At 38.3% G+C, this 269,760-nt stretch overlaps 2 protein-coding genes, 2 long non-coding RNA genes and 1 pseudogene across 6 annotated transcripts; 3 read left to right on the top strand and 2 right to left on the bottom strand.

The window, feature by feature from the left end:
• Window positions 1–41,125: 41,125 nt before the first annotated feature.
• On the bottom strand, window positions 41,126–46,724 carry KLLN (killin, p53 regulated DNA replication inhibitor). Its single transcript, XM_010589329.3, is given in 6 exon segments — window positions 41,126–46,092; window positions 46,094–46,216; window positions 46,218–46,348; window positions 46,351–46,420; window positions 46,422–46,454; window positions 46,629–46,724. Coding segments are annotated over 6 exon segments (666 nt in total). The 3' UTR covers window positions 41,126–45,879.
• A 1,096-nt stretch (window positions 46,725–47,820) lies between these two features.
• On the top strand, window positions 47,821–153,245 carry PTEN (phosphatase and tensin homolog). Of its 3 annotated transcripts, XM_064269603.1 has the most exons (8): window positions 73,563–73,665; window positions 102,334–102,378; window positions 108,608–108,651; window positions 110,652–110,890; window positions 137,915–138,056; window positions 142,575–142,741; window positions 145,089–145,313; window positions 152,723–153,245. In XM_064269603.1, the coding sequence occupies exons 1-8, from the start codon at window positions 73,604–73,606 to the stop codon at window positions 152,906–152,908; spliced, it is 1,110 nt and encodes a 369-aa protein (XP_064125673.1). In that variant the 5' UTR covers window positions 73,563–73,603; the 3' UTR covers window positions 152,909–153,245. The 3 variants fall into 3 exon arrangements, with proteins under 3 accessions (XP_064125674.1, XP_064125675.1, XP_064125673.1); XM_064269604.1 differs by lacking the exons at window positions 142,575–142,741; window positions 145,089–145,313; window positions 152,723–153,245 and adding exons at window positions 47,821–48,536; window positions 111,594–111,738 and having other exon boundaries at window positions 73,581–73,665; window positions 137,915–138,027; XM_064269605.1 differs by lacking the exons at window positions 137,915–138,056; window positions 142,575–142,741; window positions 145,089–145,313; window positions 152,723–153,245 and adding exons at window positions 47,821–48,536; window positions 111,594–111,738; window positions 124,397–129,699 and having other exon boundaries at window positions 73,581–73,665.
• Window positions 48,543–73,547, top strand: LOC111750312 (uncharacterized). The gene is made up of 3 exons (XR_002785473.2): window positions 48,543–53,752; window positions 58,379–60,973; window positions 61,036–73,547. It is a non-coding gene; the product is annotated as an uncharacterized LOC111750312 (long non-coding RNA).
• On the top strand, window positions 102,385–108,599 carry LOC135227922 (uncharacterized). Its single transcript, XR_010318100.1, has 3 exons — window positions 102,385–103,253; window positions 104,946–105,006; window positions 105,780–108,599. It is a non-coding gene; the product is annotated as an uncharacterized LOC135227922 (long non-coding RNA).
• Window positions 153,246–223,342: 70,097 nt separating the features above from the next.
• On the bottom strand, window positions 223,343–243,255 carry LOC111750365 (mediator of RNA polymerase II transcription subunit 6-like; annotated as a pseudogene).
• Between the last annotated feature and the right edge of the window lie 26,505 nt (window positions 243,256–269,760).

The raw sequence follows: 269,760 nt of genomic DNA, 5'->3' as shown, positions 1-269,760 counted from the left end.
TGATGAATAATCATTGGGATTTCCAGCACGTGAACTCACGCTCATAGGCCAAAAACAGAAAAAAAAAGACAACAAAAAATCTCTGCAGGAGGATGCCATTTCCTCCTCATTCCCTAGGAAGGTGGGGTCCATAACACTATTTTAATGATCATCCCCCAATACTGTTTCTGTATTCACATAAGGAAGTGTTGCTAAGTGCAGAGTGTCAGGTAGGTGAAGCACAAATATAATAGTTTGAAACACACGGATGCAGATTATTTGCAGTAATCAATAAATTCACAATTATGATAGTGCTAAATGAGAGGGATCAGTTCTATGACTTGTAGTCTTTCTGGATTTCCTCCTCTGGATTTGAGGGGATTCTACACTGACTTTGTAATGCCATGATTGTATGATTCTCTCCAACCTGAGAGTGAGATAACTTTTGTTTGATTGTTTTCCCTTTCGAAGCCCAACAAGCAAATGATAAATTTAAACTCTAGGTTTTGAAATATTCTTTAAAATATTAAGTTGTGAAGATTTCCAGGAAGATTTGTGTGGTGATCCTTTGACAACTATCCTTTTGCCAGTCATGGTTCTGTAACAATGTAGTTTCACACCTGTATACCTAAATTTTAAAATCTGTGATCTCTTTCATACGTATAGTTGAGTTTTGTTGTTGTTGTTGTGTTAATTTCAATTCATAGCGACCTTAGAGGACAGAGTAGAATGCCCCATAGGGTTTCTAAGGCTGTAAATCTTTACAGAAGCAGATCGCCACATCTTTCTCCTGCGGAGCAGCTGGTGGATTCAACCTGCTGACCTTTTGGTTAGCAGTTGAGCACTTAACCACTGTGCCACCAGGGCTCCTTATGGTTGCTTTTAGTTCCTTTAAATCAAAGAACATGACTACAGTTATCTCTGCCCTCATAGTCACCCATGCCCCAACCTTCTGGTCAGAGCTATGGGTGGTACAGACAGAGAAGGTTTGTTACTTACCATCCTCTCTATATATGATGAGTGGAGAATAGCAGCAGTAGGAGACAGGGCCTAGAAAAATTGTGCCCTTCATTTGTGGAAGGGCAAGCTGGTTACTAAGAATGTTGCCAAGGCTTGCAAAAATGTTTTCAGCAAGAAAGCAAATACAAGAAGCATTAAATATCAATACAACTAGGGCTGAATCAATATTTTTTTTATATTGATATGTTTAATGTAAAATAAACCCATCTCCCTCAGCAGAATATGGCTTTCACAATATGAGCTCCTGAACAACTGAGAGAGGTTCTTTTCTGCTTTGTTACTAATTTCATGGCTTTATTCTCATGCAAATTTCCTTTTTTGTGTGTGTGTGTGAAACTTTGAATTTGCCAATGAAGATTTTGATTTACACAGCACTTTTCTGGAATATAACTATCCCTATTCCTAGTGGCCAATACTAGTTCATTTCAGCTCACTAATGCCTAGGACATGGATGTTGATGTGTTCGATTTCATTTTTGGCAATTTCCAATTTTCCTAGATTCATACACCGTACATTCCAGGTTCCGATTATTAATGGATGTTTGCAGCTGTTTCTTCTCATTCCAAGTCATGCCACATCAGCAAATGAAAGTCCCCAAAACGTTACTCCATCCATGTCATTAGGTTGACTCTACTTTGAGGAGGTAGCTCTTACCCAGTTGTCTTTTGAGTGCCTTCCAACCTGGGAGGCTCATCTTACAGCACTTATCAGACAATGTTCTGCTATTATTCATAAGGTTTTTACTGGCTAATTATTTTCAGAAGTAGCATCCTGGGTCCTTCTCCCTCGTCTGTCTTAGTCTGGAAGGTCAGCTGAAACCTGTCCTCCATGGGTGACCCTGCTGAATACCTGTGGCATAGCTTCCAGCATCACAGCAACACGCAAGCCCCCACAATACAACAAACTGACAGACACATGGGGGCTTGACAGCTTGAAGAGGAATGGTATTGTGTTCATCCTCAAAAAGAACATTTCAAGATCTATCCTGAAATACAATCCTGTCAGTAATAGGATAATGTCCATATACCTACAAGGAAGACCAGTCAAATTTACACACCAACCATTAAGGCCAAAGATGAAGAAATTAAAGATTTTTATCAGCTTCTGCAGTCTGAAGTTGATTGAACATGCAATCAGGATGCATTGATAACACTGGTGATTGGAATGCAAAAGTTGGAAACAAAGAAGGATCAGTAGTTGGAAAATATGTCCTTGGTGATAGAAACAATACCGGAGATTGAATGATAGAATTTTGCAAGACCAACGACTTCTTCATTGTGAATACCTTTTTCACCAGCATAAACAGCGACTATACACATGGACTTAGCCAGGTAGAATACAAAGGAATCAAATCAACTACATCTGTGGAAAGAGACAATGGAAAAGCTCAATATCATCAGTCGGAACAAGGTCAGGGGCCGACTGTGGAACAGACCACCAATTGCTCATATGCAAGTTCAAGCTGAAACTGAAGAAAATCAGAGCAAGTCCATGATAGCCAAAATACGACCTTGAGCATATACCACCTGAATTTAGTGACCATCTCAAGAATAGACTTGACAAGTTGAACACTAATGACTAAAGACCGGACAAGTTGTGGAATGACATCAAGGATATCATATGTAAAGAAAGCAAGAGGTCATTGAAAAGACAGGAGAGGAAGAAAAGACCACAATTGATGTCAGAGGAGACTCTGAAACTTGCTCTCGAATGTCGAGCGGCTAAAGCAAAAGGAAGAATTGGTGAAGTAAAAGAAATGAACAGATGATTTCAAAGGGCAGCTCGAGAAGACAAAGTAAAGTATTATAACGACATGTGCAAAGAGCTGGAGATACAAAACCAAAAGGGAAGAAAACGCTTGGAGTTTCTCAAGCTGAAGGAACTAAAGAAAAAACTCAAGCCTTCAGTTGCAATACTGAAGGATTCAATGGGGAAAATAATAAATGATACAGGAAGCATCAAAAGAAGGTGGAAGGAATACACAGAGTCGTTATACCAAAAAGAATTAATGAATGTTCAACCATTTCAAGAGGTAACATATGATCAGCAACCGATGGTGCTGAAGAAGTCCAAACTGCATTGGCGAAAAACAAGGCTCCAGGACCTGACAGACTATCGACTGAGATGTTTCAACATACAGATGCAGCACTGGAAGTGCTCAATCATCTATGCCAAGAAATTTGGAAGACAGCTACCTGGCCAACTGACTGGAAGAGACCCATATTTATGCCTATTCCCAAGAAAGGTGATCCAAGCGAATGCAGAAATTATCAAACAATATCGTTATCACATGAAAGCAAAATTTTCCTGAAGATAATTCAAAAGTGGATGCAGCAGTACATCAACAGGGGACTGCCAGAAATTCAGGTGGGATTCAGTAGAGGATGAGGAACCAGGGATATCATTGCTGATGTCAGATGGATCCTGGATGAAAGTGGAGAATACCAGAAGGATGTTTACCTGTGTTTTCTTGACTATGTGAACGCATTCGACTGCGTGGATTATAACAAATTATGGATAACATTGCAAAGAATGGGAATTCCATAACACTTAATTGTGCTCATGAGGAACCTGTACACAGATCAAGAGGTAGTTGTTCAGACAGAACAAGGGGATACTGATTGGTTTAAAGTCAGGAAAGGTGTACGTCAGGGTTGTATCCTTTCACCATACCTATTCAATCTGTTTGCTGAACAAATAATCTGAGAAGCTGGGCTATATGAAGAAGAACAGGTCATCAGGATTGGAGGAAGACTCATTAACAACCTGAGCTATGCAGATGACACAACCTTCCTTGCTGAGAGTGAAGAGGACTTGAAACACTGTTGAAGCTCAAAGACCACACCCTTCACTTTGGATTACACCTCAACATAAAGAAAACAAAAATCCTCACAACTGGACCAATAAGCCACATCATGATAAATGGAGAAAATTTGAAGTTGTCAAGGATTTCATTTTACTTGGATCCACAATCAACACCCATGGAAGCAGCAGTCAAGAAATCAAAAGATGCATTGCATTGGGCAAATGTGCTGCAAAAGACCTCTTTAAAGTGTTGAAAAGCACACACGTCACCTTGAAGACTAAGGTGCACTTGACCCAAGCCATGGTATTTTCAATTGCATCACATGCATGTGAAAGGTGCACGATGAATAAGGAAGACCAAAAAAGAATTGACACCTTTCAATTGTGGTGTTTGCAAAGAATATTGAATATTCCATGAACTGCCAAAAGAATAAACAAATCTCTCTCAGAAGAAGTACAATCAGAATGCTCTTTAGAAGCAAGGATTGCGAGACTGTGTCTTACATACATTGGACATGTTGTCAGGAGGGATCAGTCCCTGGAGAAAGACATCATGTTTGGTAAAGTACAGGGTCAGCAGAAAAGAGGAAGATCCTCAATGAGATGGACGGACATGGTGGCTGCAACAATGAGCTGAAGCATAACAATGATTGTAAGGATAGCGCAGGACCAGGCAGTGTTTCGTTTTGTGGTACATAGGGTTGTTATGAGTCAGAACTGACTCGACAGCACCAAACAACAACAACAACATTCCTAGTGGGTGACAGTTCTGTAACAAATTCTTAAAACAGTCACATATAATCAAACTTGCCAAAACCAAAGATTTCGTTTATTGTGTTTTCGGTGAAAATTTATAAACCAAGTCTGTCTCTCATACATAAATTTATATATACCTTGCTATGTACTCCTCGTTGCTCTCCACCTAATGAGACAGCACACTCCTTCTTTCCACACTGTATTCCCCATGTCCGTTCAGCAGACTTCTGTCCCCCTCTGTCTTCTCATCTCCCCTTCAAACAGGAGCTCTCCACATAGTCTTATGTGTCTCCTCGAGCCAAGTAAAGAGAGAATTTTAAGAATGGCTAGGAATAAACGAAAAATCATCTACAAAGGAGAGTCAATAAGACTAAGCTCGGACTACTCAGCAGAAACCATGCAGGCAAGAAGGCAATGGGATTACACATACAAAACCTTGAAGGAAAAAAATTGCCAGCCAAGAATTACATACCCAGCAAATCTGTCTCTCAAATATTATGGTGAAATTAGGGCATTTCCAGATAAACAGAAGTTTAGGGAGTTTGCAAAAACCAAACCAAAATTATAAGAAATAATAAAGGGAGTCCTCCAATTGGAAAATAAATAGCATCAGATAACAACCCAAGAATAGAACACAGGACAGAGCAACCAGATATCAACGCTGACAGGGAAGTCACAAAAATAAATCAAAGCTACAACACTGAAAATAAGAAATAGAGACATCATTATGTAAAAGATGACAACATGAAAACAAAAAGAGGGACTAAAAAATGTACTTATAGATCTTTCATATGCAGAGGAAGTCAAGGTGATATAAAGAAATGAAAGATTAGTTTAAACTTAGAAAAATAGGGGTAAATATTAAGGTAATCACAAAGGAAACTAACAGTCCTACACATCAAAATAAAAAACAAGAAAAACATAAAGACTCAGCAAATACAAAATCAACAACAGCAAAAAAGATGAAAAGAAAATAAATAAAGAAAAAAGACTTAGCACAGAAAATTAAGTGGAACAAAGAAACTGTCAACAACACACAAAAGAATACATCACAATGACAGCACCAAACTCATACCTATCAATAAGTACGCTGAACGTAAATGGACTAAATCCACCAACAAAGAGACAGAGAGTGGCTGAAAGGATTAAAAAAAACACGATCCATCTATATGCTGCCTACAAGAGCCATACCTTAGACTTAAAGACACAAACAAACTAAAACTCAAAGGATGGAAAAATATATCAAGCAAACGACAATCAAAAAAGAGCAGGAGTGGCAAAATTAATTTCTGACAAAATAGACTTTAAAGTAAAATCCACCACAAAGGATAATGAAGGACACTATATAATGATAAAAGGGTCAATACACCAGGAGGACATAACCATAATAAATATTTACGCACCCTACGACAGGGTTCCAAAATACATAAAACAAACTTTAGCGGCAGTGAGAAGAGAGATAGACTGCTCCACAATAACAGTAGGAGACTTCAACACATCACTTTCAGTGAGGGACAGAACATCTAGAAAGAAGCTCAATAATGACATGGAAGATCTAAATCCCACAATCAACCAACTTGATCTCATAGACATATTCAGAACACCCCACCCAACAGCAGCCAAGTATACTTTCTTTTCAAACACACATGGAACATTCTCCAGAATAGATCACATATTAGACCATAAAGCCAGACTTAACAGAATCCAAAACACTGAAGTATTACAAAGCATCTTTTCTGACCACAAAGCCATAAAAGTAGAAATAAATAACAGAAAAAGCAAGGAAAAAAAAAAAAATCAAACCCCTGGAAATGGAATGAGACCTTGCTCAAAAACTACTGGGTTATAGAAGAATGAAGGATGAAATAAAGAAATTAACAGAACCAAGTGAGAATGAAAACACATCCTACCAGAATCTTTGGGTCACAGCAAAAGCAGTGCTCAGAGTTCAATTTATAGCAATAAAGGCACACATACAAAAAGAAGCAAAGGTCAAAATCAAAGCATTAACCCTATAACTTGAACAAATAGAGAGCAGCAAAAGAAGCCATTGGGCACCAGAAGAAAGCAAATAATAAAAATTAGAGCAGGATTAAATGAAATAGATGATAGAAAAACATTTGAAAGAGTTAACAAGACCAAAAGCTGGTTCTTTGAAAAGATCAACAAAATCGATAAACCATTTGCCAAACTGACAAAAGAAAAACAGGAGAGGAAGCAAATAACATGAATAAGAAATGAGATGGACCGTATCACAACAGACCCAACTGAAATTAATCAGAACAGAATACTCTGAAAAACTGTACTCTAACAAATACGAAAACCTAGAGGAAATGCACAAATTTCTAGAAACATACTACCTACCTAAACTAACAGAGGTAGAACGACTAAATAAACATAGAACAAAAGAAGAGATTGATAAAGTAATTAAAAAACTCCCAACAAATAAAGCCCTGGCCCTGATGACTTCACTGGAGAATTTTTAGAGAAGGGTTAATACCACTATCACTAAAGGTATTTCAGAGCATGAAAAAAGATGGAATACTCCCAAACTCATTCTATGAAGCTAGCATAACCGTAATACCAAAACCAGGTAAAGACACCACAAGAAAAGAAAATTGCAGAACATTATCCCTCACAAACATAGATGCGAAAATTCGCAACAAAATTCTAGACAACAGAATTCAACAATATATCAAAAAAATAATTCACCGTGACCCAGTGGGATTCATACCAGGTATGCAGGAATGGTTTAACATTAGAAAAATATTCAGTGTAATCCATCACATAAATAAAACAAAAGACAAGAATCACATGATTTTATCAATTGATGCAGAAAAGGCATTTGACAAAGTCCAACACCCATTCATGGTAAAAACTCTCAGCAAAATAGGAATAGAAGGAAAATTCCTCAGCATAATAAAGAGCATTTATACAAAGCCAAAAGCCAACATCATCCTAAATGGAGAGCCTGAAAGCATTCCCCATGAGAACAGGAACCAGATAAGAATGCCCTTTATCACCACTCTCATTCAACATTCTGCTAGAGGGTCTAGCCAGAGCAATTAGGTTAGAAAAAGAAATAAAAGACATCCAAATTGGTAAAGAAGAAGTCAAAGTATCTCTATTTGCAGAAGCTATGATCTTATATACAGAAAACCTCAAAGAATCTACAAGAAAACTACTGGAACTAGTAGAAGAGTTCAGCAGAGTATCAGGATACAAAATATACATACAAAATCAGTTGGATTCCTCTACACCAACGAAGAGAACGTTGAAGAGGAAATCACCAAATCAATACCATTTACGATAGCCCCCAATAAGATAAAATACTTAGGAATAAATCTAACCAGAGACATAACAGACTTACACAAAGAAAACTCCAAGACACTACTTCAAGAAACCAAAAGAGAGCTACATAAGTGGAAAAACATACCTTGCTCATGGATAGGAAGGCTCAAGACTGTGAAAATGTCTATTCCACCCAAAGTGATCTACAAATACACTGCGATCCCCATCCAAATTCCAACAGCATTTTTTAATGAGATGGAGAAACAAATCACTTCATATAGAAAGGGAAAAGGGTCCCAGATAAGTACAGCATTACTGAAGAAGAAGAACAAAGTGGGAGGCCTCATACTACCTGATTTTTGAACCTATTATACCACCACGGTAGTCAAAAGAGCCTGGTACTGGTACAAATTAAACAGAATTGAGAATCCAAATGTAAATTCATCCACCTATGAGCAGCTGATATGTGACAAAGGTTCAGAGTTCATTAATTGAGGAAAAGACAGTCTCTTTAACAACTGATGCTAGCATAACTGGATATCCATCTGCAAAAAAAAAAAGAAAGAAAAGAAACAAGATCCATACCTCACACCATGCATAAAAACTAACTCAAAATGGGTCAAAGACCTAAATATAAAATCTAAAATGATAAAGATCTTGGAAGAAAAATTAGGGACAATGCTAGGAGCCCTAATTCACAGCATAAACAGAATACAAAACAGTACTAACCATGCACAAACACCAGAAGAGAAACTAGATAACTGGGAGCTCCTAAAAATCAAACAGTTATGCTCATCCAAAGGCTTCACCAAAAGAGTAAAAAGACAGCCTACAGATTGGGAAAAGATTTTGGCTATGACAAATCAGATCAGCATCTCATCTCTAAAATCTACAAAATACTGCAAAACCTTAGAAACAAGAAGACAACCCAAATAAAAAATGGGCAAAGGATATGAACAGGCACTTCACGAAAAAAGACATTCAGGTGGCTAACAGATACATGAGGAAATGCTTACAATCATTAGCCATTAAAGAAATGCAAATCAAAACTACAATGAGATACCATCTCACCCCAATAAGGCTAGCATTAATCCACAAAACACGAAATAATAAATGTTGGAGAGGTTGTGGAGAGACTGTAACACTCATACACTTCTAGTGGAAATGTGAAATGGTACAATCACTTTGGAAATTGATTTGGCGCTTCCTTAAAAAGCTAGAAATAGAATACGATCCAGAAATCCCACTCCTTGGGATATATCCTAGAGCAATAGGAGCCCTCACATGAATAGATATATGCACATCCATGTTCATTGCAGCACTGTTCACAATAGCAAAAAGATGGAAACAACCTTGGTGCCCATCAACAGATGAATGGATAAACAAATTATGGTGCATTCACACAGCAGAATACTATGCAATGATAAACGACAATGATGAATCTGTGAAACATCTGATAACATGGATGAATCTGGAAGGCGTTATGCTGAGTGAAATTAGTTGCAAAAGGACAAATATTGTATGAGGCCACTATTTTAAGGACTCGGAAAGTTTTAAACACAGTAGAAAGCATTCTTTGATGGTTACATGGGTGGGGAAGGAGGGAGAGGGGTATTCACTAACTAGATAGTAGACGAGAGTTATCTTAGGTGAAGGGAGGGACAACACACAACAGGGGAAGTTAGCACTACTGGACTAAATTAAAAGTTAAGAAGTTTCCTGAACACAATCAACCGCTTTGAAGGGCAGAGTAGCAGGGGCAGAGGTCTAGGGGCTATGGTTTTAGGGGACATCTAGGTCAATTGGCATAACAAAATTTATTAAGAAAATGTTCTGCATCCCACTTTGGTGAGTGGTGTCTGGGGTCTTAAAAGCTGGCAAGCAGCAATCTAAGATGCATCAATTGGTTCCAACCCACCTGAAGCAAAGGAGAATGGAGAACACCAAATTACAGGGAAAGTATGAGCAGAAGAGACAGAAAGGGCCACAGAAACCAGAAACTGCCTCAGCCTGAGACCAGAAGAGCTAGATGGTGCCAGCTACCACCAATGACTGCCACGACAAGGAACACAACAGAGAGCTCCTGATGGAGCAGGAGAAAAGTGGAGTGCAGAACTCAGATTCTAATAGAAAGACCAGACTTAATGGTCTGACTGAGATAGGCAGGACCCCAGAGGATGTGGCCCCCAGACTCTCTGTTAGCCGAAAACTAAAACCATTCCTGAAGCCAACTCTTCAGACAAAAATTAGACTGGACTATAAGACATTAAATGATACTTGTGAAGAGTGTGTTTGTTAGCTCAAGTAGATACATGAGACTAAATGGGCAGTTCCTGTCCAGATGCGAGATGAGAAGGCAGAAAGGGACAGGAACTGGCTGAATGGACATGGGAAATACAGGGTAGAAAGGAGGAGTGTGCTGTCACATTACAGGGAGAGCAACTAGAGTTACATAACAATGTGTGTACAAGTTTTTGTATGAAAAACTAACTTGAACTGTAAACTTTCACTTAAAGCACAATTAAAAAAAAAAAAAAAACATAGATCCTCACAAATCATGTTTTAATTGAGAGTTAGCCAAAGAGGAAGAGAAGAGAGGTAAGAATGTAGATTTAACTCTACTTCTGTGCTCATTGGCTACTTTCATTAAGAGAAAAAACATTTTATTTCCTTTTTTTCCTCTCACTCTTAAGGAATTCAAGAGTAAGAAACTCCATGTTTGTTTACACAGTCCAATTTGTTGTTAATTACCTGTTGACATACTGAGCAATGGATATAATACGTTGACTTGGAACACATCTCTTTCACAGATGTAACAAATCAACATTAAAAAGGAAAAATCATTTTTTTCCCTTCATAAGGCATCTCATTCAATGTTATAGAAATAGAGAAGATCTAGATATATTCTAGGAAGATATAATTTCAAGGAATTACAGACTCTCGGGATTGAAACAAATTTTGAAGTTCATTGAGTCTCCAACCATAGATAGTGTGGAATCATGGAAAGAATGTGTAGTATGGAATTACATGGATCTGGATCAAATCACAGCTTTGCCACTTAATAGCTATGTACTTCGGGCAATTTATTTAACCTCTCTGAACCTCAGTTTTCTCATCTGTAAAATGAAGATATTGCCTACATTGTAGGGTTGGTGAAAAGATTAAAGATAAAGTATGTCAGGACCTGGGACGAACATAAGCATTCAGTAAATGACTGTGCTTGTTGCTTTCATTATTACTCTACTAAGTAGTCATCAAGCTTATTTTAACATTCCCAGTGATGTGGAACTCATTAGCTCGTTTCATATTTGGGAAACCCTTCAGTGTCAGCTCTTTTTACTGAGCCTAAATCTCTTTCCCTAAAACGTTTATCCACTGTTCTCATTCTCCCCAAAAAGGCTGCACAGATTAAGTCTGTGTAATTAGATTAAGCATGTTATCTAAAATGGAGCATCTGCTCCAAGAGTGATGTGACCAGTGTAGGTACTATAAATGTATCAACACAATTAGGATCAAATTAGCTTCCTTTTGCTGCCACCCAGTTTTTAATACCTGTTCAATCTTCTCTTAAAGACTGATTTGTTGGTTAGACCTATAGCCAAAGCTTGGGTCCTGCATGTTGTAATTATTAGTTTTTAAGGAAGAGACTCAAGTGAAGAACCCTAGAATTAAATCTTTATCATATTTTCTTAGGCTGGGTTCTCTAGAGAAGCAACACCAGTAAAGCATATAAATATATATAAGAGATTTATATCAAGAAAACCAATGGCTCACGGGCTTATAGAGGCTGGAATGTCCCAAGTCCATGGATCAGGACAGAAGCTTCTCTCTATTCACGTAGCCGCAGGGGCTGATGAACCCAAGATCAGTGGGCCGGTGAGCAGGGCTCTTGCTCACAGGCTGTGAAGATCTACTAATCCCAAAATCAGCAGATAAGCTAATAGCTTAAGTCCCAAGAACCAGAGGTCGGAAGAATAGAGGATGCAGCCCCAGGATCCAGAGCAAGCAAAAAACCAGAATGTCTGCTTATATTCGGGTGCAGGCCACACCCCCAAGGAAACTCCCCTTCAACTGACTGGCTACTTCACAGCAGAGTCCATCATGGGAGTGATCATGTAGAGACAGTGAGAATCATGGCCCAGCCAAGTTGACACAATCTTAACCGTCACGCACATTAAGAAATTGGTAAAACTCCACCTGTGTCATGCAAATATAATTGGTTATAATGTCACATGACATACCTCTAAGGTCATATGACTGACAAATGGGCAAGAACCTAGTACATTTTACTTCTTTTATTTAAATACTTATTTAAATGTGCCAGCCTCTGTTGTAAGTGCTTTACCTATATTAACTAATTTAATTCTCATAACAACCTATATAGTAGTAGCGCTATTATTATCCTCAGATAAAGAAACTGAGGCACAGAGAAATTATCTAATTTGTCCAAGATCAAATAGCTAGTAAGTGACAGAGCCAGAATTTGAATAAGGCTGTATACTTTCAGAGCCCGTGTTTATAGTATTATGCCTTTTTCTCAAATTTGTCAATTTTTCTTAAAAATTTGATTACATAGACTATTAAAAAAAAAAAAAAGGGCTCCTTAAAATCAAGAAAAGTGTGATGATTCAATGCTATTGGATCCACAACCTTTAAACTTTACAAAAGCACTGTTAGAGCATATCTTTTGAGTGCTGTGGATTTGATATATGAGAATACAAAATGTTGACTAGAAGCTATATCTAGCTTCAGTCTAAGCAAGACCAGACTTCTAATAATACCACAGTTTATATTTCAACTATACAATGAAGAAGGAATTAATAAACGTGTCTGAAGCTTGACTCTGATTATACTCATTCTGATGAAAATTAATGTTTTCAAATATTGGACCAATACATTAAGTTTTTATTTTATTTTTTAAATTAATATACAGTAGAATGGATGTTTTTATGTGTATATATGTGTACATTTCTACTAACTTTAACACAAGAATAGATTCATATAACTACCACCACAATTAGGATACAGAACCATTCTATTACCCCCCCTGCAAAAAAATTCTTTTGCCTTACACCTTTGTAATTACACCCTTTCCTATCCAAATCCCTGGCAACCACTTATTTGGTCTCTATCACTAAGGTTTTGTGTTTTTGAGAATGTCATATAAAGGAATCATACAGTATGCAACCTTTTGAGACTGGTTTCTCTTACTCAGCATAATGCCTTTGAGATTTATCCGAGAGACATATCTGTCAATAGTTAATTCCTTTTTATTGCTGAGTAGTAGCCTGTTGTATAGATGGACCACAGTTAGTTTATCCATTCACTTGTTGAAGAATATTTGGGTTGTTTTCAGTTTTTGGCAATTATGAAATGAGCTTCTGTAAACATTTGTGTACAGGTTTTGGGGTGAACATAAGTTTTTTTTTTTTTTTCTTCTAGGGTAAATACCCAGGAATGGAATTGCTAGGTCATATGAAAAGAGTATTTTTAAATTTATTATAAACTGCCAAACTGTTTTCCAGAGTGGCTGTACCATTTTGGATTTCTGCAAGAATGTATGAACGTTTCACTTGTTCTGCATCCTCAGCAGCACCTGGTATTACAAGAATTATTTTTTTTCAGGCATTATAATAGTTATCTGATCATGATTTTAATTTGCATTTCTCTAATGACTAATGACACTAACATCTTTGCATGAGCTTATATGCAATCCATTTATTCACTCTGGAGAAATGTCTTTTCAAATATTTTCTCCTTTTTCTTATTGGGTTATTTGTTTTCTTATTGTTGAGTTTTGAGAATTTGTTATATTTCTGGATACAAGTCCTTTGTCAAATATGCAATTTGCAAATATTCTCTTCTAGTCTGTAATGTGTCTTTTTATTCTCTTAACACTGTCTTTTGCAAAGCTTTAAGCCTTGATGAAGTCAATTGATAAAATAATTTATCAATTTTTTTCTTTTATGAATCATATTTTTGGTATCATGTTTAAGAATCCTTTGCCTTATCTCAGCCCATGCTCATTTTCTCTAAAGGTTTCTTCTAAAAGTTTTATATTTTACATTTAGATCTATGATACATTTTGAGTTAATCTTTGTATAAGATGTGAGCTTTAGGTTGAGAGTTGCTGTTTTGCATGTGAATGTCTAGTTGGTCCAGCATCGTTTCTTGAAAAGACTGTTCTTCGTACCTTTGTCAAAAAACAATTGGCCATATTTGTGTGAGTCAGTTTCTAGGCTATCTAAATTGTCTATCCCATCGGCAATACCACACGGTTTTGATTAATCTGGCTTTACAGTACAACTTTGAGTGAAGAAGACTTGAAACAGTTGCTGATGAAGGTCAAAGACTACAGCCTTCAGTATGTATCACACCCTGACATAAAGAAAACAAAAATCTTCACAACTGGACCAACAAGCGACGTCATGATAAACCAAGAAAATACTGAAGTTGTCAAGGATTTCATTTACCTTGGATCCAAAATCAACATCCAGGGAAGCGGCAGTCAAGAAATCAAAGAATGTATTGCATTGGGCAAATCTGCTGCAAAAGACCTCTTTAAAGTGTTAAAAAGCAAAGATGTCACCTTGAGGACTAAGGTGTACCTGACCCAAGCCATGGTATTTTCAATTCCCTCATATGCATGCAAAAGCTGGACAATGAATAAGGAAGACCAAAAATTGATGTCTTTGAATTTTGGTGTTGGCAAAGAATATTGTATACACCACGGACTACCAGAAGAAAGAACAAGTCTCTCTTGGAAGAAGTACAGCCACAAAGTTTCCTTATAAGGGGGAACGGAAAGACTTCATCTCAAGCACTTTGGACATGTTATCAGAAGGGACCAGTCCCCAGTGAAGGGCATCATGCTTAGTAAAGCAGAGGGTCAGTGGGAGAGAGGAAGACCCTAGACAAGATGGATTGACACACAGTAGCTTCAATAATGGGCTCAACATAGCAGCGATTGTGAGGGTGGCTCCGGACAGGGCAGTGTTTCATTCTGTTGAGTGTGGGGTCTCTAAGAGTTGGAATTGACTTCACAGCACCTAACAACAACAGCAACAAACACCATAACTTAGAATCAGGTACTGTGAGTCCTCCAACTTTTTTCTTCTTTTTCAAAATTATTTTGGCTTTTCAGTTTTCTTCAAATTTCTAAATAAATTTTAGACTCAGTTTGTCTGTATCTACAAAAAATTCTCCTGGAATACTTAATGGAATTAAGTTTATAGATCAGTTTGGTGAGAATTAACATCTTTACAGTATTGAATCTTCTAACCAATGAATGTGGTATATCTCTCCGTTTATTTATGTCTTCTTTGATTTCTTTCATTGGTGGCTTATAATTTTCAACATACAAATCCTATTCATGTTTTGTTAGATATATACCTAAATATTTCAATATTTTGGGGGCTATTACAAATGGAATTGTTTTTTAAGTATGTTTCCAGTTGTTCATTGCTGCTAAACAGACAGAAGATTTATTTTTGCGTGTTTATCTTATGTCCTGTTAACTTATCTCTCAGTTCTAGGAGGTTTTTTTGGTCACTTCCTTGGAATTTTTTTTTATTGTACTTTAGATGAAGTTACACAGAGTAAATTAATTTCTCATTAAACAATTAATACACATATTGCCTGTTTTGTGACATTGGTTGCCAACCCCATGACACTTCAACACTCCTCCCCTTCTTGACCTTGGGTTCCCTGTTACCAGCTTTCCTGTTCCCTCCCGCCCTCTCATCCCTGCCCCTGAGCTGGTGTGCCCATTTAGTCTCATCTTGTTTTATGGGCCTATCTGATCTTTGGCTGAAGGGTGAACCTCAAGAGTGACTTTAATACTGTGTTAAAAGGGTGTCCAGGAGCTATACTCTCGGGGTTTCTCCAGTCTCTGTCGGATCAGTAAGTCTGACCTTTTTTTGTGAGTTAGAATTTTGTACTACATTTTTCTCCACCTCTATTGTAATCCCTGTCAGAGCAGTCAGAAGTGGCAGCCGGGCACCATCTAGTTGTGCTGAGCTCAGTCTGGTGGAGCCTGTGGTAGTTGTGGTCCATTAGTCCTTTGGACTAATCTTTCCCTTGTGTCTTTGATTTTCTTCATTCTCCCTTGGTCCAGAAGGGGTACGACCAGTGTAGTATATCAGACAGCTGCTCACAAGCTTTTAAGACCCCAGACACTACTCACCGAATGAGGATGGAGAACACTTTCCTTATAAACTATGTTATGCCAATTAAGCTAGATGTCCTCTGAAACCATGGTCCCCAGTCCTATGACCACTAATTCGGTCCCTCAGGGCGTTTGGATATGTCTATGAAGCTTCCATGACCTTGCCTTTGTCAAATTGTGTTTCCTTCCTGTCAAAGAATGAATTATGTCTCCCCATAAATGTGTGTATTAACTTGGTTAGGTCATGATTCTCAGTTTTCTGTGGTTGTCCTCCATTTTGTGGTTGTAATTTTATGTTGAGAGGATTAGGGTGGGATTGTAACACTGCCCTTACTCAGGTCACCTCCCTGATCCAATGTACCACCTTTTGTCTCTCAAGATAAGAGGAAAAGGAAGCAAGCAGAGAGTTGGGGACTTTATACCACCAAGAAAACAGCACCAGGAGCAGAGTGTGTCCTTTGAACCAGGGTCCCTGTGCCTGAGAAGCTCTTTGACCAGGGAAAGATTGAGGACAAGGACCTTTCTCCAGAGCCCACAAAGAGAGAAAGACTTCCCCTGGAGCTGACACCCTGAATTTGGTCTTGTAACCTACTAGACGGTGAGAGAATAAATTTCTCTTTGTAAAAGCCATCCACTTGTGGTATTTCTATTATAGCAGTACTAGATAACTAAAACATTTCCTTAAAATTGTGTACTATCTTACCCTTCACCGAAGTTACCACTTATCTGTTGTCTAGTGTTTTTCCCTCCCCACCCCTTCCCTCTCTGGTAACTATCAAAGATTGTTTCTTTCTGTGTGTAAGCCTTTTCATGAATTTTTATAAGAGTGGTTTTTTTTCATACAGTATTTGTCCGTTTGTGATTGACTTATTAAAACCCATTGCCTTCGAGTCAATTCCGACTCATAGCGACCCTGCAGGACAGAGTAGAACTGCCCCGTAGAGTTTCCAAGGAGCGCATGGTGGACTCAAACTGCCGACCTTTTGGTTAGCAGCCGTAGCTCTTAACCACTATACCACCAGGGTTTCCGATTGACTTATTATACCCAGCATAATGCCCTCCAGATTCATCCGTGTTGTAAGATGTTTCACAGACTCATCATTGTTCTTTATCGTTGCATAGTAATCCATTGTGTGTATGTATCACAGTTGGTCCATTCATCTCTCGATGGACACTTAGATTGTTTCCATTTTTTTGCTATTGTGAATAACGCTGCAATGAACATTGATGTGCATATGTCTATTTGTGTGATGGCTCTTATTTCTGTAGGCTATATTCTTAGGAGTGGGATTGCTGGATCATATGGTATTTCTAGCTTTTTAAGGAAGCACCACATCATTTTCCAAAGTGTTTGTACCATTTTACATTCCCACTGGCCAGGTGTAAGAGCTCCAATCTCCCCACAGCCCCTCCAACATTTGTTTTTTTGTTTTTTTTTGATTCGTGGCAGTAACATCAGGTTGAGATGATATCTCATTGTAGTTTTGATCTGCATTTCTTTAATGACTAGTAATCTCGAAAATTTCCTCATGTGCCTGTTAGCTGCCTGAATGTCTTCTTTGGTGAAGTGTCTGTTCATATCTTTTGCCCATTTTTTAATTGGATTGATTTGTCTTTTTGTTGTAGAGGTGTTGGATTTTCCTATATATTTTAGAGATTAGACCTTCGTTGGATTTGTCATATCCCCAAATTTTTTCCCAGTCTGTAGGTTCTCTTTTTACTCTTTTGGTGAAGTCTTTTGCTGTTGTTGTTGTCAGGTGCCGTCAAGTTGGTTCCGACTCATAGGAACCCTATGCACAACAGGACGAAACACTGCTTGGTCCTGCGCCATCTTCATAATTGTTGCTATGCTTGAGCCCATTGTTACAGCCACTGTGGCAATCCATCTCATCGAGGGTCTTCTTCTTTTTCAATGACCCTCAACTTTACCAAGCTTGATGTCCTTCTCTAGGGACTGATTTCTCCTGACAACATGTCCAAAGTATGTAAGACATAGTCTCACCATCCTTGCTTCTAAGCAGCATTCTGGTTGTACTTCTTCTAAGACGGATTTGTTCATTCTTTTGGCAGTCCATGGTATATTCAATATTCTTCGCCAGCACCACAATTCAAAGGTGTCAGTTCTCCTTCGGTCTTCCTCATTCATTGTCCAGCTTTTGCATGCATATGAAGCGACTGAAACCATCATGGATTGGGTCAGGCACACCTTAGTCCGCACAGTGACATCTTTGCTTTTGAACAGTTTAAAGAGGTCTTTTGTAGCCGATTTGCCCAATGCAACGCACCTTTTGATTTCTTGACTGTTGCTTCCATGGGTGTTGATTGTGGATCCAAGTAAAATGAAATCTTTGACAACCTTGATCTTTTCTCCATTTATCATGATGTTGCTTATTGGTCCAGTTGTGAGGATTTTTGTTTTCTTTCCGTTGAGGTGTAATCCACACTGAAGGCTATGGCCCTTGATCTTCATCAGTAAGTACTTCAAGTCCTCTTCACTTTCAGCAAGCAAGGTTCTGTCATCTGCATAACGCAGGTTGTTAATGAGTCTTCCTCCAATCCCGAAGCCCCGTTCTTCCTCGTATAGTACAGCTAGTTGGATTATTTGCTCAGCATACTGATTGAATAGGTATGGTGATAGGATGCATTCCTGATGCACACCTTTCCTGACTTTAAACCATGCAATATCCCCCTGTTCTATTCTAATGACTGCCCCTTGATCCATGTACAGATTCCTCATGAGCACACTTAAGTGTTCTGGAATTCACATTCTCAGCAATGTTACCCATTAATTTGTTATAATCCACACAATCGAATGTCTTTGCACAGTCAATAAAACACAGGTAAACATCTTCTGGTATTCTCTGCTTTCAGCCAGGATCCGTCTGACATCAGCAATGATATCCCTGGTTCCACGTCCTCTTCTGAATCCAGCCTGAATTTCTGGCAGTTCCCTGTTGATATACTGCTGCAGCTGCTTTTGAATGATCTTCAGGAAAATTTTGCTTGCATGTGGTATTAATGATATTTTTCAACAATTTCCACAATTGGATCACCTTCCTTGGGAATAGGCATAAACATGGATCTCTTTCACTCTGTTGGCCAGGTATCTGTCTTCCAAATTTCTTGGCATAGATGACTAAGCACTTCCAGTGCTGCATCCGTTGGTTGAAACATCTCAATTGGTACTCTGTCAAGTCCTGGAGCCTTGTTTTTAACCAATGCCTTCAATGCCACTTGGACTTCTTCCTTCAGTACCATCAGTTCCTGATCATATGTTACCTCCTAAAATGGTTGGATGTCAACCAATTCTTTTTGGTATAGGACTCTGTGTATTCCTTCCATCTTCATGCTTCCTGCATCGTTTAATATTTTCTGCATAGAATCCTTCAATATTGAAGTTGTCAAGGATTTTATTTTACTGGGATCCACAGTCAACACCCATGGAAGCAGCAGTCAAGAAATCAAACAAAGCATTGCATTGGGTAAATCTGCGTAAAAGACCTCTTTAAAATGTTGAAAAGGCAAAGATTTGCCTGACTCAAACCATGATGTTTTTAATCACCTCATACACATGCAAAAGCTGGACAATGTATATGGAAGACCGAAGAACTGACATCTTTGAATTGTGGCGTTGGCGTAGAATATTGAACATACCATAGATTGCCAAAAGAACAAACAAATCTGCCTTGGAATAAGTACAGCCAGGTTGCTCCTTAGAAGCAAGGATGGTGAGACTGTCTCACATACTTTGGAGATGTTACCAGGAGAGATCAGTCCCTAGAGAAGGACATCATGCTAGGTAAAGTAGAGAGTCAGCAAGAAAGAGGAAGACCCTCAATAAGATGGATTGACACAGTGGCTGCAACAATGTGCTCATGCATAACAAAGATTGTGAGTGAGGATGGCACAGAGATGGGCAGTGTTTCATTCTGTTGTACTTAGGGTCACTGTGAGTTGAAACTGACTCAATGCATCTAACAACACCTATAACAACAATTGCTGTTTTTGTATGATTTCTAGTTGCTTATTTATTTTGACATTTTTTTCCTATATTATTTTCCTGAATTCTTCCATTGTTTCATCTGTCTTTTCCATGATTTTGTCTGTCTTTTCTATGGTTTTGTCAATTTTTTCCTTAATTTTGTCTACATTTTCCTTCATCTCTTGGAGAACCCTGAATATCTGAGTTTTGAATTCCCTATCAGATAGTTCCAGTACCTTTTCTTCTAGCAGAATGTCATGTGGTGTTTTATTTTTGTCACTTTCTGGAGCCATCCTGTCCTGTTTTTTTAATGTGTTTTGATATTGTCTGCTGTCTCTGGGACATTCGGGAATCCCTTTCTTCATTTATTGATGTAGATATGGTCATTTAGCTCAGCTTTTTTGTTTTATTGGTTATGTCTGTGCAGGTAGGCTGGGCATGTTTTGTTGCTTGCTTGCCTGTGGGCATGATACTTCTCACCACCTTGTCCAGGTGGACGGGACTTGTCTCTCAGCTATGGTGCAGCAGGTTGGGTCCAGCAGGAGTGGAAGGGCAGGAATGTATAGTTTTCAGCATGAACTGGGAGCAATGGGGCAGGGCTGGAGAGCAGTGCAGGGGGCTGCATTGGTACTTCTTGGTGGTGTTTCATGTGGCACATGGTTCAGATAGGTGGGAGAGAAAGGAGAGGATGTAATGTGCAGAGCTAAGTGGGTTGGTGAAAGAAGGTAAAGCAGACAGGGAAACAAAAGCAAAAAATGAAGTTAAAAAAATAGTAAATAAAATGACAGTGCAGTAGTATTCAGTGGGTTGGGGCAGGGCAGGCCCAGCAAGGCCATGTGCCGGTGGCTGCCTAGCCAAATAGTATGGCTTAGCCTGTTGAGAAGGGGCATGGGTGGCAGGTGGGGCTAGGTGGGTGGGAGAAAGGAAAGGAAAGGAGTGAAAGAGAGAAGAAACTAACAATCAAACAAATACGAAAATAAATAAAAACTATAACAACAAAAAAGAAATATGGTGGTGTGTGAGCCTACTCTTGGGGGCAAGAGGCATTGGGGTGGTGGTTAGCTGATGTCTCTCTCATCAGGTGGTGTGGCATGGCCCGTCAGGAACGGGTGGAGGCAGAATGGGGCCTAGGTGAGACGGGAAAGTAAAAAGAGGAGGTGAAAGATACAGAAAAAATAAACAATATGGTGCTGAGGAAGCTGGCCTGTAGGGGCACTGCAGACTCGGGGAATCCATATGGCAGAGGTTTTCAAGCCGACTCGTACAGCACAGCCCATAAAGAAGTTGGGAGTGTCACACAGGACTGGAATGGGAGGAAGGAAAGGAGACAGAGAAAGAAGAAAAATAATGAAATAAATAAATAAAATGGCACTGAGAGGGCCGTTCCCTGACAGCAGCACAGACCGGAGGAGGCTGCGCACAGTGACTCTCCAGGTGAACTGTGCAGCACGGCCCCTCCAGAAGGGTCAGGGGCAGTGCACAGGGCTGAGTGGGTGGGAAGAAGGAAAGAAGAGAAATAAGATAAAAAAAAAAGCAAACAATCCAAAAAACCATAGCCTGTCAAGAAGTGGAGGGGATGACACACGGAGCTAGCTGGGTGGAAGAAAGGAAAGGAAGGAAGGGATCGAGAGGGGGCGATGCAACAGCAACAAAAAAAAGCCTAAAAAATAACATCAAAAAACAAACCAAATACAAACTAAAAAACAAACAAGTGGCGCTCAAAGGGCTGGCTGGTGAGGGCAGACCAGACTCCAGCAGCAGTGAGCTGATATCTCTCTGGCCAAGCAACCGTGGCCTGTTGGAAGTAGAGGGAAGGAGGGTGGGGGATGAGAAATCGTGTATCCCTGGATGCCCTGTCTTCTGTTAGGAGCTCTGTGAAGTTGCCTTCCTGTGCTCCCTGTCTGTGTTCTTTCGTAGCTGTAGTGCAAGATGGCGAATCTGGCCATGTTAGCAGGTAGACGACCTCTACTTTGTAGCGCTCCTCGTTCTGTTAGTTTTTTATTCCATTCGGTGCTTCATTGAGTACTTCATTCCCTCATTTGGTGCTTAGGGTTCCAGGATTGACATTTATATCTGTTTTACGTAGTTTTTCGGGGCTTTATCATGTTGAAGAAGCTCCCTTCTATTCCTAGTTTGCTGAGAATTTTCTATCGTAAATGGATGTTGAATTTGGTCAAATTCTTTTTCTGTACCAAATGATCATGCAGTTTTTCTACTTTAGATTATTAATATGGTGGATTTAAACAAACAAACAAAGAAAAACCCGTTGCCATGCAGTCGATTCTAACTCATAGCAACCCTATAGGACAGAGTAGAACTGCCCCGTACAGTTTCCAAGGAGCACCCGGTGGATTCGAACTGCTGACCTTTCGGTCAGCAGCCATAGCTTTAACCACTATGCTACCAAGGTTACATTGATTGATTTTTGAATATTGAGCCAGCCTTGCATTTTGAGGATAAAATCCATTTGGTTGCAGCGTATAATTTTCTTAACTGCTGGGTTAAGTTTGCTAATATTTTATTGAGGATTTTTCTATCAGTTTTCATGAGGGATTCTGTACCGTCTCTGTCTGGCTTTGATATCCCAGTGATGCTGGTCTTATAAAAATGAGTTAGGAAACATTCCCTCTTCTTTTATTTTCTGAAAGAGTTTGTATAGAATTGGTGTCATTTCATATTTAAATGTTTGATATCATTTGGCCGTGAAACCATCTGAGCCTGAAACATTTTTTCAGAAGGTTTTTTAATTATAAATTCAACTTCTTTATAGTTACAAGACTCTAAGGGTTATCTATTTCCTGAGGTATGACAGTTACTTTTGCAGGAATTGGTCCATTTCATCTTGTTATATTCGTATACCTATGGAGTTGTTCATAGTATTCTTGTATTATCCTTTTAATGTCTACAGGTCCTTTATTGATTTCATTTCTGATACCGGTAACTTATGTCTTTTCTTTGTTAATCCTGCTAGAGGCTTATCAATTTTGTTGATCTTCTCAAAGACCTTTTTTTTGGTTTCATTGATTTTTCTCTATTGTTTTTGTTTTCAATTTCATTCATTTCTGTACTTAGCTTTTGCATTTCCTTCCTTCTGCTTGGTTTGGTTTTATTTTGCTCTTTTTTTTTTTTTTTTTTTTTAAAGATTAGTGATTTGAGATCTTTCTTCTTTTTTAATAACAGCATTTAATACTTTAAATGTCCCTCTAAGCACTGCTGTAGCTGATCGCACAAATTTTGATAGACTGTATTTTCGTTTTCATACAGGTTGAAATATTTCTACATTTCCCTTTTGACTTCCTCTGTAACCCATGGATCATTTAGAAGTGTGTTGTTTACCAATGTTTGGAGATTTTTCTTTTATTTTTAGTTTATTGGTTTCTAACTTAATTCCATTATGGTTTTTTATTATTATTATATTTTTTATTATTATTAACTTTTATTGAGTTTCAAGTGAACCTTTACAAATCAAGTCAGTCTGTCACATATAAGTTTACATACATCTTACTCCGTACTCCCACTTGCTCTCCCCCTAATGAGTCAGCCCTTCCAGTCTCTCCTTTTGTGACAATTTTGCCAGCTTCCCACTCTCTCTATCCTCCCATCCCCTCTCCGAACAGGAGATGCCAACACAATCTCAAGTGTCCACCTGATATAATTAGCTCACTCTTCATCAGCATCTCTCTCCCACCCACTGTCCAGTCCCTTTCATGTCTGATGAGTTGTCTTCAGGGATGGTTCCTGTCCTGTGCCAACAGAAGGTCTGGGGATCATGGCTGCCGGGATTCCTCTAGTCTCAGTCAGACCATTAAGTCTGGTCTTTTTATGAGAATTTGGGGTCTGCATCCCACTGATCTCCTGTTCCCTCAGGGGTTCTCTGTTGTGCTCCCTGTCAGGGCAGTCATCGGTTGTGGCTGGGCACCAACTAGTTCTTCTGGTCTCAGGATGATGTAGGTCTCTGGTTCATGTGGCCCTTTCTGTCTCTTGGCTCTTAGTTGTCGTGTGTCCTGGGTGTTCTTCATTCTCCTTTGCTCCAGGTGGGTTGAGACCAATTGATGCATCTTAGATGGCCGCTTGTTAGCATTTAAGACCCCAGACGCCACATTTCAAAGTGGGATGCAGAATGTTTTCATAATAGAATTATTTTGCCAATTGACTTAGAAGTCCCCTTAAACCATGGTCCCCAAACCCCCGCCCTTGCTCCGCTGACCTTTGAAGCATTCATTTTATCCCGGAAACTTCTTTGCCTTTGGTCCAGTCCAATTGAGCTGAGTCATTATGGTTTTTAAAGTTTCTTTTTTTTTTCCAGCACTGTGTATCTTTCTCTCTCCTTCTGGACTCCAATGACATGAATGTTAGATCTTTTAGCATTGTTCTATTAGTCCCTGAGGTGCTTTTTTCTCCCCTCAATATTTTTCTCTCTCTTTTTCAGATTGGATAATTTCTGTTGTTTTATCCTCAAGTTCACTGTCTCCTCTGTCATCTCCATTCTGCAATTGAGTTCATCCAAAGACTTCTTTATTTTGGTTATTGTAATTTTTGGTTCTGAAATTTCCACTTAGTTCTTCATTATATTCTACATTTCTTTATATTCCTTTTAAGAATATTTTCCTTTATTTCCTGGAGCACTCTTATAATAACTGCTTTAAAGTGTCAGATAATTCTAGCATCTGTATCATCTCCGCCTCTGTTGAATGTCTTTTCCCATATTAGTTGTGATTTTCCTGGTTCTTCATATACTGAATACTTTTGAATTGTATCCTAGACATTTTAAATATTAATTGACTCTGGATTTTCTTTAAATCCCATGGAGATGTTATTTTTGTTATAGCAGGGAATAGACCTGGTTGGGTTCAGGTCACAAGTTCTGGTCAGCTTTCTGTGGGCTGTGGTTTCAATGTCAATCCTGTTTTCAGAACTTTGGAAGTACTATTTGAAACTGTCCTGTATGTGTGCCACCACTCAGTGGTCAGTCTGGTAACAGTGTCATGGTCTATCCTTTAGCTCAATTCTCAAAGTCTTTGGTATGCTGTTTAGGATCAGATCCATCCCTGTGCAGCTTGAGGATAAGCCTAGTTTATAATAAACTTTATGGGTTGCTTTCCTGAGTTCCTCCCTCTCTGTGATTTCGGGTAGTTTCTAGTTCTCTGAACTCCCCCTTTGCTGTCCTGTTTCCAGAAAGCTGATGCTTTAGTTACCCTGCTCTGCTGTGCACTTTCTGGGGCTGTATACTTATTCAGGTCCAAAGAGTGGGAAGACGGGGAAAGAAAACAGAAACAGGCGTTTGGCCCACACTTCTGAGACCACAGCTTCTCCAGAGAGGAAAGTTCCCCTCCCTCAGAGATTTCAGTGCCTGTGGGCCCCTGCTGCTATTGCAGTTGTTGTCACTGCTGGGCTGGCAATATTTCCTGGGGCCTGGGGCACTAGATAATGGAAAAGAGAACAACAACAGAAAATAACCAGATAATTACTCCCACATTCTCTGGTCACTGGAAGTCCTTTTTCCTGTTCCTTGCCTCTGAACTAGTGGGCTTCTCTTGAAATTCTATCTGCTGCCAGTGCCCATTCTGAGTTTCATGGTGCCTTTTCAGTCTAGGCCAGGATATTCTCATGATGGGGGGAGGAATCAGAAAACTTTGAATTCTGGTCATCTTCCCCAGTCTGCCTGCTACTACATACCTTTCAAAGTCCTCAAATAGCTGCCCCATATCTTCTATCTAGATTTCATACTTAAATTCATTGAGAGAGACAAGGTGGGGTGTGTTTACTTCACCTTACCCAGACCTGGAATAGTACATCGTGTTTTACATTGCCAAAATATTCATGAAAATGTTCATGACACCACATACTGTGCCATTTTTCCCAATTCAGTCAACACTTTCCCCTTTCGTTCTACCTGAACATATTTTGCCCAAGATTTATTAACGAATTATACCTACCTGAATTTCTAGACAGAAAAATAACACTCCTCCAAAACATTAAAATAATTTTATATTGTTTAATTGTAATACATCAAATATATGTTTTGATATTTCCATGTTTTGAATTAATTTACTGCTTGATTGTTTGATCTTTGGCTCCCTTGACTAAATTTGCTGAATGTTTCACTATAACCTCAAGGCTATATGACCTAGACTGTTTCATCCAATTCTTTTTATGTTTCATGATGAGCTTGCTTCGAAAAGAACATATGGGTAGAAGCCTAAGGTCCTTTTCTTTCGTATAACCATCTGGTCAGATATAAGAAGTGATGGTAGTACTGAATAAATATAATTGAGTAAGAGGAAGATAAAGGAGTTTGCTTGTGTTCTGAAGAAGACAGTTTTAAATAAATTCATATTTGAAAATAAACGTAACACTAGCAATTCTTGACTATCATAAAAGGATAAGTCCTCAGAATTGGAGTGGAACTGGACTAGAACTAGCCTATTGTCTCAAGCAGAGTGCAGACTCTAGAATAGATCAGTGAACTTTGCTACCTAAAGGCAATTTCATGTTATGCTCTATTGCTCTCCACCAGATGGACCTCTTTCTTTAATTTCTTTTTTTTCCCAGTAATCATTTCCATCTCATCCAGTCTCTTTTCTTTTTCCCTTCTTCACAATTTTTTAAGTCTATGAAGTTGGATTAATCAGCAGAGTGGAATTTAAAGAGGTTGCTGATCCTTGAGAATAGTGCCTTTCTTTTATCCATCTGCATCTCCCACCTTTTCCTAATATGCTCCATTCCCATTCCTCTTCTTACTCTCCATCTTGTCCTTCTCCTCAGAACCCATGCCTTAGTTCTGGCAGTGTTTGTCAGAAAACATGGCTTAATTCTATACGGTTCACGCGAGGGGGTTGGGGGGAAAGGTATTACTGTCCTCAATTCTAGAATAAAAACACTGTAATTCTTCCCTTTCACATTAGGGTTTTACTAGAGCATTACATTGTTCCAGAATTGATCAAGATAATTTGTGAAATTAAACCTAGGTTGTGATTTGGCCATTTCTATTTTAGAGAAGATACCCCAAAACCAAACCCACTGCCGTTGAGTCAATTCCGACTCATAGCGACCCTATACAACAGAGTAGAACTGCCCCATAGAGTTTCCAAGGAGCTCCTGAAGGATTCGAACTGCCGACCTCTTGGTTAGCAGCCATAGTACTTAACCACTATGCCACCAGGGTTTACAGAGAAAATGTAAAAGAGAAATATTAGAAATCAATACTTTTTGTTTGGAAGAGAAAAGTTGGTGTCTTGAATAAAACTGGGAGTCTCATACTCTGGGAAATTTTGGTTATTTTGGTAATGTACCTGCAACGGAGGAAAAAGGTACATTACTATGTTTGGTTTGTAATTAATAAAGCCTCATCGGCCTTTTTTTTTTTTTTTTTTTAACCCCTTTGGGATATAGAATATTAACTAAAACTGACACATCCTATGTTGATGTTCTCTCAGGAAAAGAAAGATGGAAATAGTGATTAAGGTTTTTCCAGATAATTCCCCATATCAAAGTATAAAAATAAAAGGATTATATGACATGACATGATAACATATTATTATCTAAGGATTAGATTATAGCAGTTTATAAATTATATTCATTTGTTTATATATGCATTTGAAAATACAGTCTTTTAGTCATTGAATTCGTAAATACTTGACTGAGTATAAAAACTGAGGCATTGTCAACAGTACAAAGTTTTACCCAATAATGCTTTTTTTTAAACCTCCAAGAAACTTAGGTGGGAAGTGGGAGCAGCTTTACTACAAAGACTAAAGTGCGGCTAGGAGTTGTCAGAGCTTAAACTAGAAAGCCTAGATGAAGTTTTGATACTAAGTATTACTGTACCTTCTGACAGCTGTGAATAAGGCTGGTTCTTGGGGAGCCCACACTGGTTCATTCTTTGCACAGTTCAGCTGGGACCAGCATCCTTCTAGTTTGGAGGAGACAGTCTGCAGGAATCCAGCTAGTCCATTGAAGAAGTGACATCTCTTGAAGCTGGCCCCCACTGAGAACTTTGAATAGGTGGAGAAAGGAGGTTGTGTGCGACCTTGCTCATGTTACAATGTTGGACATGTCACTTAAGAGAAGCATGAGGCAGGTCAATGTGATTGGGCCATTTTATTATCAAGCATTGACTCTGGTGACTCAGGGGCAAATATAGTTTACTTAATCTCTTAACTGAAACATTGGTATGATGTCAGATTATACCAGTAAAGGACATAAAAATATTTTTCAAGTACTGTCTTTATTGGAACATCGTAAAGGTCTGGGGGAATCTTTATTTTCTTGTTATCTCCCATCTTACACTTGTTGATAGTTATTCATCATTCATTTAGCATTACTGAAACCTCACCATATGTGAAACAATATGCAAGGTGTCAGAGATGGCAACAAGGGGAGTATAAGTGAGTAAGACACAGTACCTATATTCAATAATAATAATACTATGTGCCAGGCTTGTTCTAAGTACTTTATACATGTATGACCTTACTTAATCTTCACAACAACACTATGAGTTAGATACTACCATTAGTCTCGCTTTATAGATGAGGACACTGGGGTACAGATAGGTTATATAACTTGCCAAAGATCTGACAACTGGTAAGTGGCACAGCAAAATTCAAAAGCAGACAATCTTGTTCCAGAAACTGTGTTCTTAACCTCCTGTTAAATTGCCTCCCAAGGAATTTAGGACCTGAGTACACATAATAACTACTTCTCCTATCAGAGTAAGGCAGTGGGAAATTGTGGATAGGGAAGCAAAAAGTCACTCTGGATAAGTGTTTCCTGTAAACCAATACCAAGAGTAGCTGACGCAAGAAATGCTTCAGTCTGTGCTTCAGAAAAAAGAATGAAGTAATGGGAAAGTATTTAATGCAGCAAGAAGTTGGAATATATTTGCCAACGGGTGGCAATTCAGTTTAAATTTATGTCTAGGGCTACAAATCTTATTCTACTGCATCCTCCTTTCATATGTATACTATGAGTGTTAGAGAATACAATCTGATAACATTTGTTTTCTCGTTTTGTACTCCGCAAGTACTTACCTGTGTGAAGGATTCACTCACTATTGAGGGTTGGGCCTGTTAGGGCATGTCTGGGGAACCGTTGGGATGGATCTGTTGGATTAGTGCTTGGAACCTTAGGGAGAAAACTCCTGAAGGTGGAAAATTACAGAAATTTTAATAAAACTTCAGCTGTTACAGAATTGGAATGATTCCAGTACTTTTAGTAGAGAGTAGTACAGGGTCAAGTTGTAAGAAACACATGAGAGTGTGCCTGTAGCTCATTTAGCATTAGTATGCAATCAATAAATATTTTTTATTATTTGAATCACAATGCTAACTGCAGGCTGTCCTTATAGAATTATGCTTACAGGGACCTGACAGAAAATGTAAGCAAAAGGGGCTTCATAAGACCTTACATTGGAGCCTTGGTGGCGCAGTGGTTAAGAGCTCAGCTGCTAACCAAAAGGTTGGCAGTTCAAATTCACTAGCCGTTCCTTGGAAACCCTATGGGGCAGTTCTATTCTGTCCTATAGTGTCTCTATAAGTTGGAATCAGCTCTATGGCCAATGGGTTTTAAGACCTTACATATCCCCTTTAATGACCCCACATATTTCTAAGTGTTATCAATAAATAAAATTAATAATCAATGTTGGCACTTGTTATCATTATTGCTCTTATTATTACTGCCTCATTTTTAATTGTCACTAATTCTATAATGGGGTCAGTGAGAAAATGGGATTTAATTTTTAAAATATACAAATGTTTAAGTAGTGTCATGAATTGAATTGTGTCCCCAAAAAATGTGTGTATCAATTTGGCTAGGCCATGATTCCCAGTATTGTGTGATTGTCCACCATTTTGTCATCTGATGTGATTTTCCTTCGTGTTGTAAATTCTATCACTGTGGATGGATTAGCAGCAGTTATGTTCATGAAATCTACAAGATCAGATTGTGTCTTAAAACAATCTTTTTTTGAGATATAAAAAAGAGAAGTGAGCAGAGAAACAGGGGGACCCATACCACCAAAAAAGCAGTGCCAGGAACAGAGCGCATCCTTTGGACCCAGGGTTCCTGCCCAGAGAAGCTCCTAGTCCAGGTGAAAATTGATAACAAGGACCTTCCTCCAAAGCCGACAGAGAAAGCCTTCCCCTGGAGCTGATGCCCCGAATTTGGACTTCTAGCTTACCAGACTGTGAGAGAATAAACTTCTGTTTGTTGAAGCCATCCACTTGTGGTATTTCTGTTACAGCAGCACTGGATGACAAAGACAAGTAGATTTTTCTAAGTATGAAGAGAGGAATGAAATTCATATGCACAGGCAGGGAATTTAATGGTCATTAACTGGGTATTATGGATTTTGCTCTCCTACAGAAATGAACTCCTGAACTATGATTTTATTATCATAGAATTAATTTCTTGCTAAGTGTCACTTTTTGCTTACCTCACCATTGGATGTTTTCCGGCTCACAAATATTTCTTCTATCCATTCTTCCTATGTAGGTAAATAATTTCCTTATTTTCTCTTTCCAGGCAAGTGAAGATTCTAAGAGAGGATGAGGAAATGCTTTTCCTTCTAATTGGTCCTTTTGCCCTTTTAATGCCCCCCTCCCCTTTGCTCCCAGCAGGGGTAGTCATTAAAATGCTTCAGGCGACTGTGGAGACTTCAAGATCATGACTGTGATATGATCACATTACACACCCACTCAAAGTTCTCTGCTTCAGGGCCAAGGTTTCAGTGATGTCACACAGTCTGAAGACTTCCTGCTTCCTGGACAAACTCACTGTAATTCTGAGGATCGGATTAAACTGTGTCTGGTAAATCTTGAGATATTTCCATGTCAATGAATTGATCTAATTTACATTATTCCTTTTAGCCTGCTGTATTATTACACTACCGTATGAAAAGATCACATTTTATTTATTCATATTGATGGACATTTAGATTCTTCCCAATTTTTTGCTGTTTCAAATAATGCTGCCATCAACATCCCTATATATGTTTGCTTGTGCACGTAAGTGAAAGTTTCTCCAGAGTTGTGGTCTTTAAACTTTTTTGTTAACTTACCCTACAGTTTGGAAAACCTTTTTCTCCCTACACATTTTAGAGTTGAAATTAACCTTTTTCTTCATAAGTTTAAGTAGTTGCAAGGAAAGTAATCTTGTAATGTTAACACTGGCATTTAGAAATAGAATTCTTAAATGTATCCAAGGGAATATAAATACCACAGTGATTTAATACTGTTCTCTTACAGTAGAAAATCTTACCTCAGTCCTTTTTCTCTTTGAAGTTGAATTTTCTTTCCACTTCTGCCACATATTTTTATTTGAATGTAATATACATTATGTGTGGATATATTTTATTGACCACTTTATTATATTTCTCTACAACAAATTACGCATATAAATTTCAATTAAATTATGTTAAATTCCTTTGACTACAATGCTGTTAAAATTCTTCTGAATTTATTATTAATTATTTTTAGTTCAAAACTGATTGATTAAATACTTTAAAATGTTGATAATTACTAGATAAAAGAGAAATCAATGGAACTCAAAAAATTGGTCATAGATCATAGATGAATTTTACTTATTTCTGGAAGGAAACAAGAGACTGCATCAATTTACCCCTGTTGCTCTTATATTTTAACCACTGAGTAATATTGTTCATGTAAATGAGTGAGATTGGGAGGAATTTTTTTAGTTCTGGTACTCATTTATATGGAAACTTTCCAAATTACATGCCATACATCACTTAGTGAGCTTTTTTTTTTTTTTTTTTTAGTTTTGGTGACATTATGTACAACCAAACACATATCCGTTCACAATTTCTACATGTACAGTCCAATGCCATTGGTTACATACTTCACACTGTCACCATTCTATCTTTACCTATATCATTTCATTACCATTAATTTAGACTCTCTGCCCCTTAAAGTTCTCATCTGCACTTTAGATTAACTATTGTCAATTTGAACTCATATAGTTAATTCCTTGTAAGAGCATAATGCTCAAGGCAACCATTCTTTATTAATTGAGCTAAACTGTAGTTTAATGATGGTTTCATGTGATAGTTTCAGTTCAAGGTTTAAAGATTATTTCCGGGCAATAGATTGAGGGGTTCTTTCAGTCTTAATGGATTCAGTAAGTCAGGTTTCTATATAAGTTTGAAGATTTGTTCCACGATTTTCCCCTTTTTGATCAAAAACTCAAAAAACCCATTGCCACTGAGTTGATTCAGACTCATAGCAACCCTATAGGACAGACAGGAACTGCCTCATAGGGTTTCCAAGGAGCAGATGGTGGATTCCAACTGCTGACCTTTTGGTTATCAGCCAAGCTCTTAACCACTGTGCCACCAGGGCTCCTCCTTTTTGTGATCATTTTGATCATGATCTATCTATTGGGTCGTTGAACAAAACATTCAGTAACGGTTCCTAGGCACCACCCATTTCTTCTGGTCTCATGGGAAAGGAGGTAGTGGTCCATTTTCTTCTCTGATTCCTGGATCTCCTTTTCCTCTGCTGCTCTAGGTGAATAGAGACCAACTGTTGTATCTTGGGTAGCCGCTGGCAAGTTTTAAGAACACAGGCTGTACTCACAGGACTAGGGTGTAGAACAGACACTCTAAAAACAACATTAGGCCAGTTGACTGGATAGACCCATGAAGCCATGACCCTAGTGATCTTATTTTTTAGGATTTATCAGTGGACAATTTGAATAGACCCTCCTTCAATATACTGGAGCCCTGGCGGCACAGTGATTAAGAGCTCGGCTGCTAACCAAAAGGTCGGCTGTTCAAATCCATCAGCCGCTCCTTGGAAACCCTATGGGACGGTTCTACTCTGTCCTGTAGGGTCACTATGAGTCGGAATTGACTCGACGGCAATGGGTTTTTTGGTTTTCGATTTACTAGAAGACAATTAACGTTAAATAATCTGACTTTCAAAAGGGTTTGTTACTCAGTAGAATCATCCAGTTTCACAGTACCGATCTCATATTTTAGGTAATCTCTTTAGCTTCTTGGAGGTTTTTCACTTTGGTGCAGTGCACAATTTTAGCATTCAGATAGAGACAGGTATGCCTTTCTGTTGTGAGGTAGTAGAAGAAAGGGCCACCGTGAAAGGGGAGCTGGGGATAGGAAACCACTGGGTAAGTTGACGGCCCTCATTCTCAGGGAGATGTGACTTAGGAAGGAGTATACATGGAAGACAAAGGTCTGGAACTGATTCCCTTAAAACTACCTGAGTGCCCCAGTTCCCCAGTTTGAAGCCCACAGCTCTGAGTGTGTACTCAGAAGTGGAACTACTGGTGTTCGGCATGCATAAGTGGTGTAACTGTTTCCTGAAGCCACACCATTGAGGATGCTGCCTTGCCTCTCAAGGACTCAGGAGCAGACTCTCTGGAACTCCATATATGGGAGTCACAGGAGTCTTCTAACTTTGGGAAAATCCCATGGTCATTTTATTTAAATAACTGGTGGCCAATCAGTAGTAACCCACCAGAGTTTACGAGATGCTTAATTTTTTTTCCTATAATTTGGCTGTAGTAACCTGTGAAACTATCTTTATTTATAACTTCTGCATTTCTTTCCTTAAAGCGTCCTTAGTCTACATCAATTAAGATGGTACAAAGACAGCACTGTGTTTAGTTTACATTCTGTGCCCTGAAGCAGAAAAGCCTTTAAGGCCCTCTACCCTCTGTTAATTGGAAAATAAACAGATGTCTAGTGGAGCAGGTTATTAGAAATATTTTGTGCAGTTTGTGAGAATTAGGGGTCAGGATTTCTTGACCTAGCTTCTGATAACAAACCCAAGCCAAATAAGCTACTGAGGTAGCTTATTCTTAAGGCAAAAATTTTCTGGTTTGTAAATTTCGGGATATAGTTGAAAAGGACAGTACGTTTTCAAAAATAGAGTAATAGCTATTTGCAGGACTGAGTTTAACTCCACTTTTTAATGACTAAGATAATTGAGTATTCCAAATCCAAATCGTGAGGAAAAGTTGACCAGTTAATATAACGAGTGCCTCAACATTGTAAAATAAATAAGATATGAAATGCAGGAAATCTTATTTTACAGTTAGCAAATCCATAACAACACATTAATAATAAGACCTATCTTAATTAAGACCTTCCTCTTACTGGCTTCAAGAGGTGATATTGGAAGAGGCTGGTCCCAGAACCTTAGCAGCCAATGGCCTGGAACTTCATTGTAGGATGCAGCCAAGACAAAGGCACCGTGTCCAGAAAAGAAACTAGATAAGTGTTCTGGCTCAGAGTTAGGTAAATGAGGTGGAGTTTTTTTGCTTTTGTGTTTTTTTCCAACAGCAGAAAATAGAAACTGTTTCTATCCACTAGTTTTCTACCAGTCCTCCAGCTTCATGAAATTTTTATTAAGGATTTGAGATATTCCCACCCGAATTTTTAAGTACCATGGCCTTTGCTTACAGACTTCCTTTTTGTCTGCGATTTCTGCAATGCAAAACCTGTACATCTTTTAAGAAATGCAACACATTTAAGTATAATCAAGTAGCCAAAATCCACAAAAGAAACCTGATCTTCTACGGTATTTGGAAAAGATAAAATTTCTCTTCTAAGCTAGATCTAACAACATTAGGGTTTTTTTGTTTGTTTTAGTAGTATTTTTTTGAAGTTCCTTCAAGACAGAAAAGCCTAAATTACAATGAGGTTTTCTTATGAACTTATTCTATTAATGGTAAGATACATGTTTTAATAAGAACAACAACAACAAAAAAAAAACCAGACTCATTGCCATTGAGTCGATTCTGACTCATAGCTATCCTCTAGGACAGGGTAGAACTGCCCCATAGGGCTTCCAAGGAACAGCTGGTGGATTGGAACTGCCGGCATTTTTGATCAGCAGCCGCGCTCTTAACCACTGTACCACCAGGGCTCCTGCCTTAATAAGGAACTTCTTTATTTCATCATTAAGCGTTATCACAGAATTAAGCAGTGGGCTATTATCGGATACCAAGGTCAGATTTCAAAAAATTTTAAATCTAATTTAAATATATTCATGTGGCCAAAAAAAAAAAAAAAAGGCACAAAGCAACAGCATTGTATATAATCTGAATTATACGGAATTCTGCAAATGTCACCTTCCCACCTGGGAATGTCTCCTAGCCATATCAGTTTTTTGTGTACTAATCAGGGAAGTCTTGAAACATAGAGGTGAGGAGGAGGAAAATGGGGATAGGAAGAAATGGCAGGAGAAAGAATGGAAGAGGGAAAAAAATGGAGGATTTATGTAAAGGATCAAAAACTTTATCCCAGCCTTCCCTTGCAAATTGTCCTTTATGTGTATCTATATAAGAATGAGAGAGGAAGAAATGGGAAGAGTAAAAGGAAAAAAAAGAATTGTGAATCACTGGGAATTTTTAGCCCTGTACATGTATTGTTTGAATAAAACACTTATGTCTATTGCCCTTTCTTCTCTTATATTATTTTTATCTAGCCCCAATCAAGTATATTTTGTTACTGTGATTTTATGTTATGGGAAAACAACTCAGAGCTAATAAAACCCGTGGCCTTCGAGTCGATTCTGACTCATAGCGACCCTATGCGACAGAGCAGAACTGCCTCACAGGGTTTCCAAGGAGTGCCTGGTGGATTAGAACTGCCGACCTTTTGGTTAGCATCCATAGCACTTAACCACTATGCCACCAGGGTTTCCAAAAACCCATTGCCATCGAGTCGATTCCGACTCATGGTGACCCTATAGGACAGAGTAGGACTGCCTCATAGGGCTTCAAGGAGCACCTGGCAAATACAACTGCCAACCTTTTGGTTAGCAGTCGTAGCACTTAACCATTAAGGCACCAGGGTTTCCTTACAGCTAATAGGCAGTATTGTTCTTGGAAGAAAGGGAGTCATGGATCTGGCCTCTGCCACCTTCCTACCAGAGACAAACCAAGCTCTTTCCAGCATAAATTGGCCTATTGAAATTCAGAATTAAACTTTCTCCCTGCACTAACCTGCTCCAGTCTGCAAATAAGTCTGCTAACTGATTTTGAGCCAGATGGAAGACACCATCATTTAACTATGCTGTTGTTGTCTGCTATACATGGTACCATTTTCCTTGTCTCCAATCCTTCAGCAGGTGGCAGCGTTCCCCTCTGTTCTCGGCTGGTTTTGACGTTTCCTTTCTTTAAAAAGAGCCTGCTAATTAAAAAAAAAAAAAAAAAAAAAGAGCCTGTTCCTCATGGTCCTTCCCCCCAATCCGCCCACCCCAGGCCACGTATAAAGGCTGCCTCCTTTTCATCCTTCATTGGAAGATATTCTTTCAGTCACCTTAGGAACTAAGGAGGAGAAGTATATTTGCATCATTTGGCAATTCGTGTTTGGTTTTTAAGGCCCTGATTCTTGTGGCTTAATTTCAGGACACTTTTTTTTTTTAAAGGGCAGGGAGTGTGCATCAGTATCCACTCCATTCACTTATTCCCATTTCTCTTGATTCCAAACACTTTTCATTGTTTCTGCTTGCAGTCTCCTTGTTCCCTTCATTCATTCCTGTCCAGGCTTAAAAATGCATTAAAAGTCATCTCTACCCAAATTTCTTTCTAATCAACTTTTTTAGGTTTCTAGAAAAGCTAGGTTTTCTTCCTATCTTTAGTCATTGACTGGGTAACAGGAAATTTCCCAGGCTTCCATCCAGAATCCCTCACTGAGTAGCTATGTAATGTGGGCATGTAAACCCTTTGGGCCTCGGTTTCTTCATTTGTAAAATGGGGGTGGTGAACTAGGTGATCTTTGAGGTTTCCTTTAGCTTTTACACTCTTGGATCATAAAGAAGGTTGCCACTGCCTTGAACGGAAGAAGGTGGTAGTACTGTGGTTCTATATGATGATTGTTTCTGGAGGAAATTTCTTTTGAGCAGCAAGAATCATTAAACAGTACAAAAAATGAACAGTAGATCTAGTTGATTTAGGAAGAGAGGGCACTCAGGATAAGACATGTAGTTGTTGCTGTTGTTGTATGTCTTTGAGTCAATTCCCACTTATAGCGATTCTACAGGACCAAGTAGAATTTGCCTTGTAGTGGTTCCAAGGTTGTAATCTTCATGGAAGCCAACTGCCACATCTTTCTCCTGTGGAGCGACTGGTGGGTTCGAACCACCAACCTTTTGGTTAGCAGTCAAGTGCTTAACCACTATGTCATCAGAGCTCCTTTTGTGACCCCCCCAAAAACCCACTGCTGTTGATTCTGACTCACAGCAACCCTATAGGACACAGTAGAACTGCCCCAGAGGTTTCCAAGGCTGTAAATCTTTACAGAAGCAGACCATCTTTCTCCGGTGGAGTGGCTGGTGGGTTCAGACTGCCAACCTTTTGGTCAGCTGAGTGCTTTAACCACTGTGTGACCAGGGCTCCTTCCTTTTATGACAAATATTCCCATATGTCTTCATGGGTGCAGCAGACACCAAACAGACCTTTAAGCTTAAGTGCTTAGCGTGCTCATTTCTTTAAAAATGAAATTAAAATTTAGCTTCTGGTTTATTTGACATTCTTTTGATAATGGGCATTTGCTTATTTTTAGCCTTAATTCTATTAGATGGAATCATGTTTTTACGTTATAAAAATAATAAATGATAATTATAAAGAAGCTTCAAACCATACAGAAAATATTGAAGCGAAAAGAAAACTTCCTCTCCCCCTGAAACCCACTCTCTCCATTTCGTTCTCAGAGATAACCAGCGTTATTTTGTTTTTTTATTTATTCTTCCAGATATTTCCCATGTGTTTATGCAAACACACGTGTGTATATAAGTATTATCACTTCTGTTTTGTTTCATTGAATTTGAATGAACACTTTTGTGACATATGTTAATCCTAAAATAGTTATGCATGTAAAATAGATGAGTGAGCGAATGAAGAAATGACACGATTCAGGAGGAAAATACAACACAAACTTAAAACATGCAACGGCTAATCAAATTACCAACTGGTAGTGAGGATTCTTTGTTAGTTTTTTATTGCGCATTAGGTGAAAGTATACAGAGCAAATTAGTTTCTCATTCGATAGTTTGTACATAAGGTGTTCCATGACATTAGGTGTATTCCCCACAATGTGTCAGCATTTTCTCCATTTCTGTCCTAGGTTCCCTGTTTCCTTTCGTCCAAATTTTACCTCTTCTTGCCTTCTCATCTTCGCTTGTAAGCAAATGTTGCCCTTTTGATCTTGTATAATTGATTGCTCTAGGGAGCACATTCCTCTTGGGTGTTATTATTTTATGGTCCTGTCTGGTTTGGCTGAAAGGTGGTATCTGGGAATGGTTTCAGTTCCAGATTAGAAGAGTGTCTTAGGGCCATAGTCTCAGAGGTTCCTCCAGTCTCTGTCAGACCAGTAAGTCTGGTCTTTTTTGTGAATCTGATTTTTTGTTCTATGGTTTTTCTCCCACTCTGTCCACAACCCTCTGTTGTAATCCCAGTCACAACTGTTGGTAGTGCTAGTTGGGCACCATCTAGCTCTTCTGGTCTTGAGGTTGTTTAGGCTGTGGTTCATGTGGTCCATTAGTCCTTTGGACTAATTGCTCCCTTGAGTCTTTGGTTTTCTTCACTCTCCTTCTGCTCCGGATGGTAAGAGACTAAGGATTCTTAAATGATAGATAGGCCTTTTAGGCAGAATTGATCGAAGAGAAGGACCATTGAAAATTGTCTGTTTTGGGAAGTCATTTTTAGAGGAGAGGACTAGGATCATTGTGATAGATGATCCTTCATCCCTGTACATGCATGCCACTCCTCCCATCAAGAGGTAGAGCCTATCTCTTCTTTGAATCCAGACTAACCCTGTTATTTACCTTGGCCAGTAGAATGATGGAAAAATGATGCTATGACAGTTTTGGATCTATACCCAGCAACTTTAGTTTTTGCTGTCTTGGAAGACATGCAAAGAAGTCTGACTATTCTGCTGAAGAGAGAGGTTCATCAAGAGAGTGTGCCTCTGGAGGGTAAGAGGCTATGGAAGGAAAGAGAGGTCTAGCCAGCCCCTAGTTGTGCCGGCCTCTCCAGCTGAGGCACTAGACGCCTGACTGAAGCCAGCTTGGATTCTCTAGCTAAAGTTAAGCCACTCCAGTCGACATCACATGAAGCGGAGACAAGTTTTTACCACTGAGTTCTGTCCATATTGCAGAATGGTGAGCAAACTAAGTGGTTGTTATTTGAAGTTACTACATTTTGGAGTAGTTTGTTATACAGAATAGATAACAGAAATTGGGGTCTGAAAGTTGGGTGGTAGCATAATACAAATATAAAACATGTGGCATTGGCTTTGGGACCAGGCAGTGGGAAGAAGTTAGAAAGGCAATGAGGGAAATTTTTTTTTTTTTTTTTTTTTTATCTTTAAAAAATTTATTTTGAAACAATTTTAGGCCTACAGAAAAGCTGCAAAAATGGTGCAGAGTTCACATGTACTTTTCATTCAGCTGCCCTTTTTTTTTAATGTTAATAACTTACACAGCCATGGAACAATGCACCAGAAACCAGTTGCCATCGAGCTGATTCCAGCTCCTGATGACCCATGTGTGTTAGGGTAGAAGTGCACTCCATAGTGTTTTCACCGACTGTGATCTTTTGGAACCGGATTGCCAGGCCTTTCTTCCAAGGCACCTCTGGGTGGATTTGAACAACCAACTTTTGATTAGAAGCCAAGTGCTTACTCACCCAGGGATTCCAATTAGAACAATTACCAACAAGGCAATTAGTATAAGATATAGACCTTATGTGAAATTCACCACTTTTTCTACTGATGCTCTTTTTCTGTTCTAGGATTCCATCTAGGATCCCACATTTGCATTTAGTTGATGTGTCTCCTTAGTGTGATGAGGAGGCTCTTAATGGAGTCAGTAAAAGCCATGAGAAAGCTGTAATTGAAAGCTAGAAAGATGGTGTTGTGTAGTGGCAAAATATTTGGCAACACTTGTTGGCGGTAAAACACGGGAGATAGAAAATGTATTTAATGAACTTGCAGATATGGCTAAGGATATTTTCAGGCAGAATGTTCAGAGTGTCAGTTAGCTTCATTTAGTGATGTGTGATGGTGGTAGCATAAGAGAAAGATAGGGTTAAAAAAGCAAATATTCCATTTTCAAGCAGAATTTAGAGGAGATGCAAAATGCGTACGCAATGTCTTTAAGGAGCCCTGGTGACACAAACCGTTAAGCACTTGACTGCTACCTGAAAGGCTGGTGGTTTGAACCCACCTGGGGCTCCAAGGGAGAAAGACGTGGCATCTGCTTCCACAAATGTTACAACCAACAAAACTCTATGGGGGCAGTTCTATGCTGTTATGTGCAGTGGCTATGAATAGAAAATGACTAGACGGCACCTGTGATAGTTAATGTTATATTTCAACTTGGCTAGGCTATGATTCTCAGTGTTTTGGCAGACACTATGTAATCACTTCCCATTTTGTGATTTGATGTGAGCAGCCAGTAAGTTGGAAGAGGTGTTTCCTTGGGGGTGTGGCCTGCATCCATGATATAAACAGATGCTCTAGCAAAGCTCTCTCATTCTCTTTCTGTCTTTTGATTCTCCATTTGTCTCATTGTCCTTGTTTGTTCTCCAGTTCTTGGGACGTGAGAAGTTACGAGAAGCCTTTAGCCTGCCTCCTGACCTGCAGGTTTTGGGTTTGTCAGCTCCTGCAACCATGTGAGTCAGGAGAAGCCTCCAGCTTACTGCCTGACTCACAGATTTGGAACTTGCCAGCCTCCGCAATTGCATGAGCCATTTCCTTGAAATAAATCTCTCTCTATATTTATATTGCGCTTCACTGGTTTTGCTCCTCCAGAGAACATGGCCTAAGACAGCACCTAACGACAACAACAGGACAGTCTTTTCAGGCAGCAAGAGAAAAGGGTTCTTAAGAATCTTAAGGGCCGTCCCATAGCAGCCACCTAACAGCCCAAAGTAGAGAAATGTCTGTTTTTCAGAGAATTACGGCTGTTGCTTTGTGGGCAAGGAGTGAACCCCAATAAGTCATAGAAAACTCACAAAAATGTTTATGAGAATTGTATTATAAAACATCACCAGCTTGAACTAAAGAGAGAGACAGTTAAAAATGAAAAAAAAAAAAAAAAAAAGCCTCTGGCCCCCAGCTTTCTATTGGCAGGAAGCAGGCCCAGAGAGCTATTCAACTGTAAATGACAGGCAATTTCTTATGGAAAAGAAAGATTGACTCAGAGGATATATCCAGGACCCCAGGGAGCCAGGAGCCATTGAGAACAATGGATTAGGAAACTACTCCCAGGAAGCCAAACCAGGCCGTAATTGAGAAATATACTCTTGAGTCAGGGTGACACTGCCTGGATGGATTTCTGAGCTTTTATGGACTGGTGAATCGCTATGTGCCTTCCACTTTCCCTCTTTTTTAACAGGAGTGTCTATTGCTGTTATCCTATCCCTACTTCAGGGTACATGATGAATACACGTAACTTGACTTTTTAGATCGCAGATCCCCAGATGAAGAGGAGCGACATCTGATATGCCTCATCCACATCTACAGCTTAGAGCCAGTGCCGAAGAGAATGATAATTTTGGGGAGGGTGAGTGTATTTTGCATGTGTTGGAGGAAGGAGTGTAATTTGTTGTGACCAGAAGTTGACTTAAAGTAAGGTGTTTCCAAACATGACATCCAACAAGTCTTCCCATCCCAGCACATGCATGTCACTCCTTCATCAAGAAGTACAGTCTCTTTCCCCTTCCTTTGAATCTGGGCTGCACTAGCAACTTGCTTTGACCAATCCAATGGAAGTGACATTCTGGAACTTCTAAATCCAGGCTGTAAGAGATCTTGCAGCTTCTGCTTTCACCCTCTTGGAACACAAATGCAATGTAAAAAAGCTTGGGCTGAACTACTGAATGATGACCAACTACAGGAAGACAGTGAGGCCCCCAGCCATTTCAGCTACTCCAGGCAAGGTGCCAGACATGTAGGTGAAGCCATCTTGGGCAGCCTCAGCCAAACTCTCAACTGAAAGCAATCACATATGTGACACCAGCTGACATCATGAGCCGCAGAAGAGCTACCCAGCTGTGCCTCCCCAAATTTCAGAACGTGAGCAAATAAATGGTTGTTGTTTTAAGCAGGAATGGATGGTTTGTAATGGATAATTGAAAGAATTATCAAATGTGGGAGTATTTTCTATTGTTTTCACTTTATCCCATAGGCTGTAAAGAGGTTGCAATAGTGTCACCCAGTGAAGTTTAAAAGGCAGACTAAATTCCATAAAGGCTGAACCCTATTTTCCAGTCATTGCTCTGTCCACAGACCTTAGCACAGTACTGGCACATAATACCCATGGCCGTCGAGTCGATTCCAACTCATAGTGACCCTAAAGAACAGAGAAGAACTCCCCCACAGGGTTTCCAGGGAGCGGCTGGTGGATTCAAACTGCCGACCTTTTGATAAGCAGCCGATCTCTTTAACTACTCTGCCACCTGGGCTCTGCATATAATAGACCCACAAATATCTGTTGATTGAATCATTCAATGAATGACTGGGGATAAGACCCTGTACGATCAAGGTAAAAAAGATACTTTAAATAGAGTATGCCCCATGCAGTTTTTTAAAAGGTGCTCTTTTTAAGTACGTCACTTAAAAAGTGATGCCTCAGAGTCCAGAAGGATGTTCTGATGGGAAAGATTCATAGGAGTGAAGCAGTGATCAACCTCAATTCCTTCTCAATGCCCCTTCTAAACCTGGACAAATATAGGCTGCTCCGTGAAGCACCTGTTAGATGACTCCAACATCTACTGGTATATCAGAATTATTTTCCAAACCTGTCTTGTTATGTCAGGTCTTTTGTATCATTCTCCAGTCTACTCCCTGGTCATAATTTCTCAATGCCACTTGGACACACTGAATGCCTGGTCTGCTCTGTAGTTTCCCCAGGAGCACCCAGCCCAACGCTTACTTATCTGAGAGTGATGATTTCACAGAGCACACCTCTTTGTTGAGACGTGAAAGGAGGCACAGTGCCATCTGAAATAGCTCCAGGAGAGATTTAGAACATGAAAAGCTTATAGACCGTGATGGAAAAATTTCTTTTAAAATACTGTTATGTGTATTATGCACAGCAGTACATTCTGGAGAAACATCTGGGGCAAACTATCTTTACTTGAAAGAACAACAGTATTGGTCATTAGGATAAATGAAATAAGGGAAAAGCCTTTGGATCCTTGGAAGAATGGGTTGTTTAAATCCAAACTTGTAATTATTACGTTTTTCTCTTCTGTATTGCTTAGAAAACAGTGGTTAAACAGATAAAAATAGAGCAGATTGCTTAAAAATTAAAGCTATTGATTTAGATTTCTATTTGAAAGGTCAGTGTGTGGGAGATGAGAAAGGCACTGCAGCGATCAGAGTGTTCACATAAAAACATTTTAGCAGCAGGACCTACAAAGAGCGCATCAACTATTTATATCATGCACACCAAGTTGCTGGTCATTTTCACTTACCAAAGAAAATAAGACAAGGATTTCTTTGGACGTTCTTTAGGGGTTCTAAGAATACAGTTTTGGAAATGGCTGTTAGAAACTATAATTAAACCTGATTTATCATGTTCACTAATTACTCTATCTAGTTAGCCTTCCTGAAGCTTTATATATTTCTCCTTTTGTTATAAGCTTCTGTTTCTTCCTTGGGCATTCTGAACCCAGACAGGTAAAGAACTGAAGTGGTTGGAAACCAGTGTATTGTTATATTTGTATACCCAAGGAGGTATTTGCAAGTGAACTGAAAAGATATTATTATTATTATTTATTTTTACTTTTTGTACTTTAGATAGGGACCAGCTCCACTTGGATACAAGAAAGAAGTGAAGAAAAACAAAAAAATGAAAAAGGATTCATCAGTTATTTCCTTCAGGATCGTACTTAATTAACACTGCAAAGGGGAGGTTTTTATCCAGCAACTCCTCCTAACCACCTGATGTAGCTGTCAGACTGGCCAAATATCTGCCAGCATTGGTGATCCTTTCATTCACCACTAGAGAGAAGTAGAGGGACCTGATGCACAGAGAAGCAGCAAAACCCAGTTTCCCGTTTTCTTCCTTCAGCAGGGTGGAAGTGCTTGCAGGCTGGTTTCATCTTCCAGCACTTCAGGGTTGGTGAAGCACCCTCTCTGCTCCAGAACAGCTTGGTGCCATGAGAGTTGAATGGAATCTTCTCTTTCCAGGTCTAACACCAACAGGGACAGGAATGAACCCCTTTTCTTCCAAAGGAGAGGATTTCTGAGCTTCTCAGATGCTGTGAGGCTAATCCTTACATAGGATAGGCTGCAGGGGAGTGGTGGAGCAGGGTAGTGCTAATAAGAGGGACTCGGGACAAGATCAGCAGCCTGAGAAACAAATGTGGGACTTCTCACCCTTCCCCATTCTACTTCCCTTCATTTAACTTCATTTTCAGTTTTCCTTTCCCCACCAAGCAGTAGGTAATACTCAATTGGGCACAGCTCAGGTTACTATACAATGTAGTGGAAAAAAAACATTGCTGTCAAGTCGATTCCAACTCATAGCGACCGTATGGGACAGGGTAGAACTGCCCCAGGGTTTCCAAGGAGTGCCTGGTGGATTTGAACTGCCTACCTTTTCGTTAGCAGCCATAGCTCTTAACCACTACACCAATATAGTGGAACAACTGGATATCAAGGACTACTTATTCTTGGTTATTGGCAAAATAGAGAAATCTTTAACTCACAAAGGAGCCCTGGTGTTGTAAACAGTTAATCACTCAGGCTGTTAACCAAACGGTTGACAGTGTGACAGTGTGAACCTATGCAGCTGCTTCTCGAGAGAAAGACCTGGCAATCTGCTTTCCTAAAGGTTACAGACAAGAAAACTCCATGGGGCAATTCTACTCTGTCACACAAGGTTGCTGTGTGCTGAAATTGACTCAAGGGCACCTAACGAACCGTGTGGACAGGGTTTTCATCTTTGAAAAGCAAATGTAGGCCTTTCTTCCTGCTCTTTCCTAGGTTGTTCTTTATGTCCTTTTGCACCTGGTTCCTTACCTCCTCCAAGGTGATCAGAACCAGGCACAAAATCAGCCTCTAGTATCAACATTCGAGCTCTAGCAGGTTGCTAACTCCCAGAGAGCTATTTTAAAAGATGATGTATGTAAATGCAAAATTTTACGGCGCCTCAGAGATCTCAAAGAACACTGTAAATATTCCTGGCTTAATTAGTAGTCCTGAAGTTAGGTAATGGCCTGTGATTTTTAAGCTAGGTCTCTTGGGTTTTCTAATCTTCAGGGGCTGCCTGCAACTGTGATGAGCACATACATAACCCTCTTTCTCACTGTATGAATCTTCTTTAGACCTTCCTAGGCATCTACTCACAATTCTTGCAACACACATGCAAACTGATTCCCATTCTCCCAAATTTTGAAAAACAACCAATGCCTCAGCCTGGTCCCACCACGTTTGGAATTCCCAAGTCAAATACTTCTGGACTCAAATAGTTGCCTTGAGTTCCACTTCTCAGGGAAGAGAATAAAAACGGAGAAATTCCCAAATTGGCGTTGATAGATGCCCATCCTCTCCGAGCAGAAGATGGACTACTGGCTTTGTAGCTGATCGGTGTTGCGGGGGAAAGGCGCTACAGTTCTCCGCATTTCTGAACTAACCCTCTCGCGGGGATAGGTCGACCAATCGGGACTGTAAGCAGACTTGACAGGTTTGTTCTGGGCTGGCGGCCATTGACTAGGTTTTCCGACCAGATAAGTCACTTGGCTGAGTCTACAGTAGGTGGGGCGCGCTAACCTGCTCGGGGGTAGTGACTGGAAGTTTCTTGCAACATCGGCGGACCAAGCAGCGTGCTAGCCCGCTGCAGGAGATACCTTTTACCCGGAGGGCAGACGGCGAGACGGGTTCTCACTACAGAGCAGGGGACCAGCGAAGGGGATGCGCCAGACCCCCCAAGGCCCAGCCCCTTCTCCCACGGTTGGGAACGCGCAGTGTTTGCGGGTCCAGAGCAAGAGGTCTCAAGTCTCGGCCCTTTAGCTTGCTCTGTGGGTAGCAGGCGAGGGGTGGGACCACCTCGGGAACTCTTGCTCTGTGGTTTGCAAGAATCAGCGGCGGCGTCCAGCAGTGCGTGGAGGCGGGGGCACGTGCTTGGACGTGGGTGCTTGTGTAACCAGCTCCCCAGGCGCCAGTCCCGACAGCGATCCGATAGCAGGCTCGATTGAGCCTATTCTCCCGCCGCCGGCCCGGAGAGTCTGGGGGTCCCGCTGCCAGCGCGGGGCGGGAACGCTCTGGGCGAAGGAAACCAAGCACTTGCTTCTGGAGCTATCATAAGGGAGTGGGAATTTGGAAAGTTCCCCAACTAGGAACACACGTGACCTCCCCGGAAAGTAGTTCCGACGGCGGCTCGTGTATCCTTCCACCGCCTTTTGAACCCTCCTAGGTCTCTTCGGCTCCGCCCACTCTCAGGGATGCAGCTTCCTACCGTCCTGTATCTCTCACCCGGGTCCTTAGCCTTCGTCTTGAGCGTGCACCGCCCGGCTCGGGGAGCATGGAACCAGGCCTCGGGGTAGTCTACCCAGCCGGGTTTTCCTAGCGGCCAAAAAGGGGCGGGGCGAGGTGGACTCAAAGGACTGAGCTTCGGTTCCTCGCGGTGAACCGACCTGGAGCCCCGAGAGGAGGGACGGCCGGCTCTCCCAAGGGGCAATAAAGGGGGCTGTTGGGTGCATTCCGTCCACAGAGGTCCTTTGTCGGTCCATCTAGACGCTGTTTTGCGGGACCTGGAAATTCAAGGGCGATGCGCCCGTACTCAGCGCACCCGGCTGAGAGCTTTCATTATTAGGGCAAATGAGCCGAGTTGCCAGGGAAGCTGGAGGTGGGGCGGGGAAAAAAGGAGCCTGTTGAGGAGATACACACTGGAGACACAATAGGGGGTTGTTCTTTGTGCTAAGACTGACACCTTGAGGACACCGGGGGCGGGGGCGTGAAGGAGTGGGCTCTCTCGGCAAAGGCTGCTGAAGTCCGTTCCTTGCGAATGATTGTGATCCGACAGCGGTGCCGGGGGAAGAAGGGGGCGGAGGCAGGGGGAGGGGTGTCCTCAACTGCAGGGACCGTCCCCGCGTTTCCCTATACACTGGCCAGCGCGGTCACCTGGTCCTCTCCACCTGTGCCCAGGTAACCTCAGACTTGAGTCGGTGACACTGCTCAGCGCAACCGCCTTAGCTTTCATCTTCAGTTCTCCTCCGCAGCGGCCTACCCTGCCTCCTGCTGGGTTTCTCGGCAAAGCCGGAGGATTTTTTCGTTTCCCCCGCCCCACGTTGCTGCTGAAGCAGCGGTGGCAAGTGCAGCTACAAGCGGGCGCCTCGGAACAAGCCTGAGCGAGCCACCGGCAATCACACTGGGCATGCTCAGTAGCGCCTGCAGGTTGGGGGTTCTGCGGTCGCACCGAGAGCCGCCGCTTCTACCCCCTCCCTACCGCCTCTGCCCTACCCTCCCCCGGCGTGATCTCGTCAGCCTCCCGCCTCCCCTCGGGCTCCCGAGGCGCCCGGGCTCCCCGCGAGGCGGCGGAGGGGGCGGGCAGGCCCGCGGTGATGTGGCGGAACTCTTTGTGCACTGCGGCAGGATACGCGTTTGGGCGCCGCGACACGGCTGCGCTTAGTTCTCTCCTCTCGGAAGCTGCAGCCATGATGGAAGTTTGAGAGTTGAGCCGCTGTAAGGCGAGGCCGGGCTCAGGCGAGGGAGATGAGAGACGGCGGCGGCCGCGGCCCAGAGCCCCTCTCAGCGCCTGTGAGCAGCCGCGGGGGCAGCGCCCTCGGGGAGCCGGCCGGCCGGCGGCGGCGGCAGCGGCGGCGTTTCTCGCCTCCTCTTCGTCGCCTTTTCTAACCGTGCAGCCTCTTCCTCGGCTTCTCCTGAAAGGGAAGGTGGAAGCCGTGGGCTCGGGAGGGAGCCGGCTGAGGCGCGGCGGCGGCACCTCCCGCTCCTGGAGCGGGGGGGAGAAGCGGCGGCAGCCGCGGCGGCTGCAGCTCCGGGGAGGGGGTCGGAGTCGCCTGTCACCATTTCCAGGGCTGGGAACGCCGGAGAGTTGGTCTCTCCCCTTCTACTGCCTCCAACACGGCGGCGGCGGCGGCGGCACATCCAGGGACCCGGGCCGGTTTTAAACCTCCCCTCCGCCGCCGCCGCACCCCCCCTGGCCCGGGCTCTGGAGGCCGCCGGGGGAGGCTGCCGTTCCGAGGATTATTCGTCTTCTCCCCATTCCGCTGCCGCCGCTGCCAGGTCTCTGGCTGCTGAGGAGAAGCAGGCCCAGTCGCTGCAACCATCCAGCAGCCGCCGCAGCAGCCATTACCCGGCTGCGGTCCAGAGCCAAGCGGCAGCAGAGCGAGGGGCATCAGCTACCGCCAAGTCCAGAGCCATTTCCATCCTGCAGAAGAAGCCCCGCCACCAGCAGCTTCTGCCATCTCTCTCCTCCTTTTTCTTCAGCCACAGGCTCCCAGACATGACAGCCATCATCAAAGAGATCGTTAGCAGAAACAAAAGGAGATATCAAGAGGATGGATTCGACTTAGACTTGACCTGTATCCATTTCTGCGGCTGCTCCTTCTCTGCCTTTCTGTCATTCTCTTAGAACGTGGGAGTAGACGGATGCGAATAATTTTCATAGATTGGGTGACTATAACGTTTAACCCTGGTCTCATTTCTAGATGAGGTCGTGTATTTTGTGTCTCTTTTGATTGTGTTCAGCCTCGGGTGTGTTTGGCTAGACGGAACTCCTGCCTGGTTGCAAGTGTCAAGACACCGATTGGTTTCTTAGTCTATCTCTGGTGCCTTCCTAGGGGCTATTGTCCCTTAATGCAGAATGCAGGGCACTGTTAGTCGATTAGAGAACTCAGGAATCCGGTCTACTAAGTGAACAAAAAAGTAGACGCTTTGAGGTTGAGCATATTTCGATTAAATCTCGGCCTAGGCCCTAGATCAAGGGTATAGATCAGATTAAAATGAAAATTAGGGTTGCACGTACGCATATTGCATCAGAATCTTGCAGTGATTGTTTTTAGCTTCCTGGGTTGCATTAATAGATGCGTTTAAAATATAAATTGTAGACTGATTTGCATAACTTTAAAAGCAGAATCATTTTCTGCTTGTATGGTGTGCGTTTGAGGGCAAAAGTAGGTTTGTATGTTTAAACTAAGTTAATTACAACTTTGAACTGCATTTAGAAGTTTGATAGTTTGAAATCAGTAGAGCCATGATAGACTTTGTGAGGCGCTCTTATTAAATCTTTGTTAAATTTGTCATCTTCTCTCTAGATGGGGCGATGACGATAGGGCATGAGATTCGCAGTTCAGTAGCATTTTATGTTCAGTGCTCTTGTCATATGTAATAGAGTGAAGATTGAGTAGTTTTTGATCCCACATGATAACGTCCTGTAGGTTCCAAGGGTATCGTGTGTAGCAAATGGTGATTGTAGAGATTAAACTTCAGTTCTCACTTGAAATTTAAGTATCATTGTGATGCCAAAATTACTACTTACCTTATTTAGGTTTCAGGTCATCTGACACCTATGGGTATCCGTTAATTTTACTGACTTGTGTAGAATGTCAAGTGTGATTTATCAGCTAATATCCAGAAATGCTGTTGAGAGGGCATTACTCCAACTTCAGATTGTAGGAAAAATGTTAACTTTTTTTCATACAGTGTACTAAATTTACTGAGTCAGCTTGTTGAATAAGATAGAAACCAAGAATTTTAACGTGAATAGTTTTGGTTGTCTAAAAGTTAGGCCTTTGTACTTCAAAAGATAGTGGTTATCAAAAGCCATTAATCTTTGCAGTTTCAGGTAAAAGAAACTAGTTTTGATTGAGGGTGGGGATAGAGTTCTTTTTTTTGCAGAATAGAAAGTATTAAATTTTCATCGAAGTTGAGAGTTAACAGTAGGCCTATGTATAAAGTGTGTGAAAACAGGATTAAGTTATTGGCCTGAAATGATTGAAGCATTTTAGTTCTGGCAAGGCCTTTATTTAGACCAAAAATTTGATGATGTAAATTGTAGCAGTAGGCAATAGTTAAAATTATGTAATTGTATAAACACTAATAAGATATTCTTAATAAAAATTATTTTTCATTAAATGTCAGTACGCATTTCGCTTCACAGTAGTGTTGACACTAAGGTGCTAAAAATTGTGGCAAATAATTTTTTTTTGAAGAATATGTTTTGTATTGAAGAGGCTTTATTCCTTATAATTAGGTGTGCATAAATGTGCACAGCTTTAGTTAGCTGTGCATAAATGTGCAATCTTATTGAAGAAGTAGCTTTACAACATACAAAACACTAGTATAATTTTCTGGTAAGTTAGAAGTAAGTTTTTAAAGGAATATTTGGAAATTTTGGAATCTACATTAATTGAAAAACTTTACCAAGGCTGAATTTGACTTGCTTGCCCAAAAAGTAGTTACTATGGAAAAGCTCTTTTGATTTATGACTTGTTTCAAAAGCAGTCTTCTATTGGTATGAATTAATGACAGTCATCTAGATATATAGAAACACATTTATTAAATGTCTATTTTACTTTTGTAAAAAAAAGGTCCCAGTTCAAAAAAGTAATTAAAATGTTGTCTGGTAGTAACTTAGATTTCCGTCAGCAGTCAAGGTTTGTTTATAATTATACTTTTTCCACTTGGTTTTAAATTGTTATCAGGGATGTAAGACTTTAAAATTACTCTACCAGGTTCTTACATGTGAGCAGTGAGGTGACTGGCAATTTCCCCTTTGATTTCAGAGTATGTGGGCCTCTGTGCATGAAACTTATGTCACTTAAAACTTTCTCTAACACTGTACCTAGTTATGGTATGCGTAGAAAGCAGTATCAAATATTGCATCGAATGACTAATTCTAGAGTTGTGGTTTTATTGAGCCAAATGTTGAGATGAAAAAAGGTCACTAAGGAAAAAGTCAATGATTGGCTTGCATTTTTGATGGTTGGACTCCCAATAATTTTGATATAACAAAGCACTTTGATTTACTTGGTTTCACTTTATTGTTTTCTGTTTATTGGTGGGGGGAGTGTTAAAATGGCCATTGAGGACTTTGGTAAATTACAGTATCAGTTTCTGCAGTCAGCCTGTTAAAAGTTAAATTCCTTTATGAAGCTAGTGATTGGAATATTTTTATCTAATAAAGAATGATTAATAATGAAGTGATTTCTCATAATCAGAGGAAAATGTTCAGTTTTAAAATATTTTTGCAAAATTGGATTCTAAAAATAATGTGTCGGTAGGGTTTTATTCTTAATGTCAGTCTGGAAAGCAGTGCTAAATATGAGATTGTAACATATTTAGTGTCTTTAGGTTACATGAAAACTTGAGGCTTCTGTTGATTGCTTGATAGGTTTTTGTCTTTTAAAATGTTAACCATCGTAGGGAATGTTTGTAACTTGTAGAGTATACTGATGATTGAAGTTAGCTGTTGCATGAGCTTTTTTCTTGTAAGATAAGTGGTTATTAAAATCGCCATATTGTGAAGTTTTTTTTTTTTTTGTAGCTTTGAATAGCTAGTATTTTATATTGTTTTGCATTTGTTGTATTTCTTTTGTGGACAACATGATTGGGCCACCTAATCGTTATTTGATAGTTTACAAACAATTTTCATAAAACTTACTCAAGAGTAAAGTACATCTGAAAGGAGTAATTTGTAGTTTATGTGACTCTTAATATAAGGAAAAGGAATTTTATTGCTGTCCTTTGTAAAAGTTTGCACAATACTGTCATCAGTGTAGATCTGAAGTGCTTATAAAATACTAAGTAAATGCTGAATGATTAAAGATCATAAAATATGGTAAGAAGTAACCATCTTAATTTTAAACTTAGTTTTAGAAAGACAACAGAGAAAGATGCGTTTATGTGTATTAGCTGTTAGATTTTATTTTTAACAACATGGGAAAGCTAGCTGGTTTTCAAATTTTTGTATGAAACAACACATTCACTTTCTCATAATAACTGTAAAACACACAAAACTTTTAGTGTTATGAAATTTTTTACTTTTTGGAAGTGGAGGGGTTTTCGGTTCTTATTTTCATATGATCTCATTTTGAAATTTGCCCCATTTGCTGTTTGCTCATTTGATGATTGTTTAATACTTTATTAATAATTTTTAAGCAGCTTAGGAAGTAATCACTTCAGTGACTTTTAATGGAGGAATATTCATTATGAGAAGATTAATTCACAAAGTTTCAACATTAATTCATTTTCAATAAACATAGTCTATATTTTTAATTTTATTTCAAAGTTTTTTTAGTAAGATAAAGGTGTAGGAAATCTTAATATTGATACTGTACGTAAAATCAGTTTGTACAGAGAAATCTAGAAGTGTACATGCTTATGATAGTTTTTCGCTTACTTGAAATGTTAGGCTTTTTTCATACTGTAAGGGTTTAGCTTCAAGAAGATACGTTATTAATGATAGTATAAGAAATTAATTTCATACTATATCTATATATATATTTTTTCCCATAGAGACCATTGGGTTAAAAAGCCATCCTGAAGTACTATTCCATAGAACCTATTACTCCTTGGTTTCTGTTTGCTTTTTCTTCTCACTCCCTTTTTTTTTTGGTTAGACAGACTTGATTTTCACTAAGGTCAGTCAGCATTGGAGAGTTCATTTTGTGGCCTGCATTCATTAAGAAAAGATGATAGGATTGGTTATAAGGATTGTGACTTTTGACATTTCTATCAATTTGTGAGATTGAGGTCAGTAATGATTTCAGTAAATAGTTCTGTTTTACAATTGCTTTCTGTTTAGTAGCTTTGAAATTAATGTAGTTGCTATCAGAGATATCGATAATGTTGAAGGTTAGATGAATAACGAATTGATAGGATTAGCTGACAAAACTGGTATTGTTAATTCTTTTATGTAGGCCGTATTACTGCTGAAGACTGTTTTGGTTTTGAATAATGGTTCTCTCTGTGTGTGTTGAATATATGCATTCACTAATGTAAAATATTTTCATTTGTTAGGAAGGGGTGAAATTAGTATATTGGATTTGACTATTCACCTTTCCCCTAATTTTTCAATTTTTTTTCCATTGGTTACAGAACAGGTATTAGCAATTCGACTCTTTTAAAATAATTTGCACTAGATTAAAAAAGGCTGTTGGCAAATATTAATGTAAGAGGAATAAATATAATTTAGGGGTAAATTCATTATGGATGGAAAGTTTTAATTTAGTTCAATATATTTAAGGTAAATTATCTTCGGTTACAACAGTTTGCATTGAGATAGGTGGTCATCTTCAGAGTATATGCTTTATTGGCAATGCTGAGAATATTGACAGATGGATACTGGTACCTGCACTTGCCAGCAAAAGACTATTCTTGACCTGCATGTAGTATGGAAAAGAAGGCTGTTTATATATTACATTTTAAATGATTACACACATAATTCTCATGAGTAGTCACCACTTCAAACATGGAGAGTGGTTTCAGATGTACAAGTGTTGGAGTCATCTGTGTGTGTATGTATGTAAATAAATACAAAGTTAGCAAACCCTCTGTCTTAATGTTTCTTAGAAATGAACTTTATTTAAAGAAGAGATTACCTTTGATGCTACTGTTTTATCATTTTCAAATATGGTTAAATCTATGTAAATTACTTTAAAATGTTGAATATTGGTTTTACTACATTTAAATGTATATGAAGTTTCATTTTAAATTTTAGGGAGACAGTGTGGCCTCTGAAACCAGACTGCCTGAATTGGAATCCTCACTCTGGCACTTAGTGGCTGGATGACTTTAAGTAGGTTATTTACCCTTTCTCAGCCTATTTTATCTGTAAAATGGGGATAATAATGGTACCTACCACATAAAGTTTATCTTGAAGAATAAATGAATAATATAAATAAAGCACTTAGCATAGTATCTGGTACATTGTAAATACTTAGTGGTAGCTGCTGCTTCTGTTGAAATTATAATTTCAGATTACTGATGTGCAAGGAATTATTTGTAATTTCATTTATGGAGGATATAGTGATTATAACTGAATTTCCTCAGTTTTAGACATGTTAGAATTTTAATTGGTTCAAGCTATGAGTGTTTTTTAAAATAGAGGTATTCTTTTGAGGACTTCAAAGTGTAACATGTCCGATTTTGCTGTTTCATCACAAATAGACTGTAAAGCTCTGCTCATTCATAGTGTTGGCCAAAGACAAGTTAGTCATGCTAATCACAAAGTATTTGCTTTAAAATAAGGTAAGATGAGAAGGTCCTATTATTAGGGCATGATAAAGTAGAATTTTTAAAATAAAAATCTGTTATAATGTAAAATTTTATTTAGTTCCCAAAGACAGGTTAGCTTAAATATCGTATATTTTTATTCACAAAGAATAATCTCAGCCTCAAATGAAATAAAACTTTTAATGTAGGATCTGGGGGCTATGTAAACTTTTTACCAATCCGAAGGTATATTTCTGAGGATTGAAAAATGCAGTTACCTTTAAGTTCTCCTTTTTAGAGGAGTCGTGCAGCTTTCAATGACAAATTACATTTATTAAATAAAATTTATACTTAATATACATTAATATACAGGAGTTTAAATTTATTGTTAAACATCTCTATTACAGGGTCCCATTTTCACATTTGATCAAGATTCTTCATGTAATTTTAGGCCCTAGAAATAAGAAGAGAGAGCTAGAGAATTTTTCCTTCATGTACTCTTATCAAGTATGGGGAAGGGTAGAATAACCTTTATGCCTGCCCAGTAAAAGCCATTAAGTGTGCATAGGGATCATTTTCCCCGCTTTAGCTGTACTGATTTCCGAGCCATTTCCCAATACCCTCAGTAATGAAGCACTTGATTTGCAGTGAGTTTTTTGGCTTGTTTATTTGTTTTGCATTGCAGAATGAATGTCACCCTGTCTAATTGTATATATTACTATCTGATTTTTATGTGTATCTTGTTAGGTGTTAAACTAGTTGTAATTTTCGTCCAGGTCTCAGTTGTGGAATTGAACTGTGCATTTTTACATCTTCTGGCAAAGTCGAGTCGTCTAAAGCTCTTTTTTTGTCTTTTTTAATGCTACATGCACTTTTTAACTTATTTTTGCTTCATATCACTACCCAAAGTTTATAGTTGATGGAGCATTATTAGAGGCCTTTTATTTCCTTTGATTTTTGTGGATTTTTAGGATAAAGCACGATAAAAGTCTGTCTCCTTCAGTAGTACCGTAATTGCAAGGATTGCATTCTGCTATTTTTGTGTGTTTAGTATTTTTGATCTTTTGAAGAGGATGTAGTTATTCAAATTATTATGAAATGCATTGTGATTTGAATCAGGTCAGATGTGTTCTCAAAGTGAGTTATAAATACAGTATAGCATACGTGTTCAAAGTTGCAAATGGCTTTTTGCTTCGAAATGTATTAAAAAAAATTTTTTTTTTCTATTTAAAATTCCCTTGTTCTCTTGAATTGCTGAGGCTCTTCTTTTTGAGTATTCAGCTACTCTGGACTGATTGGATATTAAGTTAGAATTGAAAACTTTTTTCTGTTTTTAAAATGAAGTCTGGGGGATATGATTAAGCCTGATTTTGGGTGTTCATTATTTGTAGTGTTTTTATGAATTATTCTGAGTCCGTTAGAGATAAAATAGAATTTTTTTTTCTCATAATGTGAAAATGGTGCTTTGCCAGGGTTAATTTGGCCATGTTATAAAACTTATATCAACATTTTGACTTAATCATTTTTAAAAGATATGAGGGGTTTGAGTCAAAAGATTTTTTCTTTTTAACTAATGTAATAAAATTGGCTAGTAGATAGTCTGACAGTGACTTGTATTTATTTAGTATTTTTTGATTAACAAAACCCTTTCTCATTTGATTTTGAGAAGATAAAAAGAGGCAACCTTATTTGGTAGACAGGGAAAGTGCTACTTTCCTTTTTTTTTTTTTAATCAGTTTAGCAATCATAGCTCTGATGGAATTGGTATCTTGTCAAAGACTAGTACAATATTAAGTCCAGAGTAGGATGCAGGTTTTTTGGTACCTGGTGCAGTATTTTTCTCATTATGTTACATCATTGATTCTCAAACTTTAGAGAACATCAGAATAACCTGGGGGTCTTGTTAAACCACAGATTAACTGACCCACCCCCAAAGTTTCCAATTCAGTTTAGGTCTAGGTTGAGGGCTGAGAATTTGTATTTTTAACAAGTTCTTGAGTGGTGCTGATGCAGCTGGTCTGAGGAGCACACTTTGAGGACCACTGTATTATCTCCCCTGTAAGCAAATTCTGAGTAGTATTCTCCTTTAGGTTAATAGGATTTATATATACATTATTCTATTTGATCCACAAACACAAAATAACTCAGAATGGCAAATATTATCCTAACTTTATAGATAACAGGCAGTGAGTTTAGAAAGGCAGCATGGTGGAACGGAAGGAGCATAGATTTGGGGGTAAGCTAGATCTAAAGCCTAGCTTGCCTCCTTGCACAGCCGCTTATCAACTGTGTAAAAAAAGGACACACTGTATCACCTTAGTGAATCTCAGTTTCCCATCTCTGACTTGGGGGTAAAAATCCTTAACTTGTAGGGTGGTTTTTTAGGTCTGTTACAGGTGATAGGTTTTTATTTTTAAAGAGTGTCAGTTAACAACTGGGGTGATTCTGCGGCACTCCCCCTACCCCTGGAACAATTTACAGTGTCTGGAGAGATTGTTTGTTTGTATTGGGGTAGTTGCTGTTGGCATCTAGCAGGTAGAGACCAGGAATGCTGCTAACCATCCTGCAGTGCGCAGGACAAGCTCCTTACTACAAAGAATTATTTGGCCCAAAATGCCAATACTGCCAAGGTTGAGAAACCCTGGCTTAGAGGTATATAGTGTATAGTACATAATAAGATAAGTATAGAATTCGATAAAAGTCAGTACCTTTGCCCTTAGGTTGTGGTATTTAAGAGGGTGAAATTGCTCTAAATGACAGGGCTAGGCCTAGGATTTTTTTTTTTTAGGCCTAGAATCTAGGTTTACTGATTGCTGCTGGGCCAGTATTTGTAATAAGAACTTTGTCCATAAAAGGTATCCCTAGTAGGAAAAAAGGTTTATTTGAAGAGGACTCATGTGTTATTTGGCTGATGGTGAAAGTGTTGCTTTGAACTTCTGTTAGAAAAGACTGAAGATGTTTTCAGTAAACATTTGTAAATGTAATGCACCGTATGTGGTATTCAGAAGGATGTTACATAGAACTGCTCTAACAGGATGGATACGGTTTGTTAAAAGAAAGCATCTTTTTTCATTTTTATATTGCCAGTAGCTTTTAAAGTAATCCTTAGCCATTTCCTTTAATTATGTAGTTGTTGAGCTTTTTTTTTTTTGAGCTATTGAGAGTTACTTTGGTCCCTTTTCTTGTTATTTAATGCATTCTTTATACTTTTTTATTCTAAATCTGCTTTTGCTATAGTCACATATGGTGAGGTTGAAAATGCTGACATAAAATGGCAAATTTCTGACAAGTTATAGAAACTTTTCAAATCTTCCAGATAAAGAAGGCTGGCTGTAAGAGTTCCCTGATGCATGTATTACATTCTTTTCTAGGCTCTAGATTTTCTGTCAGCCGTTTGAATTAAAGTATTTTATTTATCTAAACTACAATGTGAAGTTCTTAGGAAAAAATTGAGGTAAAAGTTTAGATTAGTCCAGGGATAGGAAGGTAGGTGCCAAGGGAGTAACTTTAGTGGATTCCGGATTTTTTTTTTTAGGGCAGACAAACATAATTACGAAAGTGTTCTAGGAATAGATTGTTTGCTATGATTTTTTTTCTATTTGCTTGATTTGACAGTTTACTTTGTCTTACTTCGCTAACACAGAGTAAAATGCCAAGGCCTTATTTTTTAAATTCTTATGAAATTTAAATTTTGACTGAGTTTTGTGATTCCTTTTGAAATTACAGGAGATATTCAGAGATACTGATAAATATTTTAAAATCAGGACTGCTGATCAGGTGATAACTTCAAATTTATATAAGAAAAACATTCATTGCCGTAATTTAATTGAATGAGGCTTACAGTGATAATTTCAGTATGTGAATAAAAAATTCCATTTGCTAAATACTTGAGGAAATTTCTTTAATAAAAAGATGACTCATTAAAGAGAGTTTTTGAAAAGATCACCCATTTTCCTACTTCTCTACACCTTTGTGTTTCCATAATACCTTCCAGTTTTTGTTCGTATGTATGTATTTTAAAGCCTAGCTGATTGTGGTGAATTTAAAGGTGTGTTATTTCTTTCTTAGCACATTGTCCATAGCATTTAATAGTTGCCTTAATTATTTTAAATGGTGAAGTCATCAGTAATATTTAATTATTTCTCTGTAGTTATACATTAAGCCTGTTTTTCAATTTCTGGCTAATTTTTCTGGTTTTTTTTTTTTTTAGTGGATTTAAGATGACCTAAATACTGGGAAAGATTTTCGTGATTTCGAGTCACAAAATCGTGATCTGAAATAGGTGAAATGTTGGAGTCTTGAAGCTTTTCCCCCCTAATTCACTTATAGGAAAGCTATTGCATATTTAGAAGTATAAGCATATTTTACTTATTTTAGTAAAGCAAAATAGTATTTATCTAAACACTTTTGATCAGTTTTTCTGTTGTAGGAATGTTTTAATTAAGTGCGTATAGAAGTAATTTGAATAAACTGTTGCATCATTTTTATAACAGAGCGGTTGTAACCTGTTGCTCTCCTTTCTTTAATCAGAAACGGTATTGCTTGTTACGATGTGACTGTTCCCTGGAGCATATTTTGGATGATATGGTTCATATTTGCATAATTGTCTAGGTAATTGATGATATTGATGGTTTGCTGTGCATTTGCTTTATAATCAATACTAGTTTCTGTTGGCAGAAAATTGCATTTGTTAGTTTCAGACTTTATTTTTAAATGTCAGATACTAAAAGAGGAAAATAACCTTATTTAGCTAAATGATAATTCATTATCAATGAAATGTATTCTTTTTTTTTCATTCTTATTGTTAGAACAAAAAATACTGAGATAGAAACAAACGCTTCCTTTTTTTTTTTTTAAACAAAATTACTTTTTAGAGTAACATTTTCCCAAATGAAATAAAATTGTTTCAACTCTTAAACTGAAGGAGCTGTTAATTTAGGTGTGGTATTATATATTTTCTTGGAAGCTGATGAGACAGTAGTGATGCAAAAATATTTTGCTTATGAGTGTCTGTATATGTTTTTTTGAAACCGAGTACACAATCTAGTATTTGACTAGTTTTCATGGACTAGTTTTAGGAAATCTATATAAGATAAATAACTTAGTGTTTGAAGGTATGAAGAGGTTTTGCATATTGGGCCGATGTTAAGATTATATGTAATACTTTAAAATATGCCAAGGTGCTGGTTATTAAGGTATTTGGATTCTTTTTAATACTGAAAAGGTCACACAGATTGTGATTATTGTGTAGTGTCCAAGAACAAAGGCCTGCCATCTGTTACTCAAATATAGGAAAAAGTTAAGATAATCTAGTGATACAAGTGGTTTTGACCCCTCTGTTCTTGGAATTATCTATAAAATATGTTTTTTTAAAGACTAAGATCAAATTCAAAGCTTTGCGAAAGTAACGCTTCTTAATAGTTATGCTGGAGTTTATATTTTTCTCTGCTAAAATACAAAAGTACTAGTTGAGAACTAAAGATTGTGTAATGAAACCCTGGCTTTTAGGCATTTCGCTTTTAGTAGATTGTTTGAATATTTCTGTTTTGAGTATTAATCTATATAAAAAACCAAACCCACTGCCCTCAAGTCGATTCCTACTCATGGCGACGCTACAGGACAGAGTAGAACTGCCCCATAGAGTTTCCAAGGATCGCCTGGCGGATTTGAGCTGCTGACCTCATGGTGAGCAGCTGTAGCACTTAATCACTACACCACCAGGGTTTCCTTAATCTATATAAGATAGTGATTTTTTGAACTCTAATTCCTAAAAAGTTGATAAAGGAATTCATTACTACAGAACTTAGGGAACTGTTTTAATATTAATTATGTTAAGATTTGCTTTTTCTCAGATTGTCAGCTTCTCCTATTGACTTGTATTTCTTGCCAGTATTCTAGTAAAAATTCTCCTGTGGCATTTTGAGCTACTACGCAAGTTGTTTCTATAACTTACTTTCTTTTCACCCCAAGTTGCACGTTTGGTTTTATCAGGTTAGACGTTATTGTTGTTAGGTGCCGTCTAGTCCATTTCCACTCGGTAGAAGTCCCTAAAAACTGCACATTGGGCCTAGTAGGATCTGGTTAATTCAGTCTAGTTTGTTTTGTTTATTATGTTGACATTGTTTTGTTTTTCTTGAGAACTTTGTTATGCCAAATGATATTTTACAATGTTAGGACAAGGCAATTATCAGTAATATGATTCTTATCAATATAGTAATGAATGCTAATATGTGTGCCTTGATACTTTAAAAGCCACATGTATTTCCAGTTCATGTTGTTTTTCTCTACTAAAATACTGAATTTAAGAAAAAACTATTTTTGCCAATGGGAAAAAAAGCAAGTCATTTTTCAAATGATTTTCTAGACTTAAAGTATGAAGTAAAGAGACTTATGTTATATTAAATCTAAATATAAAATGAAGTCATCTAGCATACTCTCATTTGGAGCTTTTCCCTTTTAAGATGGTTTCAAATTAACAGGGGCTTTGAAAGGTAAATTTTTATTGTTATCAGTAAATTTGAATGTTTTGTAGTTTTGATTTAATTGCTAGGAAAAAACCCCTACTTGTTAGAGACGTATTTGTATTAGAACTTTGGTTTCTTCACACATTTTTTTGTGGTAGCTTTTGAATATTGTTAAATTAGCTCGTGGTTGCATCTGGAAGATTTAGCATAGATGGAAACCTTGGAATCTACTATTTTTCCAGAATGCAGTTTGCTAATACTGGGTGAATTTTCACCAAATATTACTAGACCTTTATTCTCAAACTACTATGTCCCATGGCATCTCTGCACCTTACCTGTTTGTCTTTTTGCTGTAAACGTTAGAGACCTTAGGTCTTTTTGCTGTAAACGTTAGAGACCTTAGGTCTTTTTGCATAATTATAGAGTAGCGAAAATACCGTGTTTTAGGTAATCATTTCTGGTAAAATAAATGATAAAGGTATGGCTTTTATAGTGAAATGATATTTCATAAGTATCTTATAAATCTAACATTGAATACAAAGATTAAAACCTTAAAGGTACTCTTATGTACTTTATGGTAGTGCTGAATTCGCTTAAATATCAACATTAAAATTTTAACTTATATATTCTTTCATGTACTTCATTACAGTTTTGTTGTAGAACATTAATTATTAAGAGTTAGCATTTAGCTTAATTCAAGTATGTCTGATGCAGGTGGCTGCACTGCTAATCTTTTTGAAAGCTGTTATGTAGATCCGTATTTTGTTTGATCTGTGATCAATCCTAGATTTTCTTAAATGAGAGCAAAACCTTAGGGGTGTCTGTGTGAGTGTGTGTGCGTGTGTGTGTGTGTGAGTGAGAGTGAGTGTGTGTTTTAATAGCAGCAGAGCTCTGAAACAGGAAACCAGTCTTATCGTATTCATCCAGAGACCTAGGAAGAAGGTAATTGTTTGGTACACTCGTTAAAACCACTTAGTTGGGCAACTTAAATTTTTAAAAGTTCACAGATGTAGGTTTGAACAGTGGTAGATACACTATTTCATTAATAAACAACTATTTGAAAAAAAATACTTTGAAGAAAAGTTGATTAAATTAGTTCAGAGACTAATAATCCCCTCAGCTAATATACTAAGTAAATTATAGTTTGGGTTTTAGATTGTTGCTAGCATTATCAGTGACTTAAGATTTTTTCTGTGGTTTTAATTTGCTTAAATTTAAATAATAAAAATTTAGAATTGAAACATTTAAAATTAAAAATTAAATTTATTTTATCCAAGTGTAATGGTACTTTTTATCTTTAAGTTGCATTATTGGAAAAAAAATTCAAATGTTTGTCACGAGAAATTGTCTTCTTCTGTTTGTTAATGTACACATGTACATACGTGCATATTAATGTAATATGCACAGGTTAATGTGCATAGGCACATGTACACACAGGTTGATGTACATACGCACAGGTTAATGTACATATGCACATAGTTGTAATCAGTGTTTTCATACTGTGGTCTGGTTTTTCGCAATTTTTATGTTTCAGGTGGCACTTGTCCTTTTTAAAACCGTATAGGTAATATGCGGTCAGGCTGAATACCATGGTTTGCTTACTGCATTGTTATTAGGGCTTCTTTTTTTTTTTTTCTTTTAAATGGCATTATTATTACTATCTTTGTATAGTTTATTTTTTTATTGTTGATTTTCTTGGAGTATATTGCTCCAGTGGGGTTGCTGGATTGAAAGGTACATTTTCATAGATCCTTGTTCCAGATTTCTTGCCAAATGACTCATAGAATTGCTACTAAGAAGATGAATTGCTAACGGTTCTTCATGTTACCTTTGAAGAGTGTGATGTTTCAATTTAGAAAGTGAGAGCTATATTCCTATTTCAGATCAAAATTGTGTGTAGACGTTTTAGTCATGAAAAGTTCATATAACATGAAAAAGGCAAAAGAAAGACATGAAGTTAGAAATACTTGGAGAAGTAAAAAACTTCAGTAGTGTTCATAGATCACTTGGCAGTCAGTTTTCCTTTTGGATTTGGCACTGCTAGCAGATAACTAAGAAGTGTTAAAAGAAAGCTATAATTTATACTGAAGTGAATTTAAGTTAATTAATATACTAGAATTCCTTTTTTCATAATTAGCTTATAAAAACACCGTATTGAATTGCCTTGTAATGAGACATTTAAACTACATTTCTAACTTATACAACCTCTAAAATATGGTACCTTATTTACAGTTGTAGAGCCTTTTGCAGTTGTATAGATTAAAAGTTATTTTCAGATATCTTACTTGATTCTCCAAACAACCAATGAAAAAGTTACAGCAAGTGGTATTAGGATTGTTTTACAGAAAAACAAAACAAAAATATCTGAGACTCAGCGATCAGGTGACTAAACTGAAGTCATAGGCTTTATATTGCAAAACTGGGAGTAGAACCTTGGTTTCTGTATTAAATGACAATATTCATTAAGTGCTTACTGGACCTGACACCTTGTAAATATTTAAAATTTCCTTTTAATCCCTGTATCCTGTGTTCCTGGCTTTTCTTACTTCATTCTTACAACCCTCATTTTTTGGAGCACTCTTCTTCTTAACAGTTCTATAGTTCAAGCTTTCCTACCTATGCACCCTTTTTCCCTTTATACAGTAAGATTTGAGTCTGTGTAGGAATGATTATATGTTTTATATCTCAGGACAAATTGTTTCAGATAATGAAAATTAGCACTTTATCAGCTGGTAAATTGAAGGAACTCCTATTTCTGCTTTCATCCCAACCTAAATCTTCGGTTGAGAAACCAGAGCCCATCAATGTTCAACACACTTAATAGGGAAAAATAAAATCTAATAAGAAGTAGAAAATCTTTCATTAAATGAGAAAGCTGTAGAAGTCCATGAGAGTGTCTGGTACTTAAAGGACAATTTTATTAGAAAGGTTGATAATATGAATGTAACCGTGACATATTTGGAAAGTATTTCTTAAATGTAGACTTCTTAAAATCTGATGAAAGAAATGTAAACCTGATGTTTATGAATCAGTGGAAGAATTTACCTGTCTTCGAATGAGCCTTAACTTTCTGTTGGTTGCAATCACTGCCAGAAAGGGGGAAAAGCTCTGGAAATTCCTGGGAAATAAAATTAAATGAAGTCCTGGTATTTGCTAACTTGCTTTTAGATTGCTGTTGTCTTGTTAATCTGACCTTTTTCATTCCTTTGCCCCTGCTGAGGGATTAGTTTAGTGTTCCTCTTGTAAGCCAGGTAACTTCAGATTTGCCTTTTGATTGCTACCTCTCTAAATCTGTATATCACTTTTTTTTTGGGCAGTCATTTTTTACGTGTGTTATAGCTTCATATTGTTACCATATCTTTTAATTAACTAGAATTAAAAAAAAAAAGCTAATCTGTGAACTGTGGAAATAATTTTCCTTAAAATAATTATGACAGAAAAAATGTAGTTATTGGTTTGTATACTAGCACTATATTTTAGTTTATAATTAGTTTAGGGATAAGCATACCTGTATGTTATCTTGAGCACTACAAAAAAGCTTTTTACAACTGCTATACTTTTTCTGGAAACCCTGGTTGGTATAGTGGTTAAGAGCTACAGCTGCTAACCAAAAAGGTCAGCAGTTCAAATCCACCAGGTGCTCCTTGGAAACTCTATGGGGCAGTTCTGCTCTGTCCTATAGGGTTGCTATGGTTCAGAATCAACTCAATGGCAGTGGCTTTGGTTGTTTTTTTGTACTTTAGCCATCATACATAAAATAAGATTCAGTATACATGCCAGGAGCACATTATAAAGTTTGGGAAGCTCTTTTTGCTTATTTCACTCTATTTGAAAATTGTAGTCAAATTTATAGTATAAACCCCATTAATTTAGGGTCAAATAAAAATTTGAGGTAAGGCAGACATATTATTTAGATCTCAACTCAGAAGATGCTTTCTAAAAGGTGTTTTGTTAATTAGTTGAAACTTGGGACATATTTTTAGTGTTTTAGGTCATGATGGGATGCTTAGGCCAACCAATAAAAATTAATTTAGCTTATAGAGTAGCCACATTCTTCCATAATACATAGGTCAGCTATATTATGCATTAAATTGACTTCTATAGATAGACTTCAGAACTAAATTACCATTTCCTTTGGACAGTATATGTGAGAAAGGATTGTCGTAGCACCTGGTTCAAGATTGTCCATACACAATATATACAATTTTAAAACTCATCAGAGTAGTTAATATCTTTGTATTTTATTGTATGTAAGTTATACGTCAGTTAAGAAGAATGAAAATGTTTGCTCAAATGTGATTAGGAGAAAAGACTGTCAGTGTATCTCACTTCTTGTAGTTATGGTGCCATCCAGCCTGGGCAGGAGTGAAAGTACCATGTATGCATTTCTTCCATCTCTTTATTCATATACAGTAGTCTCTGATACTGTAAGGAAAGAAGGTTTTTTTGGGGGGGGAGGGGGATATTTTATGTATGTTCTCAAGTTAAAATAAATCCCTGTAAGTAAAATTAATAGAAAAGAATTAAGAGTTAAAGTTTCTGTTAGGCTTTGATGTTCTTTAGAAGGATTAGGTTATTCAACAAGTCAGCGTCATTGGGAAAAAATAGTTACGGTGGACTCTTATGGTATAGTGCTGTACCATTTGTTCAGTTGGTGACAAATAAATGTGTTCTAGGCATTGATCATATATTGTTTAATCTTCTAATAACGCCACATGTTAGGTATTTTTACTAGCCCCATTTACATAGGCGGAAACCGAGGCACAGATACAGTACGTAACATGTCCAAGGTTACAGAGTAAATGAAACTGGAGTTTAGGCCTAGGCAGCTTGGCTCTAGATATGTTCCTAACCATGAGGCCAGCAAGATCAGTACTGGTTGCTGTCGGGTCAATTTTTGATTCTTATAAGTCATTAAATGCGGTTTTATATTAAATGCTGTACTTACTCAGAATAATAATCAGTAAATACAAGTTCAGTTTTTTTGTGTGTTAGAAATCCTTAGTATTTTTCTTTTTTTAGTTCAGTTATATGCTTTAAATTGTCTAAAAAAGTATAAGAACTGTAATATATGGAGAAGCAAAAAAGTATATTAGAGAGATTTTATTGTTACGATTTTTTTTTTGAAGAGGGCCTGATCATTTGCCTGCTGACATCTCTGACTTCAAGAAGTATAACATTTTCACATTTATTGGTATGATTTTTGGCATAAGAAGTGTTTTCCTTAAAATTCAGCACTCAGGTAGTTGCTGACATCACTAGTTTAGGTTTTTGTGTTCTCTTTTTGAAGTTTTAACATTTGGTTTGTGAATCACTTTTACTTGAACCTGTTTCCTTTGAAAATTTTGTGTTTTTATTATTGATTTGGAAATGGAAGAAGTCTCAGTTTCCCCTTGTGAGACAGCACAGTACAAAAGCTTGGGCTTCGGTGTCGGATACTAGCGAGCTTGGATCATAGCTTACTGCTGATCGGCTTGGAGACTTTGGGCAGATTACTCTTTTTGACCCTTAGTTTCTTTATCTATAAAATGGTAATATTTACCTCTTGGATTGTTAGGATTAAATGTGAAAGTATTTGGCACATGATACTCAACAGATAGTAGTTTTCTATATCTTTCTAACTTATGGATGCCAAAGTGCTGGGTAAAATCTCAAGCTGTATGATTAGGGAAGGGAAGAATCTGAGGAACGTGAAACCTTACAATAACTGACTTCCTAGGCAGGAACAGGGCCATAGATTGTTGCTTTGCAAGGGGCTCCTATGTTGCCCCTAGCATTTGACTGTTAAGTTGAACTCTGTCATGGTACCCTTAGAAGTAGACCTAATCCTCTGTCAGTCCTGCCATGTCTGCATAGATTTGTGTGTGAGTCGCACTTGACTGCTTGTTTTTTTTTCTGAATAGTTCATGCATTTCCATTATCTCTGGTCTGTCCTCTGTTCAGAATGTTCTGACTGCTCTTGTTTCTTTCTCTGTTGATGTCTGACTTACCTCATAAGATGTAGCGTGCCACCTACTCTGTGAAGCTTTATCTGTGCCCACACAGAATTAGTCTGTCTCTCAATCTTATGTATAATAGAGCATTTGGGCACAGTTATAGGTCTGTGTATCTGTCTTCCCTCATAGAATAGGAACTCCTTGAGGGCAGTGATCTTTACTTACTTAGACTTATATCCTCAGTGTCCCTTTCACAGAATGACCATATGTTTGAATAAGTGAATGAAGGAGGGGGCCAACTGAGTTTATTGTGTGTGTATATGTATGTACAAAACAACCAGTTATATGGAGGCAATTCCAAGTCATGGTGACTCGTGTGTCAGAGTAGATCTGTGCTCCATAAAGTTTTCAGTGGCTAATTTTTTGGAAGTAGATGGCCAGGCCTGTCTTCCAAGGCACTTCTGGGTCGACTTGAACCTCTAACCTTTCGGTTAGCAGTGAGCATGTCAAATTGTTTGTACCATTCATCTGTGTACAGTTACTGACAATTTGTTTTGAGTAAGTTAACTAAGTCCTTTATAACCTTATTTACTTTATTAATTAGTACTCATAATACAAGAGTAAATTTGAATCTAGTCCTGGGTTAAAATGACCATATTTCAAGGGGCTTTATACTTATATTTCTATAAGGAGAAAAATCTTGCTAGCATTCTCACTGAAATTAATGGTTTAGGTTAGGTGAGTTTGTTAGTAGTAATAATTACAAGTACTTTCTTTGAATAAAATATAACTTTTTGTTGCACTGCTCGGAAAAACTTAAGTGATTTCATTTTATATTCTTGACTAAAATGTATTTTTAATTTTTTGGGTAAGAATTCCAGATTGGTGGTTGTTGCTATTTTGAGTTCTCTGCAGCTAACTTTTTTTAATCGTGCTTTAGGTGAAAGTTTACAAATCAAGTAAGTCTCTCACACAAAAAGCCATACACACCCCACTGTGCACTCCCAGCTGCTCTCCCCTTAATGGGACAGCACATTCCTCCTCTCCACCCTGTATTTCCCGTGTCCATTCCACCAGCTCCTGTACCCATCTTCCTTCTCATCTTGCCACCAAACAGGAATCGCCCGCATAGTCTCATGTGTCTGCTTGAGCCATGAAGTTCACTCCTCACCAGCATCATTGTCTATCTTATAGTCCAGGCCAATCCCTGTCTGTAGAATTGGTTTCAGGAATGGCTCCGATCTTGGGCTATCAAAGGGTCCAGGGACCATGACCGTCAGGGTCCCTCTAGTCTCAGTCAGACCATTAACCCTGGTCTTTTTATGAGAATTTAAGATCTGCATCCCACTGTTCTCCTCTGTCAGGGATTCTCTGTTGTGTTCCCTGTCGGGGCAGTGATCGGTAGTAGCCAGGCACCATCTAGTTTTTCAGGGCTCAGGCTGATGGAATCTCTGGTTTATGTGGCCGTTTCTGTCTCTTGCGCCCATATTTACCTTGTGTCTTTGGTGTTCTTCATTCTCCTTTGCTCCAGGTGGGTTGAGACCTATTTATTCTGGCTGCTACTTCTGGTGCTTCATTTTTTTCTGTTATTTCCCATTTTCTTCCATTTGTGCTTGAGGGTAGAGTTAAGAAATCAAAAATATTCCATTTCAGGAATCGCTTCTGCCTTAGGCTTGATTTTGAATCTCCAGTCTTCTGCTTTTTTTCTCTTGAATGTCTATAAAACCCCAAAACATTTTGATAATCGAACGAAAGCTACATTTTTATCTTTCTTTGGGAGCCCTTATAGTATAAGAACCCTTTGAGGTTGGGGATGAATTTATGTGTTCTTAAAGTGACAAAAGTTGTTCTGGGCCCGTAGTAATGCTGTTTAAGTCTTAGATGCTGTTATTCTTATAACTTTTTTTGTGTAGAAAATCAGCACTTTTTAAAAATGACTTACAGAGCTGATTCTAAGTCACATAGGACAAGATGGTATTTTGTTGTGACAGTTACTAAATAGACTTGGAAATAGTTATAAAACGAACAAGTTAAAAAATTGATTACAGAAACAGTGCCAGGTACGCTATAGCAAAAATAAAAAATACAAAACAGGCAAAAAATGTGAAAGAAAAAAAATACATTCCCACCATCTAGAGATTGCTTGTGTTAATGTCTTATTGTATATCCTTTTTATCTACATATATCTAGTTGGCTTAAAAATGTCCTTTTTGTCTGGTTTGTTGCAAAACAATATTCATACCAGTATCGTACCTTGTGCCACCTGGGTGCAGGGACCTTTAAGTCTTTTTAGACATTGGACTCTCCCAACCCATCTTTTGAAATACTGACTTATTGAAGAGACGGAGCCTTATCCTATAGACCATATGGTGCCTTTCGAATCTGCCCAGTTTACTTCTTAATAATATCATTTAGATTGTTCTTCCACATATATTTCCTGTAAGTTAGATTTCATATATAAAGGTTTGGTGGATCTAGGTTCAAGATACTTGGCTATCGTAGATGATGTGTCTTTTATTTTGGATCACATTGGAAGTTACATAATCTGTACTTGACTCACTTGGTGATGCTGAGATTGACTATTGAAATTGGGTGATGATAGTCTTTTCTGCCTACTGTTCAGTTGTGTTTGTCTCCTTATGTTCGAAAGTGTTTTGTGTGATGCTATTTGGCTTAATAAGAAAGGTCGGTTCCTCATCAACTACTCACCTACTGACTTAGTGTTATTTGTTAATCCTTGCCTACATCAGTAATTACATTAGTGATTGCAAAATGTGATTTTTCTAGTTCTGTCCTTCCTTTTACATTTATTAACTGGTGCTCTTCTGTATAGTAGAGCTTTACCTTATGAAGTAGAGCTGTTTGGTTACTCTGAAATACAGTTCCTCCATGAAAAGCAGGATAAATAATCTTCCCCTTGACCAGTTTTCAGAGTAAAGAGTTATTCCAGTAGCTGCTCAAAATGTAATAAATGAAAAGGGTTTCTTCTCGTTTTGATTTGTATTTTTAACTGTTTTGAGTATCATTATAGATTCTGGGATTTTCATTTTATTATGGGTTTTTAAATTTACTATAATTTCATCTTTTTCTTTGTTGCTTAAATTGTCGTAATTTTAGGCATTGGGAGCTCTTTCTAGCCTTGGTGACACAGTGGTTAAGTGCTTGGCTGCTAACCGAAAGGTTGGTGATTCAAACCCACTGGCCCCTCTGTAGGGGAAAGATGTGGCAGTCTGCTTCCGTAAAAATTAAAGCCTTGGAGACCGTATGTGACAGTTCTGTCCTACAGGGTCTCTGTAACTCAACAGCAAAGGGTTTGGTTTTTAATGGAAGCTCCTTCATGCCAGCTCCTGTGTCCTTTTGGCAAAGATCATTAATCTCTGTGAGCCTTCCTTGCTCTTTGGCACAGAAAGTTATCCCAGGCTCACTTTGTACCTTGCCTGAGTCAGACCTGGGATCAGCTATTTCTCCAAGCAGATGAAACTTTGAATTCTAGGAGTGCTTATTGCTGCTAGGCTGACCTTGCTTATAGGCCATTTCTCTGAAAAGACCTAGAACATATAGAATTTTACAAACATGAGTTCATATTGATATTTTTAATTCATGTTATCTATTTAACACTAAAAATCCTGAATCTTAAAATCATTCACCAGTTAAAAGAACCATTTGCCGTCAAGTCAATTCCAGCTCATGGTGACCCCATGTGGAACTGTGTTCCATAGGGTTTTGGTTCTTCCATTTTTTAAAAATTGTGGTGAAAATATACGTAACAATACATACACCAACTCAACAATTTCTACGTGTACAATTCAGTGACACTGATTACATTCTTCAAGTTGTGCAACCGTTCTCGCTATTCTTTTCCAAATCGTTCCGCCACTAGTAACATAAACTCAGTGTCCCCTAAGCAGAAACTCCCCCCTTCCCTTTCACTTCTGGTAACCACTAGTAAACGTTGGCTTCTATGTATATGCTTATTTCATGTAAGTGAGATGGCACAGTATTTGTCCTTTTGCGACTGATTTATTTCGTTGAGCATGTTTTTGAGGTTCAGCCATGTTTGATATGCATCAGGACTTTATTTCTCTTTACTCCTGAGCTGAGTAATACTCCTTTGTATATATGTACCACATTTTGTTTTCTGTTTGTCTGTTGATGGACAGTTTAGTTGTTTCCATCTTTTGGCTCCTGTGGAAAGTGCTGTAGTGAACATGGTATACAAGTTTCCATATTGTTTTCAGTGCTGATTTTTTTGGAAGTAGAGTGCTAGGCCTTTCTTCTGAGATAGCTCCGGGTGGACTTGAACCCCTAGCCTTTTGGTTAGCACCGATCTTGTTAACTGTTTGTACCACTTGGGGACTCCAGTAAGCACACAGTAATCTTACAGAGAGTTCCTGGGTGGTTCAAAAGGTGAACACGTTTGACTGCTAACAAAAAGATTGGAAGTGACTCATCTCAGAAGAAAGGCCTGGCAGTCTAAAAAAATCAGCTTTTGAAAACCCTATGGGGCATAGTTTTACTCTGACACACTGTGGGGTTGCCGTGAGTCAGAATTGACTCAACGGTAACTGGTTAATCTTACAAATAGAACTCATAAAGCACATACAGCCTTTTCTTAAATTGTAATATAAAAATCATTGTCATTTGGTAATTATTTTTTGGATTGAGATTAATGTCGAAATAAAGTCAATGTGAAGAAAGCGGCAAGTAAAAGAAAAAAGCTTAAGGAAGGCCACTAGATTAGGTGATTTTGAATTATATACAATGAATAGGTCCAGGAGTAGGGATGGTCTTTAAGGGAAGTTTTACGCAAATTAGGTTGAATGGAGTGAAAGGTCTGTGTTGGAAAATTGAGATTACAGAGGATTGATGGAGCTCAAGAAATAAAGTGGTGTGAAGGACAAAATGTGTAGAACTTGTTTTTTTTTTTTTTTACAGCTGGATATTTGAGTGTCTTTTTTTTTTAATTTTTATTGTGGTGAAATATGTATGCCAAAACATTTGCCATTTCAGTCATTTTTACATTTGCAATTCAGTGACATTAATTGCATTCACCATGTTGTAGAACAATCACCACTATCCATTTCCAATTTTTTAAAATCACCCTTGACAAAAATCTGTACCCCTTAAGCAATCCACCCCCAGCCCCCCAGCACCACCCCATTATTCCCTATTAGCTGTCTCTGGTAATCACGAATTAACTTTGTTCTCTGTGCATTTGCATCTTCTGGATATTTCATACAAGTGGGATCATACGATATTTGTCCTTTTATGTCTGACTTAGCATTATGTTTTCAAGGTCCATCTGTGTCATAGCATGTATCAGAACTTCATTTCTCTTTATGACTGAATAAGATTCTGTTGTATGTGTATACCACATGTATTGATGGACACTTGGGTTGTTGCCAGCTTTTGGCTACTGTGAATAATACTGCAATTAACATTGATGTATAAGTACTGTTTGCATTTTTGCTTTCAATTCTTTTGGGCATATACCTAAGAGTGGAATTGGTGGGTCATAAAGTAGTTCTGTGTGTAATTTATTGAGGTACTGCCAAACTGTTTTCCACAGTAGCTACACCATTTTACAACCCCGTTGGCAATGAATGAGGCTTCCAACTTCTCCACATCCTCACCAACACAGCATTTCACAACCCCATCGACAATGAATGAGGCTTCCAATTTCTGCACATCCTCACCAGCACTTGTTATTTTCTGTTTTTTGATAATAGTCATGCTAGCCATCCTAGTGGCAGTGAAGTGGTATCTCATTGTGGTTTTGATTTGTGTTTTCCTGATGACTAATGCGTTGAGCATTTATTCATGTGCTTACTGGCCATTTGTATATTTTCTTTGGTGATCTAAAGGTTTGTTTTATGTCATCTATAGTGTGTAAGCTATGAGTTGGAATCGACTCGACAGCACTGGGTGGGTATAGTGTGTAAAATAAGTGAATATAACGGGCATGCTAAGTGTTGATTAGGGAGCCCTTGTGGCGCAGTAGTTAAGAACTTGACTGCTAACCAAGCAGTTGGCAGTTTGAATCCACCAGTAGCTCCTTGGAAATCCTATGGTGCAGTTCTACTCTGTTCTATAGGGTTGCTATGATTCGAATTGACTCGACGGCAGTGATTTTGTTTTTAAAGTATTGGTTACATTGACTACCTCAGTTTAGTGTCATCAAGTCATAGACACTAAGGGCTTGAAGAGACTTTAGTGGATGTCTTTTTCAGTCTTCCCATTATGTGTTGTTAGATGCTCTTGAGTTGATTTTTGACTCATAGTGACTCTGTGTCACAGAGTAGAACTGCCTCATAGAGTTTTCTAGGCTGTAATTTTTATGGGATCGGATCACCAGGTCTTTCTCCTGCAGAGTTCCTGGGTGGGTTTGAATTGCCAACCTTCTGGTTAGCAACCATTGTGCCCCAGGGCTGCTTACATAGGTGAAGTTGAGTCCCAGAAAGGTTAAATGACTTGTCCAAATGACACAACTAGTTACAGACATAGTCAACTCTTATATCTCACCCCCTGACTCTCATTTTATCTACTTTTCTCTACATTGTGATGCCTTTTTTAACCATGAAAAATTAAAAAAAAGAAGTTGTAAAATTAAGTGTTTTTAGGCATATGCAGATTTTTTTTGTTTTTGACTCAATATATTAGTTCTGTGATTTACAAAGTCTAAGGTTTTTGGTTTTTTTTATACCTAGAATATGTATGCCTAAATACTGTAAATATGAAGTTACATTTTACCTTAGATGCACTTTTAATGTACTAAGTAGAGGACTTTGAAATTATTTTGCCAAGTAATTTATTTTCAACTTTTTTTTTTCATTTATGTATTTATCAATATTTCTTAATTACACATGCTGGTTTGTAAATAAATACATTTGATGACTTTATATTAATGTAGCTATGATATGGAAAGCTTGCTTTTTTATAACTACTGTTTTAAAATATGCATTTTGTTTGCGTTTGTGCATATTTCAGATATTTCCTTAACTCAGATACTCAGATATTTATCCAAACATTATCGCTATGGGGTTTCCTGCAGAAAGACTTGAAGGTGTATACAGGAACAACATTGATGATGTAGTAAGGTAAGAACTCTTGATTTTCTTTTTCAAATATTGATGTATTTATTACATTTATGTTGTATTTTCATTTAGAAAAGATTTCTAATGCACATAAGAAGATACGCTTTGTGGTGTGAACTTTATTGTGGTGCTGTGTAGCTCTTTTTTTTTTTTTTTTTTGCTTAATGTGTCAGTGGACCTCGATGGGATAACCATTTAATAAGAATTGACCTTACACCAATCAGGCATTATACACAACGTGGTATTTCATAGACTGTAAAATGCCTCTTCCCAGGTTAACTAATGCCTGGATTTCATTAAAATATGATTTTCGCCTTTCACATTTGGAGATTAGGCTTAAAATCTTTGCGTGGGTTTATGCATGTAAATTAAGGTGTAAATCATTGATAGCATGTGTTTTTAGGTGGAGCAGATTTTAAAGGGGTCTGAGTGCTCTAAGGAAACCCTGGTGGTGTGGTGGTTAAGAGCTGTGGCTGCTAACCAAAAGGTCAACAGTTTGAATTCCCCTGGCGCTCCTTGGAAACCCTATGGGGCCATTCTGCTATGTCCTATAGGGTTGCTGTGAGTTGGGATTCACTTGAGGGCAATATTTTTTTTTTTTTCCCCCAAAGTGCTCTAAAAGGAATTCTGGTGGCACAGTGGTTAAATGCTCGGCTACTAAATGAAAGGTTGGCCGTTGAAACCCATTAGCTGCTCTGTAGGAGGAAGATGTCCAGTGTACTTCCATAAAGATTTACAGCCTTGGAAACCCTATATGGGGCAATTCTACTCTGTCCTATTGGGTCGCTATGAGTCAGAATTCAACTTGAAGGCAGTGGATTTGGTTTTGTTTTTTTAAAGTGGTCCAAGCATCTGAAGAAGTATATGGTACAAGGGCTATAGAAAGGAATTGCTGGATGCACCAAAACCTAACTTCGCCAGTTTTATATAACTTTACATAATTTTTTAAGTAATTATCATTCAGTTCAGAACAATGTGTTTCACAAGGCCCATTTAAATACTTTCCTTAATACATTTGTGACCCAGGAATACATGTTGTCTTTTATGAGAGAAGGAATATATGTCTGCTTTGTAAAGTCTTAATTTTCTAATTTTAGAGAAAAGATTTTTGAATAAATTATCTGTAAATTGTGAGTGGAAACTTTGATGACTTGAAAAGTTAACATTTTGGATTATTTCCTTTATCCTTTTTCATAAGTATCTTTCCTGGAAACTTTGAATTTAAGTATTGTTCTGGTTATGAGAATTAAATGTTATGGGTGAGAATGCACTTTGTGATTTATAAAGCACTATGTGGATATAGGATCTTTTTATAATAGTTGTGTGAGTTTATGAGTCTACCTAGGCCCTTATCCAAGCCCCCATAAAGTTGTTTTTTCTAAGTGGTTAATTTTAAACAATAGTATGTTTATTACATTTTTGCCGTATTGGTATTGACTTGTGTTTAATTGGATTTTGTAGTTTTTATATTGTGTACAAAGATCTTATTTGTAATTTCTGTTAAAATTATAGGTGACACATAGGGGTGTCAGAGGTAGTACTCAAGATCTTGAAGATACAGAAATAAATCTGCCTTCTCATTAGGCAGGACCCAGTGGAAGAATGCTAAACATCCCAGCACATGGGAGCAGGAACTTGATACAATTTAGTCAGTGATAGTAACAACAGCTAAAGAAAATGTAACAAAACAAAAAAGAATCAGAGAGGTAAATGTTGAATGGAGAAAGATGGAGAATCTAGAAGAGGAGCAGTACAATCACCAGCCAAGTATCCTCTGCTGCAGGCGTGTTTATCAGGCCCAGATATGTCCTGGATAAAATATCTCACAAAATGAGCTACTTCAGATTACTCTGATTCTGTATGAAACCAGCTACTCATTCAGCCAACACAGGCTAGTACTCATACTGAAAAAGGGTGTGAGCGCTCTGAATAAAGGACAGGTGTTCTGATCACTGTAAAGATATATCCTTGTGGTAAATTAATTTGGTGTGCTAGTTTTTACATTAGCCTCTTTTGAATATGAATTAGTCTCTTCTGACTGTGAATTAGTCACTTAGGCTAATTGATCATCTTTTGGGTTACTGATAAAGTCCAGTTTCTGAGCCTGTACAAACTGGTTATCAGACCTTAGATTGTAATAACTTCACCAAGAAAATGCTATGCTGGGAATCATTTTGGTCTCAAATCTTCTCATTTTATAACCTGCCATATGCTTCTGAATTAAAAGATTGATACATTCAGTTTGTAATCAGTAACCAAGGATGAAATTTATCATAAGTAGTTTATTCTATCAAGCTGTATTACTTTTTCAAAACTGCTATTCCTAAAAAAATTATATGTGTCTGGACTGTTATTTAACTAATGGCTACTTTAGCCAACTGGTCTTCGCACCCTTTATGGTAAGGTTAATAGTGTATCAAAATGAAGAATTGTCAGCTGAATATAATGGCTATTGTCTGTCCTTGTTTTTTTCCCCCCATCCCGATTGAGAGGTAAGTGGCAAATAAGGCTTTGGGGGCTTTTATTGCCTTCTTCCCCCTGTTTTATGAGAGGGTGGATGAATATGACTGAAAAGGAAGATAAATTTTTTTCCTATAAACTAAAATGAAAATAAATAATTCCCAAGTAATTTGCGTGTTAGGATTAACCTCTCCAAGGGAGCTGCTGTCTCCAGAACCTTGATTTATTCACTTGATACTGGGCATAGTAGTAATATTCAGTAGTGACTCCGTTTTTGGTTCAAAGGGTAGTGTTACGTAACATCTCAATGAAAAAATGTTTCTTTTCTTACACCTTTTCTTTTCCGTTAACAAGGCTATTTTCTGTTGGATTTTATCTTACCCTCTCTACTGGCTTGTCCAAAGAATGTTAAAATTATTTTTACCTTTCTTCTCTAATTCCATATTTTTCCTGTGTTTTCCCTGAACGGGCAATACCATAGAGAGTTCAGATTTTGTTGTTGTACTATATCATTGATTTGAGTAGAATAAACTCAAATTGCAAATACCTTTATGATTAAATTGTCCAGGATTTTTTTTTAAATGTTTTTGGAATGTGGTTTGTTATGGCATTGTGAAATTTTATACTTGGGGTTCTTGAAGTACTTCTGTGACAGATATTTAATTTATTTTGACGTCATCTCCCGGTATCAGGAATTAATGTAAAAAATAAAAAGGAGAGGGGCAAAAGTAAACTAAACAATTTTTTTTAAATAGTGTCTGACTGTATTTTCCATGGATGTGTACATAGCAAAACAGGTTCCCATTCAATAATTTCTACACATACTGTTCAGTGACATTGGTTACATTCTTCACATTGTATCGATATTCTCATTTCCATTCTTGCTAATCTAGTCTCACATCCTTCTAACCTTCTCGTCTGTGCTTCACAGTATTTGTGGACCATTTGGTCTCTTAATGATGATTTTTTAAAAGAGCACAATATTCAAGGGTGATATTATTTTATGAACTAATGTGCTGTATAGCTAAAAGGTGACTTGACGGGATAGTTCAAGGCTTAAAGAATATCTCAGGGAAGTAGTCTTGGGAATTCTTCCTGTCCCAATGAATCCAGTAAGTCTGGGTTTTTTTTTTTTTTAAATATTTTATTGTGTTTTCAGTGAGAGTTTACGCAGCGGGTTCAAACCCAAACCTGTTGCTGGCAAGTCGATTCCAACTCGCAGCGATCCTGTAAGAACTGCCGCATAGAGTTTTCAAGGCTGTAATCTTTACGGAAGCACACTGCCACATCTTTTTCCCGCAGAACAGCTGGTGGGTTCCAACTTGAGGTAGCTGCAGAGAGCTTAACCACTGCGCCACCAGGCCTCCTGACCACAGCAGATGAGGTGCCCGTTTTAACAGTTTCTGTACAGCTTGTGCAGTGACATTGGTCACATTTTTCACGATGTGTCAAAATTTTCATTAATTTCGTTCTGGTTGTTCCATTTCCAGTGATCAGTCCTACCCCTTTACTATCTCATCTCTGCTTTAGGGTAATTGTTGACCATTTGTTCTTAGATACAAAAAAAAAAACCAAACCCAGTGCCGTTGAGTCGATTCCGACTCATAGTGACCCTATAGGACAGAGTAGAACTGCCCCATAGAATTTCCAAGGAGCGCCTGGTGGATTTGAACTGCCGACCCTTTGGTTAGCAGCCGTAGCACTTAGCCGCTACGCCACCAGGGTTTCCTTGGTCCTACATAGATGATTTTTTAAAGGAATGCAGTACTCATGGGTTACATTCTTTATGGGTTACAATATTTTACGAGTCACTCTGAGCCACTCTGTTACTTAGTTGAAAGGTAGCCTCAAGGGCTAGTTTCAGTTGCAGGTTTAAAAAGTGTCTCCGGGTTATAGTCTTAAGGAGCCTTCTAGTCTCAACTGGTCCAGTAAGTAAGAATTTGAGTTCTGTTCCACATTTTTTCTCTCGTTCTATCAGGATCCATATATTGTGGCCCTCCTCATAATGGTGGATAGTAATGACCTGGCACCATCTAGTTCTTCAGGTCTTAGGGTAGATGAGGTGGTAGTTAGCCCTGTAGACTAGTGTCTTCTCTAAATCTTCGGTTTCCGTCTTTCTCAGTTGCTCTCAACAAGTAGAGATAAATTGTTGTATCTTAGATGGCCATCTGCAAGCTTTTAAGACCTCTGACACTACTCACCAAACTAGGATGTAAAACATAAACTTTATGAACTATATTATACCAATTGGCTGAGTTGTCCCATGAGACTATGGTCCTAAGCTTTCGAACCCAGAAAACCAAACCTATGAGGTGTTCATCTGGTTATGTCTAAGAGGTATCTGTAACTGAGCCCCCTATGTGGCTTATTATGTATATAAGCATAGGCACATTCCTATATATACATAGTGTACATATGTGCACACACGTATACACATACACATATATGCGTACATATGTAACCACACACTTTTTTTGGTTGTTGTTGCAAAATTATGTATGTCTTATTCTTACCAAAAGTGTCCTTTTCTCTTGTACTCTTTTTAATGACCTCATTTACCTTGGCCAAGCTGTGAGCACTTCACCCGTATTCGATGCTACCTTTCCCATCACCAAAAATAACAAATGTCTACTGTTTGGAGAGTGATTCTCCCTCCCCTGTCATTCATCCCTGGTAACCACCAATGAATGTTAATCTCTGTATATATAGCTATTCTTGTCTTTTTATAAAAGTGTAATCATACAAATATTTGTACTTTTGTGTTTGACTTATTTCAGTCAACATGATGTCCTCCAGAGTCATCATGATTTTTTATGGCTGCATAGTATTCCATTGTATGTATGTACCACATTTTCTTTATCCATTCATCCATTGATGAGCATTTAGGTTGTTTCCATCTTTTTGCTATTGTGAATAGTGCTGCAGTGAACATACATGTACATGTGTCTGTTTATGTCTCTTTTGTTAGATCTCTAAGGTATATATACCTAGGAGTAGGATGGGCATAAGGTATTTCTATTTCTAGTTTTTTGAGGGTGCACCATATCATTTTCTACAGTGGTACCATTTTATAATCCCACCAGCAATGGATATGTGTTCCGATCCCCCCACATCTGCACCAGCATTTGTTGTTTTCTGGTTTTTTTTTTTTAATCAATGCCATTTTAGCAAGGGTGAAATGGTATCTCATTTTAGTTTTAATTTGCATCTCTCTAATGCCTAATGTCTGTTAGTTTGTTATACTGTGGGGGCTCGCATGTTGCTGTGATGCTGGAAGCTATGCCACTGGTATTCAGATACTAGTAGGGTCATCCATGGTGGATAGGTTTCAGTTGAGCTTCCAGCAAGACAGACTAGGAAGAAGGACCCAGCAGTCTGCTTCTGAAAAGAATTAGCCAGTGAAAACCATATGAATAGCAACAGAGCATTGTCTGATATAGTGCTGGAAGATGAGCCCCCCAGGTTGGAAGGCACTCAAAAGACGACTGGGAAAGAGCTGCTTCTTCAAAGTAGAGTCACCCTTAATGATGTGGATGGAGTCAAGCTTTCAGGACCTTCATTTGCTGATATGGCATGACTCGAAATGAGAAAAAACAGCTGCAAACATCCATTAGTAATTGGAACTTCGAATGTACTAAGTATGAATCTAGGAAAATCGGAAATCATCAAAAATGGAATGGAACACATAAACATTGATATCCTAGGCATTAGTCAGCTGAAATGAACTGGTATTGACCATTTTGAATTGAACAATCATATTGTCTACTATGCCAGGAATGACAACTTGATGAGGAACGGCACTGCATTGCTTGTCAAAAAGAACATTGCAAGATCTATCCTGAAGTACAGTGCTGTCAGCGATAGGATAATATCCATATACCTACAAGGAAGACCAGTTAGTATGACTGTTATTCAAATTCATGCACCAACCACTAAGGCCAAAGATGAAGAAATTGAATGTTTTTACCAGCTTCTGCAGTCTGAAATTGATCGAATATGCAATCAGAATGCATTGTTAATTACTGGTGATTGGAATGCCAAAGGTGGAAACAAAGAAGAAGAATTGGTAGTTAAAAAATATGGCCTTGGTATTATAAACAATGCTGGAGATTGCATGATTGAATTTTGCAAGACCAATGACTTCTTCATTGCAGATACCTTTTTTCACCAACATAAATGGCAACTGTACTCATAAACCTTGCCAGATGGAATACACAGGTATCAAATCGATTACATCTGTGGAAAGAGATGATGGAAATGCTCAATATCATCAGTCAGAACAAGGCCAGGGGCCAACTGTAGAACAGACCATCAATTGCTCATATGCAAATTCAAGTTGAAACTGAAGAAAATTAGCCAAAGTATGAGCTTGAGTATATCCCACCTGAATTTAGAGACCACCTCAAGAATAGATTTGACATGTTGAATACTATAATGACCAAAGACTGGATGAGTTGTAGAAGGATATCATACATGAAGAAAGGAAGAGTTCATTGAAAAGACAGGAAAGAAAGAAAAGACCAAAATGGATGTCAGAAGAGACTCTGAAACTTGCTTTTAAACATCGAGGAGCTAAAGCAAAAGAAAGAAATGATAAAGTAAAAGGACTGAACAGAAGATTTCAAAGGGTGGCTTGAGAAGACAAAGTAAGGTATTATAATGACGTGTGCAAAGAGCTGGAGATAGAAAACCAAAAAGGAAGAACATGCTTAGCATTTCTCAAGTTGAAAGAACTGAAGAAAAAAATTCAAGTCTCGAGTTGCAATAGTGAAAGATTCTATGGGGAAAATATTAAATGACACAGGAAGCCTGAAAAGAAGATGGAAGGAATACACAGAGTCATTATACCAAAAAGAATTGGTTGACGTTCAACCATTTCAAGAGGTAGCATCTGATCAGGAACCGATGGTACTGAGGGAAGAAGTCCAAGCTGCTCTAAAGGCATTGGCAAAAAACAAGGCTTTAGGAACTGACGGGATATCAGTTGAGATGTTTCAACAAAAGGATGCCGTGCTGGAAGTACTCACTCATCCACACCAAGAAATTTGGAAGACAGCTGCCTGGCCAACTGACTGGAAGAGATCCATATTTATGCCTGTTCCCAAGAAAGGTGATCCAACCAGATGAGGAAATTATAAAACAATATCCTTAGTATCACACGTAAGCAAAATTTTGATGAAGATCATTCGAAAGCGGCAGCAGTAGTATTATTGACAGGCAACTGCCAGAAATTGAGGCTTGATTCAGAAGAGGATGTGGAATCAGGGATATCATTGCTGATGTCAGATGGATCCTGGCTGAAAGCAGAGAATATCAGAAGGATGTTTACCTGTGTTTTATGGACTATGCAAAGGGATTTGACTGTGTGGATTATGACAAATTATGGATAACATTGCGAAGAATGGGAATTCCAGAACACTTAATCGTACTCATGAGGAACCTGTGCGTAGATCAAGAGGCAGTCATTCAGACAGAACAAGGGGATACTGACTGGTTTAAAGTCAGGAAAGATGTGCATCAGGGTTGTATCCTTTCACCATACCTATTCAATCTGTATGCTGAGCAAATAATTTGAGAAGCTGGATTATGTCAGGAAGAACGGGGCATCAGGATTGGACGAAGACTCGTTAACAACCTGTGTTATGTAGATTAGACAGCCTTGCTTGCTGAAAGTGCAGAGGACTTGAAGCACTTACTGATGAAGGTGAAAGACCACAGCCTTCAGTATGGATTACACCTCAACATAAAGAAAACCAAAACCTTCACACTGGACCAATAAGCAGCATCATGATAAACAGAGAAAAGATTGAAGTTGTCAAGAATTTCGTTTTACTTGGATCCACAATCAACACCCATGGAAGCAGCAATCAAGAAATCAAAAGACGCATTGCATTGGAGAGATCTGCTGCAAAGGACCTCTTTAAAGTGTTGAAAAGCAAAGGTTTCACCTTGAAGACTAAGGTGCACCTGACGGAAGCCATGGTACTTTCAATCACCTAATACGCATGCAAAAGCTGGACAATGAGTAAGGAAGACTGAAGAATTGACACCTTTGAATTGTGATGTTGGCGAAGAATATTGAATATATCATGGACTGCCAAAAGAAGTAACATGCTTTGGACATGTTGTCAGGAGGGATCAGTGCCTGGAGAAGAACATTATGCTTGGTAAAGTACAGGATCAGCGGAAAAGAGGAAGACCCTCAATGAGATGTATTGACACAGTGGCTGCAGCAGTGGGCTCAGTCATACCAATGAGTGTGAGTATGGTGCAGGACTCAGCAGTGTTTCGTTCTGTGGTATATAGGGTTGCTATGGGTCGGAACTGACTCGATGACACCTAACAAGAGCAACAACGATGGCTAATGATTACGAGCATTTTTCCATGTGTTTGCTGACCACTTGAATTTGCTCTTTGGTGAAGTGAATGTCCTTTGTCATTTAAGTCTGGATTTTTTTTAGAATCTGAGGTTCTCTTCCAAATTTTTCTTCATTTCTATGAGGATCCATTCATTTATTGTGGTCTTGATGAAAACAGGAAACCCTGGTGGGGTAGTGGTTAAGTGCTATGGCTGCTAACCAAAGGGTCGGCAGTTCGAATCCACCAGGAGCTCCTTGGAAACTCTATGGGACGGTTCTACTCTGTCCTACAGGATCGCTATGAGTCGGAATCAACTCAATGGCACTGGGTTTGGTTTGGTTTTTGATGAAAACTTATGGCACCATCTAATTCTTCTGGTTTCAAGGTGGAGGAGGGTGTAGTTCATATGGAGAGTCCTGTAGACTGGTTTCTTCTTTGAATCTTGAGTTTCCTTCTTTCTCTTTTGTTCCAGACGAGTAGGGACCAATAGTTGTATCTCAGATGGCCTTTTCCAGCTTTTAAGACCCCAGGTGCTACTCACCAAAGTGTAGAACTTAAATTTTATGAACTATGTTGTGCCAATTGACAGAGTGAATGAAGCAGATTTTTTTTTTTTTACAATCTTAACTGCAAATGATTTGCTTAATAAGCTATAAGAATCGGCAGGGAATGATAGGGACATCACATAGAAGGAAAGTTAAAGAGCGAACTCTTCCTGGGGATTTTTTTTTCCCCTCTTATTACCACTTTCTTGTATTAGATCTCTGGGGTATATACCTTCCTTTCTTCTTTCTCCCTTTTTTCTTTGCTCTGAGCTCTTACCCTGCCTGCCCTGTTGTTAATATGAAGCAATGTTTTATCAGGTAATTGATGATTTTTTGATATGTTCTTGTTCCTCAGACTAATATTAAAGTTACCTAATTTATGTATTATCCGGTATAAATATAAGCAGCCTTTACCAAAGTTGGTGCTTTACATAGCTTGAGAACTGTTCTATTCCTAATAAGTCAGGAAACTAGGTTTAATAGAGGTGAACAGGCATTCTTACTGCCAAAAAAAACCCCAAACCTGTTGCTGTTGAGTCAATCCTGACTCCTAGCGACCGTATAGGACACAATAGAACTGTCCCATAGGGTTTCCAAGGAAGCAGCTGGTAGATTCAAACTGCTAATCTTTGGGTTAGCAGCCAAACTGTTAACCACTACACCACCGTGCTACTGGGCATTGTAAATCTCCCAAGTGTGAGATTCTAGTATGCTTTCTTTCCTTTCTCTTCTTCCTTTCCTTGCTTACCTCACTTCCACTCTTCTTTCTTGCCTTCATAAGTCAAATACCACCTCTCTGGACAATGTTTCATGGACCAGAATTTAAGAAATATTGAGTAATTTTGAATATACACATACATATATACTGTAAATATTTTCCTCTAGTCTGATTTGTAGGAAATAATTCAATTCTTCTTTTATTGGAAATATTTTAGATGGGAACAGTCTCATATTATAAGGAACGCTTAGAGCTCAGTCTTCTGATAGTGATTTTTTCAAAAAAAGGCTTTTTCGCTGTCTTGTATACGATCAGCTTTTTTACTCATGTGTAAGGCAGCTGTGTTACAGATTCAAGAGCCCATCTCCTTTATGTGCTAACTATATGCATTTTCTTTCTGAAGAAAGTTTTCAAATATTTTCTCTTAATTATATGTTGATTTTTTTTTTTTTTTCAATTGACCTTAATTGTTCGTTCATTTTCAGTCAAGAAAGGAAGTGTTTGTCATTCCAACATTATCATTACTGGGTAGTTAGTCAAGAAGAGGAATTCAGAATAGATTATTTCAAGACAAGCTTAAAAATAATTTAGAGGAAAGAATATTAATTCAAATCTTCTCCCTTTCCAAGGACTTCTGACTTAACTCCCTCATATTGCCTGCCTGTTTCCTACTTTTTAAAAAATTCATGTGAAATTCACATAATATAAAATTAACTTTTTTAAAGTAGAAAACTTAGTGGCATTTAGTTTTGCACTACTGACACCTTTATAAGTTTCAAAACATTTTTATCACCCCGGAAGACAACCTTGTACCGGTTAAGCTGTTGCTCCCTTCCACTGTGTCTTTTTTTTAGCAAATAGGAGACTCTTGATGGATTAGACAATGTTTTGTTATCTGGACCAAATTATTAGTTTTTTTAACTTTAATAATGTTGTGTGCCATCGAGTTGACTCCGACTCATAGTGACCCTGTATAACAGAGTAGGTAGAACTGCTCATAGGGTTTCCTAGGCTGTAATTGTTATGGGAGCAGATCACCCCATCTTTTTTCCCAAGAAGCTGCTGGTGGGTTCTAATTGCTTACCTTTTGGTTAGCAGGCGGGTGCTTAACCATTACTCAATCAAGGCTCTTTTTAGTAACTACCCAAAACCAAACCCATTGCCATCGAGTCAATTCAGACTCATAGCGACCCTACAGGACAGAGTAGAACTGCCCCATAGGGTTTTCAAGGAGTGGCCGGTGTATTTGAACTGCCTATCTTTTTTTTGATTAGCAGCTAAGCTCTTATCATCCTATAAATCAGAGTGCAAAAACTAGAAACTCTTGGGTTAACCTAGACTGTTGAAGTCCTTTGTATGGCTTAATGCAGTGTTGGTCTTTAAACAGTGTTTAAAATTGGAATGTATGGCCTGTATTTAAAAATTAGCTACATATAAAAAGCCATCCTTATTTAGGCTGCTTTTAAGAAGTTGTGGCATCTGCCAGCACTAGACTCACGAATCTGTGTGACAACAATTAGCTGGAGTTATGCAATGCCTAACCTTTCTATATAATGTTTCCTGGGCTTTCTGACATTGAACAACAGAGTATTACTTGCCATTTCTCATCTTCTACTCTGACTACTTTACATAAATTACCTGACTGACCACTAAGCGTTTGAATTGGTACTTTTTGCTCTGTATCTCACAGTCAGTAGTGAAGTCTTATGTATGTAAGTTACTGCTTTTCTACCACGTGTACAGTTTGCCTTAGATACTCAGAGTATTGTAGAATGTTGTATGTGAATATATCATTTAAAATGTACTTTAGGGTGCAGCGCTGAAGTGCTTGTTGGTCTATGCCAAGAAATTTGGAAGACAGCCACCTGGTAAACTGACTTGAAAAGGTACATATTTATGCTTATTCCCAAGAAAGGTGATTCAGCCGAATGTGGAAGTAATTGAACAGTGTCATTAATATCCACACACAAGTAAAATTTTGCTGAAGATCATTCAAAAGCAACTGCAGCGGTACATGGACAGGGAATGGCCAGAAATTCAAGGCAGATTCAGAAGAGGATGTGGAACCAGGGATATTATTTCTGATGTCAGATGGACCCTGGCTGAAAGCAGAGAATACCAGAAGGATGTTTACCTGTGTTTTATGGACTATGCAAAGATTCTGTGGCTCATAACAAATTATGGATAATATTGTGAAGAATGGGAATTCCAGAACACTTAATTGTACTCATGAGGAACCTGCATGTAGATCAAGAGGCAGTCGCCCAAATGGAACATGGGAATATTGCATGGTTTAAAGTCAGGAAGGGTGTGTGTTGGGGTTGTATCCTTTCACCATACTAACTCAATCTGTATGCTGAGCGAATCTGAGAAGCTGGACTGTATGAAGAAACACACACCGTCAGGATTAGAAGAAGACTCATTAACAACCTGCGTTTTTCGGATGACACAACCTCGCTTGCTGAAAGTGAAGAGGACTTGAAGTGCTTACTGATGGAAGATCAAAGACCACAGCCTACAGTATGCATTACACTTCAACATAAAGAAAACAAAAATCCTCAAAACCGGACCAATAAGCAACATCATGATAAACGGAGAGAAGATTGAGATTGTCAAGGATTTCATTTTATTTGGATCCACAGTCAACACCCATGGAAGCAGCAGTCAAGAAATCAAAAGACACATTGCTTTGGACAAATCGGCTGCAAAAGACCTCTTTAAAGTATTGAAAAGCAAAGATGTCACCTTGAAGACTAAGGTGCACCTGAACCAAGCCATGGTATTTTCAATTGCATAATATGCATGTGAAAGCTGGACAGTGAGTAAGAAGACCGGAAAAGAATTAACATCTTTGAATTGTGGTGTTGGCGAAGAATATTGAATATACCATGGACTGCCAAAAGAAGGAACTATCCTTGGAAGAAGTACAACCAGCATGCTCCTTAGTAGCAAGGATGGCGAGACTGTGTCTTATGTACTTTGGACATGTTGTCAGGAGGGATCAGTCCCTGGAGAAGGATATCATGCTTGGTAAAGTAGAGGGTCAGCAGAAAAGAGGAAGACCCTCAATGAAATGTATTGACACAGTGGCTGCAACAATGGGCTCAGTCATAACAATGATTGTGAGCATGGTGCAGGATCTGGCAGTGTTTCATTCTGTGGTACATAGGGTCGCCTCGACGGCACCTAACAACAACATTCTAGTCTCTAGCCAGTAGGATCCATAAAGGGAAAACAAGGGAGAGTAAGTCATCAAGAAAACGATACCAGAAAATTTCTTTGCGATCTGAGTCTCCAGATCGAAAGGACCTGTATAATGCCAGGAAACCCTGGTGGCCTAATGGTTAAGAGCTACGGCTGCTAACCAAAAGGTTGGCAGTTCGAATCCGCCAGGTGCCCTGTCCGTTCCATTCTGTCGGTTAGGGTCACTATAAGTCGGAATTGACTCGATGGCAATGGGGTTGGTTTTTATTTTGGTTATAAAGGGCAAAGGGCAATGACATATAAAGACCCATGTAAGCACATTATAACATTTTCCTCAGAATATCAGATACAGAGAGAATATATCTCAAAAACTTTCATTTTCAAAAGATCGTTTATGAAAGATTAGGAATATGAATGGCATCTAACTTTTTAGTAGTAAGATTAAAGGTAGGAGATGATGTAACACCACCTGAAAAGTTCTACGTTCAACCTAAAATTTTGTATCCAGCAAATCATCAATCAAGTGTAAGGGTAGGAAAAAAATTTTTTTGAAGGAACACTCAAGGACTAAAAAAATGTATCCCCTGCAGCATTGCTTAGTAGAGTACTAGAAATGTGCCGGTGGAAAACCAAGAAAGAAAAGAAAAAGCCTTCAGTAAATAGAGGATCCAGCTCTGAAGCACCAAAGGAAAGTACTAGGATGAAAATTGTGCCACAGGGTAAAGACAAACCAGTTCTGCTCAGAGAAGGATTGAGGGCTTCAGGGGAAAATAAAAAAGAAAATGAACTGATAGATGGATATGGAAGTATTTTTGGAAAAAATACAGTAGATTTTTATAGAAGTAGCCAAATTAAAAGAATGAAGCAATTATTAATAATTTGTTGATTGGTTGAACCCAGATTACGCAGTAGTTAAGAGCTTGGCTGCTAACCAAAAGGTCTGCAGCTCCTTGGAGACCCGATGGGCAGTTCTCCTCTGTCTTTTAGGGTTGCTATGAGTCAGAATCAACTCAATGGCTATGGGTTTGGTTTTTATGTCGGGGGAGCCCTGGTGCTGCAGTGGTTAAAGTGCTTGACTGCTAACTGACAGGCTAGCAGTTCAAACCCACCAGTTGCTCCATTGGAGAAGGATGTGGCAGTCTGCTCTGTAAAGATTTACAGACTTGGAAGCCTTATGGGGCAGCTCTTCTTTGTCCTGTAGGGTGGCTGAGTCAGAATCGACTCAAGGGCAGTGAGTTTGGTTTTTTTGGGTTTATGTTAGGGGAATAAGAGAAGTGAAACATATGTCTGGGGGTAGTAGTAATTTTGTAAGCCTCACCTATCATGGCAGGAAATATGTAGGTAACTGATAAAGCTACCAGGAACAGTGTTAAGTATATTCCTTAGAAATAGTGTAAATACCAGGAAAAAGAATCAGAGTAATTAAGAGTGGTTGCCTCTGGGGAGAAGAAGGTATAAGGGTTTGAGGATGAATTGGGCCAGAGATGACTAATTTTTTATTATAAACTTTTTATATCATTTGAAATATATGTGTATATATTGTATATTATTTTGACAAAAACACTTTTAAAATGCACTATGGTTTTGTTTTTATGGTTGCTTATTTGGAACTATTTCATAGAAATTCCTTAAGAAAAGTATTTGTTAAATACAGATATAAATACAGTGTTTATGCTTAAATCTGTGAGTCTTTAATGAATTCAGATTTCTTTAAAAGGACATTATTTGAAGTAAGGTGTAGTTGTAGTAGAAGGATGTGTAGTTTAGATTGTCCCAGTTGGGGATATTACCTCTCTGGTTTTGTCTATCTAATTTTTTAGTCTCTACTTTCCAAGTATTTCTGTAGCAGGTTTTCCCATTTCCCCTTGTAAATGCTGTTCTCTTGCCTTTTTTCCTACCTCTCCATTGTATCAGACTTAAAAGGCAAGGAGCCAAGTGTGGGCATGAAATCTTTGGGAGGCTAGAGGAGGAAGTGGGAGGGGCAGCCATGGTGAATATTTCCTTAAGTAGTATTCACGTTCTTTGAGAGAATTTACCCCCCCCAACTTAAAAGAATACTGCAGTAGTTTAAATAGGTTGTTTATTGTACTAGCCTCACTGTTGCCCACAGTGCTATATAAGAAATGTAAAGTTCAAATATTAAAGAAAGCACAAAAAATGTCTGATTTCACAAACTCCCTCCCCAGAGAGGACTATAGGAAATTACTGTAAATGAAAGGAATAAAAATTTTTCAAAGGCTATAGAAATCAGGGTTCTTGGTTGTGACAATAACAACAAAAAGAACTCTAATGAATTTAGTCAGAAAGGAACTTACTGAAAAGTTACTAGGCTCGTAACCAGAGGACTAGGCTTGGAAGATGTGCAGGAGGTAAGGGAGGCAAGGCATGTCCAAGAAACTATAAGAGCAGTCTGCTTTGGACTTTGCTGCTTGGACACTTGCTGTCCCAGGCACTGCTGCTGGATCTCACCACTGTGCTCAGGAGCTTTCAGCTCCTCTGGCCATCTCTGTACTTAGCCCTTATCTCTCTAGCATTTAGCATCTGGAGAACCTGGACCTAGTTGGTCTCAGGCCTGCGTGAGTGATGAGACAAAGATGAAAAAAGGATTATCTGCATCTCACCTCTCAAAAGCCATCGCAAATTGGAAGATGACAAATAAACCTATTAAGTCAAGTCAGTGCTGACTTGTGGCCTCAGATGTTACAGGGTAGAACTTCTCTGTGGAGCTTACTTGGCTGTAATCTTTATGGAGGCAGGTCACCAGACCTGTCTTCTCCAGCACCGCTGCGTAGGATTGAACAACCAACCTTCAGGCTAATAGTTGAGTGCAAACCGTTTGTGCTACCTAGGAACTTTGAAGGTTGACAGATGTCCTTTACAAATTCATTCTATTGTGTAATCCCTCATCCTCAGGCCCTCTTTCCAAAGATGTCTGCAATAGAAAGTTTCATAATTTACAAAAAAAAATGCTTTTTGCTTATATGTACTGGAAAAAAAAGGGAACATACATGCTTTTCTGTACCTTGGTTTTTATCCTTTAATATGTCTTAGGGATCTTCCATATTGTCATATGGAGATATACCTGATTTTTGTATTGGCTGTCCTTTTCATTTTTATGATCGTATCGTAATAAGCAGTCCCCTGTTTTTTTTTATAAGGGGCATTTAGGTTGTGTCCAGTTTTTTTTTGGTATTGAAAACAGTGATCTAATTAATAAACATCTTCATACATGTAGAAAATGAAAACAAATCAAATCCGTTGCTGTCGAGTTGATTCCAACTCATAGGGACCCTATAGGACAGAGTAGAACTGCCCCATAGGGTTTCCAAGGACTGGCTGGTGGATTCAAACTGCTGACCTTTTGGTTAGCAGCCGAACTCTTAACCATTGTGCCACCAGGGCTCCTTATACACATATGTTGGTGTTCTGGCGTAGTGGTTAAGTGCTAAGGCTACTAACCAAAAGGCTGGCATTTCAAATCCACCTGCCGCTCCTTGGAAACCCTCTGGGGCAGTTCTTCTCTGTCCTGTAGGGTCGCTATGAGTCCAAATCAACTTGATGGAAACGGGTTTTGTTTTTGTTTTTTGATATTGCAAGTATATCCTAAAGGTAAATTCTTCACTCAGAGCACTAGAGATGCTGGTTCAAATGGTACATGGTTTATACTTTTACCCTCAAAAAAGGTACCATTTTATTTATATTCTCACCAGTGTATGTGAGAGTGATTTTTTTCCTCCCTCATAACCTTGGCAAATTGATTATCATCAAACTTCAACTTTTTGCAAAAAAAAAAAAAAAGTGGTATTATGTGATTTGATGGCATTTCTTTAATTTCATTAAGCAACTTTTTGATGTTGATTTGCCTTATGTATTTTTTCTGCGTGGTGTATGTGTACTGACCTTCTGCTTACTTTTAGGTTGTTTTTTCTTATAACGATTTTTATGAACTTGAAAAATAAGACAACTAATTAGACTCTTTATTCAGACAGTTTTTAAATATCTGCCTCTCTTGCTATTTGAGTTTTATTACTACTAAATTAAAATGAAGCTGTGTCAGAGGGAGTAAAGTACTTAGTGGGCTATCCTCTGTTCTGAATTATTGATTGCTCACTGTATATTTTACTAATATATATGATCACAGAATATCAAAGATTGTTCTGTTGATAAACAATTTGTTAAAAGGTATTCTTTTTAAGATAAATTAGCAAATAGAAAGTGCTGTTCATCCAGAGAGATGTCATGCACTCACTGCTCTTGACTTACTGGGTCAGATGGAACATTCTCTTGGACAGAGAAGATGGAAGTGAAAAGGAAATTAAAGGGGTTCCTGTGTTTTTTTTCCTCTTTGCCTCTAGCATGATACAGCTGCCTGACTTGTGGAATTCTGCTTATCTATTGGTCTTTCTGGTCTAAGTATTCCCCCTCTCCCAGTCTCCCCTCCTTTTTCTTCCTTTACCATTATTATGTTCCTTTATATTTGCTGCTCTTTTAGTCACCTGTAATTATTTCCCTCTTTTCTGACTGTTATATATGTATCTTTTAAGTCTGAATTATGTGGGTTAATTCTCTGCATCTGAGTTGGTTGGTCTTGTAAGATAAATTCTATTTTTCCTCCTTTGTGTTTTTTTAACTAGAATCATTTGTAATTTGTTTATATAGCATTTTAGCTTTTAAAAGCCTCTCTGTAGTCTTTCTTTTTAGATTTTGTGTTATGAATTCATAGCCTGTTATTTAAATGAAGCTTTTGAAATTCGTTTTACTGATCTTTATCATATCTAACTATGCCAGTATTTCCTTCCTTGTCTGACGTGAACTCTAAAATTATATGAGCACTTTCTCCCCGTTTCCTGGCATTTCTACTCAAATATGTTCCTCATTTTTTGGTTAGAAATATGTCCAGAGGTATAGATCCATACTTTATTTTATTAATCTACTAATAAAATTAATCAAGTATATCAGGAATTTTTAGAAAACTGCATGTAGTTGAAAATACATTTTTTGTAGCTATTTTGAGACTTGTAAAGTCCCCAAGTATTGCTGTATCTTTCCTCTGTTCCATTTCTATACTCTAGTTCAAGAATATTTATTTCTACTATCTGACTGGGAGGCATGCGTATTGTGTTCCAGTGAATTTTTCATAGAAACCTATCTTTTAGACTTGTGCTATCCAGTATGGTAGCCACTAGCTACATGTGCCTATTTGAATTTAAATTAGTACCATTAGATTTAAATGAATTTATTCTGTTGCACTGGCTACATTTCAAGTGCTCAGTAGCAGCACAGATACGTTTTTATCATTGTGGAAAGTTTTATTAGACAGTCAGTGCTTTTCTGCTGTTTGTTCAAAAAGTTATAATTCCTGAAGATGCTATAATCCTTTTATTACTATCTTGTGGTATTAATCAAAATAAATTTGAGATTTTTTTTGAGGGGGGGTTGTATTTTACAAATTGATACTCATAATCAGAGGCTATTCATATTTTTAAAATCAAGTTTATTGACGTATAATTTATACACAATAAAACATCCCATTTTAAGTGTATAGTTTGATGATTTTGACATATGTACACCCATATAAACAGTACCACAATCAAGGTTTAGACTGTTTCCATTACCGTAAAAAGTTTCCTCATGTCCTTTTGTAATTCATCCCCAACCCTGATCCCAGGCAATCTTTGATTTGCTTTCTATCATTGTAGATAAGTTTTGTCTGTACTAGAATTTAATGTATAAAATCATACAGTATGTACTCTTTTGCATCTGACTTCTTTCTCTTAGCGTAATATTTTTGAAATTCATCCCTATTGTTGCTTGTATCAGTAATTCAAATCCACCAGCCACTTCTTGGAAACCCTATGGGGCAGTTCTACTCTACTCTGTAGGGGTGCTATGAGTCGGAATTGACTGTATGGCAACGGATTTGGTTTTTTTTGTTGTTGTTGTTGGTTTTAGTATCCCATTGTGTGGATATGATAGTTTGTTTATCCATTCACCTGTTGATGGGTGTTTGGGTTGTTTTCAGTTTGGGACTATTATGCATAAAGCTGCTGTGGGCATTCATATATAAGACTTTTCTGGACATATATTTCTCTTGGTTAAATAGCTATGAGTAGAATTGCTGAGCTATGTAATGTAGATGAATAGTACAGAATAGAGTTTCCAAAAAAGATTTACATGTACTTTTTTTTTTTTTTTGGACAAATATGCCAAGGTAATTGACTAGAGACATGGTGGACCTTTTAACAAATGATAATGGAACAACTGGATGTCAGTATGGAAAGAAATGAACCTTGACCCATACCTCACACCACACACAAAAATTAACTTGAAATGGATTATGGGAAAATTAAATGTAAAATTATAAGACTTCTAGATAAAAACATAATCTTTGTGACCTTTTGGGATAGGCAAATATTTTTTAGGACATTAAAAAAATTATATGAGAAAAAACTGACAAAATTGGACTTAATCCACGTTAAAAGCTTCATCTTTTTGAAAGTCACCATTAAGAAAATGAATAGGCAACCACTGTTGGGGAGAAAATATTTTCAATACATTTATCTGACAAAGGACTTGATTCCACAATATATAAAAGTTCTTACAGCTCCATAATGAGAGACTAATCCAGTAAAGAAAAGGGCCCAAGATTAGCAGCAAAGAAGATATAAAAGTGATCATTTAACACATGAAAAGATGTTCAAAACCAGTCATAGGGAAATATAGATTAAAACATAGTGAGATGCTATTTTGTATCTCCTGGAATGGCTAAAACTTAAAGGACTGATAAAGGTTTGTAGGATGTGGATCAACTGAAACTCTTGTATGTTGGTGAGAGCACAAAATAGTATAACTTCCATGGAAAAATACTTGTCAGTTTCTTATTCATATTGTTTTTGATAAGTCTTCTGAAAATTTCAGAGAATTATATAAGTCACTTCTTCAGCTGTTTCTTTCTTTTCCCTCCAGTTTTATACCCCTTTAGAGAGAGAGTAAGTTTTCTTGAGTATTGTTGCTCACCATCTTTGAACAGGATTATTATATAAAGCTGTTATTTTTGCTTAAGTAGAAATAATGTAGGGAAAAGCAGTACTCTACAGGCAAAAGGTAAAAAAAATACGTTTTCAACGAGATATTTGCTTTCCTTGTATTCGATATATGACAACTTGAAGATGACTAGGAGATAACAGTCAAGCATTATAGTGCTTGCTGCTTGCCTGTGTTAATGGGATTAAGGTAGAAATGGTTTATATATTAAAAAAAAAAAAAAGAAAGAAAGACCCAATTCCTTGTATTAGTAGCAGCAGCAGGAGCATGTATAGCTATCATAGTGTTCTAAGAGGAAATGTTGAATTAACTTGACCACAGCAGGGAAGATAAATCTGGTTACCAAGCTGTGAATTAGTTACAGAAAATTGTTGCAAACAAGTAATTATTTTGCTTTTCTCAGATGTTGATTTTTGTTTTTCACCTATTTTAGGAATAGTAGGAGCTGTCCAATGTCCTTAGGTTGTTTTCTGAATGTGATACTAAAAAAGAGTTTGTCACTGGGTTTCTCTGAAGCTGCCAGGAGTATTCATTATAATTGTCAGTACTCAGAGTTTTGTTACCACTGTATCTACAACATTGCTTGTCACATACCAAAAACCAAACCCAGTGCCATCAAGTCAATTCCAACTCATAGCGACCCTATAGGACAGAGTAGAACTGCCCCATAGAGTTTCCAAGGAGCGCCTGGTGGATTCGAACTGCTGACCCTCTGGTTAGCAACCGTAGCACTTAACCACTACGCCACCAGGGTTTCCAGCTTGTCACATAAAAAAAAAAAACTTGCTTAATGAGTATTTGTTAAATGAATTTTATCAATTTCTCCAGGACTTAAAAATGCGATAACCCTGTAATAAACTTTAGAATCAGTGCATACTGGTGGCAAGCAGAGATATATCAGTTCACCTCAGAGAAACAGTGTGACTACCAAGCCTTACAGTAAGACTTGAATTTAATCTAGTGGAGTATTTAGTTTGTCTACATAAAGGCTTTCAGTGGAAAGGAGGGTTGGTTAGGTGTTGAAACATGGAAAAACATAGTCCAAGGGAAAAGAAGCCTTAGACAATGAACTTCAATTATTTTTGGCAAGAGCATTCCTCTTGTGGAGATGGAAATACCAGAATGTCTTAGTCAGTAGAAAAATTGCTTCATTTAATTAACTCCTCTTGTTTAAATTCATATTTATCCATCAGCATTGTGATTTCGCTTCTTAGAAGGTATGTATGTGGTGAGATAGTGAACTGGTGATGTAAATGTGAATATTTCAGTTTTTGTGATAGTTCAGTTTCTCAAATAATTTAATATATTGTCATGATGGTGGATTGTATTTATACATCAACTTGAATTTGTACCTGAGACATTTCACGACTCTGTGTGACAGCAAGATCAGGTCAGACCTGGAAAGGTAGAGAATCAAACCCTGGACCACCACAGTAACTTTACCAAAGTAATAATTAAATTTCTGAGGCCTTCAAGAGTTAGTATAAAGTTCATCTTGCAACCAACCTTCCTCCCTTTTGTTACCTCTCTTTTTCACCCTTCCACACCCCGCCCCCCACAAAAGCATCGCTTCAAGATAAGTGTACTTGTTTAGAGAGTGAGTTGGAATGAGTCCAGTAGATGGTTTTAGTGTATAGAGCAGCTAGATTGAATTTTGCTATTGTCGCTACTTCAGAGTTGAACATTGTATACCATGTTGATTTGCCTTTAGAGTGATTCTAACTTATATAGCTTTACATAAGCTTATATAACATATATAACTTTATTTCATCACAAAATATTAGGAAGAAGGCCTATTTTGAAGCTGTTTTATAGTCATTGACTTTCTTAATTGGAGTGTTTAGTCCATTTACGCTTAGTATAATAATATAGTTTTGTTTCAGTTTACCATCTTTCTATTGTGTTTAGTTGTCTACTCATTTGTTCTCATTCTTGTTCTCTATCTCTCTTTCTCCATCTGTCACTCATTCCTTTTTCCTGTTTTCATTGGGGTTAATTAGCTATTTTAAGTATTCTAATTCCTCTATTGGTTTTTAACTGTCTCTGTTTTATTTATTTTTAGAGTTTGCTCTGTGGATAACAAAAATGCATTCCTAGCTTATCATAGTCTTCATAGAGTTTTTTATCATGAGAGTTAAAATGTGAGAACTTTAAAACAGTAAAATTCCATTTCCCTTAATTTCTTTTGTGTGCTTTTTGTAATCTATTTTATATCTACGTATGTAATAAACCCCAGAATACAATATTATTTTTTTTTCCTTTAAGCAGTCAATTTTCTTTCCGAGAAGTGAAAACAAGAAAAAAAGATGTTTATCCCTGTATGCAACATTTTTGATGGTCTTCATTTCTTTCTGTAGATCCAGGGTTTTTCATTTCATATTAGCTCTCTTCGGCCTCAGGGCAAGTCTGCTGGTGACACATTCTCTCAGCTTTCGTTGATCCTTTTTGAAAGGTTTTTTTGTTGAAGATAGAATTTTAGGTTGACCCCCGCCCCAGTGCTTTAAAGTGTTATTCCGTTTAATCTGATGAGAAGGCAACCGTTTGTGATATTGGTGTTTTCCTATATACAATCTCTCTTTTTTTTTTCCTTTGACTGCCTTTTTTCCCCTTGGTTATGATATGCCTAGTGGGCTTTTTATGTTTATTTTGCTTGGTGTTCACTGAGCTTCTAGTAACTAAGTTGATATTTGACACCATATTTCGGAAATTTCGGCTGTGATTTCTTAAAAAGATGTTTTCTTTCCTGTCCTCTTTTGCCTTTCCTTCTGGAACTCCAGTACGTATATGATAAACTGCTTTGTACTGTTCCACTGGTCACTGAAGAGCTGTTCATTTTTTTCCAATTTTATTTCTTCTCTATTCTGCAGATTAAGTAACTTCTACTTGTCTGTTACCAAGTTCATAACGTTTATGTTCCAGTTACTGTTTCTGCCTAACAAAAAACAACCTTAAACATAAATATGGCATAGAACAGTCATTTCATTGTACTCATAGATTCAGTGGGTCAGGAATTTAGACAGGGCATAGGGGAGATGACTTGTTTCTGCTTCATGAACTGGGGCCTCAGCTGGGAAGACTTAGTGGCTAGGATAAGTTGACAGTTGGCGGCTGAATCATCTGAAGGTTTTTTTCACTCATATGTCTGGTAGATACTGGCATTCGTCAGGGACCAATAGCTATTGAGTTGAGCTGTTGGCTGGAGCCCCCTTTCCAAGAGGTCTCTCAACATAGGCTACTTTGGCTTCTTCAGAGCATGCATGGCAACTGGGTTTCAAAAGTGAGCATCCCAAGAGTTTGAGATGAAAGTACATGGCATTTTTATGATGTTGGCTTAGAAATCACAATATTGCTTCTGCTGTACTTCTTTGGTTGAGGCAGTCACAAAAATTGCCCAGGTTCAAAGTGGAAGGGCCATAGATTTCACATTTGGTGGGAGAAGTGTCAAAGTTATGTTGGAAGAAGAGCACATGGGATAGGAGATTCCGTACCCATTCCGTACCTGTTGCCGTCGAGTCGATTCTGACTCATGGTGGCGCTATAGGACAGAGTAGAACTGCCCCATAGAGTTTCCAAAGAGTGCCTGGTGGATTTGAACTGCCGACCTTTTGGTTAGCAGCTGTAGCACTTAACCACTACGCCACCAGGGTTTCCGTAGGAGATACAGCCATTTTTAAAAATATAATCTGCCACAGCTTTCTTCTGTAATCTCCAATCTGCTGTTAAGAGCTTCCAGTAGATTTTCCTTCAGATATCATTGTTTTGGCACCTAGAATTCCCATTTTTGATAGTTCCTATATTTTTGCTGAGATTCTCCATCATTTTAGTCATTATAATCCTTTTTACATCCTTGAGCATATTTATAATTCTGCTTTAAAGTCCTTTTCTGCTAATTTGTCTGAATTATTTTGTAGTCTGTTGACTGCTTTTTTTCCTTGGTTATAGGTCATGTTTTTCTGCTTTGCATTTTAGTGAGTTTAATTGTATGTTGACTGTTATGATTGATATGTTGTAAGGAGCCTGGGTTCTCTTTACGGATATTGAGTTTCATTTTGGCAGGCAGTTAAATTAATGATGGACCTTCTGGTCTTTCCAGGCCTGGTTTTCTTTGTTAAGGCAGGCTTATTTCAGTTTGTCTTTTATTCTAGGGCATGGTCCCTACTCTTAATGCCTGGCCTTTCTGGAGTCTCAGCTGAACGCCTGAGTTGCTCCATGAGGTCCCACTCCTGTGCCTGGGTCAGAACTCCAACTTCTCCCAGTACTGCCTGACCTCTGGTGTCATATCCATTATACTTTCAGATCCTGTGCAGTTCAGGCCTTGGGCAATGCTGTGAGGTGAATCCCCATGCAGACTTCTGAGGTCCGTCCTCCTTCCTTGCATCTCGCCCTTTCTGGTACTTTGCTCCACAAACCCCAGCTGCCTCAGCAGTCCAGAACATTAGTCTCTGCTTGTTTACCTCAGCAAAGTCCTTGCTCCACTTGAGTTCCTTCCATTTTCCTCTGCTTTGTCAGAAAAAAATCCTCTAGGCTGAGGGCAATCATGGAGATCGCTTCATGTTTCTCTTTTCTTAAAAATCATAAGCTTGTGCTGTCTTTTGTTTAGACCCTAAAAACAGTTGGCATGTTTTGCCTAGTTTCATAATTGTTTATAGCAAGAACGTAAGTCTATCATGCTCAAAAGTGGACTAATGCTCTCAGAAAATTAAGAGATTGCCCTTTATAATGAACACAAATGTAAAAAGGATTTTTGGAAAAAAGTTAAAGGTCTGTTCGAAACAGAACCTTAATCTAATTCCAACATTGCTATTATAATAATTTACAGTGTTCAAAATTTTACTTTTTATTGAATTTTATGAACAAATGCGTATTAGTTTTCTCTAGAAATGGCAGAACGGTACGTTTTATATTATTCTCCTCCCTCAGTAGTAGCAGGTATTGTTAATCAGTCATGATACTCTTTCCCTGGCTCCAACCTAGGTGTTACTTAAATAAACTTAGTATTGCCCCCCAGTAAGCCACTGCCAGTTTGACACCTATTTGGCATCCCTAGTTTGTTCTGTTTTACTGGTTCATTCAATATTATTTTGTGGGGCATTTAATTTTATGAAAGGTTACGCCAATAGATAATTTTCTTTCCTAGAACTGAAATGATTTTTTAAAAAATGCACTTAAGAAGCATGTTATAGGTAGTGAGATGAGGCTATTTAATAAGCCCTTAGTACTTCCTTACTGGAATGCACAAAAATAAGAGATTGGCAGTTGTGCCCATAATAAACAATACTTGAAATTTAAAAGAGAATAAAAAGCTGAGGCTTTGAACGTACACTTTAGAGACACCTAGCTGGTTGAAAGTTCAAGTCCACCCAGTGGTACCTTGGAAGAAAGGCCTAGTTATCTTCTTCCAAAAAATCATCCTTTGAAAACCCTACGGAGCATGATTCTACTCTGACACAATGGGGTCACCACGAATTGGAATCAGCTTGTTGGCAAGTGGTTGATTTTAGCTAATATTTTGCTTATGTTACTTTAACATAAGAAGTGTCTAGATGAAATTAAAGAATGGACTGTTTATGGCTGGATCCTCTTAGGAGGGATTTAAATAGATAACACATTACCAGCATTTACCTATCATTTCTCACTGAGGTCAGATTTGTGACTTTGTGATGTTGTTAGTTGCCATTGAATTCATCGGTTAAAACAAAGAATTATTTAAAAAACAAAAAAGTACACATACAGATATTAGAGTCAAATAGTTGCACAGAGTTTATTAACAACAACAAAAGAAGTAGTTATTTTCCTATGCCTCTTGGCAAAGGTTCTTAGTATTTTTTGTGCCATGTACTTTTTTGGCAGCCTGGTGAAGCTTATGAACACCTTTTTAGAGTTTTTAAATGCATAAAATAAAATTTATAAGATTATAAATACACCAATTAATTTAATATAAGAACAATTATGAAAACATCAAAACCCCAAATTTCTGATATATTATTAACATTAAACAACAAAATCTAGTGACAAGTCTATTGACTACCTTAATTTTTAAGTGTTGATGAGTGTAAACAGTATTCCAATATCTGCAACAACTATATTATTGTTAGCTGCTGTTGAGTCAACCCCTAACTTACAGTGACCCCATGTATAACAAGATTGGATTGTTGTGATCCCGGGGCTCTGGCTGGTTTTTGAAGGTAGATCACCAGTCCTTTCTTTCTAGTTTGTCTTAATCTGGAAGCTGTGTTGAAACCTGTTCAGCATCATAGCAACATGCGAGCCTCCACTGACAGGTGGTGGCAGTGTATGAGGTGCATTGGCTGGAATTGAACTCAGGTCTCTTGCATGGAAGGCAAGAATTCTACTACTGAACCACCACTACCCCAGGCAACAACTGTAATGTGACCTGAAAGTATGTAATTTGTATTAGTGACAGAAGTCACAGGTACTGCTTATATTACTATGTAACATAATTTTTCACATCCAAGTTTGTGTACTCCCTTGTTCTTTACCTGTTATCACACACTTATTTGCAGACTTCTTCCCCATCCTTCCTTTTCTTAGTAGTTACAATTTTGGTTGTTTCAGTATTGAGTGTTTATATGATTATGATTAGGTAAATGCCATTCACAGTTAAGTGATACACTGACTCTTTTTCCTGTATGTTTTGTTTTCCCTGAAATTAAAATTATCTTTTTTTTTTCCACTTGGTTAGTTTTCTGTGTTTTGCTGCTGTGTGTAAGGTTTTCGCTGGCTATTTTTTTTAGAAGTAGATTGCCAAGTCCTTCTTCCTAGTCTGTTTTAGTCTTGAAGCTCTGCTGAAACTTCTCCACCATGGGTGACCCTGCTGGTGTTTGAAATACAGGTGACATAGCTTCCAGCGTCACAACAACAGGCAAGCCACTGCAGTATGACAAACTGAGACTGGTGGCACAGGACTGGGCAGTGTTCCGTTTTGTTGCACATAGGGTCACTGTTAGTTGGAACTGACTTGACAGCACCTAACAACAGCAGCAACAGTTTTCTATATTCTTAAGACTTATTCATCCTCAAAATTCCCCATAGTTGTGTAAATCATATTTGAGCACACTAGGTTTTATGTCAATTTTATCTTCTGTAGGATCCTTCTGATCTGCCCTAATCTGGGTTAGTTGCTCCCTAGGCTTGATGTATGGCTATCGGTTTGAGATCCCCGTTCACCACCATCCTCGGAATTCTCTTTCTCTCTCTCTTGAGTTGGATTCTTCAGTTCCTAAAACCTGTCACCTTCTTCCATGGTTTTCTACCCTTATTATTGGTGGACCACATGTTATACTAGTTTCCTGAGAGAGAGTATATGGGAAGCAAATTTATTTGAAACTTTGCTTGTTTGACTGCCTTTATTATAGACTCACAAGTAATTTACAGTCTAGTTTGGTACGGAATTCTAGGGTGGGAATAGTTTTCCCTCAAAATCAGAGTGTTTTGCTCTATTGTTTTCTAGCTGCTAGTGATGCCAGTTAAAAGCCTAGAAAACCCTATGGAGCAGTTTCACTCTGTCACATGGGGTCACTGTGAGTTGAAATCACTGCCATGTGACATCTAACAACAACACAACATACTCATAGGGTGGAGGATTAAATATTATGTACTTAGAATCATGCCTGGCATGTAGTAAATAGTAAAGTGTTGTTGTGTAGTTTCTTAGCTAATTGTTTTGAAGGATAGATCTTTGATTTCACTTCTTTGTTATATTAGCTATATGACCTTGGGCAAGTCCCTTAATCTCTTTGTAACCCACTTTCTTTCATCTGTAAAATGTAAATAAGTTTTACCTCTCAGATGTTTGTGAAGGTCAAATGAGAATGTATATATGAAAATGCTTTGTAAGCTTTGTACATAGTTAATAGTTATTACTTGTATCTTTCAAATATCAAAGTTTTCAGTTTGAAAGAAAATGATGGCTGAATTTTCAGGGTGGGTTTTAAGAGCATGTGATCACACAAGACTGTTTCTGGTCAACACATATGAGCTAGGTGAACTTGAGCTAAATTCTAATGCTGCCTTTTGAAGACATTATTTCTGAATACTCAGTCTCATTATGTTAGGCTAAAGACAGAAGATTATGAAAATATTCATTCTATGAAAAGCTCTTTATTGCAGATTGTATAAGTTGTGTAATATAATTATTATTGAAGAATAATGTGATCATTAGTTTAAACCCATGGAGAATATTTATTTGGATTTATTTAAGTGATACCTGAGATTAGGAAAAAAAGAATCTGTCTTTTGTTTCTCTCAATAGTATTAATGTAAATTTCAAATGTTAGCTTATTTTTGTTAATGGTGGCTTTTTGTTTGTTTTGTTTTAAGGTTTTTGGATTCAAAGCATAAAAACCATTACAAGATATACAATCTGTAAGTATGTTTTTTATTTGTATGCTTGCAAATATCTTCTAAAATAGCTATTAAGTGAAAGTTATTTCCTTTTTAGAGTGAGGTAGATATAAAGATGCATTTTAATAGAATAAAACAATTAGTTCAAGAAGTTTGATTGAGAACGTTATTAGATAACTTAGAAAGCGTGGGGATGAAGTAAAACAATGTTGGCACAGATTCATGATACTTGATCTGCTTTAAATGACTTGGCATCTAGCCCATCATTGAGCCTATAACCATGTGGTAATTTGAAGTACAGTTCACAGTAGGACTTCTCTAAAGGCATTAAAAACATCTTCCATGGAGGTAGGCTGCAGAATGGATATAATTTTGTTTATTCTGTGTCTCTAGGTCGAATGATTGAGCTCTTAGAATATTCTCTAACTGTATATAACATAAGTTACCTAAAATTTTTGAATCTGGTGGTTTATCTGTGGCAGATTTGTAAGGATTGACCCCTTGATACAGCTAATTGATCTTCAACTTTTTTTTGACTTTGAAAGTAGAGAGGTGAAAGGAAAAAAAGAAAGAAAAATACTTTACCATTTTTTTCCCTTGAAGACTACTTTCCCTATGTCAAATATTGACCATTTTCTAACCTTTTTTTTTTTTTTTTTTTAAAAGAATGACACATATAATGTATTATTTTTCTACCTGGCCTTTGTTTTTCCATATGACATCTATAAATTATTCAATAGGAAATAAATTTTACTGTAGCTGTATATACTAATTCACTGCCGTAATATCTGAGAGTTCATTTATCCAATGTAAGAACAAGATTCTTTTTTGCCTTTAGTAGGCATTTAAATCTTCACAAAAAAGGATGAAAGATTCTGTGCCCTTGTTGGCTTATGGTATGTTGTTTTTTTATCTTTAATTTAGTGACCTTTCTGTTCTTGTAACAATTCGGAAGTACTGAAAGTGGAATAGATACTGATATTGTTACTCCTAGTGAGTTTTCAGGAGTCCTGGTGGAGCAATGGTTAAGCACTCAGCTGCTAACCAAAAGGTCTGTGGTTAGGACCCACAAGTCACTCCTCAGAAGAAAAGACCAGAGATCTGCTTCCATAAAGATTTCAGCCTAGGAAACTCTGTGGAGCAGTTCTGCTCTGTCCTGTAGGGTCGCTATGAGTCAGAACTGACTCAATGGCGCAGAACAAAAACAGTGAGTTTTCAGGAGTCCCTGGGTGGTGCAAATGGTTAAGTACTCGACTGCTAACCAAAAGACTGACAGATTGGTGGTTTGAACCCACCGAGAGGATCCTCAGAGAAAAGACCTAGTGATGTGCTTCTGAAAAGTCATAGCCTTGAAAACTCTGTGGAGTACAGTTCTGCTCTGCACACATGGGGTTGCTATGAGTCAGAACTGATATGACAGCAATGGGTTTTGGTTTTTTAGTGATTTTTCACCGATTTCCTGTAATTCACAAAGGAGCAAACGTCTGTTGACTGCTTATCACATGCTAGACATTATAAAGTGTGCTGGGGTACAGAGGTGACTTAAGACATAGTTGTTGACCTCCAGTAGCTTATAGTCTAATGAAAAGTAAACAAAGTGTTATAAAGAGATATAACCTTTGTATAGAAGAGAACGTTAGAAATAGCAGTTATACCCAAGGGAATAGAGAAGGCTTCATAAAGGAAAGAATATTTGACTGAGCCAAAAAGAGTTGTGGTTGACCAAAGATCTAGGATCAGGGGGAAATGGCATTTTAGGTGAGGGAATGGCATGTAAGAAGCTTGTCAGTTTAATAGTGTTTCGGATGTAGCAGGTAGTCCATTATGGTCAAATTGAAGGGTGTATGTGTGAGACGGTGGTGGTAATAGGAAACAAGATGAAAGAAAGGAAAAGGTGGTATAGAAACTTGAGGTTAGGTGGACCCCTCTTTACAAACGATCTGTGAATATAGAGGGGCTTTCGCTTTTCCTGATAAACCTGTCTTACAGTGAGCCTTGCTGCAGTTGTCTCAGTGTTTTTTGTGGAAGAAAGTATAAACCACAAAGCTTTGTACTTTTTGAACAAATAATTCAGAAGTAAAGTATAAAAAAAAAGGACAAGAACTGTCCAAAGCTGGAGACAATTTAAGGAGTCACTTTAGGTTTGGCATCTCAGGATTGGCAATTTAGAGAGTCTCAGAGGGAAAATAAAATGATACTAAACACAAGTTCAGCCTTTTTCAAAAAATTATTCAAGTTTAACATTGTATCTAAAGAAAGGGAAGGAAATTCTTTTCATCCCTGTATGCAGTGGTTTCTTCTAGAATTTAGGACTTAGGTTCAGACTGCCAGTATTGTAGATTACTTAGATTATGGTGTTGACTTCAGGTTGGCATTGCAGGCTAGCCTGGTAACTTAACTGTCCATTTTTGTATTTCCAAACATTGGACTCCCAAGTTAATGAATTATTTCCTTATTAGTTGAGAGTAGTTTTTAGTGCATGTATCATAATTTCCCTTCCCCTCTCCATTTAATGGAATCACAGACTTTCAGAACTAGAAAGAAAGTACCTGAAAGAGATCATTTAGTTCAACCTTCTCATTTTACAGATGGGGAATCTGAGGCCTAGAGAAGTTAAGTGAGTTGAACAAGGTCACACAGGTACTTAAGGTAGCAGACCATCCACTGTTTATTCCCTTCTGTTTTTTTGTTTTGTTTTTAACCTCTCAAATTTACTCACTTCAGAAGTTTTGAGAACTACCAAATTGTAGCATGTTTTGATTTCTGGTATTATTTTCCAATCTTCACCTTCTTTCTACCTTTGTTTATGTTTCTGACTCTGAGTAAACAAGTCTGGCAAGTAGCAGATATTTCTATTTTATTTCTTTTATTTTTAGGAGATTAATTCCATGTGATATGTATGTCTTGGCAAACACATAAATTGAAAGATCTTAAAATATTTTCACTAACTATACTTAATAGTGTATTAAAATTTTTATGACAGTTGTGATAAACAGGGATGAAGAGTTCTTAATGTGGAGCTTTTAATAATTAGCAATATCTGTTTATATCTCTAGTCATATTTTCTTCAGACATTCAAGAAGTTATTTTAAGAAAGAGCAAAATTAGCCTCATATCATAACCAAATTCAAGTATATTGAAACTTAATCAGTTTGTTTTATATGAGTGCCTGTATTTCATCTTTGTATGTTCCTCTGAGTAATATACACTCTGGAGAGGGTGGGAGAGAGGAGAAAGAGGGAATAGGGATAGAAGCATGTATATAGTTCTTGCCTATGAGGAACTTACATGTTCACTGGGTACTAATTTTTAAAATGTTTAATTGTATTTTATTATATATTTGATTTGACATATAGCTCTCCATCATTCTGTGGTAAACCTTTAGCTGTTATTAATTTTATGAATTAATTCTTTTTAATAAGATAGGGATTACTTCATGAAGAGCGAAAAGAAGAGACCTACCTGCCTAGTTGAGTCTTTGGCAAGTCTCCCTTCTCTGGAAGCTTTTTTCCAGTTAATCTTAGCCCTTTCTTCACTTCTGTCTACAGCTTCATAAAAACTATCTTTCAATGCCTCTTCATGTCCGTTGTCTCATATAAGCTGATTTGAGGTAATGATAAAAAGTAAAGATATCTTTTAAGTTGAGTTTAATTTATAATGAAATGGTTACATTTACCTAACACTTGTCTTAGTCAAATCTCATTTGCCAATTGTGTGTCTTCAATTTTGGTTTGTTGAGAGACTTGTCTTATCACTAACATACTCCAAAACATTTAAAAGAAACTTGTGTGTATGAGAGAGGGCAATTATCAGAGAAGGTTTTAATTAACAAGAAAATCTTTATCCTTCCTCTGTCAACCCCCTCCCTTGGGCACTTGCGGCACTACCATTCCCGGTATATACTCTTAAAGGTTCTCTATACTTTCCCATGGATGTCTTTATAAAAGTTTTCATTATCACTATTTGTTGGTTCTTTTATGCCAAATACTGGTCTTGTAAGAAGGCTGGCTTTGACTAAATTTTGCTATTGCATTTGTTTTTAAAACTATTAGTATTTTTTAATTATAAGTGGAAGTATAGAGCAGCAGTGGAAGAAATTTAACTTTGTAGTCAGAGATTCTGTGCTTGAGTCCTGACTCTGCCACTTAAAAATTGTTGTTTGGAGCAAGTTATTCGATGCCCTTCTAAACCTGAGCTTTCTCAACTATAAAATGAAGATGATATCAACTGTTATCATATGCCTGTGAGGATGAAACAAAACATGTAGGAACTCCTAGTAAAGTGTGTATATCTATTAGACACTTAGTACCTTATTATTTTCCATTTCCTTTCGTAGTCTTTCTTTTAATGGTAACATTTGAGAATTAGTTTATGAAGGAGCTTTTAAGGAGTACTTGTCAAACCAAACATTTTGACCTCTGAGAAAGCTTGGGAACTTTAGAGAACTGAAGCTCATGGAACTCAAAACATTTATTTTCTGTTATGGTAGCCCTATTCCTCCCTTATTCCTTGTTCCCTATCTTTATTTGATCCCTTATAAAATACTTTATTATGGATTCTTTGCTACTGGCCACGTCTCCTCCATGGTTTATACCAAAGAAATTATAAAATGTGACTATTTTCTTGGTCAGTTCTCTTCTTCCTACCTACCATGCTTTTTCTTATCAGTGAATATCACATATTTAGCAAGGATTCATAAATATGCATGTCATTGCCAAGTACATATTCTTTCTAGCAAAACCTGATAAACTAAAAAAGGAAAAGCTTCGTTTCAAGTGGTAATATGAAAGTTTATTTGAGGTCTGACTGGTTAGAGAGCAGTGGACTGCAACTTGTTTGTAATTAGTTCAACTTTCATGTGAATTTGATTTTGAAGCTTTTTAAAGTAGAGGAAATAGATAGGTGTTTCAGGATTTCTGCATTATAGTACAGGTCCATAATCTCTTATATGAAAAATCTTGGGGTCAGTTGTGTTTCAGCATTTGGAATATTTTAGTTTTTAGAAAAGTAGTATGGAAGCATATACCACGTATGACAACACCAGAAGGGGCTTTGGGACAGTTCCTAGAATGCAGTATGACTTTTCACCCTAGTGTATAGTGAGGACTGCATATAGTCTCATAAGCTGCTGCAATTGAGTTTGCTGTAATTTAAGGGAAAATTTTAGATGTTTGGAACTGTTTGGATTTTAGAATCGTGAATTAAGGGACTGTGTACCTGTATTTGGAGCCCTGGTGGTGTAGTGGTTAAGAGCTGTAGCTGCTAACCAAAAAAGTTGAAGGTTCGTATCCACCAGCTGCTCCTTGGAAACCCTATGGGGCAGTTCTACTCTGTCCTACAGGGTAGCTATGAGTCGGAATCTACTCAATGGCAACAGGTTTGTTTTTTTGGTACTTATATTTGTTTTAAAAAGCTAATTTTTTATTTTAAATGATTTTGTACAAATCTGGTTTGGTTTGTAGTTAGAGTGACCATGATACTGTTGAGCTTATGTTTGTAAACATGGCCTACTAATCATGAGTAGGCTAGTACATAATTGCATACCAACCACAGCTATTATTAGTGTCCTCTAGTAATGCTAAGTAAGCATTTTACTAGTTTTATATTGAGTTTACGTAGTACTCTTTCATTACCTTCAGAGTTTAATTAAAATTTATTCTCTGAGAGATTATTGTAAAAGATGACCTTTGGCTTAGCAAAAGGTTTAAAAGTCTGGTTTAAAGAAATTTAGTAAGCATTGTATTCTAGCGGATTAGCATTGTTCAGTTTCTTTCTTCCTTTTTCTTTTGCCTTTGCTCTTTTACTATTTCAACATATCTCTTTTTAAAAAATAGTTTGAGAACTGTGTATGCATGAATCCTGAGGTAAAGATATGACTGAAACTAGTCAGTTGTTCACGGTTGCTTGTGAAGTAAAAAATAAATTCCAGTAGCATGCAAAATTTTTATAAGTGAATTTTGATGGCATGGATGCAGACAAATTTGCAATGCTGTGTATTATTGGCCTCAAAGGTTTTGCAAGCAAGTATGTAAGTTGTAATTGGATACATGTAACCTTTTAAGCCTCATTTTCCTTAATTGTAAATGAGGATAATAACAGTACCTATTTCATAGGATTAAAAGAAATAATGAATGTAAAGCACTTAACACAATGCCTGACACATGGTAAAGATTCAGAAACTGCTACCATTAAAACTTTTTTTTCAAGTGGAAAAGCTAACTTTGTGTCAACGTTTAAACTTTTCTTGTAGATGTGCTGAAAGACATTATGACACCGCCAAATTTAACTGCAGAGGTAGGTATAAATGTATTATAGTATGTTGTATAACTTAAAACCAAAAGTCTAAATATTACTGCCATAGCAATAGTGAATAATCTAGATTATTAAGTAAGATAAATATTTATCTTAAGGATGGTCTTAAAAATTTGAGGGAAATAAATTTAATTTTAATATTATGTTTTAGAACAAGTATCCCATAACCCTATCAGTAATGTCGTGAAGACCAAAGTAAAGAATAGGCTAAGAATTAGGAGAAATTCCTAGGATAAGAATAAAATAAGGAAGGGGGGCATGCCTAGTGTTTGAGGCAGTTGGTGTAATACTAAGAGATTATATGGAGAAAGCAGGACTACTCAATTCTTCTCTATCAAAGAGAATAACCTAAAGGGTGGAAAAGAGTATAACAAATGTGGATAAGAGGAGCTTGAGAAACGAGAGTGGGGAGATGCTTTAAATGAGCTCATCTCCAGGTGCAGATAAATTATATCTCACAGCTCACAAAAATTTCATTTTATTTGTGGAGCCGTGTGAGCCATGAGACAACTGGAGAGTTAAGCTTGGCAGGTGGTGTCCTGATAGTCAAAGAGAGAGAGGAGGTGGACTTTATTAGCTACAAATTGATGTATCTGCCATTGATCCCTGTTGAAAATCTAGAATGGACTTTGAAACAGATGGTTTGAGAGTTTATAAGTACCCTGGTGGCATAGTGGTTAAGAGCTATGGCTACTAACCGAAAGGTCGGCAGTTCATATTCACCAGGCACTCCTTGGAAACCATATGGGGCAGTTCTGCTGTGTCCTGTAGGGTCGCTATGAGCCAGAATTGACTCGATGGTAACGGGTTTGGTTTTGTTTTTTTAATGACTGAGAGTCAGTATGGGTTCATAAGGATGTTTCTCCTTTTGGTGGATTTAGGTGACTGTTTACTAGGCAAAAATAGAGATTTATTTAGCTTTAAATGGGCATTTAACTGATTTTACTGGATGTTTTTGTGTGTCACTGGGGAGATAAAGATAGACTGATAGTACAGTCAGGCAGATGACTAAGTGAAAACTTCTCAGTGACTATAATGGTAGTAATTGTCTTCCAGAAGATCTCTCCTGTTATACCAAAGGACTTACTTAATTGTATCCTGTACCACATTATGAGTGACTTGGTTGAAGATAGAAGACATGCTTTTCACATATTTAGATGATGGTGAATAATTAGTGTTGAATATCAATCCAATTTTTAAAGCTCTTAATAGAATGGAACTGAGGTAGAGACCAGTAAGATGAAATTTAATGATATATTTAAAGTCCTATTTCTAGACAAAAATAAAACAGAACAACTCAACTCTGACGATAGGGGTCAAAGAAGTCTTGGGTTCTTAATAATTCATGTGAAAAGACCTGAAACTTCATTTGATAAACTTTAATACAATTGTATATTTTTGTAAGTAATTATTTTTCAGTTTCTTTTGAAAATTTCTTATAAATCATTGTATACAACACTAACATTTGTAAGGCCACCTTTAAATAATAGACCGAACATTTTTTATATGAAGTATAAAATGCAATCCTTTCCATTACTGATTCTGTTAATAATCCATTGTACCTTTGAGAATATGTTCTGTTACCAAGGTGATGCAATATTATTAGTGTCACTACTCCTTTTGTTAGAAAATGCATTGACAGCCCTTGACAAGAGGCCTATGTAACATTTCTTTTTGGGTTCAGCTCCACCTCTGAGATGTAACCTGTGCTACTTCAGCATAACACAGTTTCCTCTAGCATAATGTGGGGAAAATAATACTTGGTCTCCTTTTTTAATGGATGCATTTAAGAGTTAGTGAGAGACTATATTCAAAAACTAGCAAGTTATCAGGCAATAAATTTTTTTTTAAGGGAGTTTAGCTTATCTTTTATTTAAACACCTGTTTATAGTTTATGTGCAATGTTTCTGAAGCTAACCTACTTTTAATTAAAAATTCAGGAGAGATTTTTTTCTTATTCTGAGTTTATCTTTTTACCACAGTTGCACAGTATCCTTTTGAAGACCACAACCCACCACAACTAGAGCTTATCAAACCCTTTTGTGAAGATCTTGACCAATGGCTAAGTGAAGATGACAATCATGTTGCAGCAATTCACTGTAAAGCTGGAAAGGGACGAACTGGTGTAATGATTTGTGCATATTTGTTACATCGGGGCAAATTTTTAAAGGCACAAGAAGCCCTAGATTTTTATGGGGAAGTAAGGACCAGAGACAAAAAGGTAAGATATATTTGGTGTTTTTTTCTTTTCTCTGCATAGATCCTAGAATTTATTGGGCCAAAAAAAAGTTGGTAACCCTTATTTTTTTCTTAAAAGTTTTTAAATTAGTTACCGTCTCAACTTGTATATGTACACGACTGATTCATTCAATTTTCCTGTTAATTCTAGCATTTTCAGATCATGTTAGCATATCTTACCTATTAACTATATTGTGGATTTGGTCTCATAAATTCTTACAAAGCATTAAAAAAAGCCACACATTAATCAAAATAAGCTTGATATTTCTGAAGCTTGCTTGAAGATGCCTTTGGATAATAACTTTTGCCTAGTGTATGATATTTTATAATATGTAGAGATTACTCTATGAATATTCATATAGTTAAGATTAAAGGTTCAACTTCTTATTCAGAAAACTAAAGACTGTGTTGAAACTCAATGACTAATTTGTGTAGTACGTTTGAAAGCAAAAGACGAACTCTTGGGAGAACTTTTACAGTGTCTTTTTAAAAATTTTTTATTGTGTTTTTAAGTTTAAAAGTTTACAAATCAAGTCAGTCTCTCACACAAAAACTTACATACACCTTGCTACATACTCCCAATTGCTCTCCCCCTAATGAGGCAGCCTGCTCTCTCCCTCCACTCTCTCTTTTCGTGTCCATTTCACCAACTTCTAACCCCCTCTACCCTCTCATCTCCCTTTCAGGGAGGAGATGCCAACATAGTCTCAAGTATCCACCTGATCCAAGAAGCTCACTTCTCACCAGCATCCCTCTCCAACCCATCGTCCAGTCCAATCCATGTCTGAAGAGTTGGCTTCGGGAATGGTCCCTGTCCTGGGCCAGCAGAAGGTGTGGGGGCCATGACCACCAGGGTCCTTCTAGTCTCAGTCAGACCATTAAGTCTGGTCTTATGAGAATTTGGGGTCTGCATCCCACTGATCTCCTGCTCCCTCAGGGGTTCTCTATTGTGTTCCCTGTCAGGGCAGCCATCGGTCGTAGCAGGGCGCACCATCTAGTTCTTCTGGTCTCAGGATGATGTAGTTTCTGGTTCATGTGGCCCTTTCTGTCTTTTGGGCTCATAATCGCCTTGTGTCCTTGGTGTTCTTCATTCTCCTTTGATCCGGGCAGGTTGAGACCAATTGATGCATCTTAGATGGCTGCTTGCTAGCGTTTAAGACCCCAGACGCCTCTCTCCAAGGTGGGATGCCTAATGTTTTCTTAATAGATTTTATTATGTCAATTGACTCAGATGTCTCCCCTGAAACCATGGTCCTCAAACCCCTACCCCTGCTATGCTTGCCTTCCAAACATTCAGTTTGTTCTGGAAACTTCTTTGCTTTTGGTTTATTCCAGTTGTGCTGACCTCGCCTGTATTGTGTGTTGTCTTTCTCTGTCACCTAAAGTAGTTCTTATCTACTATCTAGTCAGTACCCCTCTCTCACCCTCCCACCCTCCCCCCTCTTGTAACCATCAAAAAATATTTTCTTCTCTGTTTAAACTGTTTCTTGAGTTCTTATAATAGTGATCTTATATGATATTTGTCCTTTTGCAACTGACTAATTTCACTCAGCGTAATGTCTTCCAGATTCCTCCAAGTTATGAAATGTTTCACACATTCATCACTGTTCTTTATCGATGCGTAGTATTCAGTTGTGTGAATATAGCATCATTTATTTATCCATTCATCTGTTGATGAGCACCTTGGTTGCTTCCGTCTATTTGCCATTGTAAACAGTGCTGCAGTGAACATGGGTGTGCATATTTCTGTTGGTGTAAAGGCTCTTATTTTTCTATGATATATTCCAAGGAGTGGGATTGCTAGATCACATGGTAGTTCTATTTCTAGCTTTTTAAGGAAGCCCCAAATCAATTTCCAGAGTGGTTGTACCATTTTACATTCCCACCAGCAGTGTATATGTGTTCCAATCTTACCACAGCCTCTCCAACATTTATTGTTTTGTGTTTTGGGATTAATGCCAGCCTTGTTGGAGTGAGTTGAAATCTCATTGTAGTTTTGATTTGCATTTCTCTAATAGCTAATGATCATGAGCATTTCCTCATGTATCTGTTAGCTACCTGAATGTCTTCTTTAGTGAAGTGTGTGTTCAAATCTTTTGCCCATTTTTTAATTGGGTTATTTGTCTTTTTGCAGTTGAGTTTTTGCAGTATCATGTAGATTTTAGAGATAAGGCTCTGATCGGAAATGTCATAGCTAAAAACTTTTTCCCAGTCTGTAGGTAATCTTTTTACTCTTTTGGTGAAGTCTTTGGATGAGCATAGGTGTTTGATTTTTTTTTTTTTTTAAATAATTTCTGTTGTACTTTAAGTGAAAGTTTATAAATCAAGTCAGTCTGTCACATATAAGCTTATATACACCTTACTCCATAGTCCCACTTACTCTCTCCCTAATGAGTCAGCCCGCTCCCTCCTTCTAGTCTCTCCCTTTGTGATGTTTTTGCCAGTTCCTAACCCTCTCTACCCTCCTATCTCCCCTCCAGACAGGAGATACCAACACAGTCTCAAGTGTCCACCTGATACAAGTAGCTCACTCTTCATCAGCATCTCTCTCCAACCCATTGTCCAGTCCCTTCCATGTCTGATGAGTTGTCTTCGGGAATGGTTCCTGTCCTGGGCCAACAGAAGGTTTGGGGACCATGACCACTGGGATTCTTCTAGTCTCAGTCAGACCATTAAGTCTGGTCTTTTTATGAGAATTTGGGGTCTGCGTCCCACTGTTCTCTTGCTCCTTCAGGGGTTCTCTGTTGTGCTCCCTGTCAGGGCAGTCATCGGTTGTGGCTGGGCACCATCTAGTTCTTCTGGTCTCAGGATGGTGTAAGTCTCTGGTTCTTGGGGCCCTTTCTGTCTCTTGGGCTCATAGTTATCGTGTAACCTTGGTGTTCTTCATTCTCCTTTGATCCAGGTGGGTTGAGACCAATTGATGCATCTTAGATGGCCGCTTGTTAGCATTTAAGACCTCAGACGCCACATTTCAAAGTGGTATGCAGAATGTTTTCATAATAGAATTATTTTGCCAATTGACTTAGTAGTCCCCTTAAGCCATAGTCCCCAAACCCCCGCTGTTGCTCCGCTGACCTTTGAAGCATTCAGTTTATCCAGGAAACTTCTTTGCTTTTGGTCCAGTCCAGCTGAGCTGACCTTCCGTGTATTGAGTATTATTCTTCCCTTCACCTAAAGTAGTTCTTATCTACTAACTAATCAGTAAAAGGTGTTTGATTTTTAAGAGCTCCTAGTTATCTAATTTTTCTTCTGCATTGTTAGTAATGTTTTATAAACTGTTTATGCCATGTATTAGGGCTCCTAATGTTGTCCGTATTTTTTCTTCCATGATCTTTATTGTTTTAGATTTTATATTTAGGTCTTTGATCCATTTTGAGTTAGTTTTTGTGCATGGAGTGAGGTATGGGCCTTGTTCCATTTTTTTGCAGATGGATATCCATTTATGCCGGCACCTTTTGGTAAAAAGACTGCCTTTTCCCCATTTAACTGTTTTGGGGCCTTTGTCAAATATCAGCTACTCATATGTGGGTGGATTTATGTGTGGATTCTCAATTCTGTTCCACTGGTCTATGTATCTGTTGTTGCACCAGTACCAGGCTGTTTTGACTATTGTGGGGGTATAATAGGTTCTAAAATCAGGTAGGGTAAGGCCTCCCACTTTGTTCTTTTTTAGTAATGCTTTACTTATCCGGGCCCTCTTTCCCTTCCATGTGAAGTTGGTGATTGTCCATCTTGTTAAAGAATGTCTTTGGAATTTGGATCGGAATTGCATTAAATGTATAGATCACTTTTGGTAGAATAGCCATTTTTATAATGTTAAGTCTTCCTGTCCATGAGCAAGGTATGTTTTTCCACTTATGTAGGTCTCTTGGTTTCTTGCAGAAGTATATGGTAGTTTTCTTTGTATAAGTCTTTTACATCTTTGGTAAGATTTATTCCTAAGTATTTTATCTTCTCAGCAGCTACTGTAAATGGTATTGATTTGGTGATTTCCTCTTCTATGTTCTTTTTGTTGGTATAGAGGAATCCAACTGATTTTTGTATGTTTATCTTGTATCCCGATACTCTGCTGAACTCTTCTGTTAGTTTCAGTAGTTTTCTTGAGGATTCCGTAGGGTTTTCTGTGAATAAGATCATGTCGTCTTTTACAGCGCTTTTTAAGGAATTTAGTTCATTGGATAGTACGTATGGCAAAACACGTTAACATTTAATGCAAAGAGATTTTTCACATTTCTCCATCTCCAAGTGGTACAAAACTGAAGCCACTCCAGATGGATGGAAAAACTAATTTAGAGAGCTCTAGGAAGGGAGACATCACAACTTTATGAGAATAATTTATTCTTGCTTTAATAATTACAATAATCAGGAAATTTCTCCTCTAGTTTAAACTAATTTCTCCAAATTCAACTTCAGAACAGAAATAGCGGTGATCGTATTCCTTATTTTGAGCTGTGTAGTTGCATTGACTCCTGGTTCATTTACTCCTTCCCCATCTTGTGTTTTCTAACTGTCTTATTTTTTGTGACTTTTTTGAATTATTTCTAAGGATGCTAATATGCTATTTGTTGATGATTCTTTACAAAATTGAGTGTTATATCTTAGTGCATAGTTTTTGTGAGTGTTGGAAAGTGTGAGATTACCTTACATTTCTCTATACAGTGTGCTGCACCCTTGAATGATAAAATACAATAGCAGAAGCAGCGGTAGAAGTTTAAAACTGGGTTGATGAGAAGCAGACATTTTCGTAGTGGAAAAGAAATCATATAATAATATACTTACATATGTATATAATGTTTAAAACAAAAATAGAAAAGTTATGTAATGTGGAGTCAGAATGCTAGGTTTAAGCTAGGGATTTATGTTGTGTACCTTTTAAAAATCTGACGAAAACCATAAAAGTTCTCCCACAAAAAATGTGCATGATACACATGAACATAAAATTTTGCTTATAGTTTTTAATTGCGCTGAAAATTAGTATTTTACTTAGGCTGTAAAAGCAAACGTACGTAAGAATTATGCTTCACTTTTTTTTTCCCCCTAAGCAACAATCAGTGGCTGCTGCTTAAAAAAGAATGACTGAATCTTAAGTGGGACAAATTAACCAAAATTCAGCCTGAATTCTGCTCAATAGTAAATTTTAGTGTAAAAAGGATTCTATTATTTAACTTTAAAAATAAGTGGAAACTATGTCATTGTCTTTGACTTGGCAGCTTTTATGTCTTCTTTGATATTCAATCAATTTCAACTTTGTTTTTGGTAAAAACAAGTGCAAAAAATGCTCTCTCGTGAAAGAGCAAATGGGGTCCATAGATTCTTTTTTAAAATACTTTGTTGAGTTTTTGATGAAAGTTTATACAGCAAGTTAGGTTCCCATTTGACAGTTTCCACATTGATTGTTCAGTGACATTAATTACATCAATTACAATGGGTCAACATTTTCTTTTTGTTCAGTTTGTTCCCTTTCCAGTTCTGTAGTTTCCCTGCCCCCTTTTCTTCTCATCTTTGCTTTTGAGTGATTGTTCTGTTGGTCTCATACTGATGGTTTTTAAGTAGGGTACCAATCTTACAGTTAATAGCCTTTATTTTGTGTGCCACTCTGCTGTTTTGCTAAAAGGTGATCTCAGGGGATAGGCTTGTTTTTCGATTTAAAGAGTATCTCAGGGCAATAGTGTCAGGGAATCCTCTGTTCTCTGCTGTTCCAGTTTGTTAGGCTTTTTTTTTGTTTGTTTGTTTATTTAATAAGTATTTGAGTTCTGGTCCATATTTTTCTCCCATTCTATCTGGGAACAGCTATTATGACCCCAAGCAGAATGGTCAGTGCTGGTAGCCAGGCACCATCTAGTTCTTCTGGATTCAGGATCGATGAGATTGTAGCTCATGTAGACTTGTTTCTTCTCTGAGCTTTTGGTTGACTTCTTACTGTTTTGCTCCTGGCAAGTAGAGACCCATAGTTGTGTCTTAGATGCCACCTGGAAACTTTTAAGACCCCAGATACTACTCATTTCATTAGAATGCAGATGATTTTTGTGAACTAGGTTTTGCCAGTTGACTGAGTTGTCCCATGAGAGTATGGTCCTAAGCCTTCAAACCCAGAAAACCAGTGTTGTAAGATGTTTTGTTGTGTCTAAGGAGCATCCGTATTTGTGTCTTCAATAAATATATGTGCCTGCACCCACATAATTGTATTTGCATGTACCTATAGATGTTTCAGTGCCCTGGTGGCACAGTTGGCAGTTCGAATCCACCAGCTGCTCCTTGGAAGCCCCGTGGGGCAGTTCCACTCCGTCCTGTAGGGTTGCTATGAGTCGGAATTGACTCGATGGCAATGGGTTTGGTTTTGTTTTTAAAATAGGTATTTCTGGAGCCCTGGTGGTACAGTGGTTAAGAGCTTAGCTGCTAACCAAGAGGTCAGCAGTTCGAATCCACCAGCTGCTCCTTGGAAACCTTATGGGCAGTACCACTCTGTCCTACAGGGTTGCTGTGCGTCGGAATCAACTCAGTGGTAATGTTTTTTTTTGAGATTTGCAGATATTTCTATCTGTTCTCACCTATGTACACACTTGTACCTATCGATATACCAGTTTGTCTGTACCCATTCATATATGCTCAAGCACTCATTTTTTACTTTGGTTGTGCTGTGCTCACTAAATCCACATTCAGTGCCACTTTTCCCATCGCCAAAAATAACTGGTTTCTGTGATATAAAGCGTACTTTGTCCATCCCTCTACTTCTTCCTGGTAACTGCTGATGACACAGGTCTATATTTATCTATTCTTGTCTTCTTGTAAAAAAGGGATCATACACTATTTGTCCTTATATGTTTGACTTATTTCACTTAGCATTGTGCCATCCAGGTCTCTCTCTATTAAATCCATAGATTCTTAAGACCCTTGAGACGAAATTTTATTACATCATTTTCTTTGCCTTCAAATTAATGAGATCATTTTTTGGCAAGATCTATATCATTAATTATAATGACATGTGCAAAGACCTAGAGTTAGGGAGAAAAAAGGAAAAGCTTGCTTGGCATTTCTCAAGCTGAAAGAACTAAAGAAAAAATTCAAGCCTCAGGTGGCAATACTGAAGGATTCTATGGGCAAAATACTGATTCTGTGGGCAAAAAATTGAATGACGCAGGAAGCATCTAAAGGAGATGGAAGGAGTACACAGAGTCACTGTACCAAAAAGAATCAATCAGTGTTCAGTCATTTCAGGAGGTAGTATATGATCAACAACCGATGGTACTGAAAGGAAGAAGTGCAACCTGCACTGAAGACATTGGCGAAAAACAAGGCTCCAGGAATTGACCAAATACCAATTGAGATATTTCAACAAACAGATGTGGTGCTGGAGGTGGTCATTCATCTATGCCAAGAAATTTGGAACACAGCTACCTGGCCAACTGACTGGAAGAGATCCATATTTAAGCCTGTTCCAAAGAAAGGTGATCCTCAGAATGTGGAAATTATCGAACAATATCGTTAATATCACACTTAAGTGAGATTTTGCTGAAGATCATTCAAAAGCGATTGCAACAGTACATTGACAGGGAACCAATAAGCAACATCATGATGAACGGAGAAAAGACTGAGGTTGCCAAAGATTTCATTTTACTTGGATCCATAATCAACACCCATGGAAGCAGCAGTCTCTAAGAAATCAAATGATGTATTGCATTTGGCAGATCTGCTGCAAAAGACCTCTAAAGTGCTAGAAAGCAAAGATGTCACTTTTAAGACTAAGGTGCACCTGATTCAAGCCATGGTATTTTCATCTGCTTCATATGCATGAGAAAGGTAGGCACTGAATAAGGAAGACTGGAGAAGAGTTGAGATCTTTGATTGTGGTGTCGATGAGGAATATTGAATATACCACGGACTGCCAAAAGAACGAACAGGTCTGTCTTGGAAGCGGTACAGCCAAATTGTTCCTTAGAAGCAAGGATAGCGAGACTTCATCTTACATATTTTGGTCGTGTTGTCAGGAGGGACCATTCCATGGAGAAGGACAACTTGCTTGGAAAAGGAGAGGGTAAGAGAAGAAAAGGAAAGACCCCCAACAAGATGGATTGACACAGGGGCTGCAGCAGTGGGCTCAAGCATAACAATGATCATGAGGATGGCGCAGAACGGGGTTTTGTTTCATTCTGTTGTACATAGGGTGGCTATGAGTCAAAACTCACTTGATGGGATCTAACAACAACAATGTATCATTAATGCTGTGTTAGAAAGGAAAGAATTATGAATCCACATTTTCGTTTAAAGGTTGAAGAGTTAAACTCTTTAAAAGAGTTTGTAGTTTATCCAATTAATGGTAATATCTGGCTGTGGAATTTGTCTTCTGAAAGCCAATGAACTTATGTGTAGCAATGAACTTCATATGTGCTCCCATTTCTTGACCAAACTTTTCGAGAAGGCCTTGATTGAAGTCTTGGCTGGCATGAATTTGACAGCTTTCACAAGAGTAGATTTTCATGACAAATTCTCTTACACAGGCTATGATTCAAGGCTTGGCACTCATGAAGCAGTAGAATACTTTCACAATAATAGATAAGATTTCTTTCAGAATTGATGGTAGCGTCTTACCACCCCAGTACATACTGATGAACAAAGCAGTGAGTCACAGTGCCATGTAGAGCTTCAGTCTTTATCAAAGCAGCAAAACCAGATGTGTTGCCAGGTGTTAAGGTGTTCCATCTGTCTATAGAGTACTGATATTTCTGCAAGAGGATTTTTTTTGGCAAGGGAACACCATTTTCAAAATGCTAATGGCCCCTGAAATTCCCCAAAAGGACTCCAAAGTAGGAATTATTCTTTGTGTCACCGTGCATGTAATTGATGAAAACAGTAGCTGGCTACACTGAGAAGTAGTAAGCTGAAGCAAAGTGTTCCTTTCAAGACATGGTTTTAAAAAAAATAGTCATTTTTGGGGGCGGGGGGGTGGTGAATGAATTATTTGATAGAGATACTGCAACATTCTTATTTTCCTGCGTCAAGCTACAAATCTGTTTGACCATATCTATGATACTTGCCTTCACCATATTCAACTATATGACTTTTTGTTTGCTTGTATTACAATAAAGAGCCTTATAGAGTGCTTTAAGAGATAGAACAAATAAAAATTTAACAGTTGAGCCTTTTTTTTTTAGGCTGCATTGTCACATGTGCTCCCCTCCCTTTTCCCTCTACCTTACACATGCACGTGCACACATATACACATGCATACATCTGGTGTAGGTGCTTTTTCAGAATAGTTGTCTGTGTGCTTCTGATGGTGGGAACTTATCACATAAGTACTTGGGAGACTATGTCCCATCCTGTTCAGGGATGAAAGTAAAATCCAAGGATGATAACCCTGTGTATAACAGAACAAAACACTGCCAAGTCCTGTACTTTCTTCACAGTCATTGCTATGTTTGAGCCCATTGTTGCAGCCACCGTGTCAGTCCATCTTGTTGAGGGTCTTCCTCTTTTTCGCTGACCCTCTGCTTTACCAAGCATGATGTCCTTTTCCAGGGACTGGTACCTCCTGATAACATGTCGTAAGTATGTAAAATGAAGTCTCGCCATCCTTGCTTCCAAGAATCATTCTGGCCGTACTTCTTCCAAGACAAATTTGTTCATTCTTCTGGCAGTCCGTGGTATACTCAGTATTCTTCCCCAACACTAACACAGATGAGTGGTAGTAAACCCAATGATACTTAAACCTTATTATACTTTATTTTCTGATTCCAGTTTAAGGTAGATCCAAGAGAAGCCTCCATAATCAAAAAGCGAGGACATAAATTAATATCCGTCAGTGGGAACATACTCTAATCATCACAATATATTACTGTTAATTGTATATTGATTTGCCTGTATATTACTGGTATAGTAGCATTATTTGTCACTGCACAGGTGTTTAAAGTATAATGATGTCTCAGTCATAAGAGGCTTGTTTTTAATTAAAACAGTTTTTAGGATAAAAAAACTATGAAATTAAAAAAAAAAAAATTGGGGTTCTGTATCTGTTAAGTTTATGTTCCATGCATTTCTCTCCCTGACCCTCTCCCTGGCTCATCCATTAATGGACCTCAGGTTCTAGCAAGCCTGATAGCTATAAAATACTTCAGTTTCTCTCTAGAAGTGAGGAGGGGATATGTGAATGGCAAACCCCTTGGGATGTTGTTGTGATATAGGGCTAGAGTGAAAAGATAGCGGGGGAAGTATTTATGGAAATAAAATACAAAGCCTATGCTGTCATGTGGTAGATTTTAATAGTACTTATTTCCTCAGCAGAACTGCTCTCGGTATAGCATATTCTCCATCTTTTGTATAGGTTGAGTCTCCCTCAAGTGAAAGATGATAGGCTAATAGTAAGCAGAAAATGGAGATCTGTATATACTGTTGGAGCCCTGGTGTGCAGTGGTTAAGAGCTTGGCTGCTATCCAAAAGATCAGCAGTTCAAATCCACCAGCCACTCCTTGGAAACCCTTTGGGGCAGTTCTACTCTTCTGTAGGGTCACTATGTATGGGTCAGAATCGACTCGACTGCATTGGGTTTGGTTTTTTTTTGATACATGCTGTTAAAGATTTACTCAGTAAAAATTTTATTTTCAGCTGTTACATGTATCAAGACTCCGAGTTAGGTGAGTAAGTTAGCCAAAGTCACTCACTTATTATCTTGCAGTCAGAATAAACTATTGAGATATGCTGTACGTAGCTCATGATTAATATATCTGAACCATGCTTTGGATGAATTATTCTCAGGGTCTGAAGGGCTATTCTAATGTGCGCCTACCTTTATCCTCATATTCACTTTAAAAGGCAGAAGAAATCTGTGAGCAGATGCTGTTGACTAAGCTGTGTGATTTTTTTTTATTTTGAAGGGGGGCCGATGAGACCTTTTATTTCGATTCTGGAACAGGCTCACTTCCTCTTGGAGGCCTAGGGGCATGGAGGAGGCCTTTGTTGCCTATCCCAAGGTTTGTGTCATATGGGCTCTTTATGTTGCAAGATACAGAAAGCCCAGCTTAAGCCGCCTTATATAATACCACCACTACGAATTGCCATCAAGTTGATTCCAACTCATGGCGACTCCATGTATGTCAGAGTAGAACTGTGCTCCAAAGGGTTTTCAGTGGCTGAGTTTTTGCCAGTAGATAGCCAGGCCTTTCTTCTGAGGTGCCTTTGGGTCAATTCGAACCTCCAGTCTTTTGGTTAGCAGTCAAACATGTTAGTTGTTTGTACCACCCAGGGACTCAGGCATGTATGATAACGAACTTTTAATTGGCTAAGTTCATCAAAAATGTCCAACAACAGACAAGGCTACAGGTGAGGCTTAGTCCTGGGGCTCAGTGACATTACAAGGATTTGATTTTTTCCATTTCTGTGTTTTGCCTTCTCTGATGATGGCTTCATCCTCAGGCTCTACCCTGTGGTCCTCCCACAGCCCCCAGCAGTTCTTCCACCCATGGTCACAAATAGCCACAGTGGTTCTGTACCTCACATCCACATATTAAAGGAAGCTTCTTTTTGCCAGACCAGACTAGTTGCCATTGAGTCAATTCTGAGTCATGGTAGCCCCGTGTGTCGGGGCTCTATGAGGTCACCATGAGTTAGAGTTGACTTGACAATTTTTTTTTTTAAGTATATAATTTTATTTTTTGGTTATTGAGAATATACACAACAGAACATACAGCAATTTAAGAATTCCTACACTTACAATTCAGTGACATTGATTACATTCTTCAAGTTTTGCAACCATTCTCACCCTTGTTTTCTGAATTGTACCTCCCCCATTGACATCAACTCACTGCGCCCTAAGCTTCCTATCTGATCTTTTGAGTTGCTGTTGTCAATTTGATCCCATATAGATGGTTCTTAAAAGAGCATAATGCTCAAGACAGACGTTCTTTACTAACTAATTAAGCTAAACTATTGTTTAGTTTAAAAGAAGACTTCAGGGGTATTTTCGGTGTAAGATTTAAGGTTTAAAGATTGTCTCAGGGCAATAGTTTGAAGGATTCATCCAGCCTCACTAGCTTTAGAAAGTCTGGATTCCATGAGAATTTGAAATTCTGTTCTGCACTTTCCCCATTTTGACCAGGGTTTTTCTATAGAACCTTCGATCAAACTATTCAGTAATGGTAAGATGGCAAATATTTTTGTTTTGTTTTTAATTTTTTTATTGTGCATTAGGTGAAATTAGAGCAAATTAGTTTCCCATTCAATAGTTTGTTCATGAAGTGTTCCATAACATAGGTTTCATTCCCCACAATATGTCAGCACTCTCCCCATTTCTGTCCTAGGTGCCCTGTTTGCTTTCGTCCTGATTTTCTACCTCTTCCTGCATTCTCATCTTTGCTTTTGGGCAAATGTTAACCTTTTGAACTTGTATAATTGATTGTTCTAAGGAGCATGCTTTTCTCAGGTGTTACTGTTTATTTTATGGGCCTGATTATGGTTTGGCTGAAAGGTGGTTTCTGGGAATGGCTTCAGTTCCAGTTCAGAAGGTATCTTAGGGCCATAGTCTCCAGGGTTCCACCATGCTCTGTCAAACCAGTAAGTCTTGTCTTTTTTGTGAACTTGAGTTTTCGTTCTACAGTTTTTCTTCTTCTCTGTCTGGGACCTTCTGTTGTGATCCAGTCAGAGCAGTTGGTAGTGGTAGCCGGGCACCATCTAGTTCTGGCCTCGGAGTCGTGTAGACTGTGGTTCATGTGTCCATTAGTCATCTGGACTAATTGCTCCTTTGAGCCTTTGGTATTCTTTACTCTCCTTTGCTCCATATGATAAGAGATCAATAGTTGTATCTTAGATGGCCTCTCACAAGCTTTTAAAACTCCAAATGCTAGTCACCAAAGTAGGCTGCAGAACTTTGTCTTTATGAACTGTGTTGTGTCAATTGACATAGATGTCCACGTGTCTGCGGTCCTTTGCCTTTGAGCCTAAGAGCTTTGTCCATGAGGTATGTTTTTATGTCTAAGACGTTGTCTGATTGTGGCCCTTGTGTGCTCTGTGTCTGTATCAATATATAAGCAGCACCTACAGTTATGTATGTAGAAATATCTACCACCAAACCTGTATCTGCAGGTGAGTGTGTTCCCTTACACTCTCCCACACCTCTTGGGATATCTGTCTACCTAAGTATCTGTTCATAAGCTAGTGTTCGTTAGTACTATTATTGCAGGATTGCCTGTGCTGTGGTAATTACCATTTTAGCCCTTTGTTCCCGAGTTCCTCTCAGTGTCCTACCATGTCTTGGCCATGTTTTCCTGACTTCCCCCATACTGTGTATTGCCTTTTTCTTCACCAATGTTAACACTTGGCTTCTATCCGCATGTTTACTTTAAAAGGCAAAGCAAATCTATGAGCAGATGCTGTTGACTAAGCTGTGCAGATTTTACTGGCGTTTCATTTTAGATTGAGACAGCATTAGAAAGCTAGATATAGTAGATAAAAGTCATAAGATCATGGACTTTCTTTTGCAGAAATGTTTCTTATTTTACAGGTGATAACACTGAGTCCCAGAAAAATGAAATACCTTCTTATCCAGCCAGTTAATGACAGCACTCAGAGTAAAATTTGAGTCCCCAGCACTTAAACTTCTTTGTATGTTTTGAAGTCCACAAAATTTGGAACGACAATAAAAATCGTGAGACTCTTCAGGATAATTAATATCTGAACAGGGTCTAACCCCCTGAAAATGTATGTATGCTGATGAAATTGGCCTGTTTGAACAAGGCCCCTCAGTTTCTATCCTTCTTACAGATGTTAGGGCATTTAATGACCCCTGACTTAAATACAATAATAACAGTTTGACACAGTTGGCCTTATAAATATAATGATGCAACCCAAACCAAACCCATTGCCATTGAGTTGATTCCGACTCATAGCGACCCTATAGGACAGAGTAGAACTGCCCCATAGAATTTCCAAGGAACGCCTGGTGGATTTGAACTGCTGACCTTGTGGTTAGCAGCCATAGCATTTAACTACTATGTCACCAGGGTTACCATTTTGCAGGCTCCCTTAAAATCTTTGAAAATTTAATTGTCTTAAAACTTTCAAAGGTATCACATGGTTAGAGTGCTAGCAAAATAATTATTTTTAATCACCAATGAATAGCTACTTTCATAATAAGAAAACTGAACATGGTAAAGCTTATGTTATATAGCTGTGGAATTCATCCTGAGAAGTAAGTGACTTATAATAAATATCATTGATTGTCTCGACACGTATGCTCATAAGTTTACCTTTTACTTGCCAATATTTCCTTTTACGTTGAACCTGTAGATTTTCATTTTTGTAATTGTGAGCCACTGTTAAAGGAAGTGGAGCCCTGGTAACGCAGTGGTTAAGAGCTTGGCCGGTAACTAAAATGTCGGTAGTTTGAATCCACCAGCTGCTCCTTGGAACCCCCGTGGGGCAGTTTTGCTCTGTCCTGTAGGGTTGCTATGAGTCAGAATTAACTCAACAGCAATGGGTTTGGTTTTTTTTTTTTTTTTTTTTGCAGGAAGTATATACATTTTATCCATTTTGCAGAGTTTGTATAGGATTAATTTTATTAGAATCATCTTTAACATTTTTTTGCTTGTATCCTTAGTCTTAATAATTATAGAGAAACATTAAGAAATTGAAGAAAATTGGCGATGTTTATGTAGAATCAGAATTATTTTCTTTTTTCCATCTTAAGAGAGCAGAAGTTACGTTGTGGTGAAGAATTTGTAGACTTTGCAGAGACTTTTCCTCAAAATAATATGGCACATCCTCAGTAGACTTGGTGCAAATTAGATGGCAGAGTGCTGGGTGCAAGCTGACCATGAAGTGTGCCGTTGTGTTAGTAGTGTCCAGATATTAGGTTTTGAATGTTGCAGAGGAATCAAAGTACAACTTATACCTCCTATAAGGAAAAATATTGTCTGAGAGTGAGATACTGCTTAAGGGATGGCATCTATCTTTTATTCAGTAATTTATAAGAAGGCAACTAAGCTACACTTCCCCAGGAGTCATTCGTTTGTATGTTTGATACTTTTACTTTATGAACATGTGGCAAATTATTCAAAAGCAAGCTGTCAATGGGGATTTTTTTCCAAGAAAGCATGCTCCAGGGTGATTCCAAGAGTTGGTTCCCGTGTCATTCTGTGCTTCATACTGTATCACAACTTAGGTTTCAGTATTATAATTGATTATTGACAACGTTTATTCTAAACTATGGAGAAAGAGTTAAAACATCCTCAGAATGCTGGTAAGTATGTATTTTGGAAAGGTTGCCAAAGTTTCTGAGTTTAGAGCACAAGCTTGTATTATTTGGCAGACTTAGCCCGCATCTCTGCTACTCTCTATTTCCTTTGCTCCTCTCCCTCTTCCATAGTGGTGGTGCAGTAAAGTAAGCACTGATATTTATTTTCTGTGATGAAACTTTCAGGAAAAAAATTACAATTGAGCAGCTTTCATTTTTCTGTTTCTTTGTTTTCAAATCATTTGTTAGATATAAATTTCTTATATATTATGAACTCTACAAGTGAGTTCATCTAGTGTATCTATTTAATGAAGATTTACATCTTCTAGAAATAATAATAAGCATTAACTTTATTCTCAGTGATCCCAAGAAAAGAGAATTTTCTAGTTTCTCTGAGGAATAAATTTTTTTGTCTAAGCTTATAACAAGGAGCGCCTGGTTAGCACAGGTGGTTAAGTGCTGGACTGTTAACCAGAAGGTTGGCAGTTCAAACTTACTCAAAGGCACCTCGAAAATAAGGCCTGCTGATCTGCTTCCAAAAGGCCGCAGCCTTGAAAACCCTGTGGAGCGGTTCTACCCTGCACACAGAGGGTCGCCATGAGTCAGAACTGACTCGATAGCAGCTAACAACAACAAGAAGCTTATAATTAGGATATTTCTTTCTAGTCTGTTTGCTAAATTTTCCCATGTAATGAAAATGTATTTTCTCTTCATTTAAAACAAAACAAGCCATAATTACTTTTTCAGTTTTTTTTTTTTTTTACCTCATTATATAATGTTCTTATTTTTCTGACACAATAGTCCTCCTAGGCTAAACTGCGTTGCTCTAATACATGATGTTTCAGCCTGTTATCCAATCTGTAGATGGCATAAGGTTATAAAATTTTTCTACCCTCAGGGTCCTTAGCAATTATTTAATTCAGGCCTGTCCTCACTTTAATAAATGATAAAACTGGATCAGAAAAGATCAACCTGCCCTAGGTCATTTAGTCTTTCTGTATAAGAACTCAAAATCATTTTTCCTAATCTCAAATTCAGTTTTCTTTCTTCTATCGTTTGTTCTCCTGTTCAAATCATTTTTCCTTATTGATTTAATCCCCAAAGTAGAAATAGGAAGTTAAAAAAAAAAAAAAGGCAGCTGCGTTATAATGGACTCTTTCAGTTTCAAGTCACAGAAACCTGATCTAAAATAGCTTAAGCAAAAGGGGACATTTATTGGCTTATATAACCCAAAAGCTCTGGCCTGGATCTAGATGCTCAACAGATGTCGGGAATCTCTCAGTTCTCCTTTCCTCTGCATATATTTTTTTTTAGGCAGACTCCCCGCAAGTAATGGCAAGATAACGGCTTTACTAGTGGCTTGAGGTTTATATTCTATCTACTTTAGCCGCTGCAATGGGAGGAGAGGTACTCTTTCAGCAAAAATCTCTAGGTTGGGATTTTCCTGGATTGGGTCATGTGCCCATTCCTGAACCAAACATTCTGGTCAGAGAGAGGAATGCTTTGATTACTCAGGCTTGCGTCATATATCTGAAGCTGACACATAGGGCGTGTTCCACCCAAACCACAGGGAGAATGATGGCTTACCAAAGATAAATCGAGGAGGAAGGATATTGGGCAGAGAGATAAATGTTAATTTACGCTCACATTTATTTTTAAGGATTCTGTGGATCATGCCCTGGTAATTTAATAGATTACTTATAATTGGTTTCATAGAGCTAAACCACTGTAATACTCTAAACTTTGGAAATTCTTCTGTAGATGGGCGAAATAAGAGCTAAAGAGGTTGTGACATCCTTCAAGTCATATAATATGCATGCTGTTAGTAAAACTCAAGACTCCTGAATGAAAGTTTTAGCATTGGAATCACATTTAGATTCAGATCCTGGTATTGAACAAGATAATTATGTGTGCTGGGACTGTTTTCTTACCCTTAAAATGGAGGTAATAATATTTCTCTTATAAAGTTGTAGTAGCATTATGTAAAACGCCTGGCATGGAGCAAAATACAGTAACCAGAAGAAAACAAACCTGTTGCCATGGAGTTGATTCCAACTCATAGCGACCCTATAGGACAGAGTAGAACTGCCCCATAGGGTTTCCAAGGAGTGCCTAGGGGACTTGAATTGCCGACCTTTTGGTTAGCAGCCTAGCTCTTAATCACTATGGCACCAGGGTTTCCTAATATATATAATAGCTGGTGTTACATGTTGTCATTTTAGTAATGGCTATTCCTAAGAGCCATATTTCTTCCTTTGTTGTGTTACTTTCTTGTAATAATGTTATTGTGGTCATTCTGAAGTGCAGATTTCCAAGCTTTAAGCATACAGTATTATGTTAAAATACCTAAATTATTTGAGTTTAGAACTGTCATTGAAAAGTTTTCTGAAATAGAAATTTATTTTTAACTGAAGAATCGCGATTGTGAATTCATCCCAGAGAAGATAATCTGAGAGTATTAATCCACAGAATATGAACAAAACACTACATATTTGTGATCATCTCAAAGTTTGAGATTATTTATTCTGTGGTATTCTGGTATGGTGTATTCTGGCAGTATTCTAGGCCTGAATGATATGTACCTAAACTTTAATGTCTCTTTTAAAAAAAAGATTGATCACATACAAGAGGTAAACATAAAACAATTGAGGTTAAAAAAAATAAATGGTTGATTAAAAGTTCATCAGGCAAATGTAAATTTCAAAAGGAGATGACAGGATATTAGTATCAGAGTAGCATTTAAGCCAAAAGCATAAGACTGTACCAAGAATGCATTTTATATTAACACAGTGTATGCTCCACAATGAAGATGTAGCAGTTATGAACTTGTACATGTTAATCATAACATCAAAATATTAAGCAAAATCTGGAGGATGTAAGGACAAAATCCATAGAAAAGCGGTGGTAGTAGGAATCTTTAATATACTTCATGTGTTGCCAGGTCAAGAGGGCACAAAATTAAAGAGACTATATAAATGATTTGAATAATGTGATAAAAATAGCCCATAAAATGTATTCCTTCTTTTTTTGTCACCCAGAAAAAGTTACCAAGATTAATAATTCATTAGACCACAAAGAAATTCCCACTTCCAAGTAGAAATGTATAAGCTACATTCCTTGATTACAATTCAGAAAAACTAGGAATTTAAAAAAACCCATTGCTGCCGAGTCAAATTGACTTATAGTGACGCTATGGAGGACCCTATAGCAGTTTTAAAACTTTAATTAGACTAGATCAACCGTTGGGAAATTTAAAACCACTTTCCTAAATTTTGGGGTAAATAGGGAAATACAAATTCATATTAGAGGTTATTAAGAAATTAATGAGGGAGGAATTATTAAAGATAAAAATATAAGTTAATGAATTAGGAAACAGTAAACCATTGAACCAATAAATCTGAATATGATTGTTTGAAAATTCCAGTGAAATTAATACATCTCTCAAGTCCAGTCAAGTGGGAGAAAAAAAAGGAAAAACAAAAATGAGACATCAAGTATGAGAAAGGAGATAAAATTACAGTATGGAGGAGGCATTAAAAATTATATTTAGTCATGTGCCAATGAATTTGAAAGTTTCAATAGGAAATAGATAATTTTCAGTGAAAATTTATCATAAATGCTTCAAGATGAGATACAAAATCTGAATAGATTATCAAAAAATGAAAATGTCTAGGAACTTTCAAGAAATAACTAGTCCAAATTGCATTTTAGGCGACTGCTATCAAACCTTGAAGTCTCAAATAATTATCTAAACTGATCTAGGTACTAGAAAATATGTAAAACTTCCCAGGTGGTTGGCTGCTTGCATAACCCTTATACCTTAATCTGACAAAGATGCATATTAAAAAGAGAGAGAAAGCAGAGTATAATTTGGGGGAAATCAGATACTCCAGTTTGGCCAAAACCAAGAGCTTTGGGAGGTCTGACTGGAAAAAGAGGCTGGGGCTACATTTTTATGTTGTAATTGAGTAATAGTGTGTGAATTTGTTCCTATTTGGGCAGATACCAGGAAACCATTTAACATTTTGAATTAATTGGTAATGTGATTAATCTTCTACTTTTCTAAAATTAATACAAGAGTGGTATGAAAGATAGATGGAAGAATAAACAAAAGGCTGATAGTCAGTTGGTAACTAAACTAGAATGACCATAGACAACCAGAAGAGATCATTTTTTTTTTTAAGTTTTTTTTATTGTACTCTAGGTGAAGGTTTACAGAACAAACTAGTTTCTCATTAAACAATCAATACATGTTGTTTTGTAACATGGGTTGCCAGCCCTACAACGTGTCAATACTCCCCGCTTCTTGACCTTGGGTCCCCCATTACCAGCTTTCCTGTGCCTTCCTTGTCTTCTCATCCTGGCCACTGGGCTGGTGTGCCCATTTAGTCTCATTTTGTTTTATCGGCCTGCCTAATCTTTGGCTGAAGGGCGAACCTCAGGAGTGACTTCATTACTGAGCTATAAGGGTGTCTGGGGGGCAGTACTCCGAGGGTTTCTCCAGTCTCTGTCTGAGAAGTAAGTTTGGTCTGTTTTTTTTTTTTATTGCCTGTGTGTGAGTTAGAATTTTCTTCTACATTTATCTCCAGCCCTGTCTGGGACCCTCTATTGTGATCGCTGTCAGAGCAGTCGGTGGTGGTAGCTGGGCACCATGTAGTTGTACTTGACTCAATCTGGTGGAGGCTATGTAGTTGTGGTCCGTTAGTCCTTTGGACTAATATTTCCATTGTCTTTGGTTTTCTTTATTCTCCCTTGCTCCAGATGAGGTAAGACCAGTGGAATATCTTACATGGTGGCTCACAAGCTTTTAAAGCCCTAGGCGCTACTCACCTAAGCAGAATGTAGAACATTTTCTTTATTAACTGTGTTATGCCAGTTGAGCTAGATGTTCCCTGAGACCATGGTCCCCACAGCCCTCAGGCCAGCAATTCCGTCCCTCAGGGAGTTTGGATATATCTGTGGAGCTTCCATGACCTTGTCTTGGACAAGTTGTGCTGGCCTCCCCAGTATTGTGTACTGTCTTACCCTTCACCACAGTTACCACTTCTCTATTGTCTATTTAGTGTTTTCCCCTCCCTCGTAACCATCAAAGATTGTTTCTTTGGGTGATGAGTTTTTATAGTAGTGGTCTCATACAATCTTTGTCCTTTCGTGATTGACTTATTTCACTCAATATAATGCCCTCTAGACAGAAGTGATGATTTTGAAGAGATTTTTCAAAGACAGTGTCTGGATTTTGGCAGCTGAATAGATGTGTAGGAATCAAAGACGAGTATTTTTAAATGCGCTTCATCTCTGGTTTGTCTTCCATTTTGTGTGTGTGTGTGTGTGTGTGTATGCTAGGTAGTTGATCTACTCCTGGTATACCAGTCTCTGATCTGTACTGCGTGGGCCTATGCCACAGTGCTAGGGTTCCTTCATGTCTCTTTTCTATAACCCTATCCATCTCACTGCTATTGCTCAGATATGTTTCCTTTATTCTAGCAGGAAAAAGAAGGCAGGATAGTATAGTGGTTGAGTGGAAGCTCTGGAGTTTGAGCACCAGCATGAAATCCAGTTGCATCACTTATGAGATATGTAACCATATATCATCTGTAAAATGGTGACACCAGTAATACCTTACATGTATATTTCTGAGGGCATTTTGAACAATGCAAAGAACTTGGTAGGGGCTCAGTAAGTGGTGGTAGTTATTAGGAAAGATTTTGAGCCCAGGTGCCGGAGAGGATGATAACATTGACAGGAATAAGCTGTCCATGCAAGAACACAACAGCTTTAGTTTTTGGGTATGTTGTGTTTTAAGTATCCCTACGATTTCTTGGTAGAAATGTCCAGCTAAGTGTTGGAAATTATAGTTTTGGAACTGGGAATAAAGGCAGATTTAGAGAAACGGGTTGAGGAGTTATTGATAAGATTGATAAAGTACTGGAGTAGTGGGATTGACATAGAAAGGGATAGCTAAGATCAAATTTTTGAAATATGCCTACATTGAGGGGCAAGAAGAAGAGACAGTCAATAAGGGTAGCAGAAAACCTTTAGAGAACATGTTCCTATGACAGAAGCAGGGAAGTTTCATAGTGGCTGCAAAAAGATCAGACAGGGTGGGATCAGGAAAACAGTAGTAAATTTGATTGTTGAGAAAGTAAGAAATCAGCCTCGTAGTAACAGCTGAAGCCAGGTTTCTACAGTTTAAGGAGTAGAGACTGCTCCTGGAGGTTTTGCTGTTACATATAGAAAGAGAATAATCATTTGAGAGATGTGCATGATCTGGAGAGAGTATGAGTTCTTGATCTTTGACTTGTTTGCTTGTTTTGGATAAAGGATAAGGGCTACCAGAGCTGTATTCTTAGAAGGAAACAGGTGGTAGAGAATAAAGGTGAATGCCACATTTCCCCAAAATGGAACTTTTGTTGAACAGGAAGAGAAACTTTTATAAGATATCGGAAGCAGAGAGATTTTAAGTTGGGAGAAGGGAATTTTGAAGGTGTTAGTATTGGATGACCTCAGGGTCTCAGTAAAGTAGGGGTTGAATTCATTAAGGATCATGTCTGGCGCAGGATAGAAATAGAGAGGGAATAAACCAAGTATAAGTGCATGCCAGGAGAAAAAGCTATTGAATAATGTGAATTTCAAATAGGTGAAGTGGAAAAGTGGGCAGGAAGGAGTAGTGGGAGGAACAGTGAAATATTCTTCTGCGTCCCACCTCCTATTTTGTGAACATAAGGGACGTGAAGGAGCGATGGCTGCTTTTTGAGTTGATGGCCAGGACATAGTGCTATGTTAACTTGAAGAATGCAAAACTTAGCTAAAATTATAACGTGTTGAAAGTTATGTTTGAGAAAAAATAAGGTTTTTCTTAGAGTGGAAAAGGAGAGTTGATAGAGGAGATCCGAACCTTCTGGGATATAGTTACAGACCAATTTAACTTAAAAGTTTGTAGTAAAATTAATTTTACTAGTCTTAATTTAAATGAAAAATGGAAACTTTGAAAGCATGTAATGTTTTTAAATCTAAGAGTTTTCAAGTTCAGTCCTCTTTTCATACGTATAAAATAAAATTTTGAAGATCAGTAAAATGAAGTTTCTTAGATTTTTAAAAGGCATTTTAAATTAAATCTTCATACTCAAAATACTATAAAGAAATGCAAATTATGTATTGTTCTCTGGATGCATTCAGAAAATATGAGATTTGAAGTATTATTAATGTCATTTTTAATGCACTGTGGAAATTTTACTTGTTTTAGTTCAGATTCTTGCGAACAGGGTGAACCATTGTACAGTGAAACCTGTGAGAGCCAGAACTTGATGAACTGTCTTGTTTCTGTGGGTCTCACAAGTTTTCTGCCTTTGACAGGGTACAGCCTTACCACTTTTCTATCACTAGTTTTAGTAGAAAATACTTGAGGTTTCCTCCTCTGACAGGTTTTTGCCTTACATAAGTTCCAACTTCCATAGATTTTACTGTATCAGATTTTAGTAAGTCTTTGTTGTGGCCCTGAGAGATGAAACTAGAGTGAGGAGGACACATTCAAGGCCAGTGGTCCATACACATGTGGTCCTTCCAACTATTTTATTTCTGTTAATCTGAACATGTTGCATTTGGGGTGCTGGCAAGCTAATAGGTAGATAAGGTAATTGTAAAGTTAAGATATAAAAGCCTCAATATACGTAATTTGACAATAAAATAATAAATGTAATTAAATTACAGCCATGCCTTTTAGTGTTTTTCTTTGAATTGCATCAGTTCTTTTGGTTTGGTACTTTTGTCTTAATACTTTGGGTTCAGCTGGTATTTATACAAATTATTTTCCCAGTGTTGATAACTAGTAGATTCATATAGTCTTTCTCTACACATTTGCTTAGCCCTTTATGGTAAAGAATAATTAAGTGAATACCTACATTAGAGGTGTACTACCAACCATGGGTTTACCAACCACTTGGTACTTGGGAAAAGTTAAAGCTTTGAAAACCTGTTAGTTATTGAACACCAACTTATACCGAGAATGAAGATAAAGAGAAAAATTTCACGTGTTATCCCACTAAACCCCAACAAATAACTTGACAACTTGGTCGTATATACTTGCAATGACTTAATGTTTTGACTAGATAATAGATACATATGGTTCAAAAAACATCCTTCCCACCTATCTTCCATCTGCTGTTTCCTCTAGCCTGTTTAGTAATTCTGTATTTTTTTTTTTTTTATAAATATGAGCAACAAATTGTTTGCTATTGTTGTTAGGTGTCATTGAGTCAGTTCCAACTCGTAGCAACCCTGTGTACAACAGAATGAAACATTGCCTGGTCCTGCACCATCTTCACAATTGTTGCTGTTTGAGCGCATTGTTGCAGCCACTGTGTCAATTCATCTCATTGAGGGTCTTCTCTTTTTCGCTGAAATACCTTACCAAGCATGATGTCTTCTCCAGGGACTGGTCCCTTGTGATAACATGTCCAAAGTATGTGAAACGAAGTCTTGCCATCCTTGCTGCTAAGGAGCATTCTGGATATACTTCTGAGACAGATCTGTTGATTCTTCTGGCAGTCCATGGTATATTCAATATCCTTCACCAACACCATAATTCAAAGACATCAATTCTTTTTCCGTCTTTCTTATTCGTTGTCCATCTTTTGCATGCACATCAGGCCGTTGAAAATACCATGGCTTGGGTCAAGTGCACCTTAGTCCTCAAAGTGACATCTTTGCTTTTTAACACTTTAAAGAGGTCTTTTGCAGCAGATTTGCCCAATGCAATACGTCGTTTGGTTTCTTGAGTGCTGCCTCTGCGGGCATTGATTGTGGATTGAAGTAAAATGAAATCTTTGACAACTTCAATCCTTTCTTCATTTATCGTGATGTTGCTTATTGGTCCAGTTGTAAGGATTTTTGTTTTCTTTATGTTGAGGTGTAATCCATACTGAAGGCTGTAGTCTTTGGTCTTCTTCAATAAGTGTGTCAAGTACTCTTCACTTTCCTCAAGCAAGGTTGTGTCATCTGCATAACGCAGGTTGTTAACGAGTCTTCCTCCAATCCTAATGCTGTGTTCTTTTTCATGTGTCCAGCTTCTCAGCATACAGATTGAGTAAGTATGGTGAAAGGATACAACCCTGACGCGCATCTTTCCTGGTTTGAAGCCATGCAGTATCCCCTTGTTCTATTTGAACGACTGCGTCTTGGTTTATATATAGTTTTTGCGTGAGCACAGTTAAACATTCTGGAATTCCCATTCTTTGCATTGTTATCTGTAATTTGTTATGACCCACACAGTTGCATGCCTTTGCATAGTCAATAAAACACAGGTAAAAGTTTTTTTGCTGAGGTGGCATTAAATATTAATAAACCATTTTAAGTTAAAGAAAATTTAAACTTGATGATAATGTTAATTTTTTAACAGCTCTTTAAAGTAGTATATGTTATTACTTTAGGAAAAATACATAGAAATAAAATTCCAGCTATTCCAAATGTTACCTTAAATACACCTGCCCCTCGCTTACCAACTGTCTTGTCATCCAACATTTTGCATTTACGACAATAGTAAAAAATCTACTGATTATTTTGTGTATAAATGGGGTGGCAGGCATGGGGGCAGTGGTTGTTGAGCGTCTCCTCCCTCAAGGAATGTCTCTAGGCAGCCTCTGGGAAGTCGGGCTGCACTGCCCCGCACCTTCTGGGTGCCATGTCCGGCTGCAGCATGGGGCCAGCCTCCTCCATGACATGGTCTTTGGGTGGAAGTGCAGGCAGCATGCAGCCAGTGGGCACCTGTTCTGGGTTCCCAGCTCCTATGCAGCCTGAGGCCCTGCAGCTCAAAACTGCTGTGGGATGGGAAGGGAGAAAAGAAAGAGGCATCAGAGAAGGCGTTTGGAAAAAATGAGTATGAGTTTAATAACACCCCAAAGTGAGCTGAACTGGGCCTGAAGTTTCCGCCTCAGTGGGGCCGGGTGCACAGCCAAGCTCCCAGCACCTTCACAGGAAGTACCGGTGACTCGCCAGGCCCTGAGGGTATGAGCGCAGGACTTGCAGGTGTGCAAGTGGAGTCCTGGTGGCAGCTCTGCCAGGGAAGCTCTGACCCAGCACAAGAGGAAGATGACATGCTTAAGCCGTGGGCCCTCTAGCCACACAGCCTGGCTTTATCCAGCTTTGTCTCCTCCAAGCCTCCTTCTCCACGAAGGAATAATCCATAACTGGACTCATCACAGTGATGAGCACATCAGTAAATCTTAGCTGTTATTATTTCTATGTTCATATTTTCTAAATAAAAAAAATTGGACAAATGAATGATCTGAGCAGAGAGAGAGAAAAAAAACCATGTATGCATAAAGCTGATTTTCCCATAACGACCTGGTCTTTGGAACCTAACCATGTTGATAAGTGAGAAGTGAGTGTATAAGAAGAATTTCTGGAACTGTTAATTAGTACTTGTATATCATTTTGTAGTTTTAGTGTGCTTTTGTATAACTGCATTTGATGTTTGGTTCTCATGAGAATCCTATGAAGATGGTAGGGTACGTATTATTGTCTTCATTTTCCTGAGGGAAGCGTTTAGAGTTTGTGTTTCGACTGTAAGAGTTCAAACCCAAGTCTTTCAACTACAAATTGAATGGTCTTTGCACTGCAGCCAAAATCTTAAATTGCTTGTCATAGTTTGATATGGTTTAGATCCATTTTTTGACATTTTGTATTTTTCTTTTAATTGTTGTGATAAAATCATTCTAACCTAAAAACACTAAGAATACTACAGTGAATACCTACATACCAGCCAATCAATATACCAGTTTTTAAACTCACAGAAATGTGCTGCATGCTCTTCATCAGGGTGAAGAAGGATAATTGGCAACCATTGTTTTGACACATTGGGAGATTGGGTGCCAGTAGTGACTTAAAGAGAAATATTGCAGATTCTTTTTCTTGTTGAGTATAATTTCATTTAAAGTGCAGTTTTCTGCAGGTTACTTTTAAATGTTAGACTTCTTAATGTTACATTATTTTGCTGGGTTTTTCTGATGGTGCCCTGTATAATAGTAAAAGAAACCTTAGGTGAGCCTCATTGATTCAGTGTCATTAGTGAATGCAGTGTTACACACATCACATTTTTTCTTTAGATAACTCAGGTTCCCCTTTTAAGTATGACATTAGCTATATCTGTTTTTAGCATTTATAATATTTAAATTTTCTAAAAAAGTTTGTATTTCCCTGATTTCTTCAAGAAAAGAAATGTAGCACAGAGACATCTTTACATACCTCTGTTGTCGGACTGTTTTTCTTGGGCTTTAAGGCCAACATCGCTTTTTGCTGCTGCTGTTTTTGCCTCTTAAAGGCAGTAGACCCCTATCTGAACATCAGCCAATTCTGATACTGTTTTGCTGGAAAATAGGCAACCAAGCTTGTGAAGATTTTTGTGTAGAATAAGAGTCCCTAAGTCCTTGAAGGGAGCTCTGGGATTGAAGAGCACAGCTTCAGGGCAGAGGCCTTTGATGGTTATTTAGGCTGGTCAGTGGCCTTTGCTCTTTGAGTTCATGAGTCAGAACACTGTTGTGACCATTGAATAAATGGGGTGTTTTGAAAATTGTATTTAAAGGGAGAAAAGTTATTCTGATATTTTCCTTTGCATTGATGTTGCTATGATGTACTCTGTTACTGAGCTGGATTTAAATAATCATTTAAAGTAAAATTTTCTAATGTATGTATGTTCTTCAATGGGTACAACCCAGTTAAACAATGGCAATTTAGTGAAATAACTCTAATGAAACTTCTCTTTTGAATTTGGCTTCTCTTTTTTCTGTCCACCAGGGAGTAACTATTCCCAGTCAGAGGCGCTATGTGTATTATTATAGCTACCTGTTAAAGAATCATCTGGATTATAGACCAGTGGCACTGTTGTTTCACAAGATGATGTTTGAAACTATTCCAATGTTCAGTGGCGGAACTTGCAGTAAGTGCTCTAAATTCTCATCCTTCCAGGTGCTAGTACACTTTTCTTAACATATCTAGACCTTTATATAAAACTCTGGAAAGAAATTTATCAATTTTGAATTTATACAGGAGAGTATATTTCTGAACTAATTAATTAGCTCAGTTAGTTGTTCCACATATTTAGCTAAAGAAGCCAAGAGCAGTGGGTTTTAATGTCTTTGAAGCCAAGTTACCTTTATGAAGGAAATATTTTATGCTGCATCCTCTGAATGCAGCCTAAATTCTGAACAGATAATTAAAAAGCCGATTACATCAGAAGTCGAGCACGAGAGCAGCAATAGGATTCGTCAGTTCACTGATATCGGGGCAGAGACCAATTTCTTAATATCTTAGGAAGAGTTGGTGTTGGCAGTAATGGTGACAGTGGAAATAAAAAGGAAAGGAAGAAATGAGAGACATTGTGGCAAACTGAAATGTAATGAGTGAAGGTTAGCATTGAATCAAAGTATGTGGAATGTTAGGGAGAGCCTGGATTTAGGTTGGCGTTTCAGTTATACATCTATCATTAAGGTACTGGGTAACCTTGACCATATCATCTACCTCTCCCTGTGTTTGCTTATCAGTAAGATGAAGAGATTTTAAAATCTGAAATTTTCTAGATAAGTACTAAGTAGAGATCATGTTATTGATGTCTGCCTCTAGTTTGTTTCTCTCTTTTCCTATAACCTGTGTTAGCCCACTTCAGTCATCCTGATCCTATTCAGTTTCTCTGCTATTCTTGGCCAGAGCTCCTAGCTAGGCTAATAGGAAGCTTAACACTTGGACCCAAAGTACAGTTAGTCAAGGGAGAATGCACAAAGGGAACTGTTACTTAGTTCTGTAAAACACCACTTTGCTTCTTTAACAGTTTTATAGTATTGATTTCTACCTCGGAAATGATCACTCACTTTTGATGTTTAAGCAATGTGTTTTATTAGCATTTAAAGTACAGTTTTGTAGTTTTTTTGATAAGATAGCACTGCGTTATATCTGCTAATACCTCTAAAAATATTTTGGTGGTATTTTACAAGTTTGTTAGTAGTTTTACTTTTTAGCCTTAAGTTTTGCTTCTTGAAGATATTTTATGTAACTAAAATTTTTTTAATCACTAAATAAATTTATACCTAGAAAATTAATTTCTTATGTTGTTTATCTTCAACAGATAGGTGTGATCAGCTTCATCAGATCTTTCCAGTATACTTAGACCACAGATCTATTACTATAGCATGTTAAAAGCTTCTAAGGAGTCTTATTGATGCTTTTGTCATATCAGTGCAATTAAAAAACTGTTCAGCGCAAGCCACTGGACTTTAGGAGATGATTGACATGGGAACTTAACAGATTCAAGGAGAAAGAAAACGGAAGGAAAAAAAAATCTCATGCTCTGCCTGTAGTATAAATGTCAGTGTAAGAGCCAAAAGAAAGATGTGCAGTATTATGGTGATAATAAGGGAGAGAGAATCTTCAAGTTAGTAATCTTATCTAGTATAATTTTTTTCACATTAGCCTCTCTAGTGAAATTCTAGATTAGTTCTGCCCTGCCTGCCTGCCTTTAAAACTTTTTTTATTGATCTCTTAGTATTACGTTTAAACTTCTAGTCGTAAAATTATTGACTACTGAAATCTTTTTAGTCTTCTCTCATTTTCTAGTTCATTGTTTACACATCATGATTTAGTACTTTTTTTCAGTGAAGCTGTATTATAAAACAAGTAATGTATACTCAAATGGGAGGTTGTATGTATAAATTATAAATGTTATATTCAAAAAAATAAAGTGTTTTGGGGTTGTCCAGTAGTTTTATGAACTCCAGGACTTTGTTGAATACTGGAGAAAGCATACAGTTTAGATTGGCTTTAAAGCTAAAGGAAGTGTTATAGGTAATAGGAAATAGTTTGAATTGAAGCACAGCAGAAGGAAATCAGTTGGACAAGAAATGGAGTTATGGAGAGTAGAATAGGAGTGGAATGTGTGGCTGACTGTTAGAGGACTCTGCGTGGTGGGGATGTTGGACTTGATTTTGTTAAATACGGTGGTGTCATAATATCAGAAGCGTAAACCATGTTTTAAGGAGAGTTGTGTAGAAGGTCGTGATTGCAAGAGAGAAAAAATAGTGGAAAGGAAACTAGTTATGTGACTTGACTTAAGCTAAATATGATAGGGCAATCAAATGGGGATTTGATTAGTTTTTCTTATAATGTTCGTATCCAAAGATTTTGTCAAAATTTGGATCCTGAACAGGTGAAATATTCACAGAAAGGGGAAAAAAGGCAAGGGGACCTAACTGAACCTTGGAGAAATGAGTAGTATTTTGGTTTCAAACATGTTTTAAATCAAGTGAATGTGATCCATTCACATGAAGATATTCCATTGTTAATTGCCAGTATGGGTTTGAGTCTTAGGTCAGAGAAGTGTCTGATATTTTGGGAAGCATCAGGAAAGAGACATAGTAGTTAAGGTTTTCATGTAAATATGGTATGGGTTTAGCGAATGGGAGAGCTTGGATGGAAGCAGAGGTTGAGGACTGAGACAAGGGGAATGACAGTAATTTGGATTCAGGAGCAAAAAGAGGAATCAGTGAAGAAAGCAGAACTAATGGTGAAAAATAAAGTATCTTCTGCAAAATTGTCAAGGGTCAATAATCTTTTTCTTATTTATTTAATATTTCTAAATGAAGGAAAGGTACACCTAAAAGAGTTAATAAATGTTAATAAAAGATGATCAGTATGATTTTCTATCAGGACTGTATCGATATGCGTATATCCAAGAACATTTAAATCTGATTTCTGTTTACTAGGATAGGAGTTGTCATTTTTAAAGAACACGGCCAATAATATCAAAGATTACATATCAGAATTCTGTCTTAGAAGTTAATAGAACCATACTCCATTGGGCTTCTGATAAGTCTTACCTATGTAGAATGTGGAATTCATATTTAAAAAAAAATTATTTACTTTAGTAATTTGAGGAAATCTTTTCTACTTATTTTTATTAAAATATTTTTAGCTTAGTTTTTGGGAGGGGAATTATAAGGACTACTTTGTAGTTAGCTTATGAATTATTTATACAGTTCTAAAATTCTTGAAGATAAAGTTTTTAGATGCAGTTTAATTGAACTTTGGCTTATACTGTTAATTTGCTTGAGTTCCTAACATCAGGATCAGATTCTGAATCAGTAGAGTTTGAATTAATAAGATTACAAGGCATTTTCATCTTGGTTAATTTTATTATAGCTTTGAAATCATACTAGTCTGCTTCTTCAAACCACACTTCCCAGTGAAATTTTCAGTGTCACATAAAGTCTTGTAAAATGGCTCATTATAGTTTGAATCTTCAGTCAAGGAAGTGAGATTTATTGAGAGATTGTTGGTTTAATGTTTTCTCATTTTGGGATGGCTTTTTCTCTTGGTAGATGTCTCAAATCCAAGTTAGAATAACCCCACGTGTTTTTATCAGATACACTCTTTATTATGTGATTGCTGATGCTGGTTTGTGTATGGGGTCGCTGTGAGTCGGAACCGACTCGATGGCACTTAACAACAGCAACAAAGATGCAGCTTTAGATATTACATATTAAATATTAAAAAGCCAGTAGGTATTTATTAAACTGGAAAATTCATTTGGCTTAGGTTAGCTTTTTGACTTGTTCTCTGTTGTTGGTCACATTGATAAGGAATGTGAAACTTGTTGTTTTCCTCTTTAAGCATAGTGGCCCCTTTTGCTACTAAGAATTTTATATATTTTTTTAATAAATGTATTTCTCACTTTATGCAAGCTAGTGTTTCTATTTCTTCATTGTCTTGGTATGTTTTATTTAAGACCCACTTCTTACCTCCTGAGGTTAATACTTTCTTTTTAATGGACTCTTGTTTTTGAGCTCAGATAAATTATAATTTGAGCTACAAGTGATTTGGAATTGACTTGATGGCAGCTGGTTTAATCTTTTATGAATATTTAGATTTGTTTTTATGGAATTTATTATAACTTTGTTACAGGAACTATTGGACACATAATGATTTGTATTTTGTGGTTTCTGTTATATAGTATAGGCTTTAAAATACTGTAGCAAATATCTGTTTAAAAAGTTACCTTTTATATAGTTCACAAATGTGCCAGGAAATTATTTTAGCGTTTAGAAAATGCTTAATTTATATTAAGAGTTTTATCATCATTTTAATGTTAAAAGTATTGCTGTTACTATACTGCTAGAAGTCTAATCTTGGGAATTGCTTTTACTTATGAAATACGAATTTCATAAGTAATTACTTTCATACCAGTAACAGTGCTTCATTTTGAAGGTTTAAACTAGAGAAAACCTTGGATTGATTATACTTTTTGACCAAATTTGTTTCCATTTATTTGTTTTACATCAGGATTAGAGATGCAGAGTTACTATTTTGTATATATATTGCCAATAGTGATCACTAAAGTAGTTTTTGATAGTTTGACACTTAAAGGCATTTCCTGCGAAATGACCCTAGTGTGTATTTAACCATGCAGATCCTCAGTTTGTGGTCTGCCAACTAAAGGTGAAGATATACTCCTCCACTTCAGGACCCACACGACGGGAAGACAAGTTCATGTACTTTGAATTCCCTCAGCCCTTGCCTGTGTGTGGTGACATCAAAGTAGAGTTCTTCCACAAACAGAACAAGATGCTAAAAAAGGTTTGCGTTTTACTTCTATTCAAAAAAATACCCAAAACTGTCATAGTTTGAAAAGTACTCTCAGATTTTTTGCTTAAAGTCTTTGGTTGGGGTAAGGAGAGATTAAAAGATTTATTTTATGACTGACATCTAATGAATTATAATTAGTTTTCTCTTAGCTCTGCAGATGCTTTGCTTACTGTGGCAGTGATGAAACATCAGCACGGTAAATAGTTCTGTTAGAAGGAAGAAGATGAAGACATTGTAATTTGAAATGAATTTTCTTTAACTTGGGGTTATACGAAGAAATTTTGTAAAAATATTAAAGATAGCATATGATCCCCCATTAAATCAGTAATAATCCTCTTAGAAAGGATGGCAAATTAACTGAGAAGAAGCAAGCCTGGAACATTTTTTTTTTTAATTATTTGTAGGTAGAAATAAAATCCATTTCGTGATCTTGTGTAATGACACAAACCACTTTTTCCCAATTTTGGCTCAGTGTTTCTTGAGACTGAGTTATTTCATATTTAGCTTCCCCAAATTTACTGAATATTTAGTTTTTTAGCTAGGAGAGAATTAGGTACAAAGAGGAAGTAATACAGAATGGAAAAATGTGGTATATTTAAATATGCAGGTTTAGAAAATTAGTATGGTTTGCATCTTACTGAGCTATATTTAGAGAATCAAAGAGCTCATTTTAAAACAAACTATCGTGTTTTAAAATATTAAATGTGGACATTGAAGGCGAGCCTAAGGGTAAAGTTTTTTGATAGTAATGAGAAAAAAAGTACTAGCTTTGAGTATTGTTACTGCCTTATTAAACATACTAGATAGAATATTAGCAATCTTGAGTTTAGACATTCTTACTAATAGAGTTGATTTAGTTTTCTTGGCATTTTGCCTTTTCTTTTGAAGGAAAATAAGAAGCGTCATTTACTACACAAATTTTAAATGCTACTTTTATTTATCAGAAGAAATATAATTTCTTTTATCCAGAATCCAAGGAGCTAGAAAATCACAAAATGTTTTCACAAAAACTCAATAAAAGTTCAATATATATCTCAGTAACCTTGAAAAATAATTTTTTGAGGATCCAGGAAGTGCTAGCAAATATTAAAATTAAGATAAGTTTTTTTTGTTTTGTTTTGTTTTAAGGCTCTCACATACAAACTTTTATATTTTTTGCTCATAAAAATAGGCACTTGCATTACTGTTTATGTACCTCTAGGAATGGATTAATTTTTATCATCAGTTCTTATCATCTATACATTATATTAGCACACATAAAATTGAAACATTAGATTGAGTATTTCTAATATATTTGTGTATCTTGGATTAAAAAAAAAAAGGATTACTTTATGTAAATTGGGAATTTTATGTGATGTCCCTGCCTATTAATAAATGTTTGCTGTGATTTAAACAAAAAAGTTGTAATATAATTAATAGACTCGAGGAATCACATTTTTAGATATTTAAAAACAAGCTTATTTTCTTCTGACTGTAATATGTATGTAGCTGGTAACTCATTGACTTGGCTAAAATAATTGAAATTAACATACTTCTTTCAAGACTTGCCATTTATGAGATTGCCTTGCTAGAAATTTAAGGCATAAGATTCTTAAGGATCTTATCATCCTCTCCAGAAAACAATAAAACTTGAAGATAAATTGGAATAAGATTTAAATGGTAGTTTAAGATACCAGGTGAGATGTGACAAAGCTGTATGTTATTGTCAAATGTTCCATACACTTGGAATTCCAGTAATTATAAAAGCGATAACATTTTTTTATGTTAAGAAAGGTTTGAAGTGATGAACTTTTTTTGTAGTTCTTGATTACGAAGGCATCAATTTATTCGTAAGAAGTGATTTATGAAAGCATTTTACAGCATTTAAAAACTGAGAAATGCTTCCCCTCCTCCAACATTTTAATACGAACGTTTTAAGACATAGAGTGTCATGTAAGAAACTGGAGCCCCTTATGTTTGTATTGCTATGGAAGTAAAAATGTATTTGCAGCGATTCTAATATTTGTCTGAAAGTTGCACTGACCTTCCAAGAACTTTTGTTAATGTCTTGAAATAGCTTTTTGAAACGCATATATACACTAAAATGTTTTTTAAAGCTAGAAATGAAATATTTTACTCAAGGTTTTGAGACAAAAGTAAGTTATTTTAGAACTTCTGTGATTACGTTTTTGGCCTAAAAATTAAAATAAAAGAAAAATTGCAAGTGAATGAGGATGCAATCAATAATAACAGATAGCCAAGTATTAATCTGTGTATTTACCTTTATTCATAATATCAAACGAGAAATTGTTTCTTTTGTTGACTTCTTGTGTACTCATTTTTTTTCTTTTAATTCTAGGACAAAATGTTTCACTTTTGGGTAAATACATTCTTCATACCAGGACCAGAGGAAACCTCAGAAAAAGTAGAAAATGGAAGTCTATGTGATCAAGAAATTGATAGTATTTGCAGTATAGAGCGTGCAGATAATGACAAGGAATATCTAGTACTTACTTTAACAAAAAATGATCTTGACAAGGCAAATAAAGACAAGGCCAACCGATACTTTTCTCCAAATTTTAAGGTCAGTTAAAAATATTTTGGGGAGTCGATGGTGGCTAAAAAGTGTTTTATTCTGGGTCTGTAACTGTGGTCTGACCTAGTTAATTTACAAAATACAGATGAGGAAATAATAAATAATGTATTATTTAGAAGCAACATTTATGTAGCAGTAACCTGAAAATTTCTAATGAAATACTAGGGTGTGCACAGTCAAAAAAAAGCTAGATATCTCTCTACCCTATTCTTTGTTGTTGTTTGGTGAAATCTGGGAGTGGGGTCGGGGGAGGGTTAGTGAGTGAGTGAGATAAGAAGTAAGAATAGGGGAAGAAAGAATGGAACTCAATCATTTGGGAATGATTCATATGGAATATTTTCCCTGTTTCTACTCTTGCCCCCCTCCAATTCATTCTCAGCCCTTTCCGAGTAATCTTTTTGTTTTACATAGGTAGCCTTTATTTGGTTAAGAAAGTCCCCTTCTATTCTTAATTTGTTGAGAGTTTTTTTTTAATTATGAGTAGGTATTGGATTTTTTTAGTGCATTTTCTGCATCTATTGATATGATCATGTGGTGTTTCTTATTTAGTCTGGCAATATGGTAAATTACATTGATCTTTTTTTTTTTGGAATACTGTGTTTTCGATGACAGTTTACATAGCAGTTTAGGTTCCCATTCAGCGATTTCTATACAAGTTGTTTACTGTACACTGATTGATTTTTGAATGATGAACCAGCATTGAATGTCTGGAATGAACCCCACCTGGTATTGATAACGTTATCCTTTTTATATATATTGTTGGCTTCAATTTGTTAGAACTCTGATAAGGATTTTTGCATCTGTGTTCATGATATACTGGTCTTTAGTTTGTTTTCTTGTAACATCTTTGTTTGGTTTTGGTATTAGAATAATGCTGACCTCATAAAATGAGTTAGGGTGTAGTGGTCTCTCTTCTGTTTTTGGAGAGAGATTGTGTAGAATTGGTATTACATTTTACTTAAATGTCTGGTAGAATTCTTGAGTGAAATAATCAGATGTAAAATATTCTTTTTTGGAAAGTTTTAGACTACAAATTCAATTTCTTTAATAAATCCAGGGCTATTCAGGTTGTTTATTTTTCCTAGAGTAAGTTTTTATAGTTTGTGTCTTTAAGGAATTGGTTTGTCTTATATAAGTCATCAAATATATAGATATAGCTTTGTTTGTGGTATTCGCTTTTATTATTATTTTAATTTGTGTTGGGTCAGCAGTGATGTACTATTTCATATATTGATAATGTAATTTCATTTTTGATATTGGTTTTTTTTTTATTCTGTCTTTTTTTCTTGGTTAGCCTGGCTAGAGGTTTGTCAGTTTTATTGATCTATTCAAATAACCAGATTTTTGTTTCATTGATTTTCTTTCATGTTTCTCTGTTTAATTTTGTTGGTTTCTGCTGTAATTTAGGATTAATTTTCTTCCTCTAGTTTCCTAAAGTAGTGGCTTAGGTTATTGATTTTATATCTTTTTTTTCTGAAGTGAGAATTTACTTCTGTAAATTTCCCTCTAAACACTGCTGCAGCTGTACTCTAAAATTCTATTATATTTTCATTTTAACACAGTTTAAAATATTTTTTAAATTTCCCTTCAGATTTCCTCTTTGACACTTGGGCTATTTAGAAGTGTATTATTTTATTTCTTTTTTTAATTATAACATTTTAATTGTGTTTTTCGTGAAAGTTTACACAGCAAATTATGTTCTCATTTGACAATTCTGTATATACTGTTCAGTGACATTGGTTACATTTTTCAGTGTGTCAACATTCTCATTATTTCCATTCTGGTTGTTCCATTTCCATTTCCATTAATCTAGCTTCCCTGCCCCCTCTCCCCCTTTATCTTCTCATCTTTGCTTTAGGGTACGTGTTGACTGTTTGGTCCAAATAGATGATTTTTTTAAAGAAGCACGGTACTCACAGGTGATACTGTTTATTTTATGAGCCAATCTGTTATTTAGCTGAAAGGTAACCTCTGGGTGTGGTTTTAGTACAAAGTTTAAAGGGTATCTCAGGATGCTAGTCTCGGGGGTCTCGTTAGCCTTTACCAGTCTAGTAAGTCTTTTTATTTCTTAATGTTTGAGTATTTTACAGATATTTTTAAATTATTGATTTTTAGTTTAATTCTGTTATGGCTTGAAAATGTACTTTGTGTAATTTCTATTCTTTTAAATTTGTTAATATTTCTTTTATGACTCATAATATGGCCTGTCTTGGTGCATTTGACAAATATATGTATATTTTTTAATAGTATTTTACTGTGTTTAAGGTGAAAGTTTACACGGTAAATTAGGTTTCCATTTAACAATTTCTATACAAATTATTCAGTGATATTGGTTACATTTTTCACAATGTGTCGTCACTCTCATTCATTTTGTTCTGGTTGTACCATTTCCAGTACTCTAGTTTCCCTGTAGGGTGCGCCCCCCCCCCCCCCCCCATGTTCTCATCTTTGCTTTACAGCGGTTTCTGGTCATTTAGTCTCATATAGACCATTTTTTAAAGGAGCTCATTACTCAAAGGTGGTATTCTTTATTTTATGAGCCAATCTGTTATTTAGCTAAAAAGATAACCTCAAGTGATAACTTTGGTTTAAAGTTTAAATAATTTCTCAGGGTGATAGTCTCGAGGAATCCTCTATTCTCAACCAGTCCAAAGAAGTCTGAACTTTTTAAGAATTTGAGTTCTGTTCCACATTTTTCTCTCGTTCTATCGGGATCCATCTATCGTGGCCCTGGTGAGATTGGTCCTACTTCTTATTCTGCTTGATCCCCCCCGCCCCCACACACCTTCACGATACCCTCTTCCTGCCCCTATTTTTTGCTTCATTCCATTTTTATAAGCATAGCTTATAGACGTAAGACTAGAGTCCTTGAGTGGTGTATATGGTTAACCAAAATGTTGGAGTTTGGAGTCCAACCAGAGATGCCTTGGAAGAGAGATCTGGCCATCTAATTCCAAAAAATCAGCCATTGAAAATTCTGTGGAGCACAGTTCTACTATGACACACATGGGGTTGCCAAGAATTGGAATAGATGCAATGGCAGCTGGTAGTAATAATAAAATTTAAAAAGTGGAGACTGTTTCATTGTTTAAGTAAAAACAGATCTAATATATGCATTTAGAACTTAAATTTCTTTTAAGTGCTTAGAAGTTTCCTTTAGAATTCACAGGTTTTCATTGACTTTCTTTTCTCTAAATCTGCATATGCCTTAACCATTAGCTTAAAAATTTTTTCTTTTTTATAGGTTTTTTTCTATTGTGGTAAAAATATAAGCGAACATTTGCCAGTTCAACAGTTTTTACATGTATAATTCAGTGACATTGATTAGGTTCATCATGTTGTACAACCGCTACCGTTATTCTTTCCCAAACTATTCCAGCACCATTAACAGAAACTCATTGCCCCTAAGCAATGACTCCCCCTTTCCCCTTCCCTTCCACCCCTGGTAATAGTAAGCTTGGGCCTCTATACATTTGTCCACTTCATTTAAGTGGGATCATACAATATTTGTTCATTGTGACTGACTTAAACTTCATTCAGCATAATGTTTTCAAGTTTCATCCACATTGTAGGATGTGTCAGGACTTCATTTCTCTTTATGGTTGAGTAATATTCCATTGTATGCATGTACTACATTTTGTTTATCCATTCATCTGTTGATGGATATTTATGTTGTTCCCACATTTTGGCTATTGTGAATAGTACTGCAGTGAACATTGGTGTACAGGTTTCTGTTTGCATTCCTGCTTTCAGTTCTTTTGGGTATATACCTAGGATTGGGATTGCTGAGTCATATAGTAGTTTTGTTTTTAACTGTTTGAGAAACCACCAAACTGTTTTCTGCAGCAGCTGTACCATTTTGCATTCCCATCAGCAATGGATGACAGTTCTTCACTTCTTCACTAACACCTGTTATTTTCTGGTTTTTGTTCATTTTCTGTCATAGCCATCTAGTTTGGGTGAAGTATTATCTCATTGTAGTTCTGATTGGCATCTCCCTAATGACCAATGACATTGAGCGTTGTTTCATGTACCATTTTCATGTTGGCCATTTGTATATCCATGGTGAAATGTCTGTTCAAGTCCTTTGTCTATTTTTATATTGGATTATTTGTGTTTTTGTTAAGTTACAGGAGTTCTTTATATATTCTGGATATTATACCGTTATTAGATACATGGTTCCCAAAATTTTTCTCCCAGTCTGTAGGTTGTCTCTTCACTTTGTTGGAAGTCCTTTGATGAACAAAAGTTCTTAATTTTTAGGAGATCCCATTTTAGGAGATGGATTGACACAGTGGCTGCAATATGGGCTCAAGCATAACGATTGTGAGGATGACACAGGACCAGGCAGTTTTTCATTCTGTTGTACATAGGGATACTATGAGTCGGAGCTGACTTGACGGCCCCTAACAACAACAACCCATTTGTCTGTTTTATCTTTTATTGCTCGTGCTGTTCTCCAGTGTTAAAAAAATAGATTCGGAAACAATGCCCCTGTTTTCTTCTAAAAGTTTTATGATATTAGTTTCTACATTTAGGTACTTGATCCATTCTTGAGTTAATTTTTGTATATGGTGTGAATTATGGATCCAGCTTCTTTCTTTTGCATGTGAAAATCCAGTTTTCTAAGCACCGTTTATTAAAGAGACTGTTCTCTTTCCCTTCAATAGAGTTATCACCCTTGTTGAAAATTAATTGATCGTAGAATATGTATGGGTTTATTTCAGACCTTCAGTTATATTCCATTGGTCTATATGTCTGTCATTATACCAGTACCAGTACTGTTTTGATTACTGTAGCTTTTATAGTATGCTTTGAAATCAGGAAGTGTGAAACCTCCTTTATTCTTTTTCAAGATTGCTTTGGCTATTTGGTACGCCTTGCCATCCACATAAATTTGAGGATTGACTTTTCCATTTCTGCAAAGAGGTTGTTGGAATTTTGATGGTGTTTGCATTGAATTTATACATTGCTTTGGGTAGTATTGACCTCTTAACGATATTCAGCCTTCCATCCCATGAACATGGAATATCCTTTTTATTTAGGTCTTCTTTAATTTCTTTTAGTAATGTTTTATAGTTTTCAGTGTAGAAGTCTTTCACTTTCCTGGTTAAACTTGTTCCTAGATACTTTATTCTTCTAGATTCTATTGTAAATGGAATTGTTTTCTTTTCAGCTTGTTCATTGCTGATGTGTAGAAACCTGACTGATTTTTGTGTTTTGACCTTATATCCTGCAACTTTGCCTGAATTCATTTATTAGCTCTAATAGCTTTCTTATGGAATCTTTGGGGTTTTCTGTACATAGGATTTTGTCATCTGTGAAAAAGGGGTAGTTTTACTTCCTCTTTCCCAATTCGGATACCTTTATTTCTTTTTCTTGCCTAATTGCTCTGGCTAGAACTTCCAGGACAATGCTGAATAGCAGTGATGAGAGTGGGCATCTTTGTCTTGTTCCTGATTTTAAAGAGAAAGCTCTCAGTCTTTCTCCATTGAGTATCATGTTATCTGTGGATTTTTCATAAATACTGTTTATTATATTGAGGAATTTCCCTTCTGTTTCTTCTTTGTTGAGTGTGTTTATCATGAAATGATGTTGAATTTTATCACATGCCTTTTCTGTGTTGATTGAGATGATCACATGGTTCTTTTCCTTTGTTCTGCTACCGCGGTGTATTGTATTGATTGATTTTCTAATGTTGAACCACCCTTGTGTTCCTGTCCTTAGCCTTTAAAATTAATTTTTCTCTACTTTTATTGGTTTCTGTTTTAATACTATAACAGGTTTATGTTTTTGAGTACAAATAAAGATGACTTCAGTTACTATTAAACAAATGTAATGTCATATAGTGGTAAGTACTATGAAAAAATGAAGCAGAGACAAGATAGAGAAGTATCTTGTTTTTTTTTTGTTGTTGTTGTTAAACTAGGGTAGTTACAGTCTTTCCAAGTAGGTAACACTTAAACAGAGGCCTGAGTGAAGTGAGTGAGCTGTACTGTACAAATACCTGGAAAAAGAGCAAAGAGCAGATGCAGAAGTCTTGAGACTGGAATGCACTTTGATATATTTCAAGAGCAGTAAGGAGTCGTTATGACTAAAGCAGAGCGATCAAGAGGACCAGTGCGAGGGTGGAGACAGAGTGTTTTCAGCAGGGGGAGGATGTGATCTCAATTTTGTTTTTAAAAGATCACTCTGTTCGCTCGTTTAATATAAACTGGTGAGGAAAGTAGGGAGAGGGGACAAAATGGAAGCTGGGAGGTCAGTTAAGAGGTTTACAGTGGTTCAGGTGAGGTGAGAGATGATGGTGGCTCAGATTGGAGTAGTGGCAGTAAAGTGTAATGAGAAACTCGCATTAGGTATGTGTGGTATATTGAAGGTAGACCTGAAGGGATTTACTGATGGAGTGAATGTTGGATGTAAGAGAAGGAGGAGAATTGATAGTGACTCTTGCATATTAGGGTAGGAGCTATAGATACACAGTGAAACCTGTGAGAGCTGGAACTCGACGGGACTGCCTTGTTTTTCCAGGACTTGCAAGTATTCTGCCTTTGACAAGGTACAGTCTTACCACTTTTCTATTGCTCGTTTTAGTAGAAAATATTTGCGTTTTCCTCCTTTGACAGGTTTCCGCCTTACACGGGTTCTGGCTTTCACAGGTTTTACTGTAGTAAAATTAGCAAGGGATTCGAAGTGATCTAAATCCCACATCCTCTCTACCTATTAGATACGTGGACTTTAGCAAGTTCGCTAATCTTTCTAAGCCTTAGCTTCCTCTTCTTTAAAACGGAAATTCCTACTCTGTAGGTGTCCTTTGTTTGGTTGGGTTTTAATCCTCCCTAGGTATTAGGTGTTTTGACACTTATTTCACCTTTGCCTGTAAAGGCCCTTGGTTCATTGTTTAGACCTCTTCTTCCTTGTTTTGGGTGAAGTTTTTCATACTAATGGAATCCTAGGTCATCATTGATCAGTATTTTGTATATGGTATTATTTGATTCAGAAAGTACATTGAGTTTCTGACAGGTGGTAAGTGAAACAGTTTTGGAACTCAACCATTTGTAAATGGAACTTTGTGGTTGAAAAACTGTATTATGTGAATGAACTATTGATGACCTTTAATCTCAGTGCATTTCTTTTGTAGAATTATTTGGGTAATGCTTGCAGCTTATGTTTATTTTAAAAACTAAAATCCCAGTTATCTTTTCAGTATATAGCAAGAGCGAAAATGTAGGAAATTTTAGTAAAAAGAGGGTTGCCTAAAATGCAGTTGCCTTTTAAAGGTTGTGTTTGTTATAGTACTTAAAACTGAATCTATTAAAAAATATATTTATCTTTATTAAGTAATTTAAGATTAGTCAGATTTATTGGTTTTCATTTTATATTTTCTCATCTTTCTCTAGGTGAAGCTGTATTTCACAAAAACAGTAGAGGAGCCATCAAATCCAGAGGCTAGCAGTTCAACTTCTGTAACGCCAGATGTTAGTGACAATGAACCTGATCATTATAGATATTCTGACACCACTGACTCTGATCCAGAGAATGAACCTTTTGATGAAGATCAGCATACACAGATTACAAAAGTCTGAATTTTTTTTTTTTATCAAGAGGGATAAAACACCATAAAAAAGAAAAAGAAAAAGAAAAAAAAAACTTGAATAAACTGAAAATGGACCTTTTTTTTTTTTTTTTTTAAATGGCAATAGGACATTGTGTCAGATTACCAGTTATAGGAACAATTCTCTTTTCCTGACCAATCTTATTTTACCCTATACATCCACAGGGTTTTGACACTCGTTGTCCAGTTTAAAAAAGATTCTGTAGCTGTGTCATGTATATATACCTTTTTGTGTCAAAAGGACATTTAAAATTCAATTAGGATAAATAAAGACGGCACTTTCCCATTTTATTCCAGTTTTATAAAAAGTGGAGACAGACTGATGTGTATACGTAGGAATTTTTCCTTTTGTGTTCTGTCACCAACTGAAGTGGCTAAAGAGCTCTTTGATATACAGGTTCACATCCTACCCCTTTGCACTTGTGGCAACAGATAAGTTTGCAGTTGGCTAAGAGAAGTTTTAAAGGGTTTTGCTGCATTCTAATGCATGTATTCAGGTTAGGGGAATGGAAGGAATGCTCAGAAAGGAATATATTTTATGCTGGACTCTGGACCATATACCATCTCCAGCTATTTACGTGCACCTTTCTTTAGCATGCTACAGTTATTAATCTGGACATTTGAGGAATTGGCCGCTGTCACTGCTTGTTGTTTGTGCATTTTATTATTTTTTTTTAAGCATATTGGTGCTAGAAAAGGCAGCTAGAGGGAGTGACTTTGTATTGGGGTACAGGAATGAACCTTCTGCAACATCTTAAGAATCCACAAATGAAGGGATATAAAATAATGTGGTCATAGATAAGAAACACAGCAACAATGACTTAACCATATAAATGTGTAGGCTATCAACAAAGAATGGGCTTGAAACATTATAAAAATTGACAATGATTTATTAAATATATTTTCTCAATTGTAATGACTGCTCCATCTCCTGTGTAATCAAGGCCAGTGCTAAAAGTCAGATGCTATTAGTACCTACATCAGTCAACAACTTACACTTATTAGTTTTCAATCATATACCCACTGTGGATGCTTCATGTGCTGCCTGCAAGCTTCTTTGTTCTCATTAAATATAAAATATTTTATAATGCTGCACAGGAAATTTCAATTTGAGGTTCTACAGTAAGCGTTTTTTTTTTTCCTTTAAAGATTTATGATGCACTTATTCAATCCAGTAGCTGTCAGCCGTTCCACCCTTTTGACCTTACACATTCTATTACAATGAGTTTTGCAGTTTTGCACATTTTTTTAAATGTCATTAACTGTTAGGGAATTTTACTTGAATACTGAATGCTTAATAACATATGTTTATATTAAAAAAAGGACATTATTTGTGTTAAAAAGGAAATTACAGTTGCAGTAAATTTTCAACACTGCACAAATAATAAGGCATTTACTTTATCAGTAGAAATTGTCCCACATAAGCTTTATCGATTTGCTATTGAAAGAATAGATTTTTTTTTACATACAGTGTTGAATCATTTCTTCATAGTGCTAGAGTTGAAATTAAGGCTTTAATTTTACTATTTAAATATCATCATATATCTGATATGCCCAGACTGCATGTGATTTTAAGCAGAAGACAACTACTATTGTAAAGCTAATGTGAAGATACTGTTAAAAAAAGATTCCCCTCCCCCCAGAAATTTGGTGTCTTTCAAATTATACCATGACATATTTGAATATTCAACCTTTATATCTCTTAATGATGTAAAATCCCATTTTCAATAACTTATTGGTGCTGAAATTGTTCACTAGCTGTGGTCTGACCTAGTTAATTTACAAATACGGATTGCAATAGGACCTACTAGAGCAGCATTTATAAAATGGGTGGTAAATAGATTAGGCAGAATCTCATCTAAAATATTCTTGGTAAATGTTGACATGTTTTCCATACCTCATCAGTTTCAACAAATAAAAATTTTTAAATTTTTAACAAAGCTCTTAGGATTTACACATTTATATTTAAACATTGATATATAGAGTAGTGGTTGACTGCTTGTACGTTAAAGCGATAAAGTTAAACAACTACTCCTAAGATCTAACCATTGAAATTTATATGCCACCATGTCTTTCATAAAAACTGAAAATTGTTGACTAAAATGAAAATCAACTGTTCATGTTTTTAAGATAGTCATTAATACTGTTCTTTGTTCCAGTTTTGGGCACAGCATATTAAAACACGTATTGTTCAATTATGTAACATGGAGGGCCAGGTCGTAAATAATGACATTATAATGGGCTTTTGCACTGTTATTATTTTTCCTTTGGAATGTGAAGGTCTGAATGAGGGTTTTGATTTTGAATGTTTCAATGTTTTTGAGAAGCCTTGCTTACATTTTATGGTGTAGTCATTGGAAATGGAAAAATGGCATTATATATATTATATATATATAAATATATATTATACATACTCTCCTATACTTTATTTCAGTTACCATCCCAATAGAATTTGACAAGAATTGCTATGACTGAAAGGTTTTCGAGTCCTAATTAAAATTTATTTATGACAGTATTCATAATTAGCCTGAATCGCATTCTGTAGGTAATCTCTGAGTTTCTGGAATGTTTTCTTAGACATTTTGGATGTGCAGCAGCTTACATGTTTAAAGTTACTTGAAGGCATCACTTTTAAGAAAGCTTACTATTGGGCCCTGTACCATCGTAAGTCCTCTGTAGCTCCTCTTGAACATTTTTGCCATGATTATTAAGGGTATTTGAATAAATAGCATCACCATTCTTTGCTGTGGCACAGGTTATAAACTTAAGTGGAGTTTACCGGCAGCATCAAATGTTTCAGCTTTAAAAAAATAAAAGTAGGGTACAAGTTACATGTTTAGTTCTAGAAAATTTGTGCAATATGTTCATAACGATGGCTGTGGTTGCCACAAAGTGCCTCGTTTACCTTTAAATACTGTTAATGTGTCATGCATGCAGATGGAAGGGGTGGAACTGTGCACTAAAGTGGGGGCTTTAACTGCAGTGTTTGGCAGAGTTGCCTTCTACCCTGCCAGTTCAGAAATTCAATCTGTTTCATATAGAATATATATACTAAAAAATTTTCAGTCTGTTAAACAGCCTTACTCTGATTCAGCCTCTTCAGATACTCTTGTGCTGTGCAGCAGTGGCTCTGTGTGTAAATGCTATGCACTGAGGATACACAAAAAACAACAATATGATGTGTACAGGATAATGCCTCATACCAATCAGATGTCCATTTGTTATTGTGTTTGTTAACAACCCTTTATCTCTTAGTGTTATAAACTCCACTTAAAACTGATTAAAGTCTCATTCTTGTCATTGTGTGGGTGTTTTATTAAATGAGAGTATAAATTGCTTAAATCCATTGAAATTTTAAGTAATGGGCAGCCAAATATGATTTAAGAAGTTTTCTGTAAGTTTTTCCCTGCTGTCCTTCAAAGCCTACAATTACAAAAGCACGGACTTTTGTCAGCTTGGGAGTAGAGTATCATTCTACTCGTGTCTAAGAGAAGCACTTACTTTTAGGGCCTTAGTCAGCACTTGATAAATTGTTTCTAGCACATTAGATAGCATTCTAATGCCTGAAAAAGTTAAAAGATTCTTGGATAATTGTGCATATTTTTGGTTTAAGCCAAATGTCTGAAGACAATCCCCCAGAATAGATTTGATACTTAGAAAAGATTTCAATTTTGTGGCTTTTTCTTTCTTTATAATTCTATACTGTGCCATCAACATGTGGGAAGTTTAATCTGCTCATTGTGACTTGTGCCATATAAAAATTGATGTTGCAGAATAGTCTAAAGGACTTTGTGTACTTGAATTTAACCTTGTTTTTAATATTTTGAAAAGCTTAAACATTATTCAACAAAGCATAGAGAGGCAATGAGTCAAAGTGCAGCTTGTACAAATGTTTTGAAAATAAAGCAGACCAGTTATGTAACAGTGAAATTTAATATTAAGTTTACATTTCCTCCATATGACTTTAAATGTGAATAATGTATAATGTAAAAAGTATGAAATATGTATATGTGTGTGTATACACACTTTTATTTTTAGGCATCTTAGGTGTAAGTATGGTTGAAAACTACTGGAGTCCAAAATTACTCTGATTTACGAGAAGATATTTTGGTGGTGTCTGAAAAATAGGGGGGTTTACTGCCAATTTTGTTTTTATCTCATGTTCTCACTACACTGTAAACTTGAACTGGCTTGGTTCATTGAATGCCATCACCATTTCCATTGAGAATTTAAAAATCACCAGTGTTTAACATGCAGGCTTCCAAAGGCTTCCAAAAAATCAAGACCCTTAAATCTAGTTAATTTGCTGCTGACATGAAACTCTTGGTTGGTTTAATTTTGCCAGATAATACCCACACATCTGAAACTTAGTCTTAAATGGCTTAGGTGTAACTTTTGATCAGCAGTGCTGTTGGTAGAATGGAGAGGAATGTTAGTGAATGGGAACAAAAATAAATACTAAGTTCAAACTGGTGTAAGGACAGAACCTAGAAACTAGCAAACAAGATAATGGAGAAAAATAAAACTTTTAAAGGTGAGATGTTAGGCACTGAATTTCCTTTAGAATTTTATAACTATAAGATGCCTAATGGTTAAGTTGCTGTCAGTTATTTTAGGGCAAATCTATTATGACTATTGTTATTTTTCCATCTTCACATGATCTCCCAGTTTGTAACTATTATCAGAATGTGGGTAGCCACTTGGACAAATTCATGTCAGTTGGTAGCTTTAAAAATTTGTGACGGGAGGACAGGGAAGGACAAAAGAGTTTTATTGGTGGTAGCGCACTTCGGGTCCTAAGTTAGCTATTTTGAATGTATTTTCCCGTAATGACAGCAAAATAGTCATAATACCGCCACCTGGAGACATAGCCATTATTAATACCTAAGTGACTGTACAATCATTTTTTTCTCTGTATATTCATGTATATATTTTCTTTTAAAAATGAAATTTATACTGTACATACTCTCAGAGGCGTTTAACTTTAGTATTTCTTTCCATCATGGATTCGTAGCATGTTGAGCTACATCAGAAAATGAACCGTAAGTTGATGATTTTGTAATGCTACAGATGCAGACCGTGTGCAGCTTTGGAGAGCCCTTTCCGATTCAGTGGGTGACCATGAATCTTTAAATACAGTTGGCATCAGGATGATGTCTAAGGCATAAAACAGTTAACATTTATTTAACAAAGAAAAGCTTAACAGTGTAGATATTTCTCTTCAAAAATAATTTTAAACATTTGTATTTTGGAATTATGTGTTAAACAGGAAAATATGTGAATAGGAATTTAACTTCATAATCACCTGTTTTCCTTATAGGTTGGAGAAGAAGGATGAGCTTTTCAGATCTTGTAGTTCCCAAACAGTTGCTCAATTTAAAGTGAATTAGTTTACTGGAAGAAAATACCTAACGCTTGCAAAAAAAAAAAAAAAAAGGCAAGCTACTACTGTTTTACCACTTAAAAATCTGGGTGCTCATGTGACTTCCATCACACCAGGAACTTAATGTTTCATAAATGATTCATGGTTCATCTTTAGCTCTGAAACTTACCATGTTTAGTATTATGATGGGCTTATAATGGAATGTGCAACACTTTTTGACAGTTATTTGAGGATTTTGGTGAAAAAATTTAGGGAGGTAGTACGTATCTTATAAACCAATGTATTGGTGTTTTAAAAACATTTTTACATGAGAGTGAAGTTAACTGCCGTCTTTGAGCATTACCACATTTTAAAATAAAGCTGCATATTTTTTAATGAAGTGTTTAACAAGGATTTATACTTTTCATTTTTTAAATTAAAGATAATTTATATCTCCTTTTTTGCATGTGGATTCTCATCTGTCCTTAAAATGGTTAGAGATTTTGTTTATGTGAAATGGAGCAAGAATTGTCGTCTTGTCTGTAGTATGTTTCAGTTTGCTGAATCTATTTACTGCAATGCATTTCTTAGAATGTTGAAGGTGTCGTTTTCTGTAACCTGTTGCTTATAGGCTGTTATTCATGAGAGCCTTTAGGATTTTCCGCCTACTCTATACAGTTGTTCAAATGGTATCCCACATTTACAAATATCTCCTTTCCTTCTACCTCTCCTTCCCTTTCAGTTTCTATTGTTTCTTTCCATTAAACTGCCTTCATGCCCTAATGGGCAGTTTATGTGCACGTGTGTGTGTGTGTGTGTGTGTGTGTGTGTGTGTGCATGGTAGTGGTGGTGATGGGGTGAATTAGATTTTGGAAAGCGCTAGCCGCCAACTTCAGAGATTACATAGTTTGATTAAGTCGAATTTATTTTTCACTGGAATTTCATAGCTCATTGTAATAGAAATGTTCACTCTGGATGACCTTTGGCATATAGTAATGAATCTTGGATACTAAAGAATTTGTTAATAGCATCTTGATACATGCATTAATAGGTTATTTTTAAAGTTGTGCATTAAACCAAAGTTGGGGTACTGGAAATGTTTATATCAAGCGCCATTTAGCCGCTGATGGCCATAGAAATGCCTTCCTATGGAGAGTATTTTTTCTTCGAAAAATTAAAAAAGTTAATTATTTTGAATATTTGGTTTTAAACTTTTTATTCATCCAACAAATATTTATCTAGTGCCAGCTATATAAAACAAGTGTTTAGAATACATTAGTGATCAAAACAGACACAGATGCGATCATTGCCCTTGAGGAGTTTACACTCTAGTAGAGGAAATAGACTTTAATAATTATAAACTGTGATTCGTACTGTGAAATGTGATGCATGTAATTGAATAATGATCACCAAACCTTCCGTATATTCCCCTAAATCTTCACCTCCTTGGCGTTAGATGGGGCCATGTGACTAGTTAATTTTAATGAAATACTAGTGAAAGTGATGACACATGTGAGTAAAGACAAAGAAAAAAATACCCTGTAGAATCCTTCAGCTCCTCTCTTCCTCACCTGCAGAAACCAAGGGGTTGAAACTCCAGAATGTGCAGCCCTGTCTGCCTGGGTCCTGAATGACTAAGTGGAGCAGAACTTCCAAGTCCACCCAACCCCCTCCTTGCCCCGCACTGAATATGTTAGACATTAGTATGAGCAAGAAACAAATTTTTATTGTTAACTTACACAGATTTTGGAATAAGTTACCACAGTATATTTTATACATACTAATAGAGAGTTTTGGAAGGATTTCTTGAGCAAGGAAAGGGAAGTTAAAATGAAGCAAAACTAAAAATGGCATCTTTAAGCAAATGACATATGCATTAAAGAAAATTGTGAAAGTCATTCAATAGTTGTTAAGCACCCAATATGTGTCAGGCGCTGTTCTAGATGCTTGGCACACAAGTGGGTGAACAACAGATTGTTACATTCATGGAGCTTACACTCTAAGAGCGATAGATAACATGATAAGCAAACTGTATATAAGGTGGTGAGTGCTGTGGAGGAAAATACAGGACAGGTTAAGGGAGACCGGGATTGTAGGGTTGAATAGGGTAGAATGAGATAAGCTTCACTGGGAAGATGAGATTTGAACAGATTACTGAAATGGCGTTAGGAAACTATTCTTTTTCATCCTTTAAATCATCAAGATGCACTCAGAATTCTGTATAAAATTTTATTCTCATACAACTCTGATTAATTCCTAAGTTCTTAAGATTATTATTGGTATTTCAAGAGGAATTTTATTTTTCTTACACTTTCAATACACGTGAGTTTTAAAAAATACTTGATACCAGTTTTCAGAAGTTGAAGCTCTGTTGTGACCTTAAACATTTCTGTAAAGCTGAAGGAAATATTTGTTTTATTGATGGAAACAAGTTATAAATTTTGAGTTTCTTGAGAAACGAAGAGGTGAAATTTATGGCCCAGTGCTATTCTTAACCCATAAGCAAAGATCTCTGGAAATGCCAATATCTAAAAAGCGAAAGAAATTGTTTTACAGAGAGGAAACTCCCTCTTCTCCCACTCATCCTGAGATCCAAGAAGTTTAACTTTGTGATCAAAAGAAATAGTATAATTCATCTGATACAATAGAAATTTGCAATGATTTATTAGGGAGCTCTTGACTGGTATTTGCTAGAGGTCAGTTTTTTACTCTCATTAGGGCAGGTATGTACAATTCAGCATGAAAATTTGAAAGAAACTTAACTATTAGCTTTTCCTCTTTTAATTCCTAGTTTTACAATAGAATTTTAAGCAATTTAAAAGACATTTCCTAGGCAATTTTGAATTTTATTTTTATTGAGTCTAGTTCCTCACTGCCCCCCCCCCACTTTGCTTTAGAAAGGACTTAAAGTAGCTGAATGTTTCCCTAGTGCGAAAAAATTGTCATGTAAATTTAGGAAAAATATATATCCTTTGGTCTTGGCTTTTAAGGGTTAAACTTCACTTACTGGGAATGTCTCTTAAAACCTAGCTCATTGAAATTTGAAAACACATTCCAATAGTATTGTGCATTGCTTAAATATTAGTAAATAAGCCTCAAACCTAATTTTCAAGGGAAGAATTCATGTTTAGTGTTTAACCAAAACAAACCCAGTTGCTGTCTGAGTTAGTTCCAACTCAAGGCAATCCTATGTATGTCAGAGTAAAAAAAAAAAAAATCAGAGTAGAACTATGGTTTTCATACACGGCCAGGCCTATCTTCTGAGGTGCCTCTGGTTGGACTTGAATTTGCAACCTTCTGGTTAGCAGCTAAGTACATTAACCATTTGCATCACCCAGGGACTCTAGTGCTTCTTGAAATTTAATAGTTATGCTTTTCTATTTAATAATGTTCACAGTTAAATGTCACCTTGCCAAAATATCTTTAAAAATACTACCTGACAATACTCTTCAAGTAATACAACTTAGCTAAATAGGTCAATTAAATGACATTAGAACACATCATAACATGTAAACCAGGAAGAAGTATTCGCAAATTATAGTCATGTTTATGCTTTTTTTAACTCAAACATACAAGGAAGAGAAAATGTATTTGAATTTCACAAGTGCGTATGAGAATTAGCAAACTTACTGCTTTCGTTCAATATTTCCAAAAAGATATCATTGTAGGAAAGCCCAACATTTTACATGATTATCCTACAAATGGTTGGTTATGTAATTAATTAGCTAATAATTTGTTCCCCTTGTACAGCCATCACAATTAGTATGAAAAATGCATATCCTTCCTAGGATTATTAGTACTGTATTTTAAATGGATATTTGAAAAGGAAAATAACTTTTAGTCTTTGGAACAAGAGTAGGCATAAGGTAAAATTTCCCATTTACCAGATTCAGCAGACACCATTTGATGTGTTAAACTGTCCTTGAAGAATACTGAAGCCGTTGTTTCTATATTTAAAAAGAAATCCAACAGGGTTAAAACAAAAATATCACCATGAACATGATTTACTGGGGTAAAATCTTGTCTGGGAGTCACTTGAAGGCTTTAAGTAGCTTCAGTCATTCTCAAAGATAAATGCAGTTTTATCTCAGAAAACCTGAAGACACATATTTAAAATTCAGAGGAATTCTGTGATATGTAAGCTTACCAACGAAGATACCAAAACAAAAAAGCGCAGAGAGAAAAAAGAAGGGGAAGCAGAAAGACAACCACGAGGAGAGCTCAAACTACCTCTTACTACTTACTGGAGGGCTGGTGGAGTGGTAGGAAAATAACAGATATTATTTTGAGCTTGTAATATGTGCCATACACGAGGTAGACATTTTACATGCTTTGCTCACTTTCAAGTTAAAAACCAACCAAACCAAACCCAGTGCTGTCAAGTCGATTCCGACTTATAGCGACTCTATAGGACAGTAGGACTGCCCCATAGAGTTTCCAAGGAGTGCCTGGCGATTCGAACTGCCGACCCTTTGGTTAGCAGCCATAGCACTTTACCACTACGCCACCAGGGTTTCCACACTTTCAAGCTAGGTGGTATTATTTTATGCACAGAAACATAAGATCGGGCTACTTAAATTACTGAGATTTCATATCTAGTAAATGGGGAACTCAGTTTGAACACAGGTCTCCTGTGGGCTAGAGAGCATTCGGATGTGGGGGGGTCCAGGGGCGGAGTATCCGAAATTGGAGAGGGATGGAAAAGGGGATCATCTAAATCTGTATATGTACTCCATAAGTTGAGGGCTTCTCCCTGAGCTGGCATGCAAAGGACAGACCCAAAGAAACAGCAAAAGCTTTGCTAACTAATAATTTAGACTACCAGTCATGTCTCAGACTAGCGCCTGAGTGGTACATACATGGGACAGAAACAAAGACGCATAGGAAACTTCTTGAAAATAAAACTGAGATTGGACCCACAAAAGGCGAGACAACACTTGCAGCCTGAGGCTAACTGGGTTGATTGCTGCTTATATACGTACATGTAAAATGAAAAAATGAACACTCCCAATAATTGTAACACAGTACCCAAAAAAATGTAATTAGTGAAGACCAGAAAAACGAACAATTCCTAACAGACGTTCAAGAGTTGTCAACTTTGAGATAAATTAGATATTGGAATTAACAGATGTAAAAGCAGCTGTTGTAACTGCTCCATGAAGATTAAGGTAAACACACTTGAAATGAATGGTAAGAATGAAATTGTTAGCAGAGAAATAGAAATTATAAAAATAACTACATGAAATTTTAGAACTAAACAGTATAATATCTGAAATTAAAAAAAAAAAAACCAACGTTAAACGGGCACTAGAAGAATGGAAATGACAGCGCAGCGGAGTCAGTAAACTTGAAGGTAAATCAATATACAGTAAAACTTGCGAAAGCTGGTACCTGTGTGAGGTGGATGCCTGTTGAGAAGGAAAATTCAAATAATAAAAAATAATGTACCACTAAAATGAGTGATAGAAATGTGGTAGGAAGGCATTCTGTCAAAGGCAGGAAATTTGCGAGACCCCCAAAACAAGGCAGTCCTGTCAAGGCCTGGCTCACAGATTTCACTGTGTATGTTCTTGCTGTTAGGTGCCGCCGAGTCAGTTCAGATTCATAGCGACCCTATGTACAACAGAATGAAACAGAACGCCTGGTCCTGTGCCATCCTCACAATCGTTGTTATGTGTCGTTTCTATCACCAAGGCCGTATTTTCCAACTACCGATCCTCCTTTATTTCCAGTTTTCACATTCCAATCACCAGTAATTATCAATGCATCCAGATTGCATGTTCTATCAATTTCAGACTGCAGGGGAGCCTTAGCCCTTACTTTAAATAACTCCTTCACATGACTTAAATGTAAACCCTTCACATAAATCAGAGATTTATTCTATTTTTATTGTTTGCCAAATCCTTCTTGAATAGGTGTTTGAATCAAGTGCTTTTGGCTTTAAGTAGATATGATACATTGTATTAAGACTATAATTTATACATGATAAAAAAGTGCTAATAGCAATAATAATAAAAAAAAAACAGTCACCTTAAAATCCTTTGATTCCTGAATGTTCCTTTTCATTTCTCTGTAATAGCAGCTTTATAAGATACTAATCCAAGAACATTTTTTGTGGCTCCATCATATACGCATGAAGAAGTTCCTGCTCTTGACCAACTACACTAATTGAGGAATTAGCATTATCACGGATTCATGATAATTACGAGAATTTTCTATTACAGCATTATACAGGCTTCACACATAAAAACATGTTTCAAAATCTATCCTTGGCGTACAATGCCAAGGTGATGTACACATTGACAAAGACAAGTTTTCTGATTGGTTCCATTAAGTTGCATACCTTTTTTTTGAAACATAGCAGAATAATCCCTAGATAATTGCCAAGCTCAGCCTCAGAGTCACTGCCTCTTCATTGTTTTGCTCTCATCCTGCCTGCTCATGTTAACTCTTTAGTTCAACCTTTGCAATAGGGACTTTTTCCAAATAGGGATCTTATTACAAAGATGTCAGATGAAAATTAGCCTATCATGTAGGCACAATACATGCTTTTCAATTTTATAGAGGAAAAAAAATTGCAGTGTTTAATGCTGCTGGTCCTGGAAATCTGTTATGAGAAAATATTAAAGTGAGCTTGGAGAAAAATTGAGCTGGTATTGTGCTTGGAGAAGTGACTTTCTGATGAAGGGAAATTCCAAGTTTTAGAATACCTGGGTTTAAGGGCTTAACAAGTGTAGCCTTTTAAATCTTGTTGTTAGTCGCTGCCCAGTTCATTCCAACCCTTGGTAATCTTATGTGTTGCAGAGAACTTCACAGAGTTTTCATGGTTGCAACCTCTCAGAAGTAGATTGTCAGGCCTGTTTCAAAGCCATCTCTGGGTAGGTTTGAACCACAAACCTTTTGGCTAGTAGTCGAGCGCTTAACCGTTTGTGCCACCAGGGCCCTTCTTAGAGCCACCTAAAGGTAGAAGTACAATTATGTCCATTTTGTGTATGAGAAACTGAGATACAGAAAGGTTCGATAACTTGTTGAAGGCAATAAAACTAGTTAAGAGGCAAAGCCAGGACTTAAATCCAGGTCAGTCTGATTACCAAGCAGGGGACATTGACTACTCTGTAATATATTTTAATTCCTATAAAAATCTTAAGGAGCCCTGAGGGCGCATTAGTTAAGTGTTAGGCTGCTAACCAAAGAGTCCGGCGGTTTGCACCTACCAGCTGCCCTATGGGAGAAAAGTGTGGCAGCCTGCTTCTGTAAAGATAACAGCTTTGGAAACCTTGTGGGGCAGTTCTACTCTGTTCTTTTGGGTGGCTGTGAGTCAGAATTGACTTGATGGCAGTGGGTTTTTATAAAAAAAAACTTAATGAGATTTTCATTTTTATTAAAGAGCATAGTCTTCAAATTGGGATGAGTAGAACAGTGGCGTAAGCCAGAGCTTCCAGCTGGTTCACTCTGGTTCAAACCTCTGCTGAGAATTTGCTTTCCCGCTGCAGATATGCTGAATCAGAATTTGCATTTTAACAAATGATTCTTATGTACAATAAATTTTGAGAACCATTGCTGTACTAGTGATTCTCAGAATTGGTCCCTAACCAGCAGCATTAGCATCATCTGGGAACTTTTTAGAAATACAAAGTATTAGTGGGAGTTCAAACGAGAACAAATCTGTTCAAAGCCCTGGTGCAAATCACAGTTCTTAAGTTTTTTGGTTTCAGAACTCCCTCTTACTATTAAAATTTATTGAAGACCTCAAAGAGCTTTTTTTTGTGTGTGGGTTATACTGATGTTTACCATGTTAGAGATTAAAACAGAAATTTACTTGTCTGAGAAATAATGTTAATATAAATAGCATTTTTAATGAAAATAACTATTTTCCAAAACAAAAATTTTAATAAGGGTGGCTTTTTATTTATTTACTTATTTTAATTTTATTGTGTTTTAGGTGAAAGTTTACAGTACAAGTTAGTTTCTCATTCAAAAATACGGATACACAAATTATTTTGTGACATTGGTTGCAATTTCCACAATGTGTCAGCACTCTCCCCGTTTCCCTTTATACCTCAGTTTCCCTGTGTCCATTTGTCCCTTCCCACCTTCTCTTCTTTGCTTTTGGTGTTGCCCATTTGGTCACATATACCTGATTGGACTAAGAAGCGCATTCCTCACGTGTGTTATTGTTTGTTTTATAGAACTGCCTAAACTTGGGTTAAAATGTGGACTTCAGGAGTGGCTTAGTTCTGAGTTAATAGGGTGTCACTAAATTATTAATCATGTGTAAAAGTATTATATACAAATTTTTAAGTATTTGGGGATTCAGAAATTTTACCTCCTATGCAATCTGTCTTGGCAAGCTATGGGAGAATATGTTCCACAGAATGCTGAAGTAAAGTATGAAAGAGGAAAACATGGGATCTGGGAAACAGGAGAGAGAGCAGCGAAGGGAAATCCTAAAAATAAAAGCCATGTAACAGGTCTAGGGATAAAACAGTCCACACTGAATCAGGAACATGGAATACTCACGGAGAAAGGTCTCCAGTGGAAAAAAATGGAACAAACGTGTTTGAGTATATGCAAAAGATTATTAATAGATAGGTGGCAAAGATGTTAAATCATTTTGGGAAAAAATGTTAGAGGTACATTGAAAATCAAACAAAAAGATGAAGCAATTATCAATTCCAGGAAAAATGAAGAGTTGAATAAGACAAGATGTATGATTACAAGGGACTATTTGGTTCCTTAGAAACATTACTGTACATTATCATAAAGCAAACACTAGTGATTATCCGAAATTTCTGAGATTTGGGGGAGGGGAAGAGAAGACTCGTGGTGTTAACGGAAGAGCTAAGTCTTCATCCACCATACCACAAAGTCAATAGCTAATACCTAAAACCTAAAACTGATGAATCAGGAGATAAAAGCGTAATAATATTAATTTAAAATATCAAGGCAAACATCAGGGAAACAAGAATGGTTGAGAAAGGATTTTAGAAGCTGCCTCTGGGTGGTAGAGTTGAAGCAGGGAGAGGGGTAGAGCTAGAGATCTATTTTTCATTATAAATCTTTTAGTATTACTTGAATTTTAAAATTATGTATAAGTATTATACTTTCTCCCTTTTCCCTTCTCCTTGTAAACCAACAGTCTGCCTAGGTGATTTCTTCTATATCATGTTATTAACTGCCATTAGAACTTTATAACTGAAATTTGAACGTCCCCAAAGAGTACTTCTTCTCCTGCAGCCCTATCAAGTGGAAACTGATTTTACATTTACATATCAGATAACTCATAATTTGGTTGGGATGGAGTGATGGGATAGGCATAAAAATATGATACATGGGGCACTGGATAAAGTTTTCAGAAGGGCCGTGCCTTATTGTGGGGCTTACTTAATTAGTTCTAGAATAAAGGCTATTCTGAACCCACCATAACAAATATTAAAAGCAAACCTTCAAGCAATCAAAATGGTCCACATGTTACTTAACTATGTTCCAAAAAAAAAAAAAAGCCTAAGAGAATACAACAAAATCCAGCAACCAAAAATTTAAAATTCACAATGTCTAGCATCCAATAAAGACATGATAAAAGGCAGGAAAATATGACCAATAACCAGAAGAAAAATCAATAGAGATTCAGAAATAACTGAGATGATGGAATTAATAGAATCATAGATCCCACAATATGCTCAAGGGTGTGATAGAAAGCATGAACATGACAGGAGAGAAATGGATGATATAAAAAAGACACAAAATTGAACTTATGGAGCTGAAAAATAGAATATTTGAAATAAAAAAGTACACTGGTTGAGATTAACAGCAATTTAGACACTGCAGATGAAAAGATCAGGAAACTTGAGCATATATCAATAGGAATTATCCAAAATGAAACACGGTGAAAATAAGACTGACAACAAAAATTATTAGATCCTCAGTAAGTTGTGGAACAATATTAAGTAATATAACATACAGGACTGGAGTCAAAGAAGGAGATGAGGTGTAGGTTGAGCTGAAAAATATTCAAAGAAATAATAGCTGGAAAAATTTCTAAATTTGATGAAAAGTATAAGACCACAGATCCAAGAAGCTCAAAAAATCTCAAAGCGGAAAAAACATAGAGAAAACCACCCCAAAATACATCGCAATAAAATTGCTGAAAACCAGTGATAAAAAGAAAAACCTTAAAAAGAAATCATAGGAAAAAAAGGGAGACACTTTACAAACAGAGAAACAAAGATAAAAATGGCAGAAGCCTTGTCATAAACCACGTAGGTTAGAAGACAATGGTATGATATCTTTAAAGAGCTGAAAGAAAGAAAAAAAAAAAAAAAAAGTCAACCAAGCAATCTAAATCCAGTAAAAATATCTTTCAGAAATGAAGGCAGAAGTAATGACTATTTCATACTAACTCATCTCCAGCCGACCTGCAGAAGGATAACGATACCAAAGGGATATTTGGATCTACACAAAGGAATGAAGAGCACAAGAAACTGTAAATATATAAAACCAAAGAAAAACCAAACCCATTGCTTTTGAGTTGATTTCAACTCATGGTGACCCTGTAAGGCAGGGTCACAATGGAATCCCAGTAGGATTTCCAAGGCTGTAATCTTTATGAGAGCAAATTATCACATCTTTCTCAAGCTGAGGGTGGTTGGTTCAAACCACTGACCTTTGGGTTAAGAACTGAATGCTTAACTGCTGCACCAGCAAGTCTCTTTAGTAACTATATAGGAAAATATAAAATACATTTCCCCCATCTTTTAGACTCTTAAAAACATAATGGACAACTTAAAGTAATAATAGTAACATTAGGCCGTGGAATTTATAACATATGTAGAATTAAAATCTATGACAAGTAACAGCACAAAGGAAGGGAAGAAATGGAAGTATACTTTTATAAGGTTCTTACACTATAATAGAAGTGATATAATATTATTCATAAGTAGACTTTGCTTTCCTAAAGCTGTATATTATAAACCCTAGAGTAACCATACCAAAATCAAAATAAAAAAGGCATATCTATTAAGCCATTAGTGTGGATAAAAGTAATCATAAAAAAATACACAAATAATCCAAAAGAAAGCAGGGAAAGGGGGAAGGGGAACAACAACAACAAAATGGATGGAACAAATGGAAAACAAATAGCAATGAAGTAGCTTTATATCCAACCATATCAGCAAAACATTAAATGTGGAATGGCCTAAATATTCCAATTAAAAGTCAGAGGTTGTCAGAATGGATTAAAAAAAAAAAAAAAAAAGACTCAATTATGTGCTGTCTACAATTAACTTATTTTATTTAATTGGCTTTAGGCGAAAGTTTACAGAGCAAATTAATTTCTCATTTAACAATTACTACACGTATTGTTTTGTGACATTGATTGTGAACCCTCTGATGTGTCAACACTCTCCCTTTCTTGACCTTGGATTCCACATTTCCATTTGTCCAGCTTTCCTGGCCCCTGCTGCCTTCTCGTCCTTGCCCCTGAACTGGTGCCTATTTAGTCTCATATACATGATTGAACTACTTGTGTTATTTGTGTTTATAGTTCTGTCTAATCTTTGGCTGAGGGCTGAGCCTCAGGAGTGACTTCAGTGCTGAGTTAAAAGGTGTCCAGAGGCCATACTCCTGGGGTTTCTCCAGTCTCTATCAGACCAGTAAGTTAGTCTGGTCTTTTTTTGTGTGAGTTTGAATTTTGTTCTATATTTTTCTCCAGCTTTGTCTGGAACCCTCTATTGTAATCCCTGTCAGAACAGTCAGTGGTGGTTGTCAGGCACCATCTAGTTGTGCTGGACTGAGTCTGGCGGAGGCTGGGGTAGTTGTGTTACATTAGTCCTTTGTATTAATCTTTCCCTTGTGTCTATGGTTTTCTTCATTCTCCCTTACTCCAGATAGGGTGGGACCAATAGATGTATCTTAAATGGCTGCTCACAAGCTTTTAAGACCCCAGACCCTACTCACCAAAGTAGGCTGCAAAACATTTTCTTTATAGACTAAGTTATGCCAATTGAGTTAGATGTCCTCAGAGACCATGGTTCCCAGTCCTCAGCCCAGTAACTCATTCCCTCGGAGAGTTTGGATGTGTCTATGAATCTTCTATGACTTTGCCTTGGCCATGTTGTGCTGACTTTCCCAGTGTTGTGTGCTGTCTTACCGTTTACCAAAGTTACCACTTATCTATTGTCTAGTTAGTGTTTTCCCTCCCCCCCCATAACCATCAAAGATTGTTTCTTTCTGTGTGTAAACATTTTCACGAGTTTTTGTAATAGTGATCTCGTACAGTATTTATCCTTCTGTGATAGACTTATTTCACTAGATATTCATCCACATTGTGAGATGTTTCATAGATTCATTATTGTTCTTTACCTTTGCATGTTATTCCATTGAGTATATGCACCGTACCATAGTTTGTTTACCCATTCATCTGTTGATGGGCACTTTGGTTGTTTCCACCTTTTTTTTTCTTTTGCGAATAATGCTACAATGAACATGGGTGTGAATTATGTCTGTTTGTGTGATGGCTCTTATTTCTCTAGGATATATTCCTAGAAGAAGGATTGCTGGATTGTACAACATTTCTACTTCTAGATTTTTGAGGAAGTACCATGTTGTTTTCCAAAATGGTTGTACCATTTTGCATTCCCACCAGCAGTGCATAAGAGTTCAATCTCCCTGCAGCCTCTCCAACATATGTTATTTTTGTTTGTTTGATTTGTTAGTGCCAGTAATGTTGGAGTGAGATTGTATCTCATTGTAGTTTTGATTTGCATTTTTTTAATGGCTAGTGATTGCGAACACTTCCTCATGTGTCTGTTGGCCACCTGAACGTCCTCTTTGTTGAGAGCATCTGTCCATATCCCTTACCCATTTTTTTATTTGTATTTCTGTTGTAGAAGTATTGGATCTTCCTGTAGATTTTAGACATTAGACCTTTGTTGGATTTGTCATAGCCAAAATTTTTTTCCTAGTTTGTAAGTTCTCTTTTTACTTTTTGTTGAAGCCTTTTGATGAGCATAATTGTTTAATTTTTAGAAGATCCCAGTTATCTAGCTTATCTTCTGGTGTTTGGGTATTGTCAGTTATGGTTTGTATCCTATTTATGCCATATGTTAGGGCCCTAGCATTGACCATATTTTTTCTTCCAAGGTCCTTATAGTTTTGGGTTTTGTATTTAGGTCTTTGATATATTTTGAATTAGTTTTTGTGTATGGTGTAAGGTATGGGTCCTGTTTAATTTTTTTACACATAGACATCCAGTTTTGTCAGCACCATTTGTTTAAAAGGCTGTCTTTTCCCCATTTAATGGATTTTGGGACTTTGTCAAAGATTAGGTGACTGTAGGTGGATGGATTTACATCTGGGTTCTCAATTCTGTTCCATTGGTCTATGTGTCTGTCATTTTACCAGTGCCAGGCTGTTTTTGAGTACTGTAGCTGTATAGTAGGTTCTGAGATCAGGTAGAGTGAGGCCTCCTACTTTGTTCTTCTCCTTCAATAATGCTTTACTTATCCAGGGCCTCTTCCCTTTCCATATAAAGTTAATGATTAGTTTTTCCATCTCTTTAAAGAATGTTGTTGGCACTTGGATCAGGATTGTATTGTATTTGTAGACTGGTTTGCATAGAATTGACATTTTCACAATGTTGAATCTACCTATCTATGAGCATGGTATGTTTTTCCATTTATGTAGGTCTCTTTTGGTTTCTTGCAATAGTGTTTTGTAATTTTCTTTGTATATGTCTTTTACATCCCTGGTTAGACTTATTCCTACTCCTCTCCCCCCCCAGTGGCTACTATAAATGCTATTGCTTTCCTGATTTCCTTTTTGTGGTCCTCTTTACTGCTGTATAGGAATCCAACTGATTTTTGTATGTTTATCTTGCATCCTCCTACTCTGCTGAATCTTTCTATTAGCTCCGGTAGTTTTCTTGTGGGGTCTTTTGGGTTCTCTGTGTATAGATTTGTATCACTTCTGCACAGGGATAGTTTCACTTCTTCCTTACCAATTTGGATGCCTTTTATTTCTTTTTCTTGCCTTATTGACCTAGCTAGGAATTCCAGCACAATGTTAAGTAGGGGTGTGATAAAGGGCATCTTTGTCTTGTTCCTGTTCTTAGGGTGAATGTTTCCAGCCTGTCTCACTTAAGAATGATGTTGGCTCTTGGTTTGTATAGATGCCCTTTACTATGTTGAGAATTTCCCTTCTATTTCCATTTTATTGAGAGTTTTTATCAGGGATGAGTGTTGGACTTTATTGAATGCCTTTTCTGTGTCGACTGAGATGATCCTGTGATTCTTCTGTTTTATTTATGTGGTGGATTACCCTGATGGATTTTCTAATGTTGAACCATCCTTGCGTATCTGGTATGAGTCCCACTTGGTTGTGGTCTATTTTTTTTTAATATGATGCTGAATTCTATTGGCTACAATTTTTACATTTATATTCCTAAGAGATATTGGTCTGTAATTTTCTTTTTTTTGTGATGTCTTTGCATTGTACAACTCACTTTTAAAGACACAGATAGGCTAATTTAAAAGGACAGGAAAAGATATACTCTGCAAGTACTAATTAAAAGAAAGCTGAAGTGGCTGTATTAATATCAGAAAATATAAACTTAAGCAGATAATATTACAAGGAATAAAGATAATGGTAAAGAGGTCAACTCATTAAGAAGACATCACAGTTCTAAATGTGCATGCACCTAATAACAGAGCTTCAAAATATATGAAACAAAGTAAAACTGAAGCAAGAAATAGACAAGTCCACAATTATAGTTGGAAATTGAAATCATAAGTATAAAATAAACCATAATTAGGCAAAATTAATTTAATTTATCTTGAATGGGCATTTCACTAACATGGCTTAAAATCAGAAGGGTATTTGGTGACAAGTCTCATCATCTTGTCAACCATACTCCTTTCTCAGAGGCAACCACTATTACCAATTTTTATGTATCACCCAAGATATTGTATGCATACAAACAAATATGTATATGTTCTCTCCTTTCATTTTTATAAAAATGGTAGCATGCTATACACATTTCAGAACTTCATTTTGTTTTATGAATTAATAATATATCTTGATGACCCTTTGATTATTAGTACATAAAACTCTAAGTAAAATTTTTAGGGCTTGGCTCTTTCTACATAGCCCTGGGGATTCTTTTTTTCATATCCAATTGTGCATACTATGACCTGAAATTTTTCAACATGTCTTGGTCCCCCAAAGAGATTGCATTGGAATTTTTTTATTGAGATGTAATTCATGTACCATAACAGTCACCTTTTAAAAGTGTACAGTTCAAAGATTTTTAGCATAGTCAGAAAGTTGTGCAACCATGACCACTATTTAATCCCAAAACATTTTAATCACCTCTAAAAGAAATGTTTTACCCATTAAGAGTCACTCCGCATACCCTGGAAACCACTAATCTACTTTCTGTCTTTATAAATGCCTATGCTGGACATTTCATACGTCATATTTCATACAATACGTGGCCTTTGGTGTCTGCCTTCTTTCACTTAGCATAATGTTTTCAAGTTTTACCCGTGTATCAGTACTTCATTACTTTTTTGACTGAATAATATTCAATTGTATGAATATACCACATTTGTTTACTTTAGAATTTTACATATCCAATTTTTTTTTTTCTTTTCAATGGGTTCTTAACAATGATGTATAATTGAATCAACACAGGCCCAGGTGGTGCCATCTAGTATAAGTTAAACCATGAATCCTTTTTTAGATTGTAAATTTAGACTGGTATATTTTAAATATAAATTATACTGGATTTTAATACTTTTTAAAAGACTATTTAGACATGAGCTAACTACGTTTAGGAGAATCAAGAAACCTCTACAGTTACCACAGACTTCTGGGAAAGATAGCAGTTTATGTGTAAATTTCTGGAGCTTTTCTAAGAAAGTGAAATGTCCAAGAGACATTAAAGAAACAAAACCCAAAATACCCTCAACTAGTTTGTTTTGAAACCGGAAAATTGTGCCAACCTCATGTCATAAAATTAAAAGACTTCTCCTGGGTATGGTGCAATGGGACCAGACTAAAGTGACAAAGAAGAAAGTAAATCCTGGCAAACCCTACTGATAGAGATAAAGACTGAGAGTGATGTTGGGAGATATGACTGTAATAAGAGTATGAAACACAGCTATAGGAACTGAAAGCAAGTTGGGAATTTTCTTTGATCTATATCTTTCCAGTAACTTAGGGCTTCACCTCAACTTGAGCAGTTTCCCAAACAGGAGTGACATTAATGCTCACTTTCCTGTCAAGAGGATAGGTGACTTTTCCAAATGGATGGAGTAGTTACCAGCCGAACAACAAACTAGACATAGAAAACTGACTCCCTAAGACACAGAATCAAATATAGAAGACAAATAATAAAGGCAAACTTTCCCATTCCATCCTGAGCAGACGGTCCCTCAGTTCTCTCCAGCCTTCCTTTGACTTCTTTTGGAATAGTAAAGACAATACACATTTTCAGCCCTACAGTTAGACCTAAGAGGAGATTTTAAGTGATGTTCAATAGAAGTGAGGTGTCCCAAGGAGAATCCATACACTCTAACTGGGATAAATATCAGTCTGGTATTCACCTCCATATTTATCAATAATAGCTCAATATCCTATCACTTTATTTTTTAATTTTAGAGATTATATTGAATCCCTATTTTAGAAGATGAGGTTTAGCATGTATTTCCAACAACTCCCAATTCTTGTCCCTTTCCAGTCCTCCTGGTGTGGTTATATCACAGTTTTTAGTTAAATCAGTATTCAGTATTGCATCACTGGACTAAGTAAATATCGCTCTCTGCTTTGCCAAGTAGTGTACTATGATTGTTCCTTTCTTATACAACTTTTCTTCCCCCTATAGTTATTAATTGCCTCATTAATTTTTCATTTGTTAATTTCCTTGTACTTTTCTCCCTCCTTTCAATAAAATTTCCCACATGGTTAAACCTAGCAGTAACCTAACCATTACATTAATTTTTCTGGAGATATTCCTTTGATCTCCACTGTTTGCCCTCTAAGCTTGCTGCACTGCTGTTATCTTGGGACTTTCCTTTGCCTTTCTCCTGTATTAGCCTCCCTATTTCCTGGTTACTGTATCTTCCTTTTTCCTGGATAAATCCCTACTTTAGTGCTGCTTATAATCCTTAAACTTTCTGAGAAAAGCTGCAGGTGAAGCAAATCTTTCTGAGATTTTCATGTCTGAGAATATTATTTTTTCCAATACATATACTTGTTTAAGAGTTGAGCATATTTTGTGTTTTGTCAGCTAATTTACCCTCAAGCTTTTGAAGCCTTGTCCCATTTGTCTCCTTCAATTTACTTAGAAGACACTTAAATAGCAAACATTAGGTGCCAGACACAATTTTGAGCACTTTACGAAGATTAACTCATCTAGTCCTCATAACAGCCCTATGAGGTACATACCACTATTAATGCTATTTTTCAGATGAGGAAACTGAGGCACAGAGAGATCAATTGATTATGCAATGTCATATTATTGGGGTTTTTTTTTTTTTTGCCTTATGTTCCAATCCTACTGAATTTTTTAAGAAGGCCTTTTAGTTATATTTATAACTTGCATTTCCAGGATCTCTTTCTTGCTCTTTGATTTTTTTTGAGGGGGGAGGTGGTGGTGAAGCTTTTTGTTGTTGAATTATAGACAAAATATATTCTCACCAAACTGAGGAGAGTAATAACTGTTTTAAAAATTTCAAAGTTTCTTCTATTCTTTGCGTTATTTCTTTTCCTTCAAGTTCCTTCTTATAGTTTGTTCATTTGGGTTTCTTTTTTTTTTATTTTTATGGTAGTAGAGATGTCTGGAGATGCTTGATTGCCTGTTCATTTTGAGGAGTGAGAGATCCAAAATCCCAAAGCCCTCTTTTCAGTTCTTCTCCTCCCTCCACCCCTCACCGACCCCTCTATTATACTGGACAGCTCTGTTCCCTGCTTATTTTCAAGGTTTTGCAGAATCAATAGGCTTTTTTCCCCCTCCAGTGTTTCTCAATGCAAGTGCTGAGATTTACCTTCCACTGTTTGCTAGCTAGTGTTTTTTTTTTAATTTCAAGTTCTTTAAAATTAATTATGTATACTTTGTCTAGAAAATTCTTCCTTGTCACTAGGCTGTACGCTTCATAAGGGCAGAGACTATGTCTTTATTGTTTTCTACTATCTCCTCTGTGCCTGGAATGTAGAAGGTACTCAATACATACATACCAAATGAAATTAATTCTTCAAGGTCCAGCTCAATTTTGCTCAAAAGCCTTTTCTAACTTCCTCAGGTTTGACTTGTGCCTGATTACACACACATGCACATACATGCATGCACACACACACGTGCACATATGATCACACGCACACACATGCAGGCATGCATATGTGTATGCACATACTTTTTTGAATAATTGTTATATTGGGTTGAACTCATAGGCTACAAACTTGGATTCCAAAAAGACAGTAGAACAGAATTTATAAATTTTATGACCCAATAATTCTATACCCACAGTTTGTCATTCACAAGGCAACAGAAAAATATTTTCAGACACTCAAGGATGTAAAATGGATAAAAAGAACTCCAGCTAACCAAAAGTTTAAATAGAAACAATTATAATTGAATTATTTAAGATGGTGAAGGGAAGAGCTAACCTACTTATCCTAAAATAAAGTATGAATTCTCAGTATTAAAAGAAAGATGAACCACAAAAGAGAGAAGTGATACCTAGGAAGGAAGAAGTTCATGTGGAGGGAAAAGGGCTTCAGTTTGGTTGAGAAGTTTTATTAAGCTACAGGAATTCAGAGAAATCCAAGAAAAATACCTTATTACTTCATATATGAAAAAGAAGGCCAAAGGCAGCATAAAACCAGAATGAAAACTCTTGTCATAGGCAGAAACCTTTCCCAAGCAGAGGGTAACATGAAGTATAGGACAGAACAGGAAACGGACCTTGAAGGAATATGGATATTAAAATTAATGCTAACATTGGGAGGATTACATTACTATGCTGTTGATTTTGGAAAGTGAGGAAAATTTCAAGCCTGATAAAAGGCACTGTGGTATAGGAAAAACAACTGTGTGGAATTAGGCATACTTGAATTATAATTCAAGGTCTGCCACTTAACCAGCTTGTAATTGTAACCTGATTAATTAAAGGCCTCTGACCCTCAGAAGTAAAACCAGCAAAGCGTAGAAATATATGGAGAGAGAGAGAGAGAGAGATTTATATCAAGGAAATGGCTCATGAGGTTGTGGAGGCTGGAATGACTTAAGTCCACAGATCAGGCTGGAGGTTTCTCCTGATTCATGTAGTCCCAGGGGCTGGTGAACCCAAGATCGGCAGGTCAGACAGCAGGGCTCTGGCTCACAGGCCAGTGAAGACCATCGAATCCCAAGATTGGTAGGCAAGATGGCAGGTAAGCTGCTAGTTCAAGCCCCAAGAACAGATGAACAGGAGCCAACTGCAGGACCCAGAGAGAGTAAAAGCCAGTGAGCCTTTCCAGAAAGTCCACCTATATTGGATGCAGGCCACACCCCCAAAGAAACTCCCTTTCAACTGATCGGCTACTCACAGCAGATCCCATCATGGAGGTGATCACATTATATCAGATCTCATCATGGAGGTGATTACAACATTATCTGACTGCCAGACTACATCATAACTGCCAAATACTGAAAATCATAGCCTAGCCAAGTTGACCTACAACCTTAACCATCACACATGGGTTCCTGGATGATGCAAATGGTTAAGCATTCTACTGCTAGACTAAAGTTTGGCAGTTTGAACATACCCAGAGGTCACCAGGAGTCAAAGTCAACTCGATGGCAACTAACAACAACAACGGCAACAACAAATGTATATATATCTACATACATATATGTATGTGGGATATAAGTTAGAAAAAGCTTTTCTAACTTATATGCCAAACGTGTGTATATATATATATATATATATATATATATATTTGTTGTTGAGAAATTGAGCTGGATCTTGAAGGATTAATTTGGTATATATGTATTGAGTACTTATTATGTACCAGGCACGGGGAACACAGCAGGAAACAATAGAGACATAGTCCTCGTCCTCATGAAATTTACATTCTGGTGATGAGTACAAGTATTCTTGGCAAAGAAGACATATCTCTGAGCTAAAGGAGAGTGAAACTGGGATTACATATGTACATCAAATACTGCTTAAATAATCATAAAAACCTTATCCCAAATCGGTCTTAATTATTCACTAAAATCTTTAAAGCAACCATTTACCTAGGATGGCAAATTATATCCAAGAAAACTGTATTTATTCAACAAACACCCAATGAGAATCTTTTATAAACCCAATAACCTGATAGGTCCTTTAGAGATAGCATTAATAAGAGCATGTTTACTTTTCCTCAAGGAACTTGCAGTGCAGTAGAAGAGTTGGGACAGGTACACTAATGTCTACAGTGCAGTATAAGATGTTAGAAAAGGGAGTATATTCGGGACAGAGAGATTACATTAGGCAGAGTAGTATCATGGAAATTGAATAGAGGAAATGTTGACACTGAAACTGAACCTTGCAGGAAAGCTAGGAATTAGGCATATTAATTTGTGGGCAGGAGGAAGTGTGATAAAACACAACCCCGGGTTATAGTAAAGAATGAAAAAGGCCAAAAAAAGAAAAATAACAAGTTGTCAACAGCAAGTAATTTGATTTGAGTAGGTCATTTCAACACCCATAGAAGCAGCAGTCAAGAAATCAAAAGATGCATTGCATTGGGCAAACCTGCTGCAAAGGACCTCTTAACAGTTTTGAAAAGCAAAGATGTCACTTTGGGGACTAAGGTGCGCCTGACCCAAGCCATGGTGTTTTCAGTCGCCTTATATGCGTGCAAAAGCTGGACAATGAGTAAGGAAGGCTGAAGAAGAATTGACACCTTTGAATTGTGGTGTTGGCAAAGAATATTGAATATACCATGAACTGCCAAAAGAACAAACAAATCTGTCTTGGAGGAAGCACAACCAGAATGCACCTTAGAAGCAAGAATGGAGAGACTATGTCTCACATACTTTATCATGTTATCAGTCCTTGGAGAAGGACATCATGCTTAGTAGAGGGTCAAAAAAAGGAGGAAGACCCTCATTGAGATGGATTGACATAGTGGCTGTAACAATGGGCTCAAACATAGCAACGATTGTGAGGATGGTGCTGGACCGGGCAGTGTTTCGTTCTGTTGTACATAGGGTTGCTATGAGTCGGAACCAACTCGATGGCACCTAACAACAACAACAACAACACATCAGATCAATAACGATCACAGAATCTTTTTCTTTTCTTTCTACATAATTTCAAAGTTTATTGCTTGGCATGATGATGTAAGCATATAAAATGGAGCAGATGACTATGGGAAATTGGCAAAAATCAAATTCTCTAGTATTTATTTCTGTCTGTTTGGCTGTGGCCAGTATTTCTCAAAGTGAGTGGGAAATCCATACCCACATGCTGAGTAAGATGTTCATGAGAATATCAGGGAACCTGTTTGTCAACCTTAATTGACAACTGATGTTTAAAAGAGAATAGAGCAATTCTCATAATATAATGGGAATGTATTGCTATTTAATGCCAGAAGAGGAAGACCCAATATATGTAAAGGCCTGTAGAAATTGGAAATATGGGCAAAATAATCCCCTTTTTGTTTCAGGAAAAGTAGTGCTCCAGGGATTGTTGGCAAATATTATTGTTTTTTAAAGTTACTGCTTAACAAATTCTGGGAAGTTGGAGGCTTCTGGGTGATGTGAATCACAAAGAAAGAATGCTCCATTTTGAGGATGAAACTTTTTAATGGAATACTGTTTGATCTTAGTGAATGAACAAAGCCAGGGGTCAGTGCCAGTTTGGAAGAATTTTCTGCCTTTTCCTATAGAGGCCCCTAGGTAAGGTCCTGCCCTTGGTTTGCTTCTTTCTTGGCCTCTTTGATGGGATGGTATCCTAAGATCACCTGCCTGTGGGACCCACTCGCATCTTTAGGGACAGTTCTTTCTTTTTTTTCCCCGATATCTAGAGTTATAAGTGTATGAATTTTGCTTAAACCCAGACAGCTTAGCAGAGCTCTACATATTCTTTTAAATAAATATTTATTAAGCATTGATTGCATACATGGTTCCTACCTTTAATGATCTTGATGATAGTGGTGATATCTATCAGTCAGGAACCACTCGGTAAAAAAAACTCTATATTTTAAACCAGAGGGAATTTAATACCGGGAACTGCTTACATAATGGTGTAAGAGCTGAGATGCCTAAGGGTATGGTGAGACATCCCAGGGATTAGTGAGAGCAATAAACTGCTACTTCCTTAGGGCAGAGGTGGTGTTAGCAGTACCCTGGAGCTGGAACTGTATGGATAGAACCTAGATGGGGCCTGACTGGTGGGAGCTGGGTCCCCAGAGGGAGAAGAGGCCATGGAGGAGGCACAGCTGTTTCAAGGAACATCACAGGAAGCTAAAAGAGAAAAAAAAAAAAAAGAGAGGCAGATGTTAAATATCTTGCCTTCTCCTGTCCCCTCTGTTTTCCAATCTTCCACCAGCGTCTTCCACTGGCCAAACGTACCAAGAACCAGAGGGAAGAGAACCTGGAAAAGGTAGTTCTCTCCAATACAGACTAGAGCAGGGGACTAGCAAGGAATAGATCTGAGAGCAAATAGGTTGTTTATGACTACCAAAAGACAGATACAAAAGCAATGATTGTAATGTGGTCAGTGCAGAAATAGCTGTGCACGGTACATACTATGGTGGCAGGTTGTATAAAGCTCTGTGCTGGGAGTGACTTCAGAAAGAAATATCATTTGAACCAATTCTTGATGAATAGGAGTTTTATGGTAGAAAAAGGCAGGGTGGGGTTTGGGGAAGAATGGGTACTTTTAAAGCAAGGAAATAGTATCTCAAAGATTTGGAGGGGTAAAGCTTATAGTCAAAGAGTTACAAACAACTCTGTGGGGCCAGAGCTTCAATGGATGGGAAGAGTGCAGAGGATGAGCCTAGAAAGTGTTTGGGCCCTGATGAGGGCCAGTCTTATGCTTAGGGCCAGAAGTAAGCCTGGGTTAGGACTGGCGAGAGTGTCATTGAAAGTTTCTGCCCATATCCGTGTTGGTGTGAAAATGTGGTGTATAGTGGAGAATCTGAAGAAAGGAAGGTTTCATGGCAGTAGGAAAACAGAGAAGGGAAATGAGCTGACCTTACCAGGGCAGAGGGCACAGAGGAGAGGTGAGCCTAGGGATATCAAGGATGTAGAACGTATAGGATTTGGGAACCTAAAACAGTCATTTCCACAATATCTTATGATTACAAAGGTCAATGCTATTCATTGTAGGAGGGGACTACATACAGGTGTGAATAAGAGGTAAGAATCATTGGGGCCATGTTGGAGGAGGCTGCTTACCATATCATTCATAGCCAATCTTAGATGTTTCGTTTACTTCCCCAATGCTTGCTTTATCTGCTCCCTCATGCCTAGGTTGTTTTAAAACAAATTCCCAGTATTTTATTCATACGTATGTCAGTAGATACAGGCAGTCTCTGGATTATGAATGAGTTCTGTTCCTAAATCTGTCTTTAAGTCAAATTCGTGTTAAGTTGGGACAGTTAGGTACGGTTCATATCTAACACCAGTTAGTCAAATATTTGTCTTAGTATACAGTATATAGTGTTCATTTCTATGCATAAAAAACACTAAAGAAACACTTCCAGATACATTAAAACATCTTTAACGTAGTAACACAGTAATAATAATGTCTTGATGCACACCACAACGTAGCACCCGTTTGTTATTACAAACCATTGTATGTACCTCGAATTTTTAATATAATAGGTTTTACAGGAGTTGGTTCATAACTACGGGTTGTATGCAAGTCAGACGTTCGTAACTTGAGGGCTACCTGTATCTCTAAAAAATAAGGACATTAAAAATATAGCCACAATGCCATTTTAACACCTAAAAAATAAGCAATACTTTCTTAATAAGATCCGATATTTAGCCAGCTTTCAAATTTCCTCGACTTCAATGTTAGAAGCACATACAAATCAGACTTAGAAGGAGTAATACCAGAATGCTTCTTAGAAGTGGGGATGATAAAATTTGGTCCTCCTCCAGACTTAATGGTCTGACTGAGACTAGAGAGGCCCCAGAGGTCATGGTCTCTGGACCTTCTGTTAGCCCGAGACTGGAACCATTCCTGAAACCAACTCTTCAGACAGGGATTGGACTAGACTATAAGACAGAAAATGATACTGGTGAGGAGTGAGCTTCTTGGCTCAAGTAGATACATGAGACTATGTGGGCAGCTCCTGTCCGAAGGTGAGATGAAAAGGCAGAGGGGGACAGGAGCTGGTTGAATGGACTTGGGGAATACAGGGTGGAGAGGAGTGGGCTGTTTCATTAGCGGGAGAGCAGCTAGGAGTACATAGCAAGATGTGTATAAGTTTTTGTATGAGAGACTGACTTGATTTGCAACCTTTCACTTAAAGCACAATAAAAATTTTTTTCTTTTTGTTTTCCTTATTTTGAATATGTCATCAGGAAAGACCAATCCCTAAAAAAGGACATCATGTTTGGTAAAGTAGAGGGTCAGCAGAAACGAGAGAAACCCTCAGTGAGATGGATTGACACAATAGCCACAACAGTGGGCTTGAACATATCAAAGATTTTGAAGATGGCACAGGACTGGACAAGTGATTCGTTTCATTTTACATAAGGTTGCCATGTGTCGAAAGCAACTTGACAGCAACTAACAACAACAACGTGTGTATATATATATATGTACATATATATATATATATGTACATATATATACACATACATATATGTGGAAACCCTGGTAGTGTAGTGGTTAAGTGCTACGGCTGCTAACCAAAAGGTCGGCAGTTCAAATCCTCCAGGCTCTCCATGGAAACTCTACGGGGCAGTTCTACTCTGTCCTATTGGGTCGCTATGAGTCAGAGTCAACTCGACAGCACTGGGTTTGGTTTGGTTTTTTTTATACATATATATATGTATTTATTTTATAATTTGCTTATTTGAGTCATGATCTTAATAAGGTCTGTATATTGAATTAGTTAATATGACTATTAAGTCTTTTAATCTATGGTTCACACTTCACCCTATTTTATTTAATAATTTCATTTATTTGTGGAAAAAAATAGGTTATTTGCCTAACAGTCTGGATTTTGATGATTGGGGTGTCATTTAACATGTTTCTTCCTTCCATGTATTTCTCATACAGACATCAACATTTAAGGAGTCATTAGAGAAAATGGTGCTTATAAATATACAATTTTGCTGAATGACCTCGTGTTGAGATTGGTATTTGGCCAAAGCCAGTACTATTATCACAGAATGAAGTTCTGGTACATAAGAATAAAGCTGAAATCTTATTTTTAAATGTAATTATTATTATTACTCTTTATTATTTAAAATTGAATAGTCCAGTTTAAAGCCTTTGATCTCCTGGTGTAGAAACAATCATTCTTCAGTGCTGTCGCTCGCTAGACTTTCCTGTGGTCCCTGAGCTGCCCATTTACAATACAGTATTGAATTATTGTTTGCTTTCAGTTGAGATCGGTGAAGGAGCAATATACTTTTTATGTTTGTTTTTCTCGAATACTTTTCTTTATCTTCTTTATTGTGTTTGCACCAAAGATAATTTATGAATCTTGCATTCAGATTTTTGAGCTCTTCCCACTTGTGAAACTTTGAGGTGGTGTCTTAGGCTGGGTTCTCTAGAGAAGTAAAACCAGTAAAATATATAAGTAGATATATAGAGAGATTTATATCAAAGAAACGGCTCATGCAATTGTAGAGGCTGGAATGTCCCAAGTCTGTGGATTAGGATAGAGGCCTCTCCCAATTCATGTAGCTGCAGGGGCTGGCGAACCCAAGATCGGCAGGTCAGGAAGCAGGGCTCTTGCTCAAAGGCTGTGAATATCAATGAATCCCAGGAATGGCAGGCAAGACTTCAAGGCTTCTCCTGATTCACGTAGCTGGAGGGGCTGGTGAACCCAAGATTGGCCGGTTGGAGAGCAGGGCTCTTGCTCACCGGCTGTAAAGACCAACAAATCCCTGACAAGTCCCAAGAACCAGAGGTCAGACGAACAGGAGGCAGCCAGGATCCAGAGTGAGCAAAAAAGCCAGAATGTCTGCTTATATTCAGATGTAGGCCACACCCCCAAGGAAACTCCTTTTCAACTGATTGGCTACTCATGGCAGATCCCATTTGGGAGCGATCACATATAAGCACTGAGAATCATGGTCCAGCCAAGCTGACACACAATCTTAACCATAACTGGTGGCAAAGTAGACATTCTGCTTTCATGAGTCCAAATAGGACTTTTTCTTGAAAGACAAGTGGCCTAGTGTAATTAAATAGCTGAAAGTTAAGTGTAGCTGTTAAAGGAGATTTTATTTATTTTTGTGAATGCTAGTATACCTAGACACCCCATAAAGACTAAAATTATATCTTCTGTCTATAAATTTAACTTGTATTGTTTTTACTGAAATTTTATAAACATTTTTATTCAAAGGATAGAATATTCTTGCTAAAGATATCTAGTTTACATATCCTTTACTAAAATTTATATTAACAAATATATTTCCTTATTTAACTATTTGAAAGCCCTTAATTGTTTTTGTAAATAAAATAGACAAATTTCACAATTACCGTTAATTATTGAAGAATTTTACTCTTGTAGTGATAAATATTCTTCAACTAACGCATAGAGTTTCTGCATATATAGGAGTAATATTTTCTACTCCAAGTTACAGCTAGGATATTTATTTACCTTTGAAACTCAATATTTGGATATTGACAGTAAATCTGAATGACACGCTTTTTCTGTGTTACTGTGATATGATCAGATATGGTGGTAACCTATGCTCAAGTTTACCATCATATCTGATTATCGGTAGGCACAAGTTCAGGCACGCCAGAAATAACAGTGAAGTTGGCACTTGGCTATTTGGCCTTGCAGAGCTGAAGCTGAATATTAGTTTAGTACTGAAGTGGAAGGATGCTGAGAGAGAATGTTCAGGTAAGTAGGAGGAGAGCCAGGAAAGAATAAGTAATTATTTCAAGAAATATTTATTTAATGTCTATTAGGGGTCAAGCATTTCCAAGACATTTGGAAGTCATATGTGCAAAATGCATCTTACTGTTTTATAACCAAATAATATATACAAATTATTCAGTGGTTTCCTTTGTATTCACAAGTGATTTTAAGCAAAACGTTTACAAGGAAAATAATGTAGTCTTTGCTTAGTACTTAGTAGAGAGTAGTGAGTAATGGTTCTCCAACTTTAATGTGCCTTAGAATCAACTGGAGGACCCCACCCCTAGAGATTCTGATTCAGTAGTTTTGGAGCGGGGTCTGAGAATTGCACTTCTAACAAGTTGTTAGGAGATGCTGATGTTGCTAGTTCCAGGACCTCACTTTGAGAACCATTGTTTAGACTAGCTAGCTCTTGAGTGCTGTCCAGTTGATTCCATATCATAGCAACCCTGTATGACAGAGTAAAATGACTGCATAGGGTTTCCTAGGTTGTAATCTTTATGGGAAAAGATTGCGAGGTCTTTTCTCCAATGGAGCATGTTCAAACCGCTGACCTTTCAGTTCAACCAGGCACTTAACCATTGTGCCACCAGGGTTCCCTAGCGCTTGCCTAGGGAATCACAAAGATGTCACTTTGAGGACTACGGTGCACCTGACCCAAGCTATGGTATTTTTAATCACCTCATATGCATGTAAAAACTGGACAATGAATAAGGATGGCTAAAGAAGATTTGATGCCTTTGAATTATGGTGTTGGCAAAGAATATTGAATATACCATGGACTGCCGAAGAACAAACAAATCTGTCTTGGAAGAAGTACAACCAGAATACTCCTTGGAAGCAAGGATGGTGAGACTTCGTTTTGTATGCTTTGGACAAGTTATCAGGAGGGACTAGTTCCTGGAGAAAGATATCATGCTTGGTAAAGTAGAGGGTCAGCAAAAAAGGAAGACCCTCAACAAGATGGATTGACACAATGGCTGCAACAGTGGGCTCAAACATAGCAACGATTGTGAGGATGGTGCAGGACTGGGCAGTGTTTCCTTTTATTGTACCTAGGGTCGCTATGAGCCAGAATCTACTCGACGGCACCTAGTAACAACAACAGGGAATCACAATCACCACTATGAGTCTGAATTGAAAAATAGAAACATAAACTCCTAGAGGTCACAAACTATGTCTTATGCATTCATGTAGACCCAGCACCAAATCCAATGGGAGGCATGTAGTTTCTAGTTTAATGCTCGTGGAATTGAGTTGCATCCAAAGTCAGGAACGCCAATAATACTGCAGGTCTTCACTTCACTTTCCAATTTCTTGTCATCCACTGGAATAAGATTGACAGTCATAGAGTTCAGTGTTGAAGTCATCCTGGTTGGCATAGGCCTTTTGAACTGATCCTTAGAATGTTCAAACTGCTGCTGAGATTGGGCAACGGGGTGGGTGGTGGTGAGGCTGGCTGTTATTTTCTGTGCCTCTTATACTCTTTTGCTGTCTGCAATAAAAAAAAAGGCAACTGAAAAATTGACCCTTGGCCATCTGATCCTGTAAAGATTTCAGCCTAGGAATCCCTATGGAGCAGCTCTACTCTGTCGTATAGGGTTGCTATGTATGGGTCACAATCAACTCAATGGCACACAACAACAACACAGCCCGGAGGACTCCATCTATTTGGAGCAGTGAGGAGTGGCCAAGAGCAGTGCTTGTGTGCAGTCAATGGAATGGATGTTCTACAAAAAAAAAAAAAAAAAAGCTTCTATTAATATCTTTATACAAGCTTCTTTTAGCTTTCATAAATTGTGGAAATGCTAGTCACATACTTCCAAATTGCTCTGCAAAAGGGCTTTGCCATGGTTTTCATTTTACTTCCAAGAATAGGATTTCTTTACAGATTTGCAGATACTGGATGTTATTAATCCTTTTAATTATTTTCATCATTGGGGAAAATTAATATTTTTGTTATTTTAAGTTACGTTTTCCTGAATCCTAGTGAGATTAAGCAAATTTCGTGTTTATCGTCCATTTGTATTTCTTTTTTTATCCTTGCTTGTTTATTTTTCATTTGTTTTCAATTGAGTTGATTCTTTCCTCTTATCTGTAATCACTTTTTCTTAATTATGAATTATAATCCATCATAGATTATATGTTCTATCAGTCTATTGATTGTCTTCTAATATGGAGCCCTGGTGGCGCAGTGGTTAAGTGCTTGGCTGCCAACCAAAATGTTGGCGATCCGAACTCATCCAGTGGCTCCATGGGAGAAAGACCTGGCAATCTGCTCCAGTAAAGATTACAACCTGAAAAACCCAATGGGGCACTTCTACTCTGTCATAAGGGATTGCTACGAGTTGAAATGAACTCAGTGGCACCTAAAAACACAACAACATGTTAGTATATATACTTTCAAAACTCTTATCCAGTCAATTGCTTTTTGGCTTTTGAGTTTTCTGTCTCACACTAACCATTCATAAGATAATAAAAAGATACTTCACACTTTTCAATTTAATTTAACATTTATATGTTTTGTTCTTTAATCCATCTGGAATTTATTTTTAGTAAGGCATGGGATAGTGATCCAAACAAGGTAAAGAATGTCTATATAAAACTAACAGTAAACATTATTATACCTCATGAAAGATGAGTCCTGTTAACATCAGAAATAAGATAAGAATGCCATCTCTTATCATGAGTATTTAACATTGTCTGGACTTTTAGCCAATGAAATAAGACAATGAAAGAAAGAAAGATGGAACACATTTGGAAAGGAGAAAATGTTTTTTTAAAGAACAACAGTATCATTGTCTATCTAGAAAACTCAAGACCAGTAGTAAAAAACGATTAGTCTGATAAAAAGAATTTTTTTTTTTATGGAGTTAGCTCCAACTCATACTGACTTTACGTATAACAGAACAAAGTGTTACATATATCATCACTAATCTTTTAATTTTTAAATGTTTTTATATTCCCCATTTCCTCCTCTCCCCAGCCTCTGGTAGTCACTAATCTTTTTTTGCCTCAATAGATTCATGTATTCTGTTGTTGTTGTGTGCCATCAAGTCCATTCTGACTCATAGTGACCCTATAGGACAGAGTAGAACTGCCCCATAAGATTTCTGAGGAGTAGCTGGTGGATTTGAACTGCCGACCTAATTAGCAGCTGAGCTCTTAACCACTGAGCCGCCAGGGCTCCGAGGAGATCTGCTCCAGTGAAGAGTTCAGACTAGGAAACCCTATAGGACAGTTCTACTCTGTCCTACAGGGTTGCTAGAGGGTCACTATGACTCGAAATCAACTCGATTGTAATGTTTTTTTTTTTTTTTCTCTCTTGAAGTGGCTGTTTGAACTGCTGACCTTTTGGTTAGAAATTGAGTGCTTAACCATTGTACCACCAGGCCGTCTTCTTGCCTATTCTAGTTATTTTATATAAGTGGGATTATACAATATTTGTTCTTTTGTGTCTGACTTATTTCACTGAGAATGATGTTTTCAAGGTTCATCTGTGTAGTGGCATGATCAGAACTTCATTTCTTTTTTATGGCTGAATAATACTCCGTTGTATGTATATACCACATTTTGCTCGTTCCTACATGTGTTGATTAACACTCGGGTTATTTCCACCTTTTGGGTATTGTGAAAAATGCTGCAGTGAACATTGGGGTACATTGTTGTTTTCCTTTTTAAATTGGATTGTGTATTGAATTTTACCAAACACTTCTTTAGCTCTATTAAAGTTCCTTTTCCCCCTTTTGTTCTGTTATTGTCGTGAATTATATTCTAGATATAAATTCTACCTAGTCATAACATTAGTCTCTTGATATTCTGCTGGATGCAATTTTCAAATACTTTATTCATATCACTTCATAAATGAAACTAACTTATGAACTATTAATCATATATTGATTGATTCAAGGCCTCTGCTGCTCTTTGTTCAATCTGAGTTGAGGTTATCATGCTCTCTTCTGCTCTTTGCAGTATTTTTCTCGTGTATGTTTCTATTTTCAAAGACTTACTCATGATTAATAGTCACTGATGAGACTTTCTTTTATTTCCCAGGGCTTGTTGGATTTACTCCTTTTAAAAATATATTTTCTGTTACAGTAAAAGAATTTGGGTGGGAGGGTTGGCAGTCATCTGTGTTTAGTCTATCATCTTGATCCAATTCCAATATAGTTGTTGTTGTATTTATGAAAAAATGTTATGCCTATTTTGTAACTTTCTGTGCCACTAAATTTTCTTTTTATCAGACTAATCGTTTTTTACTACTGGTCTTGAGTTTTCTAGATAGACAATGATACTGTTGTTATATACAGAAAACAACATTATCTCCTTTCCAAATGCGTTCCATCTTTCTTTCTTTCATTGTCTTATTTCATTGGCTAAAAGTCCAGACAATGTTAAATACTCATGATAAGAGATGGCATTCTTATCTTATTTCTGATGTTAACAGGACTCATCTTTCATGAGGTATAATAATGTTTACTGTTAGTTTTATATAGACATTCTTTACCTTGTTTGGATTATATCCCTCTGTTCTATTTCTAAGGAGCCCTGGAAGTGCAATGGTTAAGTGCTTGGTTGCTAAGCAAAAGGTCAGCGATTTGAACCCACCCAGCAGCTCTAAGGGAGAAAGACCTGGTGATCTGCTTCTGTAAAGATTACAGCCAAAAAAATCTGTGGGGCAGTTCTACTCTGTCACATGGAGTCACTATGAGTAGGAATTGACTCAACAGCACACAACAACAACATTTTATTTCTGAATTACTAAGCAATTTTTTAAAAAATTAGATATTGATCTTGGATTTTTAACAAATTTCTTTTTGACCTTTATTCAGAAGACCATTTTTTTCTCCTTTGACTCAATGAAATAAATACATTTCCTGACTGAGAGAGGCCACTGTCATCCTTTTCTCCTTGGCTTTCTTTCATCATCCTCCTATTATCATAGCAGAACAGGATGAACAGCAAGACCCTGAGGAGGGATAGGGTGTCTCCTGGCAGTGAAATGGCAAGATGGATGGACTGAAGTGTGCTTTTCTAGTTCCTTTTTCAGTTTGATAATAAATTCTCATCAATTTCCAAAAACCCAACCCATTCCCCAAAAGAACAAGGGCCTGCAGAGAGTCAGCTTCCTGGCTAGGGTAGCAGGTACGTGCTGTAAGCCATTGGATCGGATGAAGCCAACTGGAGAACAGGATAGAAACCAAGATCCTGGCTCTTTACCAACAAAATAACCAGGCACAGACATCACAACTTTTCTTTTTGCCAGTTCACATACCAAAAGCGGATGCAGGGGCTGGGTTAATTAAGACTCTCTCCATTGTAGCTTCTGTACCCCCTCCTCATTTTGTTTATTTTTTTGAGTGGGGGATTTGGTTCTGAAACCCTTCATCTTTGGCAATTTTCTTTAATGCTAAGTCTTAGAACTAAATCTCAGGATTTTCAATGGCTATGGGTGAATGTTTTTCTTGTGAACACTGTTTGGCAAATGTGCCCAATTATCTTCTTTGGTCATAATTATTTCCACAAGGTACATTCTGGACTTTTCTAACTGAATATGAGGCTAACGAATTATGTGTTTGGGAGCTTTTTTTTTTTTTTTTAAAGTGCGTATTCAGCAGAGTCATGGAAGATGAACCACCTTTCCATGAGTGCGTGATTGTAAAGTCTTTTCTTAGTATTTAACTACAGGATCAGATATCAGCTTAAAAAAATTTAAGGCCCTAGTGATGGGCCTAGTAGGCTAGGTTCCTAAATTGTGGAAGAGTATTCAGGAAGATTTGCTATTCAAAAATATGCTCTGATATGACCTCCAGGCTGCCACACTCAAGACCTCCAGCACCTTGACCAACTGAACCAGTGAGGGCCTTCATTGCCTTTGCTAGCCATAACTCCCTTTTAAGGGAACTTACCTGTTCACAGCCCTATTGAGTGGTGACAGCTCTGTTTATGCCATTTGTCTCCATCCCTACCACCCCAACACACGTGTGCATGACTTAGGGGTGACCCAACCCTAGGCTGGTCAGTGACCTTGTTCAACATGTTTTTGGATGAATTAGATTGCTCTCTCAGTGAAGAGGGTTGGAAGCACTGACTAAGCCACCTAAGGGATGGACATGAAGAACATAGATAAAGTTAGGGCAAGAGAGGTCTTAACAGGGCAGGCACAAGTCAAAATCATGAGGGCAGAAAGACTATGAGGAAACAGATGACAATGGGTGGCAAAAAAGAGAACAGAACAGATATGCTGAGAAAAGCAGAGACGCCCTGAGTAAAAAAGTGACCTTGGGTCCTGATGGTCCCCTGGCTCCAGTTCTCATGAGCAAGGAGGATGTGCTATAGTTTCCTGTGCTTGGATTTCTGTGACATCCCTGTGTACTCTTATAATACCCACCATTTATAAAGCTTAGCCTGAGTATTCTCACAATCGAAAGACTCAGACTAAAAAATTGGCAATATGGGGAAATTTACTTTTATGCAGTTAGTGGAAACTGTTCCTAATTTTCTCTCCTTCTTATGGAAAACCTTGTAGGATTGGAACATGAATTTCTTGGTGCAGGCTGGGAAGGTCCAAAGCTTTAGGATTCAAGGTTTACTGGCAGAGCTGAGAACTTTTCATATTTTTCTTCACCCAGAGGAATGGAGATCTGTCAGCTCAAGGAGGTTTATTCTAATGCTTTCAAGCCATGAGTGCTGAACTATTTATAAATAATGCTGGGTAGACTGTCTCCCACAGGTCCACTGCACCTCCAGAAGTGTTCTTGGTGACAATGTCACTCATCCCACATCCCAATTCTTTGGTGAACAAAAGAGCAAAAAGTGAAAAGTAATTGTAGGGAGTCAGTGAACATATTAGGAAAATATTTCTGTAATCAGCTGAGTGGAGAAAGAGAAGCCTGCGTTATAGAAGTTTGCCCAGGAATTTTCTGAACACTCCAGTATTCTTGTGGAGCCCGCAGCCATCCTCCCAGGCTTGATTCATGGAGTAACTTTTTTAATTGAGACTTGAAGACTAGTGTATTCGTCAAGATTCTCTAGGGAAACAGAACCAAAATCCAACCCATTGCTATGGAGTCAATTCTGACACATAGCAACTCTATAGGACAGAGTAGAACTGTTTCACAGAGTTTCCAAGGAGCAGCTGGTGGATTCGTACAGCCCACCTTATGGTTGGCAGCCATCGCTCTTAACCACCACACCACCAGGGCTCCAACAGAACCAATAGGAAACTATATACATATATTAAGCAAAAAAACCAAACCTGCTGCTGTCAAGTCGATTCTGACTCATAGCAACCCTATACGACAGAGTAGAACTGCCCCATACGGTTTCCAAGGAGTACCTGGTGGATTTGAACAGTTGACCTTTTGGTTAGCAGCCATAGGTCTTAACCACTATGCAACCAGGGTTTCCATATATATATACCTTTATTTCCAACCAGTTGTTCCTAATTTTCTCTCTTTACTGGAAACCTTATTATTTTATTTATTTTTTAAAAGAATTGGCTTATGCAATTATGGGGTCTGGCGATAAATCCCTGGAAACCTCAGCAGCAGTCCATATTAGTAGGCCAGGAGGTGGGGCGGAAACTCTGGCAGAGTATTTATTTTAGAATTTTAAGGCAGAATTCCTTTTCCCTTGGGAAAACTTTAGTTTTTACCTTTAAGGGCCTTTGACTGATTGGATAAGGCCTGCCCACATTATGGAGGATAATTTGCTTTACTGTCAACTGATTGTAAATGTTAATCATATATAAATATCTTCACAGCAACATCTAGATGAGTGTCTGACCAAACAATTGGGGCCCATAGCTATTATGAATTGAATTGTGTTCTCCCAAAATATGTGTTAGAATCCTAGTCCCCAAACCTGTGGATGTAATCCTGTTTGGAAATAGGGTTGTCTTTGTTATATTAATTAGATCTTACCTGAATAGGGCAGGCTCTAAGTCTAATCATTTCTGAGTTATAAAAAGACAGATTAGACACAGAGGCACATACACACAATGGGGAAGACAGATGCCAAATGAGGATCGCCAAAGAATCAAGGAACATCTGGGGCTATTGACGAGGAAGGAATTGACTGGGCTAACACCCTGATTTGGACTTGTAGCCTCCGGAACTGTGCGAAAATGAATTTCTATCCTTTAAAGTAAACCCACTTGTGCTACATCAACACTAGGAAACTAAGACAATGTTGTTGTTGTTGTTAGGTGCCGTCGAGTCGGTTCCGACTCATAGCGACCCTATGCACAGCAGAATAAAACACTGCCCGGTCCTGTGCCATCCTTACAATCATTGTTATGTTTGAGCTCATTGTTGCAGCCACTGTGTCAATCCACCTCGTTGAGGGTCTTCCTCTTTTCCGCTGACCCTGTACTCTGCCAAGCATGATGTTCTTCTCCAGGGACTGATCCCTCCTGACAACATGTCCAAAGTATGTAAGACACAGTCTCGCCATCCTTGTCTCTAAGGAGCATGCTGGTTCCAAGGATAGTTCCTTCTTTTGGCAGTCCATGGTATATTCAACATTCTTCACCAACATCACAATTCAAAGGTGTCAAATCTTCTTCGGTCTTCCCTATTCATTGTCCAGCTTTCAAATGCATATGATGTGATTGAAAATACCATGGCTTGGGTCAGCACACCTTAGTCTTCAGAGTGACATCTTTGCTCTTCAAGACTTTGAAGAGGTCCTTTGGAGCAGATTTGCCCAATGCAATGCATCTTTTGATTTCTTGACTCCTGCTTCCATGGCTGTTGATTGTGGATCCAAGTCAAATGAAATCCTTGACAACTTCAATCTTCTCTCAGTTTATCATGATGTTGCTCATTGGTCCAGCTGTGAGGACTTTTGTTTTCTTTATGTTGAGGTGTAATCCATACTGAAGGCTGTGGTCTTTGATCTTCATTAGTAAGCGCTTGAAGTCCTCTTCACTTTCAGCAAGGAAGGTTGTGTCATCTGCATAACACAGGTTGTTAATGAGTCTTCCTCCAATCCTGATCCACCATTCTTCTTCAAATAGTCCAGCTTCTTGGGTTATTTGTTCAGCACACAGATTGAATAGGTATGGTGAAAGAATACAACCCTGATGCACACTTTTCCTGACTTTAAACCAATCAGTATCCCCTTGTTCCATCTGAACAACTGCCTCTTGATCTATGTAAAGGTTCCTTGTGAGCACAATTAAGTGTTCTGGAATTCCCATTCTTCCCAGTGTTATCCATAGTTTGTTATGATCCACACAGTCGAATGCCTCTGCGTAATCAGTAAAACACAGGTAAACATCCTTCTGGTATTCTCTGGTTTCAGCCAGGATCCACCTGACATCAGCAATGATATCCCTGGTTCCACATCCTCTTCTGAAACCAGCTTGAATTTCTGGCAGTTCCCTGTCGATATACTGCTGCAGCTGTTTTTGAAAGATCTTCAGCAGAATTTTGCTTGCGTGTGATATTAATGATATTGTTCTATAATTTCCACATTCGGTTGGATCACCTTTCTCGGGAATAGGCATAAATATGTATCTCTTCCAGTCAGTTGGCCAGGAAGCTGTTTTCCATATTTCTTGGCATAGATGAGTGAGTACCTCCAGCACTGCATCTGTTTGTTGAAACATCTCAATTGATATTCCATCAATTCCTGGAGCCTTGTTTTTCGCCAATGCCTTCAGAGCAGCTTGAACTTCTTCCTTCAGTACCATCGGTTCCTGATCATATGCCACCTCTTGAAATGGTTGAATATCGACTAATTCTTTTTGGTATAATAACTCTGTGTATTCCTTCCATCTTCTTTTGATGCTTCCTGTGTCATTTAATATTTTCCCCATGGAATCCTTCACTATTGCAACTTGAGGCTTGAATTTTTTCTTCAATTCTTTCAGCTTGAGAAATGCTGAGCGTGTTCTTCCCTTTTGGTTTTCCATCTCCAGCTCTTTGCACATGTCATTATAATACTTTACTTTGTCTTCTTGATATGCCCTTTGAAATCTTCTGTTCAGTTCTTTTACTTCAACAATTCTTCCTTTTGCTTTAGCTGCTCGATGCTCAAGAGCAAGTTTCAGAGTCTCCTCTGACATCCATCTTGGTCTTTTCTTTCTTTCCTGTCTTTTCAGTGACCTCTTGCTTTCTTCATGGATGATGTCCTTCCACAACTTGTCTGGTCTTTGGTCACTAGCGTTCAATGCGTCAAATCTATTCTTGAGAAGGTCTCTAAATTCAGGTGGGATATATTCAAGGTCATATTTTGACTCTTGTGGACTTGCTCTGATTTTCTTCAGTTTCAGCTTCAGCTTGAACTTGCATATGAGCAATTGATGGTCTGTTCCACAGGCAGCCCCTGGCCTTGTTCTGACTGCTGATATTGAGCTTTTCCATCGTCTCTTTCCACAGATGTAGTCAATTTGATTTCTGTGTGTTCCATCTGGCGAGGTCCATGTGTATAGTTGCTGTTTATGTTGATGAAAGAAGGTATTTGCAATGAAGAAGTCATTGGTCTTGCAAAATTCTATCATTCCGTCTCCGGCATTGTTTCTATCACCAAGGCCATATTTTCCAACTACTGATCCTTCTTCTTTGCTTCCAACTTTTGCATTCCAATCACCAGTAATTATCAATGCATCTTGATTGCATGGTCGGTCAATTTCAGACTGCAGCAGCTGATAAAAATCTTCTATTTCTTCATCTTTGGCCCTCGTGGTTGGTGCATAAATTTGAATAATAGTCGTATTAACTCGTCTTTCTTGTAGGCGTATGGATATTATCCTATCACTGGTATCGTTGTACTTCAGGATAGATCTTGAAATGTTCTTTTTGACAACAAAAGCAACACTGTTTCTCTTCGAGTTGTCATTCCCAGCATAGTAGACTATATGATTGTCGGATTCAAAATGGCCAATATCGGTCCATTTCAGCTCACTAATGCCTAGGATATCAATGTTTATGCATTCCATTTCATTTTTGACAATTTCCACTTTTCCTGGATTCATGCTTCGTACATTCCAGCTTCCGGTTATTAATGGATGTTTGCAGCTGTTTCTTGTCATTTTGAGTCGTGCCACATCAGTAAATGAAGGTCCCGAAAGCTTTACTCCATCCATGTCATCTACTTTGAGGAGGCAGCTCTTCCCCAGTCATCTTTTGAGAGCCTTCCAACCTGAGGGGCTCATCTTCTAGCACTGTATCAGACAATGTTCTGCTGCTATTCATAAGGTTTTCACTGGCTAATACTTTTCAGAAGTAGATTGCCGGGTCCTTCTTCCTAGTCCAGCTACTTAACACATAAAATTAACCACCACAGATAGGTAGGATTTGGATGTTCAGACACAAGAAGAATGGCATTCCTTTTGAAGAAAATACTATGACTGAGGTGTGAAGGAGGTCAAGTATGCTGTGTATACGGAGAATTAAACCAAAAACCAAACCGGTTGCCGTCGAGTCAATTCCAGCTCATAGTGACCCTATAGGTCATTGTAGAACTGCCCCATAGGGTTTCCAAGGTGCAGCTGGTGAATTTTAACTGCTGACCTTTTGGTTAGTAGCCAAACTATTAACCACTGCGCCACTAAGCACAATTCAATTTGACTGGGGTGCTAAGTGTATGTGAAGTGGGGAGATGCGTGCTGAAGCCAGAAAGGCAATTTGGGACCAAATTCTGCAATGCCATGTAGGCAGAAAAAGTGAGCATCAGAGGTTGATGAACAGGGCAGCCATCCATCAGTTGCCCTTAGGGGTATTAACCTGGAAGCAATGTGTTGGGAGAATTGGAGTGAGGAGGTGGAAGAAGTCAAGAGACCCATTGTAGGATAGTAAGAGAATACCCTATTTTTGTGCAAATAATGCACGGCTCCTACATTTCCTTGCCAGCCACTCCCTCCCCTTCAAGGTGTTTTCCTAAGTGGCCACTATGTCAATTTTTTTACATGTTGCTGTAAAAAAATTAGCATAGCACACTTACAAAAATACCTGGGGGTTGGTGGGGAGGGCACAGCCGACAAACATAGAAAGTGCATGGTATTTTAGTAAAAATGCAGTAGTGGTAGTTTTAATAAAAGGAGAACAAGAAGGGTGCAGATGAGAAAGAAATCACAGACAACTGGCTCGTGTGGGCCATGAAAAGAAGCAGCTTGAGTTGACCTTGGAAGTTGCATGCTTGTGCTGTTGGAGGGGTCATGGTGCCTTTCAGGAACATGAGAAATTTCAGAGGAGGAGGAGAGGGTAAAGGAGGAGGAGAAGGTAAAGGAGGAGGAGAGGTCTTCTTGAATCATTTTAAGGAGCTTCAAGGACTCAACTGATGCGTTACCATCAGATTTAAACACACCCCGTCTTGGTTAGGGAGAGACCCAGAAAGATACACTTATGTCATGGCTAAATTAGGCTGAATGTTTTGTGGCTACACTGGGGGAAGTGTCTTAGTCTATGTCTGTAACATATATGCACTAAATTCTTCAATGTGTTTGTAATTTGTATAAAATTTTCAGAAACCCAGTCTTTTTTTTTTTTCTTTTCCAAGAGAGCTAAGCTATCTTATGGCCTATAGACTTGGGTTTTTACTTCGTTGTCATAATTTTATCCTCATTTAAAAGGTTCCCGAATGCTACCAATTGATGACACCAAAAACAACAACAACAACAACAAAAAAAACCCCTAAGGCTTTGTGTCTTAGCACATTGCGTCTCTGATAAGACATTCTTCCCACAATGACAGTTGAAAGATCTCTGGATGTGACTGATGGGACAGTAATTTTGAGAGAATTTAGAGTTTTAATTACTGTTTTATTCAATTGCAAGTGGATACGGTGGAAAAAAAAAAAAGCCATCTACAAAGGAAATAATTGTTCCAAAGAATTACATCTGCACTTCATTCTCTGTCAAAAATTTCTCATTAAATATGTGTTTCTTTAAAAGTAACTCAAAGCAGCTGATGAAATACAAGAGCATGGAAAGTTTCAAATCCCAGTGCAAATTTGGATTCATCAAAGATCATTTGCCAGAGACTTGACTCAATGGCAAAAGAGCTTCTCAGTATTCCTCACATCCCTTAGCTGGTTTACATACTTATGGTTCAGATGCCTGCAGTTTTATTTCCATAGCTGGGTATTTTCCACTTAAACACTTCCTTTTCATAATACTTATGGTGTCTCTGGAGTGTTATTGCTGTTTGACTTTTCCCTTTAGTAATGACTTTGCCTCTTGAGTTTCTTTACTTTAAGAGAGTGGAAGAAGAAAGAAACAAGACATGCTCTCCTAAAGAATATCCTAAAAACCATCCCAGGATGTCTGAACTACTGTCAAAGACCAGTGTGCGAGAAAATGCAGTTAATCATGATTAGTTTCAAACATTCTCCAGCTTTTCTGAAACCACGAAAGCAGGCCTACCTATGGAAGAGTAAGACCCAAGAAAAATATGACCACCTCCTTGAAGCTGGCACTGCCAACAAAAAACTAAAGCAATACATGGAGAAAAAAAGAGGAACAGAGACAAGCTCATAGGTCACATTTTACTGATGCTCTCTAGAAGAGGAGAAAGCAGCCACCTCATCCATGAACTTGTTGAGCACATACTATGTGTAAGGACAGACTGCCAAATGCTACGGGATATATTTGCCTGGTACCAAGTAGGCGCTCAATAAATGTTTTTTTTTTTAAAGAAATGAACGAATGAATGAGTGAATAAACAAATGACAAGACTGACTGTGGAAAGACTCAAATGCCAGTAGAATTCATTGCACACACAGCTAGGAAAAAAGCTTGTTAAAGTGACGTTCAACAAAAAGGAGAAGCTGCTTCGTTAGAATCAACTCCAAATGGCAGGTAGGGGTGTGCCTCCATAGCAGCCCTTGGAGGGGTCTACTAACTGAAACAATAAAGGGGTCAAGTGAAGATGACTAAACTATGCTAGTGAGAAAGAACTGTTGTTGTTAGGTGCCACTGAGTCGATTTCAACTCACAGCGAACCCATTCGACAGAATAAGACTGTCCCATAGGGTTTTTTTTTTTTTTTTTTTATAGGGTTTCCTAGGCTGTAATCTTTTCAGGAGTAGGTCACTAGGCCTTTTTTCCTATGGAGCCTTTTGGTTAGTAGCTGAGCACTTAACCGTTGCATCTCCAGGGCTCCTTAAAAAAGAATTACATGTTTTATTCTATATTAATTTAACCCAGGGACTGATTACTCAATAAGCAAGGTATGGATTACCTAATGAGCAAGATACGCACCAGTTTACTTGTGCTTTCTTACTAATTTGTAGTGCACAATTTCACCTGTTTTTCACCACATCTCATGTGAAATTATGCACTGCAGGTTAGTAAATAGACACGTGTAAGCCTGTGCATACCTTGCTTACTGGTTAATCAGCCCCTGAACCATTATATATTCATAGGTGTTAGGGATGTAGAGGGAATTCTGATAGTGACACCACTCCCTCCTCTCTGAAGAACTGCTGAAAACCATTGCCCAGAGTGGATCAGAGGAGCAGTTTCTGTTCTGGTCTGCTCCAGGTCCCTCTTCTCCCAGCTTCTGCTGACTCTCTTCTGAGTCTGACTCTGGTCCTTCACCTACTCTGCCTGCTCAGAAATCAGCCACTTCCTTGTTTCGTGGTCTTTATTACTTACTATTCGTTTTTCATTTGCAGATTATTCTGTCTCTGAAGATGTTATTGCTCAAATTTCACTTTAAATACAGTCTACATCCGTTGATATTTGTATAAGTTTTACTTCCCTCTAATAAATCATCCCCCCCCCCAAAAAAAAACAAACCCATTGCCATTGAGTCTATTTCGATTTGTAGTGACCCTATAGGACAGAGTAGAACTGCCCCATAGGGTTTCCAAGGAGCGACTGGGGGATTTCAGCTGCCGACCTTTTGATTAGCAGCCGAGCTCTTAACTACTGTGCCACCAAGGCTTCAAATGTACACTGCAGAAGCTGCCTGCCTGTTTGAAATCCTTATCTGCAATCTTTGCCTCAGTACTAACAATGCCTATACCAAAAATAATAACAGCGGCACCATATAGTTGGTACTTAATCTGTTACAGGCAGAAAGCCTGGTGGTGTAGTGGTTAAGTGCTATAGCTGCTAACCAAAGGGACAGCATGTTCAAATCCGCCAGGTGCTCCTTGGAAACTCCATGGGGTAGTTCTACTCTGTCCTATAGGGTCGCTATGAGTCGGAGTCGACTCGACAGCACTGGGTTTGGTTTTCGGTTTTTTGGTGTTACAGGCATGGCATTAACTCTTTTAAGTAATTTTTGCCTTGGATGCCGAAGCTCAGGCTTAAAGAATTTATCAAATAGAGTAGGGTAGCTGTTTTAATATGCAAACCTTTATTTCTTGCCCATGTGCAGTGCATGTAGTTTGGTGGTGAAGGGTTCTACTCCACACAGTTATACAGAGATTCAGGCTGCTTCTGTATGGAGGTGCCACCATCTTCCAGGGCCTCAGAATTCTCCCTTAGATCCTCTGAATCTGGCTAGTAGCTGACAAGGGAAAGGAGACAGAACGTGAGGGATCACACAGAAGGGTTTAGAGTCCAGGCATAGAAATGGTGAATCCCTTCTGCTCAAATTCCATCAGCCAGAAATCAATGAGATGATTCCATCTAGGTGCAAGAGGGCTGGGAAATATAGTCTTGTTACACACCCAGGAAGAAGAGGAAATGGTCTTGGTGAGTGCCTTGCTAGTCTCTGCTGCACAGAGGTTAAGTGACATGTCACACAGTAAACAGTGCAGAGTCAGGACTCAAACCCATGCTGTTTGGACTCCAAGGCCAAGCTGTTAACTTATATGTGTCCATATTGCCTTTTCCCATCAGATTTTCTTCTTTTTTGGTGAAAACATATACAGTCATATACCATTTCAACAATTTCTATGTCTACAACTCAGTAACATTGACTATATTCTTCGATATAATCAATGTGCAAACACTCTTACCATCCTTCTCCAAATTGTTCTATCACTATTGACTTAAGTTCACTTCCTAAACTTCTCATCTAATCTTGGACGTTGCTATTGTCAATTGACCTCACACAGGTACTTTTAAAAAAGACCACAGAAAGTCTGGATTCCATTGAGAATTAAAAATTCTGTTCTGCATTCTTCCCCCTTTTGATCAAGTCTTCGATAGAATCTTTGATCAAAATAATCAGTAATGGTAGCTGGACACCAGGGCCTAAAATCCAGAATATATAAAGTAGTCCCACCAGGATGGCTAAGATATTTAAAAAAAAAAAAAGGAAACAACAATTGTTGGTGAGGATGTGGGGAAATTGGAACTCTTATCCATCAGGTTCTTTTTACACAGAGCTGCAGCTGTGCCATGGAGGGAGAGTTATAATCTGCTCTTTGTCAGGAAGCCTGATTAAGGACCAGGCTGAAGATGGATTCCTTGAGGGAACAGAAAAATGGATGCTGTGACATCTCCATTTTATGCGTAAAGCCATAAAACCTCCCTCTTCATGTCAGCAGCTCAGGAGTGCTGTTCCTGATTAACCAGTTCCTTCCTGACAGCACAAGACCACATTAGACTGAGGACTTTGGACTTTACCCTGTGGCCAGCCTTGCTTATGAAACTCTTAACTGAATGCTTTAAACTTGAAGTAATAGTCTCCCATTGCTGCACGGAGAGGGCCTTACATCTGTGTAATGGGCATACTTTATTCTACAAGGTGTGCAAGAAATGTACTTGAATTTTTTTTTTTAAACCAAAATGGCCATATTTCACTAATTCTAATGCATGGCTTTTTGTATGAAATCATCTGAAATCAGGATTTTAAAATTGATGGCATCTTCCAATGGCCGTTGACTGGGTGAGGTTCTGACATGGTTGGCATTGCCTGCTCAAGGCAAACTGGGTCATAGGTATTTCCATTGCTGTTTCTTCAGTTGAGTTACTTGCATTGTTGGTATTACCCAAGTTGAGTTTAGTTGAGATTTGAAATGTTTCCAGTGTGCTTATTCTGAGTTTCAATATTGAAACGAAAAGTTACAGTAAACAGAAAGGTTCAGAAATGGAGCAGTGGGGTGTAAATATAATATTAACAAATCAAATATCTATTTTTAGAGGAATCATTGCAATCCCATAGTTTCTTGCAAAACGAGATCAGGATTTAAGAAAGGTAATTACTAGAAGTATGTGACACTATGATACATTTCGTTACTGAGTTCCACAAAAAAAGCCTGCCAGTACGTGCCAAGCGGAATGTACCCTCATTAAACCTTCTAGAATGGGTAGCAATGTCTTGGAAGAAAACTTGGAGCCAATGGTGGGGGTATTCATAAGAAATGTTTTGTCACTAACATAGGGAACAATACTGTGTAGAGAAATATGAACACTGATTCACAAAAGTTAGAGTCTGAAAGTAAAGATGTTTTCCTTTTTATATATGCATAAGAATGATATTTAATAAGAATCTATGACCCAACAAATCTAAAAGAGCTTTCTCAGCAAACATAAAACAAAAATTGTAAGTGATGAGAAAGCATTGTTTCATGGATTAGTTGGGTGCATCTTTCTTAATGGTACACAAATTAATGATGCATTTTATAATCAATGACTTCTTAGTATCAATGAGATGGCTAATTTCTAATTTGAGCTCCCATTCCTTTGGGTATTGGAAATTAAAGTTTAGTCATTTCAGTTCCCTCCTTCCCCATAATTACATTGCAGTTTCTGGAGGCTTCTGAGCTGCCACCCTTCGGCCTGGGGACAGTGCATTTGTTGAAAGTCATCATCGATCCAGGCTGGCAGTCACCAAGATGTCTATCATTTTCCCTGATCCTGCTCGTCAGGCCACACAGATCATTTGTGGATCCTTTTTGTTCTTGTCTCAGGGCCCTTTCAGAGATGGATGTGGCTTTTTGCTAGTTCTTTGTCTGTCTTGGATGCACCAGCTTGGACATGGAGAACTCTGTCATGGATTGAATTGTGCCCCTCAAAATATATGTTGGAATCCTAACCCCTATACGCGTGGATGTAATCCTGTTTTGAAATAGGGTTTTCTTTGTAAGTTAGTTAGATCATAACCAAGTAGGGTGGGTTCTAAGTCTAATTGCTTCTGAGTTATAAGAAGAAGCAGGTTAGACACAGAGATATATACATATGGGGAAGACAGATGCTACGTGAAGATCATCTACAAGCAAAGGAACCCCAAGGGTTGCCAGCAGACACCAAAACCTAGGAGAGGTGCTCACAACACGGCTGAGACCCTGATTTGGACTTTCAGCCTCCAGAACTGTGAGAAAATAAATTTCTTATCTTTAGAGTTACCCACTTGTGATATTTTCTGCAGTGCTAGGAAACTAAGACACTCTAATCCTAGTAATGCCCTGTGACACTCAATGGACTTTATGAAGGCTATTCTGCTCCTACACACTCAGCTGGGTGGCTGAGTACTGGGTAGAATTCACTTCTCATTCTACACGTAGGCATGCAGGCGTCAAGCTTCTCTTTGGAATGGGGAAGCCAGGTGGGCTGTTTTGGGCGCATCTGTTTACACCCACCAGGCCTCATTTTCTACTCTGGCTCTACCTGGGAAAGGAACACATATACCCTCAAACCTGGATGGCATTTGTGGCACTTCTCCTATTCCCACAAAATTAGAGGATGTGGCCAGGTGGGAAGACCCACTGTTGTGGACCCTCCAGGGTCTAAGCTCTAACTTCCCCTCTACAGCCCCCTCTTTATGCTTTTCTGGGGAATGTTTTCAAGTTTTGTGGGTCAGCAAGCCTCTCCCTTACTCCATCTTCCAAATTCTTCCTGCTCCTCAGAGGCGCTGGGCTCTAAAACCCAAGCCAAGAAGGGACTCATGATTTTCTCTGCTTTCTTAACAAGTGTCTCAAAATACCCAGCTGACTGAGTGGAAGAAAGATCTGAGTGAAAAGAAACACAAACAAATCACATTGGTTAATATTTCAAAATATTATCCTAATACAAGTTCTCACTTGGTTACCTTTCTACTCTTATTTTAAAGTGGTATTTTAGGTCCATTTTTTAGATTGCTGGTTTTCTGCCCTCTGTCTTAGCAACATGGTACCTGATTTCAATGATCCCTCAGATGTTTTGACCACTGATTTTCTGTAATCACCTCAGAAATCAAGGGGAAGGGATAGCCATTCTCTTCCTCCTTCTCTTTTTATAATACAAAGTTTATCATTTTTATTCCATTATACATTTTATTGTATTATAAACCATAGGAAGTCACTAAAACTAATAGCAGGAACAACAACAACAAAAATCACCTGTAACTTCACTACTCTAGAACGTCCATTGACTGGTGACATTTGTCATTTTTCCTTCTAGTTTTTTTTTTTTAATGTTTACTCTTTGTTGTTGTTGTTAGGTGCCGTCGAGTCATTTCCAGCTCACGGTGACCCTGTGTACAACAGAACGAAACACTGCCTGGTCCTGTACCATCCTCACAATCATTATTATGATTGAGCCTACTGTTGCCATCTTGTTGATGGTCTTCCACTTTTTCACTGACCCTCTACTTTACTAAGCATGATGTCCTTCTCCAGGGACTGGCCCCTGCTGATAACATGTCCAAAGTACATAAGATGAAGTCTCACCATCTTTACACTAAGGAGCATTCTGGTTGTACTTCTTCCAAGACAGAGTTGTTTGTTCTTCTGGTGGCCTAGTGTATGTATATTCAATATTCTTCACCAACGGCATAATTCAAAGGCATCAATTCTTCTTCAGTGTTCCTTATTCATTGAATGTTTACTTAGCTTGTGTGTATTTTTTTACATAGTGGACAGTACACTATATATAAAACCATCTACCCTTCTTTGTTCGCTCAACGCTGTATTTTTTCTTATTAGCCTAAAGTCTTCAGAAACATCCGTTAAATGATGTAGCAGGGTTGAATCAACCACTTCCCTAGTGTTGGACATTTAGTTTGTTCTCAATTTTATTGTTTTATAAAAGTAATAACACATCTTCATGCATGAAGCATTTCCTACATTTCTGATTGTTCTCTTGCGATAGACTCCCACAACTGGAATTAACTAGAAAAACCACTATTTTTAAAACAAGCTATTTCCCTAGATTCCAAGCAGTGTCTTCTCACTGCATGTGGAAACACTTTTGCCCTGATATCCTATATCATATCAGGCTGTACTTGACGTTTCTAGTGGGGGGAAATATCTAATTGCTACTGATGCAAGAATATTGTACATCTATATGAAAGCAAAATTGATGGTACAAAAAACATAAAGCTAGATTTGCCTGTTCTTTCTACATTTATCAGTTTTAATGGTCATGTTTATCTGAGGATAGTGAATATGGGTTGGTTGAAAATTTTCTACAAGCTGCTTTCTTTCATCTCCAGCTTCTGTGGATCTTGATGGCTTTTTCTGGTCTCGTTACAGAAATTTGGTATTTATCTGTAGATGTACCGTACCTACACGTACAAAGTCTGACTCAAACAGTTACTTCTAAAGTTTTCTTATTTTTGTTAAGCTGTCGATAGACAAACTATGGTATTAGTACTAGAGGATTACATTGGACATAAATGTGACTCTAAAAGTCATGTGGTAGATTTTGTTTTAAACAAACACCCAAAGCTTATGCGTTCAAAGAATTGTCCTCTTCAAGCAGCTACTCTAGATGACTGGGCACTTATTTCAGTGATGTGTCATCACTCAAGATGTTTTAGACCTCCTCTTTTGAAACTGCTGTCAGAGTCTCTGGCACGTTCTTTTGAATATCCTCAATGAAGAAAAATTTTAAGGCTTTTAGGAAGAATCGAATCTTTTCAGTCTTTCAATAGTATTCAAAATCAAATCTGAGTTGTCCATAGGGTGAGTGGGCATATGCACAAGATGAAAAAAATAAAACAGCAATGTGCCTCTACAGAGTAATGAGACTGTTTTTCTTGTGTGATTAGTAGATAGCACAGTGCACAAAGACAATTATCAAAGAGGGAGGAGTAATATTTTTAAGCCATAGTGACATTGGGACATGTGAATCAAAGTTGATGGCCAGGTTGAGATGCCATATACTCAGAAGTGTGTGTGTGTGTGTGTGTGTGTATTTGACCTAAGCTTATTACTTACTAGTGATGTAGTTTAAATAAAAATATTTACTTTTTTTTTTTTTTTAAAGAAAAGTCAAGCCTGTGGTAAAGAAGAAAATAAAATCCATCCATTGAAATTCATGGGCTTAATTAATTACAACAATCCAGGGAGGACCCTGACTCTCTTTAAGCAATTTCCTCTTATGCATTTAAAATAATACAAACCCACTATAGAAAAATCGGGAAGTCCAGGAATCTCACCATGCAGAGATATTGCCTCATGATATTTTGGTGTGAAAATATCTCAGACTGGGTTTCCTGTTGACAGACTCCGAGACAGAGAGCAGCATGCAGAACATTTATTGGGAAAGTGCTCTCAGGAGATACCCCTGCAAGAAAGTAAGGAAGGAGTGGGCAGAGGGAGAAGCTGACTTCAAATGTTGTTACAACTGAGACCTCAGCCTATCATGGGATGAGCTCTGGAGCTGGATGGCTTCTGACAGTTGTCCCAGTTAAGGTCAGTGGGTGGGCCTTTGGATCCTGCATCAGCCAGTCCTAGGAGGGGGCTAATTTTATATGAGTCTATTCCCTATGGCCAAAACCAATCCCCAGTGAGGATGCAGCTATGTGCTGCCGGTAGTCAATGTTCCCAGCAGCTGGGAAGAGATGTGCTTTCTGAAGAGGGGATATGGGGAATGACCACAGTACTATGTCAAAATTGGAATCGTACCGTATGTACAACTTTGCAGCCTACTTTTTTACTGAGCATTATTTGCTGAATTTTTACCATTGCATGAACATTTCTTTGAAAATAACATTTTTAATATTTTTAAATTATCATATGGAAGTATCATTTATTCATTATTCTGTTACAGTTGAGCGTTAAATTTTGGGCAAGTTTTCACTATAATAAATAATATTGCACTGAACATCTCTGTATCTTTGTAATGTGCATAAAATAATAATAATCCTACACCCGCCCACTGCCGTCAAGTTGATTTCGATTCCTAGAGACTCGTAGGACCGAGCAGAACTGCCCTATAAAGTTTCCACAGCTGTAATTCTTTATGGACGCAGACTGCCACATCTTTCTCCCTTGAAGTGGCTGATAACAACAGGGTGCATTTAATCGAGTGCTTATTACTGACCAGGGCAGGTCAACATTTTCCTTGCCTTCCTTGTGGAAATAAATGAGAAAATGCATGTAAAGTATTTGGTGCTTATTAACTCATTGACTCCTTTTAACAACCCCATGATGCAAACACTATTACCATCTCCATTTTGCAGGTGAGGAAACTGAAGAAACTGAGACACAGAGTGTAAGTGGCTTATCTAAGTTTCCACAACCAGCCAGATTAGAATCCAAAAAACCAAACCCATGGCTGCTGAGTAGATTCTGACACATAGTGACCCTTGCACCATAGATTCAGAGCTTACACAATATACTGCACTACTTCTTCCAGTCAACTTTTCCAGCGATTTTCCTAGTTTACCAAGAGGCAGTCATTAGAACAGAACAAGGGAATACCGTGTGGTTTAAAGTCAGGAATGGTGTGTGCATCAGGGTTGTATCCTTTCACCATACTTACTCAATCTGTATGCTGAGCAAATAAGCTGAGAAGCTGGAGAATATGAAGAAGAATGTGGCATCAGGATTGGAGGAAGACTCATTAACAACCTGCATTATGCAGATGACACAGCCTTGCTTGTTGAAAGTGAAGAGGACTTGAAGTACTTTTTGTTGAAGATCAAAGATTACAGCCTTTAGTATGTATTACACCTCAACATAAAGAAAATAAAAAACTCACAACTGGACCAATAAGTAACATTATGATAAACAGAGAAAAGACTGAAATTGTCAGGAATTTCTTTTTACTTGGATCCACAATCAATGTCCATGGAAGCAGCAGTCAAGAAATCAAAAGACGCATTGCATTGGCCAATCTGCTGCAAAAGACTTCTTTAAAGTGTTAAAAAGCAAAGGTGTCATCACTTTAAGGCCTAAGGTATGCCTGACCCAAGCCACGGTGTTTTCAATCATCTCATATGCATGCAAAAACTGGACAATGAATAAGAAAGACTGAAGAATTGATGTCTTTGAATTATGGTGTTGGTAAAAAATATTGAATATACCACGGACTGCTAGAAGAACAAACAAATCTGTTTTGGAAGAAGTACAGCCAGAATGCTCCTTAGAAGCAAGGATGGTGAGACTTCATCTCACATACTTTGGACATGGTATCAGGAGGAATCATTCCCCGCAGAGGGACATCATGCCTGATAAAGTAGAGGTTCAGTGGAAAAGAGGAAGACCGTCAATGAGATGGAGTGATGCAGTGACTGCAACAGTGAGCTCAAGCATAACAAAGATCATGAGGGTGGCGCAGTACCTGGCAGTGTTTCCTTCTGTTGTACATAGGGTCGCTGTGAGTTGGAACTGACTCCATCTCACCTAACAACAACAATCCTTAGAAGAATTCCGAGGTAAAGGACTTGGTTGGTTTTAGGGCTTATGATAAACATTGCCAGATTTTTTCCCCAGAAGGACCGAGCACCACCCCTAGCAGAATTTGAGCGTTTTATTTCGCCATAGTCAACACAGAAGAATCCAAATTCTTAATTAGAACCACGGTAAAGGAAAAGTAGTCCGTTTCCTTGTCTTCCATCAGGTATTACAAATATTGATTGTTCTTAAGCAGAGGGCCTTCTTTTGTTCTTTAGCATGCTCATTTATTTCAAGATCATCTTCTAAGTGCTCACAAAATGTATCTCCTACATTTCAGAGAGGAATTTGTTTGTTTATGGAATAAATGCATGAATGAGGTCAGGGAAAGGGTGCGAAACAGCTACCTTGCAGTGCATGTGGAGCTGTATAAAACAGGTAAGCAAAAACCTTGTAGACCCCCCAACAAAAAAACAAAACAAACAAACAAACAAAACCCCAACAAACAAAAAACACCAAACCTGTTGCTATCCAGTCAATTCCGACTCAGGAGTCGAACTACCGACCTTCCAGTTAACAACTAAGACTTAACCACTGTACCACCAAGCCAAAACCAGGGGAGTGATTTTTGAAAATGAGAGGGTTTTCCAAACATTCTTTACTGGAGTCTTTCCTGATCTCAGTTGTATTATCTATTTAATAAGCATTTATCGAACACCCGACTTGACAGACTCTATCACGTGGTTAGAAACATCCACTTCTAATGTTGGCAGGGATATTAGGCTCACCTAGAACTTGTTGGTACCTTCAGGAAGCAGGGGGAGCTATTTTATCCCCCCTTCACAGTCAGAGGTGCTCTTCAGAGGTCTTAGAGGGCACCAGACTTATTTTTCTTAATTTTAGTATTGAGTCAAGCTTCTTCTACTTTCAGGTAGCCCAATATTTAATTAGTTTTTGAATTCTGAGGGATTTCTTTTAGAAAACCAAGAAGTTTTTCACTGAATTGTGATCTTTGGCATTGTATTGAACCTCTCCAAGCTCCTTTCCTTTTCATCCTTTCTTCATATAGGACTGTCGTGAGTCTTAAATGAGACAAAGTATGTAAAGTTCTTAGTATAATATTTGGTACAGAGTAAGCACTCAACAAATATTGACTTTGAGTCCTCTCTCCTCCCTCCTTCTCTTTTCCATGCCCCTTCCTCTTGTTCCTTCTAGAATAGTTGTGGGACCTTGGGCATGATATTTAACCTCTCTGAGCCTCAATTTTCTCATCTGAAAAAACACAGATTATACTTTATTGTATATTCACTGTATAGGGTTTTAGTGAGAATCAAATGAAGTAATCTGTATAATGCAACCAGCACAGCACCTGGTACAGAGCAAATAGTCAATAATTTGCAGCTGCGATCACTTTAAACCTGTTAATATACTTTAAGTTGGTTGTTTAATTGCTTGGGCAGTCTAAATGAATGAATGGATCAACCATACTTGGTTAATTTTCAGCCCTGTTGAATTTAGATATAGAATAGGATCTATAAGGAGCATAGCATTTAGATTTTATGAGCTAGGTGGCTAATTCTCGCCCAATTATTTTTGATTTCTGTTTTTAAAAATTTTTTTTATTGTGCTTTAAGTGAAAGCTTACAAATCAAGTCAGTCTCTCACACAAAAACTTATATACACCTGGCTACATATCCCAATTGCTCTCCCCCTGAGACAGCCTGCTCCCTCCCTCCACTCTCTCTTTTCACATCCATTTCATCTCTACCCTCTCATCTCCCCTCCAGGCAGGAGATGCCAACATAGTCTCAAGTGTCCACCTGATCCAAGAAGCTCACTCCTCACCAGCATCCTCTTCATCCCATTGTTGAGTCCAATCCCTGTCCGAAGGGTTGACTTTGGGAATGGTTCCTGTCCTGGGCCAACAGAGGGTCTGGGGGCCATGACCACCAGGGTGCCTCTAGTCTCAGTCAGACCATTAAATCTGATCTTTTTATGAGAATTTGGGGTCTGCATCCCACTGCTCTTCTGCTCCCTCAGGGGTTCTCTGTTGTGTTTCCTGTCAGGGCAGTCATAGGTTGTAGCTGGGTACCATTTAGTTCTTCTGGTCTCAGGCTGATGTAGTCTCTGGTTTATGTGGTCCTTTCTGTCTCTTGGGCTCGTAATTACCTTGTGTCCTTGGTGTTCTTCATTCTCCTTAGGTCCAGGTGAGTTGAGACCAATTGATGCATCTTAGATGGCTGCTTGCTAACGTTTAAGACTCCAGACCCCACTCTCCAAAGTGGCATACAGAATGTTTTCTTAATAGATTTTATTATGCCAATTGACTTAGATGTCCCCTGAAACCATGGTCCCCAGACCCCTGCCCCTGTTATGCTGGCCTTCGAAGCATTCAGTTTATTCAGGAAACTTCTTTGCTTATGGTTGAGTCCAGTTGTGCTGACCTCGCCTGTATTGTGTGTTGTCTTTCCCTTCACCTAAAGTAGTTCTTATCTACTATCTAATTAGTGAATACCCCTCTCCCACCCTCCCTCCCTCCCCCCTCTTGTAACCATCAAAGAACATTTTCTACTCTGTTTAAACTCTCTCTTGAATTCTTATAATAGAGGTCTTATACAATATTTGTCCTTTTGCAACTGACTCATTTCACTCAGCATAATGCTTTCCAGATTCCTCCATGTTATGAAATGTTTTACACATTATTACTGTTCCTTATCAATGCTTAGTATTCCATAGTGTGAATATACCATAATTTATTAATCCATTCATTCGTTGATGGGCACCCTGGTTGCTTCATCTTTTTGCTATTGTAAACAGTGCTGCAATGAACATGGGTGTGCATACATATGTTTGTGTAAAGGCTCTTGTTTCTCTAGGATATATTCCAAGGAGTGGGATTGCTGGATCGTATGGTAGTTCTATTCTAACTTTTTAAGGAAGCACAAAATCGATTTCCAAAGTGGTTGTACTGTTTTACATTCCCACCAGCAGTATATAAGTGTTCCAATCCCTCCACAGCCTCTCCAACATTTATTGTTTTGTGTTTTTTGGATTGATGCCAGCCTTGTTGGAGTGAGATGGAATCTCGTTGTAGTTTTGATTTGATTTCTCTAATGGCTAATGATCATGAGCATTTCCTCATGTATCTGTTAGCTACCTGAATGTCTTCTTTAGTGAAATGTCTGTTCAAATCTTTTGCCCATTTTTAAATTGGGTTATTTGTCTTTTTGCAGTTGAGTTTTTGCAGTATCACATAGATTTTAGAGATCAGGCCCTGATCAGAAATGTCATAGCTAAAAACTTTTTCCCAGTCTGTGGGTAATCTTTTTACTCTTTCTGTAAAGTCTTTGGATGAGCATAGGTGTTTGATTTTTAGGAGCTCCCAGTTATCTAGTTTTTCTTCTGCATTGTTAGAAATGATTTGTATACTGTTTATGCCATGTATTAGGGCTCCTAATGTTGTCCCTATTTTTTCTGCCATAATCTTTATCATTTTAGATTTTATATTTAGGTCTTTGATCCATTTTAAGCACATTTTTGTGCATGGAGTGAGGTATGGGTCTTGTTTCATTTTTTTTGCAGATGGATATCCGGTTATGCCAACACCATTTGTTAAAAAGACTGTCTTTTCTCCATTTAACTGCTTTGGGGCGTTTGTCAAATATCAACTGCTCATATGCGGATGGATTTACGTCTGGATTCTCAATTCTGTTCCATTTGTCTATGTATCTGTTGTTGTACCAGTACCAGGCTGTTTTGACTACTGTGGTGGTATACATTTTTTTTTTTTATCATCTCTTTTCTTTTTCTTCTCTTCCTGTCTCTCACTCTTCATTTTTCTTCTCTTGACAATAACCAAAGTGCCTGTGATGAGCAGTTAGTTGAAATTACTATCAGCAGACCATGTGGCATCTTGGTTTTCAGGTTGGATGGATTGATCCTCCTGACCTCTGACAGCATTTGACTATGCCAAACCCTTCCTTCCCTGGGCCTTAGAGATGAGACTTCCTCTTTTTTTCCTGTCTCTGCTCTCATCTTAGCCTTCAGGGGCTCTTCCTCTTCTTTTGCCTACCACTTAAGTCCTGAAGTTCCCCCTGAGTTTCATATGCAACCTTCTGCTTTTCTCATTTCTCACTCTTTCTGGACAGCCTTCTCTCCTCCTATCATGGTTTCATCTTTATTGTGTTGAGCCCTAAGTCTGTGTCACTGACCTAGACCACTCAGGGGCGTCCAGCTGTTGAACACCTCCTCTTGGATAAGCCACTGGCAAGTCAATTTCAATGAATAGATAACGAAACCCATCATCATTTTCCTTCAGACCAGCTCTACAACTCCAATCCTTAATCACTGTGATCTAGTTCAAAGATTTTCAGTATAGGTGGCATAGTAGAGTGAATAAATTAAGGCTTTTGCCTTTTCTGAGTAAAATCTCTCTCACTTTTTAAATGCCACCTCTATGAAGATTTATTTAACCCATTATTCTCTCTTCTGTACCTGTCTGTGCTTTATTGCAGAATATATTTAATTCTATTTTTATGCTTCATTTATATTTCTTTTCTTCTAGACCAGGGGTCAGCAAACTTTTTTGGTAGAAGGCCAGAGAATAAACATTTTAGGCTTTGCAGACCATATGGTCTCTGTTGCAACTATTCAACTTTGCGGTAATAGCGTGAAAGCAGCCATAGACAAAACATAAACGAATGAGTGTGGCTCAGTTCCAATAAAACTTTATTTACCAAAATAGGCAGCAGGCTGGATTTGGCCCAGGAACTGTGGTTTGCTGACCCCTGTTTTAAACTGTGGACTCCTAGAGGGTTACTTTATAAGAATTCAGAGTTTAGATAGCCTATTACCTGAGGACCCAAAGGTAAATAAGGCTCAGTTCCTGACCCCAGGAAGCTCACAGGGAAATCTAGCATGGTAAGAGACTATTACACATGCTGTGGTAGAAGTATATATCCTTTGTTTGCCAGGTGCACTGAGGTGAGGGAGATTCATCTTGCTGGACAGTGAAGGAGAAGGAAAGAGGGCACAACACAACAACATTTGGGCTGGAAGGATGACTAGTATCTTGCTAGGCTGAATAAGAAAATTCAAGGCTAAGGAAAGTGTGAGCAAAGGCAAGGGGCAGGATCAAAAGAGCAAGGGAATGTATATTGAATAATTATCCCGGTGTGGCTATAAAATTGAAGACGTTCATGGAAGACACTCAAAATGGTGTTAGACAGATAAGCTGGGGAAAGACTAAATACATGCAGCCTTAAAAGAGTTGCTTGAGCCACATTTACTGAATGCAAGAACTAATGCAGTTGAAAAGAATGGTTGTGACTAATTGGTGGCTATGAATTCCTTCTCTTTCAATGGCCAGGGGTTCACTAATTGTCCCAAGTACTCATCAGCATCTGGATTGCTACCCTGCAGTTTTTTCACCAACCCTTACTTGGGCTCATAGCCCCTCATAATTTTTGTGTTTCTGTGTATATCAGAAGAACTCAACTACAACATAACTGGGGCTCTAACTCATAAACAAAAGTTCTCTGAGGGAAGGTCAGCACAACTGGACTAAACCAAAAGCAAAGAAGTTTTCTGAATACATCTGAATGCTTTGAAGGCCCGAGTAGCAGGGACGGAGGTCTGGGGACCACGGTTTCAGGGGACATCTAGGTCAATTGACATAACAAAATGCATTAAGAAAATGTTCTGTATCCCTCTTTGGTGAGTGGCATCTGGGGTCTTAAACACTAGCAAGTGGCCATCTAAGGTGCATCAATTGTACTCAATCCCCCTGGAGCAAAGCAGAATGAAGAACACCAAAGACACTACAAAAACATGAGCTGAAGAGACAGAAAGGGCCGCATAAACCAGAGACTACATCAGCCTGAGACTGGAAGAACTAGGTGGTACCCGGCTACCACTGATCACTGCCCTGACAGGGAACACAATAGAGAATCCTCGATGGAGCAGGAGAACAGTGGGTTGCAGACCTCAAATTCTCATAAAAAGACCAGACTTAATGGTCTGACTGAGACCAGAGGAACCCGGGAGGTCTTAGTCCCTAAACCCTCTATTAACCTAAGACTGGAACCGTTCCCAAAGCCCGCTCTTCAGACAGGGATTGGACTGGACTATAAGACAGAAAATGATACTGGTGAGGAGTGAGCTTCTTGGCTCAAGTAGACACATGAGACTATGTAGGCAGCTCCTGTCTGGAGGCCAGATGAGAAGGCAGAGGGGAACAGGAGCTGGTTCAATGGACACAGGGAATACAGGGTGGAGAGGAGTATGCTGTCTCATTGGGGCAGAGCAGCTAGGAGTACATAGCAAGATGTGTATAAGTTTTTGTATGAGAGACTGACTTGATTTGTAAACTTTCGCTTAAAGCACAATTAAAAAAAAAAGGTCTCTGAGGGAAATATGCAATGTGTTCTTCTTTCAGTCATAATAATGGCCAACATTTGTTGAATGTTTCCTCAGCACCAGGCACTGTTCTAAGCATTGTATATGTTAACTCATTTAATTTGAAACACCCCCCCCCCCATAGGAGGTTATTATCTCCATTATGGCATGAGATAATTGAGGCTCAGCATGATGAACTGGTCCAACACAATCCAGCGGGTAAATAACTGACCTTTGACCACTAAGCTATACTGCTTCCCTCTCCCTTCCCCTTTACTCTCTTTCTTGCCGTGCTCGTCTCTCCACCGCCCCTCTTGGGTCAATCTCTCTCACTTCCTCTTTTCTCCTCTAACTCTTATGCCTCTCCTTACTCTTATGCCACTCCTTCACTCTCTCTGTGTTGGCTTATGGGTCTTTTCTACCTCTCTCTGGTGTAGTGATATTCCCTTCACTAATGCAATTATTTTAAAGGACCCTTCATTTTTCTTAACAGTAACAGAATTCTCACCAGCTTCATATAAAAGACCTTATAGCAGATCTTGTAACTAAACTTTTCTTTTTTTTTTTTTTTGGTGGGGGAGCAGTAGGATGTACAACAGATTGCATGTTCAAATATAAAACATAAAATCTCATTACAGCCACATAAATCCTATTAAGGGGGATTATATAAATACTGAGAATAACAAATTTTTAAAACAGTTAAGAGTGTACAAAACACTTATATTTTAAGCTAGCAATGTAATTCCTGGATTACTGTTATTCTGACATTTTACATGTCTGACTTTACCACTACATGTGGTTCCATATTCAGGTTTGAGAATATTTTCCGAAATTTGCCGTTTCTGATTCTATCATCAGAATAACTTTACGGAGAGACCTCACGACTTATCTTCCAACAATGGTTTGCTAGAATAAAGGCCATGAACTTTGTACTGTGGGAAGCTTTGGAATTTTAGAGGACTAAGTCCTAAGAGGAATTCTGAGATGATGGTGGGCAGAAAAGGGGGTGGACAGTGGGGCCATTTTCAAAGTCATTAGATGTTAGATTTTTCCTATAAAGCGCTCTTGAGGTGGCTTAGTGCGTTTTATTTTTGCTAACTTTTTTTGGATAGAAAGTAAACGGAGGTCTTTTGGCTCCTGACCACCGCTGTACCTACAAAAAGCAGCTTTTTAGAACGAGCAAGCAGCTTATGTGTGTATGCGTGTGCGTGCTTGGCAGGAACTTTCTGGAGAGGCACGAAGCACTACTTTAATTCCCATGGATGCTGCTTGTTCCCCCGAATGGAAAATGTTCTATTTTTGGCAGCAAGAATATTTCTGAGGAAAAAAAAAAATTAAACAAAGGATGGCAACAGTTCATATGTGTAGTTTCCCGAGTTTTAAGAAGTTTTAAGAGTTTAATGCGTTTGGGGGAAGAAGAGAAGCTACTTGGTTGCAGTGGTTTTGGAGTGATAGAAGAAATGGTTAAATCTGGAGCCCTGAGTTCAGGCTGTGGAGCTGAAGGGCCCGGGCAGAGAGAGGCTGAACGTGTGGCTCCTGGCTTTTGGCCTTTATTTGCAGGCATATTAGCTGGTGTGGAGAAAAAAAGGAAAATACTTAAAGACATACATTCTCTGCCTGTAATAAACCTATCTTGGTTTTTAAAGTAGCAGTCTATTCCCAGACAAAACAGCCCTATTGGTATCCCTGTCTCAGAATTACGGTTGGCCATAAGACTTTCAGGGGAAGGACTTCCAGAGCCAGATTTCCAGCAGCATCTCACCTCCAAGGCAAATCTGTAGGGGCCAGCTACCAAAACCTGTTGCTGTTGAGTTGATTCTAACACATAGCCACCCTATAGGACAGAGCAGAACTGCCCCATGGGGTTTCCAAGGCTGTAAATCTCTACAGAAGCAGTCTGCCACATCTTTCTCCCACAGGTCTGCTAGTGGCTTTGAACCTCCCACCTTTCCGTTAGCAGCTGAGCACTTAACCTTTGCTCCAACAGGGCTCTCTTAGTGCCAGCTATAAGGTGAACTAAATCTTTATGGGCGCTTCCCCCACCAGACAACTTTACAGGAAATAGCTTTTTATTGCTGTTTGATATCCTTGATATGAAAAAGGAGAACACAGACAAGCATACCATTAACTCTTAAGGAACGTGGCCAGTGGAAGGTATCTTGTCGTAAGAGGCGTAGTACCAGCCAACACAGCCCAGGGGCGTATGGGATAATCTTGTTGGTGATGGAGAGTTATGTGTAAGTGGTCGGAGTGCTTGTGAAAAGTGATCACAGAAATTCTAAAAGCCTAACCTCCTGGAAATGGAGCTGTGCCCTTTGGGTCTGATTAAGAAACCCAAGCTAATTTAGAGGAAGCCCTGTAATTCAATATCCCGAAGCAAATTGGGATGGAGTTTTGTGAGGCAGCCTGAGATTTTCTTTCCCTGTCGTGCTGTTGAAATACTCTTGAATTCCAGTTGGTTGTTTCTTCAATCTGCTTCAAACCTAGCCCTCGGGTTTTCTAGGTAACGTTTAATTCTTGGTAGGAAGGGCTTGTTCTCTTCTCACGAAGAGATTCCGTATCTTTGGAGTTACAAAATAGTGAGGGAGACTGCTTGTTACTTGTTCCTTAAACAAAGCCATTTCTGAGGAGCGCTGTTCTTGAAAGAAGCTCTGAGTCGATGCCTTGTGAGGCTGGGAATTTTTCTTCTTGGCTACAGTCTTTTGAAACATGTGCTCGAGATTGAGGAACTTGCACTGCAGTGGTTTAGAAATGTGGACAGATTGTGCAGGGTGTCTTTACTCGGAGCCAGCTGGATTTCTTGTGCCTTTACCTTCATGGGGTCACTATGAGTCGAAACTGACTCAATGGCAAGGGATTTGGTTTTTTTTGGTTTACCTTCATTTATTCAATGAATACGTACCAAGCACCTACTATGCACCAGGCACCAGGGCAAACATGAAAGACATGGTCTCTGCTGATGGGACATTTACAATCTAGGGGGGTGACAGACAATATGTAAATATATTCACATTCTAGGGAGTGCTTTGAAGAAAAAAAAATAAGAGATAGAATAATGGTAGATGTACTTTCCAAAGGGTGGGCAGGTATGACCCCTACATTGCTGTTGTTAGGTGCTGTCTAGCAATTCTGATTCATAGTGACCCCTTGTGACAGAGTAGAACCACCCATAGGGTTTTCTAGGCTGTAATCTTTATGGGAGCGAGTCGCCAGATCTTTCTTCCATGGAGCAGCTGAGTGGATTCAAACCATCAACCTTTCTGTTAGCACTGATTGCTTAACTGTTGCACCACCAGGGCTCCTTTGACCTTTCTAGGAGGGTGAAATTTATGTTAAGCCAAAGAAGAGGCCAGTAATGTGAAGAAAGGGGGTGAGGGTGAGATTTTTCAGGCAGAAGAAACAGTAAGTGCAAAGGCCCTGAGGTAAGAAAGCTAAGCACGTCTAGGGAACGGAACAACACCTGTGTAGCTGGAACAAAGTGACTGAGGATGAGAAAAGCCTGAGATGAATTAGGAGAAGTTCCCAAGGGGCTGGATCACAGCAGGCTTGGAAACTCAGAAAGAAGCTTAAATTTATCCTAAGAGGATTGGAAAGCCATTGAAGGGCTTGAGGCAGAGGTGTGACATGACCTGTCTTACATTTAGTGAGGATGTCAACTGCTGTGTGGAGAATGGATGGAGCCGGGGCAAGAGTGGAAATGTTAGAAGGTTCTTGCCAATGTCCAGGCAAGAGGTGACAGTGGGGGTGGCAGCAGATTCCTCTTGCCTGTGTTTATTCCTGTCTCCTTCCATGGATCCCCTTCCCTCCACCTCCATTGTTTTCTGGAGAAAAGCTGGATTTTTTCGTAGCAAGTACTTCATATTGGACTGATGCTTTAGGCTTTTCCAAAGTTTAAGCAAATTGTTCCATTTCATTATCTTAATAACCCTGTGACAGAGACAGGGAGCTTAGGATATTGCCCCCATTTGACATACAAGAAAAATGGAGGTCCCAGAGGTTCTAAGTCTTTTCACTCTGAGACTAGGGCTCTATGCAGCTCCATGCTACCTATCCTGCTGGCCTTTGGCTCTGCCCCATCACCTCGGCTTACACCTTTTGCTACGAAATCATTTTCAAAAAGGTAAATCTTGACTCTCAAGATAAAAATGTTATCCTTGTGGTTCGGTGCTGTTGAGTTGGTTCCAACTCATCGCCTGTGTATACAAAAGAATGAAACACTGCCCGGTCCTGCACCATCTTCAGAATCGTTGTTATGTTTGACTTCATTGTTGCAGCCACTGTGTCAATCCATCTTGTTGAGGGCCTTCCTTTTTTTTCACTGACTGTCTACCAAACATGATGTCCTTCTCCAGGGGCTGGTCTCTCCTGATAACATGTTCAAAATACATGAGATGAAGTCCTGTCATCCTCGCTTCCAAGGAGGGCTCTGACTGTATTTCTTCCAAAACAGACTTGTTTGTTCTTCTGGTAGTCCACTTCAATATTCTTCACCAAGACCATAATCCAAACGCATGAATTCTTCTTCAGGCTTCCTTATTCATTGCCCAGCTTTTGTGTGCATATGAGGTGATTGAAAATATCTTTATATGAGGTGATTGAAAATATCGTGACTTGGATCAGGCACACCTTAGCCCTTAAAGTGACATCTCTGATTTTTAACATTTTAAAGAGGTCTTTTGCAGCAGATTTACCCAAAGCAATATGTCATTTGATTTCCTGACTGCTGCTTCTATGGGTGTTGATTATGGATCCAAGTAAAATGAAATTCTTGACAGCATCAATCTTTTCTCCATTTATCATGATGTTGCTTATTTGTCCAATTGTGAGAATTTTTGTTTTCTTTATGTTGAGGTGAAATCAATGCTGAAGGCTTTAGCCTTTGATAGCACTTCATCAGTAAGTACTTCAAGTCCTCTTCACTTTCAGCAAGCAAGGTTGTATCATCTGCAGGTTGTTAATAAGTCTTCCACCAATCCTGATGCCACATTCTTCTTCATATAGTCCAACTTCTCTGATTATTTGCTCAGCATACAGATTGAACAAGCATAGTGAAAGGATGCAACCCTGATGCACACCTCTCTTGATTTTAAACCACGTAGTATCCCCTTGCTCTGTTCAAACTACTGCCTCTTGATCTATGTACAGGTTCCTCATTAGTACAATAAAATGTTCTGGAATTCTCCTTCTTTGCAATGGTATCTATAATTTATTATGATCCACACAGTTGAATGTCTTTGCATAGTCAATAAAACACAGGTAAACATCTTTCTGGTATTCTCTGCTTTCAGCCAAGTTTCATCTGACATCTATCAAGACAAATATAATAACTAAAAAAACACCACAAGCCAAAGATTTTATTAAACTCATTAATTAATGAAGGAGCCAGTAAGATGGATAGCCTGTTTAAAGAGTATCTAAGAAGTCAGGATATTTACAGTAATTTAATAAAGAAATGTTAGGATAAGATTGCAGGTTAGCTATAAACTGGTTAACGTCCAACAGGCCATAAATCTATGCAATTATATGTTCCACCGAACAGAACCTACTTGCATCTCTACTGGACAAAATCCACAAATTACAGGTAACTTTGCTAAGCCGGGGACCTTTGTCAATAGGAAACAATGAGATAAACTCAGTACATTCTACTAGAAAATCCTTCGGTGGCCTTGAAGAGATGCAGCACTCACTTTTTTTTGTTGCCTTATTTCTACACTTCAACTAATTTTTAGTGACACTGTTTCTCAAAGCAGGGATCACCAGGTATAATGCCTTTAAAATGCAGGGATTAAAAATCAATTTGTGTATACATTTTTGAAAGAGAAACTAATTTGTGCAGTAAACTTTCACCTAAAGCACAATAAAATTATTTTTTTAAAAAAAGATTCATAGAAAGTCTAGGGATAGAGATTAAAAGCAATAAGGAGTAGATAAATTAAAATTCAAGCCTGCCTTCCACAAAATGGAATAGAAGAGTTGGGATTCATTCGTTTAACATACACATATTGAGCCTTGACCATGGACCCCCAGAGCCCTGTGCTAGGCCGTGGGAGCCCAAAGCTTAATACAAAACAGTTCCTGCCCTATGGACCTCACAGTCTAGACAGGGAGACAGACACATAAATGGATAAATTACAACTCATCGTGCTTAGAAAGAAGTAGAGATGTGGGGATTGTGTGGGTGTCAGAGATTGGAGTGGTGCTCTATGACAGTCAGAAACCCTTCACAGTGAAGGTGCTTTTGAGCGCATCTTGAAGGGCAGGGAAGACCACTCAGGCAGGATGTCAACAACTGCCCAGAAAAGAGTGCGCACGCGCATGAAGAGATTTACGTTTTTGGCTGGGGCATATATCTTATTTTCTCCTCAATTTTTACAGCTAATTGCAGAATTCTAAGGTTCTGTGGGATGTGGGGGAAAGAAGATGGGAGTGTCATAGTTGGAGCCTCTTGGGCAAGCTTGCAAAATTTTCTTTAAATATTAGGTCAAATTCTCTATAAAAACTCTATTTAAAACTTTTTGAAAGACTTTGAAGTCCCAGAGAAGCAGGAAGTTAATTAGAGTGGCTTTGATATCTCAGGGTATGTTTTAACAGCTGTTTAAGTCAGTTTAAACAATAAGAACTTATGTGGTTTGGGATGCGTCTGAGATAGTCAGCTTTGGCCAAAATGAAATATCACTGCATTTGAAAGCAACAGCAGTTGGCTTTAATTTTAGAAAGAGTTCAAGCCAAAAAGTTCTCTAAAACCCAAGAGAGGAACTTCTAAAGAGGAAGATTGCTCCTAGAGAATGTGTTTGGGGGTAGAAAATGAATAGGGAACAAATTATCTTAACTTAGTGCTTGGAGCAACACAGGGCATGTCAATTTCTGAACAATTCTCTTAAGGTGGATTTAACTAAGGGTATTTGTTGGCAGTTATCATTTGTAAAGGGGTCAAATGGGGAGGATTAGCCTCTGTCAGGAGCACTTGAATAACACAAAAGGTGCCCAACCAATGTACATTTTCTGGGGATTGTCATTGTACTTGAATTAACACTTAATTTGCTTCCCTGGTCAACACCCTCAGCTTTCTTAACTTTTTAAAACTTCCTCAACAAATTATTCCTCAGACCCCGCCCCTGATGGGATTATCCCCATGCTGGACAAGAACACATGGAGGATTCCCGTGATGAGCAGCAAGGAGCTGCCTGTGAAGTCAGGTTTCAAAAGGCTCTGTGAAGGCCTGCTCTAGAAGCCCTGCGTGGGCGGCCTGCAAAGCTGCTGCTGCAGCAGTTGCTGCTGACGAGGATGACTGTGGTGATGATGATGATGAGGATGTGACATTTGGAGGGCTAATGTTTATGTGACTGGCACTGTGCTGAGTACTCTACATGTATTCTCATGCTGTAGGTATTTTATCCCCATTTCACAGATAAGGAAACTGAGGCTCAGACAGCTTCAGTAATGTGCCCGTTCATCCTTCCAACCACCACGTCCTTGGCTCCTATCTGGCCCCCCAACTCCTAGCAATTTATAAAATAGTATATTGCAGTCCCGCTCACCCTGGTTTTTACAGAGGGGCTTTTGGTGATGGACAATGGCTTGCTAGACAGATGACTGTATCTTCCTGTTCAAGAGAGACAAATATATCTTCTCAAAACTCTGCTTCAGACATGTCATACCAAGCTTCCAAGTACTCCTCATTTGCCACAGAATAAAGACCAAATCTTCTATGTGTATCACTTTCGGTGGGGAGAGCCTGGGGCCTAAATAAGTCTCTGCTGGCTGCTGTAATTGGGAATTATCTTGTGAAGGCAGTTGTTTGCGCCTTAAAAAAAAGTGCCACTACTATAATATTTCTGGAGAAAAACTTGAATTTATTAAAATGAAATACAATGAAATGAAACTGCACAAGACCTCGCTTTGACAGCCCGTAGACTCACACTGAATGAATCGAGAAAAGATTGGCATGGGGCCTTGCACAAAGATAACTTGACTATTTTTTAAAGGTCCCAATTTTAGTGTAGTAGCTGCATGAAGGAGAACATTAAAATAGCTTTGTGAGTGGGGTGCATTTATAAATGAGGAACCTTGACAAAATGTCTGTGCTCAGACGCTAGCCTTCTACAATAATTAACTTGGTAAATTGTTGCCATCAAAATTTTTTTTTTGGAATAGACCTGTATCTTTATTATTATTATTTTTTACCTTTATATACAGGTACACAAGTGAGTGTGCAGGCTGCCCAAGCCCAGCAGAGGAAAGGGTACAAAAGATGCATAAAAAAAACTCATGTAGAACATATAATGGGACTAGTACCTTTTCTTAAAAAACAGGCACTTTCCATACAAACAAGAGGGCTGTGACGAGATATTTTAGAGCTCAAAGTCTGCCACAAATAGGAGGTATGCAAATAAGGGAAAAGAGGAGGCTTGCAAGATTCTCTTTTATCCTTTTATCCTGCATTCACTGGCGTCTTGTCCGTTTCTCAGGGGCCCCTTAGTGCTCGTTGTCTGTGGGATGTTCTTTGGGGTCTCCATCACTTCTGACTTTACAGCTTGTGGTATAGGCTCTGACTCCTTCTTTGTCTGAGGCACTGAGATAGGCTTTTCCCTAGACCTTTGCTGCACAAATTTGAGTGGAAAATTTTGTTAAGGCCCACCTGTTGTTCCTGGAAAGTTGAGCTTGGTTCTCCTTTCCTTTCGATTTTATGTTTGGCTTTATCTTGCTTTTATGGATCTGTAAAGCACCACCAATAACTTATGGATAGATGATATTGACAGATATAGATTGCTTTGTCAAAAGCTGACTAAATTCCAAACACTGAAGTGTGTACTCTGGAGTTCATAACTGATTCCAAGTTTCTGTCTGAGAAATCATGTCAGCAATGGCATGTTAGTAATCAGTTAGCAAGATGACTTGGGTGGGTGATGGCCGTTGTTGCTTCCAAAATCTAAAAAAAGAAAAAAAAAAAAAAAAAGCTCTTGAGCATGTAAAAATATGTATTCTGCTCCAACCATATAATTTAAGAATTCTAGGACTTCTAAATTTCCAACAGATAAATTTATGATTCAGCAATGAGAAATCAGAATTCCCAAGAATTCTCAGGAGTTCCCTAAATCTTAAGTTATTCTTAAAATACTTTCAATGTTCTTCATAGTCCTTGCTTATCGTTAAGGAAATATAAGAAAAATGTGTTTAATAAATAAGAGATACTGAGTTTGGTAGCTTATAGAAAATATTCAAATCTTTGAAAATGCCAGCAAACATTATTGGGCAGTATCTGAATAACATAGCATTGGATCTTCCAATTCTCCAACTTGGAAATGAAACAGACCACAAGAAGATTGATGTCCTAAGCAGTAGTGAACTGAAATAGACTGATATTGGCCATTTTGAATTGGACAAAATTATGGTCTACTCTGCTGGGAATGACAAATTGAAGAGGAATGGCATCGCATTCGTTGTCAAAAAGAACATTTCAAGATCTATTCTAAAATACAACGGTGTCAGTGATAGAATAATATTCATGCACCTACAAGGAAGACTAGTTAATACGACTGTCATGGATGGAGTTGTGTCCCCCCAAAATACCTGTCAACTGGGCTAGGTCATGATTCCTAGTATTGTATGATTGTCTACCATTTTGTCATCTGATGTGATTTCTCTCCGTGTTGTAAATCCTATTGCTATGATGTAATGAGACAGATTAGTGGTGGTTATATTGCTGAGATCTACAAGATTATAGAGTGTCTTAAGTCAATCTCTTTTGAGACATAAAAGAGAGATGCAAGCAGAGAGACATGGAGACCTCACACCACCAAGAAAGCAGCACTGGGACCTTTGGACCTGAGATTCCTGTACTAAGATATTCCCAGACCAAGGGAAGACTGATGCGTCACAAGGACCTTCCTCCAGAGCTGACAGAGAGAGAAAGCCTTCCCTGGAGCTGGCACCCTGAATTTGGACTTCTATCCTATCGGACTGTGAGAGAATAAACTTCTCTTTGTTAAAGCCATTCACTTCTGGTATTTGTTATAGCAGCACTAGATGACCAGGACACCGACTATTATTCAAATTTATGCACCAACCACTAATGCCAAAGATGAAGAAATTGAAGATTTTTACAAATTTCTGCAGTCTGAAATTGGTCAAGCATGCAATCAAGATGCTTGATAATCACTGGTAATTGTAATGCAAAAGTTGGAAACAAAGGATTAGCAGTTGGAAAATAAGGCCTTGGTGATAGAAACTATGCTGGAGATCACATGATAGAATTTTCCAAGACCAATGACTTCTTCATTGCAAATGTCTTTTTCCGAAAACATAAATGATGTCTATACATGTGGACCTCGCCAGATGGAAAACACAAGAGTCAAATCGACTACATCTGAGGAAAGAGAAGATGGAGAAGCTCAATATTTTCAGTCAGAACAAGGCTAGGGACTGACTACAGAATGGACCAGCAATTGCTCATATGCAAGTTAAAGATGAAGCTGAAGAAAATTAGAACAAATCCATGAGAGCCAAAATATAACATTGAGTATATCCTACCTGAACTTAGAGACCGTCTCAGGAATAGATTTGATGCATTGAACACTAATGACTGAAGACATGATGACTTGTGGAATGACATCAAGGACATCACACATGAAGAAATCAAAAGCAAAACCAAACCAAACCAATTGCCGTCGAGTCGATTCCAACTCATAGTGACCATATAGGACAGAGTAGAACTGCCCCACAGAGTTTCCAAGGAGCGCCTGGTAGATTTGAACTGCCAACCTCTTAATCACTAGCTCTTAATCACTATACCACCGGGATTTCCATGAAGAAAGCAAGAGGTCATTAAAAGACAGGAAAGGAAGAAAAGACCGAAAGGATGTCAGGAAAGACTTTGAAACTTGCTCTTGAATGTCGAGTAGTAAAGCAAAAGGAGGAAATGATGAAGTAAAAGAACTGAAGATTTCAAAGGGTGCCAAGAGAAGACAAGCTATTATAAAGAAATGTGTAAAGACCTGGAGTTAGAAAACCGAAAGGGAAGAACACACTCAGCATTTCTCAAGCTGAAAGAACTGAATAAAAAATTCAAGCCTCAAGTTGCAGTAGTGAAGGTATCTATGGGCAAAATATTGAATGATGCAAGAAGCATCAAAAGAAGATGGAAGGAATACCCAGAGTCACCGTACCAAAAAGAATTGATCAACATTCAACCATTTCAGGAGGTAGCATATGATCAAGAACAGATGTTACTGAAGGAAGAAATCCAAGCTGCATTGAAGGGAATGGAGAAAAACAAGGCTCGAGGAATTGACGAAATACCAACTGAGATGTTTCAACGAATTAGTGCAGCGCTGGAGGTGCTCATTCGTCTATGTCTAGAAATTTGGAAGACAGCTACCTGGCCAACTGACTGGAAGAGATCCGTATTTATGCCTGTTTCAAAGAAAGATGATCCAACAGACTGCATAAATTATTGAACAATATTAGTAATATCACACACAAGTAAAATTTTGCTGAAGATCATTCAATAGTGGTTGCAGCAGTACATCTACAGGGAACTGCCAGAAGTTCAAGTCAGATTTAGAAGATGCTGAAATGAGGAATTCATTGCTGATGTCAGATGGATCCTGGATGAAAGCAGAGAATATCAGAAAGATGCTTACCTGTGTTTTATTGGCTATGCAAAGGCATTAGACTGCATGGATCATAACAAATTATGGATAACATTGTGAAGAATGGTAATTCCAGAACACTTAATCATGCTCTTGTGAAACCTGTACATGGACCAAGGGGCAGTTGTTAGAACAGAACAAAGGGATACTGCATGGTTTAAAGTCAGGAAAAGTGTGCATCTGGGTGGTATTCTTTCACCATATTAGTTCAATCTGTACGCTGATCAAAAAATCCGAGAAACTGGACTATATGAAGAAGAACGGGGCATCACTATGCAGATGACACAACGCTGCTTGCTTTAAGTGAAGAAGACTTGAGCAGTTACTGAAGAAGACCAAAGACTACAGCCTTCAGTATGGATTTCATCTCAACATAAAAAACAACAAGAATTCTCACAACTGAACCAATAACCAACATCATGATAAGAGGCAAAATATTGAAGTTGTCAAGGATTCTATTTTACTTGGACCCACAGTCAATGCCCACGGAAGCAGCATCAGGAAATCAAACAACGTATTGCATTGGGCCAATCTGCCTCAAAAAACCTCTTTAAAGTATTGAAAAGCAGAGACATCACTTTGAGAACTAAGGTGTGCCTGACCCTAGCTATGGTATTTTCAATTGTCTCATACGCATGCAAAAGCTGAACAATGAATAAGGAGGACCAAAGAAGAATTGACGCCTTTGAATTATTGTATTGGTGGAGAATATTGGATAAGCCATGGACTGCCAGGAGAACAAACAAATCTGTCTTGAAAGAAGTACAGCCAGATTGCTCCTTGGAAACAAGGGTGGCAAAACTTCGTCTCACGTACTTTGGACATGTTAACAGGAGGGATCAGTTCCTGAAGAAGGACATTGTGCTTGGTAAGTAGAGGGTCAGCAAAAAAGAGGAAGAGCTACAACGAGATAGATTGACACAGAGGCTGCAACAGTTGGCTCAATCATAACAATGACTGTGAAGATGGTGCAGGACGGGTACATTGTTTTGTTCTGTTGTGCATGGGGTCGCTATGAGTCGGAACTGACTGGACAGCACCTAACAACATCTTTGGATCTCCTAGCAAAGTAAACAGCCCAACACAGAATCACATGTTGAAGTTGCCAATTTAAGGACTTATTTTGCTTCCAAAACTTTAAATTTTTTTTGGAATACCACTCAAAGGATTTTAATAAAGTATGTATGCATCTAAGTTTGTTAATACCATTCTTTCTCTCTCTCTTTTTTTTTTTTTTCCAGAAATGGCTTAACATTGGCAGTAGACGGGACCAGAGACACACATAACGTGAAAACATCTATAAGCCAGACTGACTAACTGAATCAGGGCGCTTCTCTCCTACATGTTCCTGTCCCAGTTCCTGGAAATGTTGGCTGTAAACTTTGACTGCACGTGTCAGCTGCTCCTGCTCTTGCTTTCTACTTGGTATCAGTGGATTCCTTCATACCAACAATGTCTCTATGTTGATGGCTAAGCTTTAATTCTTGCAGGAAAATTATGATACTTTTTTCCATTTCCCCAATTTCTTGACTGATTTTTTCATGGTATTTGGAATTCAGAAAAACATAAAGTTCCAGAGAGATGTCAGGGAGAAAATCCCTCATGGAAACACTAAAGTATTCTACTGTTAATTCTCTGCACTCTGGTCACTTCATTATTGCATGTCCAGTCTGGAAAGGATCACTCATTCTGGAAGCTGTTCAAAATGGAGGTCCAGGAACTGTCAACCCAAGAAATCCCCAGTAGTTGAGCTCAGATACCCACTGCTGTGACATTCAATCCCGTTTGCAGGGTCTTCCTTCAGCAAACAGTTTCTTTAAAAAATATAAAAGCTGAACCACAGCAAGCAGGGCAAATTCACAACTGGAATCGATTAGAATATATCCTTCATCTGGGAACGCTGTGGGCCTTTAATGAAAATGGCTGCTTTGGGTATGTTGAAGGGTTAGACATTGGGTACCTCATTTTCTCACAGGGTATGGAATGATTGTAAAGAGCAAGGGCACTAGTGTCAGACTGCTTGAGTTGAAATCCTGGCACTAAGTAGGTGTCAGACATTGAGACCTCAGTGTTCTTATCTGTATCTGCTTCACAGGCTGGTCGTGAGGGTTAAATGAGACGGTGCATGTTACAGTGCCCTAGCACATAATAACTGCACTAAGAAGAGCATGGAGGAGTCCCTAGGTGATGCAAATGGTTACCATGCTCAGCTGCTAACTGAAAGGTTGGAGGGTCGAGTCTACCCAGAGGTGCCATGGAAGAAAGGACTGGCTATCTAGGTCTGAAAAAATCAGCCATTGAAAATCCTATGGAGCACATTTCTACTCTGACACACATGGGGTCACCATGAGTCAGAATGAACTCATCAGCAACTGGTAAGAAGAACCCACTGTTGTACTGTTCTCTTCTAGGAAAAGAACAGGTGGCATTTCTGACAGTGCATCCTATCAGCACTTCAGTTAATTATTCAATGGTCTAAATTTTCATGGTGGCCCAATGGTTAAGTGCTTGGCTGCTAAGGGAAAGGTCGGCAGTTTGAACCCACCAGCAGCTCCGTGGAAGAAAAGATCTGGCGATCTGCTCCTATAATGATTTTAGCCTAGGAAACCCTATCGGTCAGTTCTACTCTATTCTCTAGGGTCGCTATAAGTCAGAATCGACTTGACAACGCACAACAACAATAGCCTGACGCTAGATGACAGGCAGTGCTGTTTACGGTTCAGAACTCTGCCACCTGTCTTGGCACAGTCGTTTTCTACAATGGCTTTGCTATGCTCAAGCTAAAACCCTCAAACCAAACCCAAAAAACTGTGCCAGGAAAGAATCTTACATCTGGTGACTCTTCATCTTGACACAACACCCAACTTCAAGAGGCAGTTTTTGACTTTGTCCGGAATGCACAGTCGGGGAGCAGGCTGAACTGATCGTGGGCTGAGCAGTGTTGATACAAAGTGCAATGCAGCCTCTCCCACTCTAAGACAGGCTTCTGAGAGGTTTGACCCACACTCTTCTGCACACTTTAGGTTGTGGGTGCAGATTTTGTAAGACAAAAAGCCTTCTGGGTAGACTCAAAGATGTAGGAACTCTCAGATACGATTGCCTAATCTGACGTCAGTCTCTTGACTGTCCTCTTTCTTATAGGACAGTCAGTAAATAGTTTGCAGCAGTGGAAGAAGATTCTAGATTAAGAGTACTAGGGTAGACTTCAGCACACTCAAGTTTAAAACACACCTTCTCCACTTACCAGCTGTGTGACTTTGGTTGAGGTTCAGTTTCCTTCCTTATAAAATGGGGATCATAGTTGTACCTACCTCACGGGGTTTTATCTTGAGGTTTAAACAAATAATATATATGCAAAAAGCTCTTAACATAGAGTCTGAAACACAATAAATTCTCAAGAAATATTAGCTATTTTTATTATTACAGTCGAGTTGAGGAGGTATACAGATAATTTTTGGCATACTCAAATCTTGCATTCTCGAGTATATCAAAAGTAATTTTCCCATAAAAGGAATTGGAATGTGTGGCTAATTGCCTCTTGAACAACTGTCTGCTTTGCCATGAGACCAGAAGAACTGGATGGTGCCAGGCTACCAAACATTTTGATCAAGGATCCTATAGAGGAATCCCAAGCGAAGGGGGGTGGGGGTGGGGAATGCAGAGCAGAATTCAAATTCTAATGGACGCCAGGTTTTCTGGAGCTATGGAGGCTAATGAATCCCTGAATCTATTACTCACATAATCTTTAAATCTTAAACCAAAAATATTCCCTGAAATCCCCTTAAAACCAAAAAATAGCTTAACTAGTAAAAATGCCTTGAGCATTATGGGACAGCAGTGGGTTTAGGTTTTTTTTTGGTTTAGATATGTAGAGGTTCATGCCACATGCCTCTCCCTGACAACAGCTATGCATGCCCTGACAATTTGGACTGATGACAAGTCTTTTTTCACTCTCTAATAGAGGGGTTATGCCTTCATTTTTGCCTCTATGTATGCAACTCCGGGCAGCTCTTGCCTTCATTTTATGATATTTGCTTGTCTGCTGGCAGCCAGTGTTGGAGTTATTGGTTCAGAACTTGGCCCAGAAGTCAGAGTCAAACCATAACTCAGCTACTTACTAGGGCTGCAAACCTGGGAAAGTTGCTTACTTTCTCTCAATTTTCCCATCTGTAAAATGGGGACAGTAACAACGCCTAACTCATTGGGTTGTTGTGAAGATTAAACGAGGTAAAGTACTTAGAACAGCAAAGGTTTAATGTTAGCTGCTTAATATAATTATTCAAACTTGGGAGAGTTCCCTGAGTGCTAATAATAGCCACCACCATGCTAAGAATGTGCATACTGCCCATTATCATCTCTGATTTCCTGGCTGTGGTTTGATTCCTTTACAAACATTTCTTGAGTGCTTAATTTTATTATATGTCACCCAGTGTGCTAAGGGTCGTGGATACAGAGAAGAATAAAACACCAGTAGCTCCTGCCCTCAGGAAACGTCCACTTTGGTAGATAGACATATAGTTTCGTTGTTGTTTGCTGTTGAGTCGATTCTGACTCCTGTAATCCTATAGGACAGAATACAACTTCCCCATAGGGTTTTCCAGGCTGTAATTTTTAATCTTTACAGGAGCAGGTCGCCAGGTCTTTTCTCCCACAGAGCCGCTGGTGGGTTCAAACATGCTGACCTTTTGCTTAGTATTTGAGCGCTTAACCATGGTGCCACAAGGGCTCCTTAGACATATAAACAGATACATTCAATTTAATGTGCTAAAAATGCAGGGTTCATTAGGAGCCGGGAGGAGGCATACCTTGCTTCACCTGATAAGTAAAGGAAGGAAGAGCAAGAGTTAGCTACGTGCAGAAAGTTGGGAAAGGATTTCCACGCAGGGGGAACACATGGATATAAAAGGTGGGAGATGACAATAGGGGTGGGAGGATCTGTGAAGGTGTCCTCACAGGTCTACCTCAAACACCCCTGAAACTCTACCCATCTTCTGCCCATTAACTGAGAGAAGGAATAGATTTCTGAGCTGTTACTGTAACACCTTGCCACCCTTGAGGAAATGTTTTGGCTGAAAGGCAGTGCAGAGAATTAAGACTGCTGTAAAGTGGCATACTGGAAATGACTGGTTAGTTAAGCCTCGGGGTTTCTCATGGCTCAGGGTGTCACTTCTTGTTCCACTACAGGAGTTGGTCTGGCTGAATTTTGAATGGAGTGACACCTCATGATGTCCCTTAGCATAGTCTTTTTCCAGCCTAAGCTGAGACTGTCTAAGGAAGCTTTCCGTATGTTGCTTTATCTGTACGCATTCTCTTTGTGCTTCGATGGAAAACTCCCCCAAAGATGACAATCATTGAGAGCTTCCTGTGTGCCAGGCACTGTGGGAGAGACTTTTTGTGGCTTATATCATTTACTCTTCACAACAGCTTTTTTAAGGTAAGTGCTACAGTTACCCTCACTTTAACTGTATGGGAAACTGAAGTATAGAGAGGTTTTGTAACTTGACTAACAACTGACTTGGGGACTGGACCCAGGCTGCCTGTCCGTAAGCTCCATGCTGTATGGAATTTACCCAGGCGGAGTCTTGCATTTCTAACTGAAGTAGCTTCACTTTGGAGGCTACTTCATTTAGAAGGCCTTGAAACCTTTAGAACCTTTAGGAAAATTCCTCAAGGCTCAGAGGAAAAGCAGTTTTCAGTTACACCCGGTTTGTGACTATATTGGTTTCTGTCAGAAGGGAGTTTGAATTGTCATCAAAAGTTAGAGTCGGAGGTAACTTTAGTATCTGGAGAAATAAATTGGAATCTTGTCTTAGTCTCCCCATCTGTTGTTCAAAGTAAAACACGCCAAAAAAAAAAAAAAAAAAATCCAAAAAACAAAACTTACACCAAAACTCAATATGAATAACTGAAGAATATGAATAATTGAATAACAGGTAATTGAAGGTCTGTGCTGCCTAGAGAAGAGTTGGGGGAGCTTGAGCCCTTGTTCCAAATAAAGGGCTCCATGAAGCCATTTTAGATAGATAGATAGATAGATAGATAGATGATAGATAGATAGACAGATAGAAAGATAGATGGTGTGTGAATTTATATGTTTACTTGTTTAATGTAAGTATCTCTCACTGAAGATTTACCTATGGTAGTGTAGATACCACATCTCTTTGGCTCACCTGTTGCCCTTGTGTTAGTACAGTGGTGCCTGGCATGTAGAGCCACTTCATAAATATTTTCTGATGGATAAATACCACTGATAAGAAAATTCCTTCTTTGACAGTGAAGAAACTCTGGGTATGGAGTAAAATGACCATGGGCTCGTTGGAGCAAAAGTTAGCCCTTATTTTCCTGTGGTTACTCCAACTGCTGATGTGGCATCTTGGGATTTGCTCCCCTCTCTATAGAACATGCAGAGTCACAGAGCCGTGAGTGAGGGTGCTCCCTTGTTAATGAAAAGCCTGTTTGACTGGTCACAGTACTGATACTTAATTTCTCCTTTATAATGTTCTGTGCTTTCTAAACTTTTTATAATAAACACATATTAAACACGAATTGCTTTTACAATCAGAAAAAATAATTTTAGAATATTAAGTTGGTTAACAGAGAAGAGGCAATTTGAATGCCAAGAGTGACCCCAAGTATGTGGACCTTCCTAGTCTTTGTGCTGAGTGGCTTGTTCCAATGACTTTGGATTAGACCTGGGGATATTTCCAAAGGAATACAGCTCTATCCTGTGAAGGTCTGCTCATTTTCCGTTTGCTTATTTTTATCACTGCCCAGACTCAGGACCAGCATTGGAGACCTTCCCTCACTTGTCTCCAGTCCATCTATCTATCATTGTCTCCTGTGATTCCAGGCAAAAATGGCTAATGGCCCACTACTCATGCCAAGCCAATCCCTACCTCTCTGGTTTTGTCCACACAGTTCTCTCTGCTACGAAAGCTTTTTTCCTTTCTCTGTTTATCAAAGTCCTGATATTGTCTTTCAAAGGTCTATTTCATACCCACGTTATTCAGTCACAGATTCATTCATCCATCAACAAATATTTATGAAGTGCCTCTATAAGCTAGGCACCACTGGACTAACACAGGTGTAGCAGGTGAGCCAAATAGATGTGATATCTACACTTCCATAGGTAAATCTTAAGTGAGAGAGACTTACATTAAACAAGTAAACATATAAATTCACACACCATCTATCTATCGATCTGTCTGTCTCTCTATCTATCAATTTCAAATGTGGTAAGTGAAAGAGAATGCCAAGGTGGCCCTAGTATAGAATGGGTAGTCAGGGAAGATCTCTCTGGAGAAATAGTCTTAACCTGACATACAAAGGATATAAGTGGAGGGCTGTGGGAATGGTGAGGGCAGAGCATTTTAGGCAGAGGGGTCCCTAAGTTAGAAAAGTCTGAGGAACTGAAAGAGGCTCAGTGAGGCTGGAACAGAGTGAATGACTAATGACCAACATACTATTTTCCTTATATATTTTTTGTCTTCCTCCACTAGAATGTAAATTTCATCAAAGAAGGATTTTTTGTCTGATTTGTTCACTATTTTATCCCTAGTGCCTAAAACAGTGCTTCAAGCATAGTAGGCACTCATTGAATATTGTCGAGTGAATGAATGCATGAGTGAATGAATAAGCAATACAATGAAAGAACGCTAGAGAGGCAGGCAGATATGAGATTACATAGGGCCTGTGGGTTACGATAGGTGCTTGGATTTTATTCGTCATGCAGAGGGAAGTGAAAAAATTTTTAACAGAAGAATTACATGATCTGAGAAATGCTTTTAAAAGATCACTCTGACTTTAGGGTGGAGAACAGATTGGAAGCCAGCAATTGGGGAGTCAACTTAAAGGGCTTTTGCAGCAGATTGGTGGAAGAGGCTATGGAAAAGCTTATTGCTATCAAGTCGATTTCAACTCATGGCGACCCGATGTGTGACAGAGTAGAACTGTGCTCCACAGGGTTTTCGATGACTGATTTTTTGGAAGTAGATTACCAGGTCTTTCTTCTGAGATGTCACTGGGTGGACTCAAACTTCCAACATTTCAGTTAGGAGCCGAGAGTGTTAACTGTTTGCACTACCCAGGGACTCAGGCAACAGTGTAGATGGATAGAAATGGATGAATTCACGCTATATTTCGGATGTGGGAATAATAGGGCTTGCTCATGAATTTGGTGGCAGACACTAAAGATTGAGCTCTCATTTTCCATTGTCCCCTTCTTCTTTACTAATACAATACTATACAATATAAATTATATAAAATTTGTAATATAAATGTTGTTTGGGGATGACAATATGCCCAACCGCCTTCCCCATCTGTATTTCCCAGCTTCCTTTGCAACTGAGGATGATCATGTGATATACAGTTCTGGCCAATGAAATGTAAGAGGGAATTGTTGGGGAATGCTTCTGGGAAAGCCTTTTAAAAGAAAGTAGATTCAACGGCAGAATGCCTTTTTGCCTTTGCTCATCCCCTTCTTGCCTGAATTGCAGATCTTGGGGTGGAACAGTTATCTTGAGAGCAAAGGACAGTAAGCATAAGGATAACATTGCCTAAGGAAGCAGAATGTGATCTCTGATGACATTCCAGAGCTACCGTACTACCCTGGACTGCCTATCTTTGAACTTCTTATATGATAAAAAATCCAACTTCTATTTGGTTAAGTCACTGTACATTGAATTTTGATTGTATCCTACCAACTTTATTACTAATTGATTCAGATTGGATGAGGGGAAAGCAAAAGATAGGAATTACAATTACCTCGATTTGTTTTTGTTTTTTCCCCTGAACAACTATTTAAATGAAAGACTGGGTAAAAAACAGTTTTTAAATGGGGGTGGTATGTGTACGTATATGTGTTTGTGTGCGCATCTCTGTATGTGAAAGAGTGAGAGGGAAAGAGAGAGAAAGAGATGGAACTCAAGAACCCAAGACTTCAGTGTGGGATATGTTAAGTTTTAGATATCTGTAAGACATTCAAGTGGTGATGTTAACCAAATAGTTGGTTATATGACCCTGCCATTCAAAGAAGGGTCTGGAATAGAGATAGAAATCTGGCAGTTGTCAGCATAGAGATGGTATTTAAAGTCATGTAAATGGCTGAGATTTTCCAGAGCAAGAAAGTAGAGATGGAAGGAAAAAAGGCCCATGGCTAAACCCTGACTGTCAACATTTAGAGAGGAGGAGAGGAGGAGCTGTAAAAGAGATTCAGAAAGACTAGCCAGAGGGGAGAAATAGGAGGGCAAAGTGATGTCAAGTAAGAGCCTCCTGCAGCTTCTTGGGCCCATCCCTTTTTTTCATAGGCTATTTGTGTTCTGTTGCACCCACTTAGTGGTTTATACATCCTGTCTTGAGATGCTATTTATCTTCCTTTGTATTGCCCTCTTTCCTTCTGTGACGAGACCTTTGGTCTTCAGGGGTCACATCCGATCTCTAAAATTCCCCATGCCAGGCACAGCAGTTTACCCTGAGGTGATGCTCCATAAGTTGTTGGCAATGATGACCTGTCCTCACTCTGGTCAGGGAGAAAAAAGAGGATGTTTAGACAAAGAAAACTGGCTTGAAAAAATGGACAATTGGAAACTATGCTAAATCCCAGTTTGGAAGGGCTCCTTGAGCAGCTTGTAAGAGCACGAATCACTGTAGGTCATAGGGCCCACCAAAATTTAGAAAGACTAAGAAAAAGATGGTGCTGAATCTAAGAAATCCACTGAAACAGGGTTCAGGTGAGTGAGGGTTTTGGTGGAGAGGGTGACTGAAGGAAACACCCAGGGCTTATGTGGGAAGCTGAGCAGGAAAACACAGAGTGTTCTTAGGGCTGGGATGAGGTCATGATGACTGCTGGGGTGAAATAGAAGAGAAAGGCACTGTGAAACTCTGGTTACATGTTAATTCACAGTCAAGGCATAGCTGGGTTCTAGCAATTTCTTACAGTGGTCTTTGGCATAAAGTGTTGATGAACTCTCATGGAGGCCTAGGTTGTGGGACAGAACGGTAGCCCTGGGCTAGAAAGCTAAACTCTCATGATCACTAATTTATTCATTCATCCATTCATTTATAGTTGATATGCAATTGCTATAAGACAAGTCCTGGGGATGCAGTGGTGCAAAAAATATCCCTGCGTGTACGGAACTCTAGTGAGGGTGGGTGATGTGTACGAGCGAACAATGACTAGAAAAAATTAATGAACAAGATAATTTTATATAGTGATTAGAACTATGAAGAAATTCAGACATGGCAATATGCTACAGCTAGAACTACTCAAAGCCAGATTTATACTTCTGTTGCAGACTCTTCTTTGAATGACAGGGTCATATAACCAACTGTATCAGAATCACTATGAGTATAGGGTTGCTATGGGTCAGAACTGACTCGACGGCAACATGTTTTTTTAACCAGGATCATATCACCTGTGAGACACCACAGACCTACTGAATCAGAACTTGCATTTTAACAAGATCTCTCATTATTCTTATGCATGTAATATTTAAGAAGCGCTATGTGAAAGAATGCTTGGGCTCCTTCAGATTGGGTAGTTATGGAAGGTTTCTCTGTGGATGTGATGTCTGCGCTGAGATCTGAATGACGAGAAGCCATCCATGTAAAATCTGGGAACAGAACATTCCAAGAAGAGGGAACTGAAAGTGCAAAGGGTGGATGAGAGCAAGTTGGTATGTTCAAAACCCAAAAATATCTGTTTCCTCAACATGGACCATTCCTCTCCTCTCTCTTTACCTGGCCAGTCCCTACTTAGCTTTCAGACCTCAGCCTAAATCTCATTTCCTCTGGGAGTCTTCCCTGTTCCCTTAACTCCCTTCCCATACTCCTTCACAACTCTAGTCTTGTATGAGAGTAGCCTGGCTAATTTTTTATCTCCCCAGTGTGTCTGTGATCTTGGTACTGAGCAAGTAGTGCCTGTGAATTTGTTCGATAACAATTTGAATGAAGGCGAGAAACCTAGAAAGATGGAAGAAGGAGGCTATACAAGCAGCCATATTACAGCTTTGCTGAGGGGCAAGATCAGTAGCTCTTGAAGTTGCCTGGCCTTACCTTGGGGAGAAGCACCCGCACCCTGCTTTCTGTGCCACTAATTCTCACCCTTCTTCTTAACCCTCTTTGCTTTGAGATCTGTGGTCAGATGCTTCCTAAAGATTTCCTTTCAGCCAGGGATCTGAGGTCCAAGAGAAGATAGGAGCTACTAGAAAGAATATGCAATGAAATAATGCACGGGGCTAGATGCAGTAATGTAGTTGGGAACAAGCGACTGTTGGAACTCAGACAGAGGCTAGAGCACCAAGTCTGGAGGGATTTAGAAAGTTTCATTTGAGCTGGCTCTTAAGGAGGAAGAAGATTTTTTTTTCAAGTTTAAGGGGGGTGATAGGAGGTGTGGTAACGGTGCTGGTGGAGTGGGGGTGGTGATAGTGGTGGTAATGGGGTAGTTATGGTGGTGAAGGGGGTAGGGATGGTGCTAGTGGTGATAGGTGGTGGTAGTTATAATGATGATGGTAGTAGTGGTGATGGTTGTGGTTATGGTAATCATTGTGATAGTGAAGAATATTCCAGACAGGACTCTGAGCATAAAGTCATGAAAGATTCTTAGGTCCAAAAACTGGGGGATGCTCACTTGGTAGGGAGGCTGCAGGTAAGATGGAAGGTAGGTTAGAGCCAGAGGTAAGAACCATGGGCCAAGATGGACCCGTTTTCATGAAAAATTTAAGTAGGTGATGGACTTGGTTAGCTTTGGTGTGTGGAAAGAGAACTGACAGTACTGGGGGAGAGGGTATTGCCTGGCATAGTTGCCTCTCTGATTTTATAATTGTCCAGTTAGACACCAAAAGGGGAGGACCAAAGGAGTGTATGAAATATGCACAAATTGACTTCCCTTTAAACCCAGAACTCTAAAGATAAGAAGAATTTCCCTTTATTTCCCCTTTGAAACAGGATAATATGAAAATCACTCAAGAAAGATATTTTGTTATCTCGTTTATGTAATTGTTTTCCTTTACTCACTCATTCATGAATTCCCTTACTCATTCAAAATGTTTTTATGGAATGCTTGGACTGTTCAATGCCTAGGGTATGGTGGTTAAAAAGAACTGTAAATTGCTTCTTTGGCTTCCAAGGAGCTTATAATCTGATGGAAACACTGTAGGAAGCACTCAGGACTGAGTGTCAGCAGTCCTGCATGCTAATCCTAGCTTTGCAACAGATAGTGTCCCTTTAACTTGTTTATTCAATACTTTTTTGCAGAGTCCTTACTGTGTTCATGGCACTGTATTAGAGAATGAAAGGATAAGCAAAATAGTTCTGGCCCTAAGAAGCAAGAAGTTTACAACCTAGGGAGTAAGCTTCTCCAGACTACTGTACTCCTCCACTATATTCCAAAATAACAACAGAAAAAAAATCATTGCCATTGAGTTGATTCTGACTCACAGTGACCCTGTAGGACAGAGTAAAACTGCCCCGTAGAGTTTCCAAGGCTGTAATCTTTACAGAAGCTGATTATCATATCTTTCTCCCAGGGAGCGGCTGGTTGGTTTGAACCGCCAACCTTTCGGTTAGCAGCTGAGTGCTTAACCATTGCACCACCAGGGCACCATTCATTTATATTATTTATGTATAAATGTGTGTGTATGGATGGGTGGAGAGGGGTTGACCAGATGATGTCTAAGGTCCTTTACAAATTCAATATTTTATGACATAAAGATCCAAGATTTTAAAAGACCACTTGGCTTACAAATAAGCTCAAAGTTAAATTCTACCTTTTATGCTAGCTTTGCTTGATGGCCAAAAAAATAATAACAGCAACTTCTTTCACACCTGCCTCTTCACCCCATACATACTCACAGCATAAATTATCTAGGATCAATGCAAAATCCTTATGGTGGATTTGTGTGTGTGTGTGCGTGTGTACATGTGCAGCGGGTAGTGGTCAGTCAGTTTTCAAACCTGGGTGCAGGGCATAAGGCTATCCAAAAGATTTTCAGGACCCTGAAGGGTGTGGCTGGGGAACATAGTCATATAATGAAAGACCCAGTTATTCTGTATTTGTGTTGGAGATTGTGGTTTGCGTGGCTGTGGGAACTTTAACTTTCTGACTTTCTGTGTCACCGAAATCTCAACCCCCCAAGTGTGTCGAAGCGACTTCTCTGACACAGCACATGTAACTTGGCTCCCTCCTGATGTATGTTTTTCTTGTTCTCAGGAGAAAAAAATGGCCTAAACAATCCTCATGGGCCAACGGTTGAAAACATATTTGTTTTGGTTTTGTTGAGCATTTTCCCTATTAAAATGTGAACATTTTGAGGAGAAGAGAGATCCCCATTGTATATGTTTGATTCATTTATGCTTAGCAAATCAATTGTTTCAAGGAGAGACTTTATGTCCAAGAAGGCTATAGAAAGCTTTACTGACCCTTTCCTTTCAAACAGGAAGTTGCATTTTGCCAAAAGTAAACAAATGTGAACCCGGGAAGGTTTGTTTAGTTTGTAATGCTGACTTCAGGACCTGAGAATGGAGTCTGTGCTTGGCAAAAATGCTTTCTCTGGGATCTATCTGGGCCAAAATGTTCTCTGCTCAGGACCTGGCCTTTGCGCTTTGGTAAACATCCTCCTCTCACCAGCCCACAGAAACTCACCGCCAAAGTCTCTCACAGCTTTGCTTATTTATCAGAAACTTTCTAAAGCTGATGGCAACTTGCAAACATAGCATCTAGCTCCATAAAGAAAGTTTTCTGGAGAGTGGCCACTCTATGGAAATGGTCTGAGGTTTGGAAATCTCAAGGGGTGTTAATGAAATTTGACATTCTAAGTGCTTAGGCATGAGCTAGCCCCTCTGGGAGATGAAGCTTCTAGAAGAATGACTGTTACTACCCAGCTAACATAGTGGTACTAAGCACTTTATACGACTGATCTCACGTAATCCTCACACAAGTCCTAGGAGGCAGGCACTATCATTATCTCTAATTTACAGATGAGGGAACTAAGGCTTAGGAAGGGTAGGTAACTTGGCTCAAGTTCACACAGCTAGTCAAGTAACAAAGCCCTCTGATCTTTTTGTCTCCTGGTTTGGAGTTTTTAACCAGTTCATGATCAATATCTGAACCTCAGGAAGTTACAAAATACTTGCGGGAGATCCCCATGATTCAGGTAAAGAGCAATGGATTACAGGCCAAAGAATTACGCAAGTAACATTTAAAGTTTTTAATGAATGAATTTAATGTAGAGCCTGTCTTGTTCCAGAAGGATTTAAGGCCGCTGATACAAACCTGGGGAATATCTGGTAAGTGGACGCAATGAAGTCTAGAGGAATCTGGGATGGTTCTTGGAGGAGACAAGACTCTAGTTGGCTCCAGAAGAACGAGTGGAAATGGGATGAGTAGAGAACATTTCTGATTTGGGGGAAACAGAATAAACTGGTTTTTAGGAGGCTTGCATTTAACTCGACCGCACTGGGGTACTGGGTGCATTTGAAGTTACTTCATGAAAATCCCCTTAGTGTACCCAGTGACCCTCTTTGAACCTCGATATTGTATTCTTTGAACTCTCCTATGCTTTACCAGGGATGGATTAACCAGTAAGCAAGATACGCATGGGCTTAACTGGGTGTATGTACTAATCTGTAGTGCACAACTTCACCTGTTTTTCACATGTGTGTATCTTGCTTATCGGGTAATCTGTCTTTGTGCTCAACAGATACTTTGTCCCTGTAAACACGCAAGGAAACATGTAACCTATGAAGGAACCTATCACTGAGAGCCAGTGGCAAAGCCATTGAGTATTGGAGCAGAAATCCATACACCTGCACGCATCCTCAACCCCCTCACCTGTCATTAGCCAATTCTCTCTGTGTCCTGGTGGCTCTAGTTTCATCATGGCTCTGAAAACATGTTACTGCTTAAGTGCCGTCTCTACTGTACTTTACAGACATGATCACTAATCCTTACAACTGCTCTCCTAGGGTAAAATGAGATTGTCCTCATTTCACAGCTGACGAAATTGAGACTGAGCGAGATCAAGAACTTTGTCCAAGTTCATACAACTTCTTGGGGAAAGAACCAGGTATGATGACAAAGTCCATGTTCTGTCCACTATATCTTGTACTCTCCTTACAACAGACCAATTTTAACTAGTTTTCTGGATTCGTTTTTTTTCTTTGAAGAAAATGCTTATGTGATGTTAACAGCTTTAAGTACTGTGGTGGTCTGGAGACGTGAACAACTCGGTGCATTTTCTTTTTTATTCAATCTAAGGTGGACGTGGACCTCTGGTTTCCCTCGTAGGACCCCCCGCCCCCCCGCCCCGCTGCTTTTGAAGTGTCTCTCTTTTCTTCATTCAGGAGACCAGATCAGCATCTCTCTTGCAAGGTCTGGCTCCATGCCCATCTCACTTTTGCAAAGAGTTTAGCAACATCTGCTTTGCCCATTAAAGTGATTTTTCTCTTCCTGGCCCTGAGCCTGTGTGCTTGCTGCAATTGATTACCAGCAATTTCCTTCCCAAACTAGAGGGTACAGTGAACTCTAAATTGAATTGTTGCTCACTGGTCTCCTTTGGACCAATGCATGTGGCTTACGTGCAAAATGGTCAAGTCACTCAGTTCCCAAATCTGTAGACTGATGATTCTGGTTAAACACAGGGGAGGACCTGTTGAGTGACATTTCCCATTTTTACCCAGTGGTCTAGGGTTGTGGTCATCTCTGGGTTTCTCAATTTCAAACCTAAATTTGGGGAAGGGGGTGAAGTCACCTTGGTTACGGCAAGGCTATTACTGGTATTTTCACACCCTCCTTTCTTTCAGTCAAATTACGATGGCCTCAGGAGTAGCTGACTAGCAACCTTACTTAGGTGACATCTGAGAAAAAATATCTCTGGCTCTAGAAGTAGCTTACAAAGACCTCAGAAAGATGTACGTCATTCTATACATTTGAAGGCAACTCTGAATCCCCATAAGTGGTTCATACAGGACTTCATAATAAAGCAAAGCCAAAAATGAGGCTGAGATCATGTCCTTGGCTTGATGCTTCATCATTTATCTGAATGGTAGATTCCTACCAGTTGCCCTCAAGTCATTTCCAACTCATGGTGACCTCACGTGTGTCAGAGTAGAACTGTGCTCCAGAGGGTTTTCAGTGGCTGATTTTTTGGAAGTAGATCACCAGGACTTTCTTCAAGGGAACTCTGGGTAGATTTGAACCTCCAAACTTTTGGTTAGCAGGCAAGCGCTTAACTCTATGTGCCACCCAGGGACTCCTGGTAGATTCCTAGTCATCCTTTAAGACACAGTCTGAATGTTACCTGCCAGGAAGCCTGCTCTGCCTTCTCCAATCTGATTGGTTTTCCCACCCACACCACTTTGCTCATGCATCGATTACTGCACTTATCACCTTTTATTGCATTTCCCTGCTTACATCAAGGTGTCCTCCACCAGCCGGTGAGCTCCTTAGGGGCTAGTGGTCAGTTCTTATTCTCCCCTGTCTTTGCAATACCTAGCACAGTGACTACCACGTAGTCCTCCCTCACTGAAAGGATGAGAGAGGGAAGGATGCCGGTTGCCTTGTGAGAAGTTTTTCAGTTGGTACAGTGCTCTGAGCGGTTTCTGAAGTGTCTCTCCTCCCCCACCACTGTGGCTGCTTTGACAAAAGGACAGTGAGGAATATGTTGCTTATTTAGAGAAGCGGAACTCAGGAGCCTCCTCCAGCACATACTTCTAAAAAAAAAAAATTCAAAGGAACCCATTACCGTCCAAATTGCTGCTGCTTATTAGAGGAGTTAATTCAAAGCTAGGTGTCTAAAATAAGAAAAAGGCAACACAAATGACTAAATCCTGTCATCGTGGCAAATGCTTTTAATCATTTGAGTCGTTGCATTTTCTGTTTCTTTGAGGAGACATTCTCCATTTCCATCGTGATTGCTGACGGCAAACCCACCTGTATCAGCAACACTTCTGAAATGATCATCGCCAATGAGGCTGCTAATATCCTATTCCTGCAGAACGCTTTACAAACATCTTTAGCACTGAGCTGGAGGCTCTTTGCCTTTATTTCTGGAAGACATTTCATTTATATTATTACCATAGTAGGAAATAATAGAAAAAGCACCCATAAAAAAACTCATTGCCATTGAGTCAATTCTGAATCAGAGACCCTATAGAAAAGAGCAGAACTGTCCCATAGTGTTTGCAAGGAGCACCCGGTGGATTCAAACTGCTGACCTTTTGGATAGCAGCCATAGCACTTAACCACTACACCACCAGGGTTTCTGTAGAAAAAGCACAGTGTTCCAAAAAGCATGCCTCTTCACCAAGTAGAGGCTGAGTTGAACCTCCAACGTGCTCAGGGAGTCCTAGTTTTTTTAGCTTCTAGAAAGGCCTTACGAGTTGCTGTTGGGTCGATTCTGACTCATAGTGACTCCATGTATGTCAGAGTAGAACTGTGCTCCATGGGGTTTTTAATGCTGATTTTTCAGAATTAGATTGCTAGGCCTTTCTTCTGAGGTGCCTCTGGGTAGACTTGAACCTCCAACCTTTCAGTTGACAGGCAGGCGTATGAACCTACTCTGACACACATGGGGTCACCATGAGTCAGGGGCTTCATAAGTTGGGGTTGATGCAATGGCAACTGTTTTTCTTTGTTTTTTAGAAAAAAAGTCTTAATTTAACCCACACATTGGTAGGTGACCCCTTGTAGATCTCCTGAGGAAATGGGCTAGGCAATTCAAGGGAAAACTGAACTGGGTTGCCCTGATGATATGTAATTAGGGAAAAGGGCATTTAGCATATTTAAGCTTTGGAAACCAAACAGAAGAAAGGCTGGGGAAATTTTCCAGTTGCCTGCCCTTAGTCTTTACCATCCATCTCCCAGATGCTATTAAACCAGGTACCCTTCCCCCTCCAGTCCCCAGCAGCAGACAGGGAGTGACCTCAGCACCCCACCCCCCTGCAGTGAAACAAGATGGGCTGTGCTTAGTCATGCTGTTTCGGTTCTGCTGCCAGTCACCCCAGTAGCTAGAATGTAAAACACATTCTTCCCCTTTCCAGAGTTTCTGGCTCAAGCCGAACTTTTCCAAGAGAAATGGATTACCCTGAGGTCCAACTCACCAAGTCCAGGCTTAGTCCAAAGTTCCAGGTTGAACAAATGATTAGCAATAGGGCTGTGCTATAATTTCCCCAGAGCTAACTAAACTTCCTCCGCCACCACCAAATAACCATCATTGCCATCAGAATGATAGTCCACAGTAAACAAATGCTTATCGTGTACCTGGCATTGTGTTAGCACTTAACTTGCTTGGTTTCAGGTAATCCTCACGAGAGCTTTAGGAGGTAGGTTTTTATAATTTTATTTTACAAAAGAGGACACTGAGGCACTGGAAGTTTATTTTTTTAATGCAACTTTTTAATAATTTTTTTTTAAATTAAAGTATTCTTTTTTTTTTTTTTTTTTTGAGAGTATTGGGCACTGTGCTAAGTGGTGAGGATGAGTGGTAAGTAAAATAAATACAGTTCTTCCTTTAGGAAGTTTCCATCTAGCTAATAAGTGTGGTGTAGTCAAGACTGGAGCCTGGTTATAAAGCTTGCCTTAAGCCCTACATTCACAATTAATTATTCATAGTCTAAGACATCCCTTGGTGACCCTCTTGGAAACTCAACCTGCTCAGTATGGATGTTGAATAGGTAGAATCCTGTACTGAGTTTATCCTTCTGACATTACACCGCTGCTGCTTAGCAAGGCAGGGACCATGTCTGTCTTCTGCTTGGAACACAGTTGTCCCTGAATAAATCTGTGTTGGATGAATGAGTATTAGCATTTTGGTCTTTGGTCTTCTGCCTAAGAATGGTCCCCCTAGCTCACAGTGAAAGCAGATTGAAACTCGTGTGCTGTGACAGACTACAGAGGAAGTCTTTAAGCTCTTACATGTAGTGGGTTTAATTCTTCTTCTCTCTCAATTTTCACACGCCCCTGCACTTCCTGCTCTTCCCTGGGCCTGGAAGCAGAAGTACTGCGATACTGAGACAAACTGTTCTTATGGTTTCTAGAGGCTGGCTAAAACCAGTAAAGATAGGAATTTAGGAGGCAGCTCTCTATGGGCTCTCTCTGTCTAGGAGAGAGGAGCTGGGTCTTAGAAACCTTGACCATGTTTCCACTCTTCCTTTGAGTTGGCGGGTCCAGCAAGGACAGTCAAGAATTTGATCTTAGCTGCAACTTCATTGTTCAATGCTAGGTTGATGATTGTTCTTTTGACTTCCGTTTCCATCTGTAACTGGAAAGATGTATCTTTAGTGGGAGACAATGCTGAAGTTCTTTTCTTGTTTATAGAATTGGGTACACTGATTTATTCATCTAACAAACCTTTATCGAGTACCTACTGTATACCACGAGCCATCATAGAGCTTACATTCCAATGATGGAAACAAACAAAATAATAACATATGTAATAAGTTAGAAGGTGAAATTGCTACGGAGGAAATTAAAATGGGGGAGGTGAGAAATGTGAAGGGTATTGTAATGTGAAATAGGGTGGTTAGGGACGACATCAGGAAGAAGGTAATATGTGAGTGAAGATCTGATGCAGGTGGGGGAGCAAGCCATGCGGATATGGGAGAAGAAGTTTTTAGGAAGAGAAAACAGCAAGTGCAAATGTCCTGAGGCTGGAAGCTGCCTGGCACGCCCCAGGATCAGCAAGGAGGTAGCAAAAGCACAGTGAGCAAGGGGGAGAAAGAAATACAGCCAGAGAGGAAACAGATCAGAGTGTATTGTGAGGACCTTGAGACCAGGGCAAGTCCTTTAGGTTGTTTTCTGAGTGAGGTGGGAGCCTTTGGAGACTATTGGGCAGAGAATGGACCTGAGTCATAAAGTAAATATTGAATAAGCTAATTTTGCAGAAACACTGACACCTCCTACTACTGTGCACAAGAGGCAAGGGATTATGGATTTGAGATTTGTTCCAGCCTCCCAACCGGCCATGGCAAGTACTGACCTCCTTTTAGATGAGGCCAAGGAGGCCCAGAGGGTTTTAGCAACTTCTGCAGGCCATTAACCATGCATCTAGTATGTAGAACCCAACCCCATTGTCATCGAGTCAATTAGCGACCCTACAGGACATAGTAGAACTGCCCCATAGAATTTCCAAGGAGTGCCTGGTGGATTCGAACTGCTGACCTTTTGGTTAGCAGCCGTAGCTCTTAACCACTATACCACCAGGGTTTAGTGTGTAGAGGAGGTAGGGAAGTGCCTTTTGGCTGTGTTCCTTCTGGAGGCTCTAGAGGAGAATCTATTTCCTTGTTTTTTCTAGCTTCTAGAGGGTGCCTGCATGCCTTGGCTGGTAGTCCCCTGTCTCCATCTTCAAAGACAACATTACATCTCTATGACCCTTCTTCTGGCATCAGTCTGTTTCTCTGGCCCCAACTGGGGAAAGTTTTTCAGTTCTAAGGACTCGTGGGATGACACTGGGCCCACCTGGATGATCCAGAATAATCATCCCATCTCAAGGTTTATCACCTTAATCACATCTGCAAAGTTCCTTTTGTCATGTAAAGTAACATATTCACAGATTCTGGGGATTAGGGTGTGGACATCTCTGGGTATTACTCTACCTACCACTACTATTAAGTACTTTCCTTGTCTGATTACAGTTAAACATCATAACAACTCTGTGAGATAAACAAGAATATTTTTTCTTTTTTTTGCCCAGGGTTAAGCAGTCAGTAAATATCAAGGAAGTTTGGAAAAGACTGGGTTAATTCAAGTCATGTAAGTTTATTAACAACAGAAATTAGTGCCTTTAGGTAACTAATATGTTGTGAACCTCTAGAACATGTGAGTGTGGAGTGGGTGAGGATGGGGAAGGTCTACAGAATATAGCACTTGACCTTGGATCCTTTTTTTTCTTTTTGAGTAGGACTATTGCTGGTGGCATAGTGGTTAAGAGCTACAGCTGCTAACCAAAGGTCAGCAGTTCAAATCCACCAGCCACTCCTTGGAAATTCTAAGGGGTAGTTCTATTCTTCCTATAGGGTTGTTGTGAGTAGGAATTGACTCGACAGCAAAGGGTTTATTTTATTTATTTATTCCTCAGGCATTTATCCCTCTCTGGACTGTCTCCAATTCCCCCCACCTTTGTTTTGGGTTGTTGAAATTCTATCCATCTTTCCAGGCTTATCTCAAATCTCCATGAAGTCTTTCTTGCCCTCACCCAGCAGGCGTGATTTATCCTTCCTTTGAGTCCCTTCATGGGACTTTGTACTTCCTCTTTGGGGCTTATCCCATTTTACAGTTATTTGTGGCTTGCCTTTTCTTTCCTACTAAATTACACTCTCTTTAGGCCAGGGACCAGGTCTCCCTCTTCGTGACATTCCCCATGGCCTCAGTGCCTTTCGAATGAAGGCTGAGGTGTCGGCATGGTCATATGCGGTCCTAACAGTGCTATTTCCATGACGGTTGCTTAATATATCATTGTTGGGGTTAATGAGAGAGCAAGTACCCACTGAGGGGTAATTAGAAGCCCTTGAATTTCTATAGCACTCTAGAGCTAGGCCTCATGCACTTTCATTTCCCTACATTTGAGTCGCTTTTCACCATCTTTGCTATGTATTTGTACCACCTCCTTTATCATTTACTTAATTTTTAAAACTGACTCAGTATTTTTACTTAGCCTTGTCTTAAGCCATAAAATCCATGAAAACAGTGGGTTTGATGTGATGCTTACACACACATTAAATAAACAGAAAGCTATTAAAGCCAAACACCTACACTACATCGCATCATAAAGACTGGACTTTGGAAAACTCTGCCTGAGACCCGAGAGGTGATGGGACTTGAACAAGGTAATTCAGCTATTCTGTCTCTTTCCATTAGGCTATGTGGCCTCAAAACATGGGGCCTAAAAGTAAAACATGCAGAGTACATGATCTTGCACATGCCATCAGGGCAGGAACCAAGCCTGTCTTGCTCACCACCAGTGTTTATAGCACCCAGCATACGGTATTTGTTGAATCAATGTAGAACACAGACATACAACCACAAGTGCGCACACACACACTTGAATTTAAAGTTAGTGGCCCTGTCAGTGTTTGGGTTCACCCCTGACTTCTCATCTCATGTTTTCATCAGGCTTTATTTAATGTGCTGATGTTAGTTTTCATCACCTACAGCCTTTGGCTTCACCTGTGGACTTCAGTGGCCTTCTGCTGCAGCTGCCCTGCTGCTGCCAGCCGGCCAACCCCCGGCTTGTTGCTTCCTCTGCTCCCTCCTTCGCGGTAGCTCCCTTACTGCTCTGCCCACTCACATCTGCCACACGTCTGGGAGGCACTTCCCAATATGCAGTGCACGAGAAATGCTTCCTAATTCTACCCAGGTCTTTTGATACTTGCTATGGTCAATCACAACAGCATCTGTCTTTGAGAAGCTCTGAAGTGTCTTCACAGAAGAAAACAATTGCTCTGAAGTGATATCACAGGCAGGAACCCCGGGCCGGGGCATGCCACTCCCAGGCAAGAGAGCAGCTCCAGGTTCCCTTTCTCCAGGCTTCTCTCCAAAGGGAAAAGAAAACTAAAATGATTTAATAACTTTGTTCACCATTCGGTGTCATTTCACTTTAGATCTGGGCTAGGACATAAACAGATACTTCTAAAATGGAGGTAGATTTTAGCAAGATTTCTTTGGCGGGGTGCTTTGTTTCTATAATTCGTTGAAGAAGTGTGTTCTTCAGGAATTCAACAGATCATGGGTTAGGTTGCCTGACTTCAGAGGTGAGCGCTTTTGCTTTTCTACCTCAAACACCAGTGGAGAAGGGGAATGGGTATGGAGAGGCAAGGTGGGAGGCCAGGGCTTCTAATGGGAGCATATTCATGGGCTTTGGGGTCAAAGATGATGGAGTTCATATACCAGCCCTGGCCATGTCAGCTCATAAGATCTTGAGCAATTAAACTTTCTGTGCTTCAATTTTCTCACCTGTAAGAAGGATAAATAATATGTTTTCTAACATTGCTCCCAACAAGGATATATTAGAGAGAAAACATCTTATCACAGTGCTGGGCACATAGTAGGTAGCTCTCCTCGCTTTCCTGCTAAATATCTCTGCATCAGGTATGATCAAGTTATTCTTGCGTTGTACTCTCCTCCATTAACGTTTATGTCTTCCAATGCTGTGAGCTACCACAATGAAACAGACACATGCGAAGTGACTTAAAAATCTTTATAAAGAAGCAGGTCCAAATGTGCTGTTTACCCGAGTTCCAACTCTGTTATGATGTTTAAAAGGGATTCTAGGCCCTGGATGGGAGGTTGAGCTTAAAAGGTCTCTGGCATGCCTTTCAGCTTAGAGAGTCTGTAATTTGTTGGTCTTTGATCTCATATCATATGTAGGGTATCCATGTAATTTATTATCTAAACTAGGAAACTTTTGAGAGTGAAAGGGGTTGCTATTAAAAATTACACCTGAACAGGAGGTATAAATTATGACTGTTTTGGGCAAATGGGGTATATTTTTTACCCTAATCAGAGTGTGCACATCGTTGGACCCAAGATCTGTGTGACTTTTAAGCCTTTATGCTTACTTGCCCTCCATGCACTTTGCATCATGTCAGTTCCTCTTTCCCTCTTTAGCCAGAGACTCTCATTATGTTGGCAAAAGCCTTCTGGAAAGAAGGTTAAAGATGCATGGCACAGCATACATCTAAATCACATGTCAAATAATCATAAAAAGGCAAATGAAAGCCAGAAGGCTGAGCCAACCCAGGGTCCTGATAATCCTGCAGCTCTCCCACCCCTCCCCCACGCCCTCCTGCCTGGCAGGCCTTTGGCCTCCATGATGACCAGCTGCGGAGGGAAGTAATAGGCTGGGGAAAGGCCAACCAGATGCTACTCCCAGGAAGCCTAGGCCAAATTTGACATCTGTTCGTGCTCTCAGTGGCTGGCTCTGATGTTCCAGACTCATGAGGATGGAAATTAAAGGAGAAATTTCATCGCCGTGGTCCTCAGGTACCAAGTGAACCTCCCAAATGTCTCTGGGAGCCAGGATGCTGCAGCAACTAGTTTCAGCTTTGCAAAGAACACTGCCTTAATTAATGGAGACAAGGGCCTAGAAGGCAATCTCAGAATCTAAGACTGTGAGCTAGAAAAAGTCCTCAGAGATGATGCTAGGCAAAGGGGAAGGAGCTCTGGGTTCGCAGTCAATAGATCTGGGTTTTCCTCTCTGCTACAGAGGAACCTTGGTGTCCTGCCTGGAATTTGATGATAACCATACCTGTCGGGTTTACCCTCTGGGGTCACTGGGATGATAAAATTAGATAATGAACATGGAAAAAAAAAAAAAAAAGGCTTGCAAATTGTATACAAATGCCAGGTGGTATCATTATTGGAGATCCTTGGTTCAAATTCCTAACTTTACAGATAAAAATCTCAGGTCCAGGAGGTCAAGGGTCTGGTTTCCTGTTGACCAATCCCTTTATGGGGGGGTGGTCAGCTGAGAAGATGCAATGTAACAAAAATGGAAAAAAACAGGGGCAAATCAAGGAGGCAGAAACATTTTCAAGAAACTTAATTCAAATTTGCACTGGACAGGATGGGAAAAATAATTTTGTAGTTAGTTTTTTAGGCAGTAGGATCCTTCATGTCTTTGATTGCTCATTGTCATGGACACTGACTAGAGTTGATTTCATCTGACCCTTTTTATCCTGAGTCCCTGAGGCTGGAGTTGATTATGTTAATAATCCAGCTATATCACTCTCTTATAAAAAAAAATGCCCCTTTGGCCTGTCTACTGCATTTTGGCAATGGGGGTCTGACCAGGTTGGAAAGTGGTATGAAGGCCAGGGAAGACCTATCTTAAGTAGGAGAAGGGTGAGGCAGCTAAGCAGAGCAATTAAGAGCACAGACTCTGGAGCCAGGCAGCCAGGTTAAGAATTCTAGCCTTGCTCTCAATAGCTCTGCAGCCGTGAGCGAGTTGCCGTGCCTCAGTTTTCTCATCTGTAAAATGAGAATATTAACTGTGTCCACATCACAGGTTGGTGTTAGGTTTAAGCAAATTAGTATGTTCAAAATGCTTAGAAAAGTACCTGGCATACATTCAACTCTGTTTACTTGGTTAGTAAATAAAAGTACAATAAAGCTGCGTGTAAAAGATAGAGATGGATGAGAGGCAGTGAGGAGTAGCAGAAAGAACATGGGCCTTGTCATCAGAGAGACATGCGTTTGAATCCTGACTCCACAATGTTTTTTCTACTAACATTTATATTTTTTTCTAATAACAAAGGGCGTATATGTTCATAGTAGCAAATTTAGAAAATACAGGAAACCAGAAGGAAGAAAATAAAAACCAACCCTAATTCTACCACATGGAGATGACCACCATGTTAGAATTGTGGGTGCTGATGTTTGCACCAGACTCTGCTTCTGATGCTGGTTGCTTGTTGGTTTTTATCATTCCTCCTCTGTTTGTATATCCTTCAGGGAGGTACCCAGGAACCATTTGAGAGCGAGGACCTGTGGATGCCTAGTAAATAAAACATTTTTTGACAGTGAAGAGGCCCTTGTTATATAACTCAGAGACCTTAATCTATGTAGTTTTTACAGTTCTCTGTTCCTGCATTTTAGGAGCTCAGTTTTCTAGTGATATAGCATGCCAAGGATTTAGATTTAAACTCGTAAATTTTGTCTTCCAACTTCCCTGCTATAATTACTTGGCCACCCATATTATTGTTGTCAATTGCCAAGTGTGGCCAGTGAGTGACAGGTAGATTATTTGTAACGGGTGTGGGTCAGGCTTTTGTTTGGTCTGAGCATTTTTGTTTAATGCTCCATAAGAAGGCCATTGATGGGTAGCAGAGGAGGAGTAATAGGAGAATTCTACTGGGTGATGATTTGGCAGCTCAAGGAAAGTTGTAAATTAGGCCGTCAGAAAGGAATTTTCTGGCACATTCAGTGAACAAACACAAGGTGTGAGGTGGCCAGAACTTGCAATAAGCTAACTTTCTCTCTTACTGGTGGTTTCCTCTTGTTGGTCTTTGGTGAAGTGGTTAGATGTGTTAACTATCACCCAAACAGAATCTGAACTGCTTTAGGGTTGGGGTGCGGTGGTGGATGACAGTGGTAAAGAGGAGGGATACAAAACTACAGATCCACAAGGCAGAGCAGCACTCCGCGAATGGCATAACCAAACCTGTTCCTAGGTTCTAAACATCCATGTGCAATGGTGTATCAACAAAGTTTCCCTGCTCATTGTACTGTCTCTGATTGGACACTCCAGAAAACCCTTTTAACTTAAGGAAGGAGCATACCTATAATGTAAAATCATGACACTGATATTATAGAAACTTTAAGGAGGTTTTCTCTTTCCTCTCCCATGGGGTTGATATGAGTCAGAATCCACTAGACAGCAACGGGTTTGCCTTTTTTTTGGTTACGGTCAATCCGTGGTATAAGTCAACTTCCCTATCAGAACTATCCTCTTTACTCAATGTAACAGCAATTCACATTGATTAAGAAGCTTGAAATGGATCTTTCACACCAACGCCTGTGTCGACATAGCCAGCACCTACTTTAATTAGGGTGACCAAACATCTTGGTTCACCCAGGGCACTTATAGCTTATACCTGTTGTCCCAACCAATAAATTTATAGTTCCCTGCTTCATTCTCAAAAGTGCCCTCGTTTAAATAATAAATTATATAGGTACCCCAAACCTGAATGATATTAAGAAGGAGCTCTCCATCTTTCTACTGACCTGCCTAGTTACATGGTCTGTTTGCTCAGAAAAATTCCCAATGCCTCTATCTAGTAGACCCTTGGTCCTAAGGTCATGGTCTGACTGTTTTCATTTTTCCAGCAATATCTCTCCCTAGCCAGGGACCACTGACTCTTAGCATATTGTGTTTCAAACTGCTTTTCAGCAGCAAAATCTTTTGCCCAGGTGAAAAGCTAGGCAAAACTCCAATGTTTAAAAGAGATAAAGCAGAGCTTTTCCTGGTTGAAGTAGGGATGGAAAGCTCAGATACCCACAGATATGACCTTTCTTTATTTTTGGTGTGGCTCTCCATTGAATCTTGAAGCTTTATGGAGCATAGATTAAAATCCACTGCCAGAGGAATTTAAAGTCTTACTACTTTATGGAATGAACACTCTCGTTCCGTAGTAAATTTAGTTTAGCAATACAGTATTTATTTAAACTTGGCACAAACTAATAACAATCAGGTTCTTAAAAAATACTACCCCAGGCCTCAGCCACAGTTCTAAGTTCAGTTACTTCCATGATCTTGATTTTTTCGAACCAATCAAATCTTCACTGCTTGCTTTAATGCCCTCCCCACTGAACAGGAGTCTTGGGTTGGTGTAACTGATTAGCGCACTCAGCCGATAATCAAAAGGTTGGAGATTCAAGCCCACCCAGAGGGGGTTCAGGAGAAAGGCCTGGTGATCTACTTCTAAAAAAATCAACCACTGGAAACAAAACAAAGATACAAGGAAAATATTTGTCCAGAGGACTAATGGACCATATGAACTAGAGCCTCTACCAGCCTGAACCCAGCACAACTAGGTGGTGCCCAGCTACCACCTCTGACTGCTGTGATAGGAATCACAGTAGAGGGTCCCAGACAGAGTGGGAGAAAAATGTAGAACAAAATTCACATTCATAAAAAAAGACCAGACTTACTGATCTGAAAGAGACTGGAGGAACCCCTGAGATTATACCCCTGGATACTCTGCTAACTTAGAGCTGAAACCACTCCCAAAGTCCACCTTTCAGCCAAAGATTAAACAGGCCTAAAACCAAACAATAACACATGTGAGGAATGTGCTTCTTAGTTCAATCAAGTATACAAGACCAAATGGGCAACACCTGCCCAAAATCAAAGGTGAGAAGGGAGAAGGGACAGGAAAATTGGACATGGGCAACCCAGGGTGAAAAGGGGGTGAGTACTGACACATTGCAGGGATTGCAGCCAATGTCACAAAACAATTTCTGTATAAATTTTTGAATGAGAAACTAGTTTGCGCTGTAAACTTTCACCTAAGGCACAACTGAAAAAACAAAAACAGAAAAAGAAAACCTATGCAGCACGGTTATAGTCTCACATATACGGGGTCACCATAAATTGAAATCAACTTGATGGCAACTAGTTTTTTTTTCTACTGAACAAAACCATGGATAGTGTTGAGCGTGCATTAACCACAATAAAACCTGTTTTACCAACGCCAGGTCTCCTGAGCTCATGGTAATTCCCTGGTCTTCTCTTCTAGCTCCTTTATCCTAATTCTGCCTTTACGGTTCCTCTTCTATAACCGTATCCTTTGTCTGGGATTTGAAATGTAATTCCAGCATTCATTTCCTCATCCTCTCAAATCTTGAGCAGACCGTCCTGTATCCCCTTTTTTGTTGAATCCCCAATCTACTTTAAAATTGTCTGCATCTAAAAAAAGGAAGAAAGAAAAAAAGCCTCCACAGAACTTATTGTACACATCAATGCATCGAAAACCTTCATTCACTGAATCTTGAGAATCTCTCCCAGCTTTGCTAGGTCTGTTATTTTATACAGCCTATCCAAACACAGTCTTCTCATCAGAAACAGCCACATACGTACTATCCCATACCTATATTTCAACCACAGTTGACTCAGTAGCTTGAGGACCCCCCTAATTGTCAATGATTCTGGGGATCAGATTATTTTTCTTGGACCAGAACCAGTATATTGAGGCTAAAATTCAATATCAAGGCTGGTCTCCCTAGGATGTCATTAAGAGGGTTTAGTTACCGAAACACCAAAGGATATTGTCATAATACAGCAGTTCCACTCAAAACAGCCTCATGCACCAGACTGTTGTTACCGCCCCATTATAAAGCTCTAGTACCCTCAGGGAGGCCTCACCAAGAGTGGGTGCCTTGGCTTATTTGTTTATCCAAAAATGTTTGGAAGGAAGTAGAATATTCCTGACAGCTAATTTGGGGTACTACTAATTTTTTTAAAGAAGTATAAAAATATTCAAACAAAGGCTTTCTTCAAGCAACTAGCTCTCATTCAGACCATTTACAGAAAAAAAAAAAGGTCATTTATAGAACAGTTTTCCAGAATTAGAAATAGATATAATTTTCATATATTTAATAAACATTTGCTATATACACTTACTCAGAATCAAACTTATACACTCTTATAAAAAGAAAGAATTAATAAATAATTTCAACTTAAACTATGGAACAGCGTTTGACAACCTTGGCACTATTGAAATTTTGGGCAGGAAAATTGTTTGTTTTGGGGGGCTGTCCTGTGCATTGCAGGATGTTTTGCATCATCTGTGGCCTTTACCCACTAGATGCCAATACCTCCACTCCTCCAGTTGTGACAATGAGAAATGTTTCCAGATATTGCCACATGTTCTTTTGGAAGCAAAACTACCCCAGTTGAGAACCGCTGCCATAGAAAGGCAGAGAAAAGATTTAAGAGGAAGAGTTGGAGATAGAACAATCTATGACACTACAGTGACTCCAGCTTCTGCCCCTGTTCATTGCAGCACAATGATGATTATGTAATTGCTGGTTCTCTTGGTCAACACTGAGCCTATTTGGGATTTCCTCCCAACTGACTCCAGTACATCTTCTAAATTTCTCCTTTTACAATATTTTTTTTTTGTTACTCTTTCAGCTTAAGAATTAACTCCATATAGAAGACATGCAAAGTTCTAAAATTCTAGGTAGCTGGTATTAGTTTACTTCAGGTCAAACTAAATAGTTCAGGAATGTGCTTTTGCTACTTAACAAACAGTCTAAAGCTCGGTGGCTTAAAAAGACATTTATTATTGCTCATGCATTCGGTTGGCTGGAGTTCAGCTGATCTAGGCTAGACTTGGCTGGACAGCTTTCTTCTCATTTTAGGTGTATGGGTTAGCTGGGGCTGCAGCAGCTGGATTGACCCTGCTCCATGTCCCTCTCATTGTTGTTCTGGGATCAGTGGGGTACTGGGAACATGCTAATCTCATGGTGATGATGGAGGTACAAAAGCACAAGCAGAAACAAGTGAGGCCTCTTAAGGCCTAGTTCAGAACTAGTACACCATCACTTGTGCTTCATTCTATTGGCCAAAACAAATCACATGGCTGAACCCAAAGTTAAAGGGAGGAAAAATATCTTCTGCCCCTTTACTGTGAAGAGCTGCAAAGTCACAGGGCAAAAGACATGGATACAGGAAGGAATGGAGAATTAGAGTCAATGACACACTCTATCACAGCCCTTGTTTTTAGAGTCATATTTTTGTTTTTATATAATTTCATAATTGAGTTCCTTTATATTCCGGGGCACCGCTGTAACGAAGAATAAAATCACAAATCAATTTTGAGAGTGGAATCACATGGTAGGGAAGAATGAGCCAAACAAACTGTCTGAAAATTTATTTTAATTCCAGTTAGCTGAATCTAGTATAGATTTAGCAGCACTATATTTCTGTGGCTTTAGAAAATGGAACAAGCTAGATTTGTCTGACATGGAGGCAGAGAAGAAAGGTATTTCCCAAGATGTTTGTAGATAAAGAAGCAAAAACGCCAATTTTTAAGGATTGGCAGATTGCAGATGTGTTGGCCAGAGGAATGCTGAGTGAAAATCTCTGGAATGTTTAGCAACCTTTTAAATTTATTGCCAGGAAATGTGCACTGCTTGCCTTCTCTGCATCTTTTCAAAAGGTCTCTTGTAAATCCAGTCAAGTCTAGTCCAGGTAGGGAGGTTTGGGAACAGTGATAAGTGAAAGGTGGTCTCCGCAGCTGTGCCTCAGCTCCAGCCTGACCAAACACCGTTAATATGTAACCCGAATCTGACCACTTCTTTTATGTTTACGTTTGGTTTCAGTATTATTTTTAACTGGTGAAAGAGCAGTTCAAAGTCATTTTTTTTTTTTTTCTTGGCACTTACCCATAAGCTTTCAAGGCTCAGTGGCAGAATGGCAGTAAGTCACGTCAGTAGCATTTCAATCTGGTAGAATTAATAATCACTTACCTTATTATGCATGTGAATGTAAGGAAGATGGATGGTAATAGCAAGGATAAGCTATTACATCTGCAATAGCATTTAATTGTTTATTCTGAGATGCCAGATTTAGAGAGCAGTCTTCTACATGTTTGGCATAATTTATCCAAAATGGGTGTGCACTACATACCTATTAACCAGTACCAGTTATCATCAAGTTGATTCTGACTCATGGCGACCTCTTGTGTGGCAGAGTGGGGCTGCACTCCGTACAGTTTTCAGTGGCTGATTTTTTAAAACTAGGCCTCCAGGCCTTTCTTCTGTGGTGCCTCCGGGTAGACTCGCACCACCAACCTTTCAGTTAGCGGCTGATTGCATTAACCATTTGTATCACCCAAGTACTCCATTAGAATGGTTTAAAAAACAACAAAAACAAAATCCTGACAAATACAAATGCTGGAGAGGAGAGAATATAATAAAAACTCTCAAATATTGTTGCTGGGAATTCCAAATGATTAGGTCACTTTCAGAAACAGTTTTGTTTTTTCTTATTAAGTATATGCTTACCATATGACCCAGGAATCCTACTCTTAGGTATTTACCCAAGAGAAATGAAAACTAGGTTCAAGTACAGTCCTCTACGTGGATATTTATAGTGGCTTTATTCACAATCACCAGATGTCATTTAATTGGTGAATGGATTAATAAACTCTGGTACGTCCATACAATGGAAAGTTACTCAGCAATATAAAGGAATGAACTGCTGATACATGCAACGTGGTGGTTGAATCTCTAAGTCATTATGCTAAGTGAAAAAGGCCAGGTTCAAAAAGGCTGTAAGTTTTATGATTCCACTTATATGATGTTCTGAAAAAAGGCAAACCTACAGGGACAGAGAACAGATCAGTGGTTGCCAGGGGCTAGGGGTAGGAGTTATTTGCAGAAGGGCATGAGAGAAACATTGGGGATGATGGAACTGCTCTATATCTTGCTTGTGGTGGTGGTTGTGTGACTGTGAAACAACTCAGAATTATACACTAAAAAGGGTGAATTTATGCCCCAATAAGCCTGACTTTTAAAAAAGTGTGTGGTTTAATCTTCCCCTAGAACTTCCCATTTTTGTATTTGTCAATGTAGCGTACATATTGAGGTGGCCACTGAATGTATGCCTGCTTCTTTGGTAATGTCTACCCAGTACCTGCTGAAAGGGCTGGTTTAGGCTATGCTATTTCCAGGTGATTCTACACCCTGACCCATTTAATAGAACCAGGGATGGGCATCTGGCCCAAACTGAAATGGTAAGATCTTCTCTTTTGAGACTTTGCTCTAAGAGACATAAAAACCACAATCTAGAGGGTGTAGATTTTGGCCTGCAGATATGTTTTGTTTGGCCTGCACAGTATTTAAAGAATTGAATTAGTTGCCAACATTAAAAATTGGGAGATTTCACATAAAAATCCAGATTTCCGGCCTCTTTTTAAGAAATGGGAGGATCCGGTAAAATGGACCCAAATTCCCGCATGGAGACAATGGCTGGAGCTGAGCTCCTTGCCCTCTTCCCATCAGCGTGTGCTCTCCCTCTGCACAGCTCCTACCACTCCCTGCATGAAGCTAAGCGGTGCCTCAGCTTGTGCTGTTAGTTTATATATAGGAGAGTTAAGGGAAATATGAAATATTTCTTGCATCCATTTTTTTTAAAAAATCGAATGTGGGGAAACAAAAGACATAGTGTGCTTAAAAAAAAAATGGGTGAGTGAGTCTATTACTTTGTGGAAATAAAAACTATTCTCTTGGCTTATAATAAAACAATTGTGTCTGTATGGAAAGAATACAGAGGAAGATCCTTTTCTGAAACAAACATGGATCTCTTCATTCATTCATTTTTATCTGCCTGGCCTCTGTAGGCTTTTGAGTTTGCACTGCCCTCCTAGCCAAATGGCTTTGGGCAGCAGAGTATTAAGGTTGCATAAAGTTGAGGATAAACAGGTATTATGATGACTTATCCACGAGATGCTCCTTGGAAAACGTATAGGGTAGTACTACTCTGTCCTAGAGGGTTGTTATGAGTTAGAATTGACCCGATGGCAATGTGAATGTGTTATGGAGCCCTGGTGGTGCAGTAGTTGAGAGCTCGGCTGCTAACCAAAAAATCGACAGTTTGAATCCACCAGGCGCTCCTTGGAAACCCTATGGGGCAGTTCTACTCTGTCCTGTAGGGTCACTGTGAGTCAGAATCGACTCGATGGCAACAGGTTTTTTTTATTTCACTTTATGATGGCTTATATCCATGCACAAATTGGTGTTACTGGGGAGCAGGAATTGAGAACCTTACAAAGAAGCAAGTCTGCAGAGATTAAAAAAAAAAAAAAAAGTGTGTGTGTGAGATGGAGAAAGAGAGACTGAGGAGGATACAGATATTCAAAGGAGAGGAAAAGTGATTTTTCTTTAATTGCTCAAGAGTAGAGAAGTTGGGTTTACAACCCACATCCTCCAATCAGCGTGCTTTCAAAGTATAATGTATATACAAATCCTGGGAATCTTGTGGAAATGCAGATTCTGATTCAGTAGGTCTGGGGAGCGACCTAAGATTTTTCTACATTTCTAACAAGTTCCCAGGTGATGTTGATGCTGCTGGTCAGCCAAACATGTTTTGAGAATCATGGCTCTAAACCATACCATTTGCAAGGAAACAGTAAAAACGGTCCAAACTTTGCCTTTAAACCATCTGTTCTCCATTGACAAAGTACTTGGTAAATCAGTTTTTTGTCACTTATTAAAGAATATTACTATCTTTGGACAAGGAATTATTTAAAGGGCTGCCATTCTGGGAAGCAATAATAATTGTGATAGTGATTAATTGGCTGGCATCATCAGAGAAGCAGCCTGGGTTAGCAGCCCAGCTGACTGATGGTGTAACCTCCCTTCTTGTGCTTGGTCGCTTTGCTCTGTGGCCTTAGGCAAATCACTGTAGTCAGTGCTTTCTCAACAGTCAAATGGAGGTGAATTTTTGACCTTGAAGACTATTGTAAAAGATTTAATTAGCATTTGTTGAAAGCTTGCAAGATCTATGGAGCAGAGGTGCTTCAGAAAAACAAAGTAATTTATAGTTCCTATCATCATTTCATTACCGGTTTAGCTAATATGCCAGCAACCCAGTCTAACAGAAGCAGTCTCCGCAGTCTATAGCTCCCTCATGGTGGAAGACACTGCAGTGAGGAACATTACACTATATGTGAAAGAAGATAAATTGTGCCCCAAGCCCCACAATCCTTAAATTACTCAGGTGTCTTCCATTTCAGGTTTTCATATATGATATTTTTTCATGTAAAGAAGGAAAATTCTCTTTTTAATTGCCCCCTCCTCCTAAATATGGTCCACTGTGAAGTCCATTTAAAACTTATGGGCTCTGGTTTGAAAGGATTATGTTCTCTCATCCTTCCTTCTCTAAATCAGCAGTCTAGAACAGCTCTGTCCAATAAAAATAAAATGTAGGCCAAGTAGACGATTTGAAATTTTCTAGTAGCCACATCAAAAAAGTAGAAAGAGGGGTGGCAGGGCCAAGATGGCGGAGTAGTCAGACGCTTCTGGTGGTTTCTCTCACAACAAAGACCTGAAAAAACAAGTCAATCAGTTCTATATGACAATCTAGGAGCCCTGAACATCAAAGGCAAAGTTGAGGAATTGGATTGAGTGGCAGGGGGAGGGAGAGACAGTTCAGAAGCAGTGAGGAGTTGCCAGACTTGACCCAGAGGGAACCATCACCCTGCAGGCCAGATTGACTGGCCTGTGCCGTGAGGCAAGCACTGGCATTTGGGATTTGTTTTCCACATCAGGAGAGATGGAGTGGCTGAGAGTCTACTCAAGCCTCTAGAACCAGTGAAAAGTGGTGCTCAGTCGGCAAAAGATAAGTACATGCTTCTAATCTACTGCATGGATCAACAAGCACCCTGTTTGGGAAGGACCTCTCTCCCATTTTTCTGCTCCCTCTCTGCTCTGCACTGGTCCTGGGCCAGCTTCAGTGATTGCCGCTTCCCCTGGGCTGGAAGTAGGACCTGTCATGCGTCCTGAGCCATTCTCCTGGCCTAGGAGAAGGAGCAAATTAAAAAACAGGAAAAAAAATATCTGCCAGCCCCCCTAAGCTAGAAACTTAGGTCAGGTACAACTCCTTTGCCTAAGGACAGGCATAAGGAGTCCAGGGACTTTGAATGCCTTTCACCCCTGCATAGACCTGTGTAGGTCCATTTCAACAGCATAGGCCCTCATTAGCACAGTACAACAGGGTATATACCTGAAGCCTAACTTCACTGTATCAGCTACATGGTGGAGTGGTAGGTTTGTGACATTCGACACCACTCTGCCCATTAAGCACGGTTCTCACCTACTCACGTCAGGGGCCTGGGGACTGGTGGCTCCACCTACACCACCTAGCAACCTGTGACAGGGGTCCAAGAATAAATGGTGCCTCCCAGTCCTTACAGGCAACAACAGTGGGTGCCCACGGTCTGGCTACAAAACCCACCCACCTATGCACTTTAGGGGACAGAGACATGCTTTCCTCCCAGTCACTCAGGGGCAGCTGCCAGCCCCCTGTCTTGCTCGACGCATGACCCCTACTGCAGCCAGATACCTGTGCCTACTCCAATCACCGCTGCCCATCTAGGACATAGGTGACAGTCTGCACCCACACTTGGTGACCGACTACCTGGACACCTGAGCTGAATCCACACAAGAAAGTAAATGGGCTTCTAGAATCACATACTTGGTAACAGATCTAACCACCTGGTGACAGGACATTACAGCTTCAAAGACACCAATAATCAAACTAGCTCACATGAGCAACCTATGTGGGCATACCAAAACAAAACAAAGCAAGAAGCTAGGACTCAATAAGCAAACATAAAATAGATAAATATAATAACTTATTGATGGCTTGGAGACAACAGTCAATATCAAATCACATAAAGAGTCAGACCATGATGACTTCAGCAAGCTCCCAAAACAAAGAATCAAGGAATCTTCCAGAGGAAGATAATTTATTGGAATTACCGGAAGTAAACTATAAAAGATTAATACACAGAAGTCTTCAAAAGATCAGGAAGGAGATCTGGCAAAATGTAGAACAAGCGAAGGAACACATAGACAGGCTGCAACAATCCATAGAGAGAGAGCAAACAGAAATCCAGAAGATTACAATAAAATATCAGAATCAGGCAACTCAATAGATAATCATAGGAGCAAAATTGAGGCAATGGAAGTCAGAATTAGGGGGACTGAAGATAAAGCACTTGGCACAAACTTATTTGAGAAAAAATCAGATAAAAGAATTAAAAAAAAATGAAGAAACCCTAAGAATTGTGTGGGACTCTATCAAGAGGAATAACCTCTGAGTGACTGGAGTACCAGAACAACAGAGGATAACAGAAAATATGGGGAGAATTGTTGAAGATTTGTTGACAAAAAACTTCCCTGATATCATGAAAGATGAGAAGATATCTATCCAAGAAGCTCATTGAACCCCATACAAGGTAGATCCCAAAAGAAACTAAGATGCATTATAATCAAACTTGCCAAAATCAAAGATAAAGAGAGACTTTTAAGAGTGGCTGAGGATAAACAAAAAGTCACCTACTAAGGAAAGTCAATAAGACAAAGCTTTGACTACTCAGCAGAAACCATGTATGCAAGAAGGCAATGGGATGACATATATAAAGTCTTGAAGGAAAAAAATTGCCAGCCAAGAATTATATATCCAGCAAAACTGTCTCTCATATATGAAGGCAAAATTAGGGCATTTCCAGATAAACAGAAGTTTAGAAAATTTGCAAAAACCAAACCAAACTTATAAGAAATATTAAAGGGAGTCCCTGGGTTGGAAAATCAATAACATCAGATAACAACCCGAGACTAGAACACAGGACAGGGCAACCAAATATAAATCCAGATAGCGAAGTAACAAAAGTAAATCAAAGCTAAAATGCTGAAAGTGGGGAAACACAGATGTTAATATGTAAAAGATGACAACACTAAAACAAAAAAGAGAGACTGAAAAATGTAGTCATAGGACTTTCATATGAAAAGGAAGTCAAGGTGATATAAAGAAATAAAAAGTTTGTTTAAACTTAGAAAAATCGTGGTAAATACTAAGGTAACCACAAAGGAAACTAACAATTCTGCACATATAAATTTTTAAAAAACCAAGAAAAACATAAAGACTCAGCAAATACAAAATCAACAACAATGAAAAAGATGAAAAGAAAATACATAAAGAAAAATGACTCAGCACAGAAAATTAAGTGGAACAAAGAAACTGTCAACAGCACACAAAAAAAGATATCAAAATGACAGCACTAAACTAAAAAAAAAAAACTCATACCTATCAATAATTACGCCAAATGTAAATGGACTAAATGCACCAATAAAGAGACAAAGAGTGGTAGAATGGATAAAAAAACATGATCCATCTATATGCTGCCTACAAGAGACACACCTTAGACTTAAAGACACAAACTAAAACTCAAAGAATGGAAAAAAATATATCAAGCAAACAACAATTGAAAAGAGCAGGAGTGGCAATATTAATCTCTGAAAAAATAGACTTTAAAGTCCACCACAAAGGATAAGGAAGGACAGTATATAATGATTAAAGGTCAATACACCAGGAGGACATAACCCAATGCGCCCAATGACAGGGCTCCAAAATACATAAAACCAACTGTAACGGCATTGAAAAGAGAGATAGCTCCACAATAATAGTAGGAGTCTTCAACACACCACTTTCAGTGAAGGACAGAACGTCCAGAAAGAAGCTCAATAAAGACATGGAAGATTTAAATGCCACAATCAACCAACTTGACCTCATAGACATATACAGAACACTCCACCCAACAGCAACCAAGTATATTTTCTTTTCCAATGCTTATGGAACATTCTCCAGAATAGACCACATCTTAGGCTATAAAGCAAGCCTTAACAAAATCCAAAACATCGAAATATTACAAAGCATCTTTTCTGACCAGAAAGCCAATAAAAGTAGAAATCAATAACAAAAAAAAGCAGGGAAAAAAAAATCAAAGACATGGAAACTGAACAACACCTTGCTCAAAAACTATTGGCTTATAGAAGAAATTAATGGCAGAATAAAAAAATTCATAGGATCAAATGAGAATGAAAACACATCCTACCAGAACCTTTGGCACACAGCAAAAGCACTGCTCAGAGGCCAATTTATAGCAATAAATGCACACATCCTAAAAGAAGAAAGGGCCAAAATCAAAGCATTAACTCTACAGCCAGAACAAATAGAAAGAGAGCAGCAAAAGAAGCATTTGGGCACCAGAAGAAAGGAAATAATAAAAACTACAGCAGAAAAACAATTAAGAGTTAAGAAGACCAAAAGCTGGTTCTTTGAAAAGTTCAACAAAATCAATAAGCCATTTGCCAAAGTGACAAGAGAAAAACAGAAGAAGAAGCAAATAACCTGAATAAGAAATGAGATGGGTGATACCACAAGAGACCCCACTGAAATTAAAAGAATTGTATCAGATTATTATGAAAAAAAGCACTTAAAAAACTTGAAAACCTAGAGGAAACGGGCAAATTTCTAGAAACACACTATCTACCTAAACTAACATGAACAGAGGTAGAACAACTAAATAAACCTATAATGAAAGAAGAGATTGAAAAGGTATTCTAAAAACTCCCAACAACAACAACAACAAAAAGCCCTGGCTCTGACAGTTTCACTCAAGCATTCTACCAAACTTTGAAAGAATAGTTAACACCACTACTACTAAAGGTATTTCAGAGCTTAGAAAAGGATGGAATACTCCCAAACTCATGCTATGAAGCCAGCATAATACTGATACCAAAACCAGGTAGAGACACCACAAAAAAAAGAAAATCACAGACCAATATCCCTCATGAACATAGACACAAAAATCCTCAACAAAATTCCAGCCAATAGAATTCAACAACATATCAAAAAAATAAGTCCCCATTACCAAGTGGGATTCATACCAGGTATGCAGGGATGGTTCAACAATAGAAAAACAATCAATGTAATCCATCACATAAATAAAACAAAAGACAAGAATCACGTGATCTTATCAATTGATGCAGAAAAGGCATTTGACAGAGTCCAGTACCCATTCACATTAAAAATTCTCAGCAAAATAGGAATAGAAGGGAAATTCCTCAGTGTAATAAAGAAATAGAAAGCCAACAGTGAACATCATCCTAAACGGAGAGAGTCTGAAACATTCCCCTTGAGAATGGGAACCAGGCAAGGACACCTTTTATCACCACTCTTACTCACATTGTGCTGTAGGTCCTAGCCACCAGAGCAATTAGGCTAAAAAGAAAAGAAATAAAGGGCATCCAGATTGGTAAGAAAGAAGTAAAAGTATCTCTGCAGATGTTATGAGCTTATACACAGAAAACTCCAAAGAATCCATAAGAAAACTGCTGGAACTAATAGAAGATTTCAGCAAAGGATCAGGATACAAGATAAATAAACAAAAATCAGTTGGATACCTCTACACCAACGAACAGAACTTTGAAGAGGAAATCACCAAATCAATACCATTTACAATAGCCCTGAAGAAGATAAAATACTTAGGAATAAATCTAACCAGACACGTAAAAGACCTATACAAAGAAAACTACAAGACACTACTTTAAGAAAGCAAGAGACCTACATAAGTGGAAAGACACCTTGCTCAAGGATAGGCAGACTCAACATTGTGAAAATGTCTATTCTACCCAGAGCGATATACAGATATAATGCAATCCTGATTCAAATTCCAATGGCATTTTTTAATGAGACGGACAAACATATGACCAACTTCACATGGAAAAGGAAGAGGCCCCAGATAAGCAAAACATTACTGAAGAAGAAGAACAAAGTGGGAGGCCTCACACTACCTGATTTTAGAACCTATTATACCACCACGGTTGTTAAAACAGCCTGGTACTGGTACAACAACACATATATAGACCAACTGAACAGAATTGAGAATCCAGACGTAAACTCATCCACCTTATGAGCAGCTGATATTTAACAAAGGCCCAAAGTCTGTTAACTGGGGAAAAGACAAGTCTCTTTAACAAATGGATACAGGCATAACTGGATATCCATCTGCAAAAAAAAATGAAACAAGACCCATACCTCACACCATGCACAAAAACTAATTCGAAATGGATCAAAGGTCTAAATATAAAATCTAAAATGATAAAGATCATGGAAGAAAAGATAGGGACAACGCTAGGAGCCCTAATACATGGCATAAACAGAATACAAAACATTACTAACAATGCACAAACACCAGAAGAGAAAATAGATAACTTAGAGCTCCTAAAAATCAAATACTTACGATCATCAAAAGACTTATCAAAAGAGTAAAAAGACAACCTACAGACTGGGAAAAAAAATTTGGCTGTGAAAAATCTGATCAGCATCTAATCTCTAAAATCTACAAGATACTGCAAAACCTCAACAATAAAAAGACAAATAACCCAATTAAAAAATGGGCAAAGGATATGAACAGTCACTTCACTAAAGAAGACATTCAGGTGGCTACCAGATACGTGAGGAAATGCTCACAATCATTAGCCATTAGAGAAATGCAAATCAAAACTACGATGAGATACCATCTCACCCCAACAAGGCTAGCATTAATCCAAAAACACAAAATGATAAGTGTTGGGGAGAGGTTGTGGAGAGACTGGAACACTTATACACTGATGATGGGAATGTAAAATGATACAACCATTTTAGAAAATGAATTGTTGTTTCTTTAAAAAGCTAGAAGTACCATATGATTCAGCAATCCCACTCCTTGGAATATATCCTAGAGAAATAAGAGCTGTCACGTGAATAGATACATGCACACACATGTTCACTGCAGTACTGTTCATAATAGCAAAAAGATGGAAACAACCTAGGTGCTGATCAGCAGAGAAATGGATAAACAAATTATAGTATATTCACACAATGGAATACTACTCAATGATAAAGAACAAAGAATTTGTGAAATATCTTCATAACACGGATGAATCTGGAAGGCATTAGGCTGAGTGAAATTAGTCGTAAGAGGACAAATATTGTATGAGACACTATTATAAGAACTCAAGAAAAGATTTAAAGAAGAAAACATTCTTCGATGGTTACAAGGTGAGGAGGGAGAGAGAGGGGTATTTACTAACTAGATAACCAAAAAATCCCATTGCCGTTGAGTCTATTCTGACTCCTTGCAACCTACTAAAAAAAAAAACTAGATAGTAAAAAAAAAAAAAAAAAAAATAGAAAAGAATTATCTTAGTGAAGGTAGTGAAGGAAAGGACAACACACAATACAGGTGGAGTCAGCACAACTGGACTAAACCAAAACCTAAGAAATTTCCTGAATACAACCAAACACTTTGAGGGGCAGAGTTGCAGGGGTGGAGTCTGGGGATCATGGTTTTGGGGGATATCTGAGTCAAATGGCGTAACAAAGTTTATTAAGAAAATGTTCTGAATCCCTTTTTGGTGAGTGGAGCCTGGGGTCTTGAAAGCTAAGATGTACCAATTGGTCCCAAGCCACCTGGAGCAAAGCAGCATGAAGAACACCAAAGACACACAGAAAATATTAGCCCAAGGGACAGAAAGGGCCACACAAACTACAGACTCCATCAGCCTGAGACCGGGAGAACTACATGGTGCACAGCTACCACCAATGACTGCCCTGACAAGGAACAAAACAGAGAGTCCATGACAGAACGGGATAAAGGTAGGGTGCAGAACTAAAATTTAGTGAAAAAACCAGACTTAATGGTCTGACTGAGACTGGAGGACCCCGGAAGACATGGCCCCCAGGCTCTCTGTTAGCTCAGAACTGAAACCATTCCCAAATCCAACTCTTCAGACAAAGACTAGATTGTACTATAAGATATAAAATGATACTCATGAGGAGAGTGCTTCTTAGCTCAAGTAGATAAAAAAATACATGAGACTAAATAGGCAGCTCCTGTTCAGAGGCAATATGAGAAGGCAAAAAGGGACAGGAGCTGGTTGAATGGACACAGGAAATCTGGTGTGGAAAGGAGGAGTGTGCTGTCACATTATAGGGAGAGCGACTAGGGTCACATAACAATGTGTGTATAAATTTTTGTATGAGAAACTAAGTTGAACTGTAAACTTTCACTGAAAACACAATTAAAAAAAAAGAAAAAAGTAGAACTAAATGAAATTAATTTTAATCATGTATTTTATTTAACCTAATATTTCCAACCATCATCTATCTGTGTTTGTTGTACTGTGGTGGTTTGCATGTTGCTATGATGCTAAAGGAAACCCTGGTGGCATAGGGATTAAGAGCTACGGCTGCTAACCAAAAGGCTGGCAGTTTGGATCTAGCAGGTGCTTCTTGGAAACCCTGTGGGTCAGCTCTACTTTGTCCTGTAGGGTCGCTATGAGTCGGATTTGACTTGACAGCGATGGATTTTTTTTTTTTTATGATGCTAAAATCTATGCCACTAGTATTTCAAATACCAGCATGGTCACCCGTGGTGGACAGGTTTCAGCAGAACATCCAGACTAAGACAGACTGCTTCTGAAAATCAGCCACTGAAAACCCTATGTATCATAATAGAATATTGTCCGGTATAGTACTGGAGGATGAGCCCACTAGGTTGAAAGACACTCAAGATACAAAGTGGTCACAACAATGGACTTGAGCATACCAAAGGTTGTGAGGGTGGCATAGGAAGGGGCAACATTTTGTTCTGTTGTACACGGGGTTTCTATGTGTTGGAGGGGAATTGATGGGAACTAACAGCAATAATATTTCAAAAATATCTTTATAATATGTAATTAATATAAAATTATTGATAAGTATTTTCCATTTTTGGGGTACTAACCCCCACCCATCCCCCCCCGCAAAAAAAACTTATTCC

Source organism: Loxodonta africana, chromosome 16 (assembly GCF_030014295.1).
Source record: "Loxodonta africana isolate mLoxAfr1 chromosome 16, mLoxAfr1.hap2, whole genome shotgun sequence".
Taxonomy (NCBI): Eukaryota; Metazoa; Chordata; class Mammalia; order Proboscidea; family Elephantidae; genus Loxodonta; species Loxodonta africana.
This window is presented reverse-complemented; position numbering and strand designations above follow the sequence as displayed.

What these genes read in the sequence shown, in the direction of transcription:
- PTEN (XM_064269603.1), top strand. Translation starts at nt 73,604, where the DNA reads ATGGGGTTTCCTGCAGAAAGACTTGAAGGTGTATACAGGAACAACATT. An exon ending in CGCCAAATTTAACTGCAGAG is followed by an intron (nt 108,652 to 110,651) that starts GTAGGTATAAAT and finishes TTTTTACCACAG; the next exon opens with TTGCACAGTATCCTTTTGAA. An exon ending in ACTTTTCTCCAAATTTTAAG is followed by an intron (nt 145,314 to 152,722) that starts GTCAGTTAAAAA and finishes ATCTTTCTCTAG; the next exon opens with GTGAAGCTGTATTTCACAAA.